This window comes from Lates calcarifer, linkage group LG4, assembly GCF_001640805.2.
Source record: "Lates calcarifer isolate ASB-BC8 linkage group LG4, TLL_Latcal_v3, whole genome shotgun sequence".
In the NCBI taxonomy this organism is placed as follows: domain Eukaryota; kingdom Metazoa; phylum Chordata; class Actinopteri; family Centropomidae; genus Lates; species Lates calcarifer.
Window position 1 is genome coordinate 19,292,388 of NC_066836.1, and position 276,588 is coordinate 19,568,975.

Genomic DNA, 276,588 nt, shown 5'->3' on the forward strand with positions numbered 1-276,588 from the left:
TTGCAAATGGCCTCGGGCTTCTCCCAGGGACTAATTAGTGATGTGACTTCGGCATAATAAATAAACACATGCGCGCGCACACACACGCACACATACGCACACATGCACTCCAATGCAGCATCAAAACACAAAAAAGAACACAGAAGAGGGAGTTAGAGGAGAGTCAGGATTTACAGATCAGATGAAGAAAGCGAAGAAACATTTACAAGAGAAGTAAACAAATGCGCTGTTGCTGCCTGATCCACACTGTTGCTTTCTGTCTCTACCCTAATTTCCTCCTTTTCTCTCTTTTTCGCCTTTACGGTGTGTTATTGTCGACTTTTCACTTTCTATTCCTCTCCCCCTGTCACACACACACACACACACAGGCACACATAGATTCTGCTATTTAATGTGTTGACAGCCTGCACCCAAGTGAGAGCAGAAGGTTGACGGCCTAAGAGAATTCCTCAGGCTTTTCCACACTGCACCTTAATGCACACACACACACACACACACACACACACACACACGCTAACATACACACACACACACACTAACACACGCACACACACATTCTGGCTGTGTAAACCAGAGAGATTAGCAGCTCATTACCATACCACAGGGGGGCTACACACAGGGGACTGTGTATTCCTGTGTATGTATGTGTGTGTGTGCCAGCACACCTCAGAGCATTGTCTTCTGGTCATAACAACAACTGTTCCATTATTTGTGTGTGTGCGCACCAGAATGAAAGCGCCTTTAATCAGGAGGACAGAAAAACAGCGGCCACAGAGAATTACTGAATATGTTTTCATCGCCGAGACAATTATCAGATTAAACAAATTCACCTCGTTAAGCAGCTAATCCATCTGTCCAATCAGCAGGCAGGACAGAGGCAGCAACACCTGCTCCCCAGCGGTGACCTCAGACAGATGTGGAGATGTGGAGATGATCCACTTTCAGAGGCACCGCTCAGATTCGAGGGAGGATTGTTTCATCCTTTTGAAGTCTTGGGTTTGGCATGAAAAGGGGAATGCAACCCACTTTACAAAATTCTACTTTTATTTGGAAAGTTGATTGAGCTCAGTGCACTTTCCAAGTGAAGTTCTACTTGAATTTCATACAGTAGATTCACTTTTTCGTGCTGTAATGCAACCAGTCAGGGTCCTTTGGTATTTTGCCTGCCATCCCCCCAAAAACCAGTTTTCACTGAAGTTTCCCAAGAAACATTTGCCTGCCCAGTGCAGGGAATTTAGCAGGCAACCCCTTAGCTATATGGCCACTGTGACTTTTAAACTGCAGATTAGGAGCAGCAAAGTCAGCTCATTGGACTAATGAACCAATATTTCCTTGCACTTCATTCAGGACAGTGATTGTCATATTTACAAAACCATCATAACAATAAGGCATTGTAGACAGTGTTTCATGCCTTCCATCCATAAATCTATTGATCATTCATTTTCTTTTCAAAATGGCCAGTCATACATAACAGACCCTGTCATTCAGCTTATGCTGTTTAACAACTGCATAGTGATTTGACTGAAGGTCAGAAAATAGCCATCAGTCAAATCATTTAGCCTTGGCCAGTTAAACCCAGCACTGTCTATATCAGATTCAGTGGATAAACACTGAGCTACAAAGTAAACAGCTAGTAATCTGTTAGTTACAACATCTCACAGAGAGGTTTTCAGTACATGTATGAGCTTTAACAATGAATCTTTGAAGTGACCTCAATGAGTCACCATTGTCACTGAATGAATCATTAGCAGTGGAGCTCCTCACTGACAACTCAGCGCACTGTTGTCAATTTAGCTGTGATTCACTGTAAGTTACTTTCTTGTTAAAAGCTTCTTTACAGACAGTGACAGCCTCAGAAACAATCATAATCTGATTACTCTGTCATAAGTAACAGGCTGCTGAGCTAATAACCTTGTGTGCAGTGCTTGCATTGGCTTGAACTGGCAACAGACTGAACGTACTACTGAGCTGAAGACAGCCTTTGTTGTTCCACCAGGATAACCCTGATTCCAATTCCGATTTTTGTGCCTATTAATCATTTACACCCAATTCCTTAAGCAGGCAGCGGAGGTATCGACAACGAATCCATGTCCATGTAAAAGGGAGCCAGCACGGTGGAACAGAGAACAACCAAAGCCAAAGTCAACGCTGTGTTATGCGTCATGCCTATCATTCCAGCATGCTGTCTAAAATCACACACTGGGCCAGCTTTGTTTGGTTTAGTGTAATCAAGGGTCTTTTAATAGTGATACAGCACGATCTCTGTGTTAAAGGGGCTTATGTCACACTGAGGTCCATGAGGAACAATGTGTTGTTTCCCTGTAAGTATGTCCTGCATATGAAAATGCCAGTAAACCTGGACTTTAACCTGAACCTGAATCAGCCATCCTGCTACAGAAGGAGCCATATAAACTATCTGACCCCAGCACAGTGCAGATAACTAGCTGTAACTACAAGTATGGCAGATCATCGCAGCATGATCTTACGCTTCATCATGTTGCCAAATCCTACAATGTCAAAGAACGACTCTCCTCCAACAATCTCATGCTGTCATTAAGCCTACTACAGATGCTTCATTGGCACAAAATGGCGCAATGGCAAATGACTTTGTGCACACATATGTCCTGTATGACATCCACTCAAACAACCTTCACCTTAGATTTGTGTTATTGCTTATGAACAACAAAATCTTGTCAACTAAAAAACATCTCATCAGACACTTTCCGCAATTATTCACTGCTTTTCTATTTTCCTGTGCATTAGTAAGACGTCACAAGCGAAGGACAAACAGGCTCTTGACTCATGTTTCTGGCTGCAGGAGACAGCAGGTAGTGTTCACAACAACAACAGACACATCCCGGGGCAAATCTATTTTAAAGCTGACAGTCGGCAACTTTCTCCTTTAAGAAAAAGGAAGTGCAACCTGAAGCCTTGATCAGGACTGAGGCCGAGATTTATTTAGACTTATGAAATGATCGCAGTCATGGCAGTGAAAGAGAGTAAGTTAAATAGTGTGTGTGTGTGTGTGTGCTTTAGCCGTACACTCACTCATATACACACATGCTCCCTACGCACACACACACCTCGTCACAATCAGAAATCAGTGCCTGGCTGCAGAGAGAAAAGAGAATTCATTAAACTCAGCCACCCACGCTGGGCCACAGAATAGACGGGGGGTAGCGAGGGATGGAAGGCGGGGAGGATGATGATGAGAGTGAGAGAGAAAGAAAGAAAGGGAGAGAGAGAGAGAGAGCAAAGACGGTGAGAAAAGAGGGAGTGAGAGGGAGGAAGATGAGGGAAGGGGAGAAAGGGAGAGGGGATGGAGTCCTCTTAGCAGGGGCCCATCAAATGAAGTGGCTAGGAGGTCAGTTGAACAGAAAAGCTCTTTAGGAGCAAAGGGATGAGAGCGGGAGGAGTAAGGAAATAACAGAACACCAGAGGAGAGGAGAGAGCATGACTATGTGCGAGAGAAGTGTTAGATAGGCTCTGCTGCTGAGGAGCTGGGGAGTTTGAGAAGCAATAAAAACTTGCCCTCACCAATCTATTTTGTCTCGCATCACCATGTATCGTCAAACCATGTTGCCTCCGGCCAGTAGCACTCTGTTGCCCCTGCTCAGTAGCCAATAGGCTATCCCCACTACCCCTGCCCAAACCTGACTGACTGCCAGCCAGATGATGTGCTCCAGGTCATTGTGGATGTGACCTGAGACCGACACGTTAGTCTCTCCTGCTCTAACCTCTGCTGCCTAATCCACACTGCGCTAATCTGGTTAACTAGAGCTGTTTCTGAAATGAACAAAAGCCTAATCTAATTCCCACTTAGCACTAATTAAGAGATTATTGACCTCACATCCTATTATCATAATCATCGAGCTTTGGCAAACAGTCAAACAGAAACAAAAAGAAGTCAATGAAACGACAGAGGCAGTCAAGAATCAGACTTTGGTGTACTGTCAGAGATTGTGTGTGTGACAACAGCGCTCACTCAGATAAGATGCAGAGATATACTGAAGGAAGAATTGTGAGGTTCCTCTATCTGCCTCTGAGACACACACACACACACACACACACACACATATACATACACACACACTCCACCTTAAGCCTTTTACTGTCCAGAATGTCAGCAGCCATCTCCAGCACCAGGGCCTGTCACACAGAGTAAGAGAGAGAAGGAGCGAGTGTGTGTGTGAAGTCGGTGTGCACATATGAAGTGTGTTTGTGTCTGTGTGTGAGTGGAAGAGAGAGACACAGAGAAAGAAGCTGAGGGACGGAAATGTGCAGGAGGGAGGGGTGTCCTTGAAAGAGGACAGAGGTGTTCAGCTGGATCTAATGTGATGGAGGAAACAACTGGAGCACACACACACACACACACACCACTGTTGCATCAATAACATTCCTTTCCAGGAAAGAAAAAAAAACATTTGTTGGGATAAATTCACATGAATCCACAATCCGTCCAACTAAATCCGTTTGTCCCGTTCAGCCCTCCACAGACCAGCCTTTTATATCACCAGTATAGGAATGGGAGTGAGAGCAGGGCCGAGCCCCAGCCTGGCTCTCTGCAATGGGCCTCAGCATCATTATCATCAGCAGCGGGCCCTCTCAGATGCGCCAGCACAAGATCAAAGGAAAGCCTCTCAATCTTCTCCCCTCACTGAGGCAGCACAGAGCTGCTCTATAACTGGCATCTTGGTCCTGCGATAATCCTCCCATTGATCTACTTCACAGAGTTCAGTCTGCGCCGAGGCTTCTGGGTTGAGGGTTAAAGATGCCGAGGAATGTCTGTCAGAGTTTGCAGCACTGGGTGCCAGATCTTATTAAGCCATACGCTGGCCGAGCTGTGCTTTACAGTGTCCTTTTTTTATTGAGGCAACTTGTTTTCAAGGTGCTTTGCTTATGAGGTACTGTTAATGTTTTATGAGGGCTTCTAGCATTTGCATAGATTCTACCCAGATCATCATTTACGCTTTTACAATGGATACAAAAATAGGTTATGTATTTAGCACAAGCAATTAAAAAGCATATCCGCTGCAACATGTAGGCATGGGATAGAGGGGCAAATTAATTCACCTTATTTTCTAGTTCCTTCCTTTCCTTTGAAGTCCATGAGGGGGAGTTTAGACTGGAGGGCAGAAGCAGAGGGTGGAGGGTGAGGATGAATACAGGGAACAACAGACCAGAGAGCCATTACCTCAGCTCTGCCACTGGGCCTCCCTCTACTCAACGTCTCCATCTACTGCAGGCTCGACGAACTGCCAGTTTGTCCTGCACTGAGCTGAGTTGACAACATCGAAGTCTGTTGATATAATGTCTGAACACCAAAATAAAAATGGTATGTCACACAGCTGCATTTTGAAAAGAGATTTAGTCTATGTAAACACATTTTAAGGGAGGTGGAGCAGTTACTGATGGAAAGTTTATTGTTGTAAATAAGTAATAAGTAAATCACCACACTACAAATCTTAGAGGGAACATTAATCCTGAATCCTCTTGTGATTTTGTTTTCTTGGCTTCAAAACACATCTTGGTGTTTTTGCTTAAAGGAATACTTCAGTATTGTGGGAAATATGCTTATTCTAACATGAGTTAGATGAGAAGAGAAATACAACTCTTATGTCTGTTTTATGGGGTTTTATGTGCTAATCTATGTCCTGGCTAAGCACAATGCTTAATTTTTCTGCTAAGATAAGATAATCTGCTGCTTCCGGTAGCATTATTTTTTAACTTATAGACAAGAGAGTGGCATCTTCCCATATAATTCTCAGCAAGAATGCCAAAAAGCATACCTACCAAAGCATCAATTATCCCTTTAATTTTACTTTGTATTATAATAAGAAGAGTGCAACATTTAACCTTTGATCCAAGTCAGGCTAACATTTGCCCCATCCAGTTTTTTTGTACTATACTAAAAAGCTACTGGCTTTAGCTTGGTTAGCACAGAAATAGGAGAATGAAATCTATCCTCTGGTCAATCTCTAGGTTAGGAAGCAAGTAAATGTTATTTCCCAGAAGGTCAAAAGATTTCCCTTAAGCCACAGCCAGGAGGTAGTTAGCTTAGCTTAGCATAAACACATAAAGCAAAGAGAAGTCAGTGCACAAAGCTAGGAAATAGTCTATCACATAAACCCCCTCTTTTTTCCTTTTTTTTTCTTTTTTGGTACAATTTTAAAAAGATATAGCAGCGAATAACTGTACCTGTGGACAGAGCCAAGGAAATTGTTTTCTCGTTTCTAGTCTTTACGCTAGGCTAAGCTAGCTATATTTATCCTACAATCATACCACTGGTGTGATCAAACTCTTGGCAAGAAAGCAAATAAGCATCCTCACCAAAATGTCAGGCTACCTCATTAATCATTTCTCTTATTTATAGTGATAAGAAGAACACAATTAAAATTAAAAGAGTGGAGTAAAAGCAGTGCTAGCTCTACATAAACAAGTGTGTGTTTTTCACACACACAGTGTGCATTTTTCATACACTGGTTTATGTAGAGGTAGTGTTGAGATACAGCGACTGAGCAACAATGCAGCTCAGTTTGTAGAGGCATGTGGTTTGGTCAGCATGCATTAATGTGACTTTTTGTTATTCACAGCCAACAGTGAATGTGTATGTGTTGGATGAGATTTATCACATGTGTTTTCTGCTTCATAAATACTATAAACACTCATAGGACAACTCACACACACCTACTCACACACCTCCACCTTAACCACACGATTTTTCCAAGCTTGGCAAAATGCATTGATAAGCAAGTGCACACACACATACACATACACTGCAGTGTGAAATTGGGTCAGCAGCGGAGAGTGGGCTTTAATGCTGAGCACATACACTCTCTAAAACTGATCTGCATATTCATGTGGGTGGCTATCAAAATGACACACACACACACACACAAGTAGACATGCACAGATACATGCACGCACATAAATAAGTATATGCATGTACACATTGGCCTAAACTTATTCATCCCACACACATGCCCACATGCACACGCAAATGCACACACACACACACACACACACACACACACACACACACACACACTGACAACAAAGCATAAAGAAAACCCTGAATCTCATGGATATTGTAACTGTCAGGAAGCTACAGGGGGCATTTATGTTCTACTCATTCTAATTCTGTGGCTAAAAATGAGCTTCTTCCTCTCCCAGCTACACCATGTCAATCATTTTTTCTCCCTCTCCTTTCACTTCTCTTCCTCTATTCCTCCCTTTCTCCCGCTGGCAAAAGCAGTAACCATCTTTCAGAGCAAAGTGAAGTCCGGCTGATGCTGGCCGCCTGGCAGAACAGCTCTCATTACTTCCAAACTTGTGAGTGAGTCGTAACATTGTCAAAAGTCTTAGAAGTGCTCACACTTCTCTATTAAGATATTCACGCATCAAAAACTGAAAAAAAAATAAATTACATATATAAAAAAAATGTAAAAATTAACATTGCCCAGCATCACTCTACTGCTGAGCATAGAAGAGAGTTGGAGAAAGAGAGGCAGAGCGAAAGAGAGGTGTGAAAGAGGGAGGGGGGCAAAGGAAGAAAAGGAGGAAGATGGAGAGAGGCAGAGAGAATGAGAGGTCTCTCCCTAAGGATATACTTGTCAAAAACCCCTACTTTGCGTTTCTGACTTTTTCGGCGATGAACAACAGTTTTCTCTGACAAAGCATTTTCCTGCTTATTTGCAGACGGAGGGAGGAGACGGGGCTCAAGTTGGAACGTGAGAAACTGAAAGGATGTAACAAAGGATTCAGAGCCAGTAAGCAGATAGCTCTGAAGGCCGCTAGGGGCCGGGGAGGGGTGGGGGATGGGGGGTGGAGGGAAGGGCTGGTGGTGTCTTTTGAAGAGAGAGATGGTAGGGGAAAGAGAAAGGAGGAGACGGAGAGAATGAGACAGAGAATGTGTGTCTCCTGTGTATGTGTTTGGGGACCCACACAGTGAGGCCTGAGCATGTGATTTATTTCAGAATACTAATGTCTCTTTGATCTCCTCTGCTTAAAAAAAACACCCTGCTGGGATTGTTCATGCACACACACACACAGACTCTAACACACACACAAATGCATATATGTATTTATGTACACGCTTGCACACCCCTGTACATACCTGCGAGCACACACCCACATTAATATTGTTGTGTCCCCACGACTGACTGCTGAACAGGGCTCATTTATGCACACACACTCACACATTCAGTCACACAGACACACACTCCAGGGTGTCTAATCTACTTTAACTATCGTCAAATCCATAGAGATCCAATTACAAAGATAGAGGGATATTTGTTTTTGTCTGTGCATCCTAAAAGACTAATTAAATTTTCATGTAAAGATGAAATTATTTGATGCAACACAAATGTCTTTTCATTTTCATAATTGTAATGTAATATGTTTTAATTGGGGATCCTGTGACTATTTCAGCTGCAGTTCCAGGCCTGCACAACAGTTAAATCAGTCATATAAAAAACACAAAACACTCTACTTACCTTTCTTTCATGTATCATTCTATCATTATTCCAAGCTGGGGTCATGGGAGCTGGAGCATATCCCAGCATGCACTGGGCAGAAGGCAGTCAATCAAAGAGCTAACAAACAAAAAAAAAAAAGACAAGAAAAAAATACAGTGATTCAAAACAGATAATTTTTGTTTGTCTTGTACATCTCCTGAAAAAGAAAAACGTATACCTATATACATACCTGACAGACTACAGGTTTTAGATGTTGTATTTATAATGATGTGAGCAGGCAAATAATAAACTTAATGAAAAAGAAATAACATGATCATAATGACAGCTGCAAGACATTGCCCGCCAATATTTGTACATAAGAAAATATACATTGTATATTGGTAAACAATGCAAGTCTCTTGACCTCTTATCAAGACTATGAGTCTACAGCCATGCTAACAGCTCTATGAAGCTGACGTGCTGTGAACTAAGTGCTAACATCAGTATGCTAACATGCCCATAGCGCCAATGATAATATGCTGATGTTTAGGTATATTATTCACCAGCTTTAGTCAGTTTACCATGTTAGCATGCTAACATTTGCTAGTCAAGACTACACAGAAAATGCAGCTGTGGCTGATGGGGATCTTGATGGCACTATATGAAAAGTTGGGAGGTCACCAGAGCCATTAGGATACATTGTCTGACTATGAATGTCTGTCCAAAATTTCATGGCAATCAGTAGTTTCTGAGATATTTCATCTCTAACACTGACATTTCCATCTTTAAGAGCACACTGGTAGCATGGCTAAAAATTTCATAAAATCTGATTCAGTTTACCTTTTTTGCAGCCTCCAAGCCATTTATTGTTTTTCCCAGGTTTAATGTTCCAACAACAGGAGTGCTTTTTTTGAGTTTTGTTAGCACTTCCATTTTGGATATTGGCGGAACCTTGAAACAGCTAGATAGAAAGACAAAAGTGGTAGACTAGGCAGACAGACACTTCTGTCCATGGTAGCTTGTAAGAAACTACCCTTCTCCCCTAGTAGGCCTACTACTGGTCTGTCCTCTTCTGTAATATATCCATGATGTGAGATGTTTCCTGTGAATTGTTTCACACATTTTGACAGTAAGTTTACTGTGGGCAGTCTTCTCAATCAACGTTCAGTTACCGATTTCCCACGATTCAAAGTGAGTTTGGTTAAGCCCCAGCTATTAACTACAGTATATGTATGTATGTAATGTATGTATGTGTGTAAATCTATATTCAGACATTCAATCTCTTCTATAATTCATTCCTCTGTGATTATAATTCAATATAAATTGGCAGCTCTGGAGAGAAGTATCTGATTCTAATACCAAAACCTGACATTTTCTGTTGATGTTGCAGAAGTTGTAAATAGCTGAGAGATTGTTGTGCTGTGAAACTGTGGCTATGCTGAAAATATCTTCTCCTTTCTTAATATCTTGATGTTGTCTAAGTTTGGACAGATATCTGCGGCAATGAGAAATATACACCACGAAACAGCACAATAGAACCACAAATGGATGGTGCAATGTCAATGGCTGTTTAAGCTGAAATGTTTGAAGGCGTATTTTCTCTCCATGTCTGTCCATACTGCTCAGGCCCGAAATAGCAAGGGGTTATAGTGGCTCCTCTCCTCCTGCCAGCCCCTATAGTCTCAGTTGATACATGGTATCTGTCAGAAACTCCAGCTCCTCCCTGATGAACACCTCCAGCAGCAGCCTCAGGGACGTCAGTGCATGCAGCTGCTGGCCAGGCTCTTGTGGGTTTTCCAGCTTTCCTCTTCACAGCAAACAGCAGATGTAGCAGCTTGGTGATGCCACCTTTCATAAGGGGCTGCCACAGGGTGGCACAATGCACTGACTCCAGCAGGTTATGGAATCAGACATGGTTATATATTCAACAAAGGTATAGAATATGTGACCTGCACAGACCCCAGCACCAAAAGCATTATCAATATTTTCATGATTTTCTGAGATATTTACTTTAAGCTGCAGTAATATGAAATGTGGTTGACATTTTCATAATAACAATAGATAAAATGAGTATGTGTAATGTAAACGGGATTGCCTGTAGTGACAAAATCAACAGATACTTATCACCAGATTCTGTTGTTCCCCTCTATTGAATTTCTTTCAGTTTGCTGTCTTGATTTTCCAGCCTGCAAATTAACTGTTTTGGTTCAGTCCCACAGCTTTGATCAGTGTTGTTTTCAGCAGGTAAGCTAAAAAAAAAAAGTTATCAACTAGTGAGCAGAAATAGCAGAGCATTTAGCAGCTAAAGAGACATGTATTTCCCTTTGGAGTTCCTAGAGATCAAAACAGAGGAGACATATAGGAAACAGGAGAATATTGGACTTAAATTCATTCGGTGGCCAGAGATCTAACGTCTTATGAATTCTAAGGCTGCATGTGTAACTGGGCAGCTAGCAACTAATTTGCTACAGATATCAACCTGTGATAATATGTCAGTGTTAGGATTTTTTGTTTGTTAGAGCCTGCCTCCAAGTGGACAAAATACATGCTGCTTTTTCAATCAAAGTTTTTAGATCAATAGACCCTGTGTGGACCTTTCAGTGGAAGAACTTTGGAAAGAGTTCCTATGAAAACTGGTCACAGTGTGTTTGCTCTACAAGATTCATTGGATGTAGTTTTCAGCTCCTGCAGTTTTCTGAGAAAACAGGTGGTGGTTGAACACATTGATAGACATACAGCAGTTGCTTTGCTGGTAGGATGTGTAACCCTGCTCCATAGGTCAGACAAGTCTGGACACCACCCCTGTGGACATGCAGGTGTAGGGCAGGAACCTTCACCCAAAGACATCCTGAAGCTGACAGGCAGGAAAACTACAGGTGTTGGTGCCACCAAACCAAGCTGCTAAAAGAGTGTTCGACAATGTAAACAAGACACAGAGAGAAAGACATGACAACAATTTTCTTACTTGTATGAACTCGTTAGTCAAAGCTATGTGTCAGCATTAACACACCTCCTCCGTCCTTAAACAGGAGCAGCAGTTACAGTAAGGTCACGCCGTTTGAAAGGCAACAGCGCCATCTTGTGGCCGCTGTATTATTTGCATTAACCGGGGGGTGGAGCCAAACATGAGAAATGTGTCTGAACTCGCCTTGGTGTCTTTGTTATGGGTTGTTGGATCAGGAAGTTAGACCAAGATGGTTCGTAAGGAGCTGGTGGTCCGTCTCAACGACACAGAGTACACAAACTGGCTGAAAGCAGGACGGTGTCTGCTCATACTGAAGGATGGCCTCCATCCCTTCATTAACCACCACATGAGAGCTTTCCATGGGGATCTGCTCAACCAAAACACTCTGCTGCGGAAACCCTGTGAGACTTCTTCATGCAGGTCGAGAGGGAATAAGGTGAGATTGGTCTGTGGATTGTGCCTAATCTTTGGTTCATTTTTGCTAAATTAAGTCTCTTGAATAAGTTGTAAGTGTAAGTGTGTGTGTGTGTGTGTGTGTGTGTGTGTGTGTGTGTGTAGCTTTCCAGGGTGTGCAGGGTGTGTTCTGCATGGCAGTCAGTGATCCTGAGACATCACAGACAACCTGATGCCATCGTCAACTGGGACAACTGCTCCCCCCCCTCCTGGAGAACAGACCACTGGGAAGTGGCCAAGGTAGTACACACACACACACACACACACACACACACATACACACACACCATATATATTCAGCCTGTGACACACAATCTCCCTTTCTCCCTACATTTCTAAATGTGTACAATTCAGTTTTTGCTTTGCAGTAATAGGCTGCTGAGTGTAGGGAAACGATTTTAGCATGAGGCTGCAATAACGAAGGTGACTATAGTAAAGTGTTTATAGTTTAATGTTGTGGCTGATCAGTGTATGGCACACTAGAATAATCATAAACAAATGGCAGCATGGGAAAAAGCAGCTTTATTGCTTTATGAGACAAAACAGTAAAATGTGCTGCTGTTCCAGCTTAAGAACAGCAAGCAGACATGATCCTAATGGGAAATGTAGTCCAATTTGACACACAGCACTAACACTGCCCCCAGAGTGTGAAAGTCTGCTACTCATGTCACCGTACGGTGGGTCCAACATTCAGGGCAGTGATTCCCAACCAGCAGAATAGACAAAAGGAGAGTTGTTTTTTTGTTTTTTTTAAATCAATATTATATCAACAGTAGGAGGAGGATAAACAGTAATTACAAAGATTACTAATATGTGGGAGGCAGGTTTTTTTTCACTATCAATTCATCCCCTGATTGTTTTGTCAATTCATTTATTAATCATCTGTAAAATGTCAGAAAATAGTGAAAATTGCCTGTTAATATCTGTAGGAAGTATGTGTGCAAGCTGCAATAACACAGTGTAGAAATATTCAGTTACATGTAAAATTAAAAGTACAAAAGTAGTACCATCAAAATATACTTTAAGTACAAAAAGTAAGATTGGTCATCATGCAGAATGAGTTATAATTTATTAGCAGTGTTGATGAACATCTAGTTTAAAGTTGAGTGAACACATTTGGAACGTGATGATTGACAGTTACATTTTACTGAATAAATGCTGGGAACCACTAGCTTAGAGTAATTAAACCAGGGTGGCATAATCCATCTATCCATCCATCCATTATCTATACTGCTTGTCTGTAAGGTTGTGTGCGGGCTGGAGCTAACCGCAGCTGATGTTGGGTGAGAGGTGGAGTACACCCTGTACAAATCACCAGTCCATCACAGGACTGACATATAGAGACAAACTCTCATTCACACCTACAGGTAACTTATAGTCACCAATTAACCTGCATGCCTTTGGATTGTGGGAGGAAGCCAAAGTACCCAGAGTACCCACAGTTTGGGGTTTGAGCCCAGAATGTTCTTCCTGTGAGGTGACTTTGCTAACCACTGTTGCCCATAATTAATCTGGCAGTTATATTTTTAATGACTTTTATTTAGAAATGTTTTATAATAATGATAATAATCATTTGTTGCAGCTCTAACTGTGTGTTTGACTTCAGACCTGAGTTTGCTGAAACAAGTGAAGCTCCAGTTGGTCACTGATCTTGACGCATGTTCAAGTAAAATCAGTTGTCACCCATTAGCAGCATTTTGAATGTGCCAGAACAATTACTCTGGATCTGAAAATTCACCTGAATGTGTGAGTCCATTGAAGCTCTCTGCCTCTGTCTTTGTGCAGGCCTACATGCCACGTGGTCAGGGGAAAGTGAAGGGAGCAGATCAGTGCGATGCCTCTGCTCTGCTCAACCTCATCAACTACTGTGATTGTTTCCAGTCTGTGGATCCAAAGTTTGTAAGAGAGGTAAACTTTCACGTTGTTAGGTTGTCACGTTGGTCAGTCATTGTCAAGTTGTTTGGTCAGAAAATGATAACACAACCAACCATGTCTTATCCTCACAGAAATAAAGACACGTTATTTCAGTTTTTTTTTTTTTTTTGTCACTCATTGTGAACCTATGTTAACATGAACATTCCTAATTTTCACTCCCACAGGAAGACCTCACTAATTTACATGTTGTATCTTTTTATTCAATCTGAGCTAATCAGTTCAGAGCATTGCTGGAGATTAATATGATTTTGTTCTGGTGTGTGTATGTGTGTGTGTGTGTGTGTTTCCAGGTGATCCAATACAGGAATGAGTTAATGCATTCTTGTGAAATGCGTATGAAAGATAAATGGATGAAACATTACCACACTACTCTGAAACACTTTGTGCGGCAGTTCAGCCACGTACCACAGATGGCAACAGTTGGACAGGAGATTGATGAGGTGAGCATGTTTGTCTGTGTGTGTGTGTGTGTGTGTGTGTGTGTGTGTTAAAATTGGTCCAGTGTTGAGAACCACATGGTTAGATCATTGTTAATTTGTGTGACAGTTTGTTTGCATTTTTTGTCCAGATGCTGACTGCTGATTTGTCAATATGTGTCTCTGGTTTGGACCGACTGGACGGAGTAGAGTGTGATTCTGTCCACCAGTGGGAGACCAACCCAGACCTAATCAGCCAATGGGAAGCTGCGTTACTACAAGAGAGGCTGCAGGAGTTACTACACGCTGATGATGATGACGTTACAAAGACACAGGTGCTAAGAACAAATACAAATGTCCATAAACATTTATACCATTTACACATAATACATAAAAAGAAGTATGTCATGTTATTACAACCAACTCCCTGTCTCTTTGTTAGGACACTGAGCAGTTGAAGAGCATGGGTGGTTTCCTGCAGGCCAACAGAGATTTGGGCGAGAGGTTTTCTGCAGAGCTCCAGGCCATCAACTCACTGGAGGCCAGGAAGTAAGAAGGAGTAGGAGGTGAAAAGGAGAATGAGGAGAATACATATTTATTTGAAATATGTCAACAACAGAACCTAAGTTGAAAATCAAGTGTTTTGTCACAGATTGTTTGTAGTGCATACATGCATGTAGATAAATAAAAAAACAGATGTATTGTCTTGTCCCTGACTGATTTTCAGTCTTTAACATGAAATAATTTGTGATAAAAACCGAAAACAGAAATGTACCAAAATGTTTATACGGCCTCATAATAATGAATCAGTCAAAACAAAATGACACAGTAGTAGTGACTGAGAAGGAAAAGTTGTAGGCCATACAAAATGTGGGTGGTGTGTGAGTGGAAGCAGGTGACTTAAAAATTCTGTAAATGAGTCTTAGAATATGTAATGAACAGTGCTTTACTGTTTGCCCCACTGCCCCAACACTAATGTTCACTGGAAATATTGTGTACATTTCTGATCTAGTGTTTTAGAAGTTGTGTGATTACAAATGGGCCACTGATGGATGCATTAATGTGTAGGCAACAAGTTATACCTGTGCCAGGTGGAGCAACCTCTACTTACTTTGTATCCTGGGTGGTTTCATATATTATGATGTTTTGGACATAAGATATTAATCTACAAAGTAATATTAGTGTAAAATGTTGCAGAATAAAAAGTTGGGGGGTGATCAGACTTATAGTGGAAGTGTCTGCTGTCAGTTTATACTGTATACTTATTGATCCCTCAGAGTGCCAAACTGAATGGAGTACTTATGCAGGATTTACAACTCCCTCCCCAGATAACAACGCAAACTGCACGGGTAAGATGCATCACTGCAAACAGCCCTCTACACATCCTTAAAACTACAGTATGATTCTCCACAGCTGTAGAGATGTGATATAATGGAGGTATTTAGCATACGGTTTTCTGATGGTGTGGCAGCTTGTGTTTGTGAATGGCTTTAAAAGGCTATTTTCAGTTGACAGGAGACCCTCATGTCTAAAATTATGGAGGTCATGTTAAATGGTACTTTTACAGTCTTTGAAATAAGTCTTCAAAAGATATTCATATGCCCATATTTAAACTCTTTGGTTACTGTTACTGTCCAGCTGTGAAGAGGTTTGTTTCTAGTGTGCGTCAACTGTAGACAGACTTTGCTATTTAAATTTTAACTATACTCTATAACATATTTACAACATAAACAAATAAAGTATATATCTAATATAGTACAAGTATATTCTGTAAGTAACCTGCAATCACAATAAAATGATTACAATTAAAAGTAGTAATGTATGTTTACATAGTATTTCTTGGTGCAGTAAGCTTCTGATAAAATGTATTGTTTGACAGAAACTCAGCTCAGAAACGCTGTTTGCTGTTAAATTTTGATGAAAAGATTCAGTCTATGGCCACAATCAGCTGACTGCACATTTCTGCAATGTGGCATCATACACCAATCATGCGAGAAATGGGCTGCACTGATTGGCAGAGGTGGGGACCAATCACAGCACGGATTATCTTTTTTTAGCGGAGGCTGGAGGTTGCTCTATGAACTGTATCCTGGGGGGATGGTCGTGGGTTGTGGTTTAAGTCCTTTTAGTTGAATAGCGCTGTGCAAGCATGGAGGGCAACATTAAGCAAGACAAACTATTCCAGAACTGGATAAAGTGCAGTCATGCTTTGAAACTACTTCAGAGTCCACTAGAGCGTTTCATCGGTGTTGAACTTGAGAAGTTTCACCAAGTGCTACTCCGTGAATGCGGCATGGGTCGGTGTGTCAAGAAATGTCAGTTTACAAAGTGGAAACCGGGGTCAAGCAAGGTACGAGCTTATATTGTGTATGCCTGTATGCAATGACTTAAATAAACCAGTGAAAGGATATTGTTGTAAGTACCCAGCTAAGACTGAAACTTGGCTGCGCAGGCCATGTCAGTACACACTGATGTTAGTTTGTGCTCAAAAGATGTCGGTATGCGCACTGTCTGTGTCGACGGAAAAACTATACGGACAGGTTATATCGCTCACCTGTTGTTTTAACCCTCGAACACTAACGTCGGATGATTTTCACCCATGCGATTGTGAGTACATGATTTTCATTGTGTTGCCACCGTCTGATGTTGAAGGTCACTCACTCACTCACTGATGTCATTGAAGGTGGGTGTGTTTCCCTGCTCCCATCCCTGGTTTTTCTACAGGCACGTGTTCGGGTGATTTTCACCCGGCGCTAGTGATTGTGTATTAAATCATGGGTAACGACATTCAGGCCTGCCATATTTATTGCCCCATATCATGCACAACTATCTTCCTGTCACAGGCTTGGTGACTCTTGACATGCCAGCAAATGAGTAAAACATGGCTGAAGTTTGTTTATGTTGGTAATATTTAGCTATGCAGATATCTTCTTTGACACTAGAGCTAAGTTGTCTAGCTAGCTACAGGTGAAGTTGTAGTGATATCAACATAACTTTAAACAGCTAACTTTAGTTATGTGTAGGGATGCACCGATACCAACATCTCAGGAACAGGGTATCTGTCCGATACGCTGTTCCTGTACTCGTACTCGTACTCGTATTCATAAAAGTGTCCTGATACCACAGCACCCGATACCACTTTACGGCAGCGTGACGTTCAGTTGGGCTGTCAGGTGCTAATTGAGAGCAAGGAGGAGCAATGGTATTTCAAAGTGGATGATGGTGACAAAAGTACATGTACATGTAAACACCTACACTGTATTCCTACACTGTCTTATGACGGTTGTGTGTGTATGCGTGTGCTTTTTCAGTTACATACCATACACCTCTTTGCCAAATCCCTTTCAAATTCATCATTATCAATCAGCTTCTCCCCTTTTGCATATAATACGAGGTATGGCTATTATATAACAATACTATTGCTATAATACAATGTTATTGAACATAAACATTTTTCAGTGTTTTTCTCGTTCAACATACTCCCCTTCTGCATCAGCACACTGCTGCATTCAGGTCTTCCACTGATCAAAGCAGTGCGGTTGGTCTTCCTCAGACAATTGTCTTAGAACCTCTGTCGTTCTTTTCTTAACTCCTGACACAGACTCAAAACGTGTTCCTTTGAGCACAGATTTGATCTTAGGAAAAAGGAAAAAGTCACATGGTGCTAGTGAACAGGGAGGGTGATTGAGCACTGTGATTTGTTTTGGGGTCAGAAACTGCTTTTTCTTTTGATCTGGAGTTTTGGGAACACTTTGGCACACACTTTTGTCATGTTTAAATTTTCATGCAAAATTTGCTGAACTGTCTCTTAATCAATGGAGACCATTTCTGCTATAATTCTTATACTGAGTCACTGATCATTTCGAATGATTTGTTCAATTTGTTGAATGTTTTCAGAAGTTTTTGATATGATATGGTTTTTGAAATGCAGTGTTCCCCATACAATGTGGTTTTGTTCAATTTCACTAAGAAATTCAAGTTAATGGTTTGCTCAACTTTTAAGCTCATCATTATCCGATGCCTTAGCAAAAACATGTGTACTTCAATCAGTAGCTAGCAGTGAACTAAAGACTTCATACCATACCCAACCTTTAATATATAACACTCAGTGTGACTGTGAACCATGTGGTTTTATCCTCACAAGCGCAGTCTCATTATTTAATAGCCATACCTCGTATGTCTGATGGGTAAGACGAGATTAAAGGGGAAAAAAGAGGTCAAAAGGTCAAAGATCCATGTTGCAAGACCCAGAGAGCTTTTTGTTCTACACTAGCTTCAGTTTCTCCATGCTTGGCTGTAGTTTATACTTGAATCAAACTTGCTTATGGTCATTATCAAAGGCAAACTCAAGCATTGCAAAAGCTGTCAAAAATAATTACAATGTGATTTTTAAAATGATTTGTTTTTCTTTACATATAGTCATTATATTACACATTATTACCATTGTAAACTAATGTTGATGTCAATTCTAGCTTGATTTGTGTAACACAGACGACTGAAGACTCACACGGTGCAAGTAACATTGATATTGTTATTTATCAAATTTATCACAAGTGCAGTAAAGAGGGGTCATTATGGGCAGGAGGAATGATTAAAGCCAGAAATAACATTTTCAGTGTTCATATGTAGGGCTGGGTATCGCTCAAAAATTTTCGATACCAGTACTGATACCGATACCTTGACTACGATACCGGTTCCTGAACGCTACTTTTTTTGATACTAATTTTATCAAATCAATTCTAACAAAGAAAATTACATTACATATCAGTCTTGCTAAAATGGAGCCACAGTTTTGACCTCGGTTGCATTTTTTTAACCGCTTCGACACACACACACACGCACACACGAGTTCACAACACAGATACACGTGAACCGCGTCTGTGGGCATAACCACATAAGTAATTTTCCTGCATGCCTCTACTGTGTGTAACGTTACAGCCAATCACCGGCAGCATTATCAGATCTTGATCACGTGATTAACTCCTTGGTACTGAAACTTAGCACCAAAAAACGAGGCATCTTTTGATGCCGGGTAGTATTGAAGCATTTCGGTCTATGCCATAAAAGAACTGAAGTTTGATACCCAGCCCTATTCATATGACACTTCACTGTTGTTTAAGACACTTGGAAAAATTGGAAACCTGTCTATAGGTTTCTTGTTTACTGTTTCTAAATTTCATGTTTTTGTGCAGATTCCTCCTTTAGATTGTCAGGTGTGTTCTTGTTGGAGAGATGAAATATTGGCCTACCACACCAATCCACGTGGAAAGGTGATGTGGAAGAACAGCAAACCTCACCTTTGGTCCCAAGAAATAGTGGAAGTGGCTAAGGTGAGTTTCTTGTGCTATTTATTTGAACAGTAAGTCATGGGGCTGATTGTGAGGCAAATGTTACACTAATGACACCTTCTATTTTCAGGTCTACATGCCAGATGGTCATGAGAACCATAAATCACTTAGTGACTTTGACATCGCTGCACTTCTGTGTCTGATGATTCAATGCAAGTACTTCAAGAAGTTTGAGATTGGCGCGTTGTGTGAAAGGGTAAATGCTTACTTTTACACACTCATACAGAACATAAAATTTACCTTGACAGAGAAATAAACATACATATGTTATGCAATGCCTGTAATGTTAAAAACCCAAATTTCTCTGCAAACACTCAAATTGAATCTAGCCAATTACACAGCAATACAGCTGCTGCTGTATAAATCTGTGTTTACATTCATGAGGTTATAAGACTTAGTGTAAGATATCAGTGTGGCAGTGCAGGAATTGTTGTTGTACAGGTTAACAGGAAGCATTTTTAAGCTGTCACTACTTCATCAGCAGAACAATGTGTCAGTGAGGATGGCCAAGTTGTAATCACAATGTAGCCAATTCCCTTTTTTTTTTCTTTTCTAACTTCTGTGTGTGCTGTGTGTAGGTTTTGTGTGTCCGAAACAAGGTCATGCATTGTCCAAGATTCGATATGAAGCGAGAGGATTTGCACGATTATCTGAATCATATCAAAGATCTGGGTAAAAAGCTGGAATACCATGATGAAGGGTTCAAAATCCTGTCTGAAGAAACTGAGGTGTGTATTTTCCCATTTTGCTCCTGTACTTTTTATTTTCATCTAATTCCACAAATCCTGCTAAAAACAAGTAAGTTCATAAATTACAGTGTTACATATTAAAGTGAATTCTTTCATTTTGTCTTCTGTGGTTCGCATCACATTATGAGATGTTATTTAGGTACCCAGATTAGATTACCGCTGTCATTTAGTTAGACCATTAACTTCAATACATTTATCACAGTGATTTAGTTTGTGTCTCTTTAAGTAACGCTTTCACTCAATGTCATTTTGAAAACACACTTTGCTGTGACAAACTTGAGATTAATCTGTTTTGTCTTTACCTTTATTATCACATGCATGTCTTCATATCTGAGGGGAACTAGGAACTAGAACTAGAGTCCTGGAGGAATAAGACCTAAGACCTGGAAATACATTAGCATTTTTACACTTCAGGTTCCCTTGTCCTCAAGTCGATGGGCTTTTTGAGGGTTTTTTGGAGGTTTTGGTTAGATGACTGAAATGAGGTCTGTGATTAACACAAGCTCAAGACATTTTCTCATTTAATTTTTAATTAGTTTAGCAAGTAAGCCTACCCCAAGTTAGCAAAGCTTGCACAATTCGCGCCAAATGCAAAGTATAGCTGAGGCTGATGGGATTGTCATTAATTTGATCAGATAAATCAGACATTCAAATCAAATTTCCATTTAATTTTATTATTGATTTTTTGACAAGCTATATGGCCAATTCAGCCAGATACCTATGGGAAGAAAATGTGGGATATTTATTCAGCAAAATGACCAGTGACATCATAAACATCTAATCACATTTATTCTGGATTTGTTGTGATATTATTGTTACCAGTAAAATGATATGATATATTGATATAATATTCAGCCTCATGCTAAAATCATTAAAATTCATTTTCCCCTCATGAATCTACAGTCAGTGTTCTGTAATGACAAAGTGAAATCTGAATTTTAGAAATTTTACACATTTCTTGAAAAGGAAAAACTGAAATATCACATTGCTATGACGCTTGAAATTTAGCTCGGGTGCCTCCCATTTTTCTTGATCATCTTCGTGATGTTTCTACACTTTGATTGGAGCCCACCTGTGGCAAATTCAGCTGATTGAACATAATTTGGAGGGGCACACAACTGGATCTGGATCTGGAGAAGGCTATAAAAATGGTCACACTGGCTGAGCTCCAGAGACTCTGTGTGGAGATGAGAGGACTCCATCACTGCAACACTCAACTGTTGTGGGGCATATGGCAGTGTCCAGATGGAAGCCTCTCCTCAGTGAAAGACACATGAAAGCCTGCTTGGCGTTTGCAAAAAGCATCTAAAGGACACTCAAACCTTGAGAAACAAGATTCTCAGGTCTAATGAAACCAAGATTGAATTATTGTCTTCAATTCTTGTGTCATGACCGTAGGAAACCAGCCACCGCTCAACACCTGCCCAGTATTAACCCAACAGCGAAGCATAGTGGTGGTAGCATCAGGCTGTGGGGGTGTTTTCATTGGCATGGACTAGTCAGGGTTGAGGGAAAGCTGAATGGAGCAAAGTACACAGATATCCATTTTGAAAACCTGGTCCAGAGCACTCAGGACCTCAGACTGGGCACAAGATGCTTGGGTATGATGCTTCAACATCAGTACTGAGTAAAGGGTCTGAATACTCATATCAATGTTTTCATTTTGTCATTATGGGGTATTGACTGTAGATTGATGAAGGGAAAAAAAAAGTTTAATTACTGGATAAAATTTGGATTGCACAGTGTGACAGATCTGCGTTCTGTAAGATACACAAGTTCCATATTTGTATTTAAAATACTTCTTCAACAATGGCCTCTTTTCAGCCACTGCTTATTTTGTGTGTGTGTGTGTTTAATGCACACGGTGATCAAGCAGGGAATGTTTTAACCCTGTGATCACAAGATCTTGACCTGCAACATTGGTACTAATGTTTGCTGCTAGATTCTTTACAACAAAGCAAACTGTTTAAAATCTCAAAGAGAAATGCAGCTTGTTCCCACCTCCTTCACACATCTGAAAATTAACCAGAGTAAGGTGAGGGTGTTTTCTTGGCTAGCTCAGCTGCACCACCAGTTAGCTTGATAAAACTACCATTAAGTGTTGGACCGACCTTTTATCATTTTGGGTTTGTAAACGTTTTTTGCTCATTTCTATCAGACTACTTGAGAATTTTTGGAAATGAGGTAGTGTCAGATTTGCTGCATTGGCTAAAGCAGCTACAATTGATATTTTTATATTAGCAGAGATCACGCTTTCAGTGACAGGGGTCGTTTATTTTGACAAACCTCCAGACAATCGCCATGCGACTGTTTTGTTTTGGTTGTACAGCCTGCAACTTTATTGTTTTGGTTCACTCTCACTGCTCTCATTAGCATGGTTAACTGTGTGCTACCTGTCCAGCACCAAACAGCCAACAAACAAAGCTAGCTGGTGATCTCGCTGCATTTAGCAGCTAAAGAGTTGGATGTGTAAATAAGGCAACTGTGTGCAAACACAGCCTAGCTTGTTTCTGCTGCCACCAAGTGGACAAAATGAGTTAATGCAGTTTTATATTTAACAAGTTGATGTCTTCATTTAGTTTTATTGTGCTAATGCACTTTAGAGAACTGTGTCCTTCCCTGGGGCAATATAAATGAACCAGACTCGTAATCCTTACACATAACACATATCACATATCATCACTCTCCATCAGACAGTTAAATGTGTGTGTGTGTGTGTGTGTGTGTGTGTGTGTGTGTGTGTGTGTGTGTGTGTGTGTGTGTGTGTGTGTGTGTGTTTTCATCTGAATGCATTGTCCTCTTCACCCTTAGACTGTTGCTCAGGATGCCAGTGGATGTAATCTTCCCAGGATGATGTTGGAGAAGTTAAAGACAAAGCTGCAAAAGGAGAAAGAGCTTTTGGTGAGATGATTTTAAAGGATACATTCACAGATTTTCATATCTGCAAAGAATACTCACATGCTCATATGTACTTTAAAAGAGTAAGTGTTCACTGTGATTTGGGGGCCAAAATACACAGTCCTTGTTTAACTGCTGCTTAAATGAGGCATTAGTAGTCTGAGATAGTCATATCAATTGCCTATCATCCAAAGTTAATCTCTTTTTTATGACGTTCCCAATCATGTTAGTTCTATACATGCTTGAATTACATTTTAAAGTATCTTTTTTGTTTCTTGTATTTCTTTCAGGTTCCTGTGAGAAAAGCTCTTGGACATCTTCGTGCTCAGGCCACCAGCATCAAGAAGCTTCTGGGGAGAAATTGTGTCTTTGGCTTCTTAAATACTTGTTCCAAACCTCAAGACAATGCTTGACTGCATCACCATTCCATGATTTTTTCAAATGTGTAGATCATTTTCAGAGTGTATATTTTTCCAGCTGACAAAGAGATCCATTAAGTTAGTGATCAGAATGAAAAAACACTATGCAAATCCTCATATACCAAAACAACACATAGATAACACATTGATTTCATACTGCTGTTGGTTTATAAAGCACTAAATGGTTTGGGGCCAAAATATATTTCTAGTCTACTGCTACATTATGAACCATCCAGACCCCTTAGGTTGTCCAGGACAGGTCTGCTTTTAGATGAAGTTTACTGCTAGCTTTTAATAATGATTATAAATAACACTAACTTACTAATTACTAAATTCTAATTACTAAAACTGCACTGCAGTATAACTTTTATTTTTCTTTTGGGATGTTTTTCCTATTTTTTATTTTTCATTTTACAATTTCTATCTAAATGCTTTTATATAGTCTTATGTTGCTTTTACATTTTGCCTTTACATCTTATGTAAAGCACTTAGAAATGCCTTGTCGCTGAGATCTGCCATACTGATAAACTTGCCTTGTCCTAGAGACGTTAGTTTTTATAATGCTGTAAGATGTACAATTAACTTCTTGGATATTTCTGTAGTGACATTTCTTGTTACTTATCGACCAGCATTTGTATCAGTGCCAGTACATCTACAGTAACCTATTATCAGCCTGATTTATTGGTCTAGTTCTAATATACATTATATGAAGTGGTGTTTGTATCCCAAAACAGTATAATGGCAGCCTACACAGCAGCTATCTATGAGAATATTTAGGTCAAACATATCTGAAGATTCAGTTTTTGATTGCAAGATAGTGTCTTTAGTTATTTGAATATAAAGCAACATTATGTAACTATTTTACCTTAAAATAACAGTTTCAAAATCATTGTATTATCATTGTATCACAAGTCAGTGTACCATCCACTGACTTGTGGGAGAATGGTACTTCTGTCTCCAAACATCTGCCCATGCTCTATGTAACTTCAGTGAGCAGGTATGAGCTTTCAGTACTTCTGTAGCTTGTACCTGAATCTCTGCTGTGTAGAGTTTGATTCTTTTTGTTCCTGCTCTTACTTTCATCTAATAAATTTTAGTTCACCATACACAGATCCCTGCACAGGAAACTAGAATTTCCTATGTGGAATGACTAAACCATAGCAATGTCCTGGTTCTGTCGCTGTGCTGTTACATTTTGTTGCCTTAAGCTTTAATTTATTTATCAGCTGATTAGAGTATGAAGTCCTGTTTGAATTTATTTAACTAACAGTATTATTGATGAATTCTTATTTTTGATTGCTCTGATAATTGTTTACTGCCCTCTGTTGGTTTGAGGGCTCTGTACCACTAAGGGCTCACAGGTCATTTTTGCCCTGGGCTCACACCAGCTGATTGATCCGTCCATGGATTGAAATACTTGTACCTAGTTTACATCCAATGACATTGCACCTTATTGTTGTAAGATAACTACATGTTGTGCAAGTAAATTCTTAATCTGCAGTGTAACCAGTAAATCCATCCATCAGATCAAAGAGCAGTATCTCCCTCTGAAATTTGGGCATTTAACCTACAATAATACATTATAATATATTGGTTGATATTTTTAAGTCTGAGTAATTTATTATGTCCTGTGTACTTTGAGATAAATAGATTTGGAATGGTGAATGACAATCCTCTTCTTCTTCTATATAAACTGCAATGTCATTTTTATACAACATTTGAAGCCTTTTGTCAACCAGCACTGACACATTTTCTGTACCTTTGTGTTACTGACTATTCTCCAGTATACCAAAGTCAGCTTATAGCAAAGACCATGGTGGCATTACTGATAATGATTGAACATGAGAATAAATTGTATATTGATATGGCAAAATATATATTTTTAATTTAATTATCTTGTCCCATTATCCTTTTTTATTTTATTATTATTTTTGAATAATTTATCATCATTTAGTGATAGTTGTTTTGCTCCTATTGTTCCATTTAGCACTCAGGAATAGTTGATGAGGCTTCTCATCAATCTTTTTAAACACAAAAATATGTGCTCTCTTTGTTTATCCCACCTGTTCATGTTTATTGTATGTGGCAGTATATCTGTTGTTTGGGGCCAGTCAACATAGTGGACAAACTCAGGACTATGTCAGTGTGAAAGTATGAAGCAGCTGAATGTTATGTTGAATCCACCTTTGATTCTGTAGCCATGAATGGAGGCAGTTAAAATATGCATTTTGTAACACAATGAGATTTTTAAATGCTTTTATTTTTCTTTTCGTTTTTTTTCTCTCTTTTTTTCAGACCATTTCACAGTATATTGTACATGGCTCCTGTGAAAGAAAAGTGCTGTGGCTGGGCTTTTTGTGAGTGTATTAACATCCAAGTCAACATGGTATGTGTATTACAGAACCTGTATTTTTAGAAAGTATTGTGGAAGAAAAACCCCAGATCTTTGTACGTTTAATACGATGCCGGAATTCATACTCATACCATATTACAGTAAAGAACCAAAGTCTGAAGCTCATAAGCCTCTAAGCCTTTGTTTTTACCGTTTTGGGGGGTTTTTTATGTGTGCATGTGAGTGTGTTGGCTGGTGGTTTATGTGTGGGCCATGCTCTATGCACATACCTGTCTTGATCTCACTCCTCCCTGTGAATTCAACACAAACCACATATATACAGCTCTCAGCCCCCAACAGTATTTGTTAGCACCACATCCTGATGGTGTATTAAAGCTACTGATACCAGGGTGCAAATGACCAAGTCCAAATGTATGTAATGTAATTGTATGTGAATGTGTATATAGAAACGCACATGCTCGTGAAATGTGCCAGTTAAATATTAAATGTAAATTCATAAAATAGTGGTGTGTGTGGTGGAGCAGAAGTGAGAAATTAGACGGTTTTGTGAGTATTTTTCTGTTGTGCACAACAAAATTATACTTTCACTTTTCATTAGATAAGACACCATTATTTAGGTGAGACAAAGTGCACAACGTGAGCTGCAGCTGCATGACAGAAAAAGTGTGAAAACCATAAACGCTTTTCCTGCCTCTAAGCTTTTCACACCCCATCTGCTGCTACGAACTGCTACACCTTTACCCTTCCGGCACACATGGTGGTGCCTGCCTTAGGGGCAACATGGAGCAGGAGGGGATGCTGGTCCGGTCTATTTATTACGGGAGGATTGGAAGCGAGGCCACAGAGAGGCTGCTGGAGAGGTTTGGACATGATGGCAGCTTTCTGCTGAGAGACAGCGAGACCATGCCAGGGGCCTACTGTCTGTGTGTGAGGTGAGCTGTGAGTGTGGTTGAGTATGGTGGTGCAATTGTGAAAAAAAAATCACTTTTCATTAAGTTATGTCGCTTTCTTATGGGTTTGTTGGTCCACTCTTCATTTAAGCTCTGTCTTCATCTGTGACCTCACAGAGAGTATTTTGTTTGTAGTAACATAACTTTATTTTTACATCATGCAGAGGTAAGCTGAGAAACCCAGCTGACAGCGCGGGTGTGGGGCTTTCACACAAAAGCTCATTTTTCTCTGTAGATCATAAAACATTTTAAAGACATTTGTAAAAACCCATCAGCAATCTACAGCAGCGTAGATGTTTTTTTTTTTTTTTATTACAACTTTAAACTTTGCAATGATACGGCTCACACATTTTCATAGATTTTATACTTTCTTTTATTTTGAGTTCCTAGCAGCTTTATACTTTCTTGAATTGGCAAAATGAATGAAAAAACAAATGAAAGTCAAACTTGTAGATGAGTTTGTCGTATGCAGTTTAAAAGGAGATAGAAAAACAGCAAAATTTAACAAAATGCAGAGGAATTCAAGAAATAACACTGAAAGCCGTACATGTTTTTATTTGAATGACATTATGTGCAACTGTAAACCATAAGTTAAGTGTCTGTTCTTGTAATGATATCAAATAAACAGTATTTCATATACAGTGCAACAGATTTCTACAAGATGTTGTACATGAGAAAAAAACACTTGTTTGTACTTGTTTGAAAATGTGCAGTGTTGTGTTGCAACACTGAGAAGAGTTTAGAGACTCACTCCACAGAGGTTTCATTTATACCGTAGATACACTTTGAAAATAAAAAACACAGTAAATTGTCATTGCTTCATTTCAGCTACAATTTTATTACACTTGATGAGAGAAGGACGAGTATTAGTCCATATTTTCATGGAACTGCTGATGTGAAAACAAAACAACAGAAGTCTTTTTTTTTCTTTTTTTTTTTTTAGAAAGTCTTTGAGAGCTTAGGCAACACGTATTTGTGCTTAAGTCAAAGGCCAATTAAAACCTTGATTACAGTGGAATTTATCTCACAGAAAAAGTAAAACTTGAATATTTTGATGCCAAAATAAGTGGAAATGCAAATTTAAAGTGTGTCCACTTTACTAAAGCAGGAAGATAAAAACAAGCAGAACTCCTTGGACAAACTGCAAACAGCGGTTAAAGTAATTCAGCACATTTACTCAAGTGCTGTACTGAAGTGTAAATTTGTGGTTCCATTCTGTACCACTTTACACTTTACACTATTCACAATATTTTATTTACTCCACAGCATTTACATTTATATTTGATAGCTGTAATCACTAGCTTCTTTTCAGATTCAGATTTTACATTTTAACCATATGATCATCTCATGAAATACAAAGCATTGTTAAAGAATTGTGATGCCGTAAAAGAAAAGTCATTTCTGCTGTTGTGGTAACTTGTCATGTGTTTGATGTTATTAACAGTTCCACCCCAGAGACATTTCTTCTCTGAGCCTCTCACATAGTTTCATTGAAATAACAGTTTGAGGCTCAAACTCAATATATAAACTCTTAAGTTATAGAAAAGTACAAAAATGAATAGAATACAGGTGTGTGTATCTTCTTTCCTCTCACATGAATCACTTCATATTTATCTTGTGACCTCTTTGGAGGGACCTGACCCCTCAGATAGGGACCACTGGACTTACACCACCTCAAGTAGTTGACTCCACCTCAAACAGCTACAGACATACAACACTATTTATGTGGAGGGCATTTTTCTGTGGAACAAATACTATTGTTTTTTTTATACTATGAGTTCATTTTGGTGCCAAAAATTCTGCACTTTTACTTAAGTAGGATTTTAAATGTGGGACCATTTGTAATGGAGTATTTTTACATTGTGGTACTGGTATCTCTATTTAACAGTAATAGATGTGAGCACTTCTTCCACCACTGCTTACAAACTGTGTTTCAGTGGTTCAGACACAAAGGCTCAGGTCTTTTTCTTATCATTAATCTGGTTTCATATACACAATTTAGAAAGATAAACACAATGAGCAGCTTAAATGGAATATATGAAATATGACACTCACTGAACTTCCAAATATTGTAGCTATAGAGAATAAGTTTCAAATTAAACTAAATCAGTTTGGCCAACCCCAGTAAAGATTTGTAAGGAATAAAATGAGAACTTGTTTCGTCTTCAGTGTGTTGAGCACAAAACTGAAATCATCTAGTCATTCTCTGCTTCAGATTCACATACTCTTTCAGATTTAATCATTCGATTGGAACACGTGTGTACTCTTGTGCATATTTTTTCACACTTCACAGCAAATTGTTCAAATCTCTGAAATGTATGTTTTGCAGGAAAGCACCCTTTGTGCACACGTACAGGCTCATACACTGCACTGATGGCTGGTGTCTCCAGGTGGGTCAACGTCTGCATCTAGATCCTCACTTTCACACACACAAGGAGGTTATTCAAAGTTCATGTGTGTGTGTGTGTGTGTGTGTGTGTGTGTGTGTGTGTGTGTGTGTGTGTGTGTGTGTGTGCGCGTGTGTGTGTGTGTGTGTGCGTGTGTGATTATCAGTCTTCAGGAGACAGCCTGCAGAGATTTAGGACGCTGGAAACATTGATAGAGAGCTACAGGAGGGGTACGGCCTCTGGTGTCAGTATAGCCCCCCTCACAGATCCCCTGGTCAGGACTCACCTACAGTACATCAGCTTTGGACAAGGTACAAACATACACACACACACACATACACAGACACACACACACACACACACACACACACACACACACACATTTACATTATGTGTCACAATACAGAGTATTTTCTTTTGTGTCAAATTGCAAAAACATTAGCAAACTTTTCAGTAGTTACTGCATTTGTACAGTTAAATCTGGTCCCTGCATTCACACAGTCACAGAGTCTCAGTTTTTTGTTTTTATGTGTGTAGTACATCAAAGAGTTCTAGTTCAGCAGTGAAATGTCTGTCGAGGCTCATGACCTACTCACTCAACTCTAACACACTTCTATCTGTCTCCTCCACAGAGTTTACCTACATGGAAATGAGCAACAGCAGCAGCTCTGTCTATTGAGGCCGTGGCTTTTATACTGGTGGACCGTCCCCAGACATACTGAAGATGAAAGAGACAATCACACTGTCTGCGCACTGTCTCTCTATTTTTTTTTTTTTCCATATTGGTTCCATATTTATTTTTAGCAATATTTGTGTCACTTTAGTATCAGTTCAAAAAAGATTCACATATGGTGTTTTTTACCTGACAAGATTATGAATAAGTGCCCACTGTGGTACATAAAAACATGTGAGTTTCAGTATTTCACCAAGTACTCATTAAACCTTCAAATGTTTTTAATTTGGTATCAGAATGAGCGTGGGAACACTGAATTAAAAAAAGATGCTGGGCAAATGTATCACATGCCGTTTCTGTTGCTGTGGTTTCCTTTTACACAGACCTGTGTCTTTCATATGTAGTCCATCATTATTGATATTTGTGTTTGAGGAAGTGCATGTTTACCTTTCAACACATAACTAGATTCCACCTTAAATACCTCAGTCTTAACTCTCTGGTCATCTGTGTGTTTTCTAACATTTTTTGCTATAAAGGAAAGATATTTCTATGTAGTCGTTATCATGTACTTTGATGCTTTTTTTCTGTACAGACAGAGTGTAACACAGGAAATGTGGCAATGCAAGAATGGCAGATGATACAATCTATTGTGGGCACACTTACTTCACCATTTTCCTTTATTTAGATACTTTGCAGTCATTGGCAATATCTAATTAGGCGTAACCAGTGTTTCTCTCAATCTGCCGGACTGAAACAGTGTGTCCTCTCCAAGGTTCCTTCTTGACAGTTCATTTCAGAACTGAACTGTGAACATGAATTACTCTGAAGTACACATGTAATTTATCACACCTTGGCACAGGCCGCTCTTACTGAAATATTCCAGTCAACATATTTTGTGCAAAAAGCTCTGTGATGCAGCTGTTAAACACCTTTAAACCCACTGCTGCAGCCTCTCCGTGGCTCACTAACAGAGCTCAGCGGGAGTTCATCATTTGTGTTTGTGCTGTAATATTTTATTCTCAGTGATAATATGTGTATCTGCCCCTGTTTGGGAACACCTGGTTCTGTCCGTCTCACAGGTGACATTAAATACCTTGGTCTGTGGGTCTGTAGGCAACATTTTCTATAGGCACAATTTTCTTTCAGTCTACAGTCTTACCCCTATTGGGCAGTTGTGATATTATTTATATGAAAGCAGCAACATCTTTACTTTTTAAAAATGAAACCTCTCTAAGATTAATATCAGGAAGTGGCTTTATATCTTGTACAAGAGTGTAGGTTGTTTTCTGTATCCACAATATTTTAGATCTTTAAGTGCAGACTTTTGAAGGAATAGTCAGACTTTAGCATTCATAAAAAGACAATTTGTCACTTAATGAATGCTTATGTTTCTTGGAGTCTACCTTTGGAAAGTGCCAGACAAGATGTTTCCCTGTTTCTAACTTGCGTAAGCTAAGCTAGCTGTCTGCTGTAGCTTTCTATTAAACAGAAATGAGAGAGTTAATCCCATTTTGTTGCAGTCACATTTTATTTAAGTCTGATTTGATGCCGTTTTTCCTTTTTTTAACATTTTGTTAGATTGTTTTATATGCAGTTTTGTAAATTGCTGGATTTTTGCTTTTGCTGTTATTATCTCGTATTCTCCAGGCTGCTGTAATAAAGACCATAAACTGCTGTAAATAAAGGATGACTGAATTAATGAATTAATTTCAAAAGAGCAGATGTATCACTCAGCTATATTTCACATGCAAAAAATGTGCACATATTTGTAGAAGCATTATATTCACATTTCAGGACCAGTTAACCTTCTGGTTCAGGCAGAGCAAATGTGTTTTATCAAAACTCATTAATAGACTTGTCTGCTTTTGAATTTATGACTAAAATCTGTCATAAAAAACAAGTCATTTGCATTACAGAGTATAAGGCTATAAAAAAAACACATGACACATAAAGACTAAAAAATTCCACACAAATACACACCCACATACTTATGCATGCATGCAACACATTTATGCTAGTTGCTTAATGGAAAGTTTGTATCTAAATACACCTGGTAGTGCATGGGGTGAGACCTCATTCATTTATTAAATTTAAATGTGTCCCTTGCACATTGTCTTTCCAGGGTTGTACTCTGTGTCCTCCACCTCTGTGATTTCCTCCTCAGCCTTAGGAGGCAGGGCAGGATGGAAGAACTGTAAACACAACACAAAAAGTAAAGCTTTGCCTTTGTTCATCAGTTTTTGTGGCTGGATGGGTGAGTGTGTGATATGAGTGTATGTGTGTACAGTATGGACATGTACTTACACTGAGCGGGTCACTTTTTTCCAGGAAATATATGTACTTTGGCGGGGGGCGAGGAATCGGAGGAAACAGAAGTTCAGACACCCTGAAATATACACAAACACACACACTGCACCTTAAGGAAGTTTAGGGTGTATGTTTTGTGGTGGATTTTCAAAGAAAAAAAAAAAACACTACCACCCGCACAGCCCTTTCACTTCTCCTTTCTGCACTTTGTTTTCTGACTTAACTTCACTGCTTTTGCTGACATCGGGTCAACTTTGTCCTCTTTTTGAAACTGGTCAGTTTCATGTTCCAAAAGGAGGACAGTTCAAGTTATATCAAGTTAGACACAGTTCACTGAAGTGGACTGAGAAAAAAAACACAGGTGTGTAGACATGTAGGAAGACTGTGGGGAGCTGTGTGCAGGGGTTAATGAGTGAGTGTGAATGTGTGTTAGTCATGCATCAGTCAACATAGTCATTCAGTGTGAGAGAGAAGCAATACCTCTGATGGCGCACCAACAGTATCACAGCCAGGAGGATCATGGGTATTCCCAGGGAGATCGAGACGATCAATAGAGTGTTGAGTTTATAAACTGACTGTTCCACCGCTACAAACAGATGCAATCATGAAGATGGAAATCAGTGTAGTCTGGTTATTGCATACATCAGAATAATAAAGTGTCATCTGCCTTCCAGGCATCAACCAGTGGATAAAGATGATAACAACAAGTCACCTGCCTTCGATTAAATATCTACATGAGATGACTTTAACGAACCGCACTCACTGATAGTGGGAGTCCATTCACTCCACTGATCTGATCCAAAGCACGTTTTATTCTTTCTTGTCCTCATTCTCACTCTGTAGGTGCGGGTGGGATCTGCATTCATCCTTGTAAAAGACGTCTGATCTTTCAAGGGTTCATGTATTTCCTGTTGTGAAAAGATTTGTCAGTAAACACATTGTTCTTGGTTGATCAAGCCTAACCTTGCAGACTCGGTACCATTTAAATCTTGGCCATTATTGCTGTTGTTATGTGCACAACAAAATACAAACAAACAAACAAACAAAATAATAAATGGTATGTGTTCTTTCTGTAATAATCAACATCCACAGTAATCCATACACACAGACATACTGTACCTGGTCACCCAGGTCCAGTTGATATTCTGAACATTGAGAGGATGCTTGACAGGATGGATTCCATGTCACCAACAGGTGTCCATCTTGGACTGTTGCAGAGACGTTTACAGGTGGGGACAGCACCTCTGTTGCACACACATCCACAACATTAGATTTAAAAATTTGAATTAAATTCATTCTGAAGTTCTCCTGTGGATACTGCCTAAAGATAACCCCAACTAACAAACAGAGTGCCAGTCTACTGATCACCCTCCAGGTAAAATGATAAAACCTTTTTATTTTGGGTGCATTATTTTTGGGCTTGTGTGCAAAAATGGGGATGTCAAGAGATAATTTAATTCACTATTCAATCAATAAATGCACTAAATAAAGATGTACTTTTTAAAGCCATGCTAGCGGCAAAGCTCTATGAATGGACATGTCGCTCAGTCTATTGCCATGGAATTTTGTACAGACCTTCATGGTCTACAGAGGATAAATCCTTGTGACTTTGTGATCCTCTGACTTTTCGTCTAGCACCACTATAAGTCTGACATCTGTTGATTTGAATGTTTGTGGATCTTAATAAAAATGTCTCAACATCAGATATATTCCTCCACAACAGTCACTTTTTGCATACCTGATATAACCTACAGATATTGTGCTGTTCATTTGACAGTTTACTACTATATATCTATTGATCCACTGCTGAGTGTCATGTGGATAGAATCAAAGTGCTGTGTAATGTGTTATTCAAACAGCGGGTGCCTCTGAAGACCATTTGCAGCACTGTCATTTTCAAATACTCAACAACAAGTAAACAACGGTTTGTTTCAGAGGCTTGGAGTATTACCTAGCTCGGGCTTCTCATATATGTAGGTGTAGACTTTCCACCCATCGTGCCAGGACATGTTAAATTTGAGTGTTACTGATTGGAAATCATGCTGCTGCAGAGTCAAAGACGTTGATCCGACTCTTTCCACAGACGAAAGAGAGTCAACTCCTATCTCACCATCACAAATACTGGATGAATAGACGGAGAGAGAGAGAGAGTTACATTCTGTTAAATTTGAACAAAGCTCTGTTGTAAATATATGAATTTTTGTTTTTGAGTACTACTCAATCTCTACCCCAAAAATGGTTCATTTTTATTAAACCTTTACTACACCACCAATCAGCCACAGCATTAAAACCACTCACAGGCGAAGTGAATAATATTGGTCATCTATACATCATCAATACAATGTTCTGCTGGGAAACTGTCTCCTGACATTAATCTGGATGCTACTAGACACTTACCACCAACACCTAAACATGCCTGCAGACCAATCACAGGACATCCACAGAGGTCCTGTGTCCATGCCCTGATGGATCACAGCTGGTTTGGAGGAACAAAGGGGGCCTACACAATATTAGGCAGGTGGTTTCAATGTTGCGGCTGATCAGTGTATGTTAATGTGTCCTATAAAAAACATGTGTACCTGATACAGACAGAAAGCTGAGTATCCTCCGGTAGATTGTGGAATGACCAGGAGCAGTTGAGTAATTTTGTTGGGTAAAGGAAGCAAGTAAAGGTTTCATTTATATCAGTCTTGAGGAGAGTCTCATCTGGAAATGAGGATGCTGTCACTGAGAGCTGAAAAAGTTTGGCAAATATAAAGAACAGGGTATGGATCTTAATCATAGATCTTAATTTCAGCAGCAAGCTTTTATTGTGCCTGTGGGGTCTTTGGAACATTCTGAGTCTTACCGTGTCAGGATAATTTTCCTCCTGACAGACATCCTGACTGTTGCAGCCAGCCACTGTTAAGAGATAACATATAGTACATGTCGACTCACAGCATGAAGGAAAAATGATCCATGGATAGCATAGCCATGGATCATTTTGAGAACACATCACACAACTCTTTTGCAATTCACCGTGCTCCATTCATCAGAATTTTTGGGTATTTTGACATCAACAGGGCAGTGGAGGAAGTCAGTTTCCTTAAACACTGTGGAAAACAGGAAGAACCTGAAACACCCTGATGAAGCAAGATAGCCAAAAACCATTTTACACTGGCTCTGGACCAACATCCATGAAGTTATATTCCCAGTGTGAGTGTCTTTCTATGGTTGTGTGGACACATTTTAGTTCAGTTTAGTTCTGAAAAGTCACTTATTCACACAGGCCTTTGGCACTTTGGCACTTCTTAGTCTTATTTTGTTTGTTTTGTTTGGACATTGTCTTTGTAAAGTGTCCTTGGGTCTAATGAAAGGCGCTATATAAATGCAAGATATTATTATTATTATTATTTTATTTTATTTATTTATTTATTTATTTTTTGCCAGTCCTCTTCAAACTTCAAAAGGCTGTCTGAGAGTTTAAACTTGGTTTTAGGGTTAAAGTTAGAATTAAGTTTGTGTGTGTGTGTGTGTGTGTGTGTGTGTGTGTGTGTGTGTGTGTGCGTTTACAGTAGTCTATATTCATTCACTCACCACCCTGTGATGCCCACAAAACCAGGAAACTGGACCAAAATACTGGGCACAGAGACATCTTCATAGTCAATCTAGAGGTTTTACATACACACACACACACTAATGAGCAACAGTGTTGGACCACATACAGTAAGCACAGAGTTGTTGTATTACTAAGTCCATACAGTGTTATTTCCTGGCTTTTTATACTTCCCCTTTTTAAGTGCCTACATGTAAAGGGTGAGTTTCTAGTAAGACAAAAAATAGATTTGCTCATATGAGTGTTAATGCTCCTCTCAGTTACATTTGATTGTGAGTTATATCAATGTACACATCATGAACACACACATTACCATGACCACAACCAAGGCTTTTACATTTTCTTCATAAAAACAAAAACAAAATAATAAGTTATCAGTGATTCATTTTGTTTACATACTCAGTTATACTACTCTTTCTCAAAAATGATGAATAGACTTTTCCATGGACTGTTACATTATCTATTTGTAAGCTTTCTTATGAATAAAATCCTCCCACAAGTATGTATTATAATAGCATTGTTATAAGAAGCATTAACAAGAAGCCGTTACCTTCTGCTGCCCCTCCACTCTGTCGCTGACTATGATTCTGTGAAAGCTTTCACTCAGAAGACAATGACACATTTCTGAGGAAAGACGAAGCATGACGTCACATACTGTACACAGAATCAGGAAATCAAAGGTTTCTTTCTGTTTCATTATTCTTATTCTCTCACAAATACCCTGCAAGCTCAAATGATTTTGATCACAACATATTCAGCTTTTCTTGCTAAATCTAAAGCAATGTGTTCAAGGAAAATAAACTAAAAACTAGGCTAAGTAAAAGACAGAATTAACATGGAAAAGTCATTTCCAAAGAAATGGCATGTGATGGGGGTAAGTTGGTGGAAAGTGACTGATCATTAAGTAACTACTGACCATTGGAAAGTTAGTGCATGGAAAGCTGTAAAAGAAAGAAAGAAAGAAAGAAAGAAAAGTAGCATTTTGTCAAAAGGACATGGTTACATTTGGATGTATAAATTGTTTTTCACTTCAGCTAAGTGGTTGACAAAATGACAGATATACTGCCAGGTGTCACCAATTCAGAGCTACTCAGACTGTGTGTGGCTTGAAGGCAACATTCAGATCATGATGTGGTTTAACAAAACAGCTCTCAGACTCAGCTCAGCCAGCTGAGAAAATCTGTCCTCCTGGAAGAGTCAGTGTGTACTTTTCCATTATGTACTGTGGAATATAAAAGGTCTGTGACAGATACTGATACTGTGACAACATGTGCTCTATCTGCTAATTGTCCTTGTGCAGGACATTTGGATCACCACCAGATCGGAGTCGGTGTTCTGTAGCAACACGTGGCATCTGGCCTCTCTGCAAAGCAGGTTATAAGAAACAAATCAATCCTTTTGGCGACTGAGTGACATCACTGAATGAAACAAAGTTATATACACTCAGTTGCAAATTTACTAGGTATACTTAGCTAAAACTAATGTGGTCTAGTGCAACAGTCCTGCAATAAATTACAAAAAAATCAATATTTATCCCTGAGTGTAGGCAAAATAACAGAGACAGGTCTGTGCATTATGTAGTACAGTTATGCAGCACCACAAACTACATCAAGAAGAAATCATATAGTTGAATAAATTGGCAGCTGAGTGTGTATACTGTATATACTTCAGTTTATCATAGCTTAAATCAGATATGTTTATACTACATTACACTGTTTAATGTGATATTTGCCTTAAAAACAGGTAGATAACAAATAACTAACCAATGACTAAGAGAGACAGAGAAAACGTTCTGCTAGTTCTGCTATGACAGTTATAATGTTATAATGTTTCTTAAAGGTGACCATTTTCTCCAAGCCGGTGATTAGATATTCAGTGATGTTACTGTCGCTGTGGAAATAGAAACATCTCTTTGCCTCAAAATTTAAAGCAAAAGTAGTTCCCTGACCGGGAATCGAACCCGGGCCGCGGCGGTGAGAGCGCCGAATCCTAACCACTAGACCACCAGGGAAGGTTACTGCAATAGTTTTATAGAATCATATTTGAAATCGTATCAGCCTGTGGTCTTGTCTCTGCTGTTGGCAGAATAAGCCCGTTGCCAGGCTCTCCTTTAGGGAATTAGCGTCTTCTTCGTATCTCTCTGGTGTGCTTTTGAGGACACGGTCCGTGGTGAGATGATTGACACTGCCGCTGTTGCTACTTCTCAGTAGCTAAGAGCAGGTTAGCAGTACTCTTCCAGTAGGTGGTAGGCGCGCTCCTTACTTAGCATTCTACTCTAGCTTACTTGTTGAATTACTTTCATTATAGACTTTTTCTGAAGTACTATCTGGCGGGAAGACTTCCTGACTGTAAGTTAACGCCGCTTTAAGCTAAATCTATTTTCGAAATACAGTAGTTAATTCAATATAGTTTGCATTGTCGTAGAAAATGGTTTTCATTCGCTCGGGAACTCTTGACTGTAACCTCTGTCTGTAGGGCGTCGTGAGCACATATATAAAACAAGACGTGAGTTAGCTTGAATTCCTACTGGCTAGTAGCACTGAACACATACAGAAAACTATATAAGACTGTTTTGAATATATACAACGAATGCCAAGTAAACCTCGTAAATGTTTGGTATTAATAACGTGTTGCTTTAATCTAATTCATGAGAGAAGTAGAGTACAGAGTCAGTCATTGACATGCATCAGATTGTGGCTCTACAACGTTCCTACCGTATTCTACAGTTCACAAGTTCATCCAGTTCTTCTCTTGACTATTGTTGTTTTCTGTATTTCGCTTTATTTCAGATTCAACATGTCAGCCAAAGACACATTGAGGAGTAATAAAATACACATTCAGACGAATTTGTGTGGAGACTACGCGCTAATTCTTGGCAAGATTTATGAGAAAAAACTAATAACTGACCGTGAACACGTCAAACTTAAAAACATCAACAATCAAGATGTAGAGGGGCACGTCATTGCTCTTCTGGATAAGATCATGGTCAAGGGAGAGGGCACCTGCAAAAAGTTCTTGGACCTCCTGCTGACTGACAAGGATGTTGAAGAAACTTATCCTGACTTGAAGGACATACTGCTGAAAAACACCTCTCCTTCACCTGAGACTGCACAAGCTTGTCCACCTGGCAACAATGGTACGTTAATGTACATAATTTCATATAGAAATGACTGTGTCGAGCATTAAACATATGCCAGCCTATAGTGTGTTTCACATGAAGCTTCAGTCTTAAGCCTCCTTTAAAAAGTTTTATGTTTGGAGATATAATTCTGTTTTATTTTCATTTCCTCAGATGTCCCATCAAAGAGCAAGAGGCCAAAGAAGGTGATTTAAAAAAAAAAAAATCTAATATTCAAACACTATGTGTCACAACGCATGAATCAGCATGTTTAAGAGAGTGTTCAAATACTTTTTCCTCATTTAATCATAGGACATATTTTCATCCCAGAGACTCCACACACATACCTATTAGCCTGTATTGTATGTAGAATATTTGCTGTGTAATGTTGTAATAAGACATAAAATTTAAACTAGTGGAACTGTACACTCGTCTTATCTTATCTACAATTAAGTTATCTCCTAATTAAAGGTCTTTATGTGTTTGTGCTAAATTGTTTCCAATGTTTTTAGGAGGAGAAGTACCAGTTGAAAAGCCAGCCTCTTGGCCTCTGTGTGATCATAAACAATGAGAATTTCATGGATTACACAAAGAGACGTGGAACTGACAAAGATGCTCGTATGTCACACATTCAACAGCCTCACTGTTTTACACCATTGTCCTGTTTGTTGGTGTTTGAAGCCTAACTGTTTTGTTTTTTAAATAAATTTCCTGCAGAACGTCTGGCAGAGGTGTTCAGCTGGCTGGGCTTCAAAGTGCTGATGTGTAAAGACCAAACCCGGGACCAGATGGATCAGGCACTGAACTACTTTGCCTCTCTGAATGAAAACTCTCAGCTGCAGGAATTCAGTGTTAAGGAATGGTTTGGTACCAAATTCATTGATTCTCAGCAGGTTCCTAAGCATGGAGATGCCTTCATCTGCTGTATTCTGAGTCATGGAGAAGAGGGTGTAGTCTGCGGGATCGATTGGAAGCCCCTCTCCATTAAACAAATAACTAGAACCTTCAAGGCAACTGAAGAGTCAGCCCTCAGAGGCAAGCCTAAAGTGTTCCTGATCCAGGCCTGCCAAGGAGGGAAGGTACAGCGTGGAGTGCCAGACGATCTGGAGGGTGATGCTTCTCCTTCATCATCCAGCCCAGAATATGCTGATGTTCTGGTTGCTATTGCCACTGTTGAAGATCATAAAGCATTTAGAGACCCAGTAGATGGGAGCTGGTTCATCCAGTCATTGTGTCAGCAGCTAGAGGAGCGCTGTAAGAGGTAAATATAAATCTCAAAATTAAATATTTAGTCAGGTTTGTTGCTTGAAATTTCAAAAATAATGAATAATATCAGCAGTAGTTTGTTAACCTGATGATATATAAGCATTACTTTGCAGTGTATACTGTACACTTCAGTTGATCATAATTTGTGCCACTATATGGTTAGTAATGTTTTTGCACACTGTATATTGTTTCAGCCATGAAGACATCGAAACCATCCTCAGACATGTGAAATATGAAGTGAGCCAGAAGGAGGGCTCCACTAAATCTGGTGCAGTAAAGCAGATGGCTGAAGTTAGGAACAATACCCTGCTGAAGACACTTGTGTTGTCAGCACATCTCCCCTGAAGCTCCAGAAATCATGCAAACACGGTATACCTTATGTCTTAATTAAGCATGTATGACTCAGGTTTTCTTAAATGAATCTATTATTTTTATCTGTCTTAATTTTTTTAAAATCACCTTTTATACCTTTTATATTGTCATAGATTAGAGGGTAAGTCCTAAATGCTGAATCCTGGTGTCATCTCAAAGTTTACCGTGTATAGGGAAGAAAAATACAAAACCTAAAACTCCTAAAGCAATGTTTTTAACATTTCTATGGTTTTTAAAAGTTATTCAACACAGCACAGCTTTATGTAAATGCACAATGTAAAACAGAGAACAGCTGATCATTGTTTCTTGCACTCAAGTTTCATTCTTGGTGTAACCAATAAAACTAAAACTTTTTCCCATAACTGACTCATTTCATCATAATTTAAATGTTTATCTCATAATTCTGATTTAGCAACCCGCAATTTTGACTTTCTGAATGTGAATTTCCATCAATCCATAATTTTTTGTCATGATTTAATGTTTTTTCTTCTAATGGAAATTGACTTCCACGCATCGGAGAGCAATAGGCTTTTGTGGTATTTTGTTGGTATAGGAAATACACTACCTTGCTTCCAGATTCGGCTGCGCACATACAATCGTCTTTACGGTATTACAGCGTCGTTGCCGTGACAACTCGAATTGTTCGTCGTCCTTTCCGTAACCGAAGAAGCCAAGCAAGGAAATCCAGCCAGAAAACTGTTTGGCATGAAAATGATCGAAAAAATCTACCTGTCGCAACAAAAGATAGTCTCTTAAAACTGTTCCGACTACGTAGGTACTTATTTTAGTAGCAGAAGTATCCGTCTTAGATAAAGGCGGCGCAAGTGATGGAAGCCCCGCTAGAAGATGAGACTCCTGCCGATGGTTTAGCGGGGACTGAAGGACCCAGCAATGGAGAGGAGTTGAAACCCTCTGCCGAAGCTTTAACATTCATGTCCAGCATTGGTGAGTGTGTTTTCAGTATACTTTCTAGGATAGTCTGGAGTGTCAACAGGAGTCAGAACCTGCGTACGTCGCGAGAGTAAACACCACCTGGTTTTGACACATCTATAGTTGCACCTGCCACGTCGAGTTAGTAAGGACGCTTTATTTCACGGTAGTATTGAGCAGGAAATAGTACCTACTGTGGCTTTCGTCCCACTTAAAGTCGCCCCCCACTTTTCTCAGAGCCCGCGGAGCTGCAGAAGTGTATGTTTACAGACTCCCTGGTGACTGTGTCAGAGGGCGGCAGAGACCTGGGGAAATTCAGTGTGACGGTGGAGTTTGCTCGTAGAGTCCAGCAGCCCTGTATGCTGCTGCACGCCCAGAGCCAAGGAGCCATTGACAACTCCCCCTGTGGAACAACAGTAACAGGTGAGGGGGAGCAGGGGCTGCCCAGACAGGCTGATCCCCATTGTTTTGTCCTTACATAGATGTGTTGGTGTGCCTTATCTTCATATCATTTGCCTTGTCTTCATTGACAAATAAAGCCTACCTAACTACTGACCTGGAGGTGCTGGAGGAAGATTACCATGAATATGTCAAGGTTAGTCATTGAAGGCTTCCACCCCACACACACATACACTGTATCAGCTGTTGCAAGTGAAATTGTTGCACCCCTACCTGCCACATCTTTCTGTTTTTATTTTGCATTTCCTGCCTTTAAACACACTTCTTCAGCTTGAAGGCCACAGTTTGGATAAGAGGTGTCACATGGTACAGCATGATGGACAGATGGTGATCAATAAAGTTACCACCATGGGAGAGGTGAGAGAAGAACCGAGCATTAAAGTGTCAGCCCCAGGCCTTATAAAGATTTTTGTGTGAAATACAATAGATGCTTCTCTGGTGGTTTTGTCCTACTTACTAGATATCTGATGACAGTTCAAAACAAGTTTAACTCAGATGTTTAATATCACCTTCTTACAATTTGGTTGTTTTCTGGCATGATCTTACACTGCCATGTATAAAAGTCTTTCCTGGACATGTCAACAAATCTGGTAAGGTGTAATCCTTTTCTGCATGTGAATGTGTGTGTACAGGAGGTGATGAAGGAGACTGTTTCTTATCCCATGTCTGTCCTAAGAGGGCTGGTAACAGAGGGCTCCATCTTGCTGCTGATGCGCCTGATTGCTCTGAGGAAGAAGCTGCCAGAGCACATGACCTTCATCTCCCTCGATCAAGGATTACACATCACCCACACCTCCTTTGTAAGTAGTTACGTCTGTGTAAGGCTTCTTGGTTAGTGACTGATTTTATGACTGGACTCTTGTCTGTTATCTGTCTGTCTGTGTTCAGAGTGAGCTGGGTCTGAAGCAGCTGGAGGTTGTGAGTGAGACTGTGGAGGTCTTTGGGATGGAGAGGATTGTTCACTCTGTGGAGGACAGCCCCACTACCTGGCAGTGCTACTTCCTGGATGATGGGTAAATTCAGTGACTACCTCTCTAGATTTTGAACAGTCTCACTGCCCATTACTGTAGATCAAATAGGGTACGACTGTTGATCTTACACTATTACAATTATTTTAGTGTTTACAAATACTTTACCAGTGTTTAGGACTGCAACATAAATTGTTAAAATATTCTGCAATCCTAATTGTCAAATGTGTATTAATGTATTGAAATCTTTTAACTTTCGACAGCTGCTTTTTTTTATGGAGGACACTTAATGAGACCAGTATATTATTGACTGGCCATGAAGGCAGATAAGTCAGATAATGTGACATGTCAGGGGCAGATCCAGGTTTAAAGAGGTGCTATCAGCCACATCAGATATGTGGAGATATACAGAGGTTACTAATAAATAACAAAGCATTTTATTTGCCTCATAACTATATCTATGTAAGGTACAAAAATTGTTCCCAATGCAATAATTTTCTTTTGTAAATGATTTGCATGGACTGGAAATATTGCCTATTTTACATAACAAGTATGAACAATAATGACAATTCATCACTATGTGTGCAGCACTTTCACAGGTTGGGAATGTATTGGCAGCCATTGAGCATCAGCAATGCATAGAGATGGCTACAAAATTCAACAGCAAACAAATGCAGTTTCAACTACACATGAATGCACCATGACATACTCACAGCAGTGTCCATGCAGACTTTGAAAAGCTTTTTTCTTGATTTCTTAAATCTCTTCCCATATATTCTAACTTCCTTAAGCTGTTGTGAGCATGTAAAGGCGTCTGGAGACAGTGTATGAGATGCTGGACTACACCAAACTGAAATATTTTGAGTCCATGAGAGAGAGAAAGAGAGCGAGGGGGAGAACCAGTTGAAGTTCAGTTCATTTCTGTTCTTGTGAGTTGAGTTGTTTTTAGTCAAGTTGTTCTTCATGTGCGCGTCTGGGCCGTACGGTTTGGCAACCAGTGAACACCCCTGCATCCACAAAGAGAGCAGACATTTCCAACTTTGATGCGTTAAAATCACTTTGTGAAAAAAAATAAAATAATATTACTTGATAAACAAAATTTTTTTTAGCAGTTTATGCTCTCTGATCAGGCACTTGGCCAGCAGAGTGCAGGTGGGATCACCAGTCACCATGAGGCTTCTGCAGCTGCCATCACAGCTAGAGAGAGGTAACTATTCCCATATACTGTACATAAAAGATATTCTTTAATTAAATAGAGTGAGTGATGTTGTTTGTCTGTGTGTGTGTGTGTGGATATTAGGTTTTGAGAAGATCCCCCTGGTTTGGGAAGAAGACATGCAGATGCGCTCCAAGTTCTTGGACAGAAAGGTGAAACTGGCTTAATCTTTGACTCATTTATTCAGACTTACTGTGCCTGAATCATCACGTTTCCTTGCATACATCTTATTCTATGAAACTGAATATAAATGTGTGTGTTTGTCTCCTCAGGAGGAGCTGAAGGCAGACCATGCCTCATACCTCAGACAGCATCCAGAGATCCGTGCTCTCATATCTGACTTCCTGCAGTTCTTGTTGCTGAATAAACCAGATGATGTCTTCCAGTTTGCCAGAGAGTACTTTCTCCCGTTTGCCTCCCGCCATCCTCCAGAACCAAGCCTGAAAACCTCATCATTCTGAACGCACACCTAATGGAACATCTCACAACTTCAGAACTGTCTTTTATAACTTGAGGTATATTAATCAACTTAACTCACACTGAAACTTAGGAATTGCATGTGTCTTCTGAGTGACAGATGACTAGTGGTATTTAAGGAAACATGATGGAGATGAACAACAAACATGAGACTTCACCTGAGCTGTGTGATCTTGATTGACCTTAATCAATCTGAATAAAGTGGTTCGTTTCAAATAGTGTTTGTTGTTTCTTTTTTCCTTTGGTTAGTTAGTCCTGTTTGAGCAAGGCATGTCTCAACATGGATCAATACGTTAGTGAAACTAGATCAAACTTAGGGAGGAAAGCCACAAAAGTATTTAAGAATAAAAGTATAAAGTATAAAACAAAATATTTTGTTAAATCATGATAGACGTTCAAATATGTAAAACTGGAGTTACGGGACAGCCATGGAGACTGTCCCTGGGCCTTTTCACGTGGGACAATCCGAACTAAGAACTACTCCGCACAAAAAAAATGTCCGAGCTTTAATTCTGAAGGTAAGCGGAAGCGACTATGCTTTTCCGACAGAGTAAAACAGGCGCCCCTTTCCTCTAAAAGTGAAACTGGTTTGAGTGAGCGAACAGCACCGGTGGACATCATTAAGTAGTGCTGCATTTGTGAATATTTCGCTGTAAAAAACAACTTAGTTTTACTGACGTACAGAAGACGGATCGCCTCGCTTGTCTGACGTTAGCTGACAGTTAACAGCGGTAAGTTTTACCTGTTGACTCACCAGAGGTAGACAGCAACGTTAACTGTTTTATAACTTTGGCCTGTGGTCTGTGGAGTGACTCAGAAGTTAGACTGTGCCTACAGTGTAATGTTAACATTCAGCTGATTCTATTATTATAATTTCATCGCCCAGGGTTGGCTAAAAACTTTTTAAATTTATAATTTCCCATCTTATTAAATTGAAATACGTCAGAACCGTGAGTTGCTCGATGTGACGTCATGTGACGAGCACATCCCTGTGAATTGTAGAACGGGAAGTCCACCAGTGACTGAAAAACACCACAGTGATCCAGGAGAATTGTAGTAATAGTGATAATAGTAGGAAAGGTTAATTACACAACACCCAAAGAAAAAAGAGGAAAAATAGAATCCAGCATTATATAAATATAATTACACACACACACCCGACTTTACTGTATTGTAGTTAAAGACAGTTTCCTGCCTGAGGACCACAGACTGCATTTCGGATGTGTTCGCTCAGAAATGAGCCAGGGCCAGGCCATGAAGTGTTTAACAAATAATCAGTAATAAAACCCAGTAGGGACATTTCTAGAATTTTCATGTAACCACATGGAGTATAGAGGTGGTATTTAGTTAAGGAGTAATAAGGACTTTTTAATGTATTCCCTGGTTATTGGTGCAATGATGCAAAAATTCATTAAGTTTTTGCCAAAGCAGTCAGTACCTCACTTTGTGATTTGAAGTTTCCTGACATGGGGTTTTAAAACATGCGTACTCACGTTTTTATGTCTTGCTTATTGTGTTCTCTGTTTCCCTTATTTCTGCCTCTCTGATAGCACTGACTTGAACAACGTTCTGAGCAGGGCCAGACCTGTGCTGGTGAGGATAGGTCTAAGATGGACAGACTGAAGCTGTCCCGCATAGACGAGGAGCTGGAGTCCTCTGAGGTGGCAGCACTTTGCTTTTTGTGTTGTGATGTTGTCAGCAGGAAACGCCTGGAGCGGGTGAGCGCTGCAGATCTCATACTGTTGCCTTTGCATATGTCTTAACGTGACATTTGAGTAAAAAAATTATTGACCAGTAACTCTGGGTTGTTACAGTTTTCTTTTACTTAAATCTCACTCACCAAAGTAAAACTCACCAAAAGTGTTCGGTGATATTTTGTTTCCAACCATGTTTCCATATCAATAATTATTTATATAGAGTTTTGCCATGGTTGTAAGGCATTGTCTGTGTGTTTCTTGGTTGTTTTCATACAGATCGGGGATGCAAAACAGCTGTTCTTGAGACTAGAAGAAAAAGGACTGCTGGATAACCCTGTCTTCCTCTCTCAGCTGCTCCACACTATCCGTCGAGCAGATCTCCTCAACCTCCTGGAGACAGACAGCAGGCAACCAGAGGAAACAGATGCAAGTCCAGTCCTGTCAACGTACAGGTAAGAGCGGTAAGAGTTGTACAGGAACTGGAACAGATAACGATGCAACATGATGACACTACAGTCAGTTTGATTCTCAGAGTTTTGACTCTTTTGTCGGTTGTTTCATTGTCTGTCCCTTTCATCTTTCTCTTTTTCACTCTTCTGTTCTTTCTGTCAGGGTGATGTTATACAGAATATATGAAGACATGACTGAGGAGAATCTTAAAAATATGAAGTTTCTTCTGAACGGCAAGTTGGGCAGAAGACAAATAGAAGCGAGCGATGTAAGAACACACGCACCTTGCCAGCACATTGCAAATCACTGCCACACCCACAGCCGTGTAACAAATAATGGCGCGTCAACTTCACTTTTTGCTCTGGAGTGAAAAATGTCATACACGAGATTAGGAGCTAAACTCCTTATTAAATTCTCGTCACTGCAATCAGCATACATCACGCTGCAACTTTTTTTCTCTGCATACTAGTCCACACTAACCCAACTGGTAAATATACTTGAAATTCAAGTGAAATCTCGTTTTAATTTTTGTTTTGTTTTTTTCCTAGATTCATAATTGAAAAAGTCAAGGCAAAAAGGTTTTTGCCGATTTTACATTAAACAGTCATGTACATTTTAGTTTGGAAAATATGCAGCTCAGTGCATACAGTATATTTAGTCATGAGCTCTCTCATTTAGGTTTAGTTGCAAATTAGGCTGAAGGATATGATAATATATTGTATGGAGACAAAAAAAAATCTGCACACAGTGCTGGGAACTGTGTGCCTCTAGTTTAATTTTTTGATACAGCACCTGTGAAAGTTTTGTATTGTATGGAGCCATTGCATGCCTTAACATACAATTCAACCTTCTCATATCAACCTGTAAATTATTATTATTGGTATTATTATTCTGCTTTGCTAGGGTGGTGTGATAGCTAGTTACCTATAAACAGCTACTTAACTGCACCAGAGCTGATGTCTAGATTTACCACATCACTGCAAAGCCTCTATCACACAGACTCAAACAAGCCTTCTCTCTTACTTGCAGACGGCGCTGGATTTATTTGCTGAAATGGAAAAGGCAGGTTTACTGTCGGATACAGATGTGAATGAGTTGCTTGCAACACTGAGGGAGTTCGATCAACAACTGGCATTGACTGTACAGCTCTACAAAAACAGTATGAGACCCCCTCACTCACATACAAGCACATAAACATTTAAATGTTGTTTTATTGTGAAATTCATCAAACGATTGTATTTTTTGCAGAGCTACCCCAACAGGAACAAGAGAGATTACCTCCTCATTTTAGTATGGATAACCAGGTGTGTGTATGTGTATGTGTATAAATGTGTGTTGTTGTTTTTTTAATCAGTTAACCCCCCGATGAGTAACTTTATTGACCACAGTGAATCTCTTTCTTTCCATAGCCATCTGTCAACAACAACTCCCAGCCAACACAACCTACTCTGTCAATATCTGAGACCATCTGTAAGTTTCTCTATTTCTCTTTTTCAGTACATTAACAATAATGACCTCTAATGGCTACACTCCAGCCTCAGAACCCTCCACATCTTCTTCATTGCTAAAGATAGTTACTGTTATTTTTGTCATGAGACGTCCAAGGGATGCCATTTTCTACTGTTTTTATTCAGCAGATGAAGGAGAGAGTGTTCATACTGATGCAGAAATAAGCAGAGAGACCTCCTCTCTTCCTAATGAGGTAACCATTCACACAAGTCCAAATACCTCTCATTCTTTTGTTCATTAGTGGAACATTAATGTTTATAATTTGTCTATGTGGTTGTGCTTGTGAGGACTACGCTCTGACTCATATTCCTCGTGGTTTGTGCGTGGTCATCAACAATGAGAGCTTCAGGGGTCTAGAGCTGAGCAATCGAGGAGGAACTCAGGAGGATGCAAGTATGTATTGTTGTATTTGAAAAGCCACACTATCTGTTTTATGAGGTGCTGTTTTGTCTGTTAGTGGCAGTCAGGGCTGAGGATGGACAGAGTTAGTACTTATCACGTGTAACGTGTAACTCAATACAAACCAAGCCAACTGGTATTCTTCGGTTTGTCTCTCTTTCATGTGATACAGAGGCTCTGAGGAAGGTGTTTTACAGCCTTGGCTTCGATGTGGTGATTCACGATAACCTGACTGCTGACGACATGCGACATAAACTCAAAGAGCTGAGTAGAAGGAATTATTCTAATGAAGATGCCCTGGTGAGTAATAGCACACACTTTCAGAGCAGTATCATTAATGATTACTGTTTATACTTTATTGTTCACATTTTAACGGAATAGTTAAAAACACCCTTTTTGCTCTATTGTCAAGAGTTAGGTGAAGAGATGAAAACCACTCATTTCTGTGCAGTAAATACAAAGTTACAGCCAGCAGCCTCAAATACTCACATAGGTACATAACCCCCTGTAAAACTGCACAGATTAAATAAACAGGATGTAACATGTTAATTTAGTGAACTGTAGAGTTACTCAAACATGTGATATTTGAGTAAAACGATGGTTAACTTGCAAGTTTCTGTGTTAAACTGTCATTGCTTGCATATCAAATATCTGGTGATTAACAAAAATTAAGCTGTACTGCAAACTTCTTCTGATCTTAGGTGGTATGTGTGCTCTCCCATGGAGAACAAGGATGTGTATTTGGGACTGATGAGAAGAAGGTGTCCTTGCGTGAACTGACGGAGCCATTCACGAGCAAGATAGCACCCACCTTGACAGGGAAGCCCAAACTGTTCTTCATCCAGGCATGTCAGGGAAGTGGCTACCAGGGAGGAACCGTGCCATGTCCCCCGAGGCCAAGAAACGAGGAGGAAGTTGGAGAGACCTTCGAAGAGGACGCGGGTCCTGTCTATGGCGAGACGGTGCCATGGGATGCTGACTTCCTGTTGGGCATGGCCACTGTGCAAGAGTGCAAGTCGTTTCGCAACACTTCCACAGGCTCCATTTACATCCAGGAGCTGTGCAAGCAGCTGACAAGATCAGCAGAAAGGTGAGAGACGCCTCCACGAAAAGCTTTGACTGAGTCATGAAGAAAAATGAGTCAACATGCTGCAGTGCTTTAATAATAAAATGTTTGGGCGCCGGTTAATTACTAAAGGCTTTTAGTGTTTTCAAGTGAGAGGCCAGGATGATTAAATTATACCCACAGTTGTCATTTATCATTTGTAATGTGTTTCTGTTTTCTGTGCAGCTCGGAGAGGGACAATATACTCGATGTCCTGACACGTGTGAACAGGGAGGTCGGCAGAGGAGTGTATCTGTCCCGCAAACAAATGCCAGAGCCCAAATACACTCTGACCAAGAGGCTTGTCCTCAAATTTGTGAGATGAGTGTGACCAAGTGCAACGCTGCAAATGTGGCAGGGTCCCAGATCCACCATAATGTGTGTATGTTTGTGTTTCTCTTTGTATGGTACAAATAGTTGGATGAATTTGAATGTCAGTGTCTTTGTAGTTATAGTGAGAAGTTGGTGTCTGGTAATCTTGAGCATCATGTCAAATAAAATGTTACAGATGTCATTTTTAGAAGCCTTGTATTTTTGAAAAATGAAGACGCAAGATTTTTTTTTTGTCATGGTATGTCAGTATTACAGACCACAGCATTAGGGTGTAAACTCAACTGTTAAACTCCTATATTATTTGATCAATTTGTAGTGCACATAGTAGTTATGGTAAAAAGCTAAGTTGTTTGAGCATTGTGTCATTTAAAGGAGAATTCTGATCATTTTCCCTTTAGAATGACTTTTATTTCCACTGGTGATTATATGGAGTCAGAAGTGTTCAAATTGTTTGAATCAAAGCTGCAACACCAAAATGTAAAATACCCTGTTACAGGTTAATAATATAACCTGAGTAAAGATGTGGATGAGCAAATTGTAGTGAACATATAGGCTACAGTATTTTATTAAAGGTGGTCCAGGTAATTGGAATGAACGACAGAATGTTGGATCATTTGTTAATCTTGAGTGTAACATCTTGCTGCATAGTAACCGCTGTTGTCGATGCAAAGGAGTAAAAACTACGTTTAAATTCTAAAATGGAAATAAACTACGACTGAATGTGAACTCTAAAATGTTGTCCTTTAAGTGCAGTACCTGGGTTAATGTCCTCCGCAGGTAGTTGTAATACACCTTTAGTCTGTAACGTGAGAAGTGCCTGTTGAATGTGAGTCAGCTGAGCCCGGCAGGCCTCGTCGCACACGCAAACACACACAAACACATGCCTCTGGACTCCACCCTGGTCTTCACTGTTCCAGGAAATGTTGTCCACCACTCCTTCACATCTGGCTGCTGCTGCTGCTCAGCACACACCAGGACAGGCCTGAGAGGCAGAGAGGCAGGTTGCGGAACAACTTCATATCAAACTGTTTACCAAATCTCTTTGGTACTTTGGACATTTTTTGGAAGCAGAAAGGGTGTGGCTGAGGCTGACACCGGAGAGCATTGACATTTCTCATTTTTTCGCTGGGAATTAAAAGCACCAGATTGTTTGCTGCTGTCGCGCCTCTTATTTGGTAAGTGGAGCTGATTTTAAGATGTTGTCCTGTTGTTGTAGCGATGTAAAGACCCAGAAACATCCGACATACAGACGAGTTAAATGAGTCTCTTCTCGGCGGTGTGAAAGTCCCGTCATGTAGCCCTGACTTTTGCTGATGGCTGAGCGCTATTCATAGCAGTGTAGCCTGTTTGTCGTGCGGGCTAACGTCACGTACCTGAAAAGGCTTTTTGTGAGCTGAGGTTGGCTGCACGGTGAACAGGGTGGAGTGGGTGCAGCCTGGCTCCTCTGGGTGCTGTGGCCTCGTGTTAGAAACTGCCCGGTGCATGCTCCTGGTCTGATCTGATCTGATCTGCCTGTGTGAACAAGTAACTCCCTCGTTTAATTTCATAAACTGCGGTTCTTACTTCTTGTTTCGTTTGTTTCATTGCATTTTTCTCAGCTGCAGCACAGGACAAAGTTACTGTGCACTTCCACCCAGAATACACCTTTACTTAATTCAGACAGTTAAACGTTTGTGATATTAGGAAAAGACGAGATGTTACCAATAATATTAATGATGGCTGCACTTCATATAGATGTCCCTGTCAGCCATGTGAGTGAGCCTGCATGCGTCCTATCACTACCCTTGTTGAGAAGCAGCAGCCATTGTGAATATTGATTTCTGTAAATTAATTTCTACACCTGTTTCCCCACATGTGAATTGGTCTGTTGTTCAATGATGGGAAATTCCCTTCAGCTCATTCACACATAAACACTTGTTTACTATGGGATCCCTCATATTCAAATATTATTGAAAAGACTGTCCTTCAGTAAAGGATTCTACAAAAATGATTTTGGCAGCGATTAGGGCTGAACCATGAGTTTTACTCATCAAGTAATTAATTATTTGACTACAGAACTTCAGAAAACAGTGAAAAATGCCCATTTCTTCTTAGACTCCAACGTCTTCAAATGTCTTGTTGTTCAGACCAGCTGTCTAAGATATTTAACTCACTAAAGTTGCAAATTTGATAAACAGGAGGAAATTTTTCGCATTTTTGGTTGAAAAACGATTAAATCAATTAATCCGTTATCAGTATAGTTTTATTTGTGTCAACCAACTAACAGAGTTGTGTTTTCAGCTCCAAACTATTAACTATATTTCAAAGGATGAAATGAAATAAAAATTTAGATAAAAAATTACAATATCTTCCCCATTTTCTGAGCCTTACATACAATCCATAAATATCACCCATTGACTCTAACTTCACTGTGGACGGACAGAGCAACAGAAGAACCTTACAACAGAAGCACTGCAATAAAAAAATAGATATTAAATTATCACATTTGATGTCAGTCTCAGAATGAAATGTGGGGAGGAGAAGTCTGAAAAGTCATGATGACTAAGGACAAATACAGGAAGACTGTAGCAGCAAGAAAAGACACAACAGCCTCAGATATTACAAAGTGAAACAGTCTCAACAGAAAGCAAAAATTATAAGCTTTGCCAAACCGGTTCTTACTGTTTCTGTTTCTATTATTCTGTCCACCCACACGACAGACATCACATGACAGAACCAGTGGGTTTCTTGGGCACAGGTTGGTCACAGTTCCTCTCTATCAGTGATGTGTAAAGAGATTTGAGGAATTGTAGTTTGTATTATGTTACATGGAGGTAAACAAAGTCATTACACTGTCAGCAGGGTGCATACTTCACTGTGCTGACTCAGAACCACATGATGATTTGGTGTTAGTGGTGGTGACGATGAAATATAATAATCAGATGTGGAAAATCAACATCAGCCACCAGCCTGAACTTATTTTTCGCTACAAGTCTTCTGCCAGTCTCTGTAACATTTTCTAAACGTTCACTTTCCTGAAGCAGAGTTAACGCCCTCTTATTCAAACACCGAAACACCCTCAGGCCTCTGATCCACGTTCTGTGTCTCAGTGACCAAAAAGTGATCAGGTCTTAGGCTCCTTCTGTGTTGTTTCCGACTGCAAATACTCTGAAGCATTTTTTCCATTTAGTGTTTTCTGTCCTGTTGCTTGGTGCTTGGGATGTGATGTAATGGCAGCATGAGGCGGAGCCAGCTCTTGAATTCTTTTACTGTGTGTAGTCCCTAAAAGTCCCAGTGAAAATGGAGCTCAGGGAACATTCGGCATTCTCTAAATAACTGAGCAAACAGGAACATGCCAACATAACAGATAATAGTACAGTGGTTTAGTATCTATTGTAATATAGTGAGGAGTAAATTGTCAGGATCATCTCCAAACATTAGGAGTGTAAATCCATTCTGTGAGAGATGTGCTTAAATGAGTCACACTGTAAACACTGAAGCCCTTTTACATTATCATGTTTTATTTTTGACTGTTGTGTAATTTAGTTCTTTAGCTGGTTTAATTTGTTGGTGAAGTACTTAGAGTATCCTGTTAAAGTGCCACACATCTTTTCATCCTCATCGGAACATGGACTACTAATGTCTTCTACTATATTTGACTGCACTGTGTGAGTGTGTGTGTGTGTGTGAGTGGTTGTGTGGTTTATTATTAGAAATTTCCCCCAGAGATCCATGTGGTGGTTCGTGAGCCTGTGGTGGTTTTTGGGACCCACATTGCTAAGCAGAACCATATGTTCACTTAAACCTAAGACAAGCCCAACATGTATCTTAAAAGGCTAACTCAAGTGTGATTGTTCCCAAGCCAAATCTTAAGTGTTGGCTAAACATGTGTGCACACACCCACGCATACACTCATACAGTAAGAGCAGCTCCTTACCCACGTCATCCTTGGTTGTATTTCTGTAGGTCATGGATTTTTTCATGTTTTTACTTCAGAAAAACCACACACTATATTACAATATGTACACATATCGCAATATAAAGTTACTCAATACCCATGGGTCATCATATCTCCCATCCTTGTGATAGGGATTAGATCAGAGCCTGACTGATACTTGATTTTTGAGGCTAAAACCAGTATTCATACGTGACAGTTTTAAAAAATCAGATAAAGACGTCCACTGACGTTCATTTTCTCGCATAAGCACTCGACATAAAAACTGCTGGGTAAGGATCCTTTAGATTTGAGCAAGACAGAGTTTTAGAGTTGAATAATTCTCTGTACATTGTAGTGACACTCAAACATTCCTTTGCCTTCTCTGACCCATAATTTGTTGTTAATTAAACTTGCATCAATTTATTGTTTTTTAGTCAGTTGTTTGCAGACACAGACACAATGTGGATACAGCTAACATGTTAGGAAACAGTTCCCTATATACACACACAACAGACACAGAGCAATTTTAGCATTCATCTGGAGTTTAGCTTCTGGACACCTAGTGAATATGAGTCCAGTATTCAATCCCTTTTTTTGAACTTTTTTGGTCCCCACTGACTCCTGAGGGAAATGTGTGACTTTTTAGCTGCCGAATTTTCTGCTATGTTCACCAACTGGTCTCTAACTTTGACTGTCCTCAGATAGTACTGTTCCATGGCAGTTTACTGTTCCTTGTTGTTTGTTTGTCTGCTCATCACTTTCTCTGTTGTCGGCTTTTGGAAATGTGAAACAAATGTGAACTCTATTTTTTCCCTCTGCTTCCTTCTTCACAGGCGTCATGTCCAGGTCAGACTACCCTCCAGGGTATGATGACTCCCATGGCCCGCTGTACGCACCACAGGGCGGGTCTTATCCACCACCCCCTGCCTATGGCTTCCCCGCCTATGGTGGTCCCCAGCCAGGCCAGCCCTCTGCTCCTTACCCCACTGGTCCCAACGTCCCTTTGTACCCAGGCCAGCCGGGGGGCTACCCTCCCGGTCCTTACCAGGGACAGCCTCACCCCGCTGGGCCTCCAGGAGCAGGCTATCCTCCTCCCATGCCCCCTGTTGTCCCACCTACAATACCATCAGATGTCCTGAGCTCTGGTAAGAAAGGGACCGCTAAGTGTGTCAGTGTGTGTTTTCCAATGGGGTTGGCCTTTTTTAAAACAAATGTGAAGACTCTGCCATTTTGACAAAACTTGGAAGGATGGTGTATTTTGGTACTGAGTCCTGACATTTTAAAAATTACGTAATTTAATCAGTTGAAAAGTTTGAATTTAAATGGAGGTTGGATTACTTTATCATGCTGCTTCTCTGGTGAGGTTGACATGTTTCTCATGTGTCTCCTCTACTGATGCCACAGGTGATGGGTTTGCGGCGAGCGGCAGCGGTTGGGACAGTCTGAGCATTCGGCACGCCTTCATCAGAAAGGTAAAGTATACTTGCCATGGACAAGGTGCTGGTTACCGTTACACTGGTGTCACAGAGCAAAGCATATGTTTTTCTGAAAGATAAATCTCTGGCTATCTTTGAAAAACTTGTTGGCTAACAACTTATTTTCAGTATCCTCAAAGACTCTTCTAACCACCTGGATCAAAAAGTACTGTTTTCTTTGTGATAAAAAGGATTTTTAACATGTTTACAAGTTGTAACTGCTGCTAAATCCAGTCAGTGGAGGCAGTATCTGGAAGTGAGTCTCCTTGCTTGATCTCTGTGATGGTTATGTAATATTTTCACACATAATAGTTTATTTTGCAATGTATGTTTAGTTTTTATTTTTCTTGTGTCATTCTTGTGACAACTGGGGCTCTGACTTAGATGTGTGTGGGTGTAATGTTCCTTTTACTTGCATGTGTTTTTCAGGTGTATTTGATCTTGGCGTCTCAGCTCCTCGTCACCACAGGCATTGTGGCCATTTTCACCTTTGTGTGAGTGTGTCTTTTTTGTGGCTGTTTGCATATGTGTCTGTATCATGTGCATCGTGCTGTAACTGTGCCTCTGCTCCTCACAGCCACCCAGTCAAAACCTTCGTACAGGAAAACAGAGCTGTCTACTGGGCATCATAGTAAGTCTCACTCTGTGGTGACTCCAGTACTTTTAAGTGAAAAAAATTAAAGTTTGTGAATACTGATAGTATCATCTTGTGCTTTTTGTTTGTTTTAGTGCTGTGTATATCGTCACCCACCTTGTGCTGGTCTGCTGTAAAGGCCCCCGGTGAGTCTGATTGCTCAGTTTTACGAGAAAATTTATAGAACAACTCTGCTGTGAGTTTTCTGACCTTGCTCTCTTTGTAGGAGGAAGTTCCCATGGAATGTCATTCTGCTGCTCATCTTTGTAAGTTTGGATGACTTGTGGTCGACTTGTGAATCAGGAAATATAGATTACGAACAGTTTCCTGGACTTGAATCAAATTTATTCTTAGACTTTAATACAGGAACTTTTCTCCCTGCAGAAGATTTCCATTAGCCTCTGCTAGTGTTGTCTCAGTGCTAGAAGTTTGACCTAGACACTGAGTCACCACATTTGACTCAGGCTGTTTGCATAATGCTTTTGATATGTTGTTTCGGTGCCTGTGTTTTATCAGCTCTGAGAGCAAAATGGCTCAATGTGTTGCTTCATGGGCCAGTTTTGTCAGTAGAGGTGAAGTGATGTTATTCAGCTTTGTGGGAGAATCACTCATACTACTGACTAACTTCTAGGTGACACGTGTTTCCATTACAATTGTTTGTTTTTCTTCCTCATTTAACATTTTTTTTAATCAGCATTAATTTGTCTTTAGCGTTATACAGTATGTTAACACCATCCCTGTTTAATGCCTCTGTTTATGACCACTGTGAGTACTGTGGTTGGAGAATTAAAGTAGTAAAGTTTGCTGCTATTAAACTTTGAATTCTGTCTATATTTTACAGACTCTAGCTTTGTCCTACATGACTGGAGCCATATCCAGGTAAAAAATAAACTCATACAGTCCAAGTAGCATGAAAAGCTCCATTCAGTTTCCTTTTCTATTAACTGTATTTTGGTGTTTTTATTTTTAGTTATTACAGCACAAAAGCAGTGTTTCTTGCTCTGGGTATCACCGCTGTCGTTTGCATCGCCGTCACCGTCTTCTGCTTCCAGACAAAGGTAGGGTGTGTGCGTGTGCAATTGCTTATCAGCTTCAAATGACCACAGTGTTTTTGTGCAGTCACTTGTATTAACATAGCAGTCTGTTCCTCTTTCTAAAAGGTCGACTTCACCAAGTGCCAGGGCCTCTTCTGTGTCCTGGGCATCGTAATATTTGTGACTGGCATCATCACAACCATTGTGCTGTCCTTCAAATATGTGAGTTGAACAACAAAACAGTGTTCCTTACAACACATCTTCAAGTTTTCACCACTGTAACGACTGTTTGTTGTTGTTGTTGCAGATTCTATGGCTTCACATGCTTTACGCAGCTTTGGGAGCCATAGTCTTCACTATGGTGAGTGTTTGACTTAGATGCTATGTAGATGAAGGGTTTCTACAATTTGTATGTCACACCTCCATTTAAACCTGAAACATTTACTCTCTGTTTGCAGTTCCTAGCGTACCACACACAGCTGCTGATAGGGAACAGGAAACACTCCATCAGTCCAGAGGAGTACGTGTTCGCTGCGCTCTCCATTTATGTTGACATCATACAGATCTTCCTTTTCCTGCTGCAGATTATCGGTGCTTCCACCAAATAAGTCTACAAGAGTGCAGCTTGGGGAGGCAGCGTGCAGACAAGCACCCAGCTGCCAAACCATTCCGTGCTTCTTAAAGCCTTCGCTTGTTTTCAGTCAGAATCAGAAAACATTTATACAATCATGGTGCACTTCAGGGAACAGATTGAAGGGCTCAATTTGAGATTTTGTCATAGTATAGGCTAATCCTATGCACAAAAATGCACTTTTTTCTGAAATCTGTATTTGTTTGTATCTGCATTAAGCAATGTACCAGTGGTTAGCAAAGAATATTAACTCTACAATATAAATATCTGTGGACATTGGAACGCACGCTGCGACATTTATTCATTCATTCATTCTTGCTGGACTTCAGTTAAGGCCGACAGTGTCTGAACATTTTACTCTGCATGTAGAAATACCGCTACACATGAACAGACTCCCGTCTGTTTAAATGTTGAGAAAATGGACAAATATGTTTGTTCAAATTTTCAGATTTGCCAACGCAGAGGCAATCTCTCTTGTTGCCCTTGAAGTACAGTAGGGGTGGGCATTGTCCAAAAATTTGGCTTTGATGCAAAATACCCACCAGCACCTCTGAAGCTCACTAGTTAACACACATTTTGTTTGTTTAATCCATGAAATAAGCAAAATATTAAAATGCCAGGTTATGCTTTAACAGGGATTACATTCTACACATTTTCTCGTCCATGAGCTGTAAATTCCTACAGTCTCAACTGGATGTGCCATTTTTACACTTTGGTTTTTATATGCATTAAACAAGCAAATACAATGTGTTGATTAGTGAGCGTTAGAGGCTGGTAGGTGGAATTTTATCTATGATGAGCGCCTGGCTCACTGTTCCGCCTTTTCCAGTCATTATGCTAAGCTAAGCTAAATGCAACAGCTAGCTCACTGTAGTTTCATATTTACCGTACGGGGATGAGAGCAGTATCCGTCATCTCATCTAGCTCTCAGCAAGAAAGTCTCTCAAAAATATTGACCTACTGCTTCTATCACATGGAAGTTTAAAATTCAAAGTAGGGTTTAACAGTAAATCAGTGTTCAGTGTGAACGCATTGAACTAACATATGTAAAGCAAACAGTGCTGCTCTCAGATGAGTGCCGATGTACCCAAAATGTGATGTTACATAATGTACGATATAACACTTGGACATCTGGTATTGATCCTGAGTCACTAGTATGGATATGCTCAACACTTACTATTTGTATTATCAGTACTTAAAGGATTGACATGCCCACCCCTGAAGTACAGCTCAGTGACGACAGCCTCAGATCTGCTGGTTCATGCCAGCAAGACTTTGCTGATGGTCTTTGATACATGTGTTGCTCTATTGTATTTACATTCTACATCACTATAGTGCCTTCACAATGACAATGTTTGTGAGATTACATTTTTTACTTTAAGATGTACAGGGTTATACTCATAAGCTTTTATAGTATTGTTACATACTGTATGTATCTGTTTATATATTCTTGTTTACAGTCAGATCTGGGTCAGATGCTGAGTGTGCCAGCAGGGTGGGGTTTTCCACATGGGACAGCACAATCATTCCCGTTGAAACACTGTCAAGATTTCCAAAGTCAGAGCGCTACAGCCAAACTGCCTCACTGTCCAAAACCTCTTGACATAATCAACCCCACCCGGCTGGTCCTCCACCCAGACCAAAGTTTCATATAACCCTAAACTCTCAACAGATATGGCAACATTCTGACTGTGTGGCATAGATAGTAAGGGGTATGGGTTTGTAAATATACATATCAATGCTGAAGAGAATCCATTTGCCTTTTCATATCAAATAAAAGATTTTTATTTGAAATTGATGTGATTCATGTGCAGCTGTATCAGTTACAATTTATGTTTAAAGAAAAGTTCATTTATAAATATACATTTTTATTTATTTCCTCTTATTTCTATAGAACTTCAGCGTGATGGCTTATAAATAATGTATGTGGTCATTCTCTGGATTTAATGAAGTGGTCAAATTTATAATATGAACCATCTATATTCAAGAGGAAGAAAAAAAACAGTCCGGATGAAAGGCTTTGTTGCAGGCACGTCCCTTCCTGGATTTCCTGCATCAATCCACAGAACAAACAGTAACCCAGTTCTGAATGTCTCACAGGGCTTTTGGATGTTATCAGTAAAGCTCATGCAATTCTCCTCTACTCAGTCTTGGGCATGGAGTGCAGGACTCACCAAATCAGTTGCGACATTCAGGATGAACATTATCGGTCCACGTTAACCTCCTCGGTGTGACGCCGGTAGCGGCTGCCTTCATATTTTCCCTCGGTTGACCTTTTCATCCTCTGTCGAATCTTCAGCTGCTTCAGTCGGTTCTTGTCCACTTCTCTCTTGGCCAGGATGAAGGCGATGATACCTGTTGGGAGGCCAATCATCCTGGACAGAGGCCAGAGATAAACAACACAGTTTCATGGGTGTACAGAAACTGTCAGCGTCTTATAGCATGGAGAGAGCAAACTGAGTGGGAATGAAAAGAGTGCTTCAGCTGTGTTGATTCAGCTTCATGGTCACTTTGGAGGCTGGAGTTTTTGGTACTTTTTTATATTGCATTATACTAATATATCTAATATTTTGATATCCATTTTGTGGGATGGTTAGTGTCAATGCATAAGCCTATATTGGCTTTAGTTTGGAATATGAAATACACTGACAAGTGAGTGTATAAACTGGCTGGAGAACCCCATTCAACTACTGTATTTCCAAACAACTGTTGAAACACCTGCACTGTTGTTCTATGATTAGCTGTCAGTGTCTGTATACCAGCTGTTACTGCAGACACCAGTACTTAATAAATAATCAGAATGGTAGGAATGCATTATTTAATAGATCTGGCAGACAGACTGCCCACTGTGTCTTAGGACAGGGTTTTGCCAAAGCTCCAAATAATTAATTTAATAGTCTTGTCAAAAACTGAAGCATGCACCATATTTGCATTTTCCTCTGAACATCAAACTTTTTTTGGTATAGTTGGTCCGACTAAAGCCGCCCCAGCAACCAGCAACTGCCTAGTACAATGTATTGTCAAAGATGCTCACTCAAATTATTCTGTATGAGGAAGGAAAATAATCTCTTGATGTTTGGTGCAAATCTCTGTTACAACCATACTGTGTGATAACAGAGAAGTACAAGCCCTGTGTGATGGGAGACAAAGCTCGTTGTTTGTTATTGTCATGTAAGATCTTATGTTCTTGTTTGACACTGATGCTGCCACTTGTGCTGATGCTAATGCGTGTGCAAAATCATCTACTGCTAATGACAGTACTGCATAAAACATGAAAAGTTTACTAATGCACATATTTCCACACGCGTTGTTTAGTGATGTCTTCGCTCGTTGGGAATCATTTTCAGTTGTTGGGGGTGTATATGATGGAAGAGACTCACCAGGCATAACCAATCGTCGTCATGGGATTCTTCGCCTTTCTCCTGGGGATGTACTCCGGACCGTCCTCCTCCTCCTCCTCCTCGGCTCTCCTGTTGTCTGTGCGGGTGCTGCTCTTCTGCGGCTCTGTCCTGGAGCTGCACAGGGAGGCAGCAGGAGAGACATGTAGAGGTCGACACCGAGCAGCGTGCAGCCGCAAACACTGACACACTGCCGTGGTATGGCTGCTCTGTGTTAGGAGCCACCGGCCAGAGACAAGGTGTACACCTGGGGGGAGAGAAAGCCTTTTATCCCTCAGTGATATGACCTGTATCCCCTCTGCGGCCAGGTTAATGTGAGAATCTACTAACGTCGCGTAAAAACAGGGGAAAGTCACCTGTGCTGTTCAACATTACTGCGAAGTAACATTAAATGATGTGATACACAAATGACTCCACGGTTTCTGTCAATGGTAATTCTAATGTTAATCTTATTAAACTCTGAAGTGTAACCTGTTAGTAGATAGGTAACTTTAAAGCATTTGTGTTTTACCTTTTAGTACTGTCCTCACGTACGACGCCGCCATGTTTGTTGAATAAGCTTTCGGACATGCGCAGTGGCATTCTCATCAAAGCGGAGACTGCGGCCACCTAGCGGACATTATCAACGTGGCGCTTCAGTGACAGGCTGCTGGGAACGATAAAAACTGTACAATTACACAAAGCCAAGCAGATCTGTGTTTATGTCAAAAGCATTTTATTTATTTAACCAACATTTCCATTCACTCCATTTCATAATTTTACAAAAAGACATAACTTGAAACCATGGCGATTAGCTGCAGTGTAGGCCTCCAATATACAGTTACAATAAACAGCAATTACACAATTCAAGGCAGTTCTCTTAACTCAAACAAACAGAAACCAGCCAACAACTGGAATAAAGAGAGCAGCATATTTACAAAGTCAGTTTGACAAAGAAAACACCTTTTTTTAATAGCAGAGATGATAAACTCAAAAAAACAAGTCTAATAGCATCCCCAATGCTACTACTATGTATGTGTTACATATGAGCATTCATATTTAACACCCTGAACATCAGCTTTGTTGTTGAAGTTTAATATCAAAAGTCATGGAAGCTGTGAGGGCTGAGTAAAACAAAACAGAGCTTAATCTTCCAGGATGTAGTTGGGGTTGACGACCAGAACAACTTCTTCCTCTGAGCTCTCAGACTCTGAGCCCTTCAGTCCTGCCTGAGACAGCTCGATAAGGATGTGATCCTGTGGAAACAGATGCACATTGTCAGTTATGTCCACACTCAGCTTTAAATTAATCATCTTTGCCTACTGATTTAAAAACAGAGGATGTTTTTTTTGTAGAGAGTGGACTCACATAGTGCACCAGCCTGTGGATGACCTTCTCTATCATCCCCTTCTTATTGACGAGCTCCTCCTCAGAATCGATCTCTGACTCGATCTCCTTCAGATACCAGTTCACCACTGCACTTTTCTTCAGCTCCTCCTCTTCCTCAGCTGCAGATAGCAGTGAAAACATGAGGTTTTAAAAAAAAAAAAAAAAAAAAAAAACCCGTGCAGCCACAAACAAGATAAGAAGCATAGAGGTAGGAAGGAGAACACCTCTTACCCTCCTCTGCTCTGCGTAGATGCAGGACAAGCAGGTTGGAGAGGCGTCTGTACTCAGTGAAAGACAGGCGGAGAGACGGTTTGGGCTGGCTGCCAGGCTCAGCGTGGCCGTTTACACCATTGGTGTGGCCATTAATTCCATTAACGTGACCATTAATACCATCCACATGGCCGTTGACACCATTCACACCATTAGGGACGTTGTTTCCTGGAAAGACAAGTTTGCATTAGATGGTGTGTATACATTACAGATATCTGCATGTGCATACATTTTTTCTCCAGGAGAGTGTTTATTGTGTGACAGTACCTTCCTCCTGCTGCTGTTCCTCCTCCTCCAGTTCATCCTCCTGCTCCAGGTTGATGTCAGGCGTCTCCACTCTGATGATGGATTTGTTCAGAAGACGGAAGGCTTCCTTCACGTGTTTGGGCTGCACCTGGTGTCATAAAGAGAGAAGACAATGGTCAGCATTCTGCATCATGTGATGTACCTTGGATTAGTAACATTAGTCAATATTATTTTAGTGCTACTTAAAAACATTACTTTTTCTTTTTGAGGACTAACTTGTGGTTGTTAGATTATATTATTTCATGATAAATATCTGGTTCATTGTATGATACTGTGACAAGTTATTGCTCGTTTGCAGATTGGTGTCACTCTGTGCCAATTCTATAGCTCTCTTGTTTATAAATGTATACTTGCAGTGCTTAATGCAGCTGTATGTCACTCTGTGCGTCATGTTTTCTCCTTTATACGTATGTCTTTTATTGTCCAACAATCTGTACCATAGTGCCTGTGCACCTTCTGTATTTGCTGAATGGGAAACGTTTTGTACTCACCTCATCACAGCAGTGCATACGGGCCATGCCCTCTGACAGGCGGATCATGCTCTCCAGCTGTCGCACCGTTATCCTCCAGGCAGACTTGGACACGCCGCCGGAGCCGTCGCGCTGACGGAGGCGCTTGTACTGCTCGACGATGAACTCCTCCGATTCAGTTGAGATCTACGGATAAATAGTGTGCAATGATTAATATTGAAACACAAAAGTAAGAACATACGTAAAGCCTGAATTAAAAATGCGAGTGCAGGTAGAAACTTGAGAACACACACACACACACACACACACACACACACACACACCTTAGGTTTGAACTGCCTGGCAAAGAGCAGGTATCTGCGGATCTCATCCAGAGAGTACAGTCTGTCTACTGACTCCTCCACACGGGAATGCAGGTCCACGATGCGTCTGGCAATGGCGTAGTCTGTCACCTAGGACACACAGATAGACACACTGTATTAGACTAAAGATTGGGTTGTTACAGCATCACAAAACAGGATGCAAGAGGATAAAGCTAATAATGGAGCAGAATTACAACTGCACGGACTACGACCCATACCTCGTTACAGTCATCCACCAGGATGAAGAAGAGGTCGAAGCGGCTCATGATGGGTGCGGTCAGGTTGACGTTCTGTTTCAGACTCTTGCTGCGGTCGTAGCGCCCGTTGACAGGGTTGGCAGCAGCCAGGATGGATGTGCGAGCGTTCAGGGTGGCCTGGAGGAGACAAAGTCAGGTTATTTTACTGTAGAGGTGGCTGAAAGGCCTCCTGGGTAACAGAAAGGTTTGGTTTATAACAGTATATGCAACTTAAAAAGTGCTGTTTCAGTATATGGTATTCACATCAGTTGAGCTGTGTGATCATCTGATGCTGGCTGAGGCTGTCATGACTCTGTTACCTTGACTCCAGCCTTGGTGATGCTGATGGTCTGCTGCTCCATAGCTTCATGGATGGCCACCTGGTCCTTGAGGTCCATCTTGTCAAACTCATCAATGCAACATACACCCTAAAAACAAACATGGCTATTAATAGCAGTGAACACACTTAATGTCCTTCACTGCTCTTCATGACCCGTGACACTCACATTGTCGGCCAACATCAGAGCTCCAGCCTCTATGACAAACTCGTGGGACTCCTCGTCTCGGACCACGGCGGCTGTCAGACCTGCGGCACTGCTGGCTTTGCCGCTGGTGTACACTGCTCTGGGACTGAACTCCTCCACGTGTCTGTACACACACATTTACATGTTACTATTACAACTAACAAAGCTGTACACAAGAGTACAATAATGTGAACTGTGAGTAATCAGTGTTACATACTTGAGGAACTGGCTCTTGGCAGTACTCGGGTCTCCAACGATGCAGACGTTGATGTCTCCTCTCAGCGACGTTCCTTCCATGGTCGTCTTGGGAACACCTCCGAACAGCATCAGCAGAATGCCGCGCTTCACCTCGTCATTTCCTGCACAGTCCCGATCAATGTCAACATTTACATCAGCATGCATAAGCTTTAACACCCTTGGGTAATGTGCCTTTGGAGGTTCAACACAGGTTCGAGCACTGACCGTGGATGGTGGGGAAGAGGCTGGTGCACAGGTTGTGGTACAGGTTCTTGTCCTGGCTCATCTCAAACACCTTCTCCCATTCCTTCTCTGTCATCTGACTCTTGATGCTCTCTGCAGTCTGCTCCTCCTCCCGCAGCTCCTTTCCACCAAACTACAGTGAAGAAAACATGCATTTGTAATTGAACACTGGGCATGTTTGGAGCTTATTTGCTTGTCTGGTTTATTAACTGAACAGGTGGAACAAATGACTGCTCTTAGACAAATGAGTGCTGTGTACACGTCTCTTACTCGTGGGTTAGTTGGGGCCACGTTGCAGGCCAGGAAGGCCAGTCTGTATGATAGCTCTCTGACCCCGAGAGCTTTCAGTCCTCTCAAACCCTCATTCTCAAAGCCCTGGGGTCCTCCAGCCACACGGGTACTGGTCTCTGCTCGCACACCTGGAGGAAGAACATCAAAAATGATCAACACACCTTGTTCAGATAGATTTAAAATAATCATTTGGAGGCTCAAAACCATACCAGGAGTGCTGAGCTGAGAGACATCCGGCACGACGATGAGGGTCCCGGTGAAGTCGCAGCGGTCTCCGGCCTGAGCCGTCTCCACAGCCTCGGCCCTCAAGACGATCTCCAGGGAGCGTGGGATCGAACCACGGGGCAGCTCGGCCTGCGTCTCCTGGATACGCACCTGAACACAGCGAACACAAGAGTTAAACTCAACCACACACGTCAGAACCAACACACGCACACACACAGTCTCATAGATACCTTCTGGAAGTCTATGAACTTGGATTTGTGTGTGTCCAGGTGGAAGCGTGAGCGGTTGTTGCAGACTGGGTTTCTGCAGATGGTTGGTGGGGAGTATTTGAACTGCTGAGGGACGTCTTTGATCACTGCCTGACAGTCCATGCACAGGAAGGTGCCGCTCACCTGAAACCACAAAGAAGTCATAATAAATCACATGCTGAAACCCACAAGCTCAAGGTCAGTGTATTTAAACATTACAGCATCAACTCTCTTTATGTATTTGCATGCTCGTTGCTACTTCACACCATTAATCACTTCTGTGCACATGCAGAGTATCTTACCAGCTCAGGGTGTACTGGGTGTGTCCTCACCACCTGACCACTGATCCTCACCAGGGTGCCAATACGCATGGACGACAGCTCTCGGATTCTAGATCACACATAAGAAAATGGTCATATGACATATTTAACAGATTTGTTAAAGGGCAACTGCAGCAAGAATCAAATACACAAATTATGTAATTTCTGATGGGGCTTCTACAGTATGTGAATTCAAGGCAAACTAAGATTAAATGAAAGCAAAGTGAGCTATGAACCAACACAAAAACCAGGAGCAGATTTAAGCTTGTTATGTGTCTCACTTGTGTCTGGTTGGAAGATCCTCAATGGCAACGTAGAACTCTTTGTTCAGAGGAACATTCCCATGATCCCGAGCGAAGTTGCGCACTGCCCGACAGAGGAAGGGATACACTCTGAAAACACAGAAACTCTCATGTTAACCCACAGGTGAACTCTCTATGGCTGTTAATACACATGTTGCTTTTTATGTGGTGGTGCATTCATACATTAGAACAACAGTGACGGTCTTTCTTTTGACAGTGCTGTGCTTAGAGATCAAACTGAGGCTCCGGGGCAACATAAGGGTTCATGATTTGGGGAACTCACCTGTAGTACTCCTCCTGGATGGTGGTAGCCAGCTCCTGGTTGAAGCCCTCCAGGTCTGTGAAGCTCACCAGCAGGGTGTTCCTCTCGGGCCTGATCAGTTCCTCGGCCTCACGGACATACTTCACCTCCCCATCCCCGGTCTGAAACCTGCACAGAGGAACACGCAGATGAGAAATATTGAAATATAATGCATCACAATCAATATCCGATAAACACAACGTTGGATCCTCGCGGTTACTGATAAAGAGTCATAAAAAAGAGGAGCTATCGTGCGATCGACTCGAGTACAGTTTCGGCCGGCAACAATAAAATGAAGCCTGCTGCTGACAGACTTACTCCTCCAAGAAAGCCTGAAATAACTTCTGGCATTTTTCAGCCAACTCGTCCTTCACCATCTCCCCGGCATTCTCCGCGGTTGCTGTAGCAACGTCCATGCTGAAATCCTGTCAAACTGCAATAAAAGACTTAGAGATTTCGGCTGAATAACAGATCCGTGCTTCTCCTCGCCGGACACACACAGACCACACGCTCAAGTCCTCACAACAGAGCAACGCTTTCGCGCGAAAAGAGATACCACGTGACGTTTGGCGCGCCGCTGTCGACCAATCGGTGACGAGATGCAAAGATTCTCGGGCTTTGTAGCCAATCAAACGGTGGAGCTGTGGACTGACGCAACGCCCCCTCTCCGTTTTCCCGCGGCACGCTTCCTGCTTCAAACTTCAATAAAGTTTAGAAAGAGAAAAAAAGTGAAGACAAGTTCATTACATCTGTCTTATCAAGTCCATCTCTTCACAGGTTCAACCAACTGTTACTAAACCAGCGTTAAGAGGGTTGAATAGTTGTTGTACGTAGTTGTTGTAAGAGTTGTACGTACAGTCTATGACTAATATTAACGCTGTTAGTGTACAGTATATTTAATGTAATGTTGTAGTTCCTCACTGTGACCACTGGAGGGCACTGAACACTCATTCATTGGGGCACAATTGATTCGTCAGTTCATTTGTCTTTTGGCAGAGCTGATGGGTGGGAAGCCAGCGAGGGGTTATGTTCGTGTTGCAGTTAGCCAGCAGATAAACATCCACAGATAACTTCTCAAATGGCTCCTGACAGCCTAATCCACTTCTCTGCTATCATATGCTCAGTATGCTGTAAATACACTGGGGCCTTTTGAGACAGTGAAAATGTTTTTACATAAGTGGTTGGAATACATTGACTATGGACAGCACAGAAGTGGACTGTGCTGCAGGAGAGATCTGAGACATTTATGCTGTGTTTTTTGTTCTGTTTTTGTTGAGATTACCCCGAAACCAATGCAATCCACTATCCAACTGATCACAGAAGCTGTTCTATAATGAAACCACTAATTTACAGCCACCTTTTGATGGGTGGAGTATCACTTAAAGTCTTAACAGAAACTATATTCTTATAAAGAATGTGTTCTGGGTCCAGAGAAATCATCAGTCCCAAGTGTTAGAACATTGATCTCTCATCTCATCACACAGTTGGATTGAATTGGAGGTTTTCTGAAAGAAAAGAACTATTGAACATGTGGTGTAGTGACTTTGAGTCACCTCTGGGGGAGGCTGTAATGGGGGCAAAGAAACAGCGATGGACCACAGTAATATAGTAGTGGTTATAATGACTGTAGCCACCAGGGCCACACAATATTCACTTATGTGTCAAATCAATTAAACAATTGGTTGATCAGTGAGTGAGTGACATATTAATAGAAACATGAAACTATAATGCAGTTATCTGTGAAGGACCCATAACTGGTGTATCAATACTGATATAGACAATATAACATAATAGTTTTAATGTAGTAAACTATTTGAACTGACTGTGAAATATAAAGTCTTTTTAGCATATACATTTATTATATTTCACATTTATAGTTATTCATCGGTCGGAGTTTCTTCTCTGCTGTTAAGAAGGTACCTTGAAGCTCAAAGTAGCTGCATGAGTTTACACATTTACAAAAAATTTGTTACTAAAGTGGGTAAAAGAAGTCTTGTTTAGGAGTAGCCATATTGCAGCCTACTAGTTCTGAGGCCAGTGCCTTGCTCAGGGGCAATGGCAGGAGGATCTCTAAAATGTTTGTCTATTAGAGAAATCTGGAGCACCCATGCAGAATATTGAAGGGGACTCCAAACTTCACACAGAAACGTCCCAGGACCATCTGCAAGGCTAAACACTGATTTCTGTTCTGTTATTCCATTAACATCTATTTCTGTTCCCACATCATTCTCACGTCTCCACCTGCTGAGGTCAATACAAACACTCCTGGCAGGGTATTGGTTTCACCTGTCACATTGTATTAATCCACCAGGAGCAAAGCAGGAAGTTATTGCAGGCCATTTGGATGCAGCCCAGTCTTTCTTTCTCTTTTTATTTCTCCTTTTGTCTTGACCTCTGGTTTTCCCACGATTGTTCAGCTGCAGGAAGCTCAGCCTGTCTGAGTACGAGGAGGGAACTTGACCATCTGTAGGCACACACACACACACACACACACATACATATGCAACACAATAGCATCAGTGCTGTAAAGGTTGGTGAGGGGGGCTCTTATTTAATATTTGCCCTCATAATGTAATGACATAGTGGTATAAGCGACATAAAAGTACCTGATGCATATTTACAGTAAGTGCGGTTAGTGCTGCTACTACTAGTCATAACACATACATCCAGACACATACAGCAGGTATAGGTACAGATAAAACACAGTCTGTAGTAACACTTTAGCAGTAGCAGACAGCAGAGAGAGGAAAACTCAGATGGTGTCAGATTTGTGGTAACAGGTGAAAAACGATACAATGGGAGCAACAGTTGTAAATGGAGCAGGATATGAATGAGAAGAGGCCAGAGGTGGTTTAAAAAGAGTTGTTTCCTGGTTCATTTGTATTCAGACAGTGACACATTTTCATTGTTTATGTGTTTTACTTCAGAACACTGAACCTGAAGTGAAACTGTAACAGAGGTTAAAGTGCTAGCATTCAATCTCATGGACGTTCATATCCATAATGAGTGAACAGAGGGACTTACATCCCCTTTTTTATACACAGACCAGCAGTTTTAGGACAAATTTGGTCTGCCTAGGCATGTTTTTCACTGGCTGAAACCAAACCAAATATTGAACATAGAGCCTTAACTGAATTTTGTTAACCTTATATGTCACCTAAAAATACCCACACTGTCTGATAATGTGGGTGTAAACTCTCCAGATAAAAGTTAGCACTTACAACAATAAAACTGTAAATAAATAATTCGTTAAAATGCTGAAGTAAGAAGAAGAAAAGGAACATGTCACTGTGCTAATAACTGTAATTTGTTGGTTTACTGCACAAACATGTTCACAGGAAATGAGCTGTTTAATTATCCCCTGAAAATTTCAACTTACTAACTTTCCCCCAAAAATGTCTCACTTAATAAGACATAGATGCATAAAGCCAGAAGTCTGTATGGGTTTAACTATTGTAATATGTGATGTGGTTAACACCATTCTGAGTGCAGGGCTGATATAGAATCCATACCAATTAGCTACCAGCTCTGTGAAGCTGTATACTGTTTTGAGCTAAAGAACAGCATGCTAACATGCTAACACTGAACATGCTAACAAGATATTTTAGCAGGTGTTCAGGTGCTCAGCATCTTGGTGATACCTGCGTGCAGCTGGGCAGCTATCTCTCAGGAGGTAGAGCAGGTCATCCACTGATTGGAGGGTCAGTGGTTTGGTCCCTGGTTCCTCCAGAGCACATGCTGAAGTACCCTTGGGCACAATACTGGACCCCAAAATTATAGCATTGGTATGTCTATGTATGTTAGAGTGCTGTATATACAGACCAAGTACTGAGTGAATGGGTGAATGTGGCCTACAGTGTAAGCATAAATGAAACAGAAAAACACATTTGGTGTTGTCTTTCTAGGAATCCATATTTTCAGTCTTATTCTTTTATATTCATAATAACAAGACAAAAGGTGTATGGTTTGCTGAAAGATATTTTATTGAGACCAAAATAAAGGAAAATCTGTAATTGGGTCATAATGATGTATTATCATCTGTCCTTCGTAAAAACTAACAACATCCTGATTTCTAATACTGTGCCAATCTACTGTATGTTTACACATCACTATAGTACCTGTTTACTGATGAAGCTGGATAAAAGCTTTGAGTGACCTTCCGTGCCTCCTTAATGTTGTGAAACCAATTGACTTCATTGCAGCTCTCTGTATTGGTGAGTGCAGAGCTGCTCGGGTGTTTGATTGTTTTAGCTGCTTGTTTTTCCTAAAATGAGCTGCAGGAAGTCTTTCCTGTTTTGAAACACTATGAATAGAAGAGAATTGTGTGTCTGTGTGCATGTCTGTGTGTGTAAATGTGTGAATGTGTGAAGGACAGATCGACAGACACAAACATATGAACAGGTATCAGGTAAGTTTTTGTTCTACATATTTCTCTACAACATCTCTATCCATAAAGCCACATAAGCACATGATAGAATAAAGTTACTTTGGTTCACAGAGTTAGTCACATGGTACCAGAGTCAATTCTTCATTGTAGCAGTGAGTTACTGTATTCTTCCTTTTTGTCTCTCTCACAATGCTCCTCTTCATCCTTCTCCTCTCTGCTCCAGGAAACGGGACACAGTAAACTTCCAGCTTCTGTTTCTCACACTTCCAAGTGGAAGTAGATATGTGGGAAGCACTTTGTATGTGTGCGTGTGTGTGTATGTGTGCGCATTAAAGCACTGGAAAAATGGACCTCCGGACCTCCTTGTCATGCCCCCTTCTCTCTCACGTAGAAGAAGCTGAGTGTTTATATCATCAACATAAATCTAACCTGCAGCCTCAAAACACTGACACAAACACATCCACACACACACACACAGTAACGTGTGTGAGTCAGATACACCTGGGTATCTCACACGTCACGTTTTGAAAAGCACAGTTTTCACCTCGTCCATGATCCGGATCAGTGGATTTAGATGGCAGACGGCTGAGTGATAATGAATCAGTACAAAGGGTGACAAACTGATGATAACAAAGACCAGAAATACACATCCCACTACCAGATGATTTCAACACTTTTCTCTCGAGATCTTCATCTGTGAGTCACCAACTCTGCCCTCAGACACATCAAAGATGAATGAAAACAGAGGTATTTCCAAAAGCTGTCATTATTTCAGGACTTGGCCAATGTTGGCAGCTGTTGGCCGGCAATTAAAGCACGAATGAGACCAAACCCATTTAATTCAGGCTTGTTGTTCTTCCGATTCAACCTTTCCTGTCTCTTTTCAGTGTGTTTTCTGTGATAAAGCTGAAATGCCACTCATTAGCTTGGTTGATTAAAGACTAAATTATTAGTGGAATTTGATATCTATCTCAGAATGAGACTTGATGAGGGTGGGAGTGTGGTTCTGGTTGAGTGATGAACATGCAAGCCAGGAAGTTTGATAGTTTCCCTTAGGAAGCAAGAAATATAGTTCATAATAAAAGCCACTTTCACAAATTGTGTTTACCATTTTATTACAAACATGTATGAAATAACACAAGCACAGCAGCAATGACAACATTTTAAAATCACTGTTTATAAGAGAAAACCCCACACTGAGGGAGAAGTCATGGGCCAGCAGACTGTTCCTTGCTTTCTCAGATACTTTGTGTAAACTTCCTCACAAAGACAAACACACACACACACACACACACACACACACACACACACACACACACTATATACAATATATACAGTATATACAGAACACACACTCTACAGCACAAGTCAGCACTAGCTGGAATGTAAACTGGAGGACTCGGACTCTGTGGTCGTAGAGGCCCCAGTTCGTCTTCGTGGTAAAATCTTCAAACTGGAGGCCCGGCTCAGAGTGAGGGCTCTGCGGGCCGAGTTCTTGAACCCGGCCCCCAGGAAGGCGTACAGCAGCGGGTTCAGGCAGCAGTGTGCGAACGCCATGGGCTCAGCCACGGCCAGCCACACGCCTAGAACGGCCTCCAGGCTGCAGCTGCGAGGCAGGACATCCAGGCGTAGCAGAGCATCCACAGAGATGCCCGCTCCATAGGGCAGCCAGCACACGAAGAAGCAGAGCACCAACGCAATGGTGGTCCTGACTGCTCGTCGCTTCTGCCTCTGGCCCCCAAGTGGGCCCCGGGTCAGCCTGGTGACGATGACGCAGTAACACACCAGCAGGACCAGGCCGGGGATCACCAAACCCACCAGGACCAGCTGGAGGTGGAAGACTGCAACCCAGAGAGGAGCATTGTTTTGTGGGTAGAAACGCTGGCAAAGGGTGGCCCCCTCTCCTCCTTCCTGAGTCCTGGCAAATATTAAGTCAGGCACTGCCAGCAGGGCAGCAGGCAGCCAGGCACCTGAGGGAGGAAGAGATAAAAAGACATGAGGGACTGTGGGAGTATGCAGTAATGAGGAGAAGAGAAGAGACAGGATTTAGTGAAATAAGGTCTGTAAGTCTTTCAGCACTCACCTACATACACCAGTCTGTGTGCCAGCAGCTGTCGCAGACCACCAGTGTTGGTATCCGTGGCTCGGACTACTGCCAAGTATCGGTCCAGGCTGATGAACGCCAGGATGAGCACGCTGCCGTAGAGGTTGACTGTGTAAATAACGTGCACACCGACACAGGTGGCCGCTCCGAAGCGCCAGTCAGCCAAGGCTGCGTCCACGGCCCAGAATGGCAGCGCCAGAACAAAGAGGAGATCAGCAGCTGAGAGATGGAGGCGATACCGGTCTGTGAGGCTGCATTTTGACCTGTAGATAAGCACAAGAGTACAAATCCAATTAACCCTCTCCCAACCTTTAAAGGTCACAAATGTGAAGAAATTCACTGAAGTCGAAGCTCATCAACCAGCAGCCCTCCAACCATCCTCTCACCTGCGTTGGCAGCCCAGCACGATGACGACCAGGCCGTTTCCAGTGATGCCCAGGGTGAAGATGAGCGCATACACCACTGGCAAGAAGACCTGCTGAAGCTCAGTGGTCATCACATGTTCCACCTCGCATGGCTCCTCCAGATCCACCCCCAGTTCACCAGAACCAGAGCCGGAACCTGTGTCGTTTAAGTCGTAGTCGAAGACAATATGCTGGAGACAAAAAGAAGGATGATGGTGGTTAAGGGCACAGGGTGAAGGAAAAGGCAAGAAAACTGCATGCCAAAAACAGCCACCATGCTCCACTAGACTAACCTTACCTCATAGTACGACATGACGGAGACAGTCCCCCTCGTTTCTCAGCTGAGTGAAGTTGAGGTTTCTGTCCAGAGGGGTTATATAGCTGTGTTCATGCTCCTCCCCTAAACACTTCAGCACATCTGCGTTGCTGCTGAAACGTTTTTCCTGTTTTCGAGGTGTCAGGTGCTGATAGTGACTCTATCACAGGATACTCTGTTGTGAGTGTTTCTCTGTCTGTGTTTGTGTGTGTGTGTGTGTGTGTGTGTGTGTGTACGCTGCTTGAATTGTTTTGGCCATGAGACCTCTGGTTTGTGATAATCAATAGAAAAGATGTGTAATGTGTGTGTGTGTGTGTGTGTTACCAATATAAAACTCCACGTTCTGACAAATCAGGACAAGCAGCAGGAGTCTGAGCTCTCAACGGGGTGTGAACATACTTGTTCTATTTGCGTCACTGTCTAGCAAACATGTATGCATGAACATGCATGAGAGGGTGACACAGGGAAATGGGGAGAAGAGAAGGAGCGTGATATTCTGCAAGTGAACGTGAGATGATTATCAGCCCTCCTCTGCTCCACCATAGCTGGAAAGACTTCTTCTCTGATCTTTCACCATCAGTGAACCATGAATGTGTGTTTGTGAGTGTGCGTGTTCAGCGTGTCACCTTTCTGTCTTGTTTCAACACTGATGTGTGGGAATAATTTTTACAGAATTTAATTTAAAATCTTTAAATTGCCCATTTTAAAAAGTCATCGTAAATTAACTGATTACAAGTTAAAGGATGCATTATAAAACTCTATTTCCTTATTCCATCTTTAATGAAAGAATCATTATCTAATTCAGAAACACATTCAAATTCATTTTCCAACAGAATAACAGCTGCTACTAAAGTGTCAATCTATCAAGCTCCATCTCAAAATTGCTTCCTGCATTATGTGAAGTGGAACATTTAGTTTCCACTTAACATAAAAGCAACAAACAAGTGAACTGCACAATGAGATATGATAGGCAGACTCACTGAAAGGAATAACAGAAAGCTGCAGTTGAAATTATGCGATTCCAATTTAAAATTCAATTATTATCTCATCAATTTATTTCAGTTCTATTGTAATTACTGAATTAACAGTTTCTATATGGTCAGTGCATTAATGGAGTACAATTAAACTTTATATCCCACATCTCTGTGTGTGTAATGCCGAGTCAGTCACCAGACACATTTCCTGGTTTGACATAAGCACTTCTGACTGTAAATCCCCATCCTCTTCCAAAACACTAATCCCATAAGCAAACAGCAGCACTGGCCCACCCCCCAAAAAACTCTGTCAAACCCTCAAGACTTTGGTCCCTTATCTCTTTCTCCTTTTCCCCACCCTTCCTCCACATTCACTGGTATCAGCACAGAAATCTCAGAAAAACATGCTGTGTAAAACTCCTTAAATGTGGAACACTAACTGAAGAATAAAAAGACCTAGCCCTGGTTTATCATCAGCAGAATCATCAGGATAACTAACTAAACTTGCTTCTTGGAATAAGTGCCGGCACTGATCTTTCCTAAACATCATTTTGAAATTTCAGGAAATTCACGGGTTTATATAATTTCATTAATAGTGTTGCTGTATTTTGTACCAGATCCAGGCTCACAAGACAACAAATGATTGTTAATGATACTAATCACACCTCTGTTTTTCTGCTAATAGTGACGGACACAGGCCTGTACTACAGCAGTGCTGACGACTGTATTAACATATTACATAAGTCACACAACAGATACACTACAGATACTACTGATCCAAGGTGCTTTCACCTTCTGTCCAGTTCATCCCGAACCAGCTCAGTGGGGTTTAAGTCTTAACACTGTGCTGCTCTTCCATCATGTGGTTCTTTTCTTTAATGTTTTGGATCATTATCCTGCTGTAGGATGAACCATCCCTGTCTAACCAGTCTTTGTTACTCCCCTTTTTCTCACCATACTGTACATCATCAATACACTGTACTTCCTCCTGCAGTACAGAGCACCAGAGGGTGTAATAACAGTTTGCTCCAACACTGCCTTCGTACAGAGGGTTTATCAGGAATCAACAAAAGTTGGGGAACCTGTTTGCATTAACTGTCAAGGCTCTGTTTACATTTACATCCATTGCTGCAGGAAAGTAGTTTACCTCCTACCTTTGTGTCATGTAAGGTTATTCACCGGACTTAACAGTTCAAAAAAAGCTTTTTTGCACTCTTGCTCTATTTGTAGCCCTGCCTATATACTGTGGGTGTGTGTGCTTTCTGTGCATTTCTTCCTAGCATTGTGTGCAAACACAATGAGACCTGATCACCAGAATGAAACCAGAATCATATTCCTTGTATGCTTAAAAAACACCTGACTATGAAAAGAAGTGGCACCACCATGTGGGCTTTTAGAGAAAGGATCTAACAACACTGCCCACCACCTGTATTAAGTTCTACAAAGTAATATCTTTATTATATTTTCAGAGCACAGCTTCTATCCACAACTCACTACCAGCAGATATTCAGTGATGAAATGTACTTGGTAATTAGTGTTTTAGAAGAAACATACTGTGTCCCAGTCCCATATCACATACTAACTGTAGAGGTATTACAGTACAGATAACAATCTTTATAGTATAGTTTGTTTGTTGTTTGCCGTTAGTATGCGAGAAATAAACAGACTTGACTGTTTTCTAACAGAAAATGATGCCATCAGTCTGTGCCACAGCTCATTAAATGTAACAAAGTGATGGCCATGTATTTTCCCAAACACTTGATAGATGTTTTTTGATTTTTGAGATGTTCCTGGGGCTGTTTCACCACCATCCATTACAAGTTGTTATTTTTTCCAAAATGGGGTCCATCAACAGTGCACACAAAAATCAAGTTTTTTTTTTTTTTGGACAAAAAAAAAAAAAAAAAAACAGGGCATACTAAAACTGTCTGCAAGCACTTTTCCAGTGTGAAGACACTGCTAACCTGCTAAGAACTGGTGTGATGTGTGGTGTATTTGGGACAAAGCTTAGAGTTTAAAAAGTAAAGTGATATACAGAATGTTACTGAAAGTGTTCACATAGAGCTACTGATGATGAAAATGTTAAGAAGGTCTTTCATAGGAATCAAACATTAATGTAAATAAAAAAACAACGCACATTTATTTCCAGTCATCCAGTTGTATGGAAATGTAAATAAATGCTATTTTGAAATCTAAGGAAAAATAAATTATGTGCAAGAGCATGGAACTGCAACAACTTTAAACAACAATAAACTCCAGGTATATGACTCCAGGTAACAACAGGCAACAATTATTTACAAACCAGTATTCAGAGGAGAATGAAGCCAAGCTAAATAACTCTGAAAACCAACTAAGCAACACAAGTGAAGGCTACATCAGCACTGGAACGATACTGTAGCCATTAAACAGGAGCTTAAAAAAGTTGGAGTCATGTCACTAACGTGTTTCTCTGACAATGATGCTGCTGTTGCCGCGCAGCTGGGCAAGTAAGTCTCTGAATCCACTCGTCTTCTTTGTCGTTTTCGGCATAGGTTTGAGCTCTCTTGGCTTGGTGGTTTCCAGGGCGACTGTTGAGGAGATCGAGTTTACAGTCAGATCTGTGTCTGCTTGATTGCTGATTTCTAGATTGCTGCAACTCTCCATACCGGGACTGCTGGTTGGGAGAGGGCCGCTGTCATCACCAGTGTGCTGGCGGTGTCTGTTGCTGCGGCGACGCTGCTGCTTAGCAACGCGAGAACCCTGGGAATCATCTCTTGTCCTCTTCCTCCTTGTTTTCTTCTTCCTGTCATTTTTCACTGTCGCTCTGACACAACACCTGAGGTTCCTGACATAGAAACACACCAGATGAAAGTCAGTTTGGATGTAAACAGACTCTTTGCTACTGTAGGACATTGTGCACAGAAGCATTACCTCTGTAGGAAGGTGTGTGGCCTCGAGCAGGCTGATGACTCTCCCACATGCTGCTTCAAACGCTTCTTGACCCTGAGTTTTTTGGTAACCCGTTGTACATGGATCAAAAGTTTCCTGACAGAACAGAAAAGCGGTGTGGGGCTTAGCTCAGCTACTGGTGTTTCACCATAAAACTAATCAATCATACACACAAAGAAAGTCTTACCCTCTAGCATTAGGCAGCCTTCTGGGCATCCACTTTTTGATCAAGACCCACTGGTCACATGTTAGGGACTTGGGATCTGAAGAACAAACCAGAAAGGGAACATGTTAGGATCCATCTGTGCACTGAATACAGAGCAACCTGCTGGATGAGCTGCTTATGTGTTGTTCCCCCATTACTGCAATGACAAAATGGAACTGGACACATTTTCCACTGAGAGTGAAAACAGAGTTATTATTTATGACAATAAGCAGTCACCCTGTACAATGGATGAAGGTGGTCTGTGTAAATGTTGAAGCTATTCAGGCTACTAAACACAGTGTGAAATTAGTAAAGACCCTGGAATTAGACAAAAAAAAAAAAAAAAAACAAAAAAAACCCACACACCACTGATGTTTTTGTGTGTTCTCCACAGTATGAATATGAAAGTGCTGCGTTACCCTAGCTGTCACTCCTGCATTATGATTAGATAAAATACATCATTTAATACAAAAACATGTAAATTATAAGTTGAAGAATGCCAGTTACAAGACAAAATGGCAGCAAATACCCAGCTGAGCTAGCAAGAGATTTGCTGCACATTACAGGTAAATACAGGCTGTAGCAGCTTCTAGTTGGCATGCCAACAAATATAACCCTGACGATGAAACAATGACAATGAAAACTAATAACACTGAAATTCATGTCAAAGAGGAGAAGCCTTCAGTTTGCTAGTTAGTCTTTTCAAAAATGATCCTAGACCTATTATTGTACACTGATAATTGCTTTGGTTTTGGTGAAAATGAAATAATTATTACCTTTATTTCAATTACTATATTTCAACATGTGTCAGTGTTCTACAGGATCCCCTTCTCATGTTTCCTAACAAAAGCTGATATATACATATACTACACTGTTGAGCTTACAGTATGCGTCACCAGAACTGCTTCTGTGGATAGCTGAGCAGCTTCAGAAACCCTGCTCTCCCCAAAACCCTTCCAATATCAAAACGGGAACTTTCTGAAACCAACAATACATTTATCTTCTCTGTGTACTTGCTGTAGAAATGATCAAATTTCCCCACACAGACATTACATTTTATCTTGTTGCACAAACAAGAAATGAGTGCACTCACCATTGTTTAAGAGTTTGTTTTTGATTGGGGCTTTCATCTTCTTTGCCCTCTGGTAGAGCTTGTGACAGGCTGAGCACAGGCCCTGTGCAGGCCTCTGTTTACTGGTGTGAGGTAAGAGGGAGGGACCAGAAGCTATGCTGCTGTTCACAGAGCAGCAGTCATCATCTGACTCGTCCACTCCTTTATCAGCGATCTCCACAAACTTTCCTTCATCCTTCTCAGCCACACTTGCATCACGTGTGTCATTGATGATGTCAATGATGTCACGCTTGCTCTTCTTGTCTGTGTTAACTACTCCTTCATCAGCCTCGGTTTTCCTCTGCCATGTCCCCCGTCTCTTGCCCCTCAACTTGCGCTGGATAACTTCTTCATGAGGGCTGGGACTTCTCTGGGGGCTCTTCTTGGAGGCTTGTGGTAGCCTGGAGGAGCGTCTGAGATACATGGGTCCTTTCCACTTCAGGCAATACTCAAATGATCTGTGACAGAGAGGAACAGTGACAATAATAAATAAAGCATCTGTAAAGTGCAGTACATTGGTATGTAATCATTATGGTTCATATATTTCACTGGATTCACAGCCTGAAATGTGTACATTTTATATGGGTCTTACCTGTAGTATTCTACTCTTATAGACAATGAATGGATGAATGCCTCCAAGCCATTTGCCTCAGATCCAATGTCAGCCACAGGCCTGTACATTTGAAGACAATAAACACTTTAATGACAGATTTTTAAATGCATAAAATAATACAATAATACAAAACATATAGGCTCTTGATACTTGATACAATGACACACAGGCTCTCACTTCTAGCTGTACTGCATGGGCTGGTTTCACTGCAGACACTGAGCTAAGGTTGACCAGGAGCAAACTAATCTGTGGACACACAGCACACTACATATGGCAGCTAAACTGTATTTCGCCCCAGCAATCAAGTAGCACCACGTTCAAATACCTCCTGTCCTACAGGTTTGTTTTGTATCAATGTAGGGTAAACACCACTTTATATCATGTAGGTAGCGTATAACAATCTGAAACTGCGTTTTGTCCAAAGACCTCTCCACAATACAGGGGCTTCACACTAAATAATGATGGAGGAATTGTTCTGTTCTTAGTGGTGAATACTCCTAAACGGACTTGCAATGGATCGAAAGATCGCGAGGTGTGACACAGAGACGTGATCCTGTATCCATGGACCCGAGTTGGTCTGAAGCCCCGGGGCTGATGATCCAGGTTACAAAACACTCGACTCCCAACTGCCCACAATCCGTAAAGTACTACTGTCGATTAGCTCATTGTAGCATTCCGGCTAAGCTAAGCATATTGAAATAAACAGATAAACAACAGAATAGCTAATCCGCCCCGAAGACAGGTTACTGCGACTTTAAAACTTACTTCGTCTCAGGTCGTTCACAATTTTCGTGATATGACATGTTCTCTAAAGCCTTTACTCGACATATATTTAACTAAAACGATGAAACAGCGACGCGCTTACTTGTTAACATACTGGCTCGTGCCCTCAGAGCCTCGCGGACCCCAAGTTGTACATAGTTGAGTTGCAGGATAACCGACTTCAAGATGCGCGCGGGATGCGGAACAGGACTTCTTCTTTTGCTGCTTTGTGAAAGAAAATGGCGCTTTTACGCCACCAACCGGACAGACGTGTGAACTGTACAAACTGCCTTTAGCTTTACACCAGACATTCAAAGCATGTTTCATGAAAAATGTAATTGTTTTAACTCGTGGTGGGAGAATCATTAGAGTCTTTACTTTAGTAAAAGTAGCCACAATGTAAAAATCCTCGATTGCTGGTAAAAGTCTATTATATTTCAGTGACAGCACCAAAGTATCATCATCAAAATGTACTAAAAGTATAAAAAATAAAAGTACTCATCATGCAGAAAAATAGATAAATTATTATTATTATTGATATTATGAATTTCTTTATAAAGGATTTATGATGTTGCTTTACTAAGTAAAAATGGCCACTAAAACCAGAGGCAGTTGAGGACATTAATCACACATTAAAAGCAGTTATAGAGAGGTCATTTTTCATTTATTTCTATTCAGTCACTATTGTGTTTGAGGAGAGAGTTCCAGGGAAAGAAAACCCTGTCACACCATGTCAGGTGCATGGTCCTGGATGGTGGAGACAACCTGCTTCAAAAATGCGAGGACGACCACTTGTGGTTCTTAATGCAAAAAATTAAACTAATAATTAAAAATATCAAATGCAAATTGGTTATGTCTGTGTGCAGGTCAGTGATGTAAGCAATGTGTCTATGTCTGTGTGATTAGTATGGAGAGGATGGGTGTGAGGTACAAATCACAATCAATATGTTGTATGCCAGAGGAACGGTGAGAAAGTCTTAATGGTCTGATTCATATACAAGGGGACAAGTTACTCAAAGATGCTTTAAACAACAAATTAAAATGATCACTAAAGCAGGTGGTAGCTCAGGACACTAATTTGGGCAAGTTTGGGCCCAACACAGTTGAAGATTAGATATTTAAATGGGCTCCCCACTGGATCTAGAGTGAGTGTCTATCAAATATCCAACTTAAGACAACGATCACCGAGGTTAAGTATCCTCCACTTTTTGTGTAAATCTGTCATATTGTTGTGTCTCATTTTCAAATCCAGTCCATAAATTTGTAAAGAAATTATAACAATTACCAGGCACTGGTAATTGACCACTGTCACCCTGTCATGGCTCAGTGGGACATGCTATTGGTAACATTTTTTCTATTAGAACTCCAAATAGATTTTGATAGAAAGTCTCTCCACAAAGGCCAAATGATAATGTAGCAATACAGTAATGATATGTTTGTATTTTAGCTGTGAAAATTCCTAAGCAAATGTACAAGTTATCAAATTACCAGAAACAACTGCTGGTTGGTAATCCATACTTGTAAATAAATCTCATGACTGCACTGCCCCTCCACTTCCTTCACACACTATAACACGCTCAGTCTAGAAAAACAGGACTGATTGTCATGGGTGTTGTTACAAAATCATCAGTTTTCTTCTTGTAGAGGATTTAGGAACTGTACAACGTCTCAAGAAACTTTGTATTTGATATAATTGCCTTTTCATTTCAAGAGGTATGTCTCACTCCTTGGTTATTCCAGTTGTCTTTACAGTGTGTCATTATTTCCTTGTCTAGGTATATTTAGTCAGTGTCTCTTCCTGTTGTCAGTTGCCAGATTTGTCCATTGTGTCAGCTTTCCAGCCTTTTTCCAGTGTAGATTCTGTGAGTTTTTTGATCCGTGCCTGAGTTCCTGAGTCTAGATTTTGCCTGTTTTTTGGATACCGTTGCCTGATCGGACTGCCTTCACGTGTATTTCAAAAAGAACCTGATCTCTGATCTTTGTCTGAGTCCCGCATTTGGAGTCCTGCTCTGCTGTGTGCATAATAGGTAAAGGCATGGGCTTCAATACTACAGTACATATGTGACAGAAAATCAAGTATGCCTGAACATACTCCATGTATTTGTGTCCAAAGTAAATATTAATTGAATTAACTGAGTGGGACAACTATTCATTTATCACCACATCATTTACACCTAGAGATATCACTTTGAATTAAAATGGATGTCTCTGATTGTTGCCAGTAGTGGGTTATAATAGGATTATGCACTGATTCCCCCACTGAACTTTTCCCCAGCCCCCTCCAGGCGCAGTATCAGCTGTGTGTGTGTTTGTGTGTGCACTTTGTTTAATGTATAGATAGCAATAACTTTATCACGCTTTAACTAAATCACTGACAGTCCCATATCAATGGCCTCCACCTGCTGCCTGCTGAGGACCATGACTGTCGCTTTTGTTAAAGTGAGGACTTTGAACACACACAACTCTGCTAATTCACAGAGGAATTTCAACAACCCAGAGCCGCACAGATGACCCTGAGGGGCGGTAACCGTTTACAGGAGCAATCAAACACTCCACCTTTTTCTCTGTGTTGGATTCAGTGTGTTGTGGACAGAGAAGAAAAGAGAACTATGTGGAAAGCGGCAGTGTTTGTCTTCCTGCTGCTGAACACAGACAAACAGGCAAATGGCGCTGTGGAGAAGACGAGAGCGTCTGTGGAAGAAACAACCAGGCCAGAGAATAAGGTGAAGACAGTAGAGGCTGAAGCCAGTCACACCATTCATCGAAATGACAGGGCTTCTTCACCTTTTGTGGGTAACTTGCTGGTGGTACCCATGGATGGGAGTCACTGGGTGGGCATTAAGGCAATTGCCGAAGAAATGGGTCGCCGTGGACACCGTGTCACAGTGGTGATACCAGAGGTCAGCATACGGATGGGTCCGGGAAAACACTATGACACGCTGACCTATCCTGTTCCTTATGACAAGGCTTATATTGATTCTGTGATGACCACACATAAAGACATAATGCAAAAATCTGCACAGTCTTTCATGGAGAAGATAAAGAAGCGATTCTCACAAATCCAGAGAATCACAGGCTTCATCCACACCACAGCAGAGAGTCTGCTGTTCAATGACAGTCTCATCTCAAATCTGGCACAGCAGGTGAGTGCAAGTACAGAGGCTGAACGCGACATCAGGATCAACTGTAAACATGGAAAGCAATCCAATGCAAGAGCATTGCACTTTATTCTGAATTTGAGTGACATTTATAGGGACTGTGTCTGCTACTCTTGAACCACTTTTTTGGATAGTGCTGTATTGGACTGCAATGTGTTTATATCACTGTGGACAAACCCTGTATCTACTTAATTTTAGACAGCGGTAGAAGAAAACTTTACATCCTTTGTTTAAGTAAATATAAAAATATCCGATTACAAGTGGAAGTCTTGCATTCAAAGTCTTACTTGAGTAAATGTACATCAGTAATATCAGCTAAATGTACTCAAAGTCAAAAGGAAAAGTATTTGTTCTGCAGGAAAACAGCTCCTATGAATTCTGTTGCACACATTTCTACACAGTAATTTAAATAAAATCATATATTTAAAGGAAAATGATTTTTGGTGGAACTGCTAATAACTCACATCTGAAACATGATAAGGAGCTCCACCAGAAACTGCTTAAGCTGGTAAAGGCCAAAAAATATTAGAACCCACAGTTTTCTGACAATGCGTTATATTTTCTAGGTTCATCATACCCCGTAAAATCTTAATCTGCAAAGTAACTGCAGCTGTCAGATATATATAGTGGTGTATAAAGTACAATATTCTAATATATAAAATGTAGTGGAGTTGAAGTAATCATCAAGTAGAAATACTGTACTTAAGTGAACCACTTCACTGAATGAACTCAGTTAATTTTCACTCCTGTTTTGGGATGAAAAATGAGTATGACAGAGAAGTATGGTGTGTCAGTGCAAAAAAGTGTGAGCTGTATCATCAGTTGATACGCCTCCCTTCTTCTGTACGAGCTATAGATGGGTGTATGGAGGAGAAGAAACAGTGAATGTTCTTGTTACTGAGATATTATAGAAGATTTACCTCTCTCTTCTATTTTTTCTTTGGACCTTCTCATCCTCTCACTCTTCAGGGTTTTGATGCCATGCTGACAGACCCCATGGTGCCCACAGGTTCATTAATTGCTCGGAAATTAGGTGAGTTCAGATACACCGGGATTACCTGTGTGTATGTGCATCTGCAGTTTCTCACCTCTCACCTCTGAATCATTTTCAGGCATCCCCACTATTAATCTGCTGAGAGGAATTCCATGTTCCTTGGATATGAAGGCTGCAGGCTGCCCCTCTCCACCCTCGTATGTGCCTCGCTTTTTCACCGGATACACAGATAAGATGAGCTTCAAGGGGAGAGTTGTCAACACTTTGGTGAGCACTTGCAGGCAGATATGCCTGGGCAGGAGCAGTTATGTTTTTATTCAGTAAAATGAACTCAGGTTGACTTTATTGGGTAAACCACAGATTCTGACTTGATTAAACTAATCCCTGTTTCATATTTCTAATCTCTTTCAATATTTGTTACACAATTCTATAGAAACAGAAAACTATCTCTGAGATGTTGGCATAGAAGCACAGAGATTAACATACCACAGCCAAACAGACCTGGGTCATTCAGTTTGGCCAGTGCTCTGCAAAGTTATATAGATCATGATGACTCAGCTAATCTTGACCTGAATTACTTGAATTTCTGACCTCCGTTTCAGCCCTGTAAAAATGTAACTTATTCAATTAAAATTCATCTCTTCTGCCAAGCATCAACACCTCACGCTGTGCATTTGCTTATTGTCCTGTGATACCTCTGACCTACAGGTAGCTTTCCTGGAGCCGTTGTTTTGCCGACTGTTGTACTGGCGCTTTGACCAAATAGCCTATCAGTTCCTGGGAGAGGAGGTGGGCGTGTCTGAAGTACTGTCAGACTCTGCTATCTGGCTGATGAGGTAACATGTACAAAGGTTATACACTGATATTTGAGAGAAGAATACACAACAAGCTAGACTGCTCTATGACGAGACGAACCTACATACATGCATACTGTTACACTAAAAGGAAGGTGATTTTACAGCTGCAGAGATTTTTAGACTTTGTGAACATTCATGCCACTGAATCCCATTAAAAAAAACATTTCTCACATTCAGATACATATTTTGCTCTTGTGTTTAAATAGGATTGACTTCACACTGGAGTTCCCACGTCCTCTCATGCCTAATTTAGTCCTAGTTGGTGGCATCAACTGCAATGTGAGAAATCCTCTGCCTCAGGTAAGTGTTTCTGATTTCCTCCTCTCCAAACCTCACTGATTTTAATGCAGGAACAGAGAGAAATGAATAAGGAAACAGAAACAAATTCAAATCCCTACAATGGGTTTGTATTTTTGCAGGATTTGGAGTCCTGGGTGTCTGGAGAGCATGGGTTTGTGGTGTTCACTTTGGGCACCATGGTGTCAGATATGCCAGAAGAGACAACCTCTGTCTTCCTAGAGGCCTTCAGACAGATTCCACAGAAGGTAAAAGAATATTTATGAACATAAATGAATGTGAGATGAAGTGCATTTTTATACCATACAACAATAATTAAAACATCAATATATGACACTCAGCTTCTTTTGATAGGTGATATGGAGATACACTGGACAGGTTCCTGACAATGTCCCAGAAAATGTGAAGATAATGGAATGGGTGCCTCAGAATGACCTGCTAGGTCTCTGAACATGTCACATACCATAACATTAAATAGCTGACATCTTCAAATACTTGCCTGTTCAACTCACTTTGTGTTTGTGTTTGTATGTTAGCACACGAAGGAGCTCGGGCCTTTATCACCCACGCTGGCTCACATGGTCTCTTTGAGGGACTGTGCCACGGTGTTCCCATGGTGATGGTGCCAATATCAGGGGACCAGCCTGACAACGCAGAGAGGCTGGCAAGCAGGGGGGCGGGAGTCGTCCTGAGTCTTTTTTCTATCACTACAGAAAGCCTCCTTCAGGGACTGAATGAGGTCATGAATAACAGCAGGTGAGGGGTCAGAAGGTCACGCACAACGTGGTTGTCAGTTTTGAAATGTTGTATTCTTAAACTCTTCTGTTTGTCCAGGTATAGAGAAAATGTGCAGAAGCTGTCAGCGCTCCATAGGGACCGTCCAGCTGAGCCACTCGACCTTTCCGTGTACTGGACAGAATATGTGATGCGCCATAAAGGGGCTAAACATCTTAAATCTGCTGTGCATGACCTCAACTGGATCCAGTACTACTGCCTGGATGTAATAGCGCTACTAGCTTCCGTAGTCCTGGGTTTTGTCATACTGACAGTAAAATGCATCCAACTATGCTTCCGGAAACTAGGCAGGAAGAGGAAACAGGACTAGGACGGTGCTACATTTGCACCTTCATCTCAGCAGCAATGTTTGTTAAGGGGAATTATAAACTTGTCTTTCAAACACTAACACCAAGGCATTCAAATTGTTCAGGGTTTAAAGATGTGTGGGGGGGGTGTAAGAAGAATAAATGGAGCCATTTGGTGATCAAAAAGATATTTAATAAACAGAAAATACATAAGATTATCACACTACATTATGGTCTGTTTCTGAGGAACAATGCTGAGCATTAGTGGCCACCCTTCTTTGGTGGGAAAAGGGCGTACTCTACAGCCAGAGCAACAGTAAAGGCAGCGAAGCCCCACTTGAATCCTTTCAACAGCACATCAGATAGAGTCACAGCACGAGCGAAACCGCCTGAGTATCTCCATGCCTCATTGCTGCAGAGACAAAGAGCAGCGTCAAGAATCATACTGGACACATAACCACATCAGCTATATCTCACAAAAATACTGACCGTGCCCATGGGTCCTTGAGGCCCCTGGCCTTCAGCCTCTGCTGTGTGAACTCCAGCGGTGTTCCCTCCACCTTCCACTGCCGCCAGTCTGGCATGGACAGCTTGCTGTGGCCGTGGTCACCTCCCATACTGAAAACAGATACACATACAAGCAAGTTGCCTGTGGTTTTTAATATTCATTAGCTGATAGCATAGAAGTAGACAGCTCATTTTGTGCCTTTCATGTTATCTAACCTAATTTGACATACACATACAGTCGTGATTAAAGTCATAAATGAACTAGAATGTTTGTCAGAGTTCAAGCAAAAGTAAAAATACATGAGACACAGTAACAGTGGCAAGAAAGGTAATTAACTGCATTTATGTATAATTTGCCTCAAGATATGGTCAGATCTTTATCTAAGTTACAGTTTGGAACAAACACAATTTACTTTAACTAATATCACGCATGTCACTGCATCTTTTCCCATACAGAATCATTCACAATATAGGTTGGAAAAAGCAATTGGAAGTGTGGGTTAAAGCTACTTTCACTTATCAAAAAAACAAACAAACAAACAAAAACCCTGAGACATTTCGAGTTTGCCATTAATAACAATTTTCTGCTGATGTGAACTATACCTCACAAAAAAAGAGATCACAGAAGGCCTGTGATCTGGAATTTTTTTTTGCATGAAGCTGGAAAGTGTTACTCTGTCATCCCAAAGTGTTTCGAGAAAAGTCCACAGTTCTAAGAATCTATCTATAAATGGAGACAATTTAGCTTTGTTACTACTCTCCCTAGAAGTGAGTTCCCAGCTGACTCCAAAAGCAAACACTAATGCTCAGTTAGGTAAAAATAGAAGCCCAGAGTAGCAGCTAAAGGCTTAAAAGGAATCACTGAAGCTGGTTAACATCTCTTTTCTTGAGTCTACCATCCACAAATCACTGAACAGGCAATAATGTCCATGGCAGGACGCCATAGACAAAGCTGTTTCTGAAAAATGTTTGAAGCCCACAGTAGACATCAGAGAAATATGCCTGAGCTGAACCACAAATAAATTGCAACCAGCACACAGCTGCTTTATCTTTCCATCTTTGCTTATGTTGAACTGTGGACCTGCATTTTATAGTGACAGGTAAAGTTTGTTAACATATCTTCAACAACAGGGTTGTGATGGACAAAGTGCTGTGTATCTCCTGCTTTACCTCTACTTCATAGTGACCAGAGCTGCAGTACATTTCTGGTAGATAAATGTAATCACCTGTGCAAAGATATCCATTCTATATTAAAATGATGGCTACATGAGAGGCACTGGGGCCAGCTTAGTATGCATTCACTGACACAAAGGCTGACACAACAATGTTGACACTGTAAAAGCAGAGACATATGGGGAAAAAAACTACTTGAGGTGAAGGTAGGAGGAGTAAGCCATAAAAAAACTGGGATAAATGGTTGTATTTTGGGATGGCACTCTTCAGTTCTCAGTCTGACTTTTAAGCAAAAATGTTTGAAATATTTCAAATTGTTCATTTTCCTGAGCAAGACGTGTCTTCCAGTGGATGATAAAACCAGTATCTGGTTATGGTTATGACTATCACTAATGTTATATCATACAGACATAAAATTAACTTTAAACTGGCCGTATACTCTCTAGCTCGTATAACAAAGTAGAGGGAGTATCCATGACATTTTGTGAACAATATTTCAGATTTTAATAGATCTCACATGAGAATATGCAATGTTTATTGTATAGGTTTGATCTTTCTGTTGAGACCGTAGGTCCAAACTAGCTATTTAACAAATACCGGCACGTTTATTAATGTCAGCGTTGTTAAATGAATACTGTTCCTAATAAATACCTCGAGAAACAAACACGACATTCATCGTGCTGAAGTTCACTAGTGTCACAGTGGTGTGTCCCTGAACATCTGACACACTCAGTTATCAATGTCTGCTTATCTGAATCCCATCACTGTCATTGATTACTGAGCTGACTTGTCAGCCTAAAATAAATGATCACCCCGGACATCAAATGTTGATCTGAGTCAAAGTGCAGACACACCACTGTGTGACTGAGGCAGACGCTGTTTCCTCAGCTAGCATAGCTAGCTACGTTCTCTCGCTTCATGAATGCGATTGCAACGTTTGTTCTAAGACGTTTTATTTGCTTACATCTACAAATATGGAAATGTAGTATTGTCACCTAATGTGACAGAGCGACAAAAGATGCCATAAAATGTAGGATTTTAGAAAGAAAACACACCGTACCTGAATGGTTTGTTGTGACCTCTGCTACTGGACTAAACGTTGCGACAGACAGAGATATTTTACGGCAAAATTACGGCACAGCGTTCGGGACAAAACACCACCGCGCCTTTTTATGGAGAGAGCATTAGTACAGTAGTTTATTTATGATTGTAAAATCATTTCTGTTACCTACTGTTCCAGCATTACAAAATAAAACACGCTATTACTAATGTGTAATTACTATAAATACATATCCCGTTCAGGATCCCAAACGTTAACTAAAATCTTTCTTAATGTAACTACTAAATTCCACCAACGACCCTCTGGTAGGCTACTTTAAAACTAGTTTGCATCCCAAGATGTAACAAAATATGTCACCCTTTTTTATTACAGAACTTTTCTTCCATTAACATTCAAATTTTAAGAAAAATATCTAATTTCATGATGTTATACAAAGATGTATTTTGTATTTATGTACAGTGTATCATAACTATATATCAAAGGCATCTGTTCGCTATGCATTAGTGAACCAACTATATGATTTCCAAAGAACTCCTTTATCAGGCCTCTGTTAAAAAGTTCTGTAGAAGCCAAGTCCATGGTCCAGGCTTAAAACTAAAAACAATCTTTACAATCTTTTGACATTGTAACTCCTGACTCTGAATCAGTGCAAATTTAAAAGAATAAAGATGTATTGCCATTTTCCTGAACTGTTTGTATTCATTGTTTTGTTGTTGTTTCTGTCTCTTAGCACTTTGTAGCAGTTGTGTTAAAAAAGCACCATGCTTGCTTACTAACTTACAAAGGCATTGAAGAAAAAAAATACTCTTCATACAATTCAACAGTTTCATACATCTTTAAGGAAACTAATCATACACTCATATCGTTATCAATTACATACAATTATGTACATGAGTGGCATAATACATCCAACCATCTTATAACCAGGTCACCGTTGTGTTTAATCTGTAGAGCTCAAATCCATGAAGCTCACTGACTAAATGTGTGTTGATGCATTAGACTCAGACTGTGTCACAGGACTGCATTAGAGTTTGCTCTTTGGGTTGAGCAGGTCCTTCAGAGCATCCAGGTTCTCCCCCTCTGGAGCCTCAGGCCATGCACTGTGGTCTGGACAGACACACACACACACACACACACACACACACACACACACACACACACACACACACACACAAATAAGAGGTTAGAATATCACACACCACACAGACCAAAGTGTGGATGCAAGCTTGTATTAGAGTGTACATACTGGGTATCTCCCACATGGAGTGGTACAGACTCTGTCCTGCATCAACCCTCAGTGTGGCTCCAGAGATGTAGGAGGCAGCAGGGGAGAGCAAGAAACACACTGCTGATGAGATCTGAGAATAGAGACACAATAAAAAACGAGAGACAAAGTCAGTACTGACTGTGATGCTGCAAGAGAGCCAGACACGTAGCATATCCTCTGTATCTGTGGCTCTCTGCCCACCTCCTCTTACCAATACTGCCCACTTTTCTACTGATCATACTACACGGCCTGACAAATGTCTCTTTATATTGTCTGACACTAGTTATTGCTGGGATGCCTGCTTTGCTGTGTGAATTATCATATATAGTCAGTCACTCAGTGGCCACATTAAGTGTACCTGTACAAACAAATACATCTACTATGTTACTATATCTAATACAACAGCTCTGCCATTAGCTGTATATATATATATATTTTTTAAATCTTTGCTTTACATAATATTGGCACATGGAAGCTACAGTATGGTTAAAATCAGGGGAGGATCATTATTTAGAGTTAATAAAAAGACAAACTGCACATAAATTGTATGTAACAAGTGTAATCATCCAACATTAACATAATCCAAAGAGGTACTAGGTTTTGACATTGACAATAATGTATGTACGTGTATTAAGTTATTGTAAACCCAACATTCACTTACTAGCTTTTTCAAGAGCTTAGAACCACATACCACAGCAAATTCTATTCACCGAAGAAGGCCATGGATATGGTAAAAAGCTCTGGAAAAACAAATCTGGTTAATGAACCTTGAGTTCACAAATTATTCTGCATGGGTTTTACTTTTAAGAACACTACGATACATGGTTAAAACACTCTTAAAGCTGTAGTCCATGCTGTGGGTGTCTCTTAGTAGTTACACACCTCTTCTGGTACTCCCAGTCTCTTTGCAGGGCTAAATGGAACAGACATCTTGAAAAGGTTTGGTCCGAGCTCTTTGTAGTTCTCCATCGCTGTTTTGGAAAATATTGTACCCTGCAACCAGATAAATGCACAGACTTGAAATTATTATACATAATCAAGGAACTGCAAAACTGTTCTCATGGTCTGTACGTACAGGTGCCACAGCGTTGACTCTGACTCCTGAGTGTGCCCACTCGATGGCCAGACTCTTCGTTAAGTTATCCACCGCTGCCCTCGCTGCTCCTGTGTGGCTGTCATGGAGAGTGTGCTCAGCATAAAGAAAAGTGTGTGAGTTTGTAAATGTGTGCATGAATCCAGAGGGAGGTGGTGCTTACGCCATGCCTGGGAAGCCCTTCCACATGTCAGCGATGATGTTGACGATAACACCTCCATGCTGTTTCATCCATGCAGTGTAGACTGTGTGGAGAGGACAGCGACACAGTCACACTGAGAACTTCAAACAAGCTCGCTCAACATCAGCTGTCTGCAGCTCACCTTCCTGACAGCAGTGAAAGGTTCCAGTCAGGTTGGTGTCTATCACAGCCTTCCAGCCTTTGGAGGACATGTGCTCTGCTGGGCTGCTGAACTGACCTCCACCGTTGTTCACCAGAAAGTCTATCCGTCCGTACTGCTTCAGCACTGAGGACACCAGAGCCTTCACCTGCACCACAGGGAGTTAAAACAAGACTGCACAATGTAATCACCCGATCATGCACTGGCATCATCAGTAGGAAACGGTTTGAGAGGTCGTGGGTGCGGGTGGAGGCCCACCTCATCCTCGTTGCGGATGTTGCACGGTAGGGGAGTGACACGTGCAGGGTTGGAGGGAGGGATTTTTTGCCTCATCTCCTGAGCTGCTGCTTCCAGCCTCTCAGCTTTTCTACTTGAGATCACCACACTACAGCCTGAAGACAAAACAGTTAGTCAGCCGTGGTCAGTTCACCTGGAAACACATTTTTTTCTGTATTTATTCAGCAACAACAAATCTCAAGAATGGAATAAATGTCTTAACTATCTTAACTGTGAATGTGTCAGTCATACTTTATCACATAGTTGAATTAACAGCAGCCACTGTTTGTCTCCGTACTATTTAAATTGCGTCACAAGTGTCACAGTCTTTGCTGGTGTGGATGTGACCAGATAAAGTCTCCTATCTGTGTCGAAGTTCACCTGACTGTTGTGTAGTCATTCAGCTGCTGTTCACTTCAAACAGTCAGCGCTGTCAACAACTAAAGACCACTGAGACCACGGATCACTCACCCAGCTCCAGCAGCTCTGCAGAGATAGCTTTACCGATACCGGTGCCTCCTCCCGTTACTATTGCAACTTTGTTGTTGAACAAGCCTGGCCTGAAAACACTGGAAGCCGCCATACTTGATTCTTGATTGATCCTGCAGAGGTGACGTGCGACAGCACGCCCCCTGGTGGAGGTTTCACGGCAGTTGCTCTGCTGCCATCTTCAGAAATTCAACTGTTTACTACGGTTCATTTTTCTCAGTACATACTGCTTGTTAATACAATTAATATTAAATAACACTTTGTAAAACTTCTTAAGTTAAATTGTTAGTTGTTTAGTGATGGATATTTAAAGGTTTTAGACCAATAAGAAGTTGTGGGGGTTTTTTAATGTCCATCAAAATGTGACATTTTTTAATATTTTTGATACACGATATGTTTCATTAACAATACTTTAATTCAAATACTAAATATTCCAGAGACATTTAGTGTTTGGGATTTTATTTTACAATACCCCTGCACAGAATTTTGTATTTTTTCTATGCATGTTTGTTATTTGAATGTCTATTTATTATGCTGAAAAACTGAATATTTGTTGTTGCAAGAAACAAACAAAAAACTTATTTGCTTTAATATTATGTATTCACATACTAAATGCCATCAAAGATGCACTGAACTGTTTTGCAACACATGAACCTGTATTATTTGGTCTCCTTAAAGAGTGATATTCATCCATATCTATACCGCTTATCCATCAATGGTTGCGGGGGTGTGACATCTGGACAGATGTCAGTCCATTACAGTGCCAACACATTATGTGTTGTTTAAAGTCATCTACAATTTTAGCTTGACAGGCACGTATTGCTCTGTTGATTCTTTCAGGGAAATATTTTCACCTTCTGCTTCAGAGTCAGTTTTCTTCAGTCTGCAGAGGAAAGGGGCATCGTAGCAAAGCAAGCAATCCCTAACTCAAAGGCTTTTGCCTTCATTGTCTAGATACAGCACACTCTTATCTGCTCATATGCCCATATATATCAGTGGGTTATTCATCTAATTTGCTACAGTGCAGGTGTTACTGCTAACAAAATACAGCACAAGAGAACCCCTTTCTTCTGTTATGTCACCTTCACACAAATGCACTGGGATAGTTGTGCTGCCTCTGATGGTACAACTTTATTGGCAGCCTGAGCTCTATAATGAAAATGTGTCATTAATGCAGGGTTGGTGAAGTACCTTCTTGTAGACAACACACAAGTTTTGACATTACTGCTACATTATAAACCAAATGTAAAAAGACACAAACAAAGGATTCCGCTCCAGACCGCTTTATTTTTGGACGTTGTGGCCATGTCCAGTTCGGGTTAATTATTGAAAAAAGTCCCATATCCACCAGTGATGAGTGCACTGGTTTACTGGTCCTTCAACTCCTTCAGTCTCCTGATTGCGGACTTGACTGTGACAGCGGAAGTTGTGCTGAAAAAGAAAAAAACAAAAACAAACACTGCTTAGAAAAAGGTGCATTTTAATGAACACACCAACTTGAGACACCAAAAGCCATCCATCACATTTCCTTGATCATAAAAATGAGTTTCTCCATCAGGACCTTGGTGTTGTTTTGTCAAATGAGACATTTTTCTACAGCATGAAAAGTTTACATTAAGCTAAGCAACAGTTTCAACTTAAGTCTTCTTTCTCTCAACTTGTCAAACACTTATGAGAGTTGAGTATCAGGAGAAGAGCTTTTAGAAAACAGTCCTTTAAAGTGTATTAGCAATTAGATGTCTGCAAACACATGATCACTTCATTTGAAAGGGTGGATGGAATAATTATGTAAAATGGAATAATGTTGATTTAAGGCGTTTTAGAGGGACCTTTGCACAAAACCCAATATTCATTTTCCATATTGTGGTCTGGCAAGAGAAAACATACATACTGGATTATGCTCCATATTTAAAACCTAGCCCATGTAAGTTTGGAACATCTTAGCTTGCGATCCAACAATGCAACAAACACCAGACACACCTCATGGTGCAGGTACAGCTGTGTCACTCTGATGGTAAAAAGCTGCAGTCAAAGACACAGCTCTCAAACCAAAATTGCTTTTTATAATCCACAGCAACAACTTTACCACTACACAAAAAGAAACCTACTTGTAAGTCCAGGCGCCTCCAGCCACTGTCTTCTTGCAGGATCCACAGTGCCAGATACCAACAGCCCTCCTCTTCATCTTGGTCTGTAAATATAAATTGTGCACATTAATAACACATGATAGAACATCTTGTCAATTCATCCAGATGCAACATCCAAACTTCATTGTATTTGCATGTATGTCAGACACTGCCATCTACTGCCAGCATTCCTAATGTGTACTCTGCACCCTGAGTAACATGAATTAGTTAAAGCACTATCTCAAGGGCTGTCCTTACCTTGCCACAGAAAGAACAGGTGTATTTAGCATGCTGGGAGATTTCAATTTTCTTCACCATCTTCCTCAGCGACGCGCCATAACGCGTGCCATATTTACCAACAATCCCCACCTTCTTGGTGCGCTTGGCCTGTGGACAATATGAACATAGTCAGATACAGTGACACAATTGACACCATAAATGCAGGTGAACAAATAGTAACCACTACTGATAGTACTGGGGTAATACTATTGACATCTGCCATTTAACTAGTACTAGTGCTATTGCTACAGGGCTAGAAAGTGTGCTTAGAGCAGTGTTATTTCAGGATATCTTAACAAGTAAAACAACCCCCCATACACAGAGCCACTGGGATTATAAAGAGTCTGACAGTATATAGAGAATATAGAGGAATACATCATGTCTCATCACTGCAGATATGTAACACACACTTTCTGTCAGCAGCAGAAATCAAAAATCCAGGAAGACTAAATTTCTGTCACCAGTCGTGCAACTAGCTATCCTACACAAGCCTCCTCTTGCCAAATTAGCTTAGCCACATAGCTAACTTCAACCAATTCAACAGCCATGGACCAAGTTTGAAGGCAGAAAACTAAATTTATACATGAAGTGTGCCTTTTCGCTTTACTTAAAAAGCCGCGGTCGTCTAAACGAGCACGGAATACGGGATTTAAGGACAGACAGCAAGGTAACTTGACTAGCCCGCCCGGTATGAGTATAGCACTGGTGGCAGCCATTTCTGTCTCAATAGGACATGAAAACATCGTTTTTGCTGTTGTTACAATCACAAAACTAACACAAATAAAACTCGGATGCGACAAAGGAGGACACCACAAAGCCTCCAAATATGTGATTATATCATTTGTAGCACAGAAAATGTTAGATTGACACGGATTAGGAAGGGGACATTCGGGGCTCACCATCGTTTCAGTGGAGATGTAGGTCCAAAGAGGGATTGCTTACCGCGCAGGCGCGATTTACCCAGTTCATTACGCTGCATTATGGGACTTTGAGTTTTCGAAGGGTGTGGACAATACGACATAAAAATAAAACCCAACTGAAAATAAATGTTAAGATATGGAATTTTTCCGTTTCTGTTATGTCAATAGGAATGACCAAACAGTGTCCAGAAAATACAGAAATTTATGCAGGAAATAATTATCCCGTAACTAAGGACGCTGCAGGGATATGCGCATGCGTATTCATCTGGTGGACAACAACATCCCTGCGCTGAGTACAAATGTTTGTCCACTTAGCTTGTCATAATGCGGCCTTTGTTGTCTGTGAAGATGTAATGCATTAAAACATTTTTTTCTTGTTGACTAAGTTAGGCGATAAACGATGAAGCTAACACGGAAACTGGTTCTCGCTAAGGCTAAGGCCTCCGACTTGGACAGCGTGAAGAAACTGAACTGCTGGTAAGTGTTTACATTTTTACAGACCACTAGTTTTATTTTTCAGTTAACACGTTGACGGTCGAGGTTGACAGGAACAGCCTTTTTGTACATGTCGTATTTATGGTAACGTTATATTTGCGTTTACTTTGCAGGGGATGCAACCTAACAGACGTGAGTAGTCAAACAGTTAATGGATATCATATTTGTTCTGTCGCTGAATCCACTATTAATGTTCAAATTAGTTTTGTTGCGCTCCTTTTTATTGTGTTTCCTTACACTCTGTCCCCCCAGATTTCTATCTTCTCTCAAATGCCCAACATTAAGGTGCTGACACTGAGGTTGGTCCAACACATAAAAACAGCCATGTTACTGTTAACACTATTACATTTACATTAAATCATTTTGTACGATCTTTCCTTAGTGTCAACAGCATCTCGTCTCTGGCTCCTCTGGCTGGCTGCCTGTCTCTGTGTGAGCTCTACCTGAGGAAGAACATGATTCCTTCGCTCTCTGAGCTCTCTCATCTGCGCCCACTGACACGTCTCAGAGTGCTCTGGTTGGCTGAAAACCCCTGTTGCTTAGATGACTCTAGCCAGTATCGTCTGACTGTACTGCGCTGTCTGCCTCGTCTGCAGAAGCTAGACAACCAGGGTGAGTGTGCAATGTTTTTGCAGCACTCCCCAGTTGGAACAGAAACATTCAGATGACTATGCTGAATTTAAGATGGTCTGGATAAAACACAGTTATGTAATGGGATTTGGAAATTATTGCAGTAAAGAACACCTTTATCTTGATTAGGTAGTCACAGGGTCCATTTAGTAGGCTTTAGAGCTTCACATAATGTTCACCTGCAGATACGCCTTTGCCCTGTCATCATGAAATTGTAAATGCTAAAATTTCCACATCAGCTGAAAAAATAGGTTTTAAATTTATTCTCGACTTTGGTAAAGGCAGTTGACAAAACAATCTAACCCAAAGTACCTGCTCTGGATCTTTTCCACAGCTCAAACCTGTATGTGTGTAATGTTTTGTGTGTGCAGTAGTGACAGAGGATGAGATTACACTGGCGCTCATGGAGGGTGAAGTGGTCACCACCCCACCAGGCAGTGTCCAAAACCAGCTTTCTACAAATGGACTTCCAGAAGCAGAGACAGAGAACGACCCACTCAACTACAACATGGAGGAGACCAAGTAAGCCTTATGACACTTACAGAAGTTAAATGTGCCTTGGCTGAAAAACCTCTCAAATAAATGTAGAGATATTAAGATAAAATATTCATTTTCCTTTTGGTTTTAGTAAAATCAGGGAAGAGTTGGGGATGAAGCTGCTGTCCAGAGACAAGTTCCCCTCTCTTTCCTCTCCATCAACCAGAGAAACCAAATCATCTATGAAAAAGGTAACTTTTTATCTCTGAACAGTGCTCTCCTTAAAACTTAGGACTGAATGTTCTGTGTCAGACATTAATCGATCACTTTGATTGTATTTTCAGACACACGCTCTCGATGCAATTCTGCTGCTGCTCAAAGATTTGGATGAAGACGAGCTTCACATTGTATACACAGCCACGCAGAACAGACTCCAGACTTACACACTGGACTCAGAAACACTACAAGATTCACTGCAGACACAGAAAACTGCTGACATCCAGCACTGAAACATTTCACAGCATGCACTCAGGGCCAAACCTCTCACTCCCTCCACTCCATGTCTAAACCAAACTCTCATCTTTGGAGATTAGAAACAGGGTCCTAACCAATCCCCCCTTTCTCCTGTTACCTCCTGCTTCCAATAAGCATGGCATATGATTTAATTCCACTGACCCTTTTCCTCTGTCATCCAGTTTTCACATGTGGAAGAATACTGAATCATTTCCTCTGCTTTTTTTTGTCATAGCAGCATGCCTACCTGCCTTGTAAGAACAAAAGAATGTATGTTTTGCTACACGTAATTCTATTTCTGTAATTAGAGAGAATAAATTGCAATACATTAACTTTCAACGTTGTTTCAGTATTTCAATTTCATTACACAGATGTTCGGAGAAAACATACATTCAGACACAGCGGCATTTAGGACAACTCAAAACATCTCATCAGTAATTTGATTTAAACCATTAATTTAAACTGTGCAGAGTCTGTAAATGGAGTACATGTCTCATATATCAGATGTAACTGATTCTTCTTGGAAAGTCAGTTCATGAACAGAAGTTCACAGCCTCCTCTTCTCAGTCTCCCTCCTCGTTCTCCAGGAAATCCATCAATGTGCTTGCGTCCACAGCAACGATCAGGTACTCCACTCCATCTGCACCCTGGAGAATCATGGGAATAAATGTAAGCGTTAGAAGAGTGTGAAGAGGGTTGGAACTGAGTAAGAGTTGAGAGTTGTAAAATGAAACAAATCTCCACCTTGCGTGTCCGTATCAGTTTGTGGTCTCTGAACTCAGTCAGCTGAGTCCTCAGTGTGAGGTCAGAGTTCACCAAGAACGCCTCTCGACAACGCTGGTAGAAATCCTGGAATGACAGTCCTGCACATGGTGGCCAAAAAATATTACAATCACATAAGAATACAGTGACAATTTAGGGAAGAATCTGTTCAGCATTTTGAAGTTTTGAATGAGTGCACACCTGTGTATGAAGGATTGTCTTTGTTTTCCAGCTGAAATTTCACCAGCAGTTTGAAAATTCCTCTGCAAAAAGAAAAAATACACAGCCATGAACAACTCCAGTAACCTATGAGCCATTTAACACCTCATCATATCAACATGTATGGTGTACCTTGCGTTGGGCGTCAAGCTGCGGAGCACGTGTGTGAGGGAGGAGAGGGCGAGAGCGCCGGTCTGCTGCACCAGGAGAGAGTTTTCATACGACGTCTCCTCTGCGTAGTGCTGGAACGTCACACACTCCCACCACAGCCAGTTAAACTGACTCTGCTTAAACTGGTCCCACACTGGGAACCACACAGGAGAGATTCAGCTGCGAGGATGCATTTCAACATAATGAATTCTGCAGTACACATACTTAACAAACACCCACCCAGTGGAGCGTTGATGTGGTCTAAAGAAGCCACTAAGTGCAGGTTGGGGAGGGATGCCAGCTGCCCCAGTGCACTCTGGGTCTTTTCTCCTCGCAGCATCGGTCCATCGATATTATGGATTAGCAGGTATACATGGAGATCTGGGCCTATGAGGACAGGCTTAACTGTAAAACACACTTAATTTCAACACAAGTTATATGACAGAGACGCACTCACTCTCTTTAAGGGTCTGAGTGATGAACTGGATCTGGTCTGAGGGCGTTCGGAAGCTTCCCTGGTGCTCTAGAACCTCACATGTCAGAGCATTTAAGATCTGCAATGAAAGCAAAGAAAATCCAGCCTTATTGATATTGTGCCTTGAATTTTCAACTGGTAGACGAGTGTCATTTTGACTTTGGCTCCAGCCTTGCTGTTATTTTCATCTCGTTTTTATTTTTGATAGAGGCATACAGAATACTGACTGATTTAAGAGTGATGGAAGGGAAGAATCCATTAACCACGAGGTGGATTTCTTCAGCCAAGTGAGACACGCGGAAGTCCTCCAGCAGAGCTTTTTTGCTGCCCAAACCGTAGACCAGCACACTGAAGCCCAACCTACATACACACACACACACACACACTTTCTGTTTTGTGCCATTCGAAAGCCACAAAACTACAAAGAGCATTCAGTAAAGGAAGAACAAAACACACTCACTGTAACTGTAACATCCATTTGCTAAAGTGCTTTTGGTGTTTGCTGTGAAGCTGCTGGATCTCTCTTGAGTAGCAGGATGACTTTGCCTCTAAAAGTCGCACCAATGTCTCCTGCAAACACAAAATATGGATAAACTTTACCTCAGAAAAAAACTGAATACATGTAGACTGCAGGATGTTATGTACTGACCCTGTCGAGTTTAGGGGTGTGTAAACGCTCGAGCGTGCGGTCTGATGTCAAGACTTTTGAACTGCCATGGGCCTCAAAATACTCCTCAACCATACTGGGCTGGTTGAGGGATTCGGAGGTGCTCTTGCTCCTCTTGGCAGGAGTTTTGTAGAGAGCTGCAGATAAACCTTTACTGGGTGTTCTTGGAGTCTTCAAGTTCTCCTTATCCTCTTTCTTTACTTTCTGCTCATCCTCCATCCCATCTTCATCCTCCTCCTCCTCCCCAGAGTCTGAGGGCGACAGCTCACTGTCGCTGTCTGACCGAAGGCTCGGAGCTGAAAACAGCGAACGACTTTAGATAACACCTCGAGTCTCAGTTACCATAACTTATTTACTGTAACAGGAAGAGAAGCTGCTTTCATTGTAACATGATGAACTCACTTGTCATTCTCTTCCTGAGTCTGTGGGGTGTTGTGGACACAAACTGGACCTTCTTGCTCTGTCTTACAAAAACCAGGGGTTACACAGAGAAAACATCTCTTGACATAGCAGCAGAGCTATCTAACCACAACAAATAAAATGCCCTCTACTCTCACCCTCTGTGGCGTCCTGCTTTCACCTCTGTGGTCTAGATAGACAGGGAGAGAGAAAGAATAGACTTAGTTGTATGTAAAGGGACATGAGATAGGATATACAAACAGAGAGATAGGTAGGATGTACTGGACGCACTACGGCCTGTTCGGGTTGGAGTGGAGGGTTCAACGTTTGGGGTCTTGCTGAAGGTCACGCTTTTTCCGGGAGTCCGCGCCAACTCACTTGCTACGTATGAAAACACAAATACAAAGTATGTAATAGCCTAAAAACCCAGTTAATAATAATCTAATAAATATGGTTGATCCCATACAATGCAAGAATGTTTGTATATCTGTGATACAGTGTGTGTGAGTACTGGAGGTTCTCACCAGTCTGGGCCATGCTGTGGCTGCGTTTAATTTTCTGAAATGTGAAAATGGAGGATCCAGCCACTCTGGACAGACCCTCCTCATCCTCTGCAGAACCAAGAAAACAATACAGCACCAGTTACAATGACTATCATCAGCAGCACTCATGCTAATGTAGGCTGTATTAAGAAGAATTGGAATTGGTGTGTCACTTCCACAATCAGCCATTTAAAATGTGTTAATATACCATACATGAACTCACTGATGTTAACAGGTCTACAAAATATTAGAGGCATCTCTCAGTATAACACAATACAACAGCATCAAAAAACAAAGCCTCCAAGATGAATCAACACCTCTCTAAAACAGCTACAACTAAAGCATTATCATTAACATTACAAGCTTAATGAAGGTAGAATTTTTTACAGTGCCGTTGTATTAGACTGGGTATTGCTTTGCATTTTGTGGCTCCAGGTGGAAGTTCTTCTGTTGATATGATTCAACAAAAATACCCTAAATGAAAAGAAAACGGGTTTTCAAAAATTACAGTTGCCTCGCTCACCTTCTGTATTATCTGTTCCTAGAGCTTGAATATAATTCTGCTCATCAAAGACTCCATTTTCATCCCCACCATCCTCTGCATCCTCTCTGGACCGCCGTCCGGCTGGGCTCTTAAACGTTACCATCTTCTGGACAGACACACCGTTGCTCTGCACACCTTATAGTTACACCACATACAGGCAGGGAGATAGTCAGAAAACGCCTCCTAAACTACAACATTTCAGCAGGAGGAGTAAAGTGACTCTGTTGTCCATACCCTCCTGTTTGTCCACGATGTGCTCCAGAACATCTCCATCACCAATGAACTTCACCTCCAACACACTCATGACTAAAGGGAAACACAACACAGAGTGACCGAAGCTATAACTTAATGCTACGGTTACAACCACAACACATACAGACGCGTATTTCACAAAGTTGTAGGCTGCTAACAAAGTCTTTTAATCCAGTAAGGTCCCGTCATTCATGGTAACCACGTTAGACTGTTAGCTGCCAACGTTAGTGCGGTGAGAGGGGAGAAGCACTGAGGCCGGTCAGCGACAACAGACGACGGCTGTTTGCTAAAAGCCTAAAGAAATAGGAACACTAACAAAATGTAACTGAACTGAGGTAACTTACTCGATAATGTCAGTGTCGCTCGAGGAAAATGTAAACAAATCTCTCACACCCTGAGAGCTTAACTGGGAGAAGCGGTGACAACTTTCCGCGCCATCCTCCTGAAGTTTTTAAACCACGTGACAAGTGAAAGGTCACACAGTGGCCAATCAGAGCGCTCACTTCAGAGAAAACACCATTTCCCAAAATGCTCTTCGCACTGCAAACCTACGAAACCTACTGACGGAGTTTTTAATTACTTAAGAATGAACCACGGTGTATTATCATCATTATCATCAATAACAACAATTATATTTTGGCAGTTGCATATTTCCTGCTTTATAATGACAACATGTTTTTTTAATCATAACGAGAATTATTTTAGAACTATGGCAAGATACTTGGCAACAATGTTGAGAACAATAGTGATTTTATTCAGTCAGAAAACAAAAATCACATTTTTTTGTCTATATGATTATCTTGTATTTACTGGCACAATTTGCTTTCAAGTTAAACTAGCACCAAACATTAGCACCTGTCCCTTTCACTGTAGTTTCATTTATTTGGTCTCCTGCCTGAGCCACACAGGCAATGAAAAAACAAACAAAAAAAGACATATTCACATTTCTGAAAGAGGGTTTCTATTAAGGCAGTCGGAATAATCCAGGTGACTGACAGTAAAATACCTAAACTAGATACACATCTGCATCATCATTCACTGTGTTTTTTTTTTACCATCAACTGGGCACACACAGATAATTGGCATGACTGTAGCATCATACCTGTATTATTGTTCAGCTTTCAGTAAGTGCCTACACAACATCAGCCACCTACTGGCATTTGTTGCTTCTGTCCTTGTGACAACACATTTCAAAACACTGCACTGATTAAATGATGAGGACACAACATAGGCCTATAACTAATTTGGACATTTAAAAGCTTATAGTTCTATTTTTTTTTTTCAATATAACTTCAGAGACATTTGGAGAATAGGTCTACAAAACGTACTACATGTTATTTAGTCAGTAATTCTGGAATTATACATTGTTATACAGTCGTCCATTAGTTATGAATTCAATCACAAGAGTGTGCTACAATAATCTGTTTTACAAAGTTAATCTGATTATCCTAACAAAATTATGTGTATGAGTGAACAGTTGGACAGGTGTTCACCACCCACGAGTTGGTGTCCACTTCCCCAGCAGGCGGCCCTCGGAGTGCACATGGTACACAGGATGCATCATTGCCGTTGCACAAGACTACAGAAATCAACACAGATAGTCAGATAAGAGGACAATAAAACAGATATAATGAGCTAATTAATCATTAATCTGTACTAACGTGGTAGGGGATCAGTGTGAGCAGAGAGCCAAGGGGGTATTTGCTGTAGTCCAGCGGTCCAGAGATGGGCTCCACTCTACCATGCTCCTGGGTCATAGACAACAACCTGGAGGGAAAAGTTTCTCATCAGAGAATCAGTTACACTTGAGTTTAGTGCTGGAATTAGAGGTAAGAGTAAAAGCATTACTTGAGGTTTGGATGCCCTTCAATCACAGCATATCCAGTGGGAAGTTTTCCAGCTCCATCCAGACTGAGAGTGGTGAGCAACAGCAGGTCAAAGGTTATGTCAGGGCCACGTTTAGATCACATTTTTAACCAATACAAAGGTGACAGCAGGTAATGTAGTGGTGAGTAAAAAAGTGAGTAATGTACTGTTATTTGTTTTTTACATGTATGTGTCCTTTGTCAGTTTACGATGTTAAGCAGATTACCTGTGCAATCTCCAAATATAAACAGGATAAGCAATATTAATGAAGGCACCTGATTCCCGTCCATCCACAGTCAATCAGGAGCTGGTTCCTGTGAGGACAGTGTCCAATCACCCTCGTCAAAACCCTCACAGCCACGTCCTCCAGACTGCATGAGCCAATCAGAGACTGCTGAACATCTAAAATGCACCAAAAATGATCACTGACTCTAAAGGACTTACATTACGTTTTCTATAAACAAACCGGTGCACTGACACAGCTACATCTACATCCATCCACACACCATAAAAGACGTAGTTTCCAGGATGCACCTCGCTGAGCTGTGCCATGTCTTTGACTGGGTGACTACAGGAAGGGGTGGAGCCAATGCTGGACTTACAGGTGATGCCAATAGCCTTCAGTCTGCCAGAAACAAACCCCGAGAAGTAAAATTAGTGATCATATCAAGACACAGCTTAAACCTGCATGGATTGAATTTCAGCTGTAAACACAACACTGACATATTATCTTAAAAAAGATTATATGGTGAACATGTAAGCAAATAGTTGCATATTTACACATTCAGCAGACATGGAGCAACATTAGCATTCACTTGTAGTTGTACTTGTGTACACCCAATGAATGTAACCCCAGTATTCTCTGTCCATGTCTATTCTTGGTCTACACAAACTCCTGAGGGAACAATCTGGCTCTTTAGCTGCTAAATTCTCCATACTGTGGTGACCAATGCAGCATGCACAGTACAAATTATTAATATTAAAGTACCAATCAGAGCAGCTTCAATGTATTAAAGCTGAATATGGAAAAGACTGACAGTGTAAATAAGCAAGATTTAGTAGGGTTAATCCCATTCATCTGGGGTGTTCTGTCTTATTAATTCAACTTTATTCTCCTTTCTTTAACAATCACAGCTACAAAACAACAAGACCTTTGTGATGGAAAGAAACTTAAACATGTCAGGAGGGATAATTGCACCTCCTAGTTTACTTTTGTCTTACTTTTCCATGAACTGCAGAGTCAAGCTGGTGGTTTCCTGGGCGACGGCCTGTATTTGCTCCACTCCTTTGCAGTTATAGGTGTTCCCACAGTGAGCGTACACTCCGGTTAGCTGCACACCCTCTGCCTCAGTGATGGCCTGAGCCAATCTGACAGCCTCAGGGTCTGAGTGCAGGACACCGGCTACGACAAAGAGCAAGAATGTGATCAGCACACAGGCCGTCGCTGATGACCAGCTACACCGTGCTTTCCCTGTCTGTTTACCTCTCCCATTGCCACAGTCCAGTTTCAGCCAGACGTGCCACTGCCGACCATCTCTCAGCGGTCTCTTTTTGAGCTGCTCCAAAGCATCAGGATGATCCAGTAAAACTTGGAAGAGATCCAGTCTCTCTGACAGGGCTGCACAACGCTCTACCTACAACCACACACACCACATACACACATAAATCAGTGAGAATGGTATTTTGAGCATGGCTAGAACATAACAACTGATGACTGCTGTAATTATACGAAAGGTCAAAATAATGTTAATTGCATTGATCTGTATGTTGAGGTTCTTAATAACAGTTGATTAGTTGATTGGCAGATAATTAATTGATCACACTTTTGAAAATTGCTTTGTTAAAGTGGCCATTTCTTAGTTTTCTCTACTGCTGCACATGGCTTCTTGCTGAGAGCAGTTAGCGGCAATGGTTGCTGACAAGAGCTTCAGCCATGTTTGCATTCACAATATAAGAGGTTACAATATGTCCTCTGAGCAGCGCTACTACTTCCTCATCTTCAGTCTGGAGTAAAGACATGAAATTTGATGCTGAAATTGCAACATCTCTTCTAGACTGGTAAGTAAACTGCTGTTAATGCTGGCCATGTAGCGATAGCAAAACTTACAAATAGCCCCTTTAAATGGATTAGTTCCATATGTGCTTTTCCTGCTATGAGTAATGTCTGCAGTGGAAAAGGTAAGCTGAGACATTACAATCTGCACATATAAACACATAAAGTATGGGCTATATACTATTTGTCACACTGGATATGTGTGTAAAAGAGAATAGGGACTATGCTGTAGTGTGAGTTGAGAGAACCTTATCAAAGGGAACAGAGTAAGCATAGAGGATGTCATCAAATCCATGGTCAGCATAAAAACAGGCCTCTGCCAGTGTGGAAACCACGATGGACCTCCGTGATCCACCCGTCATTATGTCAGCACACTCACTAGATAGGAACACAAGACACAGACCATATCAGTGTCAGTATCCCATAAATATGACTGAAGTATTGTATGAGTGTGAGAGTGTGTATTCATACATGGTTTTATGAGTCTTCATGTGTGGCCGAAGCTGGACTCCCAGCTCCTGACAGCGTTCGATCATTCTCTGGGCATTTCTCTTCACTTTGTCCACATCCACCACGAGAGCTGGGGTACACAGGGCTGAGAGGAGCTCCCCTTCCATACTGCCAGAACTGGAGCAAACACACACAAAATATAATTCTCATGCAATTAAATTCTTGTGCATGACTGGCTTCAACTCACATACTAGTCCCACAGTGACACTAGTCTATGATAACAAAAACACATAGATAAGGTGGTATATTACACACAGGCTAAAAAGATAAAAAATTTACATTCAGTTCTTTTTCACGGTTCTGTGTAATGTTGCAGTGCTTCAGGTTATGTAATGTAGAGACCTTTGAACTTTGACAACTTAACACCAGGGTTTTTAGTTTCGACTACACCAATTTTCCACTGAGCACTTTCTAACCTTTTAAATGACATAACGAAAACAACTGAGCAACCAGAGTAAAATAGAAAAAACAATATATGTTAGGCCACTCTATATTATTAATATGTCGGGGTTGCGAGTGTCCAAAAACAGACCAGATTTTAAATTATCTGGGTATTTGTATAAGTCATTACCTTTGTAGTATTTGTTACCTTAATGAATATTCATAGTAGACTATATATAAGGCTACTTGTGACTAAAGATGAGTGATTCTAATTTCTTTTGCGAGTACGATACAAATCGGCTTTACACAGGCACATGACTGGCTCCAGGAAGTAGCCAGATGCAAGTCCGACACTGACAACTGCCTTCACTTTCTCCCGCGTACTCGGCTTTTCTGTGCTGCCAAACTAACAACCAGTCATGCAAATGAAAACATGACAACCCTAAATACTGCTCTCTCACTCATTTTAGCACTGTGTGATAATGTTAGGCTTACTTTAAGCAGTGAAAGGACTGACTTACTGTGTCCGGGTGCGCCTCCTAAGCTTCAGCGGAAACAGTTCAATAAATTCCACCCAAGCTACTACCGACTATCAGGATAATATAATGCAATACATAACACCAATCAGCCACTACATTAGAACCACTGACAGATGAAGTGAATAATAGTGTTCATCTCGTTACAATACGATGTTCTGCAGGAAAATCTTGAGTCCCGGGATTCATCTGGGTGTTTTTACGCCCCCCGCCCCACACTGCAACAACACTCCCCAATGGCAGGACAGTGCTCCCACTACACCACAACAACTGCTCAGCAACCTGTAATCTACAGGACCCAAAGGATCAGAGCTAGTTTGGTGGCATGAGGACCACCTCTACAATATGAGGCAGGTCCCACAGATGCTGGATCAGATTGGGATCTGGGGAGTATGGAGGACAGGTCAGCACCTTGGTCTCTTTGACATGTTCCTCGAGGCAGAGCAGTTCTTGTGATGTGGTGGGAGCACTGTCCTGCTGAGGGAGGCCCCTGTCACTGGGGAGTGCTTTTGCCATGAGAGAGGGGGATTGTGCTTGGTCTGCAGCAATGTTTAGGTGGGTGGTACATGTCAAGTAACATCCAGATGAATGTCAGGACCCAACTTTCCCAGCAGACACATTGTATTGTACTGAGATGTTAATGTTAATGTTAATCACTTCACCCATCAGTGGTTTTAATATTGTGGCTGATCGGTGTACGCTGTAAAATTTGCTGCTTTGCCAGAAATACAAATATCTATTTTGTACACTCAGACGACGCAAAGAGGGACAAATTATTTTATTATAGGGAGTGGATAAATATTACATTCCAATAGCAGGAAATTACTATGTTTGTGCTATATATATATTTTTTATAAACTTTTATGCTTTCCTTTACAAATGTCACTATTGGAGTAGTTGCTTTTTAGGTTACAGTGATTTAATGACAAATTGCACATGGATCAAAAACACATATATCCTGCAAACACAAAACACAGAGTTGGGGTGACCACATTAGGCTTTATTTGGACTTCATGTTTACAGATTTGGTTCTTTTATGTTTGTCAGTGTATGTGTAATTACCTACAGTATATGTGTGTTCATGTGTTTGTGTGTAGAATTCTTGTGTGGTTGCATGCGTGGCATTTATATGTGATTTTGTTTCCTTGGAAGACATGTCTGCATGTTATTTATCCCCTGAACAAACTACAGTAATTACAGCATACACAATGTAAAAAAAGTATTCAGAACCAGTCAGATGGCTTTGTCCTTTTTCTCTGTTTTAGCACCTTTAATGTGAATAATGTGACTTTGTGAAGAGACACTGAGAGAGAGAGAGACCTTAGACAGACAGACAGAGAGAGAGAGGGAGAGAGAGCGAGAGAGAGAGAGAGATTCTTTTCTGTAAACTTAAAAGAAATACAAAATAAAAACAAAATAAACCATACAATTTGTTTCGTACACATTCAATAATCATACACCTCTCCTGTGGGATTCTTCTGAGTGTCTTTGGTTGGAAGTGCTGCACATGGATTTAGAACAAATAGAACGAGAAAGTTACAAATGATATTGCAAGCCTATGTTTTTGTTTATGTGTGTGCTGATCCTATGTATGTACTGTACTATTTTGCCTTTGTAAATTAATCTTCACCGATAAAAACAGGATATGTAGCTGTCTCAGTGTCTTACATCCATCGCTCATAATGATAATGATCACAGAGGTTTGTTGATGCCTCTGTGTGTGTGTTTACGCATACACTGAAGGAAGGGCCTTCTTTCTTTCTACAGATTCTAATTCTATGGTGTAGTGCGTTACAGTTCCTCACTAGCATATCCAGCGGATAAAGCGCTCAAAGAATGATGGTTTGTTCAGCATGGCATAGTTATCTCCTCTAAAAATGGCCGACATGTCCCCTAGGGCCACCTTACGCAGCACCTCTTCATCTGTGTCGGATCCCAGGGCAATCACTGTGGGAACGCCTTCCGCTCGTCTCATGGCAGTTATGCCCTCATCAAGCTGGTCGCTGGATGTGATGCCATCAGTGATGAACACAAAGGACACCTCAGCCTTGCGAGAATTGTCCGTTCTGCGTTCTTCCCTCTACAAACACAACGTACAACATTAAATTAATAGTTTGACATTGTCAGAAATGCACTTATTCTTCCAGTACTCCATCATCCATCATCCACCATTCTGATATCTGTATGTTATTATGGAGCTTAAGCCAAGTTAGCTTGCATTAGCAGTTAGCTTAGCATTAAGACAGAAACAGGGAAAAACAGCTAAACCACAAACTCAAATTTTTGTTTTCTGTTTGTGTACAAATGAAATCAATTAAAAACAGTCTGTTAATTCAGCGTGTTTTGGGGTGTTACAGTTTTGGAAACAAACTTATTCACTTTGCTGTCAAGAGTTAGATGAGAAGATGGACTCTACTCATATCTACGTATTAAATATGAAAAAAAAAAGCCAGCAGGCAGATATATTAGCTTTGTATGAAGACTGAAAACTGACTGCGCTGGTCTTGGTTGGTAGCAGTGACTTCCTGGAGTCTCACTGTCAACTTTGCCAAGCAACTAGCGGAGACTGAGAAGTCCCTGTGTCTGGCCAAGAAAGTCCTGCAGGTCATCCCCCATCCTTTTTAGACTTAAGTTTTTGTATGGTTCAAACAAACACAAACTATGTTTTAATTAGTGAGTTTTAGAGGACTTTTGGACAGATCCAGGCTAGCTGTTTCCCAGTTTCCAGTGTTTATGATATGTTAATTGCCTGCTGACTGTAGTATGTGTGTTTGCTATACCTTTGGCAATCCAACAATGTTGATAGCATTGATGAGGGCGCTGCCCAGAGCAGAAGAGGAGTCCATGTAGGTCATTGCTGCCAGTGAATCAGAGATCACTGTGAGATTGTGTGTGAGTGGGAACTCCACCCTCTGTTCTGTGGAGCTGCCGTACTGCAGCAGAGCCAAGCGGGCATTCCTCACGTCTTTCGAGTCTTTGGCCAGGGTGAGGCGGCGAGCCACATTCTCGATGAACTCCTTGGCCCTTCGGTGGTTCTCCAGTCCCATCCTCTCGGAACCATCCAACATGAACACTACATCTACTGGCCGCTGGACACAGCTAGCCACAGCAGGCTCTGGAACAGACACAAATACATAAAGTTTTAAATCAAACATGGTGCTCTGTGAGCTACAGCTGGAACACAGATGTTCAGTGGTCAAAGCCAGCAAAAAAACATAATGTAACATGCTTTGCTTCTATACATGCCAGTTGCAGTCCAGCTGTCTGATTTATTCTAGACCTTCTCAGATCACTAGTGGCCTTATTAAGAAAGCACTTTTAGTTTGCTCCACCATTTTATTATCTTCAGACATCATTACAGTAACAAGTATACATTCCATTTTATACAAAACAACACAGTTCACATCTGTTGCAGTCACAGAGCTAAGAGGATACCGTAACATTTGGTTATAGCCGCTCTGTAGTTATTTTCCTCTAATCATCCTACTCTACAAGCCAAGCCACATGCAAAAAAAACAAAAAAAAAAAACAAAAAAAAAACATGCACCAACCGAGGGCATAACGTACAATAGTTCCTTCACTGTCAGTGCCAAGTCAATTAATCAATCATCCACATACACCAACTTTTGACTCATATACAGTATACTGTGACATGTATAAAACCAGATATTTTCCACATGTAATGGCCTTTTCATCAACATGAGTCATTCACAGAGCACAAGAAATAAAGTAAAGGCCGTAACCATGGATATGTGCAAAACAGCAAAAAAGAAAAAAAAAGTCATCAGAGTGATTCAGCGAGCTCATGGTTCACAGTGGAAATGAGGCTTCATCAAAGAGCCACTGTGCACTATACAGGAGCAACATGAATGGCTCTACAGAGGAATCTGCTTCCAACAAATGGATGACATCCACTTTCCATGAGAATGGAAATGTTCCTCCACTAATGTGGAAGAAATGATATGTATCATATTTCTAACAGACACACTTTTCTAAGAAACAGCGCCACTATGTTAATTCATAAATACTCTATGAGGAGGAGGAACATCATGAATCCTCATTTTGACTTTTGATCTATCGTATAGAGCAACTACACATCAGGCTGCTCTGAAAATGTTATGACAGGACCAGCTTCATATCATGCGATTTTTTTTGCATCAGCCCAGGTGTGTATTGCACCCACAGAGTTAAAACAAATGCCCACAGTTTTAATAAAATCTATACTATGTCCAGCATTAAGCTTATTAGTCATTGGCATCCATATTGGCGAGGTAGCGTGGTTAGCATATTAGCATTAGCAGAGTCCTATGGCTTTCTTTGGGTCTCCCATAATGTCTCCATAGACATATTTGAAGGAGTCGATGAACAGCTGGGTCCACTGCTGCCTGTCCGCTCCCTGGGCGAGTTTGGCTCTCTGGGCTGTGTAGGCCATGGTTGCCACGCCAACCCCGTACTGCTGCTCGCTCAGGCCATTCAGCAGGTTGGCTACACCCTCCAAAGAGGTGGGGACCAGTGAGGGGCTGCCTTCCTCGGCCAGTGGCTTCCAGGGGGGAGGGGCTTGCCCCACAGAGATACCCCCTCCTGCAACAAGTGGGCGGAATAACATTGTGGGCGGGGTCCCACAGAAACGACGCATCAACACAGCCAACTAAGATGCCGGACGTACGCCGAGTTGCACAAAAAGGCATGTTTGGTCTTGTCTGCTGGTTTTTTACAGCCACATATATTAATGGTTCTATAGCAAAAGAGTAACTACAGAACAGACATTGATCTCAGCTGAAGCCATAATGCATCTAAACCTTTACACAGATTAAAGGCGTCAGTATGCTTCAAACGTATGGACACATATAAAGCTTGATTTATACTTCTGTGCTGAATCAACACAGTTGTTACAACGTAGCCAAGCATGCACCTCCCTAGAAATGTAACTGCACGTCGTGGAGACACAGACCATAACAGCTGTGATTGATCCGCTTGGTCGCCTCGTACCAGTTTGTACATGTCTCTCAGTCACCAGACGAACACAGAAAACACACCCTTTCACCTGCCTTGTCAGTTCAATGGTATATACACACCATCTTCTCCCACGTCCTCTCTCTTTTCTGCAGTAAAAGTAACTGTTGTTCAACATTTATTAGATCTTCTCCAACTACAACTCAAAACAGTGGCATAGAAACCCCAACGCTCACTAATGCACACAACAGCGTAGGCCACTTGCGTAGGCTACGTCATATCGTCATGTCGATCCTATGCAGAGGTATAAACCAAGCTTAGAAACAAAAATGTTTTTCCCTGCCATCACAGAGAGAGATGAGACAAGGTGAATCATCCATCTTGTTGGCTGTGCACACAAAAAAGCGGTGAAAAAGGTTGTGTGAAGCATGTAAAACCAGAGCTTGAGAGAGAAAACTTGCATACTCTCTCACCTCCACATACCTGACCAAATGCCACGTGAAGTGAGCATGCTTGTCAGATTGTCTATTTCATTGTCCCAAATTCTGACGTTGAGCAGATGTTCACAATGATTGACAATCCAACACATTGTTTAAAGGATACTGACACCTTAATAATGCTGGTTATCCAAGCTTAGCCAAGGTTGATGCAACGCCTATAAACTTTGACGAGGACACAAAGAAAGCCAAAGCTTGTCTAATGCATAATGTTTCAAAATCTTACCTGATTTACATGGGAGATCAGGGCATACAATGATAGGTTCTGAAAACAGAGACAAAGACAAAAGGTGAGAGAAAAGCATCAAAAACCAAAACAACTTCTCACAGCCAATCTGAACATAATGTGTGTTTCTTCAAAGAGTGTACCTGGGCAGAGCACAGTCTCAATCTTATCAATGAACTCCTCGGCCACCAGGTCTGCAAAGCGTCTCATGCCCAGCACCCTATTATCCCTCTGGCAGGCGATGCTCTTCAGACTCTCATTCTCCTCGATCTGGTCAAACATGTCTCCAATACCGATGGCACTCACATCAACACTGGCATCACTGCTCACATGCACCATAAGATACAAATACAAGCAATGAGATATAAGTTTTTATCTTTTTATCCGCAATTGTTAATTCCATCCAACCATTATCTATACTGCTTATCTGCGGGGCTGGAGCCTATCCCCAGCTGATATTGGGTGAGGAACAGGGTACACCCTGGACAGATTATTAGTCCATCACAGGGCCAATTGCTAATTCTAAATCCCAAAATATACGGCCCCAGGCACCTGCAGAGGACGGTGAGCAGAGAGTCGTCGTCTCTAGGGTCAAAGCGTCCATCAGTGATCACAACTACGGTGACGTTAGCTTTGGCTCTGCGGCTGTCCCTGATCAGGTTGTCATATGCGTACTTCAGAGCAGATGGAGTCCACGTTCCTCCAGCAATCCACTCCAAGCGCTTCACTGCGTCCTGAATAGTGGAGAAGGCAGCATGAGAGTGATGAGCAGTTCTACATGATATGGTGTGCGTACCGAGAGTGAGCACAGAGGAGGGCAATGCATGTAACAACAGAGGAGATTCTAATCTTTACCAAAATAAGTAGCAATCGACAGCTAACGGTAACCACCATTCTAGAGTATCTGATCCATTCGTTTGTTTTTCAAAAGATAAATGTTTCTGTGTGGTGCTCTCAGTGGAAGTGTATTAGTTATTAGCATCCATTAAAATACTAATGGTAAATTAGCATGGTTAGCATATTAACTTTAGCATAGTTCTAACTTCACAGCTAGCATACATGCTCCTTCAGGTAGTTTCCAGTTTCTAAGTGTTAAAAATGGCCACCTTGTGTTATGAGTCATGTGAATAAATATGAGGGCATCCTCTCAAAATACACTGTCAGCAGAAAAAAGTAAAATATAACATAAATTACCAAATCTAACGGAAAAGGATTTGAGCTACCCTAAAGAGCTAATGTCAGTGTCACAAACACATATCTGGGCAAACTAACTTAAGAATTCCCATGAAAAGACCCAAGCTCACAAAGTGTTTGCCTCTAAACACTATAGCCTGCCCTGTCTGCTGCACTGAGCCTCAGTCCCTTTGGTTCCTACTGAAGACATAAATCTTTAAAGACAGGTAACAAATAATTAGTTTAATTTTCAAAAATTAAACTAATTAGCAAAAACATTTGGGCACTGTCATTTCTAATAAATGTTTCTCTTGATGGGAAGTCGCAAATTCTTTTGATTATTTATTGTCCTTTAAAGTGGATCTACCATTTGTTCATCCCAGATTATATGTTTCGGTAAATGTTAGATATGCAGTGAGACATGTTCACATATGTTACTGTGATGACTTCCATCTGCCCCATGTGCAGACAGCACATGTGATCTGATCAGACTTGATTAATTATGAAGCATCTGGCCAAAAGAGACAAAAGAACAGTCTGTGCTAAACCCTAAAAATAAACTTCAAAGCTGTTTGCCTAAGTTTGTGTCTGCTTGTGTGTGAGACCTTGAAAGCAGACAGTGAGTCGATCTTGGGATCATCGAGACGGATAGCCTGGAACGTTCCACTGTGACTGTACTGGACAACTCCCACTCTTGTGCCTGGGAACACAGCAGCCATGTTTATACATATTTAAACTGGCAGCCATTTTGAGACTGATCATACTCTAATGGCGGAGGCAAGGAACTTTGTGCATGATCATATGTGCTTGTTCACCTGTCTCTGATTGGGGGTCTTTGGCAAGGGATCCCAGTCTGTTGATGGTATTGATGACAAAGTTCTTCTCCAGGGTGAAGTTGGTGAGACCCACTGACTCTGAGCTGTCAATAACAAACACAATGTCCAGGGCTCCGCAGCGTTTCTCGCAGTCTGCAGACAAAAACACAGACTGTAATGATCTGGCAGCTCATCAGAGTGCATTTGGATCACAAATGGCAAAAGGATGCTGGCTAAACTCACCACAGCAGCCACACGTCTCCCTGATGTAGGTCATGACATCACATTCCTGAAAGAAAAAAACAAAACACATCATTATGTCCACTGAATCCACTGTGTGTTTCTGTTGATGTGCTGGTGATAAAACAGCAGTTAGAAGGGATGTTCTTACAGTGAGGCCGGGATCTCCCTCAGGGCCTGGATCTCCCTGTGGAGAAAAAGAATACACAAAATCACATCCTGTCTCTCTGATTTTGTCCAGTTTGTGATTGCTAGCAGAACATACTAATGATTATACAAGTAAACACATAAACAGATCAGCTATAAGTTGGCTTTTCCTGACTGGGTGCAACTGGGTTTTTGACAGTCTGTGCTATATCAGAGAGCAAGTTTCATGTACTTACGTCACGCCCAATCTCTCCTCTTGGTCCTCTTGAGCCAGGTTCACCCATAGGCCCTGGTTCACCCTATTATAAGCAAAGAAATCATAAGAAATATAAATATACACACAAACTTTTCCTTCAGTGATAGCACACATCCAATTATGAGCAGTTACATACTGGATCTCCTGGAGTTCCTTTATTTCCAGGCTCGCCTTTTTGACCACAGTCTCCCCTGCTGCCACGAGGTCCAGGATTACCCTTTTCTCCTCTCTCACCCTGCAGAAGAGTGGAGGAAAGTGTCATCAGCCAAGTGTTTCACTGCAACTGGCAAATGTAAGGCAACAAAGTGAATGTGTATGTTACCGATGGTCCTCTTGGTCCAGGATAGTTAAAGCCAGGTCTTCCAGGGTCTCCCTGAATAGAGACAAAATAAACAGTCAAGACAAAGAAATGCAGCTCCAGAGCTGAGAACAGTCCAGGAAAGACGCTGTCACACATACAAACTGATACTCACCTTTGGTCCAATTGGTCCGGGTTCTCCTCTCGGCCCAGCATCACCAGGGTCACCTCTGCTACCCTACGATACAAACATTGTTAAAGCAAGCTTGATGACGCTCTTTTTGAGAAGGTGCCCAAATGTTACTTACATTTCTCCCAGGCTCTCCTGGTGTCCCTGCTGGTCCTCTGGGGCCTGGCAGACCATTGTCTCCCTGTTCAGAAGAATGAGAGAGTGTTGAAAACAGGTGCAGTGGATTGGGGTGAACCTCAAGTTGAGGATGTCCATACAGATTAGAGAGATAATTTTACAGTTCTTCTTACCTTTGCACCTTTGGCTCCTGATTCACCCGAAAGTCCTCTTGGGCCCTCTGGCCCCATCTCACCCTGAAACACACAGTAAAATCAGCAATGAGCCCCCTAGTGATGGAATAATGTGTCTCAATGAAACACACCTAAAGAGAAATAATTTAAGCCTACATAACATTTTCACAATGCGGTAATATTTCACACTTGTGCAACTGTGTACATGAAATCATACCTTTTCACCTTTAGTTCCATCTGGACCTTGAGCCCCCTTTGGCCCATAATCCCCTCTTCTCCCCTAGAACAAAACAATTATTAGAATAGCATCAGGCAACACCATGACAGAGAAAGACAGAAGAAGGGGTCAGGGGTGAATCAGGTGTTCTTACCGGCTCTCCTATGCGTCCTGGACCTCCAGGAGTTCCCTAAGAAACACAGCATACAGGTGAGTCACTTGATGCACGTGTATGTGTTTGAATGTATTCCTGTCTGTCTGTGCAGTCTTACTGGGTTTCCTTTCTGTCCAGGGATGCCAGGTGATCCAGGACTTCCTCTCTCTCCCTGCAGATGAAATACCAGAAGTTAGCCTTTTACCTCCAACACTTTGACCATATAATATGACCTCTGGCCTGTAACTCTGTCCCAAGAGGGAGGCCTGGTTTACCTTTGGTCCAGGCTCTCCAGACGGGCCAGGGGGACCAGGTCTACCAGGGCGTCCAGGATCTCCCTGAAGACAGGACACAAACACAGGTCATTTAACCATAAGTTGGATGAATGATAATTGTGTTTTACGTGAAGATGAGGTCATTTACCTTATCTCCATCAGTTCCAGGAAGACCACGTTCACCAACATCTCCGGGGTGACCATCGGGACCCTGCAAACCATCATAAACACCATGAATAGGCCATAATATAACATGTATGGGTGTACCATTGATGCTAAATTGTGTTCTGTGTCATACTCTGTCGCCTGGGTCTCCTTTGCAGCCAGGAGCACCAATCCGTCCAATTTTACCCTAAAAGGAAGAATACAAAGGACAAGAATTACATTATGAATAATCCAAAGCTCAAAACTAGAGCATCAAAAGCTGGACATCAAAATTCAGTGTTTTGTAGTTCCTACCTTCTGTCCATCTGTCCCGTTGCGTCCTGGGATGCCGGCCACACCCTAACAACAAAGAAAAGAGATAATTAGAGGCAAAAGACCAATCACATTCCAGGATGAGGGATAATTGAAAGACTGGGTTTGATAAAAGAAATCAGAAGTTAAAAAAATGACCTACCTTCTTCCCTTGAGCTCCCATCTCTCCCTGTGAGACAGAAGATCAACAGTCATTTCATGGACAATGAATCAGTGCGTATCCAGTTACAGGTTCACATGTCATGTCAGATTTTCTTACCATTCATCTAAAAACCCAGTAATTCATTCAAAATCTCAGCTGCTAAGACACTTGATGACATTGATCCAAACAAATGCAAATGAATCCCTCACCTTCTCGCCTTTAAGACCTGGTTCTCCCTATAAAGAGGAAAAAAACGAAAAGAAAAAACATTTATCACAATGTAATCACAAATAAGGTAAATGTTGCGTGCACTGCAGTGAATGGTGGGCAGGTCGAAGTATTGCGTCTTACTTTGATACCAGGCTGACCGATGGGACCCTCAATACCCGGGTCTCCTGGGCGACCTCTTTCTCCTTTCTGACCTGGTTCGCCGTTGTCACCTTTAGCTCCCTGCAATCAATGAGTTAAAAGGAGAAAATGTCTGTGAAGATGAAAGTGACTCATAGAAATATTGTGAGTATGTGTGTGTGTGTGTGTGTGTCAAACTCACCTTTTGTCCTCTGTGGCCTTTTGGACCGTGAGGCCCTGGTGTCTCCAAGCATGATACTTTGTAGCACTGTGTATATAAGAAATGAAGTGAATGAAGTTAATGATGATACAGTTTGAAACAGTAATTTTCATATTTCTGACTGTTCTGTGCACCATCTTACCTCTACATACGCCAAATGTTGCTGTGAAGACAAAGGAGACAAGGTGTGAACACAAGAGGCACTGATCACGTTTCATGTTTCTCTGTGTGTCCCTGTGTGTGTATGTGTGTGTGTGTGTGCCTGTGCGTTACCATCGTCTTAATGATGCGATCAATGGTGCTCGTCTGTATGGTGGCTCTGCCCTGACTCAGATCCACAGCCATGAAATCCCTCCTGTAGACTGTTGCTGGAGAGTTGGCGATCTCCCTCAGACCCGTCTCATCAACGTTCTTGGATGCTGCTACGACAAATATCCGGATGCCCTCATCACGAGCCCTCTCTGCTGCCACCTTGATGCCCCCACATGGGTTTCCAGTCACGTGGCCATCTGTGATGACCACGGCAAATCGGAGGGCCCTGGGGTCTGAGGCTGAGCGCAGCATTTTCTGGGTCATGTTGGTAAGGGCGCAGTCGATGTAGGTGCCTTTACCCAGGTACCTGATTCCTTTGACACCCTGGAAACGGTGACAAGTGTGAGTTGTCATCAAGGCAACCAAGTGTAAAAACATTATGTTATGTGCCGGACTATTTGTTGGCAGGGAGCAGCTGCCAGATGAGCAACATGTGAAGTTGTCAGGAAATTATTGTTTCCAGCCAGGAAACAGTCTGGCACAAAATACCTTGTAAATCACAATATTGTTGTTTTAACACTTTGGTTTTTGTATGGATAAATATATGTAATGTAACATGTTAATCAGTGGCAGCGCTAAGCTAACTGTTTCTCTCTGTTTCCAGGCTTGGTGCTAAGCTAAGTTATCCAGCTGCTAACCGCCTTATTCTTAATGGACAGATCTGAGAGTGGAGCTGATCTTCTAATCTTATATTCTGGTAGAGAAAAGGGGTTTTTTTCCCCAAAATGTTGAAAAATCAAGCTCTAATACATACATATATATAGTCAGGGGCATTTTCCTATCAATGACATGGGCAAAACATTTAGTTTGAGGCAAAGTGTTTAATCACTATAATAGCAGTTAAGACATTTTTGCCTTTATCTGTGCAATAAGGCAGGAGACTCCAGAGGAGACATACAATAAAGGTCCCTAGTTGGAATCAAATCAGGAACTTGTGGTTACATAGACTATGTGTCCATCATGCAGTTACCAACAGCTGTTTTTTTCTCTGCAGTGCACTGTTAAAAAAGTTTCTTTATTTTTAAGTTGTGTGTGTGTCTGTCTGTGTGTGTGTGTGTGTGTGTGTGTGTGTGTGTGTGTGTGTGTGTGTGTGTGTGTGTGTGTCATTTTTGCCCCAGGACTTGGTTGTCACTGTTGTTAAGTATGTAGTTAACAAAAACAAACAAACAACAAATTTTTAATCTGTATTCACTGGTGTGTGCATGTGTGTGTGTGTGTGTGTGTGTGTGTGTGTGTGTGTGTGTGTGTGTGTGATTTGATGCGTCACTCACAGTGATAAAATCGGCCTTGGATCCGATGCGGCTGAACTCCTGCTGTGTCTGGGAGAAATGCAGTCCACCAATGTTCCAGTTGATCCGCACAGCACCTCTGATTTCAGCATCCTCTAAACGCTGTGCAAACTCCGCAGTGAATTGCTACAAGAACAAAACACAACACATTATATAACACGGCACATACAGCCAGTTTGGTCGACTGTCATTTAGAAATGATGACACTGTAAAAACGGCTATTCAGTGTTGAGGTTGCAGACAAATGAGGGACCTTGATGCTGTCCACCAGCGATCCAGGGGGCGGCTCCTGCAGGGCGATGGTCTCAGATGTGTCTATGGTGAAGTACACATCTATGGGACAGTCATCCTTCTCTGGGGGGAACACAAAAAAACAAATATGTAACCTCCATGGAAAACTTGAATGCATTTAAATCTTCAAGACAAAATGATCCATCCTGAAGCTGTGTTAACACGCTAACATGACATGTTACTGTGGCTGTGAAGCAACTACAGTTCAGTTTCATGGCACTCACTGATGCACTCTGTCGTCTGTCCGTGACTCAGGGCTCCAAAGAGAAGACAGAGTGCGATGACCTCTAACCCCATCATCTTCCTCTTCTCCTGTCTGACACATAAAGGAACAACACATGGGCCTGAGCCAACAATCTGTTTGTTTCTTTTCCTCTCAAAATGAATTGGGTATAGACAGAAGGAATGAAAATGTTAAAGAAAAAATGTAACACAAAGAATCAAGAAAATGGAAAAACATTCATGTGAAAATTTCAAAGCTTAAACCAAGAAACAAATTTAAATTGTGTTTAAAATAACCAGCACTGTAATAGCCTTTTACATTTAGTACAGTCTAATGAATATCCTAATCATAGGATACATACATCATTGATGTAGTGTTAAGTGATTCCTAAAATAACAAAATACCTCATCTAGATTCTGCACCTGGTATCAGTTTAGGGGAATCATGTGAACAAATGTCTACTGACTGTTGCCAAGGGAACAAAATGGCTGCCACAGTTATGTAATAGGTTTGAAGTCATCATATGAGTCGAACATGGCTCCTCTTTTTTGTGTTTAATGACAGAAATGGCAACAACAGAAACTAGAATAAGTGACATGATGTCAACAGGCTGACTTTTGCTTGGTTATGGATGGTAACTAGGACACAGGTCTTAATACGCTGCCAAGCTACATATGTTCAGTCAGCTCCACTAAACCTACACAGACCTGAGTGTTCGATGGTCTCACTGTGAGACCTAATGAAACTTGTTAGGCCAAGGCTAAAAAATTGAATGAATTACCTTATCAAAATGAACCTTAAAAAAATCCAAATATTGCTTTGGGTGACGACATGAAATAAACAGAGTCTGGTTATATCTGGCAACTGAGAGCATGGCTGCTGAATGAACATTGTAAGACTTGCGTTTTGGCTTTAAACCACAGGATTTCACAAGGCCACAGTCTGCTGCCCTCCAGAGGATTTCCCTTCTCTCACGGTAAGCCTGAGTTCACAGGCCGTCATGGCTGAATTAACCCATAAGGAGTTCCTGGTGCACTGAGCCATTTTTGTAATTTGGTTAAACACAGACTTATATAGGAATATGCAACAAGTACATTTTGACCAGTCAGATAATCAAGAGTGACTCGCCTTAGACTGCTTATCATTTAAGTTGTGCATATTTCAAGACAAATTTGCAGTGAATAAAATTACCACAAACCAGCCAATGGCCACACACTGAATATGGGGCCTTCAGGCCATCTGAACATCTGAATGTCTGAGGCTTTCCTCAGCCTCAGCTCCAGATGACATTCACTCACTCACACTGACACTAAAAGCAACATGTCAGCAAAGCCACAGGCTGGTTTAGTGTCTACGATTAACTCTGTATCTACTCCAGAGATTCAAACCCATTAAGTGTCCATCACTGGACCATACTCCAACTGATGCTCATTACAACCAAATGTTCTGTTTGCTGTGGCTCCCTCTAGCGGACAGACAGCTGTGATCTGCGGAGGAGTCGCTCTTGCAGATGTTCCTACTTCTCTCCCTATGTCCAGGCCAAGAGACTGATAGGAGTCCTCATAGCTTTTCAACACTGCACAGGTAAAATCTCATGCAAAAGCATAGAGAGATGAGAGCGCCACTGAGAGAACCCACACTCTCATTAGGTTTCCCTCATAAACAAGTAGTTTGAGGATATCTGAAGTTTGTTGGCACAGCACTTTGGTTTGTTTGAGAAAACACCATTATTTCAGAGAATGAGATTAAGTTTTAGGACATGCAAAGAGTCACAGAGACAGAAAGACGGGCAAAGATACACAGGCAGGACGGGCAGAGAACAGAGTATGGCACATCGTTCTGCGTAAAGGTCCCACATACCTAAACTCTTTCCAACAACTTCAAAACTTCGCTGGCGGCTGATCCTCAGTTGATTATCTCATCTCAGCAGGAGGGAAACCCGGGGAAGAAAGAGGGTATGGGATGAGAAAATGGGAAATAAAGCCTTGGATGCGCGTTTACTTCACGCAGAAGAGCCGTCCGCTCGTTCTCCCGTCCCGGTCCAGCCCCAGTAACAAGCTCTGATCCCTCCTCCTGTTCGCGGACGGCGCACCCCAGTGCCCACTGCTGTCCGCTTGGAGGCGCCGTGGCTCCGCAGGAATCCGTGCTTGCGCGCGCGCGTGCACCAAGGGGCCTATTGTCTTGGTATAACTGCCATACAGCAGTAAAAGAGAATGCCAATGCGCAGCTGGAGTTTTGAACTGATCCCCCCTCGAAGACGCCTTAAACCCCACCAACAGATTGTAATGTCCGTTTAGCATCAGGATAAGACAATTGAATGGTTGTGGCCCTCAGCAGAACACATGGCACAGCCCTGGGACACACTGGGCTTTCATGTCCCTGAGATAGAGCATTTTGGAGGTTTAACAGTTATTCTCTTACATGTGGTGACTCAGAGTGAAATAGAACAGGATCAAGAGCAGACTTAGCCCCCCCATACTCATAAACACATACACACACACACACACACACACTCACAAAAGGCACTAGCGGTCTGGTTGCAATTAGTAGGCCAAGTGAGAGGAGTTTATGCTCGGTGTAAACACTGACAGACTGTCCGTGAGTCTGCTCAACATGTTTATATGCATGTAGGTGCTTCAGCCGCCCCCTTTGCCTATTTGTATGTGTTAAAGTCTTTGAGGGCATGGTGGGAGGTCTCCATTTTAGAGGATTTACCATGTCTGTAGACATCTGCACTGATATTTACTCTGTTAATGTAAAGCATATTTTACCTCACTTCATTGTGATCGTGTACAGGCTGCAGCAACAGCAGCAACGCTGTCTGAATGTATCAGAGAGTCCAGTTTGCTCGAATTTTCTCATGTGACCTACAGAGCTGCCAGTGCATTAACTAGTGAAACTGCCACTAATGTGTTGTCCAGCCCAGAACAGAGGAGGCGATGTCAGGAACAGGCTTTTGCATACCAGTCCACATCCATTACATCAGATTGGAGATGGAGATGAAGAGTTGAAATCATTTAGATGCATTTAGATGAAGGTTTCCCACTAAAATGAGGAACCCAGACCTGACCTTTACAGTCAGTAGATATTGGTTCAGACATTTAATGGATTTGTACGAGCAGGTGTTTAAACTTTAGTCTCTCATGCTTTTTAATTGAACTTTATCTGAAGGCGTAGTGGGTTACAATCAATCTAGAGGTGTTTGGAAGTGAGACAGTAGTCAGCATTTTGCCAAAGGAGCCACAGAGGAGTGAGGGATGGGATAGAAAAGAGGAGGAGGAAGCCAGCTGCTGACCAGAGTTACGATGAAGCTCTTCTCTCTGTCTTGGCCACGGAAGGGTTTTTCCTTAAAAAGAGAGGAGTGGAGCAATATGTCTCTGTGTGTGTGTGTGTGTGTGTGTGTGTGCATGTGATGGAGGGATGTGGAGATGGAGAGAGGTGGGAGGGAGGGGGGGGTTCTGGTCTCTCTTAAAGCTGTGACTCATAGAATAGGAATGACCTCCCTCCCAAATAAGAGTAAACTAGTCTCTGCCTCTCTCTTTCTCACACACTCTTTCTCACTAACTTAACTTTTTTCTTTACTTCTTTCACATGAAATAAAAGTGGTTCACTCTGGGGGGATTTCTGCATAATCAGTACCAGAACCATAAACAGCACAACTCTGCCAACAACGCTACAACTTTACTTTAATGTTCCACAGAAAATGCACAAAGGGAGACTCATGTGCAAAGGCTCATGTGCAAACACGCAAAGACAGATTAGGTAACAATAGAAACATAAAAGCAAATCAAGCATATTTATACACATGTGAATGCACAATTCAGCAATGTCAGAAAGTAGATATGTATTCAGGCAGTCTGCAGCATGCACAGATACACAAAGTGGCAGCTCTAAAGGTGAGGCTGTCCTAATCTCTATGAGTGTCTGTCTATGCATGCAAGTGATACGCTTCTTCCAGATGTTTTCCAGTGCAGCTCCTGAATCAGAAAGTCTAAATTTAAGAAAAAAAACAACAGGATATTGCATTAAACTTATGATAAGCTAACATTCACCCCCATTCTCCTTTGCTTCTTTTTGGAATCTTTTCCTCTCCTTGTTTCCAGATGTGCTCTCTGTTCAGACAAGGCAGCTGGGAGTCGTTACCCTAGTGCATCATGAACATGCAAACACACACATACACACACAGGGTTGTGCACACATCATGCACATTTATGGTTAAGTCCATGTGCGAAAGTTATGTCATAACCAGTGAATTTCAGTGGAAACGCTGTGTGAAGGCAGTGAGAGGTCCGATCGCTGTAGTTTCAAAAAACAGGAGGAGGGAGGAAATTGGGTCTCAGAAAAACTACAGAGGAGCCAAGACAAATTTCTGAGGAACAGTCACCCCTACACATACACAAACGCACAGCCACATGTGCACAAATGACACATATGTACATACACACATGCTGTAAATCATGCACAGAAATATGCATCTCTATGCAAGTGGGCACACCCATGCAGCCATGCACACGTATGCAAACTAACAAACACACATGCATGGGTTTTGTGGAATGCTCTGATAAGTGCAGTCTTGGCTCCAGACCTTCAAAAATGACTTCAGCACAGGAAGAGATGTATCTAACAGTGCAGAGGGCATTAAGTGCATGTAGGTGCACACTCACACACACGCGCACACACACACACACACACACACACACACACACACACACACAAGCACACAAGTGCACACAAAAGCCTAGATCAAAACGGTAGTTCCAAATCTGGATTACAGGAAAAAAGTAAGAAAATTAAGTCCAGACAGTTCCACTGAAATTCTGCTGAAGTTTGAGCGTGATTTAATATAAAACATCTGTCTGTCATTGAGCCATAGAGAAGAAGACAATTTAACATTTGCATGTCCATGAACTGTTTTTTTTAGTACATCCACAAGTGAAGAGCAAAATACAATAAAAAGATGTTTGTAGTGATACACTGTTGACCGCTGAAGGAGGAATTCTTTCTTCTCTTGTCCTTCTTCAATGGGGAGGTCAAAGGTCATGATCAGTGGCAGCACAGCAGCAGCCAATGGCCAGTATGTTGCTCAAGGGCAACTCAACAGGCAGATACTTGCTGACATAGTGGGTTAGACTTGGGATTTGTGTTTAAGGGAGTCTGTCTACTACACTGTCACTCTGCTGCACCCAAGTTGTCACAGAATTAGCATTTGGTTAAAGATTTTCTCTTTCTTTTTCTTTTAATAATATTGTGCAGCTTTACCAGTGGTTATAGTAACATTTTACTCAGTAAGTTAATTGCTGAAATCTGTATCTAAAGCAGGAATATGACCAACTCAAAGAGCAAGTACCTGTAAATTATAATCCACCATTGCTCAGATTAGGACAAGAAAAGATAACAAGGTTCTACAGCAATGTGTAGCAGTTAGGCCGCCCTTAGACACAGCGGTGCTTTGAACTAAACGCTGCTGTAAGCATGTGAAAATGCTCAAGGTGACAATGCTAATATTCTGAAGTTCGGCAGGTAATGTTGACTATGGTCACCAACTGAATTTGACATGCCAACACAACTCACAATTGTGGAGGTATTTTAATGTGTCAACCTCACAGTGGTGGTAGGATTATGTGTGCTACGTACATAATGTTTAATTTAACAGTCATAGGAACAGATGTGAGATTTATCAAGTCTTTTATCACAGAGCTAGAACAGAATGATAAGTGGAGTAGGAAGCACTTAGTTCTACGTTTTTTAGGTTTTCGTCCATTTTCCCTTTTTATCTCACTGTGATGTAACTACATCCCAGCTCAGCAATGAAACTGTAAAAAATTCAGCAAGGATAATAATCAAGGCTTACAGGTCTATAAACATGCTAGCAGCTATGTGATGCCGTTTTTATACACAGTGGTTTAATGAGCTAATGCTAATGTTTGCATGCTAACATGCTCACAATAATAATGACAAAAACTGATGTTCAGCAGTAATTTTTTCCCAGAGTCATTCTTATGTTCCTAGTGTCCTGTGTTCCCCAGCTCTGTATTTGCCTAATATGACACAGGCTGTTGTGGGAACTCTTCTGTTCCCCAGCACTTCAGTATAGCTCTCAGTGTTTTAGGCCTACACCTGAAGGAACTTACCAAATGGATTAGCATTAGGGCTAGGGTTAGGGTTTAGGGTTGTTCTGTTCATAGAGCTGTTTTGAAGCCTTGTTCCAATAAAAAAAAGGATAATATTTATGAGATGTTTTTTGTGTTTATATGTGTGATTGTGGACAAAAGTGAGCTGAGACAGTTTGGTGTAGCAACCTTTATTGAAGGAGCTCTTACAACACTACTGAGGTTGTGTATCCTCAGAAAAAAAAGTCTTCTTTAACAACACGGGTATGGGCTGATACACTGAGACTAATAGCACCACAGATAATAACAGCGACACAGCAACTCTGGGCCACTGATGACAACAAAACTGAATGTCCAGAATTTACATTTGAGGGGATCTTGTAGGCATGTGTGTGTTTTGTGTGTGTTTGTTGTGAGGGTGTGAGGGACTCACAGCATGAGTCCCATTAGGTTTATTTTCCAGCCTTGAACCATGACAGATGTTTTCCTACCTCACTGATGAAGTGCAAAGGTGTGTGTGTGTGTGTGTGTGTGTGTGAGGCCTCTGCACTGCACTGACAATAAAGAACAGGTTTCTGTCATTCTGTTATTTGAACCAGTGGCCCCAGCACAGCTGTTTATGGAACAATTGCCTGAGGCCACTTGTAAAGAAAAAAATTGCCTTGCCACCACCTACACATACATACAGTAAATCTTGTGCACACTGAGGTGCTCACACACACACACACACACACACACACACACACACACACACACACACACACACACACACAGACAGATACAGACACACACATATTGAGTCCAGCTGCTGTGTCTTCATTAGTACCAAATTTAAGTGCTGATGGGTTTTGTTTGCCTGATGTCACATCCTGTCTCCCCTGTTTGTTTGGTGACCTAATAGAGCTTTCAAGTGACGTCAGTTGTAAGTTCTTACCAAGTCGGTTAAATGTTATGACTTTTGCAATGGATTTTTCCATAAGCTTTATAAGGGCAAAACTTAAAATAAAGCTGACTGGCCAATCATGAGCCAGCCTTCCAGGTTAACAGTCATATACTTACAGCAGGCACGCGCCAAGGAATTTTTATCTGTAAGTTTTCAGTTCACAGCTCTGGTTGGTTCACCTGTGTTCTTATTATGTAAAATTGTGACAGTTCACATCTGGCACTATTTGAGAAAGTGGTAAGAGCTATAAAAATGACTCCACATTAGACACTAAACGCAATCCTTCAAATGGAAGGGGCTCCAGTCCTGGAGAGACAAAGAGTATAGCCTCAATGAGCCATTTTCAACTCACACTAGTTACTTGAAGTAAGTCAAAGCTAATGGTGATACAGGGATGCAGAATACCTGAGTAGAAATCAGCTCAATGCTAGTGAAAGCTAGAAATAAGTTTAGATGTAGCCATTTCTGATGGCTCTCCAGGACTGGAGTGATACTCTTTGAAATAGGTCGTTTTCATCCTGAGCTTTGCCTCCTAACATTTCCTTTCAATTGTTTACTTTCACGATAACCTCTAAAATGGTACCATCACTTGGGTTAAGGGCTAAAGATCCAAGGATAGAGGATGGAATTTGTGCAAAGCCTGAGATGTTCTTCCTTGGAGGCAAAACTCAGGGTAAAACGGTCCCATGAAGACATTTCATTTGTCTGCCACACAATCATTTGTCGTTTAGTGACATTTTTCCTTAAAAAAAAAAAGTACTTGAACACAGTGTATGGTAAATGAGTGAGACTGAATATTCATAATGGGACTAAAAATGTAAAGCGTGTTGGTCCTGTTGTTGGGGGCTCTGCATTTAGCGCAAGGAGACCCTGCGGGAGACGGTCTGGGGGAAGACCCCGCGGAGCAGAGAGGGGTAATCTGCGACACGGAACAGGTGGCGCTGGGCGTAGGAGATGTCGTTCAGGTTCCCCTTGCTCACCAGTATGCGGAGGTTTGCCTCGTTGACCTGGTTGCCGACAGCGACGACAAAGAGCTCCACCCCAGCGTCCGCCACATCACGAACACGCTTCTCCAGCACAGCCTCGGTGACGGCCTGAGACCTGCCGTCAGAGAACAGCACCAGCTTCTTGTTGCCTCCCGATGCGTCCCCTCGCCCAGTTAAACTGCGGATGGCAAATTCCATGGCTCCTAACACGTTGGTGCCGTCATTTTGGAAAGCTGCCTCCTCAATGTGATGAGTCAGCAGGGTCAAATTGGTAGTCAGCGCCTGCTCCAAGCGGGCACTTCGGCTGTACTGGCCCACGCCTACTCTGACCGTAGCACCCCTGTTCCTCTTTGCTGTCAGGAAGCGTTTGGCCAGCTGCTGGACGAAGGTCTTGCTTATGTCAAAGTTCTTCTGGCCCACACTAGCCGAGCTGTCCATCATCATCAAAATATCAGCACCCTCAGTGAAAGTGACTGCAATACACAAACACACACACATACACACACACAGGTACAATACATCAGATCAACAGCTGCTTCCAGTGTTTTTGGGACAGACTGGAGTGGTACCAAGGTGCAACACAGCCAAGAAAAACAGACTTACTGGAACATTTGTAGTCTGGGCATCTCTTATCTGGATGAGAGAACAACAGTGGGAAAGTCAGCTTATTTGGAGATGGTGTTAAATGTTCATTTGATGGAAATGGCCGATAATGATGTGTGTTTGTGCACAGGTACATGTGTGTTTACCTTGACAGATTCTGGATGTGAGGTTCTGTAGGAAAGTGTCATCTAGCAGCTCAGCAAAGTTATTCAGGACAAAGGAAAAGCCTGGTTTGGGGTCACTCTTGCACACCACATCTTCAAGCTGCTCTTGGTTGGGCTGACGGCCTGAGTAGTCCATAACTCCTAAACCACCCACCTGGACATGAGGGAAGAGGTTCGTAGGTCATCTGCTATGTCAGTAGTTTAGTTGAGGGGTGTGGCATGAACATTTACTAGTCTATCTAGGTGTGTTACACTCACCCGGATGTTTTTACCACAGAGTATGTTGTTGGGAGTCTTGTCCCTGATAATGTCAGAGCGGCCGTCGGTGAGAACGAGAACGACTCGGTTCTCTTGCCTCATCAGTTTGATTGTGTTGTTCAGAGCGAAGTCGAGGGCCTCACCAGTGTATGTGGCCTCAGCCAGCCAGTGCAAATCTCTCACTGCCCTGTGCACAGACACATAGAAATGTGATGACACACAAAAAATCTGTGGCTTTTTAAGAAAAGTAACAACATTTAAAAAGCACTCAAACATACACAGTAGGCTTGTTTGCTGCTGCGTCAAGAATGAAATAAGAAGACTGAATCAATTTAGTACTCATGCAGACTTGCTTGGTGCAAAGACATTTTTCACCGCCAAAAGGAAGAAGAGGGAGAAGGGAGGGAGATTTAACTGTTTTCCTGTTGCTTAGTTGTTTCACTGTGGATGGAGATCTTCCACAGTGATCTGAGGACAATGTGTGTTTTCCCAAAAGGTGACACTTCTTTTACTTTGCAATGTTTAATTCTCTGTTCATAAAAATGGTAAATAAACAATTCAGACAGAGCTGTTGGAAAGCACTTTTGATAGAGCTAGGCTAAATCTATTGCCTTGCTTCCTGTCTTTTGCTAAGCTAGGCTGAAAACATTGAGGAGCAATTTCTCAACTGGGTACAAAGAGATGGCATTGTAATTATTGTCCTCCTTCTCAATAAGACACCAAACAAGAGATTACACTGGTTATAAGTTAAAAGAGCCAATACTGAGTTAGAAACCAGCAATTACACTGTTTGTTCTTGAAGAGGATTATGAGTTCATGCTAAAACACAGCGGACTTCCCTCCAAATACTTTCAGGCTTATGTAAAGCTGAGACATTTTCGAACTGTAGTTTGGAGAGGATGTAACCTGCAACTGAAATCAAACCTCACCAGCAGTGGTGACACTGAGTCATTATGAATCACCATTACATGACACATTCAAACAGCAAGCCACAGAAAAAGCATTGAGGCAGGTGGGGTTGTGATTGCGTGCATGTGAGCTCACTGTTTAAATTCGGTGAGGGTAGCGGCGTTGGCGGAGCCCAGTTGGACAATTTCTTGTGCCCGTGATCCACTGTACTGGACAACACTCAACCTGGACTCATTACCTGCAAACTGGAAAGAAAAACATTGCATGGTGACCGTGTGTTTTGGTCTGTGTGTGTTATGTCTACAAGCATGTGTTTTCCTCTGTCAACATTTCTGCGTCCCACCCATCCTGACTAATTATATCCAAACTGGAAGAGGAGAGTCATTGGAGAGGCATAAAAGCAAGTTCCAAAACCAGAGACAATATCTGTCATTCACACTTTCTATTTTGGGGTCTGTTCTCAAGGTTCCTAACATCTCAGAAAAATTGTTTTTGCAATATTGTTGGTATGATTTTAAATAAACAACACAGCCCACAAAGGTCAAACATGGGTTATCCCACAGAGGTTAGGCAAAGATGGATAAATATGAAATACAGTGTGTTCGAATGTCACAACCGAGGATAAATTCAGAGAAGGACGTTACCTTGACTTGCTGGTCTTTCATCAGTCTGTCTATGACTGTGATGACAAAGTCTTTGGCAAGAGCAAAGTTTGTGGCACCAATACTCTCTGAGCTATCCACAATAAACGCCAGGTCCAGAGATGCACACTTACACTCTGAAAAAAAGAAAAACAAAATCACAAAGGATCACACTAGCCACAGAGTATAGGCAATAATTGTGATAATGACTGTGTTTTAGAATGGGTACAATCTTACCACAACAGGCTGCCAAGTGATTAGAAAAGGATGGAGGAAAAAAACACAAATCAAAGTTAATTGACTGTACAAAAAAAGACGAACACAAGTAACCCAAATAACCCTCACATTCTTTGGGTTTTGATTGCATGTTTGGCTAATCAGGCACTGAGTTGAAAAGGGCAAGGTATTTAGAGCACATGTGGCTTCATTTCTCTATGTGTGTGTGTTTAAATGTGAGCGTATAACTTACAGCAGAGCTTCATGATGATATCCAGAATTTCACATTCCTGAAGAGAGAGGTGGAGTACATGTTAAAGTATTGCAAAGTGCTGTCAAATCGCATTACATAACTTTCAAACAAAACATATAAACAGATCCTAGACTGTTTCAAGCAGCTCCAAAGAAAAAAGGAAAACATGACAATGGTGATATTTTAGTGAGAAGACTGGTCGATGAATGGCTGTGGGTTTTTGTGTTTTGTGTTCAGGAAATTGGATGTGTGGCTTTGGACTGAGCATACAGTATCAGTTTCAGGTTCAAAACTAGTGCAGCCTGAAGAGGGAATTAAGTCTGTGGCGCTTAGTTGTCCCATCCTGTGGCTAAATGAGGGCAAGGGATCAGATTAAATGGACTTATTCAATATTTTTGAATACTCACATCAGTTCCTGGTGGTCCAGGAGGCCCAGGAGGTCCCTGCATGGAAAGCAAGAATGAATGTGAGCAAGCAAAGAAGATAGCAAGACTGAGTGATTCATCCTCCTGTTTATCTGTTTAAAAAAAAAAAACTGGCTGGACAAAAGTTTATCTGGTCTGACTTCAAGACTACAGAGACTCCTGGAAGAGTCTTTTTATTTTCACTGGAATAAAAAAAATAAGGTAACTCTATGGAAAACCATTACTCCTTTGACTGCAAACCAGAATCCCTCAGTCACAGAACCCACATCCACACCCACACATTTGTGTGCGCTGCTATCTTTCTGCAACAACATGAATCTTGCCAAAGTTCACTGCCACAGCATCTTGTTTTTTTGCTAGGCTGCAGGAAAACCATCTGTTTTGTTTTAACGGACTTTAAACTCAGTTTAAGAGCATTCTTCTCTGTGACAAAGACACCAGAGTAGCTTGCATGAGTGAGGGAGGGAGGGGGAGAGAGAGAGAGAGAGAGACAGACAGACAGCCGTGGATTATAGACGATAGAAACTGTCCAGAATCACATGATGCACACTGTTCATGAAGAAATATGCAGCAGAGACAGGAGACAGAAGAGAGGCAGAAAGAAGAGGGGAGGAAATGGAGGAGGAGGAGAAGGAGGAAGATGAGGAGAAAGAAGAAAGAAAGTTGGGAAAGTGTGCAAGGGTAGAATTGGAGGACTGACTGTTTGCCCCAGAGAACATGCCCTCATACACAGTGTTATATTTAGATCCAATCTTTGTTCAGTTTTTCACACGATCCAATACCACAAGCTTTCCTTGCCAATTGGTGAAAGGGATGGGAAATCTTTCCATCTTAGCATGTGGTTTGTTGTTGATGTTGAGTGGTGAGAGTAACAAAGATTAGCTCAGTTACTGGATGTCTATGGGATCAGTAGCGGCCTCTGCCCAAAGGGAGGGAAATTCACAAAGCTGAAGGTTTACCTTGTATTTGTTAGCCCAATTTGAGATTAGAGATTTACTGTATATCACTGATCTGACCTCTGTTTTTGTCTAAAATCTATTAAGACGAAGACTGCTGAGACACAACACATGTTCCTTCATTACCATGAACACAGGACAGTAGGTTATTCTACTTACATTCCTGTTGCAGCAAATACTGCAGAGATCACTACATGTGTATTAATCTGCAGTTCCCAACAAATAAACGATTTACTCCTGTTTGAAATGTTTTTGCTAAAAGTGGACTTGGGGCTTAGTGCCATGTGCAGGCTGGGGAGTTTGGAAAGTACTGAGAGATGTTTTTTCATGGAATTTGTTAACAATAACAACAATATAGAATATCATAAGCCTTAGCCTATATATACCCTAAATGGATGCAAATTCTATACAATTGCGTGATTGTTTGGAATTCCTGTTTCTGGTGCTGGAGCAGTGTGATCTGACATTTAATGTAAGTTAAGACTATCAGTGGCTTTATAAATATGTTGATTAAAATGTAATTTTCAGTTGAGCTAAGCTAGGCTAATCTTAGGCTAAGCATAATTTGAAACCAAGGCCACTTCCCAGTGTAGATATTTACAAAAAAGATCAAACGATCTGAAAACTATGTTTGAATGTAAGAGTATCTTAGTGGTGTCCATACGTGGACATCAGTCCCTCCAGTGTCTCAACTTGCATATTTGCATATATCTAGAGAAAAACCTACAACACACACACACACACACATTCATACCCTGGCTCTACAGTATTCTTACCGGTCTGCCCTCAGGTCCTCTGTGACCTTTGGCCCCTTTAGGTCCTGGAGGCCCTGGGTCGTTGTTCTGTGAATAGAGAAAATGACATGGAGATTAAGAGCGAGGTCCACACCTGCATATAGTTTTTATTTTTTAAAGAAATATATATACAGATTTGAAACTACAGGATAGAAACAAATGTTAAACATACAACTGCAATCTTTTATACAGTATCCATGTTGAATGTGTGCTGCTGTCACAGTTTGGGCGTAATGAGTAATATTTTCATGACAAGTTGACAGCTTTGTGTCCTGTAGGTGTGTTATACAAATTAGGAAGCTTTAAAATGACTTAGGGGGACAGCTCAGCTATGTGCATATTCTTCTCATCTTTAAGATCATATGCATGTCAGTGTATCTGCGCATATAAGATCCAAACTAAAATCTTTTTACTGACATTACGTACATTGTCCATTTGTTGCTGGATTAATAAGATTTTTATCTGAACATAAAAGAATATGAAGACTGAGAAGTTCTACCAGATAAGGAAGTGTTGAGATTGTGAGCGTGATGAAGGAAGCTTGAGTGAAAACTTAATTGGTGTTATGTCTTTAAATATTTCGTTTTTGTTAAGAATTGCTGCTGCTTATTCAGGCTGGAACTTTTGTAATGCTGCAATATGGAAAGGTCTGGGAGCAAAACATCCCAGTAGTTTAGTCTGGATGAATGATATGTCAATGACAAAAATGAACATAAAATTCAAGGAGGATGTTACCAAATGGTCCTAATATGGAGCTTTGAGGTACTCCCATTGAAAAGAATGTGACAATGAGATAAAGTGTTTTTATAGATGACTGAGTGTGTCAACAGAATCAAGCGAATTACACGCAAGTTATAGGAGGTAGTCAGGCTTTACTTAACAATAGAGAGACCTTTATTTATTTATTATTTTAACCTAACATTCATTTAGTCACTGGACCATTTACTTTGCAGATGAACAAGGATCAACTTTGGTCATCTATTTCTTTCAGCTGATCCAAAAGGTCTAAAAAAAATCTCCAAAATATGAAAAAGTCCTCTCTTCTACACCATGAATATGATTTACTTGTACTTTTACATGTAAATTTCACTCAGTATTTTACTATATTTCAACCCAGTCTAAACAAATACATACCAGTATATAGTTGTAGAAGAGGGTATCAAAAACATTACCAAAATATAAAGTCATTCACTGCAAAGTGTCTAAATCCTTTTCAAATCTTAACTGTGACCAGATCTGGCCCTCTCTGTCCAGCTACCTCCCACACCAGTGCAGCTGCAGGAAGAGAGAGCAGCTGAAGCCCCTGCAGCTGCTTCACTGGTCTGGACGGCTGATGTGTGGAGAATAAAGAGCTTAACACCGTAAATCAATTTAGGAAAATGATTTCGTCTTTAAGTTCCATGTTCCCACAGATACTGTTACACACTTTAAAGAAACGCGGGCAGTTTGGTTTGAGGGAGACTGCTGGCAGCTTCAGAGAACTTTAAATTACTGCAAAACTGAGAGAGACTGAGGACGGCTACCGTGGTTAATTATGTTATGCTCCAGATATGGTCTTTAAAATGCCTTGCAAACACACACACAATTCAATGTCCTCAAATCCTGATGATCATTATCAGACAAACTTTAACCCTTAATTCTCTGCTCAAGTTACATTCTGACTGGCAGTCACATAAATACTTATTTACGGCTCAACATGCAAAACACAAATGAGATGCAGTGAGGGCAAGAGGGCAGGCTGTCATTGTAAAGTCTCAAATGATTACAATAAATCTTTTCTGCTCTTTGATCTGAGTTGGATGCCAACTGAAACAAGCAGATCTGTACTTCTGCTGCACAACTGTCCATCTACAGTGGACAGATATGAGAGAGAGGGAGAGGGAGAGAGAAAAGGTAATACCATCCACCTGGCTTTTATCACACACATACAAAGTTGCAGTCAGCCGTTTCCAATTACAGCACAATCTCAACTTCAAACACTAATATAAAGAACATGGACCATGTCATCCACACACACACACACACACACACACACACACACACACACACACATGTCCTGACCTTGATTTTATGAAGTCATACGTGACAACAGATGCCAGATGTGAATGTTTGTCACACTTTGTTGAATATGTGTATATTATCATTCCAAAGCATATTAGCTAAAAAGTCGAATAGGTGGAAAAGTCAAAATGTCTATCTACTCCTTTATCCTCTCTGACACACCCATATGTAGTCCCTCCTGTCCCCTCTGGCCAGAGAAAGTGCAGGCAACAAAGTACATGTCTGTACAGTGTGAAAATATTTAAACAATTTAAATTAGGAATCCAGTTGTTCAGAAATCACAGTGAAGCCGGGGGCATTAAATTCTCTAAAAATGTTGTTAGCCAGTTTGATGTCTCATGATTTCAAGTCAAACTGATTCCACTGTGCTGTCCAAAATAGAGAATATTTGAGAGTAAAACTTGTGGAAACAAATAACTGACTGTTCTGAGAAAAAGACGTTACAAGGAAACAAAGAGAGGAATGAATTCCTCTGGGGATAAGTGGAATATAATGGATTCATTTTTTTCCATTGAGATACATTAAATATGGTTTCTCATTATGTGTCTGTATAAAGGATTTGGTCATGGACTGTCCAGTGCAACAGCTGCAAGGGAAAGATTAATGAAATTTTCTTTGAGACAGTATTTTGGGCTATTTGCTTATTGGCTTTCTTGCCAAGAGTTAGATGAGAAGATTGATATCACTCTCAAATCTGTCTGTTAAATACAAGGCAGCCAGTAGCAGGTTAGCTTAGCATAGGATATAATCTAGAAACTGGAAAACGACTAGATATGCTCTGTCTCTGTTAACAATATCTGCCTGCCAGCCTCTTCAAAGCTCACCAATAAACATGCTTTTGCTTGTTTAATCTGTATAAAAACTGAATTGTGTTAATAATGAATTGCAGTTTTATTTATTATGGGGTTTATGTGACAGATTTAAGGAAGCTACTGCTACCAGCTAAGAAATAGTCACACACATACTGTAAACACAGTAAAACTGCTGCTTATAATTCATAAACGTTTTGCATGAATTGAAGGAGATATAACATGTCAATTAGTGAGCTCTAAAGGTGTTACTTTCAGGTAGAGGTCTTTCCCCATTGATTCCAGTCTTTGTGGTACGCTAAGCTAACTAGCTGCTGTAGCCATATATTTACCAGAGTGATATCAATCTTCTCATCTAACTCTTGGCAAGAAAGTAAATCAGCTTATTTCCCAAAATGTCAAACTATTCCTTCAAACAAAGGCATTAGTTACACTACATTTCACTTTCATTTAACTTTAGTTACTAGTTACTTTTAAGATAAAGACTTTACACAGTGTATAATATAACAAGCTTTTAAAATACAACTCACTTGATTAAACCAGCGTTTTCCAACATTTTTGGCTTCTGACATCTAACTAAAAACAGTGAATAGTCAGGGTCACATTTCAGATGTCTGAAAACAGCTCCACCAAAATAGTGATTTTTCCCTCTGAACATTAATTTCAAAAATCATTCAAATTGTGCAATATCGCACCAAAAATAACAGATTAGGGAAAAGGTTTAAAAAGTGGGAACAGATTTATGAATCAGAATTTAGATTTTTCTTCTTCCCACTCCCGTTAATGATCTGATGACCCATCAGATTCATCTGGTGACCTTGTTTATAAAATCATCTAAAGATGTCATATATAATTACATCAGTCAGAGGGACCAAAACAATATTTTAGCTACATTTTGTTGCTAAGACATATATATGTACTTTTACTTGTAATGTAGTATTTTTACATTTTTACATTGCTGTATTGGTACTTTTACTTCTGTAAAGGATCTGAATACTTTTTCCACCACTGAGAAATGTAAACATGGAGCTCATTAGAGGAACATATGGTTTATTTTATATGTTTTGGTCCATTTACATTACATTCCTGCCAAATCTTACCACAAGTTAATAGATTGATTGAGACATGTTTTTGATTATTTATATTTCAGTATAAGAGCCAGTCTATAAAAAAGTCAGAGGAATAACAAACAAGTGGCTTTTACAAGTTTGAAATCAAGATTTTGTGAGGATTCAGAAACTGTATCTCCTAAAGTGACTCAACGTGTTTTGAGTTAATGATACGGCATTCATCAACACAGCCGCAGAATCTGTCATAGAAGTTAAGAGATGTTTCCTGCGTGCTGCTGTAACTGATCAAGCACAAGCAAAAAATGGAAGGAGTAAACATTGGGGCGACTGAGTGAATTATACTTTTGCATCTAATCCTGTCCTGTGCTGCAGTGCCACAGAGTCTTGATGAGTGGTAAACTGATCTGACACTGTAAATCCAAAGCTTACTGTGAGTGTGACTCCTCTTGAAGGGAAAAGCTCATGGTGCACTGATGTATGGATGAGAGAAAAGTAAAAACATGTGCAGAAATGTTTATGTCATGAAACATGGACCTTGTAAATGCAGTAATTTAAATGTAAACATGACCAAGTTGAACCGGGGGTTAAAGTGTTAAAAGTGACACGCTATATGGATACGAATGATCGCACACATGTACAGTCGCCCCACACACACACACACACACACACACACACACACACACACACACACACACACACACACACACACACATGCGCACTCACTCATGCACACACCAAAAGAGTAAAGCAGTCCCTTCATCGTCTCTGCTCATTTCCTGGTATCCTTGACAACGACATATACACAGCTGCATCAGCTCAAAGCCTTCCTCCCCAATGACACACACACACACAAACGCATACAATGTGTTCAGATCTACTTAAGAAAGCATTTTCCAGCTGCAGAACAGAGGGAGAGTGTTAGAGGGAAAAAACAGCAGCAAAGTATGTAAGGGACTAACACAGAAAAACAAAATGAAAGGCAGAACCTTGCAGAAGAAACATATTATTATTTACAACTATAAGTGTTAAAAGAGACCAGTAAAAAAGAAATATGTAAATGTGTCGCTAAAACGAGACATGTGACTCACATCCTGTCAGCGCTCTCTGCCAAGAAGGGATTGAGGGAAGATAAAAAGAGATCAAGAATGAGGAGCAGCTCCAAAAAGGAGACAAGTCAGAGGCAGACTCACATCGAGGCCTGAATCTCCGGGCTCTCCATCATCTCCTTTGGGTCCAGGGGTTCCCTTGCCACCCTGAAGGTCACACAACAAATGGTAGGGGTCACAAAGGCACATGAGCATGACAATTGATTTTAGTCAACTTCAAACAGGGATGCATTCAGTGTTGATCAAAATGAAAGCAAAATACAAAGTACTACATAGGCCTACATAACTAATTTCTAATAAAAGTCCAGCAACGGCCTGATTCCCAGAGAAATTTGAAAGATGACCTACCGGCTCACCAGGATCCCCGCGGGGCCCAGGATAACCCTAAAAGACATAAATGTTCAGAATGTACAAATTTAAATGTAGTGTATCATATATGACATACACACCATTAACCACTGTTACCACACACCTGGAAACCAGGACAACCTTCAGTACCATTTCCTGGGGCACCATCTTCTCCCTGAAATTTAGAAAGAGAGATACTTACAGATCCATCTGCACACACCGACACACACAACACACAACACACACATTTACGAAAACCCCATGGCAGGGCATATGATGAATGGCACACATCTGTCTCCCACACTTACCCTCTCCCCCATTGGGCCTCTGTCTCCTGGAGCTCCTTTGATTCCTCTCGGCCCTTTGGGTCCCTGGAAGACAGAAGGAATGATAAGACTGAAATGTAACATATGAAATGTAACATGACATGTGTTTGTGTGAATGTTGTCAAGGATTTCTGTGTGTATGTGTATGTGTGTGTGTGTGGGCGTGCACATGTGTGTGAATGTGATTAAAGACTCTGGCTTACAGTCTACATGTGGCAGACTCACTTCTAACTGCTTACATAATAATCAGTAACAGTAATCTGATACAGCTCCTGGCTAGCTGACAACCTAGACTATGTGATAATGAATGTCCAGTAACTAATAGTTCCCATTATGCATGGTTATTGATGGTATCAGATTTTGATTGTAGCCGATGCAGTAAACTGCACATTTTTATGGATTTTGGAGCTTAATCAGAGGGTGTCAGTGCCAAGCTGGAGCTCTTATGCTTTAGGCTTTATTATCTTAAAGCCCACGTTTTCAAATCATTAGTATTTATAAAATCTTATTTCTCTATAATAATAAATATTCATGACCAAACAAGACAGCACTATATATATATATATTTTATGACTTACACCCACTGTGTGGGATCAAACTTGATTAACAGTAATGAGGCAAGCAAGCAACTGTCACGTGTGTCCTGTTGGACTCACCTCTGGTCCAGGTGGGCCTTCATCTCCTCTGTAGCCAGGAGCTCCCTGCCTGCCAGGCTCACCCTACAAGACAACAACACAGTTAATGACCAACATTTGGTTCATTTTGAAAGGTTTCTTCATGTATTGTATTCTCCTCATAAAGATATGTCGTTCTGTCATTCTGTCAATGAGCCTCTGAGTTAACCTGAAACTTCCCAAATTAAAGAGTTACTTAATACTCAACTGAAAAACGATGTTTCACTGTCCTGTCCGGTTAAAAGTATCAAGGCAGTTTTCACCTCCGACCACACCCAGCAGTGTGCTAAGACTCTGTATGATCACACTTTGTAATATGTTAATGCAACACCCCAACATTTTAGAAGACTTGCTTGTTTATCTTAAGCCGGATAAAAAATGTAGCCTAGCTCAGCATAAAAGCTGTCTGATTTGCACATTTAATTTTAATCATGGAGACAGAAAGCAAAACACTGTAGTTTATAGAAGGAGTTAGGAGTTATTCTGGAAACAGGTGGGCCCAGCTGCTCCATTCTGTGTTTCCAGTGAAATCACTGTTTGCTGAAATGGACCAAAACATAAGAATGTATCAATGGCTATGTACTTAGCAAAGTTTGGTTGTTCTTGGGGGGTATGTTTTTTGACCTTTGTTTGAGGCTATTTCTCCATCCCAATCTTTGAACACAGCCAGGCTAAATCATGACCAGAACTGTCTGTGTCCTGGATGTACAGGGCTGAACTTAAAACAGACAGGGTAAGACAGAAAAAAGAATATGTCCCAAAATGTCACTGTGCTTCCTCAGATTAAAATTAACATTTGCATAAAGCTGTTATTAAAAAAATTGCAAAAATGTTGCAATTAAGCGCGAAACAGATAATACCATAAAAGGTAGCTTGACAGTTTTTAATGACTGCAAATGATGTACAGCACATAACTGCATGTGAGGACAGAGTTTTTCCTGAGTGTATGAAGCAGGACTAACATGTCAGTTATTCCGTGTTTTCTGTACTATTCAGTTCCTCGCTCTGTTGAGGAAAGGAGGCACAGTCGAAAGCACAAAAGAGCCATTGAAACTTCTGACATCACGGAGGTTACCACAACTAACGCTTGTAACGTATTATTATTATTACACTGCCTGGTGCCTTATTAAGAAAACCATACTGAGGCTTTGGCTCGACCAGATGGAGAGAAGAACTGAGTCAGAGGGGAAAGAGTGAGTGTCGATGTTCCCAGGAGGAGTAAAAACTGAGAATGAGAGAGGGGAGATGGAGCATGCAGGAGTGGGCAGCACTCTGGGGCACCGGCCAGCTTCGCCTCTGTTTAATCCTCTGCTCAACGTATTCCCCCTCAACATGAAATATGGACGCAAGTCCTCACACATGCACGCATACTGGGAAGCATGCAAACGCTCAGTCACAAGTTCCCTCCCCGGCCGGAAAAAAAAAGGATGCTGCCAGAGAGAGAAGTGGGTGGTTCATTTTTGGGGCTGTGCCGCCTCCTGAAACTCTACACAACAGGCTAACAAACAGCGCATGTACCTCCTGTTTGGGCCTATAGCAGTTTCTATGTGTTCATATTTGAATTTGTCTCTGTGTGTGTGTGTGTCTTACGGGATCTCCATTGCCGCCAGCTGAGCCCTCCCTCCCCTGCTCTCCACGGGGTCCTGGCTCTCCCTGGCAAGGAAAAGAACAAATGTTTATGGTGACTGAACGCAGACAGAGCCAACTGTTAAACAAAGATCAGTAGGAGTACACGGGGAGTGATATTAGAAAAACAGTATTTGGTTCCATTAAGGTCAGTGTGGTTGCAGTCAACTCAGTACAACTTCCAAACTGCACTTCCCATGAATTTCTAAGACGGAGATGCTGAAATCAGTCAGCAGACTGTGTGGGACTGGGGATTCTGGGGGTTCTTCATCCCTCTTCGTCATCATCATCATCATCATCATCATCATCACTTACCGGATCTCCTCTTGGACCTCTGTTTCCACGGGAACCTTGCTCCCCCTTCTCTCCAACTTGTCCCTACAAGAAAAATGTAAAGATGTTAATGCTCACACACACAAACACGACTCATTTAAAGTACAATACCGATCTGATTTGCTCACTCTCTCGCCAGGAGATCCATCCTGTCCAGGTGGGCCCTGAAACACGCACACAAATAGCAGGATATCAGATGGACCGCTAGATGTGGCAAAGTTGATATTTGGTGGTGTCCAGCGGAATTACTACTCACATCATCACCACGCTCTCCTTTGTCCCCATCAGCTCCCCGAGGACCCCGATCACCCTGTCACAACACAGATATTAACACAAGTCTTATTTCGTGTTCTGTTGTTTGTCATCCTCCAGTGTTTCTCTCTGTACTGATTTACCTGAGGTCCCAGAGGTCCATAGTTTCCAGGCAATCCTGGTACACCGTCTCTTCCAGGATCTCCCTGAAATAAGCAAAAAATGTCAGATTACAGACCACCAAGAGGCTGATCTGATGATCACTGACTTGCCTAAGTATTTTCTAATCTTACTTTTGCTCCTTTCTGTCCATAAGGACCAGGGTCTCCCTTTGGTCCAGAGTCTCCCTGCTGGCCCTGGAAACATAAAACACAGAGACAGTTTCAGCACATGATTATAAGCAGCTGAAGCCACAACACTCAATCTATGAGGCCCACTGTGCATGCATGCACACATATGAATGTGTGAGTTTGTTTACAGTAGAAATGTATAGCTTCATTTAAACAATCTGACAGCAGAGAATGTAAACCAAGTGGTGATTAAAGAGCCAGTGGTCTCAGCCTGGAGGGGTCTGGAGTGATACAGGTCAGGGCCACACCAACAGCGACATTCCTAAACATGCAACTATGGCTAATGGCTAATCTGTAAACAATGAAGCTGAGCCTCAGGCTAATACGGAAGTGGTTTATCTGGGTGTGTTAACGTGCTCAAGAGAGAAGACAAGGCACAAAAATAGAAAGATGCAGAGTGTGCATGTCCTGTGCAGACTGTCTACGCTTCTGATTGACTGTGTATTTTTTGTCCTTAAATCTGATGTCATTGTCAGTGTGTGTTAACATCTAATGACTGGTCTCCATCTGGTTGTGATTCATACTGTATGCAATGTGTGATGTAAGCAGGAGCAGAGCTCCAGTCGAGGCCAAAATGCAAGACCATAACAGTGGGATTATTCTGAGATTAAGATGTACAACTCACGTCTGCTCCGGGAGATCCTTTACAGCCGGGAAGACCAGGGAAACCAGCTTCACCCTAATGAGGAAAACCACAGAAACAAATAGAATAATAAACCTCAAAAGCCAGATAGCCAGAGCTGCACTGATTGGATGTCAGGGTCTGTAACTCACCTTGCGTCCATCAGTTCCATCATTTCCCCTTTGACCTTTGTCTCCCTGAGAAGGAAAATCAAATACAGAAGATGGAATGAGAGAGAATTCAAGTGAGAGAGGAAGAATTTTGCCATTAAGTTTCAGAGCAGCCACAGATAAGACAGCATCCCTATGATGATTAGGTGGTCGTGAAGAGCTCACCTTGTAGCCTTTGTGTCCTCTATCACCCTGCAGGAAACATGGACATCATTGGTCAGTCATGAATTATACAGTTCAGAAGAGATACTGGTTAGAAGTATACATTTTATATTTCTGTGATCTGTAAGTACCTTCTCTCCTCTGGCACCACGGTCTCCCTGGAGATAGAAACACACACATCATTATTATCATCATGATATGCAGCATGGTGGTCATTGATAAGGTGACTACAGTCTGACCTAGAGTCACTGCTACTGTTGATGAAACAAGCTGTATGGAGAATTTGACCTTTATTTTAAGACTACAACATGAACAATATGTAAAACACTATAAAATAATAGTATGTATATGTGCACTTATAAGATGTAACCCATCACATATGTCAATGGAAGACACTGTTCCTGTGCAAGCTTTGTGTCGACCATGTTAACCCTTTCATTTGGCTTGAAATTATCAATAAAAAGAAAAAGAAAGAGAAAAGAGAAGAAGGTGGATGAACTCCCACTGTGATACAATGTAATCCACTACTCACAGCTTTTAATGCATCACAGCTGCTGCTCAATCTTTCTTTTCAACTAGAAAATCATCTCTCATTCCTTTGGCCTATTCTCCAGTATAAATATTTTTTTACTACTTAAGTTTTGTTTGTCTCACCCAATGTCAGCTGGGATTGGCTCCAGCCCCCCTGCAACCCTCAAAGGATAATGCTAATGCTAATGGATAGATAGATGTTTTGTTAGTGGTAAAAGTGCAGTCTACCTTCATTCCACTGTAACCAACAGGACCAGGATCTCCGATGTGACCCTGTAACACAGCGAAAGAATTCACTATTATTAGGTTGTGCTCCATGAAAAATCCAAGGAGATGTGGTGATTGTTGTGTCCTTTTGCATGCATGCGTGTGTGTGTGTGTTGGTTGTGGATGAGGATGATTGTGGAAATCACCTACCACGTCACCAATATCTCCTTTCTCTCCTGGCATTCCTGGTCTACCTGTTTCTCCCTGTAGAGAAGAAAAACAAACAAAAGCCCTTTAGTTCATTTTTCACTTTTTCCTAGAGCACAGCTGAAAGCAGTGGCTGCACAGGAGTTCTACCATAAGATGTATTTGTATGATAATCACACCTTTCCACCAAGGTCTCCGTCTGGTCCTTTGGGCCCTCCTGGAGCCTGCGTACAGAACAACAAAACACAACCAATGAAACAGTTGCTCAAAATGAAATCCAAAAAAGCATTTGAATTGGCTGGAATGTATTAAATGGCATACTCACACTGCAGTCAAAAGAGCAACACTGGAAGAAAAGAACAGACAAATCATGAGCACCATATCACAGGAAAATGTCTTTATGTCACTTTATGTTATTTAAGTGAAATACTTAAATAATAATGTTCACTAGACTTTTCTAAACCTAACATCACCGTGTCTAACTGCCAGATGACAGCAGAGCTTGACAATATGTCATATTAAACATAGAACTACAGTGATTTTGTTTGAGTTACTAAAGTAGCCAAGATCCTGATTATCGCAGTGATCCTAATTTGCTTTAAATGCGCTAATTTCAGTTTCCTGCGGCTGTGCTGTGTCTCCTGAGAATGAGGGAATTTAGCAGAGTTTAACATGGAAGCACAGACTGCCTTAGCTCCATCTGTCGGGCTTCAACTTTAAATCTAACTGTAGCAAGCAAACCCATACAATAAGATTTCCTTAAAAACATATAGGAAAATACATACCACATCCTTTGTCTCGTTTGTCTGAAAATAAAAAAAGAAAACAAATGTTAATTTATAATTTAAATTCTCTGAAGAGAAGAGAAGAGAAGAGAAGAGAAGAGAAGAGAAGAGGATACATACGATCATATCAATGATGGTGCGAATGGTTCCCATCTTGGTGGATCTGGCATCGTCTGCAGCGGTGAAGTTCTGTCTGTACGTCTGGTCTGTGGCAATGATTGACAGCCTGGTTTCCTGGACAGACGCAAACATGTGACTCATTGATAAAACTGATCTGTAAAAGCTTTACTCTGGGACAATTTTGTTTGTAGGACCCAAATTAGCTTCAGCCAGTGTTGTGGCCAGTCCTCCTGGTATCAGACATAACAGATATTATCTTCAGTTGGATTTCCATGAAGACATCAAGAACGCCTTAATTTCTCACAACAGTCTTGTTAACTCCATCATCATTAGCATCACTTAGCATCACTCTGAAATTTAGGTCGCCGGTCTTTTTTTGTCTGACTCCAGGCATCAGGCCACAGAGTACAGACAAATGACTGAAAAATGACTCTTGCCTCCTGGCAGCAATCCACATAAACACCTGACAGTGACTGTTTTAAAATACTGTGTGGTCTGGAGAATGTTGTCTCTCAGTATCATTTGGAAATGTAGATATATAAACCTAACTGTATCCAACTTAAACACAACTTTGAGTGTTTAGATCAAGAATATCTATCTGTCTGAGGACCAGGTTGAGTTTTAGACTATGAGAGTAATGAAATTTTTGGAAAGTAAAGACATTTCACTTAAGTTTGCTTTAGTTTAATTTACTTCATTTAACGGCAGTTCCCTTAACTTAACTTAACTTAACTTAACTTAACTTAACTTAACTTAACTTAACTTAACTTAATAACTAATTCTTTTTATCTCACATCATTTCAACTAAAGTCAGTGGGATATGTTTTCATTATAGCAAGACTCTTCACTTCTTCACAGAAGGGCTGTTTGAGGGTTAAGACTTGGTTTTAAGGTTAAGGTTAGTGTTAGTTTAAGGTTAATAGGTACATACTGCGCAAAAATGCATTTCAAAGTTCAGCTGAAGCTAACATGAGGTGTCAACAGTCTGAGTTAGCCAGATCAAATGTGTATTTCTCAAAGACACAGTCTGTTTAGTCTGTGTGTTTTTATGTATTTGTGTCTCTGAACTTCGGAATGCATTTTGATCCTTTAAGCTTAACCTAAGACTGTGGATTTTGTCCCCCATCTTTTACATTTAGAAGGATTTCTTCACAGCCAGTATGGACAGAGACCAATTAGTTTTACAGTGTCCAAACAGATAAGAAATAAAAAATCTTAAAAGGCCCTAAAAACTTGGTTTCATTTGTTAACATTTCTGTTGACATGTGTGATTAAGGTAAGGTAAGGACCTAGAGAATTTATTATCCTAATGCAGCTCCTCACAAGTGTAGAAGCACCAATGTGTGTGTTTTGTACCTCCTGGTCAGGTGAGATGGCGACAGCGAACACTTTGACTCCATGTTGCCTGGCCTCATTAGCCGCCTCCTGCACTCCTCCACATGGCTCTTTGTAACCAGTAATAGGATGACCATCAGTCACTACCACAATGTACTTGTTCTCATGGTGGTGGGAACCCCTACATGCAGGCAGACACAAAAACACACACTTTGAGATTATATGACTGCTCTTATTACATTATCTGCTCAAGTGTATGCGTGTGTGTTATTGGTACCCAACGAGCAGCTCAGCAAGACCCCTTCTGATGGCGCAGTCAGTATATGTGCCCTTGCCGATGTATGAGATACCATCGATATCTTTCTTCAGGTTCTGACGATCAACGCTCATGTCACTCAGCTCTCGCACAATGATGATATCGTCACTGTAGTGCAGCGCTCCTGAATTCCACGTCAGGATGCGGTCACATTCGTGTCGCCTAGACACAGACAGGTGTTGAGCAGAGTAACAGTTGTCTAATAGTACAACCATCACATCAACACAACATTCATTTGCAACATGGTATAAATAGGCAATGGTGGAATATAACTACGTACATTTACTCAAATACTGTACTTGAGTGCATTTTTGCTGGTACTCCACTACATTTCAGAGGCAAATGTTATACTCTGCTCTCTTACTTCAAGATTACAAACAAAACCTGTAATGAACAAGTAAAATGTGCAGCAAGGAGTTAAAATAATACTATATCACTGACAGGAGCAATTCTGCTGCATAAGGAGTACTTTTACCTGTGATACTTTACATTTGCTGATAATAAGTACTTCTTAAGAAGAACCATCAATCAAAATAATATTGACATTGAAATATGGCCAAGTACTATATCCAAATCACGGGAGCTGCTATTTTTTGATAAAGGTCAAATGTGTCACAACATGATTATAATCATATTCTCCATTTTTTTCAGTGAAAAAATCTAAAATCATGAGTCATTTTGCAACATTTGTTAAAGTAACCAGGCTGAAAAACAGTGTTTCATTGGCATCACTGGTTGAAATTTCAGACCACAGTCAGCATCAGTGATGGGTGTGGTCAGAGGTGTGCTGTATTGCACTTGTAACCACTCCCATCAGTGATGTCACAGTGTCCCACAGTACACCTGGACATCACTGCAGAGTGGTATTTAGTTTCTCTGTTTTAGTTTAAATTCAGGACTTTTATTTGTAATGGAGTAACTTTCCTCATAGCTATTGCTCTCTCTCTCTGTGTGTGTGTGTGTGTGTGTGTGTGTGTGTGTGTGTGTGTCTTACATATCCCTGAGTTCATCTATGAAGCGCTTGGCGAAATCTTTGATCTGGTCAATATAAAAGTTGTGAGGTGTCTGCCTGAGGGCGACACTCTCTGATGTATCCAGTACGAAGAAAAGATCAACGGGACAATCTGCTCACAGAGGAAACAAAGATGGCTGTCAGGAAATTCATCATCCACTGAACAAACTGTGAACCAATGCATCCAAAATGCATTTCCACCAATCCATCAGTTCAAATGACATCAGCGCAGGTATCACTGCTGCAGCACTGGAGGCCTACAGGACAACATGATGCTGCTTGGAGCACCCTGCATTACAGTGGATGTCATGGAGATGCTCTACCTGATCCTACTTTATACAGGTAGATTTATGACAGATGCAGGACTTTGTCTGTGCCCATATACTGGTCGTCTGCATATACACTTGTATTACAGCTCTTGCACAGCACCTTTACAGGTCAGCATATGCCTGCTGTATCATCACCTGCTTTGGTTCTTGTCCACATTCATTATTTTACATCCACAGCATTGGTAGATCTTTTACATTACACCCAAAGCCTGCTATTCAGGCCCATTAAGACAACCATGGGACCAAACAAGGGCTTGCTCGAGGTGGGCTAGGCCCCTGTCATCCTCTGATCCAACTTTGAGATGTGGTTGAGTCTCTGCTGCTGTTTGTTAAGGTTACTCCAACTTCTCAAGTATGTAACCCAGAGACAAGGAACATCTGGACTAGCTCTTGCAGCAAATATCACCTCGGTACATTCAACCACAGAGAGACCTCTTTGCATGCAACACAGCGCCATAAACATCAGATGTTAGAATACATTCATGGAAAATTCGATTTATTTTTTGCAAACTTACCCGCAAATCTCTGTCTTTGGTCCAGCGTTTGCGCTCCAACCAGGAAAGCGCACAGCAGCGCAAGGAGACCTCTAAGAGTCTCCATGATTAAACTGCAAAAAACCCTAAAAACTCAACAAAAAAACAAACAAACAAACAAAAAAACAACACCCCCGCTCCCTACACAAACAAACACCGAACCTCTCCGGCCTCCCAAAGCCCGGCACCTCTAATAAACAATTCGGCGAACTTTTAGGTGTACCAGCGCTCCGCCGCAGTTTGTCCGAGGCGAGACCCAGAGCGCGCAGAGGAGGACCAGAAGGGGTGGAGGAGGAGGAGGAAGAGTTCACGCGCTTTGTCTAGAACGATGAGCAGAGCGCGCGCGGACTAAGTTTATATAAAATCATAGATATGTCTGCTTCCTTATAAGGGGGGGTCTACGGGAACACTGATACACAGGAATAAACACAAAGCCTGCTGACTTTGCAGGAGGCTCCAGCAGCAATAGACGACTTCTTTGTGCAGAAAGGAGGGTTCGTATAGAGACTGATCTTGACGGTGTTTAAATGATTTCACATGTATCATTAGACATCAGAAAGGGCTTCTTATGTTTGTTCCACCCTTATATGCCATTTATAAAATCAAGAAATGAAACTCTGAATAGGTGCACACTGGAGTAATTTCATCAAGCCTAATGAAAAGCAGCTGACTCACATCTTGGACGCATTTTTTATTCTTTCTCTATAACTCTCCCCTTTCTGTGGAAGAAGGGGGTGGGTGGTATTTCAGTAGGCTACATCTGGTTCATTTCGCCGTCCAGACCTGAACCGAAACATAAAAGCAAGAAGTGGTTAGAGGAGGAGGAGAAGGAGGGATGGGGGGGAAGAATGGGGTTCACTCCTTTTTCCCTTAGAGGCCGGAAGAGCCACAGTGCCACCTACTGCCTCCTGTGTGCAGATCTTGGAGAGGACCTTGGAAAGAGTTTTGGGGTTCAGTGAGGCACTTCCATGGAAGGAGGCAGGGAGGGAGGTGTGGGGATGGAGTGTTCATTTGGCAAAGTGTTGATGGGGGTGGATATTCCAAGGTTGCTGTGGACATATACAGCATTATGTGTGTGTGTGTGGGACTGCAGAGAAGGTCTGGCCTGGACTCAGATTTTCCACTGAGATCACGGTTTCAGGGAGAAAAAGTTGTGTGGAGAAGAAGGGGAGGAAAGGAAGGGAAAGAAAGGGAGAAAAGAGGGGATGAGGAAAGAAGGGGGACATCTGGTAATGATCTGTGTTTATTAGTGAGCTCTCATAGTAAATCTGTTGGATTTCTGGCAGCTGCGTGGGTGCGTACAAATGGAGATGCATGCATTTTAAGATGTCTCAATACCAACCATCATCAGAAATACATTACTCTATAAAACTTTTGAGGAATTCATTAGCAAGGCAGTTGGGAGTGTTTCCAGTTTTCACAGTAACTTGGACAATTTTGTTCAAAAGGAGTCGATACGCACCTTCTTTTATTTGTTTAAAGTTGTAAAGCTGGCAGGTAGGACTGAGATCACTGAGCAGTCATTATCTCTCAGCCTGAAGAAATAAAAACAGGGCATGTCCCCAACAAGTTCAGATAAGGAAGAGATGTATAAACACATACACTTCCTAAATCAGAGAGGTTCTGCATAATGTCCTGGGCACAGCCCGCTGGCAGACAGGATACGGCATGATTTCCGCAGGATTCTGATGTTCAGCGGAGAAGATTAGTTGCATCTGTGAGTCAGAGAGAAAAGAGGAATACTGCTGAGACAGCCAGTGTCTCCAGTCTGAAGATCATTACAATTTGTGGGTTGTTTTTTTTTTTGTTTTTTTTTACATCTTGCAACATTTAACACACCACACCACATTCATATTTGGGGTTGTACTTCCCTGTGAGTGGCAAAGACTTGAGGTTGTTTCAGAGAATGTGATTCAAAAGTTACTGTGCATAAATGACCATGGAGATGAAACAAGGGAGAAACTGACGGTTAGAAAAAACCCCTTCTCTTTTCCAGTGAAAACATTAAAGCTAGCACCGCACAGATGGAAGAGATTAATCGCAGTGTGTGTTACAACATGACTCGTGAGTTCATTTGCCTGAGGTTCAAGTTAACAGAAAAGGTACGGGGAACAGCAGTGGTCCAAATCAGCCAGTGCTGTTAAGTAATCTGGGCCACAGTGGCATCATATAAAGGTAAAAATAATAATCTTTGTTATGGTTCACACCACTTCAGATACTGATAGGTGATAGGTCAAAACATGAGGAAATTGCAGTCTAATCAAGATTCCAAACCACGCCAAAGAAATGACAGGAAATGAGCCAACTTCCGCTGCATTAGTCCCTCATCAATCTCAAGTGTCTTCAAAAGATGCTTTAAATAATTCTCTTCTCTACCATGGTCCAGTCTGCTGCAAAGAAACACAATTGCTTCCTTTAAAAACTGAAAAAAGCAGTAATTTGGTGCGTGAAGCTTCAACTATGAAATCCTATTATTACTTTCATTCCCAACAGGCACAAATGGCCACTACTGTCTGATAATGCACAAAAATGAAGGGGACAATACTTAATGGTCCCTTACTGCCATCTAGTGAAGCCTCTTACTCTAACAGAAAGCAGAGTCTCCCATTCTGAAGGATGATTATTCTTTACTGCAGTGTTGTTCTTAATTAAATAGTCAATTAACAATGCACAAGGTGTAACAAGGTAATTTAATCTGAAATTCACAAACCTCGCAAACCATAGCGGGGAAATTAAAGGCCTAAACAAATAAAGTTATGTTGAAATCAATGGTGTCATCATATTAACTTTGCACTCACAGCATTTGTCTTTCTGCATATTTACAGGGAGCCAAAATGTTCACTTCTGTCACTTTTGAGGCCTTTCCAAAAAATATATTCTCACCAGTGTCACAGCTTCTGCTCTGAACACACAGCATCTCAACCAAATAGCATCCACATGTATTCATGCATAAGAAACTGATGGAAAAAAACGGGGGGAAAAAGAAACAGCGAAAACCATTTGTTTGTGCTGGTTGTCATAGTCCTTGACAAATAGATGTTATGACTACATTTATTTTACAGTGAAGAGTTAATTAAACTTTTCACCTCAATTTCAACAGTAACCATACAGCATCATTCTATATTCCTTCATGTATTGCTTGGTTTAGTTAGCACATTGCAATTTTAGTAGCCACTCTGCCAAATGCAGTGTTTCAGTATATCTGTTAAATGTTAGCAGATTCTGCTCCAGGTTACCGTCCTGTCCTGTCTCAGTTCATGTTAGAGTGACTTTTCAGGTGCCTCCTCAGGTGGTTCAGACAGGTGTAGGTCTTGGGACAGATCTGGCAGTGGTATGGTCTCACTCCTGAGTGGTTCAGCATGTGCTGCTTCAGCACACTTCCATCTGAGAAGGCTTTTCCACACTGAGAGCATACATACGGCCGCTCTCCAGTGTGAACACGCATGTGAACTGTTACTTTGTGTGCCATCGTAAAGCCTTTGCCACACACTGTGCACTTGAACGGCCTTTCTCCTGTGTGGGTCAGCCTGTGGGTGCGCATTGCGCCCATCTGGGAGAAAGCCTTCCCACAGTCGGGGCAAACATGTGGCTTCTCGCCTGTGTGAACCCTGGTGTGACTCCTCAGTCCTCCTGCAGTGGAGAAACACTGTGAACAGTGAGTGCACTGGTAAGGTCGCTCTCCTGTGTGAGTGCGCATGTGCTGCTTCAAGTCGTAGCGGTTTCTGAAGCCACGGCCACAGACGAGGCAGCTCTCTGGTCTGTCATCGTTGTGGCGCAGCTCGTGATTGGCTAGGCATTTTTCGGACAAGAAACACTTGCCACATTCCTGACACTGATAGGGCTTGTCATGGTCAACTCTCTGATGGTACTTCAGTTCACTGATCCCAGGGAAAGTCTCATCACAGTATCTGCACCTGAAGCGATGGTTGGGGCTGTAGGGAAGCTGATGTTCACTCATCTGATGGTTCTTCAGCAGGTGGGCCATCTTAAATGTCTTTCCGCAATGAGAACACTCGTATTTTGTCAGCAGCTGCACACACTGGTGTCTGACGCGTTCATGAAGAGACCTGAACTGACACCCACACTTGGTGCAAATGTGGGCAGCATTTTTACACTTCCTCTTCCTGTGCCCAGACAGGTGAGCCTCTGTGCGGAAGGCTTTGCCACACTGAGAGCATTTGTAAGGCTTCACTGCAGTGTGGAACCTCTGGTGCTCGAGAAATTCAAAGCGATACTTAAAGCTCCTTCCACACAGCGGACAGTTATGGGTGACTCGCCCACGGGGGTAGACAGCTTTGACAGAAGTCTTCCTGGACGACAGAGATGCTGAAGCAGTTCGATGAGCCGAGACACTTTTCCTGTGTTTACCTCCGCTCATTAATTTGGCTGTCTCCATTTCACCGACCTCTTCATGCCGTTGTTGATGTTTGGTCAGACACTTGGAGGAGATAAAGCTCTTTCCACATTGCTTACACTGGTATGGCTTATCATGGTCTACCTGCTGGTGATACTTCAGGTCACCAATTCCTGAAAAACCGGCACCACAATGGCTGCATTTAAAAAGGCGGCTTTGAACATGAGTTAGCAGGTGTTCCTTTAAGCTGCTAGACTTTTGAAAACTCTTCCCACAGTGCCCACAGTCGTAATTACGGCCCCGTTTTGGGCAGTGGTGTCGGAATTTGTCCAGCGAGGTTGGAAAACTGTTCCCACATTTAATACACAAATATGCAGCATTTTTGCATTTCCTTAGCCTGTGACCGGCCAGCAGTGTGGCTGTTCTGAAAGCCCTCCCACACTCAGAGCAGTTGTAAGGCTGCAGCCCGGTGTGTACTCTCTGGTGTTCGATTAGGACAGAGTGATGCTTGAAGCATTTGTCACACTCAGGGCATTTATGCATTCCTGACTGCTGTCTCCTGCGAGGAGATGATGAGATGTCAGTCCTTTTTGGTGATTCAGGAAAGTCGGTCGACGTGGAAGGGTTTGTAGACAGCTCTTCATCGAACATAACAATCTGAGGAACATCATTGTTTTCGTCATCGCACGCGCTTGGGTGGGATGCGATGGCCACTTCCAGCGATGGAGGAAGAGATAGAGATGGAATGAGAAGATCATCTGACTGAAATGGAGCTGCGTGGAAAATATGAGAAAAAAAATTAGCCATAGAACAGATGTTGACCAGATGATATTCAATGTAAACTGTGCACATACCAACACTACTTTTTGCCAGTTTCCCATGGCACTGTTTGCTTTGGAGAAGAAATTTAAGGTCCTCTCCGTTTGAGACACACTGCATGTACTCCTCTAGAACAGAGGGGGCAGCACTGATCCAGGAAGCAGTCTGTACAAAAGAGGCACAAAAAGAAGAAAATTTGATTTTCAAGTTGAAAATGCACCTATTTTTTCTCCTAATTTTTAGCAATGCTTTCTGTACCTGTTTGAAATCTGGTATTGGCAGCAGCTCCTCGAGTCTTGTGAAGAATTCACAGACTAAAGTCTCCAGTGCTGTGTCGAAGTCTGGGCCATATTCCACGGGAAACACATTCTGTCAGATGAAAGAAGACACAGCTTGACACCTTCAGAACAAGACATTATCCTCCTGATCAGACAAGCAAGATCTACACTACATTTTACATCTATTTGATAGATAAAATTGTGATGAATTGGCTGAAATTTGAAATCACAAGTTTTACTACACCATATAAAAGAAATTTAATATTACTCTTACTTTGAGGAAATGTTCTCTGCCATCAGTATCTTCAATGAGGCCTTGTACCAGCTTCATAAAGTTCGCCTCTGGTGCTTCAATTACAGGATCATTGGTCTGGAAAACAAATAAAATATAAAACCACTAAGTAGGGCTGCATCCAACCAGTATTTTCATTTTTGATTAATTTGCTGATTATTTTTTTACTCTATTTTTTTTCATATTGTTTCTTTTGTCTGACAAACAGTCAAATTCTCAATGATACTTTCAATCACATAAACCAAAAAAGCAGCAAATCCTGAAATCTGACAAATTGTTATTTTATTCAAACAATTACTTTTTATGAAAACAGTTTTCTGCTAATTGATTGATTGAGTACTTGACTAAACATTTTACTTCTACAGCCACTCAATAAATACATTCATCACTCACCTCCTCGATGCAAGAAGATCTGATTCGGTTAAGGTGAGTCTCAACAGCCTTTAGATCTTCAGGATGTTCAGAACGCAACAGTTCAAGAGTTGTCTAGTGAAAATTAAGGTGTATTTTTAATATCAACAAGGCAATATCAGTCTTATTCATATATCTGTTTTCATACACAAAAATATATCAGCTCACTTACCCTTGCTCTCAGGCCCAGTGAGAGCAGCCTCCCTTCTCTTTTACTCATCAGTTCAGGTACTGCATCTGTTACCATGGACACAAACTCCTCCAGTTTCCCATAGTGCTTTATGTTCCGCTGGCGCACCACTTCCCACATCACTGCTGACATCAGTCGTAGTGGTGGGACCAGGAGTGCCAGTGAGGACAGAGGGACGCTGAATTCTTCAAAGAGGAATTAGACTGTGTCAAGCAAACTTAAAAGCAACATGGGAACCTTGTACACTGTAACTGCTGTTAGACAGGACCAGAGTTCACATTTACAATTTGACGATGAAGCAAAGTCCTTCAAGTGGTTTGAATGGAATTAATCTTATATATAAAGGTAGTCTTTCATGCTAGGTCTTTAACAAATATAGCTCAGCCACTGAAGTCAGCCCTGCCTGTCGTCTTTCCTCTGGTATCCGGTCCATTCCTATGATGCACTAGCTGTAGTTTTAAATACAGCTGTTGAAGTTTCATTATTTGAAGCACCAGGCTTCCCATAATACACACAGATACAGTGGCTCCAACCACTCACTTATTGCCTCCAGCTCGAATCAATGGGATAGTCCTCAGACATAGTAATTTTACCTGGCATCGCACTGTGCAAAATGGCAAAGGCGGTCTAGTGAGTAGCCAGTTTACTGATGGGACGTGGACGTTCGCAAACAGCTAACTATTAGCATAACGTTAGTCACTTTCTTTCAAATTAAGCTGTTGTCAGTTACAAAGACCGTACAATTGTGTTTCGTTTGATGAATTTAAACAGCCTCTTCGACCGTAGAAAAAAACATTTAACAGGAGGTATCGTTCATTGTTTCTACCCCTTGCAGAGCGTTGGCTCACATTAAAAGACAAGCAACAAGGCCGCTAGTGTTGCCTGGTAAAACCGGCTTATTATTGGGCAAAACAATTCTTGTTCCAGGGATTAGTCGAGGCCTGTTGAGCCTCGGCTAATCCCTCGCTGTAGCTATTCGGCTAACCGCATAAAGAGCGAAAATACCCCGTTTTGCAGAACTTCAAGAGCTAATACATACCCATGTCGTTCATTTTGGAATTCCTTAATGACGATGGAAAGAAAAACCATTACAATGGGATATCTTTCATAGTTTCGGTTAGCGTGCTAGCTAACCGCATACGGGGCTTCAGGCGCCAACTTCTTCCTGAAACACGTTGTTCATAATGGGGAACATTGGCCCAGTCAGTGTCAGTTTGCAATAGGGACGTTTGTTATAACGTACCGGACAGCCCGGATAGAGCAATTCAAATTCACTCTACTGGCAAAACAAGAAGCACCGCCTCTCCGGACAATGAAAAAATAATTCTAACACGCAACGCTTAAACTTGATAGAACTGTATTTTCTTATGTCTCGTGATGTTTAAATGTCAAAATTATCCAAACAATTTAAAGGTAAAGGTTGTGAATAATTCCACAATACTTGTAAAAATAATAGCAACTGAAACGATAATAATTTATACTTTTATTCTAGAGAAAATCCTTCAGGACAAAAACAGGACAAACAGGATTATTTGGAAGCTTATTTCTTTCAACTGTGTAATCTATCATTTATTTGTTTGTTAATGTATGTTTGAGAGCACCAAATAAATATATTGATATTGTGCAAGGCCACTGTAGGATGTTTCATGTTGGAATCAAGTATAAAATGTGCTGTTGTCAGGACTAAATAGGCTACCTCAGAACACTGCCTTAAAACAATACTGGCAAATAATGAAAACTAAGAGGGGGAATGTTTTCTTACAGGTCCTTTAACATATGTTTTAAGACTTCAAGGAACAAAAGCAACACACTTGTCAGGCCCAAAAACTACATTTTGAGTTTACAATTAGGGACTAGGGATTAGGGATCAGACAGTAAAAACAAGCATTTCTGCAACATAGTCTGTACAACAGGGGGTGAGTGTGAAACCCATCACACAGTGCATAAAATCAACACCACAGACAGTACAGGTTAGCTGCAAAAAGACAATATTCATTTGAAAAAAAGTTTCACAGTAATTAAAGGCAATTAGACAGACTGGGTTTGGGCTACACTATGAGTTTTTAAGTGTCTCTTCAGGTGATTGAGGCATGTATAAGTCTTTGCACACAGCTGACAAGCGTAGGGTCGGACCCCTGTGTGGTTCATGGTATGTTTTTTCAGTTCACTGCCACGTGAAAAGCCTTTCCCACATTCAGAGCAGACATAAGGGCGTTCCCCGGTGTGAACGCGCATGTGAAGTGTCACTTTACTCGCCATGGTGAATCCTCTCCCACATACAGTGCATTTGTATGGCTTTTCCCCTGTGTGTGTACGCCTGTGTATCTGCAGCTCACCAGCTGACACAAAAGCTTTGCCACAGTCAGAGCACAGATATGGTTTCTCTCCGGTGTGAGTTCGAATATGTATGTTCAGGTTTCCTGACACAGAGAAACGTTTCCCACAGTACGTGCATTGAAAAGGCCTCTCGCCTGTGTGGCTTCGCATGTGAAGGCTCAGGTCATGTTTGTTCTTAAAAGCTTTGCCACAATGCACGCAAATCTGTGTTCTCTGCTGTCTGTGGCGCAGCTCGTGGGCTGTCAAACATGCAGCGGAGCTGAAAAATTTCCCACACTGCATGCACTGATTGGACAGCTCGGGAGGATGAATCTTCTGATGGGATCTCAGCTCACTCATACTGGGGTACACTTCCCCACACTGTCTGCATGTGAAAATACGGTTCTGGGTGTGAGTCAGCTCATGCTTACCCAGCAAGTACATTTTTTTGAAGCTTTTCCCGCACTGAGAACAGTCAAACTTTTGGACACTATGAACACACTGGTGTCTAAATTTGTCCCGTATAGATTGAAAGCTATTTCCACATTTGATGCAAATATAAGCTGCTTTTGAGCACTGTGTTCGTCTGTGAGTAGACAGGTCCGATGTCCTCCTGAAGGCCTTTCCACACTGAGAGCACTTATAAGGGTTTTCTCCAGTGTGAAGCCTTTGATGCTCCAGGAGTTCATAACGATAAATGAAGCACTTCCCACACTGAGTGCATTTGTGTGCAACTCTCTGCCGAGGGGGGCCTATCATAGAGCTGGACAGTGCAGGACTCTCAGCAGATGTAGAGGCAGCTCTGTCATCAGACTCTTCCACAGTGTGGACATCAGGAACACTGTCACTGCATTTCCCTCCTGTTGTTTGTTCGGCATTGCTGGTACTCACACTATGTTGTGTCTCATTCTCATCTGGCCATTTTGCATCCTGTATCCTCATATCTACCTCCTCCTGAGGAGAAATTGCCTCAGATTCTCTTTGGTTTTCACATGTTTCTGTGTTAGATTCCACATCTTTGGTGCTGGTTGCTCTCAAAGAAGGAGGCAGGGATAATGATGAGAAGAGCTGCTGCTCTGAGGGAGAGGGCACTTTTTGACAAAAGAAATTAAAAAGAGAAAATTAGTTTATATTTTGTCTATTAAATGGTGTTGCTTTTCAAAGTGGTTACAATCTTAAGAACATATCTGCACTGGGGTTAAACTTACCAGTGGAATCCATCTTGGCCATTTTACCATGACACACCTTGCTTCTGAGCAGTACTTTGAGGTCATCTCCTTTGGTTACACACTGCATGTACTCTTTTAGCACAGAGGATGTATCATTGATCCACACTGCAGTCTTTATCAAACAAATAAAACTATTATTTGGAAGGACTAGAACCAGGAAATTTGGAAATGTATAATAAATAGCATTAATTCTGGTCTCTTTACCTGTTTAAAGTTTGGTATAAGCACCAGCTCCTCCAGTCGGGTGAAGAACTCACAAACCAGAGTCTCCAGTGCTGTATCAAAGTTGGGGCCATACTCCACAGGGAACACATTCTGTCAGGTAGAAAATTTCAAACAAATGTTTGGATGTTAAGTGTCATAATACTGCATCATTTGACAAATATGTTAGAATTAACAGTGAGGCAAAAGCAGAGTCATACCTCGCGGAAGTGTTCTCTCGCTTTTGGGTCCTCCAGAAGTCTCTGAACAAGCCTGACAAAGTTGGCTTCAAGAGCTTCATTTTCTGGCTGATGCTGTCAAGTATAAAAAATACACTTTAAAAATAAGCATAAAATTCTTACACAGGCAACAATCAATGTCCATGACTGAAAAATTCACACACCTCTTTTGAGCTGGATGACAGGAAGCTTTCTAAGTGCGTTCTAACACATCTGAGATCCTCTGACTGTTCAGAGCCTAACATCTGTAAAGTCATCTGAAAAACACAAAGAGAAACTAACATAAAAATAACAAAGAATCTCTCTTTGTAGCTGCAACCATCCCAGTGATGCAGTGTAAACTATAAAATCTAACTGCCAGCTGTTCTCTATTCGCCCAAATTTGCTTACACACTGAAATATACACTGACATACATATATTAAAATCAAAGGAATAGCTGTGTTTGATGGCCACTTAATGTGCTTGTATCATTGATTTGTTTTGAAAAAATTTTTTTTTTTAACATATTATCAACATATTACCTTTTCAACTCAGTATCTGCCACTATCAACTCTATATTAATATATAGCATGGCACATCAGTATCTCTTACCTTTGCTCTTAAGCCCAGAGTGAGCAGTCTCATCTGTCTATTTGTCAAGATGTCAGGGATGGTTTCAGTTACCAAGGACACAAACTCTTCCACTTTCCCATAATGCTTTATGCTCCTCTGACGAACCACTTTCCACATCACAGCCAACATCACTCGCAGAGGTGGAGCCAGGAGCCTCAGCGAGGACAGGGGCAGGGATCCCTCTGCGAAGGGAGAGAGGCAGCATTAGAACAAGAACCTATCACCAGTCACTGAAATCTTTCTGTCACAAGAAATATTCAGCTTTTATATCAAAATGCACAGTCTCCATGTCAGTGCCAGAAAGCTGTGCAGAGAAAACAATGTATGAAAACATGAGCTCCCATAAGTGGATGTGGTGTCAGAAGCCAATTAAACTGGAGGTGGTAAAGACTGCATGCACCTATAAACTTTTATTGTGTTGATGCATTTTGTTTACTGTGTTAAGTATCTAACACTGATTTCTCTCTTTAATTTTTGTGTGACTTGGTAAAAAAATAAATAAATAAAAGAGGAAGCTGAATGAATGAAGCTTTTATATGCCCATAAAAGTATTAATTATGTTGATTAGTTTTGTACAGGACCTGGTTTGTCCCTTGTTAGCATTTTGAGAGGCGAAAGCCACAGTTAGTTTTACCAGCATCTAACTTAGGTACCATCATTAGTTAAGTTATAATGCTGTATACTGGGCTAGACTGAGGCTAGAAATGCACAACAAAAACAGTTTCTTAACTAAGTGGAAAACTTCATTCTTCTGTTGGATATTTGCCCCGGAGAAAATAATGATGAAATAAATATCCCCTTGTCTTATATCCAGAAAGAAATCTTCAGGAATGATTGTAACTGTTTTTATTTTGATAAATCAAAGCGACGAAGTTGACGTTAGCAGGCATGCTAACATCAAAACAAACAGACGGCGGTACCAGCAAAATACAAAACGTTACCCATTTTATTGCCCTCAAGAGCTATGGCAGTTGAATGGAAACAGACGAATGTTTCCTAATTAAAAATATCGAATTCCTGCCGTTAGTAGCAGTGAAAAGAAAGCTTTGCTCCCATTCCTCGCCACTTTCTTCTTGATATCAAATGCAGCTGAACACCACTTCCGGACCCTGCTTCTTCGTGTTGTATACTTAGGTTGACATCCTGCTGCTTTACCGCCGCCCATCTGCTGTGGCAAACAGCTCACCACAGCGATAACATGTCTCAGGGTGTACATTATTATTTCATATTTTTTTAAATAATTTCTTTTACCACATTAAAGTAACATAGCATAAAAAGACAAGAAGGGCAAAATGTAGGTCTATAGTAATGTATCTGTAAATGTCCACTGATACAGCGTCACACACTTTCTATTCTCACTTGCAACCTGACAAGAAATGAATGTGAATAGCTGTAAAACATAACAGGATCATATGGACATACTCAATAGTTGGCTGATTCTTCCCGTGAAAGAGACATTGAATTGATAATGATGAAGTAATGAAAAATTGACCGATAACAATACTTTCTTCACTGAATAAGTGATACACCAAGTTCTACACTTATGCAAAAATAGGTTCCTTTACATTACTACATAATCAAATATCAGTGCTTAAACTGGTTTAGCTGTTCTATTTGTGTTTGAACTCTGGCTTTGTGGCTATAATCCTGCATGACACGCACTATCCCACTGAAGAAACATTTGTTTTAATGTCAGGGGTGTCTCTTACTGTACATGTGAGCCTGATGTAAAACCTGAGCTCCAATTGAAATTGCAAGAGGAAGAATAAAACACAGACAAAAGAGATAGTAAATAAATGTATAAATCTTTACCACATGCACTCCAGCTACACATAAATATTGCATGTTGTTGACCTCTCTGTTGTCCCTTGCAGCCTTTTCTCTCTCTCCTGATTTACACTCCAATCAGGGTATCACCTGGTGCCAGCAAACGCCATCCAGTCATTCCTCAGACTGCTCTGTAGATGCATGAATCCCCTGGTGGTGGCAGTGAAGGATTTCTAACAGTGGTGGCCCAGTAAGTATTTTAGTAATTAGATAGTGACTCATCAGACCATCTGGGCAGCGTTAGCCACCATGACTAAGTAAATCCCTGCAGTGCATGGTGACTGACAGAAGCGCCCTGTTGTACCTAAAAAGGCTATTTCCTATTCTCTTCTTTTTTTGCATTCTTAGTCCTTTTAGTGAGGCCAACCTCAATTTTTATTTTGTCATCACCAACGGCCAACCAGCAGCCCCCGGCTAATAACGTGCAGCCATGGCTGATATGTCAGTTGAGTGTGCTTTTTGTTTTGAATTTTAAAAACCTCTGCAAACTTTATTGTGCTCTAATGGATAGATGACAATTTTGATTCCATTAGGAAATACATTAGGGGCAGATTGTACCATGTGATTTTCAGCACAGTGAAAGGGAATTCCTGAGCCATTCAGTAACTACCACAGACAACACTAAGGTCAGTTTATTGGTAGTTTACTGTATGTTGCAGCACTATTTAATTTGGACTTAAGATGGTTAAAATAAACTCTGAAGTTCCCCTCAACTCTACACACTATCATAGCATCTTTCGGGTTTATTGTTTTCGGCTGCAGTAGGCAGCTGTGTTCAGCTATCAGCTCTTGAAACCCACTGTAGTCTGTGTGCACAGCACCAAACTGCACAGACAAATTGAGCAGCTAGCAGGTGAACAGAGCAGAGCATAAATGCTGCAAGAATATTTCCCTTTGGAGTTGGTGGAGACCAAAATAGAGGAAAGAAGAATGAATATCGGACTTAGATTTGGAGCCTAACCCAGCTGACACTAGACGAGAGGCAGGGTACACTCTGGACAGTCCATTGCTGGGCCAACACGTATAGACAAACAACATTTGAACACACATTCTCAACCATGGGCAATAGAGTCACCAATTAACCTAACATGTACATATTTGGGCTGTGGGAGGAAGCCAGAGTATCCTGAGAAAACCCAGGCAGGTGCAGGGAGAACATGCAAACTCCACTTCTCGGCAAATCAGGGTATGAATCTGGAACCTTCCTGTTGTGAGACCACAGTGCTAACCACTGCACCAGCCTGCCGTCCAATTGTTGATTTAGGAAGTCAAAATTATAAGGTATTAAGTAGATTTGGACTTGAACTTTTTTTTAAATCAATTTTTAAAGCTCTTTTCTTGGCAGAAAGAGGTTTCTATAAAAAACAACCCATCTAATTGATATCGAAAAATAAATTGCATTCTCACCGGCCTCTTTGACTGATGACGAGGAAAATCAGTGACTCATGACCTTCATTGAACTAAATGTTATTTGAATAAATGACTTACATGGAACATGCAATTCATCAAATATCTTTTGCATTAGATTTTGTCATATCTACATTATATATAGACAATTTGTAATGCATTATGTTGACATTGCTGTGTTTTACTGTTTGCTGGTGCATTTTGCAATTAGACATAGTGCCTTTTTAATCTTTTTAAAAATGTTTTCTCTCTCTGATGAAGCTTTAATCTCCACCACATGTCCAAACGCTTAAAAATCAGATCAATTACCAAGTCACATTCAGTCAAGTCACATTTTTCTGGCACTTCACGCACAAACCCAAATTAAATTCAAAGTAAGCATCTGTCTATTATGAGGGTGGATGGCCAAGTATAGTGCATGTGGGTGTGGTAGTTGTGTTGATGCATGTATGTCCACATGTACTGTATGTACATGTGTGTGTGTGTGTTTGTGTGTGTGTGTGAGAGAGAGAGAGGGAGAGAGAGAGAGAGAGAGAGAGAGAGAGAGAGAGTTCGTGCATTTGTGTGTCTGTGAGTGTGTAATTAAAACAAGTGATTTTTTTTTACACACAGATTATCCCTCTATCCCAGCTGGTCAGAGTTGGATTTGACCACCCCGACAACCAGAGAGAGGAAATCTCTTTGGGGCTAAATCCAAATTGGCACCCTTGATGATTTTTTCCAAACTGAAAATGTGGGAGTGCTCAACTATTAACTTGACTTCAGAGCTAAAACCTAAACATAACAAAACATTTCTGTCATGATGTGTTAGAGGTAAGAGCTGTTTTCTGAGATGGAAAATGCACACAAATACCAAAAAGCAAAAATGTATTTGGTTTTATTATATATTTTTTATGACTGATCACTATGTCTTATTATTATATTATTATTATATTTATTATTATTTTCCATGACTGTAATCACGCAGCAGTATCACTGTGATATTTCTGTGTGTGTGAGTGTGTGTCTGTGTGTGTGAGCCCCTTTCCTGTAAAATGCTTGCATGAATAGATGAAATCATTAATCAGCACAAATCATTTAGACTACACTGTTGAGGGGTTTTATGTGATTGTACTGCATTTGTGGAGGCATTATAAACACAATTCAAGCTTTAAAGGGCAATACACTCACAAGGACAGACAGCCGTGGAGATGCAGAGGTTTGTGCACATCTGTCCTGTTTGAGAGAGAGAGAGAGAGAGAGAGAGAGAGAGAGAGAGAGAGAGAGAGAGATTTAATAGTGCCCTGCCTTGTAATGAGGTCAAATCAGCTAACTGGTTCCTCATATGAAAATGGAGAGATACTGCACAGTTTTCAATGTTGCCTTGCTTTGTTTTTAAGCACTGTATAATATAGTCAAAACAATATTTATAAATGTAAAACAAAAAAATAAACAGATGGAAATGTGTTAAATGTGTAAAAGTCTATTTTTTTTAGAATAATCCTAAACATGGTTCTATCATTTGAACTGTATTGAGAGTTGGAAAACCCACAAATATGGAAGCAAGTTTTATTACCATTTAATAAAACATTCCATGAAATTATCAACCTAAATGCAGTACAGACAATCAGGTTCTCAAGGAAAGTCTTTTATATAAAAATGAACACAGTATATTTATATAATTTGATCATATCCTGTTATGGCCATCATGAGAGTCACTGAAATGGTCTTTCAATATAAATACATTACAAAAAAAGAACAGGTAAAAATTAGCTTTACATACATTACACAGCCTCAAAGCTCTTTACACAGTTAATTACAAAATGAGCTTTCAGTGCATTCATGCTTTTCCAATCCACATCCATCAGATCAAATTAAATGGTCTAAAGAGATTCAGAGAAGTGTGCGGACGACAATCAAAATCAGGCACATAATTCAGGGATTATTAGTACACACAACCCTTCTTTGTAACCAACACACAAGTTAAACTAATGCTATGCTTGACAAAAATAATTGTACTTTCTCGGATTAAGAAGCATGATAATACATCTCTTTTTGTTAATAGTGGGGAGGAAAAAAAAAACTTTTTCTCACGTTTCTGTATCATGAAATGAATATACTTCATTCTCTTTCAACTGGGGACCGTGTCTCTGTCATCACTTACAGTATAAATCAAAGTGCAAATACAATTTCAATGATCACACCCATCATAAATTAAAAAAAAGATGCATCTGAAATTCTTTTCAATTCATGATTTTGTCTTACTATTCATTACAGTATACACACATTTAAAATGTTAATTTCTAAATTGAAAAACCTTATGGTGTTAGTTTTGGTTAAAGTCATATTAGTAACACCTGAATAGAAACTTTATAGCAGCTACAGTTTTGAATGCAAACTCATTTCTCACTACATACCACTACATATTCTCGGTCTGTTAATTTAAGAGTAATTTAATAGTAGTAGTTAATTTTAGAAATATTGGTAATGTTTAGCCACATTTGCTTTTCCTTAGCTATGTTTTTTTTCATCAGTTCCTTTTAAATTATTCTTCTAAAAGCCTTTTTAAAAAATGTGTTGTTTTTTTCTGTTTGTTTTTCATTAATTCTTGTTTCTTTAATTTTCAGATTTTGGTTAATTCAGGTTATGTTCCTTTGGTGTCTCTCATGTCCTTAGCCTTGGGGTAAAATATCTTCTAAAAAACATTCCTAATAAGTATTGTGCTGCAAATTTTACCTAATGTAAATAAATAAGTAAGAATTTCATATTCACAAAGGTTTCCTATAGTGAAGCTGATGTGTGTTAAAAACTGCAAATCATGTAGTGTTAGGACTGAATGCAGGTAACACATATAAGTCCACGTATTTTATACAGGTAGATGTTAAAAATAGAGTACATAAATTTCTTTTTTTCTGGAATCAAATCTTTGTGTTCTTGAGAAATGTTGAGGATGAGTTACTTCAGAGCTCTACTTCTCAAGTGACTGTGTAACACTCCTGGGTTGCTCAGGTTTAACAGAGGCTGTGAGTTACTTAAAAATATTGCAGATTTCCTCAGCATATATATATATATATATATATATATATATATATATATATATATATATATATATATATATATATATATATATATATAAAGTTCATCTCTTTGACCATGAGTTATTTTGAGCTATATTCTGTAAACAAAACAGACCAAAACCACACAATCACACTCCACACAATTGAGTCTCAAAGAAACGTTTCCTCATAGTTTTCCCCAGGCTCCCCAAGTTTAGAGTCTCTGGATATTGATCTGACAATCTCAGAGAGGTCACTTGCTGCTCTGGTCACGCTGTCATAAGATGGTGGTGAGGACATTAGAGTGTCCTCCATGGTCTGTACAGTCTCCATCCCCACAGGCCCATAGTGCTGTATCATGGAGGCTATCAGCCCCTCTGTTTCTGGAGCATTCTCCACATCCACCACAGTCTCGTAATTTATTTGTCTGTAGAGGTAGGATGCCTGTTTCATCTGCCGGCGCACCAGATGCCTCCTATAACACCTCTGGATGATAATTGCAGACACCTCCTCCAGTTTGCGGCGCAGTGTGGAGGTGATGGGCTCATGGGAAACCTTGGAGGGGTTTGTCATCATAAACTTCTCCTCCATTTGCTGTTTGAGGGCATCCATCTCGCCCGACTCTCCCAGGACTCGCTTTGTGAAGGCAAACAGGATGTCCAGGCAGTGGATTCTATCCCCACTGACCATGGGAAGGTCCATGGAGATCAGCTTGATCCTGTTGGGCTTGGCGATGCGCAGTGGCTCAGACAATGTGTCAGCAAAACTTGACAGCATGGAAAACTCAATGAACTGTGTGGCCTCAGAATCAAATTTCTCCCAAACCTCATAAAACATCTCAAAGTCATCCTCGCTCAGTGGTTCTGTGCTTTCCTCTGTGGCAACACTGAAGTTCTCCAGAATGATAGCTATATACATATTTACCACAATGAGGAAAGAAATGATGATGTAACTGACAAAGAAAGCTATGCCCACTGACGGGCTGCCGCAGTTTCCCCGGGTGTTGGTGCCAGTGTTGACAAAGTTAACGTCACACTCTTCCGGTGAGCTGGACATTATTGGACTCAAGAGGTTGTCCCAGCCTGCAGAAGTGCTGATCTGAAAAAGGCAGATCATACTGTTTCCAAAGGTCTCAAAGTTAAACATGTCATCAATCCCATCTTGTTTTTTCACGTAGGCAAAGTTTGCCATTCCAAAGATAGCATAGATGAACATGACGAGGAAAAGCAGGAGGCCAATGTTGAACAGTGCTGGCATGGACATCATTAAGGCAAACAGTAAAGTTCTTATTCCTTTGGCTGCACGTATAAGTCGAAGTACACGTCCTATCCTTGCCAGTCTGATGACTCGAAACAGGGTTGGAGATACAAAGTACTTCTCAATGATGTCTGCAAGAACAATCCCTGAAAGACACAAAAACAAAGTTAGCTCTGGCTATAATTCTAGATGCTGGACATAATGAAAAAATAAGAACCCAGATATTCCCCTCAGGAGCTGATGGAGATCAATACGGAAAGAAAAGATGCTAATATGGATTCATGTCCACTGGATGTTTAAATAGGCAACTGTTTGCTAACTGTCAGTGTGTTGCTACCTACCCACAATAGAGAGAATTATCACCACAAAATCAAAGATATTCCATGCAACTGTGAAGAAATAACAACGAAGGGCAAAGATCTTGATCAGGCATTCCGTGGTGAAGATCACGATGAAGACCAGGTTGATTTTGTTGAGGATAGACTCCATGCGGTCTGACTGCTCATCTGTCTCCACCATCATGGTCACCATGTTGACGATGATAAGCATCATGATCATGATGTCAAAGGCTTGCTTGGACACAAGATCGAAGAAGAAGGCTTGGAGAACATTCTAGGATTGAGAAAACACACAGTGATTCAGTCAGTGAGCAGAACATTGTTAGTATGTTGTTGGCCATGTTAGTGGACAGGTCAATATGCAGGACTAGGGGTTATTAACACAACAATCAAATATGAAAACAGTATGCATACAAATATATGTGAAAATATATTGTAAGACTGTAAGAGAGAGTTATATCATTTTACCGCAGGCCTTGGTATTGGCTTTTGTGGTTTTTTAGATCCTAATTTCTTCATAGCGTTGTAGTACTTCTTCTGTTCTTCAGTCATGAAGATATCCTGCCCACCTAAGTATAGGCAAAAACATTTCACTTTATTTTTACAGAAAAATGTTAATATCATTTATCTCTTTCAATGTACAACTGGAGTAAAACAAGACTGAGTAAAAACAAGCTATAAGAGAGAAAATGTGGCAAATAGTTCCATGAAATTATCCATGTAATTACTTGTAGTTACAAAAATGTAAAGAATTACTTTCAAATATCAAGTAATCAGCGTTGTTAATACTCATCTTTCTTTTCTGCTGATTGAAATTGTCAATAATGACACCAATGAAGAGATTGAGGGTGAAGAAGGAGCCGAATATGATGAAGACGACGAAGTAAAGGTACATGTAGAGGTTGATTTCTCTGATGGGCTGCTCTTCCACCTGAATGCAAAAAGTTTTATAAGTCCTTACTGTATATGTTAATGATATACTCTAAGAATATCATAAGGTACAAAGACATACTTACTCCTCTTGAATCAACAGCTGCATGCATTATCTCCATCCATCCTTTAAATGTAGCCTATAATACAATACATTACACAATATCACTGTTTGGATACTGCATTGAACCGTGATCGACTGACTTTATCTAATGAAAAACTAAATTACAAACCAAACTCAGCTTATATTACACAAGAACAACCTGTTTACTAGGATGAAAGTGAGTTACATAGATTTGACAAACTGAAAACAGAGCAGCAAAAAAAACCCACCACTTGCAGAAGGGAAAGGTACCCGAGTCCCACATTGTCAAAGTTGACCTTGACTTTTGTCCAGAAGAACTGGGTGTCGTTCATGGCGAGGCACTCAGACTTGTTGTTGACTACAGTGATGCTGTGGATGAAGCCTGTTCTGTTTACACACTTTCCAAACTTGCCAGCAAACAGGTTGACTCCCATGATGCTGAAGATGAGCCAGAAGATAAGACACACGAGCAGCACGTTCATAATGGAGGGGATGGCTCCTATAAGAGCGTTCACGACCACCTGATGAGCAACAAACAAGAAAAATAGCTGCTTTGAGCTAAATGGTAACGTTAGTGTGTTAACATGCTCACAATGATAATGCTAATACGCTAATGTGTAGCATGGAATAATGTCAAACGTAGCCACAATCTTAGGTTAGTGTGTTAGCATGCTAACATTTGTTAATTAGCAATAAACAGAAATTATAGGGATGCCATTAGTTTTACAAGTTTAATTTTAATTTTATTTTATAAATAAAATTTGACTTGACTTGACTTTGACAAGTATTTGGTGATACCTCTAAACAAAAATAAACTTTGATCTGATTATGGTACTACCAAGGACTAATAACTATTCATCCTGGGGGTTCAGCACAAAATTTCATGGTAATCCACCCAGTTGTTGTTGAGTTATTTCACTCAAAACCACATATGTCAACATCATGGTGTCACTAAAGGAAAAGTCAGTAGGATAGATCGTCCGGTTAGGATGTATGTCTGTTTAAAGTTTAGTGCCAATCCACATATTTCACTGAATAAATAACAACTTTGATCTGCTGGTGGCTGGCATCACCATAGGTATATGCACCAACGTCATGGCCATCCAATCAATAGTTATTTCAGTGTCGACCAAAGTGGTGGACCAACTAATCAACACTGCCACTCCTGGAGCACCTCTCAAAAAACTGGCTAAAAATGATCATCGTGAAAATACCATATCGTTGGTCTGATAAATTTAATGTGAATCTTTTCATAACTAGGAGATTATGCAGCTCTCAGATAGCAAATGAACAAACTAGAATGGTAGGAGAAATAATTCTGATTTAAATCAGGCAGTTAGTAATCAACAAGAGCACTGTTGCAAGGAGGACATGAGACACCAGAGAACAGAATAGAAACCTCATTTCTCACCCGCATTCCCTCAAATCTGGACAGAGCTCTGAGAGGTCTCAAGGCTCGGAGGGTCCTCAGGGACTTGATGGCTGCAAAGTCTGAATATCCCAGTGAATTTGCCACCAGACTTATCAAGGACACCTATGTGGAGTACAGAAGGTATTTATACAGTGAGAATCAAATCAATTCATGTTCATGTATAAACCTTGGGGGCCGAAGTTTTATAGGATATCAGGAAGCACAAATACACTGTAAAAATACAGAATAAGGCAACATCACATACATAGTCTTTTGTGTATATCTGTATATATTTTCTGAGCAATTATATAACTTTTAAAGAAAAATCATGATAACAATTCATAATAGACTGATAGAAAACATCTAGCGAGCCATATTTTAGAGTTTCTGTGTATTTTGGGACATTCCACAGTTAGGAACACGATTAATTTTGAAGGTATAGATTTGCTTTGGTTGTTGTATAATCTTTTAGCAAATTTAGATTTCCACTCTATTCTACATCCAAAACAGACAAAACAAAATGGTATTCCGCTGTTGAATGACCCTTGGATGACAGCTATGAATGAAAATGGCATGATATAAATGAAAGAAATCCATGTCATGATTGATGATGACAAAACACAGACAAGTATGCACATATGAGCAAACAGTGTCCATGCATGCATACTCAGCTATATATGCATATAAAATATGTATATATATCAAATAGAGTGAGTTTTATAAAGAATTTATATCTGTCTTTGCCAAATTTGTTTCCCAATTTTCATCCAATTGAATAGGTCCATTAAAAACAATTTGGGCTAATAAGGTCCCAATGGTCTGTATTTCTTTATAAAAGTCTATTTACAGATGTGTTTGTCCAATATATCTAAAGAAGATACTCAAAATTAATTCTCAGGACTAGAGAAGTCTTTGGCTCCACGAGAACACAGACAAAAAAACAATAAATAAAAAAACACAATAAAAGAAAGTAAGGTGGCACTTTTTATAGGAAAAAAGAAAGGTACTGTAGGTAGTTGCAACAATCAACAGGATTTGTAATTTCTTTAAAAACAGACATAACAAATAACACTCAGAGCATGAATTAGACACAATAGTTATGACATAAATTCAACCAGCGCATTTCTAACTGGCAATTAGACTAATCACATTTTTATAGGTTTAATATGCTTTATCAGCTACACCAGATCTTCTGTAGATAAACCTCAGAGTACATGGCACTGCATTTGTTTTTGATATAAAAGCCAAGGTCCTGAAGTACTGATTCAAAGAGTGACTGTTGAAAATTGATCACATTTCATAAGAGACGTTTGTCGTTTGGAAACAAGACGGTGGCTTTTGATATCACAACAGAAAACACTTACGAGTGAAGAAACACAGAAGCATTTGTGATGCAGATGCAAGTTTCCAATTCCCATTCCAATGCCATACTCACCTGGGGCCCTCTAACTACAACTTACCCTAACAATAGAGCGGTCTGTGGCAATCTGTGTAACGGCAGGCGAAATCAGAGGAAAAGTCAGGCCTCAGGCTGCACGCCACAGGCACTTTGGATGACTACACACTACAGTGCCACATCCCCTTTACCCCAACATGTTGACATGGACATGCTCACAAAGTGTAAGTCAAATCACTGGAGCACTTTCAATTTGCCTGGACAAATCCTGGCATTAAAGCAAATGTAAAATTGTACAATCTAACAACTGTTTTGTGTGTGATTTCACAATCTCTGTGTTTCGGTAGTGTAGAGTTTGTTGTTAATTAGAGTAAAAGCTGGTTGTCAGGTTTAGTGCAAAATCAATTAAGCAAGTGAGCAGTTATTGCAAAGTTCAAATGAACTGTCAAGTGCTTTCCTGTAAGTAGTAAGACACTTACCAAGCTGTAAATCCCACAAACATGAAATTCTACATTCAGCTACAATGAGAGGGATTACAGTTCAACCTGAAATCTCAACATGTGATTTTTAAATAGCAGCATCCTTTCATGTAGAACAACAAAAAACAAAAGAGGTACAGAAACATGTCTACTTACATCCACAATAAGGAAGTCGAGCCAGCACCAGTAGTTGGTAAAATATTTCTTGAAGCCGTATGCAATCCACTTGAGGAACATTTCAAGCACGAAGATGTAGGAGAAGACTTTGTCAGCATACTCCAACACCACCTTAACGACTTTTCTCTTCTCGATATAGATATCCTCAAATGCCTGCAGCAGTGCAGGAAGAGCAGCGTGAGAAAACACAGTTTCATCATATATTCTGATCACCACCACACCATCACCTCTGGTTGAAAATAGAGAACATCTGTCTGGAAAGGTCTATGTTTTGCTTTTGTGAAGGTACGGTGATAATTCAGAAGCCAGTTATTTTGGATATAAGAATTTTGCATTACACTTCTTCTGCCACCTCAACATCCCACAAAGAGAAAACACTGCTACTGGCAACCACTGTAGAAATGCTGTTAAACATTAAACTTCCATTGGTAAGCTTCAGTAGTATAGGGGTGATATTATGATCAGGTAGTAAACTGAACTGAGATCAGGCACTGAAGTAAAGAAAGCAGATATTCCACTCAAACTTTTTTCTAATATCAAACTTGGTTGTAGAATTTGAAGAATAATTTTGAGGCCAACTGTTTTTTCTTTTAAAAAAATACTGCCTAATTAATTCCATGTTTTTATGATGGGTGCACTTTGAAACTTTTAAAGTTAAAAATGGCCTTCATTTTTGTGCAATATACAGTATTTACCTTCAGTTATTACCTCTTAGATTAGATTAGATAGATTAGTTTTTATTGTTAATGGTGGAGTCTGCCATTCCCCCACTGGATTCAGGTTGCCTATGCATGAGGAATTTGTTACTGTTTGTAATTCTATGTCAGTGATAGCAGCCTCACTCAGCTGTATGAAAGTATGTACTAAATTATTACTGATACAAACTCAACATTTCCAATTGCTGGCTCTTGGTGTGGAAAATTACTCATGGTGTGTACAGCATGAAATCAGATGGAACTGCTCTCAGCATTATGGAAAATGACTGATTACTTACTGACTGCTTTATTAATGATTTTTATATGATTTTGTTTGGTTGCACTGTAAACAATTGAGGCAAAAATAAATAAGGTTCATGATTATTTTGATGATTTAATTTTCCAGTGGCGGCCTTACCAGAGCCCCACTGCTGAGCAGAATCATGAAGATGATGAAGGTCTCAAACCAGCTGTGTTCCACGATCTGGTAGCAGGTCTTCCTCAGCCTCCACCAGGCCTGGCCCAGACCTTGGCTGGTGTCGATGTCACAGCACTGACAGTGCCTCATACACACTGAGAGGTAATGTGAAAACAAACAAGCACACATTATGTCACAGGGAGGAACAATTACCACTTTCATAAAAGTGGGCAGTGGCTTAAAACTTCCAGTGCAGTGTGTTAACTGTTGAAGTAGTGGTAGTTATAATTCTCAGATCTAATTAAATGTTATGCTCACATTCTGGGAAGCATTCCTCTGGCTCCATACTCTCTTCAGCCAGCTCTGATAAGTTGTCTATGTCCTCTCCAGGCTTCCTCAGGTCCACTGTGCTGCCCTCTGACAGGCTGATCTTCTCCTGAGAAATGAGAAGTCTCACTGTTACCAATCATGTTACAGTATATTCTGAATAACTGTAGGGCAAGGCTGCCAACTGCACCTGACTCCTGCACATGGAAACAGTGCATGGAGCGATACCTGCTGTGACATCACTGATCGGGGTGTAGCTAGAAGTGTATAGGTTTTAAGCCAGAGCAGTGCAGCAGTATTTTCTCCCTTGTGTTCAATGTGGACTCATCCCTTCAAAGTCAGCTCACCTAGACAGACACAGTGGTTGCCTTTCATCTCCTCTGAGCCTTAATACAATTTTGATGAGATTTCCCTTTTTTGTAACAGTAACATATTTAACATGATTTATAGGACAGAGGTGCAGATTCAATCCAATATAATGGTATAAAGTCTAATCCAGTATTAAAGAATATCCACAGGACGTGGAGACAAGATTACCAGCATTACCATCTTAGTGTTTAAAGACAGAGCAGAGAGATTGTGCACTGATGGCATTTTGATGACTCAAAGTTATTGGATGTAACACATGTACACAAGAGGCTGACTGCTCAAAGTGAGCCACTTTCTGGAGGTTAATCTGTAAAGTAAGCGATATCTTAATGATTACAATTTTGCCATTTTTCTTGTACTTAAAGCTCTACACATGTAAAATGTATCCTCCCTTGCTGCTGAGCAGCTGCTGATGTCCAGTTAAGCTGCTGATGGAGGGCTGGAAGAGAGTTTTTTTTTTTTTTTTTTCCATTTCCATTTTCCCTGATGCCTAATTCTGGTGTGGTGTGGAATGGAGCACGGCAGGGAAAGAGGAAGAGAGAGCGCCAGACTGCAGCCCGCTCAGCTCAGCCTGGCCTTGCCTGGCTCTGCTCAGCTGTGTCAGTTTAATCTGCTCTGCAGGGCCTGGCTCCACATCTGGCCTGCTGCTGTCTGCCTGCCAGAGAGGACAGGAGCAACAACACACCCTCCACCTCAACAAACATCTGACCTACAGGACATTCAGCGATGGAGGAAAACAGGAGAAACAGGAAGGGAGAATGAGAGTCAAGAGCAAGAAGAAGAAACAGGTAGTTTGATCAAGGGAGACTTAGAGGGACGTTTGCTCAATTAATACTCTTGAGATTGTAAGGTGGTTATGCAGTCAACAGACATACTACAGTAGCACCCTAAAATGTAATAATAACACAAGGATCCTTAAGTTAATTACTCTAACATCACTCAAGTAGTCAGTATTCATAATATTTATTTAAACTAGTCAAGTCAGTTTTTATGTATATAGTGTCAACAGACATTATCTTGAGGCACTGTACATATAGAGATCAGGGTGTTTGCTGAGTAGGAATGATCTCCTTCAGCCCTGTTCCTATTACTATTCATATGTTCACATGTAAGACACGAGAGCTGAGCGAGGGCCTGAAATACTACAGGAGGCCAGTCACATTGCTTCTCTCAACATCTGTGCCAGTCACAGTGGTCCAAGTAAAATTTTGGACAGGAATACTTGGATGTTTTTGCAAACAGGCTTATTTACTTTCTTACTGAGAATAAGATGAGATAATTGACTCCTCCACTCTCATGTCTGTACAGTAAATATGAATAGAACACTGACAGTGGGTTAGCTAATCTGACAAGACTTAATGTGCCCGGCCAAGAAACAGTCCAGCACATACAATAACTCCCTATGACATCACAACCTGTTTTTACTCATATGTTTCTGTACAGACAAACAGACAGTATATGAGGTATTAACTAGTGAGCCCAATGACCTGCTAGTAGCCAGATTATATTTCCTGTCAACAGAGCCAGGCCAGCTGTTTCCCTCTGTTTCCAGTCTTTCTGCTAAGTTAAGCTAACTTCAAATTCAAAGTATAGACATGAGAGTGATATAGGTCTTCTGGTCTTACTGTCGGCAAGAAAGTGAATAACCGTGTTTCCCAAAATATCAAACTATATCTTTAATTATACCTTGCACATACACTCTCACTATTTGGTCTTGGTCTGTAAGTTAAATGTCTAATAACCCTACAGAAATAATGCTAATAAAACATGTAATAGTGCAAGTACTAGCTTAGCTACCCCTGTCACATAGTCTGCTTGACACAACCCCTTAATGCAACTAAATGGAATTTAACCATCATTATTTTTATTATCTATACTTGTGCTTTGTCATCTGTGACAATGGTCCTTTTTCAGTCCAAGTCTAAAACTTTGAAAAATTTTGATGCACATGTTTGTCAGACTATCTGATCGAGACTAGGGTTCAAAGAAAGGGACTGAGTCAGCTAAGCAGCACCTGACTGTGGCATGATGAGTGGTGGCTAATGACAACATTTTATCAGCATAATAATGTGGTAATAATGTATAAATGGCTGAGGAAGGAGACACTGACACCACAACTGTTTGAGTGTAGTTATTCATTGACTCCGAACTCCAAATAGATAAACTGTAAAAACATCATCTTCTCCAAGCATTTACTGTGAACAAAAATATGCTCAGTATCATTCGGTCAGTTTACATAATTACAAATACATTAAACATATATATCTAAGTATGATCGTCCTTTCTTCGCACAACTCAGCTTTCTGAGAAAACCTTGCCAGATGTTCATTGCACAATGTTACATTAACTATTTATAAGTCAAACGGAAATAGAACATCTGGATTTTCAAGTTACATTTATCCCATCGGGGCACTACTCTCCATCAGAGTTCACCTTGTCTGCCTCACAGATTAACAGCTTATGTGTCCGGAAAGCCTCCACATCAACGTCCACATCTAAATCACATGAGGAGCAGCAATTCAGAATGGGAGGGCCGGAAACTAATTAGATTCTTGATGAAACTAGGAGCCAAAACAAACACTGATGAATCCATTGAGACAACTTTCTACAACATTTACAAGCAACGTTTGTTACAGGATCTCCATAATTTAAACATGCAGAGCTACCTTGTTCAAATATTTTTTGTTCCTATACTTGCACTGTAAACACTATGTTAATGACAACTATGTAAATTAACACACATCCACACATCAGCCACTCAAGCAAATCACAAAAAGTATATTAACGGTTAATTTTATACACCTATGGTTTTCTAATAACTACCTAATAATTTCCTAGAAATTTCTTAACGAGTACTATGCAATTTGTTACTAATTTTTGAAAATAGAGACTGTGTTTAGTTTGTTTGTATGCTTCCAGTTAATTAATTGAACTGATGTGTAACATGGCCTGCAGAAAGTGGAATAACAGGAAAACAGGGTCAAGCAAATATTATTGAAATTGTGATCTGGCCAAGTGCAATATCCAAATTACAGAAGCAATTTTTTTTATATACATAGGCAAAATGTGTCGCAACATACCATTTTTATTGAAGTAGTGTGATGTTAGGAAAATGCCCCAGCCTATTAATCATGTTCTCCAGATGTAAGGGGGCTTGATTGGTATAGACTTCATTATTATTTTTATATTTCAGTGAAAATGAAATTCAAAAACTCCCACTGAAATCAGCGCAGCATATGATTTAGTGTTGGTAGATAACCTCTAAAGGTCATGAGTGAACAGAAGAGAAAACCACAGGATTAGGCTCCAGTCCTGTGCAAACATGTGTTTTGTAGATATGACAAACTCACCAGCTTGTTGTCTTCATCCTCGGATGACTCTGATATCTCCTCCTCCTCTAGAAACTCCACATCTGACTCTCCAGGTGCAATGGGAACAATGACAGTGAGGTTTGGGTTGGTCATGTAGCTGTCCTCCTCTGGGATGATGTATTTCTCTCCATAGCGTCCATATATCCCCCCATTGCTTTCCACGTGATTGCCAACCAGCTTGATAGACTGATTGGCTTCTTTGGCCTTGTGCTTTCGACGCTTCAAGCCGCGGTTGCAGAGGTCTATGACGCCTGTGATGAGCCAGGAGACACCAGAGTGGATACGGGCAATGGCGATCTGAATGTTATTCAAATCACCGTCTTCATCTGGAGCAGAGAGGTTGTCAGAGCTGAAGGAGCTGAGCAGCAGGGCCAGAAAGAGGTTCAGCACCTGTTGACAGATAAATGTTATGTTACATTATTTGATTTAAAGAAATTATCACAATATTATCATTTTAAAGTTATTTCAATTTAATGTAACACACAGTAAAATGCTGTATTTACATTGTGCTTACATCCACATTTACCTTTCTTTACAAATCAGAGCACGATTTAGCCTGTAAGCTAAGGGACAGACAGCTCCTAATGCATGACATGATATCCCACATATTTTGTCAACACTGGCAAATCCTGCATTGTAAATTCAAGAGGATATTCTACCCAGATATGCTCAGACACATATGGCGTTGGGTGCTTTCAGCTACACTGAACACAAGTTTCCAAGCATCCAACTCCCAAGTAATCTGCCTACTCGGTTAGAGAGCAGCACCAAGCACATCTCTGCACTGTATACATGTGTGTGTGGTCTGTCTGTGTGCACTGCATGTGTGCATGTGTGATGTGCACAGTTGGTAAGGATCATCTTTAGCCACTGAGCCAGTCAGAGATGGGGAGCATGAGCAGATGATTAGTGATGAATGCCCTCCGACCTTCTCGCCCCTAAGCATCACGGATAATCCCTTGGATAAACAGCTTTCCCACGATTCATGTGCAGAGGAGGTTTCTGTCCATTAAACTCCATAAGGAGCACTGTTGTGATCTGGTCTTTGCCCTAATGAGGCAATAGTCACTAAAGGCGTCTGTAAAACAAGACAAACTGTGCTCTTTAGGTTGTTCACTCATCCTTTGTCATTGCTACTGAAATGGAAAGACACCATCCTCAAATGTCTTTAGACGAAGTCTCTGATTCAGTGGTATAATGTTGCTAAGTTAACAAGTTCAGTTGGTCTTAACTGGTCTATGGTATTATTATGACTTATAGTCTGAGGAATTGTTATATATTATCAGGAAATTCATAGTCTATGAGAAACTGCTACTTTGCATCTGTAGATAGTTAAAACCATGACAAAATATTAGGTTGACCAAAAAGGTTTTGTAACATTTCCGACAGATACATTTCAGAGCATAGGATTAAATGTGGAACAAACTAGCATTTAATGTCAGAGGGAACCAGGGCATGCTGGGAACAGGTGTTTGAACAATATCCAACAGGGACACTCAAAACCTCTTCACTCCATTTTTTAAAAAACATACCAGGATTTTAAAACTGTTATGTGACAGGACTGAATTGATTATAGTGCAGATGATACAGATGTGTATGATAATATTCTAATATGTTTCTGTGGTTGGGACTTGGATAATAGATATTTCTTGCTAACTGTTAATAGAGTCAGGCATCTAAACTTAGATTAAATAAAAATAAAATGAAAAGAAATCCTGAAGATGTGTTGGAAAAATAATAATAAAAATAATAGTAAGAACATAAGTTGTATATAACTCAGGCTGACATAGTATTAAACAGACTTAAACACTACAGCATGTGATTTTCTATATTTCAAGAATCAGCACCAAACTGAGGCCACATTTGAAGTACAACAACACTGACTATAAATAAAAGCTGCGATTACTGATTCTTCTGGAATCTGTTCTCATTAACATTTACGCTTACAGGACACAGCTGGACAACAAATCACCATATGGGTGGACCAACAAATGTACAGATATCCTTGCTATGGGACTGAGTGACTGCAGTTTTGTACAAACAGATTAATCATTTTTTACAGAGGCAGCTGCATGTGATGATGTGCAGGCTGAGTTTCATCATTTGTGAAAATCAATACCTGGAATAAGACTAGAACAACAGCGAGAACACTCTGTGACCTGGGCTGATCCTTTCTACTGTACTTAGGTCACAATTTCTCTCTTAAGGCTTAGTTCGTTAGCAGTGGATAAAATATTCAGCCCTGTTGGACAACAGTAAAGCCGCTCCTACCATAGAGTGTGTCTGTTGTGGCTACTGTTTATACAACAGCATATGCAGATAATACATATATGACTTAGAAGGGACGACAGCTGGTTTATATGTCGCCCAGACTTGATCTGTTTTGAAGTCTGCTAATGCTAATTTGTATGACAGTTAGCATGATGCTGTGACACAGCCACTTTCTCAGAGATTAATGTGTGTTCAAGAGCACTGAGGAAAAATGCAGAAACCAGCATAGCTCAGATACCTGAGTTTGCAAAATCACAATAAGGCACCAATCACTTTTCAAGTAGGTCCCATCCTGATGATATGGAATCACCAGTCGTCATTGGTGCAACATAATCCCTGATTACTTGTGACATCATCATTTGGATTTAACAGTGGTAGCAGCTGGTGCTTTGATGTGCTGTTGAGTTTCTCTGTAGGCAGACTATCTGTTATCATATACTGTTAAAGGATAAGGCTGCTAATACTCAATAATATGTTTGTTGTTGCAAATTCAAGGAGAGTACCAACAAGATATGATTTTACAGCAGCAGCAGTAAATGTGGGATCTATTAGGAGTGAACTACAGTGCTTGTGTTCATCATAATAAAGGAACATTTTACCCAGTGCAGTGTGGTTGCTAATTGGTGTGTTTCTAGTAGCTTTTAGACAACAATGGAGGTCTATGGGACAGAGGAATAAGCTAAGCTATAGTTGTTTGTACAATCAATTTATTGTTGCTTTTGGTCTTTTCATGTGATTTGATGACAGTAAGAGAAATATATCATCTGACTTATTATTATTACAGCTTTCAAATCATGTAAAATTTAGTACTCACCACCAAGTTGCCAATGACCATGACCAACATGAACACCAGGATGCAGAGGGGCTGCCCTGCCACTTCCATACAATCCCACATGGTCTCAATCCACTCGCCGCACAGCACCCTGAACACGATAAGGAAAGAGTGGAAGAAGTCCTTCATGTGCCAGCGAGGCAGCTGACAGTCAATGGAGATCTTACACACACAGTCCTGATAGTTCTTGCCAAACAGCTGCATGCCGACCACAGCAAAGATAAAGACAATGATGGCCAACACCAGAGTCAGGTTTCCCAGGGCGCCCACCGAGTTGCCGATGATCTTGATGAGAGTGTTGAGAGTTGGCCAGGACTTGGCCAGTTTGAAGACTCGTAACTGATGAAGAGAACAAGGTAAAGATGAGTGTGATAACTAATTGTAAGGACTGATTAAATTGTTGACCAACCCTCAGTCCTGACAGTGGTATTAGTTGTATGTTTACACACCTGATGCAAAAAATAGAAGAAAATTCAATGCTGCAATTTACATGAAATTAAATATTACTGATATTTTTTCACACAGTTTTAGTTTAATTTACTAAATTAAAACATGTGATCTAGTGTTTTTTCCTTTTTTGTCAATCGCCCTAACTTAGGTATTTGGAAAAGAAATACAAAAATATACAATGTGGAAAAAAGCTTTTTTTTTTTTTTCAAATGCACAAGTGACAGTTTAATGTTCCTTTTACCAGTCTGAAAGATCGCAGGACTGACAGCCCCTCTACATTGGAGAGACCCAACTCCATCAGACTGAGGCAAACGATGACGCCGTCAAAGATGTTCCAGCCCTGTTGGAAGTAGTAGTAAGGGTCCAGGGCAATCAGCTTCAGCACCATCTCAGCAGTAAAGATCCCTGTAAACACCTAGAAAAATACCATGACAGAAACAAGTAAGAGGTGGAAAAGGTACAATGTGCAATACACTATGAAAAAGGAAGGCTCATGCAAAAGTCAAAGTAAAAAAAAAAACAAACAAAACAAACAAACAAAAAAAAAAAACAGCGAGCACTTAAGTAGATACTTGGGCTGATGGTCTACAGTGTGCCAGGTTAGGTAGCTCAGTAATTCACAAATATACTACCAAGAATACACAACATTACAATATTTAGAGAAATAAATCAAAATAAAATAAAGAATAAATAAAATAAAGCAGGAGGAGAGGGGTGTCTGGACTACTGTGGATAAGCAGCAGAAAATGGATAGATGAATGGAAAACAAGCCGAGAAAAAAATTACAAATAATAATTATAATTATTAAATAATTAATCATTAAAAATAATGGCTTTTTTGATCCTGCAGCTAACACACAGCCAAACAGGAGTGAAAACATAAGCTCCTTGGTTGGAGGTCAGAAATAGAATTGTATTAATTCCATGTACCTTTTTTAAAGTGTGTTTTCAAACTTGAAGACACCAGCAGTGTCTATAATTTACCAGTAGGGGGAGATGGCCAAATACAAATGAGGGAATCAGCTCCACCTCCTTCTAAAAATACTCCCTCTTACCAAGGATAATCATAAATAGTTTAAAGTTGAACCTTTGACAAAGGATCATCATGGCCCTGTTTGCCCTCGAGTCCAGCTCAGCATCGCTGGCTATAAAAACACAGCTGTCTGATATGGAAATACATTATCTGAATGAATGCCATTTGTCCTTCCTCTTTACTGTTTTCTCCACTGCTCATCTACCACCTAACAACACTTAGGGGAAAGTGTGATAAATGCTGGATATCTGCCCACTCCTTTCATTAAACATCCCCCTTACCAGATTGCCCACTGAGAGCATGGTGTTGAACTCATCAGTCATGGGGTAGTGCTCCAGGGCCATGAAGAGCGTGTTCAGCACAATGCATATGGTGATACCTAGATCCAGGAAAGGATCCATCACCATGAACTTCACGCACTCCTTCATCTTCAGCCACGAGGGGCAGCAGTCCCATATCAGGTACTTCTTGGCAAATGTGTACCAGCAGGGATGGCACTTTTGCCTCGACTCCTCCAGCTCTGCAAAGACACACCAAGGTCAACTATTTGTCTTCAGACTTTGTTTTCCTTTTTTTTTTAAACACCAGTCACCATGAACTGAATCCCAAGCATGTACAACTTCAATCTTCAAACTGTAGTAGGTCTCTAAGTATCAATATAGTGAGAATTACGAGATCAACTTTTTAAGGAATAGTTCACAACATTTTGGAAACTGTTCTTATTTGCTCTCTTGCAGAGAGTTCAATACCAGTTTCACGTCTGTCGTTTTTACATTTCAAACAAATGGTATTGGGAGTCTTAAAGGTGCTGATAGGTGGATTTTGTTAACTTCAGACAGAGCCACTTCACCCCATCATGGTCTTAATGCTAACCTAAGCAAACAGGCTGCTGGATAGCGCTTCATATATAACAGACAGACATTAGAGTGGTATCGAAACTGGAGCAAACTTTGCCCAGATGTCAAACTATTCCTTTAATAATCAAAAGGACTCACCATCCATGGCATCGCTGAGGAAGCTGACAGAGCTCATCCCTCTGTTCCTGCGCACTGGAGGAGGCTCAGCTACTGTCGGGGAAGGCTGGGGGAGAGGTCTGGGAACTGGATCCTCTGCACTGGTGGGCTTCTGGTAGACAGAAAGCACAGGAAACTTAAATACAAATAATTTCTTCTCTCTTTTATTTAGTGAGCTGTTCATTTAGATTGATGTGAAGTTATTGCAGTGTGAGAGCTTTAAATTACTACATCCTAATAAATACATGTATTTCAGTTTTGCAGGATTTTTTAATTACACACAGGCTTGTATCACTCACTGTGTCCTCTCTGATCCTCTCCATGCTGTAAGCAGGCATGGAGGTGGGAGTGTGCAAGCCCACAGTAGTGACACCATTCTGGTCGAGGGAAATGTTGAGCCGACCGTTGACGGTGAGGCTGGGGGTGAAAACCTGGGAGCAGTGACTCCTCACACTGCCTGTCCTCCTCTTCCAAGGTGTTGCTGTTGAACTGGTGCGACTCCTGAAGGCGTCCCCATGAATGCTGTACTCGTCATCCCCAAAGTCAGCCTCCGAGTTGTTGCGCGCCCGGAAGGAGCTAAAGATGCTGTTCTGGCTTCCTCTCCTGGTGCTGAGGGGATGAGACGAGAGCGTGGCCAGCAGAGGGTGGACCGGCAGAGGAGACAGAGGAGGCTATGGAGACACAGAGGACACATTAGCTCTGATGGCCTTGAACATCAAAGTCTATCAAGATAGACTGTTGATGTACCATTGGCTCGTCCAGTGGGTCAAACTTCTCCTCAGCAGCTTCCTCTGCTGTTTCCTCTGACAACGTCCTATGAGATCTTCTTCTTCTGCTGCTGCTTCGTCGTATACTTCCAGCCTTCAGACAGATTGGAGACAACTCTGGGGATAACACTGAGTCTGTCTCCTGGGCTTGTCTCTTTGCCAACTACACACAGAAAATAAATAATGTTACAGGATATCACTTTTTGTTTGTCCTCAGTTGAAAGCCTTGCTAACTGGTTGTGGTGCACCTACTCTTTGCTCTCGTCGAAGGTGTTCCATAGCCAGCTGAAACTCTCTCTCTTTCTGCCAGGCCTCGGCGATGGTTGCCTGGTTCTGTTCCTCATAGGCCATGGCCACCACAGCCAGGATCAGGTTGACCAGATAGAAGGAGCCCAGGAAGATTACCAGCACAAAGAAAACCATGTAGGTCTTCCCTGCTGAGCGCAGAGTCTGAGGGAGCAGACAGGAAAAGCAAATTCACATGTTAAAGGAAAATTCCAGTCTACTGAAATAATAATTTAACAGTTCTGAGGTTTGGGGTAATACCTTTACCAGTCGTCTTTGTTTACAGTTTTGGTAAGTGGTATATTTTGTCTGACTTCTCATGTTGCTTGCCTTAATGCAAGTATTATGCAAATATAATGTTGTACAATTATATTGACATACTAGGCTCAATTAACCATTTAAAGCTGCATCATTTATATGTTTACTGGACCAGTTAAACTTTCACAGCTGTGAGAATGTTGTGAGAATGCTGTTAAAACCAAAACAAAGACACTGATGAGAGCGATGAGACTCAAAACAGTGAAGTCGTGGTTCTAAAACCAGAACAATGAGCTGAAAGACACTAAAATTCTCTGTAGAGGGAAACTGTAGAGTCCGATGATAATTCTCTCCTGGTTTGTCACAGCAGGTAATGATTGGTCCTATGTTAATTTAAAAAATATTGATAAGTGCAGCTTTAAAGTTTTACCTTTGTCCCCACTTAAAGTAGTTGAATTAGAATGACATGGTTAAATTAGAGAGTTGTTTATATCCTGTCTGACTACTAGTGTTGTTTGATTGTGTGAACGCCATTGTGAACCATGTCTCCCCAATTAAACAGGTAAGTAAATCATTATCATGGCCAGTCTATGGAAATACCCCTGAAATTTCTTTCTTACAGTTGTTTAAATAAAACTACTGTATTATGTACTTGCGACCATTAAAATTTATGAGGAGGTTAAAAAATCTTGAACAGTACATCATGACAGATTATTGGTAGATCAAAGAACCTATATTGAGAAATTGCACCTGATGGAACAGTTTTTCCCAGTAGTCTTGTGTCATGAGTCGGAAAAGGGCCAGGAAAGCCCAGCCGAAAGTGTCAAAACTGGTGTAGCCATAGTTTGGATTTCTTCCCACTTTTAGGCAGTCAAATCCATCTGGACACTTCCTGTAATGCAAACAGTTTAAAGGAAGGAGACAGATTATTCCACATTGCAGTACTGGACTGATAAACAAAGCTGTGGACAACTGAATAAAAAGCAGCTGGGACAGATATAGCTGTGGTAGCGTGCAGGCTGCTTTACCAGAGTTAAAAACATCTCCAGTATCTACATGTAGCCCTGTGGCCTTTGACTCCACAGGGTAGAGAAGCGGATGAGTCAGTAAGTACATACACTGCTATCATCACCATTATTTCAACTGAAGAGGGCACTTGAAATTCATTCCAGGCTGGAGCACTAAAATGCACTGGAGCAAAAGGGATTACACTGAGCCAGATGGATATCAAATTGCAGTTCAAAAATTTTCAGCTCGATGCCTCCATCTCTGATCTTCATTGTCAGCATAGTGGCATTACAGCAAATATTTAAGTCCAGCAGCTGAGAACAAGCTGGCCTGCCATGTCAATCTGAGTGCAGAATAATTTCGTAATGGCTGAGAAACAGCTGGGCGGAAGAGCGCTGCTGTGAGAACAGCTGTAGCTCTCACCAATGGGCCAGCTAAGCAGGAATGTTCACTAATATCCAGCAGTAAGGACAGAGGAGGCTGCGTGAGGCCAGCGACATCTTCCTGTCAGGCTGTTCCTCTCCACTGCTGAACTGCTCAGCCATCAATCTCTTCATACATACAAACATACAGACACAGAACCTGAAGATATGATATATTTTAGCCCATTAACTAGATCTTGTTTTGTGAATACATTACATTACTGTTATTCCTTTTTTAAAGCATACTGTTTGGGTTTTAAATTGATTCCTACCTTCCAGGAAGCTTTTTAAAAATATTCATTCCTAAATTGCAAGTGGGAACCCTTTAAAAAAATAGTCCTCTTGTTGTATTGAAGGAACGTAGTTCTCTGTTTTAGCCTCTGCATGTTTGTTTGCATTACTGCATTTTTAGAGCTGAAATGATGAGTCATTAATATCAATCTGCACATATTATCCTTTATAGATTGATCTATTAAGTCATTTTCTATGTAAAAACACAAAACATCCTTACTTCAGTCTCTGTGGCTATGAGGATTTGCTGCTTTTCTTTATCTTATGCTGCAGTAAAGTTTAATGTTAAGACTTGACGTCACCTTGGGCTTAAGTAATCTGTGATGGGCATTGGGAACAATGGCCTCATGAAATGTATGAAATCAGTTTAAATTAGAATAAAAAGCTGATTTTTAAATTTAAAACATGAACTAAAGCATTCAAAACATGTTTTAAGTAAATTTCATAACTAAAAAGTCATCAGATACATAGGCACAGTGATTCCTATTTTAAACATTATTCTGCCACTTTTCAGAATATCATGCTTGAGATAAGTTTCTCAGGAATTTCTAAATTGTAAGTGAAGGTACCCTGGGCTGCCTAACACACAACAGCCACAAAAATGACTCCTGCATCTACTGCTGTGGTCGCTAATCTTATTGTTGCTGTCACTTTAATAACTATATGAATGTGGGACTACTACAGCAATTAGATGTTGCTGTAAAAACAAAGCAGCTGTTAGTATAATGTCCCACAGGTTTCTACAGTAACTGCCCTGGAGACTGTACTTGTATGGCTTTATCTTGAGTTAGCGCTCCTCAAGGAGAGCTGCTGTTACACATGTACTCTGTGGGATCTGATCTGCCTCCACACTGACAACATCCACAGCCGGGCGTGAAGTGCTGATGGCTAGGTATAGGGAAAACCAGAATATGTTGTCTTTGTAGTGTTTCCTTTTTCTGTCTACATCCTGTAGAGCATCACTTTGTACTAATCAACAATACAAGACAGCCTCAGATCTTTGGGGCAATCAAAATCCTAAAACTGGCAGCATACATTTCAAAATAGTCAACAAAAATGTAAACTAAATAATTTGTGGATAACGATAAAAAGGTCAAATAATACACTATGGACCTTTAGTCATCTTATGTAACCAAAATGTCTGTGAGGGATCTCAGTCATCAAGGTCATGGTTTTCAAGTGCTGTACAAAGACAACTGGACTTGAAGTTGTCTTGAGGTGCTGTTCATATAGAGCAGGTCTAGACCATACTTTTTATATTAAAACATTTACAAAGAGAAACCAAACAATTCCCTCCATGAGCAAGAACTAGGCGACAGAGTTACCACTGGTCAAAATGGTCAAAATATGTACATTTGCCGTATTAAGGGACACACAAGGGACATTCATCTGTGAATGGCAAGTTACACATTTTCACCATGACTCGTGTGACCTCAGAGACTCTGAAGGTGTTAAAGATCCAACAACAGGTTAAATGTCTGGGACTCCCCACCAGTCTGTTAGAACTGAAGAAACCTTTCAGGTGAGAGGTGACACGTCCTCAAGAACCTCAAGCAAGCCCAGCTGCCTTTCTATACCACTTATATAATCAAAGCCCCACTGTCTGTAGTGTGTAAGAGCTCTGTGAAAGCTCTTTGCAAACATGTTTACATTTTTTATTAGTAGTCTTTTTGATAGTGTACCATCCATCCTTGTGTAACAGGGCAGCAGAGGAACATCTGTCAGTCTCAACAAAATGCTTTTCTTTCTGTCCTGGGCTGAGGTGAGGCGGTGGGTTTCCATGCCCACATCAGCCTGGTCAAGGGCAAAAGTTGAAACTGTCTATACAATCAGTCATAATCCTTGATGCATAGTGGCTTTAAGATGTAAGGGGATAAGCGCTTGCCTGAACTCTACAGTGGGCGTGATGAGAGACAGCCAGGACCTTTGAGCAAATCATTTATCACAAACTTGTTAACCATCTAGGCTGAAAATATAATTTGAATATGTGTGTGGGCATGCATGCCCACTTGTGTCTGGGGTGTGTTTGTGTGCATGTGTGTGAGTGTGTGTCATCATAACGTATCCAAAGCTTTAATTTGGAAATCTACTCAGGGATTACTTGTTGGAATACACTCAAAAGATTAAGCATCCTCTATGTTTTACGTCCTCCATCCTGCCCTGCTTAATATCTTGCTCGTCTCCACAGTCAGCCTCAGAAAGTTCCATCTAAAATGTCACAGAAGTTAAAAGGCTGTCTTATTTTGCCAACAAAAACATAACCTACCCTATGGTCACTTTGACCTATAACCTGGCAACCATGTCGTGAAGCTGTGTTACCTCTTGATCTGACATCAATCTAACTGCAAAGAATTAAAAAAAAAAAAAAAAAATCAATAAATGCTATATATACCACATTCTTGGACACAACTGAATAATGTTAAAATCAGGGGGAGACAAAAAGACTAATCCTTGTTCTAGTTACCAAAGAGCCATTAACTCACCCATTAGACACAGGAAAAAAAAAATTAAACTGATGTGAATGTCACTGAATGTGGACCACAGTGTGCTGTTAGAGATCCACAAATTGCAGAAACACAACTAGCAACAAACCTTTAAAAAAAAAAATCCAATCGCAGTGACTTGAAGGTGAACTCTGGGACAGCTGGATAGGTCCTATTGGTACAAGTCCAATATTACTGACCCACTATTTAAGGGAGTTTAATTACGTCATTTCCCCCCGAATGCCCTCAAATGTATCCTCTTTTCACTCTGACTTGAACACAAATTACTGAATCAGATTTTACTTCTTGGGAGATTAAGTTCCTGTGTTTTTGGAGGAGAGGTTACAAAGTGAGATTAAAAACTAAAGGGTTGGCTGCACTCTGATGCCAATAAAAATGTGTGACTTCCACCACTGTATCTACACCTTTTCTGTTAACTCAATGTTACTGCAACTATTAGCTTAATCACACACAATTAAAAGTTTCATATAGTACACTTTAAAATCTCATAAAAAGATTTGAGAAGGACCTTTAGGTTTCTACCACCTGAGTCAAAGAAACTTTTGCCATGAAAAGATTTAAAATTGTATTGTAATTGATTGTATTGTGATTTGTACAGAAAAATCTATTTTTTTTGACTCGCTAGTTAACCAGTGGAGAGGAGAGCTACATGGCTGTGGCAGTCTGTGGTAGCTGTTAGCCTGATTTTGACCTATCAAAGCTGATAGCAGTCTTTTTTGTTTGTTTGTTTATTATTCTTAAGTTCTCTGTTTCCTGAGTATTAGCATTTTAATTTGAGGTACATGCATACAGTTAATGTAAGTTAACTCTGAGTTTTCTGGTGAGGCTATTAGCTAGCCAACATCAGTGCTAATCATAAAGAAAAAAAATGTGCAGTAATGTAGAAACCACTCCATGAGTATGCCCTTTCTCAGTGTTTATAAAATATGTATTTTTCTAGAAATCAGTTTTACTAATGTTAATCCATACCACTAAGCTAGCTAGGCTTGAGGATGTAGGATTTGTCTCTCATTTTACTGACATAACATGTTCAACATTACTCACAGTTATTAAACTTGGTGGGTCACTAAGCAGCATATGGTATGTACATGACCATACATTCTCTGAGTTTTCATAAAAGATGTTTCTTTTTTGTTGTTTGTTTTGTTAAAGCTAGGTAACATTGGCTACACCTGTAAACTAGCAAAGATGGAATATGCTATGTACGTTATCTCTAATGTTACTACTGTTACATGTAACATTACTCAACATTACTTGTTAAAGTGATCCAGCTAAAGCTGATTAAAAACCTGCAACTTTATTAAACTATAGCCTATAAATGATGATGGTTAACAAGCACAAGCACTTGGACACATGGTCTGTCAAACTGTAACTAGTCCCTCTTTCTGTGACTTTTTAGTTGGTAAATATGGATCAGTTTTAGACTAAATATCTTTGTATCAGTGTTTTCAGTGATTTCTATAGAAACACCACACTTCTACTATTACCACCACCACCACCACCTTTGTCGAGAGAGAAGAAAGTTCCTGTACCAGGTAGCATATTAATCATTTCACTGCAAACAACAATGAAACAGTAAGAATAGAAATATGCTGCTGTTATCTAAAGGAGTCCATCAACCTTTCACCGTAAATTATTTTTCACAGAGGCCAGATTTACAGAAACTATGAAACAAGCAGCAAATCCTCACAATGGAGAAGTGAATGTTTGAAATTTCGAAATGCTTGACTTCAACAATAAATCTTTTTGTTTATGGGGGGTGGGTAAAACAGTTAAAGATGCGATAAAAATGCAATCATTTTCTGTGACCCCAAGGATCTTTTATAGGGACTGTGTAAAATAGGTCTATAATTATTTGATTCATGTCATCTACTGAGATAAAAAACATAAACAAGTTCAGTATAGAGAGTGTAAGAAAAACTTCCCTACCCTGCAAAAGCTTCATATGATCATGACCATTTTTGGATGTTTGCTATCAGCCATTATCTTGTATCATTAACAAGAGCACCTCATGGAAGCCATTTGTTGAAGCTGCAGGATTTCAGATTCACACAGATGGGTATTTAGTTCAGTATAACCCTTGAACTAGGCCTGGCATGGGCAGAGTCATCCTGTTGTGCTTGTTTCAAAAGCATTTGGTTTTATAGGATTATTCAGTTGTAGGCTGAGTAGCAATATTTGGATGGTTTCACACTGTGCCTTTGATTGGGAACAAAATCTGTCACTTTACAGCTAAAATATCACCAATGTATGTCTATATCTACAGACATGTCATCTGAGAAAACCAGGGAGACTGAGGCTTTTCTAAAAATCTGATCAGTTTTAGTGTTACTCATACATCACAAAGATCAAAACAGCTGTAGACTTGAAGACAGTTCAGTTTGGTGTCCCCTCTTAACAATAACAGAGTATCAGTTGGAAATTATCCAGTCCACTCTGGTTAACCTAATCATGTTATAGAGCTTTTGAGATGATGAAATCTCCAAAGACCCCCCTCCTCCCTCCAGCTGGCAACTCTGTGTTTCTCAGTCAAGGGTTCCAGTGGAGCCGGGGTGATTATCCACACCACATGTCGTCTTGTGTACAGCCTGTCTCACGCTACGCATCATTCCTCTATACATTAAGTCACAGATTGAAAATGTTAAGCCTAAAGTGTATGATCTATTGTTGTTCTGTGAAAACTATTTGCACTGAGCCTGGTGCTCAAGCTACTATATCCAATTACACACATGACATGCATAGGATCAAAAGCCATTAGACACTAAACACTTTATTATGTAATAGCCTGGAGATGATTAACAAGCAGTAAGCAGGACACTCACTTACCCTGCATCACTTCCATATCCACATATTAAGGCATCCTTCGCTCCTTCAACCTTGTAAAAATTATCTAAGGAGAAGGGAACAGGAGGATGAAAATTACATTTGAACATCACTGGATAATATTGGTACTATACAGCATTCAGAGCATTGTCCGCGGGTGAACTTGAAGCGTGTTTTGTTTTTGGCTGACCTTCACTGCTGAGGAAGTCTGCCCTGGAGCTCCAGGTTCTGTTGTTACATATGAAGGATGCGTTGGGGCTGTAGGAGGAGTTGATGCAGTGTGCGAGGCTACGGACGCACTTTTGTCGCAAGAGCCCCATGAAAAGCTGCAGGCCGATGAGGGCGAACACGCTGAGACAGAAGACAGTTAGGATCATCACATCTGCCAGCTTCTTCACAGACTGGATCAGGGCACCGACGATGGTCTTCAGACCTCAATGGACAGACAAGACAGTATTTTGAATGTGTGGTTTTACAGTGACCTTGCTGGCATGCTTGGAAACAAGAGATGAGACACAGAAACGTGGCCAGGTGGCTTGATCTGATCGACGTCTTACCTGGGATAACTGAGATGGTTTTCAGGGCTCTTAGTACTCTGAAGGTTCTTAATGCAGAGACGTTTCCAAGATCTACAAATTCTGTCAGGTATCTGGAATTTTATATGAGGAGTAAGGAGATTAAACAAAGAAGGTGTTCTATAAGATCATCCGGGTTAACAGTATGTATATCATGTCCTCATATATAAATATCAATCAAATAACATTATGGGTTTCTACTAAAAGTTGTTTAAATCAGCTCAGTGTCTTTGTTTCGTTCAGTCATCCTTAAAAAGCATGTAGCTTTATATTTTCCCCACCAAAGACCCACTCCTACTCTGCCTCTGATTGGTTGTTGTTGAACAGCTTAAAAGATGCTAAAATACTCATTAAACTGAGGGGAACTGTAGGACTGGGTGATCATTTTCTGTAGGTAGTAATCATCAGTGATCAGCTGTTAAGATAAAATAATGGTTTTAGTCTCTTCGGCTTAAAAAAAACAAAAACAGAATGGCATTTGTTTGTCCCTATGAGAAGAAATGATGAATTCACTGACTGACCCATAATTAATCAAAAACAAATTAATCTCTGGAGGTAATGACAGCTTTCAGAGAGAGTACACCCAGTACAAGTGATTTTGTCTCACTGTTTCCAAACAAAAGCAAATGTTCTATCAGGATGATTGGTCTCAGACAAAGCAGCAGGGTCGAGGGGTCACATGTCTAATCTGCTACCTGCATCATGGGTAGTGATTCATGGCACACTGATCCCTGACCTCCACAACAGGCTTATCGTTTGTGGTGTTTCAAATCACCACTCGGGATGACTGACTGACTACGGTCACTTTGACATGACTACAAAATACTGAAGGAGGAGATTTTGGTGCTGCACATTATTACAGTGTGCACAAAAACTGTCCACAACACAGAAGCTAAACACTGAATTCATTTGGACTTTTTTAATTGGGTATTTCTCAGGTAGTTTCTGCAGAACATAACCTCAGCAAATGGAAAATAAATGTCAGGTGAGAGTGACAGTCTGCACCATGATATTGTTACTTACGCCATGACAATGACGGTGAAGTCCAGCCAGTTCCACGGGTCTCTCAAGAAAGTAAATGGCAACAGACAGAATCCTCTCGCTAATATCTTTATCGCTGATTCAAAAGTGTAAATGGCAGTGAAAGTATACCTAGAAAAAAATCATGGAGGAGGAAGAAAATGCTGTGTTAGCACATAATCTAAGTACACAAGAAAAGATTTGAAAAGTAACAGTGAGGACTGAAATTAGACTTGACCATGAAAGCCAAAAAAATGAATAATGTTCAAACACACAAAAATTCACTGAATGTCACATAATTACTGAGGAGTTATGTCATTGATTGATTGTGTGTAGGATATGAATGAACATAAATAACATAAGAGCACACAAACAAGTGATACATTCAAGTTTCACAAAAAACAACAACAACAAACAGTTCAAGTGAAAATATAAGGCAACTCTCAGTAGACAGTTAGCATAGCTTAGCATATAGACTGTACACAGCTAGCCTGGCTCTGGCTGAACTGTGAAGGCAACAAAATCTGTATACCATCATCTCTAAATCTCACTAATCATCACCATATCTTGTGTGTTTAATCTGTACAAAAATCATACAGTCTAAAAAGACCTAATTTTTTCACGTGTATTACACATTAACTTAACATAAAAATGCAAAAACTAAATGGACAAATCAAAAGTCATGCTAGTGCAGATATCATGCTGCATGCTAAAATGTCTCTGACCCACTGATGATGATAACAACTTAGCCTTATCTCATCATGCATAGCACAATATTTAAGAGGACTTTTAGGTGGTGATTTTCATTCCACGCTGCATGCTTTCTTTTACACATGCACACCTGGCATTCTGAGCACAGTAAATATTACATGCATCATATTACTTACATGTGAACAGATTCTTCAGTCATCACTGATAAAGCAACAAACCCCAGCAAAGCTCCACATTAGAACACATGTAGCACAGTTTCTGTCCCAGAGACACTATTTAGGATGAGACAACAGCTTACTGTACACTTACTCCAGGTACTTGGTCCATGGAGCCGGATCAGACATGGCCATGAAGAAACAGTTGGTCAGTATAGTGAACATTATGAACAGGCTAAACAATGTGGAGAGGAAGTTAAGGAAAGTGTACTGTGAAATGGTTATTTATATTCAGTTACAGTTTTTGGCAAATCACACAAACTGTAACTGACACAGATACAACACAATCACAACGTTCATCATAATCCTATGAAAAATATCCATTAGGATAAACCGTCATTATGTGTGCCAAGGGCATTACAGCTATAGCAAATGCAGACTATAGAAAATGTAAGTAAATTCCACTTAATATTAAACAGGGGAGTGATATCATTCTCTCTTATGGATTAATGAAACCATAACAAACTGTCAACTGCCAATTTTGAAAGACAAAATAGATCTTAATTTTAAAACATTTCTGGATAAAATTATCACAAAGTCATTAAAATAATCATCCAAAGAGATTCTTTAAATTACTTTACATAATGTAAACTGTACTGCAAATAAACACGTAGCTTTGGTATTAGGACTCCTTTCAGTCTGGAGTGCAGAGTATGTTACAGTTATTTATGTGATGTTTCAGTTTCAGATAATCAATGACAGTTGATAGATGCACTAATAGATGATTGATCAATAGTAATCTAGTGGCGATCGAGAGGAAAGATTCCATCCTGCATGTAAAGTACACATCAGCTGTCTGAGAACTAATGGGAAATCTAGTGAAATCTCCTTGCTCTTATTTCATTTCAGAGATTAAAAGAGGGATATGAGGGGATTTGTTTTGCGAAGCCAGAGAGGACCATTACAAAGCTGTTTCAAAAATGGGACTATGGAAAAATCCAATAGAAACCTACTGGGTGAAAATCGGTAAATATTAGAAATTGGCTTATCCGCCAGTATGGGATGCAAGGAGTGGTTTCTACACTTAATATGACATGAAATTAGTATTTTGGTGGAAATATTACACAGGGTTTTGTTCTCAGCAGGCTGTCTGATTATTGCAATTAAATATTCTCATATCTTTTCTTTAATCCCCATCTACATTTCACTGCTGTATTCCTAATTCTGTTAATATCACCCTTAATCATACAAACTAAAGGGACAGGTACATTCATCTGCTAAGAAAGAACCAACCATTTTACATGGCTGTGACAGGAATGGACACAGGCTCCAGGCAACAAAAAGGATATGAATGGACTAAAACTTTTATGGCAATTGTTCTGATGAAGTGAAATGGACTAAATATGTAAAGTGCAGATGTGGCACTGAATCTGAAGATGGCCTTCCCTTTGTTAAGTACTATAAAAGTCTGCAAAAGAAAGAAAGAAAAAACAGAAATTACTCAAAAGAAAAATCACATCTTTCAAATATTAGTGTTCACAATCTGTAAATAAAACAAATTGTAACAAGCCATCTGAATGTGAATATCCAAATTTTCCCATCATTTTTTGTTAGTTCTGCAGGAAAACTCGACAGCAGCTCTGAGCTCCGCAGTTCATCTGTTATCTTTACCCAGCGGGGATGATATTATAGCTGCTGTGTTGAGTCTAGCACTCTGTCTACCATCTGTGTAAACTTCCACCATAAGCACTTCTGCCTCCAAGAAAGCAGCGAGTGTCCATACACGCAGCCGAGAGCGAGGCCAGTTGAGATAATGGAGGCAACTCCAAAGCAGGCTGAACCTTTCCCCCAACAGATGTGGCATTTATTTAAATATTTTTTCGTCTTTGGATAATCCTCCCATCCAGCAGCGCATCACATGCCAAAACAAAGAGACCCTGAGAATGACTGCCACGTCTTTTTTCATCTCTCCATAAGCGGCCCATTAATGGGTAGCAGCCTGATCTACCGACTCTGCAAATCAAAACTTGCTAATCCTATTTCTGTGTCCACAAGAGATCTAAAGAGATGCAGTCACAGTTTCGCCTCAGCTAGCTGCTCTAAAACACCACATTGTGATTTCAGTGAAAACATCAGCTGATCTGGAGGATAACAACCATATCATGTTCACAAGTCCAGATATGAGTCGTATTGATCATTTAATGTGCATCTAGTACATTGGTAAAATAGAAGTCATGGGTAAATCAAATCTGAGGTAAGCTTAGGACAACACAGTGCAGCACTAGATCACTGATGCCAGTCAGATGCCTGCAATTTATCATCAGTTGAATACAGAATAACATGAATTGAATAAGATAACTTTTCTAAGAGTTGATGGTTTTGTGCATTTGCAGAAACTGGTAATTAACTGTGAACAAAACCTGTTCAACCTGTCAAAATAATCATGTGCATTACTCATTAAAAAATGTCAAACATCAGGTCAGTAATGTCACAGCTGTCACAGTTCTGGACAAATAAAGAGTACAAACAGTCCACCAAAGATTGATGCATTTGTGTCATGGACAACTTAGGTGCAAACTGAGGCCCAACACCTCATACAGTCTAACTTAAATAAATAATAGTGCTCAAAAGATCAGTCAGAGTACTTCCCCTCAACACATCATAGTCATTATTTGTGATATCCATGATGCTTCTGAAACAGTAAAGCTATAACGAAAAAATAAAAGGTACAAAACCAACAATGAGTTAGTTGTTAGTAATTCTACTAACAAGTATTGCGTGTGCAGTCAGTGCCCGATACAGATTATTCCTCTGAACCAAAAACTATTGAAAATAAATCAATGTAAATATATTTCTTCATTACCATGAATACGGCCACTGTAGTTTATCTGTGTTACCTGTAAGAGCTCTCTAGAGCACCAAATATTTATTAATCCACGGCTGAAAAAAAAGTTTCCCCCCAATACACTATTTATTTCCCCTAAAATCTATATTGTCCAGCTGTTTTCATAAATTACTGTATAACTACAGATTTCTAACCTGCTTTGAAAGATTTATGATATCAGTGTAAACAAATGGGCTTGGAGCTGACGGCCAGAGACAGGATAAGGAAGTCAGAACGTACTGTGAGACAGACTAATTCATACCATGAGAATGTTAAATGTTATCATTGACTGAGGACTATACTTTCTCAGTCTGTCCTGCTCTGTTTCACTCACTGCTTTGAGGCATCAAAGTAAATATATTACACAGAGGGATGGGTGATCCTAAACATTTGTTCTAAAAAAATATGGTGACTTCTCTGTATGCACACAAAACTTTAACCAACACTAGTACAGACTATATAAATACACACAGCAAGGCATTTGTAGCCAGCTGTTGACCACCACTCAACATGCTCAGAGACAAAAACTCTTACCCTCTGATTCTTGTAGTAAAAAGGATCAATGTCTTCCAGTGGCACCCCAATAAGTTCTGGAGGGATGTCGCCGTAGATGCGTGGCAGCTGCTTGCCTGCCTCCAGGTCGGCCCTGGGTTTGGGTGGCTCTGTGTTCCTCTGAGCCTCCTTGCAACCCTTGGCATTCTTGGCCTGCTCCTCCGCAATCCGCTGCTCCATGGCAGCCAAGGATTCGCGAGTGAACCGCCGCAAGCCATCAGGACCCGTTGGTAACAGCATGGCTGCCATCTTTTCATCCTGATTCTCCTGTGCTAGAATTTACTTACAGCTATGAGGGCGAGGACATAGGAAAAGCGGAGATGGAGGGAGGTGAGAAAAAAAGGTGATGGTATTAGTGATTCAAGTAATTAGATGATGGAGGCTTATGGAAGACCACAACTTAGCTGCTTGGATATCTTCTCAGCAGTTAATACAGCAAATTAAAGGTTGATTTGATTGATTTAAGGAATCTTAGAACTAATTTAATTAATATTCATCATAATAGATCAAATTACTGTGTATAATGCTTGTACTTGTACTTGTACACAACAAATGATCACCAAACTCTGCATTTCCCTCAACTTTGTGGAGCTGGCGTGTCTCTGGCAAACACCCATAGCTCATTTTACCATCTCTTAGCATATTATTTTAGTTATGTTCACAATTCACACTGTCCAACTGCTCTCATTAGTGTAGTTTCCAGTGGCAGTAGGCTATTTTCATTGAAAAAACGCTGATAAACCCATTGTGCTGTACTTGCTCAGCACCAAACAGCTAAAAGACAAAGTTAGTGGCTAGTGGGTAAACTTAACCCACGAGCCATATCAACTCTATAAGGTTACAATAATTCCAGTATGTCAGTGTTGTATTTACAGTCTGTTGCACTGCACAAAGTGATCTATAAACTGAGTATCGCAGGTTTAAAGCCTGCATATATTAAAAAAAAACAACAACAGCAACCACCACCCAGGGACATTAATGAATGGGCACACATAGAATGCACCAGTTTTTGCCAGACCTGTCTCAGTCTCTCACAAAAAGAAATGTCTGCCATCAGAATGATTAAATTATGCTCATAATAACAAAATGCTTACAATATAAAAGTGATTCTGTAAAAAAACATGTCTGAATGGGATCTGCAAATAATCTAATCTCTAATCTCTTGTAAGGAAAGCCCAATGGTCCCATAACACAAAACTGAAGGGCTCTCATGTTCTCTATTTCAAACACTGTGTAATTGCAATATAAAAAGCTAAAGTCAAAAGCTGGATTGCCTCTGACTCTTCGATTGGAAGATGGTACTAAGGGAGGTCCAGAGACAAGATATAAATTCTTTACCCTTGCCACTAACCACCAGCTTTCTGTTACTCAACTGTCTCTGTCAAACTAGGGCAGCCATATTCAGTCAGAGGGATTAAGCCCACAGTCTGTAGCTCTGAGCAGGGGTTTTCACCAGCGATGATTTAGCATGGAGATCACTTGTTGTTTGCCTCTGCTGAACTGAAGGAAAATGCAGGGTCTGGACCTCAACCTGCCAATATATCCTGTCATAACTGTTTAGCTCTGTGCTGATGTTCTCAAACTGAGCATTGTCACGTTTTCAAATCTCAGTTGTGACAAGGGCCAAAATGTAGAATATATAACAAAATTACTGTCAAGAAGAATGATAGACACTATAAGAAAACAGCTTCTTTCTGAGGTTAGAGGTGAGGCTGACAGCTGTGAGAGTTGGTGAAGAGAAAAAACACAAAGAAGGTGCAGACTTATAAAACCAAAACAATGAGCTGATATAAAGTTAAAAAGCTCCAAAAAGTGACTGCTTCACATTGCACACAATCATTTCATCCACTGTTCACATACAAATACTGATTAATGCAGTTTTATGGAAAAAGTGAACCCTAAAAGTCCCACTGAGTTGATTTCATATGATAAAAAAATCTAAGCAAAGAATTTTTTAAAGTTTACTATAGAGAATTCAGATGTTAAGATGCTTTAAAAGTTGTCTGGTGTCAGTATAGTGAAATATTGATCAGTAGCCTGATAATGTGGTGAGATTCCAGTAGACAATGTGAGATTATGGTCCATCAAATTAATAGTGCATGTTGCTACATTTTAAGTAATTTTATAAGATTTTCAAATATGTGTCTTTAAAACTGCATTAGGCATAAAAACCTTAGTTGTATCATTGTATCCAATTTTCGACATTCTTCTTGCTTGATTAAGATAGTGACACGTTACTTGTACCAGAGAAGTGAATGTCTAAAATCTGTCAAAAAGGAGCACATCTGTTTTGTTCTTATTGGCAAAGACAGTTTGCAGGTATTCTGATCAGAGACCAAAAGCCACTCTCTAAATAAAGACAATACCAAAGGCCTTTCCACTACCAAAAATTCACTCCCTCGCTTTAGCCAATGACAGAGTCTGAGATTTTAATAACTGAAAAAGCTTTCCAAAGAGAGGATTACATCTCCATGTTCCCCTTTTGACAGAGAAATACCATTGTATCCTTTTCATATTGACTAAGCTCTGTGAGTTTTCCATCTCCTCCTGTCCTGAAATGCATTGATCCCTTCACACGTCCAGCCAGACGCTAGTTATCTGCTTTCACTTGATCTGCTTATTTGGCCCAGGTTGATCTCAGATCAGCTCGTCTCATATACTGAATCCAGTGCTTTCCTATTTGCTATCAAAATAAATAGGTTAAGGTCCATTTGCAACGTCACAAAGCAGATAAACAGGTTCAAAGCGATGATATTTCTGTCATGACGAGACAGGATGTGATGAATAAGCAGTCCCAGTATTTCTTCTATAAAAGGTAACAGTACAGGACAGTAAAGAGGAAAAAAACCCTGACGATGGTTTGCACATTGTAGTGTTCATATTCAAACTGCATAAGTATATTATTAATTCACAGTGAATATCTACCAGGGTGCACAGTTTCAGTTTGCGTGCCAGCTTACTTGAGAGAGGAAATGGTGGTAAAGAATTAGACAGCACAGGGGAAAAAAAATTTTAGTTGAATGAAATTTAATTCCCAAAACAGCCAGATGTGATATCGTCATCATCACTGCAAATAATTATGATAATTAGATTGAAAGTAGAGTGGCACCGCGGACTGGCAGTTTAGACAGGCACGCACACACACTCAACTTCACACGTGTTCTACACTACTACTGTTTTAAAATCTCATAGATGAAAACTGAAAAAAAAGAAAACCCAACAAAAAACCAAATCACATTGTGCTAAGAGTGAGGCTCATCAGCTATCCACCAGTGTGTCCACAAGCAAGGGATTGATCGTCGAGCTGCTCCGTGTCCACCACCTGGCTTTGACAGCAGGTGGACTGGACAGCAAATTAAAACACTCAAATAATTTTGTCATTTTTCAACATATCTCTCATCAGTGCTCCAAAAATGACAATAAAGCACTAACTGCATGTTTAACCGCTTTGTCATTTAATGTTGAAGGGACAGTCAAGCTGCTTTAGGTATTTTTGTGTTAATAGAGATGACTGACAAATTATATAATGATGATAAAACGGATTATGATATGAACCAGTAAACAATATTTACACAATCAACTACAACAGTCAACTAGATTGTAGACTCAGAGTATTATTCAAATATACAATATATTTTGTCACTTGAAAGTACAGTATCTATATTTTACAGAAAGAGCACCTGCTCCCTGGTTTTCTTGCTGACGTTTGGTCCATACAAACTGCATTTTATGAAACTCTAAAGATGATGAACTTTGATTATATGTGGTAACAAGACTTACTACACTAACTTCTTTCTGAAGTGATTTTAGGTGAAGAGGTTCCTTTAAACACGAATGAGTCTCAATGACTGAATATAATGCACAACAATTACAGGATTAATAAGAAATCTAACCTCAGTGACCAAAAGTGGCTTTGAACAAGACAATACTTTTCAGTATCATAGTCAGATCATTTAAGTTTATTCTCTCATAAGATGTTTAAATGTAGAAATGAAAAAACTATCTAAAGGCTGTTCTGAAATACATGCAACATACAACTGTAACTTAGCGCTGCAGCTCAACAAATCTGTCACGTCACTTCAGCTCCACTCATGATTGTGTTACTCCCTTTGTCTGGCTGTTAGGAAAGTGTTTCCTGTGTTAACATATTAAAAGGATACTCCACTGATTTAACATTAAGTATCAAAATAAATGCAGCAGTACCAGCAATATCATCTTCTATATCCCACACTCTCTTTTTTCTTGTCAAAACCTGGTGCCAACATTACCCACAATGCCACTCATCCACCAACAATTAGGTCAGAAATTTAAGTGTTGCTAGTTATGTGGCCTCAAGCAGAGAAGAGGAGCAGACTATAGAAGCCATTTTGAAACTTTTAACCTTCAGACATCACTTGTGTCACTTTATCAGGGTGCGTACAGCTCCCTCAGGCTTTAAACAGCTTTTCACTCCTGCACTACTCCCAAACATCTATTAACAGAGTTTGATGTATAAAGAATGATTTGAGATGATTTAGGCTACTCTATCTTCCATCAAATACTGCCCTTGTTTCAAGTGACTCTTGCTGGTCTTTAGCAGCGTCACCTCTGTACAACCAGACTGTTGTTTGTTTTCCACATCTGTTACACTCACTATTTCTATTAACTGATTTACTGTGTCAACTTACTGTTAGATACCACAGAGGGACAAACCAAAGCTTGTTGTACTTTATTCTGATTGTGGACCAGATCACCTGACTCTATTTTAACACATGGTCTGACCCCATTCTCAATTTTTATTCCTTCATTTAAGTTATTTCTCAAGCATAGCTCTTATCAATGTCAGTAGTTTCTATTGGCACCTGATTATCATTAATGTCATTTTAACTAGCGATTGAAATTTCCTCTGATTAGCTCTCACAGATTTTTCTTATCTGAGGTTTTTTAATTTAAAAAGCCAGAGAAACGTGTTCCGTGTCTGTGAATGTCTTGGATTTAATGTCACAGACTGTGTCTCTAAAATAGGATGAGTGTGATCACCTCATCGTCATTATAGTCATTATGTATTATGTAGGCCTCCTATTACTGAAACTTCAGCTAAATATAACACAGGATTGTCATGCACACAAACATTTATATAAAATGTCTCTGTAGTAAAAGCCATGTCGTAACTTTTGTGCTTTTGTGTTACTTTTCCTCAAATATTAGGGTTTTTGTGTTTCTCTGGATTTATGAGGTTAGACAGGTAAAAAGGTTATTTCAGGGTGTAGAATAATAACAAGCATTTCAGTCTCTGTTCACTCACTGTGATTGATTATATAATCTCAAATTAGTGGTTTAATCAGGACTGCTTTATTAACATGTTCCCATTTTTTTATTTCAATTTTCCATTTCTGATTAGATTATATATCTTATTATATATCTGTTTCAGTTTTTCTGTTTCCTTTTTTAAATCATGGATCAAGACACTCGCCATATACAGTCATATCAGGAATTGATATACTGTCTTCAAATACTGAATCTAACAAGCAAATTAAACAAGACAGACTTTGGCCATAACTACAAACACTAGAAGGTTTTTAAACAAACTTCCACCACAGGCTGAGAGTCAAAGTGTACATAATGTGTGTTCTTACAGGACAATGTTACATGTCGGTTGACCTCTCAGAGCTTCACACTGTGATCCCAGGTGCACAGGCTGAACTGATGACCTACTTCCTTCGCAAAAACCTTTCAATGTAATTGCAGCAGATAGCTTAAATACGTCGCCTACAGAGGGTATAGACCCACAAAACGAGACAGTGGTGAAAGTATTAACACGACTAGAGAGCTGTAATTATGAGAAATGATTTTTTTATGAGCTACACTGTTACAGATGCTTACATCTATTTGAACCCTTCTCCAAAAACTGTGGAACCTTAAAACTAATCATGAGTTACGTTAGACAAGAAGATAATCACAACTTTTTGTGTCACATTCTAGTTTAAGATGTTATCATATAAGGAAAATGGACCTCAGACATGTAACCACTTCCTCACTTATCATTATATATTATGTTTTATCTATTGGATTTCAGTGAATTATAAAAGCTGTGGAACAGTACATTTTTGCATTAGAAATGCATTACATCCTGTGTGGTATTTGCAACAGATTTTGCCACAGTGAGAGATGATGAAAGTGAGTTAAGTGTAAGCTTTTAATGCTCAGCACTCAAAATAAAACATTAAATGGATATTTTGCATTATGCATTTTCTGCTATTTTGTGTTTTCATGATATAATATGGGCTGTGATAACATTTTAAATAATAGCTTAAACCATAACTTCTTAACATGAATATGTTTTATTGTATGGAGAAAGTCTCCATTAACTCATCATCATCATCATCAGGTTACGTGAAGTGAAAACAGAAAAAAGCAGAAGAGCAAACAGTTATATATATATATATATATATATATATATATATATATATATATATATATATATATATATATATATATATATATATATATATATACATATATATATATGTATATATATATATTTTTTTTGTTTGTTTGTTTTTTGAGAAGTTGTTTACCTTTCACTGCCTGCTAAACATTAATGCCACAATGTAAAGATCCTCACAGGGGTACTTACATATGAAACTCTGAGATTTACAGCATAATTTACAGAGTTATCTTCTTCGGGTTTCAGAGGAAGTAACTGCCAAACCCTCCGTGCAAAATCCATGTCTTCCGTTCAAGGCTTATTCCGCTTCATCATGGACCAAAACTCCAACAGGGCAGCAGAGAGGTGTCAGGAGAGGTGTCGGGAAACTCAAAACTGACTTCTAGACAAACACCACAGGTCTGATCACCTTACGTTGGACATTTTGAAACCTGCCACAGGTGCGACGTGCAAGTTGTCTTCTTCCAGTTCCACTCGAGTGCCTCTTCCGTATTCATCCCACAGAGGAAAAGGTCCCGAGCCGTGGAGAGTGGGGCGGATGCTGCGCTCTCTTCAGCAGCTGCGTGGCGACGGGGGGGAGACGCACCTCGATTTGCCCTTGAGCAAAGAGAGCACGAGGGAGGGAGGATGCTGCCGGACCACAGAGGATTACAGCTCCTATAGGCGCACCGTGTCACACTCATATGTGACACAGGGATGTAGAGAGAGAGCTGGCAGTTTTCCCACATCACCAAGTGACTAAAAGTTGGGCAGAAGCAGAGGGGACATATTTATAAATAAAAGGGAACTTTGTGTTCTATGTGGTAAAGAGGTGACCGTCCACATGCTGACATTAAAAGGCCGCTTTAATTTGTCTAATATTTATGTTAAACGTTATAAGTAACCTAATATAAGGTTTGTGTGAGAGTGAGGACATGGAGCACACGTGGGGGTCTTCTAAAAGTATGCTAATTAGTTTAGAGTTTGTTATGATCACAAGATAAACAATTTAATGTTGCATTTACACCACATTTAATTTAATATTGCAGTTCAGAGACAGGTAGCCATGTGCTAACCAAGGCCTACATCAATTTATTTCACTGTCAAGCACAGAGATGAATGAATGACTGAAATCACCTGCTCTGTGATCTCTTGTTGGAATCAAATCCTGTTGTACTTGAATGAACCTTAAAACTGACGTGATTATATTTTCATTTTTTATATTTACAAAGGGGCAAGGGATAGTGGTTTTGGATCGCTCAGCTGTGTAACTTTCACCCACAATGTTGGTGTCTCTCTGCACCCTCTAGTGGCCAATAGCAGACTTGTCTATATAGGAAAGCCCAGGTCCTTACGCTTTCCAGTTGTGCTTTTAAGTTGTGCAAAGCTGCAACATACTGAAGTCACCACTGAAGTCGTGTGCTCTTTTTTCTCTCTGGTCGGTTTTGCAGATTTTACATATCATAATTAAAAACATAAACTAGTATTACAAAGTTTTGTTCCACCCCCCATGTGCCCATGTATTCTTTCACACTCAGTTTATTCCTGACAGTATAAGGAGAGCCTTAAAATAGCAGAGGCTCTCATGTTCAGAAATAAAAGAAAATACTTGATTTACTCATGACCTCAGTATTTCTGAAACTTCAGCTACTGTCCTGGTCACAGAATGATACAAGAGGATTATTATAGACCATGAACCTGTTTCCAGGCTATTCTGTTTAAGGACTGCCAACCTGTGAGTGTGTGCCCGACCCTGCTTTGCCAATTCAGGGGCACATTTAGCATTGGTTGTATTAAAAGAAGCACTGTGGGCACTTTTTACGCTATCTGAGAGTGTATTGATATATGTATGTTAGAATAAGAACGTAATTTGATTTTATATCTGAACATTATAGCACAGTCACTAGGGGGCATCTAAGTTTAGGGTCAGTTGCCTAATGGCAAAATATGCACCTGTGCCAGTTTGAATGATTATGTTAAAATGCCTTCTCATAAACATTTTAGACCTTTCTCGGGTTTCCTAGGGCTTGGCCGTGTTGAAAACGGACACCTGGAAAATGAACAAATCCTCGAGGGAAATGACTTTCCCTCGGTGACAGTGGAGGACAATGTAAAACCACATTGCCCATAAAGCTCAGGTGCATATTTTTTCTTTGTTTCCCGGATGTAGCATCACATGAATTGACTGTCAACATGCAAGATGGCCACGCATCACAGGCAAAATGCTGCTGGGCGGAGAAAAGTACAGGTAAATTATCATAGTTGCATTACTGTCAAGTATTTGGCAACGGCAACACGAGGCTAGTCAGCTTAAAAAAGTGCTCTGCGGAGACTTGACGGAAAGCAAAAACCGTCCGAAAAAAACATGACTCAAGCCGGCTAACCTAGCTAGCTTATCTTACGTTACTTGTTAGCGTCTCCTGCTAACGCTGGCGTCTAAATGACTACATGCTTTTGTAAACAGTTCTCATACACACATATATTAAACGTTGTAAGGCCGCTACCATGCTGGTCAGGTAGTAACAACGATTAGTGTGCTGTCGTAGCAGCTTTTTGTGCTGTTACAGCGTTAACAGTAGCTTAGCTACGCTATATCTGGGCTCGGTCTAATTGCTGGAAATACGTACGTGTCTCGATGGTTTTGCCGTGTTCACTGCCATTACATTTTGATAACAAATCAAAGCACGTAATAAGTACTGAATTTATCCATTGTTAAAATGATTCAATGGTGATTTCATTCCGACTATATATGTCATGTAGCTCGGCTACATGTTTCCTTAGCTAGCTTTGCATGTCCTTACAATGCAAGTGCATGAAACTTAACGTGTAAAAGCTTCGAAATGTGCACAAGGAAGTAGGTGTGCTCACTCCCTTCTTTGTGTTTCAGGTGTCTTATGTCATTAGAGATGAGGTGGAGAAGTACAATCGAAATGGGGTGAATGCACTTCAGTTAGACCCTGCGCTGAACCGGCTCTTCACCGCTGGGAGGGACTCTATCATCCGGATATGGAGTGTTTACCAGCACAAGGTAAAACCCCCCATTCTTCTAAGCTATATTAAAATGGAAAAATCATTAATCATTAATGATTGGCCAGCTGTGTTGTCAGATGCATCAGTTTCTCTTATCCTCACCTGTCGACATTTTTATATTAAGTTTTCCCCTATGTCATTGCAGCAGGACCCGTACATTGCCTCGATGGAGCATCACACAGACTGGGTTAATGACATAGTTCTCTGTTGCAATGGAAAAACATGTGAGTTTAATTACTTACAGCCGTTTTATTAAGCATTAAGGCACTATTCTGCATAGTTTCCAGTATTTCATTTTAAATTCTATGGTTCTCTCTGATTTTCATCCATTTTCAGTGATATCTGCTTCGTCAGATACAACAGTCAAAGTATGGAATGCACATAAAGGGTTCTGTATGTCGACGTTACGAACACACAAGGACTATGTGAAAGCTTTGGCCTACGCTAAGGACAAGGAGTTGGTGGCATCAGCGGGTCTGGACCGGCAGATCTTTCTTTGGGATGTAAACACACTAACAGCACTCACTGCTTCCAACAACACTGTTACCAGTAAGTAGTGTTTGCTTTTTCATGAGTGCAGTGCCTGTTTCTGACCTTCCTACTGTAGTTTTGATTATTGTGCATTTTCACATGGACTAGTTTTATGTAATAGCTTATATTTTCAGTGGAAGAAATTCTATACCTGTGGACTGTGCTTTGTTTGCAACAGCCTCCTCACTGAGTGGGAACAAGGACTCTATCTACAGTCTGGCTATGAACCAGATGGGCACAGTCATTGTATCTGGATCCACAGAAAAGGTCTGTGACACACACACTAATAGTGCAATTACATCGGGTCAATGAAACATAATTAATAGATTAAGTGTAAGATATTTTGTCTGTCATGTCATCATCCTAATCCAGGATATGTTATTCTAGACTAAGACTAGACTAAGCAAAATATCAAATGAAAGACCTTAAGTAAATTACTCTTGAATTACTGTTGAGCATTTACATCTTATTTTGATTTATATTAGTTTCTAGATCATGTACATGTCAGTAAAGGTACAGAGTAAACATGCAAGGTTTTTATTTCTGTACATAATTGGTGCCAAGAGTATTGCTAATATTAAACAATTTGATTGTCAAAGTGCTCAGAGAAATTCATCAGTATGGAAAATTGACATGTGCAGCAAAGTTTCTCCTTGATGCTCATAAGATGTTTTCCCTTGGCTATCACACAACTGTGAGGATATTAATGAGATTATTTAAGAAATAATGCAAACTAGTGGCTACTGGAAAAGTTCAATTGCTATGAAACATGTAAACACTCTCATTTAAATGTTTCCCTACTTTGTGTATTGACAGTGATCAAGTGCCTTTCCTTTCCTCTTCTTTCTTCTCATGCTTTCTTTCTTTTTACCTCAGGTTCTCAGAGTTTGGGATCCTCGTACATGTGCAAAACTGATGAAGCTAAAAGGTCACACAGACAATGTCAAGTCGTTGCTGTTGAATCGAGATGGCACTCAGGTGAGTTAAGATGTCTGACATTAACAGTTGTTTGTGGCTTTTTAACAAAACCCTCTGAATTTCTGTCAGCTTCTTTCTGTTTCCTTCCCCACAGTGTCTGTCAGGTAGTTCAGACGGGACTATCCGCCTGTGGTCGCTTGGCCAGCAGAGGTGTATTGCCACCTACCGGGTGCATGATGAAGGCGTGTGGGCCCTGCAAGTCAATGAGGCCTTTACACACGTTTATTCTGGAGGCAGGGACAAAAAGATCTACTGCACTGACCTGCGTAACCCAGACATCCGTGTGCTCATCTGTGAGGAAAAGGCCCCGGTGCTCAAAGTAAGAACACAGTACATGTTAATCTGGAACAAGTTTTCTGTTGTGCAGTACTGGTGTAACCGTATAAAACCTTGTATTTTCTGTGTTTCTTGTAATTTCTCTATTTAACATTTTTATTGATAAGCAGTACTGGTCTTGTGTGTATGCTAACAATTGCTTTCAGATGGTGTCTTTACACAAAGCTGATGTAAAACTGGGTCTGGTGGTTAAATCTATGTTTCATTTTACCTGCATTATATGTTTCTATTGCACTTACAGCTTGGTACATGTTACTTGCTCTCTTTACATGGATGATTTTTTTTCTTTAAGGCCTGTCTTATCTGTCCTTTGTTGGTACTCACAACACTTATTTAATTGAAAGTTGTGCTGCATTGAATTTTTCAAAGTTAATAATAGGTTATAAAAAATTAGGATAATGTCCCTGGTATGCTCTTTTCATTCCTCATTTCTTCTGCTCATAGCTAACCATTTGGAGTCATTCAACCTTTCTGCTGTCTTTCTCTTTTGCTCAGATGGAACTGGACAGATCTGCTGACCCACCTCCAGCAATCTGGGTCTCCACCACCAAGTCATCCGTTAATAAATGGGTAAGCATGCATGACACCTCCGAGATCACTGCGCAACTGTCAGCGTAATGACTGGAATACAGTGTGGATAAAGACTTATGCATGGGGCCACACCTAATGCTCTTCAGCTGTAATCCCCCTGTAATGTGTGTAGAAATTTAAACCAGCTTTGTGATGGAGTGGGTGATACACAAAAGATAATTGCATTACATTAATCGCAGCTGTTGCTGCAAGGAAGAGTGAGGAAATGATTATAAAAATCCAGGACAATCTCTAATGATTATTATGTCATGTGTATTTTTTCTACAGTCTCTAAAGGGAATGCACAACTTCAGATCATCAGGAGAGTATGATAATGACTGCAGTACCCCTCTAACACCACTGTGTACTCAGCCAGAGCAAGTCATCAAAGGTAACCTCTTTTTTTTTTTTTTATTTTATCTGAACCTACAGTATTCTCCAAATCACTCTCTCTGGTGTTTTTTAAAGTAAAATTCTCTGTTGTGTTTACAGGAGGTGCCAGTATTATCCAGTGCCACATTCTGAATGACAAGAGGCACATACTCACCAAAGATACCAACAACAATGTGGCTTTCTGGGATGTCCTAAAGGTAAATCCATGCCGTAGTCAAGTATTTTAAGTATTTTAGAGTGTGATTGCATCTGCTGTTCTTTCATCCAATCCAGAGTGAATCTTGTGATGTAAAAAAAAAAGACACCAGAGGCCACTTTGAAGAACAGTTGAGCTTATTTGGTGCTTACATGTGGTGATATCAGTAGGTTGAATTGATGTTATGTATATTTTTATCTGTGTCTTTAGGCTTGCAAGGGTGAAGACTTGGGGAAAGTGGAGTTTGATGAAGAGATTAAAAAGCGTTTCAAGATGGTCTATGTGCCAAATTGGTTCTCTGTTGACCTGAAAACTGGGGTGAGTGCCAGACCTGGTGATACAAGAAGTTTTCATTTCTCTCAAAACTCCTCTCCAAGCTTGATTTAGTGGTCTTACAGTTGTGTGTTATGTTTCTCCTTTTGTTTGTTTGCTGAATAGATGCTGACTATCACATTAGATGAGAGCGACTGCTTCGCTGCTTGGGTGTCTGCAAAGGACGCAGGGTTTTCAAGCTCTGATGGATCCGACCCAAAGTGTAAGATATCTGACCTAATTTCATTTTATATACAAATACATATTAAAAAGTGTGGAGCTACAGCTGTAACTTAATATTGAATGACTTTGCCCTTTGGTCTTTGCAGTGAACCTGGGCGGACTGCTGCTGCAGGCTCTGCTGGAGTTCTGGCCCAGAACTCGCATCAACCCCATGGACGAGGAAGAGAACGAGGTGAACCATGGTAAGGAGATGACTGACAGTCCATTCACTGAGCTATTAGTAGAAAATTAAATCAAACCTCAGCAGTGATGATCAGGGAGCTCAAAAGAGACGTGTTTATTTATTGTTCTACTTTGCCTCAAACACGTGTGTGTGTGTGTGTGTGTGTGTGTGTGTGTGTGTGTGTGTGTGTGTGTGTGTGTGTGTGTGTGTGTGTGTGTGTGGGGCTGCATGCTCATTTCCTCCTACTGTTGTCCGTGAGAGCTGGTTGTCCCAGTTTTTCTTACAGCAGTGTTGTGTTCTTGTGTCCATAGTGAACGGAGAGCAGGAGAACAGGGTCCAGAAAGGAAACGGATATTTCCAGGTGCCACCACACACGCCAGTCATCTTCGGGGAAGCAGGAGGCAGAACTCTATTTAGGTATTATTTTTCTCTTTCAGACTTTTGTCTGTCTAGACAGGTTAAATGTAAATTCAGAGCGATGCCTTGGGCTTTTTAATGCAACGCCGCATCATCACTCTATATTTGTATAGAAATGTTAAAAGTTGACTCACTAACTGCAGCTCCTATTTGCTTCTGATGTCTTGTGTTATGTGCTTCAGGTTGCTATGTAGAGATTCAGGTGGAGAGACTGAATCCATGCTGCTGAATGAGACAGTCCCACAGTGGGTTATTGACATAACTGTAGATGTGAGTATTCTTACAGATATCGTTAAGGTGCACTGTCTTCAGAAAATGTGTGACAGTGACAGAGAAGGTGTTTTTATCTGCATGTCTCTATCTCGAAACCCCTTCTTCTCTTCCTTTCTCTGTGAAAACTTTTTCCATCTGTTCTCTTCCTTCACTTTCTCTTCCTCCGTCTTCTGTCACATTATTCTAGCTTTGGCCTGAATGACCGTGTGTGTGTGTGTGTGTGTGTGTGTGTGTGTGTGTGTGTGTGTGTGTGTAAAGCCTCTTTCATTCAGAAAAGCCAACAAAATATACTTTTGTCACTACTTTTGACAAACCTTTGTCAGCTTGTATCCTCACATAAAAATGTGTGACTGCTTTTGCTACTAAGCAACACAATATGCTGACAAGCATTTGGAAGTGTGGGCTATGTAGAAACATGCAAGAATCATGAATATTGTTTAGAGATTGAAATGAGGGGCCAAGGTGACTGTGTTTTGAATTCACGTAATCAGTTTAGCATGATGCCTTCAGATCAACACATGATATTGAGTAGTTTCTGAAATGGTTTACTATTGATTTATAGCGAGTTTCCTCACCTGTAGAGCCAAGCCTCACAACTCATTCTTCAAAAACTCTTAAAACATGTGGCTTTGACTTGTAACTGCACTTTTCTTAATAGATGTGTCCCTGGCTAAACTCCCGAAATTCCCAGTTAGCTAGAATAAAATTTTCTTCTTGAAGTTCCTATTTTCTAAGACCTACCTTACGTCTTAATGCCTTATATTTACATGTACTGTATAATTATTATCCTTCTTCTGTTTCAGAAAAATATGCCCAAGTTCAACAAAATCCCATTCTACCTCCAACCCCATTCTTCTTCGGGTGCAAAAACTCTAAAGAAGTAAGTTTGACTGACAGCAAAAATGTGTATTTCCTTTCATATGTGAAGCACTGAGCAGAGAACCAGTTCATCTATTCAGACATGGGTACTGATGGTCTGCAGTATGTTACATCCTGTCTGCTGAGAGCTGATTCTACCTGCTGTGTGCTCTACAGGGACCGTCTCTCAGCCAGTGACATGCTCCAGGTGAGGAAAGTGATGGAGCACGTTTACGAGAAGATCATCAACCTGGACAACGAGTCGCAGACCACCAGCTCCACAGCCAACGATAAGCCCGGGGAGCAGGAGAAGGAGGAGGACATGGCCATGCTAGCCGAGGAGAAGATTGAGCTAATGTGTCAAGACCAGGTGCTCACACAGTCTTAGCCAGTGCATCTTAACATAAGTTCATTCTTAATTGTAGTACATGTATTAACCTTCATTTATTATTTTATCTCTACCAGGTTCTGGATCCCAACATGGACCTGCGAACAGTTAAACATTTTATCTGGAAGAGCGGAGGGGACTTGACGCTTCACTATAGGCAGAAGTCCACGTGAAAGTCCTAATTTTTAAAACGAGAACTCTTCGTCATTTGCCAATCACCACCCACCTCTGACATGTAGTACCCTAAACCCCATTGTGTGGTCAAGAGTCGCAGTATCAATGAGAATCCAGTAAAATTTGTGAGGACGTGGCTCATGGTGTATCATAGGGAACTGACCAGAACAGGCCGGAGCAGCCAACAGAAACCGGGGAGATAAGTGGTCCGCTTTGTTTCCTTTTTTTTTTTTTTTTTTTTTTTTTAACAGTTTGAAGAATGGACTCTAACCTTTTCTCCAGCACTCACCATTTTTTTTGTTACATCTTTGACTGCTATGTTTGTTTCTTTCCTCCTGACTGGCATTTTATTTTGAAGCGACCATGTTTGTGTCTGACTCTGTGTGTGTGTGTGTGTATGCACATGGATGTAGTAGACTGCTCTAGTACATTCCAGAAACTGTCCTTGTTCTACAGACACTCCACACCTGTGTCAGCAGTATCACCAGTTTAGGAGTACACTTGGTCTCTGGGTAGCATCACAGTCCCTCAAAGCAATCCTCATCTGTTCTGTTGTCATCCATCTTAACTTGAACTTAACCTTGACTTAGACTTCTAATCATTGAACCTCATTAACAGAAGCACTTGTCTTTGTCTTCTCTGTTTAGCTGTGCTGTTCTCAATGGACTGAATGTTCTTTTCTCTTTTTTTTGTTTTTGTAAATATATGTACAACATTTTTGATTTTCTTTTTTGGGGGGGTTTGCAGCAGTTTTATTTTGTTCTTGTACAGTTTACTTAAAAACCAACAGTTATATTTCCAAATCCCTAGAGCACATTCGTGGTCATGAAGGTAATTTGACTTGGATGTTAAAAATTGCATTTGTTGTATTCACCACAACCCAGAAATTGCAGTTTATTCTTAAGAATGTCACTAATCATCCAAGTCATCGATCGGGAAATTATATATAAGGCATATATCTTTAACAATAACTCATGCTTACTTGCTCTGTGCTGTGCTGCTCATGAGCAGTGACTTTGCTGACAGTGAGGGCTGTTCCTAATGTATATTTCGTTTAGATTCAATAGGAGTTCAATGAAACATAATATAACTTGAAGGGGAATCTCATCCAAGAGAATATATGAACATTCAACCACTGTGGGAAATTCACCAAAGTGAAATAAACGCTAATACCCATTTTCTCTCTAAGTGTGTCACCAAGCAGAAACAACAGATCCTTTCATTGTAAATTTTCTGGAGTTAATTTTGCCATGAAGAGTGTGTGTGTGTGTGTGTGTGTGTGTGTGTGTGTGTGTGTGTGTGTGTGTGTGTGTGTGTGTAAAAAACACTGTAGCAGGGACGCATCGAATGAGCTCTAATTGGCCAAAAACAGGATGGGTACCGTAATTAGGCCATAACACTGCAATATCCCTGTTGTAATAATTTGTGAAATATGTATATTTTAGGCATTCAGAGAAATAAATTGGAATGGTTTAACAATGACAGATTTATGGGAATTATAAATGGATGTTTCGTGAGTTGTAATGTTTTCAGCTAATGAGTGTGAAATAAGAGAAAACAAGGGACAATTTCTTTTTTTTGGTTTAAGTCAAGTGATATGATTGTTTAACCATCAAAGATTCACCCATCTCACATTCATCAAAAGACTGCACTCATTCCTAATAAAACATACAATTCATTGATAAAATATCTGCAAAAATACTTTTCCTTATTTTATACACTAGCACCTACTTTAACAGTGAAAAACATTTAGTAGCCCCCCTAGAAAAATGGATAACTATTACTCAACAGCAGTATGACTGTTACCAGACAAAAGGTTTGTTATCTCCTGGATTTACATTATGAATGCAGTGCCTGTAAAGTCACAAGCAGCTTTTGTCGACTATTGCATAGATTATAAAGTAAAAATAATGTCATTTAAACATGGGGACATGATTCCAGCTTGACCGGCAGTATAATGGTTTTCAGACTGATCACAGACTACATGGCTGATGAATTAGACAGCATTTAAAATGTACTGACGTCATGGAATCTAGTGTAAAAACACGGACTAACTGGTATAAAGCAATATAAGTGGACAAATATTTACCTTATCTCACAGTAAAAACATTTTAAAACCCAATAAACATAAATGTCCCTCTTATAATTAAGCTTTTTTTAGCTGTATTTGGGGGATCATGTGGATAATGCTTCTTCAAAGCACATCAAACCGATAAAAGACTGCACCATGAGACTTGCAATTCATCTAAACTGCTAACAATCTGGTAGCTTTAAAAACTTTGATAGTGTTACGAATATTAAGGTGCAGTAAATGCATGGTGTTTTTTTCCCATATACTAAGTGTTTTATCTTTGGATGTATTCAAGTTTTCATCACAATAGTGTACCAGAAGCACCCGTATAATCTAATTTTGCACCAGACAAGGAGAATGTCAACAACATTACATCCTTTTTGGCTAACAAATTAGCTGTAACTTTAAATTCTCACATATAAAAGAAATAGGATATTCCTACAGTGTTTTCTACTTATATGTTAATGCCATCGCTGGTTCCTGTAGTGTAACTAATCTGACAAACACTTATGCAAAAATTAAGACTATCAGTGTCAAATCAGACAGTTGTCTGTCTGGTCTGTCCTGTATTTCCTCTGTAGTGTTTCTTTAAAAACCCTTTAAGATGCGATTGTCAACTTCACTTTGCATTTCTGTACTCTGTATGACCTGACACAAGCTTACTCAACATGTGGCTCTTCTGGTTCCTCCTCATCGTGCTCATGGCTGCACTGCTGAGCTGAAACCACATCTAGAGGCTCTGCAGCCTCCTCCACTGGAGGAGAATCGTCTGTGGTGGACTCGTCAACAGCCGAGGATTGGAGGAGATCGACGGGAGATGGGCAGGGAGGGTCTTCTGCTGTGGCAGAGGACTCAGCAGGAGGGTCAAGGGGGTCTACAGGGAGAGACAACGCACCCATAGGTGGACTTGGGCTATTGCTAGACTTGATGGGAAAGCTCTGTAGATCTGTGGACTCGGTGCCTGGGTGGTATGGTTCAGCTGGTTTTATGCCTGAATCAGTGAAAATGTCAGTGGAAGAGAGAGCAGAGGTGAGGTCCATGATCATCTGGGAGCAAAGCTCTTCTGACTCAGCCTGGTAATTTGCTGATGATGAGAGCAGTACACTGTCCTCCAGCTCCTCTGCTCAACAGGAAACCAAACACAATCATGTTAAACAGTGAAAGTGGCTGACAGTACCGCAAACACCCAATATATCTCTTCAAACTCATTTTGTTTTGCCAAATCTATACACAAAAGCAGCTGGGCACAAGCTGCTGTGTCAACTCACCAACACCAGAGATTTCACCGTCCTTCTCCTCATGCATAGCCAGTGAGGTGTTGGTCATGTCAATGGACGACATGGACAGATCCAGCCTGTCCGCCAAATCTGCAGTGTCAGGGTTCATCACTGCCACTTCAGAGTCTGAAAAACCTGGACAAACAAGCACAAAGACACACTCAATAACAGACAGGCAGCACAGGTCAGATCAGATCATCTTTAAACACTGCATAGGTGTACTGACCAGGGTCCATGACTCTCTGGATGGGTGGAGGTAGAGGAGCTTCGTGGAGGCTGATCTGCTCCAGGTCTAATACATCTTCACTTTGGCTTGAAGGTGCCATTAGAGGCGCCTGGAAACAAACATAGGTAAGCTGCTAAGAGTTTGATCTCATGGAACATTATCAGAGGATCAATGTGGTTGTTTAGGAAAACAAAGGAAATACCAACACAGATCAGAACTATCATTGTCTTGTTTATGTATTCAGTAAAGTACACTGAATCAGTAATTAGCTGTATCAGCAATGAGACAAAGAATGGAAAATAATTGAACAATTAGTAAATTAATAAATTAGTTGTTTTAAAGACTTAACTGACTTATCCATGGGTCATTTTAGTAATTTGTCAAGCAAAAATGATAACCATTAACTGATTTCAGTTTATCAAATAAGATGAATATCTAGACTGTTGCTTCATAAAAAGAAACAATCTGAAGATTTCTTTTTTTCACATTTTTAGACTGAACAATTACTTGGTTAATTGAGTAATCATTAATTACAGCACTAACATAACATTTACCTCTGTAAATCCATGTGTAGGCAGTGATGGAGACGGTTTCTCCTCAGGGACAGGAGTGGGAGGCTTTTCAGTCAGTACATCAGGATTTGCAGGGATTCGGTGCAGGTAGCCATAACCAATGCCACAACCCAAACTAAGAGGACACATTTCTATATTATTCCATACCATCACTGTTAAACCATGTACACATTATATAACACATACACTGTATAAATAACCCTGAACAGCCTCAGTGAGAATTACTGGCCAACTGACTTTGTTTACTTTTATAATGACTGATTTATTTAAATTAGATTTATACAGTAGGAAGCAAATACAGTGTAAAACACAACAATGAATCTGGATGCACCTTTCTCTTCATTTAACATCACAACAGTGGTTGTGAGAAGTGCTATATTAAGCCAAAAAGATGAACTTATTCATTGGTATCTGTGTACTGTCACATACCTGCCCTCTCCTCCCCACGCTCCATTTGGTGTGACCACCACCTCTCTGCAGGCATCTGTTTCTGTGTTGTATACCAGCAGCTTCAGGGGCTTCCCTTCATGGGCCTCGATCAGCGAGAAGAAATCCTCTGACTGGAAATCAGAAATTCTTAATTAACTACAACTTATCTGTTAAAGATCACCTTAAATATAATTTTGAAAAGTTTACTTTTTGTTCATGGTCTAATAAAATCCTCCAAATTGTCTCTGAAAATATATTAGAACCTAACCCAATGATGCATGATGATAAAATGAGTCTTACATCTTGCAACACCTGATCTGCTCCAACAATGTAGTCGCTGTATGGCTGAAGCCCGGCCAGTGCAGCAGGTGAACTAACCTCCACATCCTAGGGACAAAGAAAATTTCAGTTACAGAACAAACAAAATATGAACCTACCATATGAAGAGTTCATGAGTAAAGAGGCTCAGGTCACAGTCAGGTCAGCAGCTCACCAGGACGTGCCAGACATTCTCACTGGCTCCTTGGTAGCTGCAGAAGCGAACACTGGCACCCAGCAGGCCCTGTCCTCCCCACATGTTACTGGGCACTACCTCCAGCTCACGAACCCTCATGCTTTTAGTGCTGTACACCTCCAACTTCACTGCTCTCTCCATGTTGGCTTTCAGGAGCTCCTTCAGCTGTTCATTTTCCTCATTCTGGTGCACAGTAACGAAAGGGATCAAAAGTAAAACTAATTATTATACTGTAGCTACATGGTGGGAGGTAAGCTTCTGTTTTTAATATTGTGTCCTGTGTCTGCACACCCTTTATTTACGACCATGATGTGCTCAGTGACTTGTGGCTTCAGTGCATATTATCTGATAATCAATAAACTTACAAGTCTTTTATTGTCCAGGGACAGAATGAAGTCAAAGAAGGGCTGCAGTCCAGCTTTTTCTGCAGGGGAATTCGGCTGCACCTGTCAAAACCGACACAAGCATGTTGATACCTTGTGCTGCTTCATCTTAACATACAATCATGCTGCTAAATTATTATTTGGGGAATTAACTTTCACAATTTTTAGATATTTATTAAGAATATTACCATAAATGAACAGTATGTTTTTGGAGCATCTAAATCATAGCCTCCTTTACCTAGAACACCATATATTATATTTCTAATGGATTTAATTATTCAAACAATTTAGTTTCCCAGAGCCTAGTAATTTAACATTGTTTGTTCAAATGCTTTAACTACTAACTGTTCAGGCGTTTTCGCTGGATCTCTTTCGATCGATTTATCAGATAGTCGATTAATCATTTCAGAATTAATGTAATATAACGTCAATGCACAGCGCTTTTTGTTTTTGGGTTTTTTTTTTTTTTTTTGGCAACAGCGTGAAAAAGTTTAAGCCGGTGTCCAGTAAAATTTCTCTTTTAAGATTCATCTCATCAAAGTATTAACCCCAGGCATTCCCAACATTTACAATACATGTTGCGCAGTTGAAGAACTTAATAGCTCAACGGATTCAGGACTGGTGGAAAATTTTTTTGAGACAAGTTACAGCTGTTTCATAACTCTGTCCACCTGGACTGACAGGTAGGTAAACAGTGCCACCTCGTCAGGTTTAACCAGTGGGTTTTCAGCAGCTAGCTAACTGTTAGCATACAGTGATGATAAGGTGCTGTACACGCTGTACAGCAGCTGAATAATTTCTGAGTCTTACGCCGTGCACGTGGTATCCATACGTCCCTCCTTCGGGTACTTCTGAACTCTGCGATAAACCCATTTCTTTCAGTAACTTACAGATATGAATATTACAAGAAAATAACAAGAGCGTGAGAATTATCACAGCTGACAGTTCGCGGCCATCTTATCTCCAGTCTAAAACAATCGAACACTGCTGCTGTCGAACATACGCGCGTGCACAAACACAGCGCGCGCTCAAGGTACTGTTCTTTACAAAATAAAATTTGAGGAAACATGAAACAACGTTGTGTGTTGTCACAATAATATCATGCACTTCTAAATATGAGATATAATTTAATATCAGCGGTACAGTTTCCATGAAAAGCATAGCGAGAAAATTAATTTCCTCTCTGTCCTACCGTGTTTTAGACTCAGAAATTAACTACATAAAGTTGGATAAAACAGACCAGTGCAGGAAGTTTCTTTTTTGTTATGTTGTGCTTTTATTTTGGGAATCCCTGCTAACCATTCTCTCTTTGAGGTCTACTTCTTGTCAGACTGAACAAAGCATAGACTGTACAGTAGTCAGGGAAGTGAGAGGGAAGTAGGTAAAGGTTTTTTCTTAAAGCATTTTATTTGATAAGTATTAGGTAATAGTCATTTGTATTTTGTATATGGAAATAATGGTATGGTTAAATTGTGAATATATTTTCTAAATTTATTTTGGGAGTGTCCATGTGCCCTTCACTGTATAATGGTGCTGGCTGAGACCTTAGATGTACAGGTGGGAAAGCAGGGTAGTGTGTCAGGGAGAGGAGGTCAGGTTGGGCATGACTTCTGCTGCTGGAATCTGTTGAGCCGCTGAGACTGATTTTGTTGACCACAAGGCTGCTATATGTTTGTGAGAGTTGTGGAAATTTTGTAACATGCTTATGGAAAAAAAAAAAAAAAAATCCTGATCATTTCTCCATCACACTTTACACATCAAAACCGTTGACTTTTATCTTGTTCATAAGGGTTCACCACAACATCTGAACAAAACTGACTCATCTATGTCTTACTAATAAGATTAATAAGACATTATCATTATTATTATTGTTTCTATTTTATAAATAAAGATAAGTTATGGTAATGAGGCCTCAACTATTAATATGATTTTCATATTGTAAAATCTGTGTTGTTTGTTTTTTAACTAGAGTATGAAATATCTGGCCTGAGTTAGAACCTGGAGACTGAATAACTGTTTTGTATGTTGATGTCTGCACAGTCTTGGTTTCTTCATGATTCCTAAGAACCAGTGATTGATACAAAATAATCACTCATCAAACAAATTTGAAATCAGTGAATAAATAAATAAAAATGTTTCTTTTATTATTTCCACACAGAGATTCTAAACATATTATGAATCATATAAGGGATAATCCCCAATGAATGTTATTAAAACTAATTCACAAAATAAAGTCTGCAACCATGAGTCAAAGTGGATTATCCACAGCCAGCTACCAGCAACATACAGGTGTTTTAATTGATATCTAGGGGAAATATGGCCTTGAAATGATAACTCTGCATTTCCCCTTTGTTAACTTTTAAAAATGATGCATATCCTCCATTCATCAGAATCCAATATTCTCAGGAGAAATTAAATAACAAGTCATTACATAGATAAAAATAAACAGGACATATATTAGATTACTCAAGTGTGGTTTCTCTCTGAAACAAAGGCAAATTACTTTTAGTCAATACAAAAAATATCTAACTTGGAAAAAAAAATATTTTATCAATCATTCTTTATACAATTTTTATAAATTCTTACAAATATATAAAAGCAGTGCTCTCTCACGTAGCTTCATGTTATGTCACAAGAGTCCCTTGAATCATCTATAAAAACTGATTATCTGTGACAGAGTAAGTCTGCTCTGGGCTCGGTTCAGTCAGACCGATCAGAGACTCCAGGAGGTAGGTGCTCGACTCGTACTGTGGCAGATTAACAGAGCTAAACAGCTGGAGATGGCAAAAGCTGTCTGGATGTCTGTGTCCTTTAAAAGAGCTGTGCAGTGGTCCAGAGGGGTAGTCGCTGTCGAAGAACTCCAGGTCGGAGTCGGAGGACAGACTCAGGTCCATGTACCTGCCTGAGGAATAGTCCACAGTGGGGGAGGGGGTGTTGGGGAAGTCCTCAAGAGAGTCGCTGTCAAAGAAGTCTCTGGCTTGGTTTGCATTTTCATCAAGATAATCTGTCAGTGAGGTCCTGCTTATGTTGTCTGTGAATGTGTTGGCTGTAAGTGGTCCCATACTGTCAGTAGTTGTTTGCAGCTGACTGCACATAGAGTAGTCATTATTTTCAGAGTCACAGATATTAAGGGAATGAGGCAACCCGCTGTCAACTTCAGGGAGACTCCCAGTGAGGGATCCTCCTGCATCAGAGTCCGAGGAGGAGCAGGAGGATTCAGTCATGTTGCTGCTGCAGCTGTTCTCCTCCACCACTAACCGCTCTGGGATGAAATGGAAGGCAGGAGCGGCAGGCAGGGTGAGAGAAAGACTGTCTTCCTCCATGGTAAATGCAAAGGGGCAGCTCTTATCCTGTTTATTCTGCACTGCACAAGCCTCATCCTGGTCCTCATACTCTACAAGGTCCTCTGGAAGCCCTGTTTGGTCCTCCCGGCTCTGTGTTTCATCTTGCAGACGTCTCTCCAGTTCGAGTCTCATCACAGTGTGGATGTAATGGGTCTGCACACGTCTGGAGTCGAACTCAGTGCGTCCCTGAGTGTTTCCACAGCCGTCCTTAGTGCAGCCACATGGGAAGTTAAAGCGGTCCACCTGTGTGTGTGAAAGAGAGCAGGAGGAGAAAATTAGTGCTGTGGATACTCACATACAACATAGAGTATTGATATCAGGATCTGAAGTAAAATTTGTTTTCTTGTTGGAAAATGTTATCTTCAAGATTACAGCAAAATGTATTTTCTCAAAAACAGACTCTAGATTGGCTACTTATTACAATTGTGCCTGGTGGGGTGATACGAATAAAATCTTATATTACAGGTTATGTAATATTTTACTGCAATGTTGATATATATAGAAAAATTGTTGTAAAATAACAAGAAGGAAAGTATGGGATAAATGGTTGAATAGAATAGAAAGACATGGCTGAAATAAATGGCTGAAATATCCTGCTTCTCCATTTTCTGTTAACCCTGCTACAAATGCACATTTGGCTAAATTAACCGTTGATAGTTCAACTGTGTGAAAAACACTGTTAGGTGCAGAAATGAAGGTGCAGAAATGAAACATCAAACCTTCTCACTCCAACAAGAGCCAGAATGACTTGTCATGGCCAAATCGAGTTTATAATCAGCTGTCCTGTTATGTAGTGTGTTCTAGGCTGAAGTAATTATGTGCATGTGTAAGTTTCATACCTGGCACTTGATGCCTGCCAGACTGCAGGCGCATGTCTCCGGTTCACAGAAGCCTTGGCAGTCACATCCACAGGCCTCTCTGGAGAGACGCAGGGCGTGAAGCTGCCTCTTCTCCTCCCTGTCGATGCGCTTCACCCCCGCCGCCTGGAGGAGCGCTTGCCGCTGTTTGGAGGAGTACGGCCGCAGGAAACTGCCATCCTTCAGCTCAGCATCAGTGATGTGGATGTCACTGTCTTCATCTGGGATTTGATCCACAGTGAGTCTGTCTGCTTCTACTTGGTCCATGGCCCCAGTGGTGATCAGCTGAAATCAGGACAACGGATAAAGTAAGAAAACTGTTGCATAGCTGGACAATGCAAACTCATGTAAAATTTAGGTGCACTTACTTTGTGTTTCAGTGCCTTGAACCTCTCTTCTCTCTGTCTTTCCCAGAGCCTCTCTCTGCGCCTCTGCCGTTGCTCCAGGGCATGCTCTGCCACTGTGTACCTTTGGAGGTTGCTGTGCTTCCGCACCATGCCCAGGGTGGCACCTCCACGTCTGGGCACACTAGTGAAGCCCTGGCAGCGTGGGAAACTGAACACCATCACCTGGTCAAAGCGCACATTGCTCTGCGCACACCCAAGCTTGGGCCTCTTCAGGATGGACCGAACTGATTGGATGTGAAAAAGAGACATAAGACATCAGAAACAGTGAGGCACTGTTAGGTCCAGTTTTAAAATGGTGCCTTACAAAGTACGAACATAACAATTGGATGATCAGAAAACTAAACTATCAGAAAAGAAACCTAAAATAGGTCATGATCATTTAAACAACCCTCATGTCCTCAATTTTACTGTCAGTATTTCAGTCCTATTTAAACTTTCAGTAAAATTCCTTGAAGTGATTCCTCAATATTTTATAAACACAGGCCCTGAACTTTGACACAGGCTTTGGTTTCTGTAGGTCTCTGACTGGCCACTAGGTGACACTAAGTGCTTCACTGAAGTGACTTGGGTCAATAGTTGAACATACACGTGGAAAGGAAATACCAAGAAAGGGGTCTATTGGACAGATCAACAGCAAAGAGAGAAAATAGGCAACCCAGGGTCTAAGTCCTGTTCTTTAAAAGGTTTACCACAATGCAATTAGACTCTTTCTGCCAGTTCTAATAGCCATCAGGTTACTGTTTGGTTTAACAGTTTGCCCTCAACAAATTGTCCGACCTTCACACATAACTGAGGTTGAACTCTGGTTGCAGAAGTCAGTAAACAACTGGGACCAGCTGACTAAGCTTGTCTGAGCTGCTCTGTCTGTCTGAGCAGATCCACACCGGGGCACTGTTTGCACCATTTGTGAGACTTGGTGGCAGGCTCAAATGAACAAAGCCTGAAACTGTAATACATAAAGGTTTCAGAGCGCACAACATCACCTACTGAATATTTTGTCATGGCAAGCCTGGCGTGCAGCTTTGTGATGTCTGGATTAGGCCATTTGATATGACTTGTTTAAAGAAACCTTGCTATTCAAATTGATTCCACAACGTGCTATTGCTCAGGCAAATGATCTTCTACACAACCGGACAGTCGAGAGGCGAGTCATTGTGGGTGCATTATCTAGAACGTCCCTAAGGCTCATATCAGCAGCAAGTCATAACAGTGCTGCTGCAGTGTGATAAGAGACACTCCTATAAAACACTGATGGGAAAAAAACGTCCAGATAAGGAATAGGTTTGCATTATTTGAAAGAGGGGGGGAATAAACAGTGGTCGTTGGTTTGGAGACTTACTGGGCAAAGAAGAAGGGCTATGAGGGGTGAAATCCTGGTTGTCGGACAAGTTGCTCTCCCCGTCAGACTCCCACTCCGAGGAGGCAGGGGAGGAGAGGGAGGACGGAGGAGAGGGGGAGGAGTAGCAGGGATTGTCATCGACCTCTGCAAACTTTCTCTTAAGGATGCCTCTCATTGTTTGGCTGTGGTGCTTGATATACATTCTGCATAAACACAAAGAAAAAAGGCACATTATGGTTTAAATATTTATCAGAATGTGGTAATAAATGCACAGATCAATACTCTTAAGTGGCAAAAATTGTAACGCTTTGTGTGGCTTCAACCAAAGAGCAGCACTTGTTTCAGCATTCCTAACCCAGGAATATAAATTGAGACATTATATGCAGTAAGTTAATGAACATTTGAGTAACACAGCAACTATGTTTCCACTTTTGTTTGACAGACCAAATGTACACAGTCAAAGAAAACATCCTTTGAAATTGACAACTGGAGAAAAGAGGAATCTTTCCTGTTGAAAGCTGCAGCTCTACTGGTCCAGCCAGTTTCAGGCCTCGAGTTTGTTTAGGCTAATTACATCTAGATAGCGATTATCCTCCAAGCTGATGTTTCACAAGCGTACAAATGTGAACTGAAATCATAGTTTCGCTTACAACCAGCTGAGCACTTGAGAGCGAATAGAAAAAAAAAAAAAAACCCAACCGCTCTTTTTCTTTTCCCTGCAGAGTAATTAACATTCCAATGATTCCTCAAGTTTTTTTGTGAAGAATATGTGGAAACGCAGCGTCCAATGGCTGTGTGCTAAGGGCTACAGTGGGGGTGGGAAGGGGGGGTGGGGGTTCCAGTTCAAGTGGCTGCTATTTTTGGATGTGAACATGGAAAATAAACCCAAACATGAGTAATTTCAGGGTTACAAACCTTAGCAGGGCTGCTGAAAGCTGCTAAGTAAAAGAAAATCTGAGCAGAGTATGTGGTAAAAGAGAAAGTGATGTAAGACAAGTAAAGCTCCTCTTAGACTGGTCTGTTACACAAGTCATGTTAGCACTATGTGCAGAAGCTGTTAATGCATTTTTGGAAACAATGGAGCCTGTCACTACTTGGATGTAAGACAAACGGATATCATTTGGTTTAAGGCTGAAACAAACGGCTATTTTATTGGCGTTATTCTACAGAATATTTTCTTGATTAACTGGTTTGGTCCATGAAATGTCAGAAAACTATGAAAATTCTCATCACAATTTCCCCTGAGCCAACAATGGCATTTTTGTAGGTGTTGTTAAGTCTGTGTAACAGCCAAAAACACTAACACTAACAGTCTAACTTGCACTCTTCATTCCAACAGTCCAACTATTTGACCTCAGGATGTTTAATCTCCACTATGATCCAATAAGTAACAGTAATGCAAGCATCTGACCAGAATTCAGGCTGACCTCCCCTCAAATCCCAGAGAGAAGGGAAGAGAACATTCAACCTGACATCAGCCGCTGAAAACAAGTACAGCAGAGTACACCAGGTAAAACAGTGACACTGCTTCTGGACAGGAAAAAAAAGCAGTATATAAACGACTGGCTACTTTTCATCTGCACTGACAGGCTGGACTCTGCCATGGTCTTACACTAATACACAGTCATCCACAAGACAAGGAGTTTCTGATTATCTGTAGTAAGCAAATGCTCAAAACCAATGAAGCTTTCTGTGTGTGTGCGCGCATGCATGTGCACTCAAGAGTGAGCAACTTCCTGGATCCATCAGCTAATAAGAGGTGAAACAAGAGACAGCTTATTGTGCCATTTCACTTGTTTACACAGGAGAAACCTCTGCTGCACAGACAGTTAGGTGTAAAGGCATTTATCTGTGCTGAAAGCACATCTGCATGACTTGTTCCTAAAAATACAATGACAGTATTTCTAATTAAATCTGCATTGCAGGAGCTGTTTCTTGTCCTGATTACACCACATGTATTACATTTAATATCTGACCCAGTAGAGAGACTTTACAGTACATGTAGGTTATCCACTGAAACCACATCAATAATTTAAAGGTTCAAAGCAGCAGCAGCACACAGTGCACGTGCGCGCTCACGTGGAGCAGGAGGAGGGGACTGTACTGCATGAATGTATTAAAGTAACTGAATTTAGTGACTCGAGTGGGGAAAAGAACTGACAAGACGCAAAAAAACGTTTACAATAATTTCACTACAGTACTCAGACAACCTAGTTTAAATCCCCACAGGAATGTCACATCGATGTTTCATTGGAGGAGAGGAGGAGTCGTTTCCTGTTTGGCTTAATACCAGTCATTAGGCAGCTGACCTCTTCACCGCTCGCGGAGACACACGGCGATCATGTCAACTACAATGACAACACTGTCTCCCTCTTTCTCCACAGCAGAAACACTGGCAAGCACAGCCTCATTTAAACCAGAGCAAACTTCCTCTGCCGCTACAGAGCAGGACAGAACAGGCACAGAGCGGCGTCCGTGTCGTACTGATACTAAGTTTGTCCAAACAATAATTTCTGGCTTTCTGAGACTTAATGACACTATTAAAATTCTGAATTTGAAATATAAACTTTAAAGTGAACAATGATGGTTTGTAATTTCTCAGATTTCACAGTAATTGGCTACAGGCTACGTCTTCCCATTTAAACATAATACGAGGTTATAAACTTAAAGTATGATAAGGACACTGTATAAACTAATTAATGACCAACACATCACAAACCCCACGGGACTAGTGCGGTGACTAGTACAGTTAGCTACTCACCACGAAGTAAAAGGCAGCATAATAACAAAGAAGGCTGAAATGACACGAAGTTATGGGTCTTGTCCGAGGTCCGGTCAGCTGAGCATTGTGCGTCGCTCTGTGTTTATGTGAAGCTACACAGTAGTACTAGTGTGAACATGAGAGGACTGGCTGAAAGCTCCCAAAGAGACAAAATGTAGCCGCAAGATAGTTCACCCCCCTCGGAAACCCCACAGACACCGCACATGCGCGCAACTGTCGTTGTAGCTAGCTATACCTGAGGTTATTTATGTTGGGAAAGATAGACACAAGGTATTTGTATATTGGGTGCGTGATAGTCCATCTCATGAAACAGCAACGACGGTTTGACTGACTCAAAAACGATACAGCGTTTTCATTTCATCCTAGCTACAGACAGTAATCATGACGTTGTTTGGTCTAATCAAGTGAACCTCGTCCAGACCAAAACAACCAATCATAAGATCATTGGAGATCAATCATGAGATACTCCAGCTTCAAAAATCAAGTCGTTTTCAACTTCATACATCAATATTAACAGATGTAGCTGACAGCTGCCAGTGCCAAACCCGCCAGTTAGCAGGCTAACCTTCGCTCTTTTGTCCAACGAAACCGGAAGTATGTGGGGTTGAGGGTGAGTCCTCTCGCTTCGTATCCTCTCTGCAGCTGTCTTGACGCAGACGGTGACACACTCAGAGGCAGGAGACGCTCATGACTGACTCTGCTGCCCACAGATTCCTGTCTGTCGTGCTCACAGTACATCACAGACAGTGATGTGGTGGCAAATAAATAGCCTAACATGTAAACCCTCAGCTGATGATTATTATCATAAGGCAATCAGGAGTGTATGTCTTTACCCATGAGTAGCATGTAACTTGAGCAATTTCCTCTATTAATATCCAGTTAAACAAAATAAACTCAGAGATATTTAGAGGGTGGACAAAATGATAAGAACACACTATAAATGGGTTTCAGTGGTATTTAAATTCCAACTTTAAATTCCAAGTAGTGGTTAAATTTCACAATTACGTATTCAGTTGCCTGCAACTGTTCTATTTTTATGGCCTTTATTTGTTTCCATAGACTGTCGGGTGTTTTATGTAAGAGGAAACAGCTTCCATTCTTCTTATGAAAATGGTGATCAGACCTCTGTTAAAGGTGACACAAACTGTTTGGTATTCATCTAACAATACTGTAATATGACTCATTGGTGTTCCTCTGTAGTGATGATTTTATTTTGACACTCCTAAATTCTAGGAAACTCCCTGAGGCGTAGAGGAGCTGTAGATGGGCAGGATTATGGATTTGGGTGTAAAGCCTCTGCCTCTTCTGCTCAAGGAAAAATCCTCCTCCCTGCTTCCATGCTTCACTCCATTTCTCATAAACAGATGTTGGCGTAAATTGAAGTTTATCTATGCACGTACATGCACACACTCGTTTTGAACTCAAGTTTTTACAGGGGGTCTACTGAGTGAGGAAAAGTAAAGCAACTGGATTAACATTCCAGTGTCTCTTCTTTTAAAGATAATCATAGGCTACTCTGTGTCCCCGACTGGGAGGAAAATGAAGCTCTGTGCACAGAGAGGCAGACAAACAGAGCATCAGATTAACAGATGAACGGAAAGACAGACAGGTCCAAAAATCTCTTGAGCTTGAGCTTTGACCCTCATGTTGATACACATCAGTGCATCAACATGGAGTTAAACAAAAACTGCACTAACACCCAAATACCTGTTGGTCCAAATGCGCTGGCCAGAGGAGGGACTGCTTGTCCCGGCCTCAGCACTCAGTGGAAGTGTGTTATGAAGAGTGTGACCCACTTTGGCTGGGATCACTGTAGTGCATGTGTGCTTTCTATTCCACTGCTCTGCGTGGGGGTAGTAAACATCAGGGAGAGTGTACAGCAGGAAAGGAAGGAATTAATACATTAAAAATGATATGATATGATATGAGGTAGATTTTGCAGCCTGAATGTACCTTCAGTCTGTGTACCCATTCTCAGATTGACTGACTCATAACACATGATCAAAGTGCTATGTGAGGATACAGGGCTATTTATAGCACAATCACACTGCGTGGACAAAAATACATTTGTGCAATACAGTTGGAGTTTCCTGTTCCTTTTGCTGGCTGTTACCACGCACAGTGTGACTTTGTTGTGCACAGTGTGCTTAAATGTGTCCTGTCCACACTGGTGCTACACTAACAGAAGGAGGAGATGAGTCATGGAGGCTTGAGCAGCACTGCAATGGTCATTTTTAGATCAGTATGCACTGTAAATACACAGTAATTCGGTCTCACTTCACTATATTTATTCAATTTTAATCAATTTTAATCGAAGTCTGGCTGACCCACTTTTCTAACCTGATCTCTTAATATTTGTTCCAGAGTGAATTCCATTAACATGTCATATAAATAACAATGGAGAAGTGACATATTGTGCCACACAGGATCTTTATTCCAGAGCTGCTTCCCTCAACATTGTCACCACCTCATATTCTGTTTCTGACAGATGATCCCCTCTTATGCCTGCTCTCACTGTCAGACAACAGCGAGAGTAAACTATTACTGTGCTTTCAGTTCAGAGTCCAATGTTACACAACTTATAGTTAACCTACATTCTGGCAGCCTCTCAGGTTGCTGCTACTGACTCTTGTGGTCCTGTTTTCTCTCAGTCAAGCTGTGCCAGCAATGGCCCACATACAGCAGTATACTGACAGAGTCTGACAAAGCTTCAGGCACATGAAACTGTGCCCCAGTTTCTCCTTCCTTCCCATGGAGTTCATCTCAGGGATTTAAAGATCACTCTCACTTTTCCTGGGCATGACAGGAAGTAGCAGATAGTGTTGGAGTGTGTGTTGTTGCTTTCCAGTCAGGTGCCAACTGGAACCACATGCTGCCTGGAGATTGTGTTGTTTTCCTGATACATACTTCCTTGACTACAGAATCAGATATCAGTTATGGAAGAAGGATTCTGATGAAATGAAACTAATAGTACCACAGTACAGAAATAGAATTTTACTTTACCAATAATGTGTAATAGTGGATTGTAATTATTGATGCATTAATGTGCAAACTTCATCATTAGGTGGGGCTAATTTTAATTACATTTATACTGCTGAGTATTATGAATTTCACCACAAGGATCCATAAAGCTTTATGGTACCTTATCTTAACCTGTGAAGATAAATCATAATTTATTTGTTCATTACATTTTGTACTGTTAATCTGAACCTGCATAGATAGATAGACAGATAGATGACGCAGAGAAGTAAGTTCAGTGCAGAGGCAGTAATACAAAGAACTGAACATGATTCACTCCCTCATGTTATCAGGAAATGGAGAATATACTCCCACGTTGTCTCTCTCTCCTTCACTCCATCATTCACATCTTACTCCACAGTCCCTCTTGTGGAAATGTCACATGTGCACACGTTGGCTCCTTTTAAACAGCCTCTGATGTCATATTTTGACAGTCATCACCATGGTCGCAAGGGCAAATATAGCCCAGCTGTTTCTATTTTAGAGGATGGAAAGGCAGTGAATCATTATGTTTGTCTTCATCATCATCATCATCATCATCATCATCAGTATCATCTATGCAGTCATCATTTTTTACAATGTGGTGTTGGTTTTCCACATGATCCTGTTTTTCTGACTTCAGGTTTACTAATTCATTTTTTTTCAGGGTTTGACATTTGACTTTGTTTCAAATCAAATATATAGCATCAAATATTTATGACCAGTAACATGTAGCATGTAACTATAACCAGGAGGAGCTGGGACCAGTCAGAAGTAGCATTAGCAGCTAATGCTAGCGTAATGTAACTTCACTTCACTGTTGATGCATGTCTCCTTTTAATATGAGAGTTAGCACTGGCATATTTTATGATACAACTGCATTTTGAGGTCTGCATTTCTGTGTTGCTGAACTCTCTGGGTACACAAAAATATGTAACACCCACTTTAAACCAGTGAGAGGAATACAGATGAAAAGAGCAGACAGCAGTCTCATAAAATGACAAAAACTGCTCTAACATTGGCAGAAATGTTGTATTCACCTAGGACCCCATTGTTCATGGCAAAAAAGCTCATATGGAAATAAGGTTTCCAGAGACTTTAAACTCAGCTTCTGTTAAAAAGAGACTTTCTCTACTGTGGAAATGCCATCAGACAAAGACTGTGGATAAAATTTCACAACAGTGACACCTTAAGTGATGTGTCAACTGCCATCCTTTTGTCTGTGCACTGGTATCAACTCAGTGGGTGACACCAGAGAACTTCCTGTGACACCCTAATGGCAAGTCCTGGCCTTGTACCAATTGCACTGCCAGCCGTTCCAAGGTCTAGGTTGAAAACCAAAGGAGACAGGGCCTTTACTGTCAGGACCCTTGACAGCAGTCAGCTCCCTGCTTTATTTTAGTTCTTAAGATGCATTTCTATGAAACAGCTTTTATCGTGCAAAGTTTGTTTCAATTTTTTTTTATTATATTGACTGCACTGAGGGACTTTCTTACCTGTATTGAAAACTACCATACAAATAAATATTATCATTATTATCTCTGTAGAAGAACATATGGCTACAACAACCATGTGCAACATGCAGCCTTAAAAATTGATAACAAAGAGATCTGTGCTATAATGGCAGGTAACCTGCATATAGAGTGCATGTACTGAAATGAACTGCAATGTATAATTTAAATGCCTTCATGTACCAGCCTTGTCATTGCTAAAGCAGTACTGCTCAAAGCCACTACACTCATGTAATACTTTAAGGCAATGTACTGTACATATGTCATCTTTATTAACAAATATGCTTCCCAATTGTATCCCTGTAAAACATCCTCCTTGTATGATCACTTTGCAAAGTCAAGCCGCAGCCCAGAGAGCAAAGTAGGTTACACAACTACAGTTTTCAACAGAAGTGATCTTATCTGTCTCTGCATGTGAGCAGTGCAAGCTGTAACAGCAAAGCAGCTGTGTGATTGGGTTTGACATTCCCCCCTCAACAATGAGCCTCTTGTCAACATTAGCCAGAGAGCTGTGATGACCTTTCTTACAAACTTACAAACTGGCCTGTGTGATGTAATGCAGACCCAAAAGACATTTTTCCCTCAGGGAACATAGTAAAAATGTATAACTGGGCAGAGATGTACATCTCTTTATGTTGATTGATTGTTTTACTATCCATTCACAATTACAGGCTAACAAAGTTGTGTGTGAGTGTGCACCAAGTGTGTGTGTTCCTGTTCTTATTGTGCCACTGATTGCATCTGGCTGTCAGCCCTGCAGTGGGAGCTCCTGTGCTCTCTGTGCTCCAGTACAGTGTATTCTGCTGTTGGTGCTGGCTGTCACATGTGGCTCCATGTGAGGCTTTCGCAGCAGCAGCAGGAAGAAGGAGACCTGCTCTGTTCTCAGCTGTTCAGGCCAGTACTGACTGTTCTATGAAGCTGTGTGGGTGAGACTGTGTCTGACCCCCCCTTACCTCCCCTACACACCCAGTCCCTCACTGATTGTCTCTCTTACATTGCAGTTGGCAAAACACACATATTAAAGACTGATAACACAGCTGTTATCAGCTTCTAGTACATGTGTTGCACAGGAAGGTATTTTTTACTGTCTCTGATTTCTGAGTCTGAAAGCATTAATGTGTACTGTGATACTTGCAGTACATATATGTGAACAAATGCAATCCTTTAGTACTGCAAATAGCTTCCTTGTATACATGTGTACTCACTGAGTATGTAAGTATAGCAACAAATGTTCTGTCAACATGTCAACAACTATGTTGGCCTTTAACCACAGTTTTGTAGCTGGGAGGAGGCGTGTTACTCTGGTGCCACCTCCTGGTTCTTATATGATATTGAGCAGAAAGTTATTTTTTACATCAGGGAATGAATGAACCATTTTCTCCACTGGAGGTCAGCATGATAAATGCTGAAAAATGTTTTGCTGAGAATTTTATACATTTTACAAAATAAACTGTTATCTGATAGCATCTTTCAAGTCAACAGAATCATAATCTTAAACCTCCATTAACTGACTTTTTGTACACTTGGAGGCAGAGGACTTATCACAACATAGTTTGTTATAGCTAAATTGTTAGAAAATAGTTGCCTATATACACATTTAGTTGATACAGAGCAACATTAGCATTAATTCAAACCCAATATTCACTCTCTTTTTAGCTCTGTTTTTGTTTTCCACTAACTCCTGGAAATATCTCACTGTTAAGCTGTTTAGCTGCTCTATGTTCACTAGCTAGCCACTGGTATACAGTTCAGAAGAACACAACAACCAGCTGATGATCCATTGTTAACATAACAACACTGATTATAGCAGCTTTGATAAGTTACTATTAATTAACACCAGACAACAAGCAACAAAGTTAGTGTGGTAAACTTGCCCACAGAAGTAACTACTAGTGATGGAAGTTAATTTGATTTAATTTAATTTAGGTACCTCAGTCTTTAAAGAAATAACCATATAACCACAGATGAATACAGACCTTGTGGCTCTGAACTGATATCACAGTAGAGCTGTTTTATAGAGTGTAGGTGAGTTTTTCAGTGGTATAATAATAATAATGAGCAAAGAATAATAAGAGTTGGAGGATCCCATCAGAAAAAGGGGCATAACAAACAGGGTGGCATTAGTATTTTGGGACAAAATATCACATAACCATCTAAAACATCAGGTATCAAACCAGTCTTTAACTCTGATTTGAACCTGGATTAAAGGAAAGTGTAATGTGCAGCACAAAATGTTGCACACTAGTAAATCTTAAAGACAGTTAATGGTTACCTCATGTTTCCTGTGTTCCAGAAAAGTAAAATATAAAGTTCCCTTTGATTTATTGGTGTATAAACTTCATGTGCCAATACTGGCAGAATTTAAACTCACTGTCTGACACCAGCAGACTGTAATCATCAACAGGAATGAGCACTACATGAATCATCAGCTTTTCTGTACTTTGGTAAAGTCCTGTATCGGCAGAATAGCAATAGCAACTTTAACAAATCTAAGCACATAAATGAAAAATGGCATGTGTGGTGAATGAGTGTGACTTCTGCTGCAGTAAAAAGTGACTATAGTAAGCATGTGAGGTGCAGATAAAATGCTCCTGCTCTGAGCTTTGGCATGAGATCCAGTAATGCCAGGCATTTCAACACCGACATCTGACTGGACCAGCTGTCATAGTACACACAGGTCTGCTCTCTGGATTCTCTGCATTTTTTTTTGAATGTCCTATTCTGTCATCACTGTCACTGGTACTTAAATATAGAATACAACAAATTTCATGAATTGACAGAGAGAGAAAATGTATTTTGTGAGAAATCTTGTGTAGTTTTGTGTTTTATTGCTATATCAGAGAAATTTTCCAGGGGATCTGATTACATCCGGAAGCTGTGAATCACAAGGTGTTAAAGGACTTTGGTCTCTAGAAATTGCTGTGTCTTGTGAGAGATGCTTCTAAACCACAAGTCAGCCAGAAAGACAGATATGCACAGGTGACTTCTTTTTCTTCTCTTCAGGTATGGGGTGGAATATTATTTTAATCTTTTCAAACATTACAGCATAAAGCCTACTTGCAATGATAATATTGTAACTGTGCTATGCTTTGTAACTGTAAGTTCTTCATGTTTTAATTTATTGGATATGAATCAGAATATAAATTTCTCAGTTTGAAATTTAGATTTGTAACTTTTATTCCTTATTTTTGAGATAATGGCATATCATATGGAAACACTATAAAATACATATTTGTGATACAATAGCACACAGTCATAGTGAGGTGTAAATTTGGGTTTGGTGTCCAAATGCAAAGTTCATAAACATTAACAGAGTCATATGACTGTCAATGTGAGAATCTGTTATATAATAACTCAAATGAAGTCAAACTGCTGCTGTATGCTTGAATTCAAGCATGAAAGATAAATGAAGAAAGAATTTATGGATCTCATCTTTTCTGCTTTAAATATAACAATATGTTGTTATGAGTTCTATGATCAAGGAACAGAAACATATTTGTGATCAAGTGATTTAAAACGTCCTCATTTCAGCTGTTAGAGGGAACAAGTATGGAGGCATTTGGCCTGAGGAGGACCCAGTCCCTGAAGAGTCTTTCTGGGGTTCAGGAGAGGTCATGGGTCATGACAACTCCAACTCACTGGAACAGGAAGTCTGTGTCTCAGCTGGTGCAACAGTAAGTTCTACACAATACATGTATGCACATTCATATACCGTGTTATTTACCTTTACAGGCAAAGGTGACTGAGTATGCTCAGGTGTCCTGCCTCATCCTGCTTCACATTCATTCATCTACACACACTGGGAGCTTACTGTCTTCCTCTGGTAGCCAATGAGGAATGATTAGTTTCTCATTCTCATGTCTCACAAATTCCCAGCTGATTCTTGGGTTCAAAGGATTATTATTTATAAATTTGCCCATAAATGTGTTCAAACAGTTACCAAAGCTGTGCCGACCCCAGGAGTATTGAAAAAGTGGAGCCTAAACTCAAGGTAGTGCATCTTTTCTTTTTCTCATCATGACTCATAATATGGCAGCCATTAAAACAACAACACTGTCCAAAAACACATGAAAATCAACTGCTGCCTTCCAGGTGTCAGAGAGCTGTGTGGATGTTCAGTGGAGGAGGACAGAGGGCAGGGAGAGTGTGGCGCTTTGGGGATCAGGAAGAAGCTCTAATCTGTCCAGGAGTCGCTCCATGGACTCCCTCCCACAGAGAGAATCCTCAGGCACCAGAGCTCTGTGCGCCCTGTTCGAGTCCAAGGCCACCCTGCAGCAGAGCTTCCTCAGCAGCTCTCAGCTGAACGTGAGGTCTGGTGCTGGCAGCAAAACAGGGAGAGACTGCCCCCTGCAGGACTGGAGGACTTATAACACTCTGTTAAAGGACTCCACTGCTCAGGTATGGACGTTACCTACATGAGCGTTGTTCCATTTGTTCAAAAATGACAAAAAAGTGTATCCTATATCGAACTGCACTGGTGATACTGAGTGAGATTCGGCACTTTACATCCTAGTGTCACAGCAGTCAAGCAGCCCCAGAAAGGCAAATTAGTTACAGGTAATGTTGACAACATTATCTAAAGTAACACGGCTCAGTCAGATGCTAACAGGAATTTAGTGACTGGTGTACAGTTGAAGAATCAGGCCTGTATTTTGCCAGCTGGCAGTAGAGCTGAACTGGTGCTGGTCCTGGCATGCAACAACCCACAGCTCAGGTTAACACCTCATGGAAACAGATAGTAATAAAACACCAATTCCTTCACCTCCTGACAAAAACACAGCCCTCTGAAATCTGAAGCCACACTGGCACTACATTTGTTTTTAAAGGAATAGTTCAACATTTTGAGAGATTAGATGATTAATACGACTCCCTTGTCTACTCTTAACACCTGCAGCCAGCAGGTGGTTTGCTTAGCTTAGCATTAGCAAACTGGAGGCAGCCTGGCTATGTCCACTAGAAACTGTACAAACACCACAAACACTGTATAATAACTGTCTTTATGACTCTATATGTTGTTGATACACAGGGAACCTCCCAGGGGGAAGGACAAAAGGCCATGAATGGGCTCCAAGAGTCTTACGACAGAACGTCCAGATACTCACACGGTGAGCAGCAGTGCTGAATATCATGTTTACGGTCACTGAGATCTGATAGGGCAGATGAGATTAGTGCCAGGGTTCCCTCAAAGATGTGAGGTCACTGTTTTATTTTGGTGACTCAGTTCACAATCAGTAATACTCACTTCATTGGACTGTTAAAAAACAAAGATATTAGAAAATGAAGCCCATTCAGCCATTTAATGTTTGTAGTCCTGACAGTTCTTTGTTTCTCCTGGGTTACTAAGTAGTTGTTATATTCTGAGACTTGAGTGTTGACTTTTTCAACAGCATATGTCAAAAATGTGCTTAAGCATCCTTACACATCCTATATATCACATGAATCTATATTAAGTTCCCACAGAGCAAAACATATTTAAATGTCACCATGTGAATCCTGACAGAGCTGGGTAAACAGTTACCCTTGTATTCTTTGACCCTGGAGGTTGTAAGGAAACAGCTAAATAAAGACAAGGATGTAGCAGCGTAAATACATAACTATGTGTTTGGGACACATGCTTAAGATAGGAGTGAGGCTGTCGCTGACGGCTCTGACTGTGACGCAGACCTTGGCCCTCTGAGCCCGTACCTCTCTGTGTCCTGGAACTGATATTGCTCCAGTATATTGATGCTTTGACCCTGTGATGTGTCTGGTATGCGTAAGGGACAGACTGGAATGTGAGTGGACATCTATAGTGTCTGCTGCTAGAGTTTCTAAGGAAATCATAGTGTACTAAAAATTTCAGCAGTCAATTACATTTTAAACAGTAGAAAATTATCTGATGGTCTAGCAGAATATATGACAATACTAGTATGAAATAGTTTTCATAAGAGCCTTATCAATTTACCAAATTACCAAAATAGGACCTTTAGTGTGCTCCTGTATGTCTTTTTTTTGTGCCCACTGAACCCCCACTGACACACATACTGTAGGTCCCACCCAGTGCCCGTTATAGTTGGTGACAATGTAGCTATGGGAATGGGAGGTGGAGGGGTGTCCCAGTCCCTCAGTGACTAACAGAGGTGATTGACTCAGCTGAGCAGCAGCAGCAGCCGCCAGCCCACCCTCCCAAAATAGCCAAAGTCTTCCACTGGGGCAGGGGGCTCTGATAAAAATCAGCTGTTACCGAGGCCACAGGACTAGAAAGAGTTCAGTCACAGAGAACTGAGAGGCAGAGAGGAGACAGGCTGTATCACACATCACAGAGGCCTTGAGAGTCAGCTATCCAACACAGCAGAGATACACAGGGAAGAGACTGAGAACGACGCTGGATGGTATTTTAGTGAGTATCAGGAGCTTTAACATTATGTATGAATGAGACTACTATATAGCATTGTTTTGTATTACAGTATTGTCAAATTAGATTCTTTAGATAAGCAGTGAATAATGAATGTGTCATGGATGTTCTTTACTTATATTTCAGCAAAATAATTTTTTTTTTCCAAAATGAATTACGAGGATAAAAGCTTAGAATAAACAATCTACTACTAGATAAGTCTACTACTAATTATTACTTTAATTACGGATTAATCATTTGGTCTAAAAACAAAACAACAAAAGAAAAAAAAATACCCAAAGAGATGACAAGGAAAAGCAGTAAATCTTATCATTTAAGATGCTGGAACCAGAGAACAGTTAATATTTTTCACAGTTTTTTCTTGAAAAATTAGTGAAATGATTAATTGACCATCAAAGTTCTTGCCAATTATCTTTTTGTCAACTGACTAATCAACTGATCATCGAACTTCTAAAATAATTACTGACAAAAATGAAACAAAGATGATCCAGATGCTGTCCATTTTGCCCCTAGTTTTGAGTGATAACAGAGCTATATAGGGTCACAAATTCAAGTGTTGTGACTATGTCACTGACATTTTCGTTAAGTCGTAAGTGGCTATCAATTTTCAGTTTGCTATCCTTAGAAATGAGAGAACAGGATCACTCAGTTGTTGGCTTTCCTTGCTTCTACCATCAAAAAATGATTCTGCACTAAATAAGTCAGAGGCAGCATATCAGTTATAAGAATGAATATTGCTTTCATTGTGTGATGGTGTGTGCTCTTTGGGGGGTCTGAGGCCCTCCAGTATGAGCTACTCTTTGGTATGCAGGTTTTCATTACAGTCTGTGAATGTGGCTACAATCGGCAACAGCTGATGGTGGTGAAGGTGGTGGTGGTGAAGAACAAATACCAATGGCATTTCACCATCATTTGTACAGCTGCCAGCAGCCGCAAAATGCCCTCACATTACTGTGCCGCTAATAGCTCCTCTTCATTCCTGGAGAATTAACGCAGATCAAACAGATGTCAGATAGTAAAAATAATTGTCTTTGATTCACTTTTGATTTGGTAACAACTGGATTTTTATAAATCAGAGCAAGCTATTGATACTATTGTGTGCAATTGTGTGGATGACAAGTGCTGAAGTTGACCTCTCAGTTTAGTGGGTGAGGACACGCCATGGCGCTCAGTTGCCTCATTCTGTCTGCTCACCCATCTATGCAAAATGCTTTAAGTCCGGACTCGTGAGAGGCGCCAGCTTGCTGGTCCATCCTTTTGTCCTGTGAGGGCTTAGTGTGTGAAAAGGGGAGGTGTGTTCAAATCTGGCCATTAGTTACAGCTGGATGGCCTGTGCAATACACTGGGCTTTTGACCTCTGGTCATATTGTTCACTGTGCTGTTGTTGTTGAAATATTTTCTGAATCTATCATTTCTACCATATTCTTGACTAAAACAATTCCACACAGTTTCACTGTTTGTTTTAATGATTTTATATCTAGGACAATTGCTTAAAAAAACGTGACTGACTGTATTATAGTAGCAACATTTAGCTGCAGGTTAAGGCTGAGATCATTTCTGTGTTTTTCATGGGGTCAGGCAGTCGCATTCTTTTGGTCAGGAGTTGATGGTTTGATGGCACAGAGTTCGCATAAACAATGTGCAAACAATCTGTGTCACTCCAGCTGAGCTAGCAGTTGTTGTTTTCTCTCTCTCTCTCTCTCTCTCTCTCTCTCTCTCTCTCTCTCTCTCTCTCTCTCTCTCTCTCTTCTTGGGCATCATGGTCAGTCAATGGCATGCAGTTTGGTGTAGGTCCCAGGCAGCAGGCAGGCTGTATGAGCCTATTTGTCTCGTCAGCTCCCAGGATGAAAGTGTTCGTAAACTGACTTGTTTGTTACAATGTTTCTCTTCAGAGCAATAAATCATATGTAAGTTCATTTATGTAAGTCCACCAAGCTACTCAAGCTACTCTACTTAGGATGCCATACTGTAGGCCTGGAGGAACATGAATTGTTTCCACTAGTTAAGAGGGAGCTAAAACAGTGATAAGAAAGGTTCCAACATCACTATAAATACACACACTATGAACATCACTATAAATACACAGACACACACACACACATGCAGTGTTATCATTTAACCTGTTGCCAGCACTAGACCTTCTGCTTTGCTTATTTTAGGATACAGCAATATCTCTGTCCTACTTTTAAAAGTGTGTTTCAATGAATCTACACAAGCAAATACATACAATCAAAAGATTATTTTACTACAGTTATTATTGTCCCATTGAGCAAATCAAAGTATTTATGATTAAATTATATATTTTTATTAGATTTAATTTGTCTGTTTTATTACAGGTGATAAAATTAGTTCATCACTGACTAAGGGGGGCTCTCCAACCAGACTAGCCAGAGACAGGATATCTACTTCCTCTTCAGTGAGAGACAGATCAGCTCTCTATCTGTCAAGAGCAGCAGCTATCGACACCACAGGAGGCTCAACACAACCAGTAAGTTCCTGAAATGCCTCTCATTCCTCCCCATACGCTGAGGTCAAGGGCTTCAGCAGGGAATGACCACAATGCTCTGTCACAATAGGAGCGACTCAACATTTTACACTCAGTCTATTGCATACTTTGAATGTATAGCACATGTGCTGGATGGTGCTCATATATATTTCTGGACAAAATAGTGCAACTTACTCATGACCCAAACTGATCTAAATCACATCTTTGTTGTTCAACAGGGATTCATTGGTATTCCAGCAGCGAGGTCTAAAAAGGTAGTGTATTGTACTGTTTTTCATCCCTTACAAAAGTGTGGTTTGTTAAATGTGTGCTGTGGTAGTTCACTAACTTTTACTTGCTGACACTGCCAGTGTTAACCTATACTCAGCAAGCACTATAGCAGTGGCATTTACATTAAAATGACATTAACATTTTAAAAGTTCTGAACAGCTTAGATGCTTTGTGTACAATATTCTTTTACCATGGTCACAGCATTAAAGTTAACAGTTATTAATGATATACTGCAGACTATATAAATCATTACATTAAATCTTGCATTAATTTCTTCATAAGAAGACAACATTGTTTTTTGAAATAGTAAGGCTTTAACTTAATGATGATTATTAGTGTTGACTTTGACTTTTAACCTTGCTATAATCTGTAGTATTATATCAACCACTGATCATATAACCAGCTATAAATGAAAGTGGTCACTCTCAGTGATGACCCTACTGAGAATTATCACAGGACTCTGCAGTTCCCCTCAGCTGCAAAAAAAAAAAAAAAAAAAAAAAAAAAAAAGCTTTTATATGCTACCTGTCCAACACAAAATGGCAAACGCACAAAATAGCAGCTATCTGGTGAACAGTGGAGCATTTAGCAGCTAAAGAGCTTATTTTGTTGGCAGAGAACAAACCAGAACAGAGTGAATATTAGACTTAAAATATTCAGGCTGACCAACTCCAAATGAATGTTAATGCTGCTCAATATCCATCTGTTCAAGTTTTACATATTAAAAACACGATACATTACTACAGGTTTAAATGAACGACTAAATTAATCCACCCATTACTATTAAAATCATTTTCAATCATTTGTCCTAGAGTCCATAGCCAATGCAAAACATATTAACCTGCCAAATACTTAAAATTTGAACTATATGCACCACAAGATTTATATTTCCAGGGTATTTCTGTAGAGAAAAAAGAGGCTGGGCTTAAGTTAATAAAGTAAATCACAACACCCACAGTATAGGCAGGGTGCCTGGCTGATGTCTGCCTACTAACTGCTATGAAGTGTTTTGTTAACCCTGGTGTGACAGAGGATGGTTTGCAGTGAAAAACATCAAGCGAGCATAGAGAAAGGTAAAGTATGGCTTCACTTTCCAAATGCATGCCATTCTATTATTTGCATGTACCTTCACTAATACTGTTTTTGATGACAATATGACTCCCGTCTCTTTTTCATTTCAAGATGGCTAACGCAGCCAGGAAAATCACAGTTTCACAGTCCTCTCATGATGAAGATGACCTGCCTCCCCCACCACCTCCTCCTGTACCACCCAGACCCTTAGACTATGAAGGACCTCCAGTTTTAAGTAGCCTCCCTGTCCCTCCACCTAGAGAAACCTTCTCCACGTTCTACCAGCAACGACAGAAGAATGAACTCAAGAGGCTCTTTAAACACATACACCCAGACCTACGGGCAAGTCTTGATGATGCAGTGGATGATGAGATAATGAAGGCAGTGCAGTCAGAGAGCGCTCAGGCAGCAGACGCAGCTTATCAGGGGGAAGTGCAGTCCATGAGGTGGATTTTTGAGAACTGGACTCTGGACAATATTGGGGATCCTCATGCAACCAAGAAACTGCTAGATGATGAGGAGTTAAAAGGTGGAGACGTCAGAGGCACATCCTCTGTGTTTGAGCACATTGACAGCACCCGACAAATGTCTACTAAAAGACAGACTTCTGTCAAAGGTGATGTGAGAACATCCACATGGTTGTTTGAAACTCAAAACTTAGATTCTCTAAATAAATCAAAAAGAGAAGAAGGTGAACTGGTCGAGGCAGTGCTGAAAGAACCCATCCAGCAAGGAGATGTGAGAGGGACTCGGCTGCTTTTTGAGTCTAAAACACTGGGTGACTTGGGACGTTGCAACTCCATAGAAGACCATAGCTTCCTGAAACTGAGATCTGAGGTCCAGGAGCAGAAAGGAGACGTCCAGAAGACTGTGAAACTCTTCCAGGCAGAACCTTGCTGTGCCATCAGAGACAACAGCGGCAATATCCATGAAATTAAATCCATTTGCAGGGAAGAGATCAACAGCAACAATATCAGTACTGCCCGTTGGCTTTTTGAAACCCAGCCTTTGGACCTGATTAACAAGGGAACTGATGGAGTGAAAATCATTCGGGGTATATCACTGGAAGAGGGCCACAGAGGAGGAGTTGATCAAAAGAGGTGGATGTTTGAAACTCAGCCATTTGACACAATACAGGAGGTCATTGGAGTAGACAAGTTTGAAGGAATGGGGGCTGAATGCAGAGGAGAGGCAGATGTTGTCAACAAAAGGAAGTTTTTTGAGATGCAACCTTTGGCATCTCCGAAAGGAGATTCAACAGAAAAGTCCTTGGAAAAAGAAGAAATAATTGGAGGGGATGTAAAGACTTCTCTGTGGCTGTTTGAAACTCAACCAATGGAGACTCTTGGTGATACCTATGAAGTTGGGCATCTGGAGAAAATTACCCTTTCAGCCGATGAACAAGGAGAAGTAAAAGGCAGAAAGCAAATGTTTGAGAGCTGCAGTATTAAAAAGAGCACCTCATTCAAAGAAAAGGAGATTGAAAAAGGTGATGTTAAGGGATTCAAACATCTCTTTGAAACAATTCCTTTGAGCAAAATTGCTCATTCTGACGAGGAGATAATTGAGAAGGAAAATGCCATCTCAGCAGGAAACGTACAAGGTAACAAAGCAATGTTTGAGACGACTCCTTTATATGCAATAAAGGACAGCTCTGGAAACCTCCATAAGGTCACAACAGTCAGCCGAGAAGAATTCATCAAAGGGAAGGTCCAAAACTACAAGTGGATGTTTGAGACCAAACCTTTAGATGAGCTTACAGAGGGAAAAGGAAATGTTGAGGTAATCAAAGGCATCACCAGACAGGAGAATACAATGGGAGATGTCAAGATGGCAAAGTGGCTTTTTGAAACTCAGACAATAGATGGGATCCATTCCAAGTTCAACAAGACAGAGCAAAATGCTTCTGTAGAAGAGGAGTCTCGCAAAGGTGATGTCAAGACTTGTAAATGGTTATTTGAGACACAACCAATGGACATTTTGTATGACAAATCAGAAAAAGTGAAAGATAAAGAAGCCATTGACAACACCAATGTCAAGTCCATTACTTGGCTGTTTGAATCACAGCCTCTCGACAGCATCAAAGATGGTGAGGAGTACAATTTGAAGCTCTGCAGCACCATACAGGATTATGTCAAATCAGAGGTTGGTGTTCAAACAGTCAAACATCTTTTTGAAACAGAAACCTTGGACAGAATAAGAAAGGATGCAAATTCAGAACAAGACATGAGATGTGTCAGCCAGGTCAACTTTCAGTCAGGAGATGTCTCACGAGTCAAAGAACTTTTTGAATCCCAGTCCCTTGATGAAATTGGATCTGAAATGGTGACAACATCTGATGAACAGAGCCAAGGTGAACACATTGAAAAAGGTTCAGTACATAAATTTACTTGGATGTTTGAGAACTGTCCCATGAACCTGATCAATAAGGAAAATGATGATGCAAAAATTCAGAAAGTGGGCGCTGCTGAGAGTGGTGACATCCAGAACAAAAAGTTTATATTTGAAACCTCCTCACTGGACAAAATCCATGACGAACCCCTGCAGCAGAATTTAGTCTCTGTGGAACAGCCTGTGAGCAATGTAGATGTGAAATCAAGCACCATGATGTTTGAGTCCCTGCCACTCTATGCCATCAGAGACAAAGAGGGGCAGTTTCATGAGGTGACAACTGTGAAAAAAGAGGAGGTAATGAGTGGTGACGTAAGAGGAGCAAGATGGATGTTTGAAACAAAACCACTTGATGCCATCAAGGCAGATAATGAAGTTTATGTGATCCGAGCTGTCACCCAAGAAGATGTTGAAAAAGGAGATGTTAAATCAGCCAGATGGAAGTTTGAGACGCAACCCTTGGACTCCCTTACCAACCGAGAGGAGCCCTCTGTCAGGGTTACTGAAGAGTTTGGAAGCAGTAATGTGCAGCTCAGTAAACAGATATTTGAATCTGAGCAGTCATGCAAGAAGTTTGTGCGAATGGTTAGTGTCACTGATGTCCAGCATGGTGATGTCAGGACCTCTACCTGGCTCTTTGAGAATCAAACAATTGACAGTCTGAAAGGGGAACCTGAGGAGAAAGGTCTGGTAAAAACAGTCCATAGGGAAGATAGCCAGAAAGGAGATGTAAAACGCTGCACTTGGCTGTTTGAATCTCAGCCACTGGACAAGATCAAGGAGCCTGAAGATACATCAAAACAGGGTGTTGAGGAAGAGATACCAAAAGCTGATGTGAAGTGCACTACCTGGCTCTTTGAGACCACACCACTAGACAAAATCACTGCCAGCAGTGTTGCTGACACCTTGTCATATCTATACCAAATGTCTTTTGTTCACTCAAGTGGAATCATCATAGAAGCAAATGAGAGTAGAAATGTTAACATGGCCAAATATCAACTTGAAAGAAATGAAGGTGTGCAAATCCAGAAAGAAGAGGTTGTTGGTGGTAACATCAGGAACATCATGTTACAACTCTTACTTAAACCAACCCTAAAGCCGGAAGTTACTCTTCTTAGAGAGGTGGAGAAGGGTAAAATGAACACCACAGTAGTCGAACTTCCAGTCTACCAGTCAGCCACAACTATCAACCTTGAGAGGGATCAGAGGATACAAAACATTGTTCAGATGACTGATGAATTGTTTGTTCAAGATAGGGCTTTGAAAAAAGGAATCATAATGCAAGAGACTGCAGGGGGACAAGCAGAGATGTCAGTTTATTCACTCATCTGCAATTATGAAACCAAAAGTGAGAGTCAAGTCATAGAGAGGGGAGATGTGAAGTCAGCAATTGGAAATCTGTTAGCTACTGCCAGTAGTCAGAGGACTGCAGCATCATGTAGAGTGGATGAGAATGAAAAGGGAAATGTGAACTTGTATAAAAGTTGCATTGAGAAAGGAGATCTGCACTACCTGAAGAGTCTTCATACAGAGTTATCAGGGGATGAAGCTGATGACAGCCTTGTTGCTAAAGAACAGATTGAAATAGTTCAGGGGGATGTGAAAGAAGCAAAGAGAAGTCTATGCCTGCAGAAAGATCAGGTACAGCGAAGTATTTCTGATGTTTTGCCAGGAGATGTACAGAATACCAAAAAAGTTTTTTCATCAGAGTGCTCTTTCAGTGTTGAAAACTGTGTTCCAAAGGAAGAAATAATCCCTGGGGATGTCTTATCAGCAAAGCAACAACTTGCAGTAAAGCAACCTGTCATGGTAGAAAAAGAGGAAATTGTGGCTGGGGACATAAAGGCAACAATGCAGTCATTAGAACGTGCAAAGCAACAGAGCATGTGTGTGGAGCGGGAGATCATTCAACCTGGAACAATCTATGACATGAATTTGTCAGCCCAAGCTCCTGATACAGAAGGAAGCCCAGCACAAAAAGAAGTCATTATATCTGGAGATGTGAAAGCAGCTAAGAAGTCCCTTGAAATGGCTAAGCAGCAAAGCATGCAAGTGGAACGTGAAGTCATTGTTCCTGGAAAAATATACAACCTTAATGTCTCGGCACAAGAGGAAAGCTCAGCAGTGACGCAGTCGACATGTTCATCTTCCTCCAGATGCCAGCAAATCAGGACTTATCCAAAGGTCAGTGATGCACTGAGAGATCAGGAAAGCCATGTTTCCCTTGAGGCTTGTCAACCAAGAGCAGTTGTAGTCAGTAACTGTGCACCAGAATCACTGCCACCTTTTGTAAGTTATGAGTGTAATGGCCAGACAACAGAAGATGAGACAGAAGAAGTTATCAGAGGAGATGTGAAGGCAACTATTAGGTCTCTGCAGAGTGCAGCGACAGAGCAGAAGCTCCTAGATAAAGAAGATATTGTCAGAGGTAATGTTCAACTGGCTCTGCAATCTCTTGAGAAATCTAGTGTAAATGTATCCAAAGGAGACTATAAAGCTGCAATGATATACAGAAACTCAGGCAGGGTTTGTTCAGGGAGGAGCAAGACTGTTCACAAGCAGTGTGTTGTGGTGTCTATGCCTCCATCTGACACAAAATTATCTCCTTCAATTTCAGTAACCTCTGAAGGACAACCATCAGTTACAACACAGAATTCAACAACCAACCCTGTAGCAAATGGAAACTCAAAATCATCCAGCTCCGAGAGTGTAACTCCACCTCCAATCCCTCAAAAGATTAGAGAGAAACTACAGGAGCCGAAGCCAGCTTTACCACCAAAGCCACAATGGACAAAATCAGTAGTTGTGGAGGAACCAAATAGTTCCCTTGGAAAAAGTGCAGTGATACCTCCAAAACAAAGCAAACAGCTTCTAGTGCCCTCAACAGATAAACTACAAGAAAACACAATCAATAAAGAAACCTTACATGAAACATACAAACAAAGACGTGTTGATGAAACAGTGCAAAATTTAAGTCAAACAAATCAACATCTACCACAGGCTCAAGAAATTAAGAAGAAAAAGAAAACAACACCACTTACAGGGGAAAAATCAGACTGCCAGGTCATGAACAGCACTGTGGAAACGGAGAGAAATGTAATACAGAAAATTAATGCAGCTGAAGAGATTCAGATGTGTATGAAAAATTACTCAGAAGATGGTAAACATGAAATGAGTATGAGCTTGCAGGCTGCTTTACAGAATTTTGAAAGAAAGGAAAGTGAGACTCTGGACAGAAGAGTCCCTTTATTAACCAAAAGGGTAAAAGTAATAAATGATAGTGACAATAGCTATACCAACACAGTCTCTACTCAACAATACAAATCAAATTCTGAACCTCCCAAAAAACAACACCATGAGACTGAAGTGCCAACAGTCAACAGTCAGGTTGATACATGTCATTTACAGCAAAATGACCTCAATGAAATGCATCAGAAGCTTGAAGATAAAGTTGTCCTTAGAGAGAAGAAAGTAAAAGAGACAGAGGATGAGCGGCGGCAGAGACTTTCTGTCCACAAAGAAGAGATCATGAAAGGAAATGTGAAGGCAGCCATGGAAATTTTTGAGAATTTGAGAAAACGTGAGGAACTCAAGGGAATCCTGTCTCAGGTAGAAGAGATAGAGGAAGAAACCACCAGCGCTGACGTTAGCTCCTTGAAGACATTATACGAGAATGTCCCTGCTTGGATGGTTACACCAAGCAGAAATGCTAAGCAAAGTAAAACACAGGAAAAGAAAGTTGAAGTAGAGACACAGGATGATGATTTAGAAAGCATCTCTTCGGTTGAGACTGCATTTGAGGATCTGGAAAAGGCGAGTAAAGAAATAATGAATCTGAAGGAAGAGACTTTAGCTAAGCTTCTTGACATTGAAGAAGCAATTAAAAAGGCTCTGTACTCCGTCTCCAATCTAAAATCTGAGGCTGACATCGCAGGCTTGTCAGGACTATTTGATGAATCTTTAAAATCTGAGCAAAACCTTCAACCTGCCAACAACATCAGGAAAATAAGTATTGTGTCAAGCAAGGCCAAATCAGGTCAAACCCAAGAGATGACTGACGTGAATCTGCAAACACTTTGTGATTCAAGTCCCTTCAAGCAAGAAGTGCCCAGACAAGTGCACAATAAGCCACTCATCAGACAGTCTTCCCAGTCCTCCCCATCGTTCATCTCCATACACTCAGCTGCTAGGAAGCCTGCGAAACAACCAAAGTCACCCATGTCAACATTTAAACCAAAAACAGAGGTTGCAAATAATGATCTGGGACAGGAGTCTCCTGCCGAGTCCTCAAAAAATGGTCACAGTCCTGCACAACGCAAAGTCAGTGTTCTTGAGGTGAAAACTGTTCCAGAGCAGCCTGCAGGAATAATCGGCACAAAGACTGTCAGTGAAACATATGAAGAGACTGATGGCTTCGGCAATGTATTTGTTTCCTCCACGACTTCAACATTTGTAACCAAACAATCTGACACAAAATCATCTGCTCTGTTTGAAGTGGTTGGAAGTCCAACCAGATATGAAGTCATGACATCCCCATTAATGCGGAGATCTGGTTGCCCTTATGAAGATAAAGTGTTCAGCAACGCCAAGGAAGAAGGGACAGTGTTTGTAACATTTAGCCAACCCAAGGAAAAGCATTAAATCAGCCACTTATCAGACAGTGCATTTTCCAGTCCTTTAATTTTAGGAAAACAGTTATTCCATTTGTATTTATCACATTATGTTTTAATGAAAATGTTTTGTAACTGATTATCTAAAATGATTTTAAAAAGTTGACTTTCAATTGAAAAAAGAAAAAAGTGTCTTATAGATTTTATACTTTAACCACATGACAAAGTGTTAAGTTTAGCTTATAGTTGATATTGTATGTTCTATTGTGTAAATTGTGAAATAAATGACAGTTTAAAAAATAATTTTAAAATGTGATTTCTATTCTTTATACTGTGAATTCTATCTGTATTATACTGTGCCTTATTATTATTCCTCAACTTTTAAAATCTTAAGTGAGTTAAATATTGTAAACGATATCCACAACCACTGATGTTACCTACAGTATGAACGTGCTACAGGTAGGTTAGCTCACAGTCACAGACTTGACAAAATGTTCTCCTCCAGAATGATTCTAGCAATAGAAATAAGTATGCTGAAAGGAATAGTTCAACATTATCACTTTTCTGGCAGAGAATTAGATAAGAAGGTCAATACCACAGTGGTGTATAAGCCAGTAGCCAAATAACCTTAGCTTCACACAAACTCAGTCCAAACATGACAAAATTTATCCTACCGGCACCTCTAAAGCTCACTAATTGAAAACCAAACTGTGCAAAAACTGCAATTAATTTTACTGCAGGATGTATGTGCCAGACTATAACTTGAGAGGAACAAGTTACCACGCAGCAAGCATAGTTACTTATTTACAAAATGTCAAACCATTAGAAGACAAAGAAGAAGAAATATCTGAAAATGTGGGAAGAAATACCCCCACCCGAATGATAGCTGTTGCTGTTTGTTTGCATCATGAACCTCTAGCAAAATTAGGAATTGAAGTCTTAAATCTTAAGTAACACATCATGCTACATGCTTATTTCAAACACTGGAGCTGACCATATCCTGGCTGACCAGGAAGAATATGTCCTCCAATATAGACGGATGCAATTTCCAAAAAAAAAACAAACAAAAAAAAACATAACTGTTTCTTTTACATGTTGTATGTATGTCTGGTTCTCCATTTGTACCCATCAAATATGCAAGATGCATGCAAATTGGCCACCTCTGGAGGTGTTTGAAAACTATGTTTATGGACCTAGGCTAAGATAGGCTATAAATCATTGATCTGTGTCTGTACTGCACACACACAGATACAACTAATATCTACATTCTCATCTAAAACATGCATTCCCCCAAAATGTTGGAGTAGTTCTTTATGGAATTTCTTAAATAAATGATTTGTTAGTAATAATGTAAGGGATGATACCCAACAAGTTCTACATCTACGACTGTAATGGAATCACTCTTACCTGAGACTTCTGTTCCTTTACCCTGGAGCTGTTCCTCAGACCCTCACTGTAGCTAGTGTTATTTCAGAAGTCTCATGTAAATACCAAACACATTTGAAAATAAATTTAAAAGCTATCAGTTGTTTTTTTTTTACTGTTTCATGAATACATAGCTCCAGTAGCTCTTAAGTTTAAGCACAGTTGTTTACCTGACCTAGAATTAATAATAATTAATAAAAAAAAATAAACCATATCTGACAGCCAATCAGAATTTTCAGTGGCCATAGTACAACACTAAGGATAGCAGTCAGATTCTAGACACTGTATTGTAGTCTCATAGGTCCCTAATGCATTTGCAATTACAATATTGCTAAAATATTGTAATTATATTGTGAAAAGGTTACTGCATGCAGAGGTAGCTCTATTCTACTGTATTCCTTAACTTAAACAAAAGAATGAAAGTAAATAATAATAAATCATTCCAGTTTAGAAGGAGGAACAAAAACATGACAGAAAGGTCAAACTGTTCACCTTGTACTGAATTTGTTTTCATTATTATAGTTCCAGTCACCTGCCAAGGAAATGTGTTCTGCCTGTTTGACTCCTGTCTATCCAATGGAAAAAATGGTGGCCAACAAACTTATCCTGCACAACAACTGTTTCTGCTGTAAACACTGTCAGAAGAAGCTCAGGTGAGGCTTTTTTCACTGTAGGATCAAATGACTCAAATCAACTGATGAGTACTGTTGAGTTGAGTAATCCTATTTAGTACACTAGTTTTACCACAAGTAAATTTCTGTATCGGCATTTGTGAGTTATGCCATTGTAATGGAGGATTTTAGAAAAAAAAAAGACACTGAAATCACCCACTGAAGTTGATTTAGTGCAAATAAAAAAAAAATCCTATTAATTATTCAATGTTATCTAACTTTAAAATTTTGTGCCATATCACAAGGGATTCTGTTTTGTTTTATTTCAGCATTCACAACTATTCATCTCTTTATGGGGAGTTCTACTGCATTTCTCACTACCAACAGCTTTTTAAAAGAAAAGGAAATTATGATGAGGGATTTGGTCACAAACAACATAAAGACCGCTGGCTTCAGAAAAATAAACAGATAGATGAGCCAGATGCCCTGTCCACTCCCAAAACTACAAAACCAAACTTGAACACTTCTGATGGCTCCAGAGAGTTCTCTGCTGGTGTGTTTGTTCCAAAGTCATCTGTAAGAGAGCCAGGATATAACAGTAGTAATGATATTAAGGGGAAACTGAAAATGAGCTGGCCACCAGAGAAGAATACTAGCATTAATGTATTACAGAAGACATATACACCAGCTCTGACAAATAAGAAACCTGACATTGGCAAAGCAGCTATTTATAGTGTGAGCTTTACGGAGAATCATAAAAATGACAGGAACCAATTAAAGGTAAACAATGGAGGAGAAATGAAAGATAAGGAGGTAAAGGAACAGCCTAAGACAACAGGATTTAACTCAGCTGAGTTGCCTTCAAAAAAACAAAAACCCTGGAGTGATTCAACCAAAGCTGGAAGCATCCAAGACAGCATCTCTCCAACAGTGCTCAGCTCCTCACCCTCCATAGAAAAGAGTTCTACTGTGACAAACCACAAAACAAAGCAAACAAATATGGCAGCCACCTCCAAAACAAGCTATGATCCAACAGTTAACAGGCCAGATGTCAATCCAAATAAAGCTAGGAAGTTTGTTCGATTTTCTCCCAATGTTGATGTTGCACAGTATGACCAGTCCTCTCTGATCTCAGAAGTCAAAAAGGAAGAGTTCTTAGATCAGTCTCAACAGAACCAAGTGAATAAATCCAAGGATATAAAAGATGAAAAGAACAACCATGATCTTTTGACATCTGAGTTCAGGAAAACACAGACTGAAAGTGAGGTAAATCCTGAAATCCCTGAATATAAATGCCATGGAGAAACAACCAAAACGTTGAACCAAGAGCCTGATGGTCGAGTGGAGAGCAGTCAAGAGAGTCCAAAAGCTAATACTACAATTCTGAATGGAGCTGTAGAGAAGGTAGAGGAATCACATGACATTCAAAGTGTCACTGAAATGTCCAATTCCCCTGAAGACATTGTGACACATCAAAAGCCATCTGATCAATTGATTGTCATTCCAAGAAGCTCAGTCGATCCATGTGAATCACAAGATACTCTGCTCAGTTCTGCAGGACAAATGACCAAAGAGGAGGCCAATCATGAAAGCAATAACGATCACTTTGAAAAGAGTGACTCAGTCAGTGATCAGGACAATGGTGACAGTCAGAGGAAGCCTGTTGCAAGAACAAATTCTCTGAAGGGTTCAGCTAATCAGGCTGAAAAGACCAAGGTCAAACTGGGATCCTGGTCTAAAGGAAAGAGTCCTTTGTCAAAGTTCTTCACATCAGGTGGGAATGACAGATCAAACAAGATTGAACCAAAAGACGCCAAGAAACCAGATGTCAGACCTAGTGGTGGACTCTTAGGAAGACTGTTTCAGTCATCCTCAGAGAAGGCTGAGGGTATAACAAAATCAGCTGCACAAGGTGAAATACAGGACACAACACATGCCAATGACAAAAAGACAGAGGAGGTAAAGGAAGTCATAACAGAAGAAATGCAAAAGGAAGATGACATGTCTAAAGTCCCACCTCTGGAACAAGAGCATATTAACTTAAGTTCTGCTGACCCCAGTACACTAGAAAGTAACAAATATGAGGATATGAGCAAATCTACAGAGCCATACAAGCTGCACAAAACTTCAACAGGTGAAATGGGTGATGATCATACAGCTATAAATCCAACTGATAATCAAGAATCAGATTTACAGGGCAGTGAGACTAAGGGTCTGTCTGTCACTGATCCTGGAGTAGCTGGGTCTGAAGATCTTCCCACTGCTGTGCCGTCAGTAAACCAATCATCGGGGGAGTCAGTCAGTCAGTTAACAGCTGAGAAAAGTGGTGATGAAGTATTGAGTGATCCATTTAATGACAATGTTTTTGGAGTCAGTTCTGTCCCTGCTGTCCCATTACCCATTCAGATAAATACTGATGAATCTGTTCAAAAGCCAGATGAAATGTTTGATGCAGCAGACAAAGGAGGGAGAAACCTTGTGGAGGGAGCACTTTTTGATCTCAACAATGAACCTCCTCAAGTTTCCACCAATCTTTTTGGTCTGTCTGAATCTCAGGACATTTTTGAGAACACACCTGGTGATATGTTTTCATCTTCTGTGAATGACATGCCTTTGTCAGCAGGTGCTTCCTCTGAAAAGTTCAGCCTGCTTGACTCTCAACCAGTATCAACTGAGAATGAAGTGTTACTCAAAATGACAGATCAGCTGATTGTCCCTGACCCAGCACCTCCAAACCAAGATGAGAGTCAAACCTCAGATCCTTTTGGTGCAAACAGCCAGACAAGTGAGCAGGGCTCTGACTTTGACATATTCAGCTCAAATAATGTTCTGTTCACTCAGCCTCCTATTGTTAATGTGTCTGATCAGGGAGGAGCTGACACTTCCACATATCAGCCATCTACCTATGCCAATGATATCTTTGGAGTAAGTGACATCTCTAATTCACTGAATGATTTACTTGGTTCAGATGCAACTTCTACCGCTGCTCCTTCCGCTCAGGTTGATCTTTTTGCTGACAACATCTTTGCATCAGGACCAAAGTTGCTGCCAGTGTCTGAGACAAGTGATGCAGATTCATTTAGTCTTTTAGTGTCTGAAAGCAACAATACTGAGCAAGCAGCAGAAAACACTGTCACAAACAGTAGCTGGATGGATGATTTGCTCGGGTGATAGTAGAACTGTGGAATCATGATATAATAAAGTTGGAGTGTACAAGAATTACAGAAATCATAACATCAACAACATAACATTGTTAAAATAGCACCTGATTAAGTGCATCGATATGATAAAACACTTAACAGTTAATTAATTATCAAAAAGAATTAATGTTGTTTTCATTTAATTGCATTCAATTGCATTTTATTTAGGAATCTGTCAAACACAATCATTAACATTAAAGTAATTTCTAAATTGTGTAGTATGTATGTCTTCACATTACAACTACACATTTGATTTCATGACATGGACATGAAAAAAAGCAAAGGATGTAACTTTTGCTAAATAACTCTACATATTAAAGTTGTTTTTCATTAATACATGGGTAATAAATGGTAATAACTAGATATAATTTGTACAAAATGTCTGTATACATTCATGAAAATAAAACTGTTGATAATACTGATATGAAAATTGTTTGCTCTGAATGTCTCGATCGAGAAATCTATAATAGAAGTTAAACTTTGAAGGTCCCTCTCTATGGAAATAAGTGTTTTGTTTATTATTACTTGTTTGAGCTTGATCTTGTTTGATATATTTGCAGAGTAACTGAAGCTCCTGACCTGTATCTGCATGATTTCATGCATTACACTGAAGCACATGATTGGCTGATTGGATAAATGCATGAATATGCAGGTGTTCAGGTGTTCCTAATAAAGTTCTGGCTGCTGGCTGCTTGCTTCCTGGCTTTTTGCATATTCCTATAATTTTTGTATGTCAGCTTAAAGTAGTTTAATTTTAAAAAGATATGCTTTTTTTGCATTCTGCCTATATCTGATGGTAATAGGAAATACAAAGAGAGAGGGGAATGATGACATGTGACAAAAGTCCACTGGAATCAGTGATATGCATTATAACAGATGCAAGATGCGTTTTTTAAACATGTGTTCAAAAGAAGAACATATTTAAAGTGTAAGATTGAAACTAAAATAAAATGGCATTTTGACAGCGTGCAGTATTTAAAAAAGAGGTAATTCTGTATTATTAGGCTCAGAGGTTTGATTGATTTTGTTGTAACCACAAACATAGAAACTGTCATTACATAACATACAGTATACTGTATGCATAGTAATTATTAATGCTCATTCTTAATTGTCATAATCTGATTTGTATACAAGGTTTGCCATACTCAAAACAGGAAAGATGAGAATGGGTTCCACATAAAGATTCATTGAACTCATGAGAGGTTCAACTTCCAGTAACAGGGAACTCACTATATAGCACCCTCATATCATACTCTTATTACCTAATTAAAAAAAAAAAAAAACACAGACACACAGTCTTAAAAGTATTTTTTGCAAAATTAAAAAACAAATTAAGGGGAAAAAAAGTACAATTAAAAAATATCTAATTTTATTAAATTGAAATTTATAAATTTTTCTTTCGTATCCCTTTGATCATTGTGACCGGTCAGGAATATGTTTGGTCTGCATGATAGATCCTGACCCCCAGGTCGGGAATCATTGATGTACAGTAAATGATGACTGATGTTCTGTTTGGAGCAAATGCATAATGCCTTTTAAAATGTGAACTCTCAGACCAACATCTACAACTTGCTTGACTGCAAATATGGAAAACTTGCAGTTGTGGAGGTAACATTTCTGAAAGACACAGAACAGAAACAGATAGATGACTAAGAGTTTTCTGTGATAAGATATAAGGAAATATAAGAGATATCAACTTGTCTAATGACACATATACAGTGGTGAGAAAGTTTAGGAATTACCTGCATTTATTTTAAGACGTTTGTCTTAAATTATGGTTAGACCTTCATCTAAGATACAGTTATGAACAAATACAATCTATTTTAACTACACACATATCATTGTTTTGTTCTTGCCCCTACTGAATACATTATTCAAACATTCACAGTGTAGGTCAGGAAAAGTATGTGAACCCCTCAACTAAAGACATCAATAGAAGCTAACTGGAGTCAGGGGTTAAAAAACCTGGGGTCCAATCAGTGAAACCAGATCAGAGGTGTGGGTTAGAGGTACTACACTGCGATATTTACAATCTAGAACTGCTGAATTGCGTTTATGTGTGACTTGATTACTGATGGCGAACAGATCACATTTTATCACCAATTCATGCAAAAAGCTTATTTGAAAGGGTTCACAGACTTATCTTTGCCTTAGTTACCTGTTGCCCTCTGCCTCATCGGCTGTGTCGGGAAGATCTCTTCTCCTGGTCTCAGGAAGCAGGAAGCCAAGAGCTCCACTGACCAATGTAAAGCTGCTGAACACTGTGATGGGTATGACCCAGTGGTACATGGCTAAGATGTTTAGCAGTGGAGCCAGTAATCCACCTAATCTTCCTGACATGGCTCCTAATGCTGTGGCTGTTTGTCTGAGAGGAGAAATGGGGATGAAATAGGTCAAATATATCAAATAGCACATTTGCTAACTCAAGGCTGGTTTAAATATACACTGGAAAAAAACATGCAAAATATACAATATACACCTACCTAACAGATGTTGGAAACAATTCCTGCATAAAGACACTACATACAGAACCAGCCCAGATGAGAAAAAAACGTGCAGAGACAGCCAATGATGTAACGGCAATGGCACATTCTGAAACAAAAACGATCAAATTTGACACACATACAGAACAAAACCTAAAATCATCATTTGGTTAACCAAATGTAATGGTTTACCTTGGGGAACAGCTACTATAAGTATGCAACAGAGTCCGCCAGACAGAAGTGTTGCTATAAATAACACTCTTCTCCCAAAAACCTCCAACAGCCACATGGAAAGTAAATTAGCAGGTATTTCAATAGCACCAAACAGGAGCTGTGTCACGAAGATGCTCAAGCCAAAGTTTCCCATGTTCAAGTACAGGCAGTAAAAGGAGAGATTCAGTGAAAACCTTAAAAACATGAAGAAAACATTAGTCATACAAAGAATGTCTTGCGTTGTGTAACATTTATACACATGCACAGCAGTGTTTGCTGGAGTTGCTTCATTGTTACAGATTTGTGTTCACCCACTTTGCAGCAACAATTTACCACCAAACAAGAGTTACATGGTTATGGCTTTTGGTTAAGTGCAATGTAGATGTTATAAGAATGTCTTTTGAATGACTATTAGATCATAATACTACAAAATAATGTCCATTCTGTTACTAACTTAGCAGAAACTTTTGGAAATTTCAACTTACCATGCCAATACTACAGTAAAAAAGTATCTGGTCAGAAGAGGTGATCTGAATATAAGTTTTATGCCTCCTCTGTTCACAGTGTTGTTAACTGCAATCTGTGGCAGAAATATCATTTAATGAAACACCAAACATTTGTGAACTACAACTGTATAATTTCTGGTATCAAGTGATTCATATTTTACTAAAAATGAAAAACTCAATTTCCTAGCAACAGTAATAGGCATTTCAGTGTAAGTTCTTTGTTATACATTTTAACAAAATAGAAAAATAAATTAATAAATAGACAAGGAAATAAATAGTTAATTAAATATATTATGACGAAATTAACTGAATGAGTATAGAATTCAAAATTTAAATATCCTCATTATTAAATTCATAAGTAGTCAATTAAATAGATAAATAATTGTTAAAATAAATATCCAAATAAATCAGTATAAACTGAAATAAATAAATTTCCTAAGTGTTATATTTGCAGGTAGCTTTATTTATTTATTTATTTTTACTTATTTTACTTCCTGTCTTTCTTTTCTTGGCCTCTTATTTTTTTCATGGCCTGTTTATTTCAGGATGACATTTGCGGTCAGTTAACAATTAAACAACATCCAATCAAGCTCTGTGATGCATGATTGGTAAGAGGAAAATACCTAAGTGACTTTGAAAGAGGGTTCATTGTTGGGACACAGATGACAGCAGCATCAATCATAAAGACTGCTCAGCTGGTTAGTGTTTCATTAGGAATAGTGACACCAACAGTAACATCTTCATCTAGGTCTATGGGAAAGAGGGTCAGTAAATAGGGTCGGAAACTGTAGTCGACAAGCACATTTCATCTGATGACCATGATACTTGAGTATTAATGTGATGTGTAAGGAAAACTAGTGGAGCAGCTCTTCCTCAGGTGACTACGAATGCCAGTGCAGGACTGCAGACTGTGTCAGCAACAACAGTCTGTCAAAAATTACATAGAGAGGTGAATACACATCTGACAGTTCAGTGGAGCAGAAACCACTGGTTGCTGGCACTGGTCTACAGGAAAAAAAAAGTGATATGGTCAGATCCGTCATCATATTCTTGATAAGCGAGTGAGTGCATGTGTGTCGTACTCCAAGAGGACGATACAGGTCTGAATACCTGACCCCTGCAGTGAGGGGATCCAGTGGCTCTGTCATGCTGAGGGGGCATTTTGCTGACATGGTTTGGGTCTTTTGTTCCCTGAGGGGGAAGGATCACTGCAGATCAATGCAAAGTTGTTCTGAGTGATCACCTTCATCTTATGATGAAACATATCTATCCTGATGAGAGTGGTCTCTGTTAGGATGCCGATGCATGGGGCACAAGGGGCCATCAGTGTTCTGATGAATATGAAAATGATGTGACTCATATTCTATGACCTTTGTGGTCACCAGATCTCAGCCCACGTGAACACATATGTTATATGATAGTGCTGCCCACAATCATTAAAACACCAAATAATCTTTTGGAAGAATGGTGTTCATCCCCAGTAGAGTTCAGAAACTTGTAGAATCAAAGCCAAGGCACACTGAAGTTGTTCTGGGTCCATGTGGTGGCCCAGCACCTTACTAAGATGCTTTATGATGGTTTTTCCTTTTGTCACTCATCTGTAGATTGAATGTAAAGTCATCAATGGTCTGGTGCTCAATAAGAAACTAAACTGAAAATGAAAAAAGAACAGACTCTATGAGGAACTGCAGTAGCCTGATAAATCTCTAGGTCTGACTTGTAGTTTTTTTCTAAATGGGAAAGCAAGTGTCATCCTGAAATCAACATTAACCATTAAATGTATAAAATAAGTCAGCTTACATACAGATACTGACTTCAAATGAGATGGCAGATTTCATATGGGATTTCTTTTGTTTTCAGTTATTATACTGTACATGTGATATAGATAACCTGGTAGAAAAGTAATACTTAAAATGCTTTATGTGCCAGCTTTAAGTTTCAGAACCTTGTCAAACAGTGAGTCTGGAACTGTACGTTTGTTGACAGCTGCCGCTTTGACTATCAGCTGTTTAGCCTCTTCTGTCCTTCCTCTGCTGAACAACCATCTGGCTGACTCTGGAATAAACCTGACAGGAGCAAGGGATGTGACAGCTCAAATAACGTATAATCTACAAATAAAAACAATAACAGGCAATTAAAAAGAGTCAATACACACCATATGTAGACAACAACCACGCCAAGCGGAGCTGCTGTGATTAGTTGAGCCAGTCTCCAGTGTCGGATGGCGTAGATCACACCAGCAAGTACACACTGCCCTACTGCAGAAAATAGTTGAGTCACACATACTCCCCATGATCTTTTGGATGCCCCAATCCACTCAGTGGCTGCAATTAGAAACATGTAAAATTTGTCATTTTTACATGACATTAAAATGGTCATACATGCAAAACAACTGCAGTAAAAGAGTTAAGGTTTTGAATGTTTAGCACATTAACTTCTATACTTATCTACTGTGATGGACCTCCACACAGTTGTGCTCCTTGGCTTTAGAAGTAATGCTCAGTTACTGCTGTTGCGACTTTATTGTAAATGTGTATAAACTCAGTATACATACACAATATTATACAGTTGACTCGATATCCACCGGCTCCAAATCCCAGTAGGAACTGTGATACTGAATATAAGTAGATATTGGGGCATAGTGCTGTTGTCACAGTAAATATGAACATTATAACTGCTGGAATTTGAGTCGCTCGTTTGCGACCAAACCTGCAACAGAAAGAGACAGAAACAGAGAGTATAACTAAAGAGCAACTTCTATTATGCTAAGAACAGCAAATTAGAAGAGCTGCTGGTGTGTGAGCGCTAAGGAGGAGAAAAACGGAGACAGTTATTACAGTGAGTTCAATCTAATGGGCACTAGTTTTATGTGTAAAGTACAAAACAATTCAGCACAACTATCAGTGTAACACTGATGTGTGTTTATATAGAGTAGCATTCATCTGTTGTCGGGACTTGCCTATCTGGGAACCAAAGAGCCAGTGCCCGTGAGGTTCATTTTAGGATTTTAGGACTTAGATTTAGGATCAATGCTACGATTATGATTTAGAGAAATGGTTTGATATTTTGGAAGATGTGCATCTCTAATGCTCACTAATACACATGCTATGGGTTTTTTCATTTTACATTAAGCACCTAGGAACACCAATGGGCTGGGAGGGGGTTTTAGTTTAAGGGCTACACTCTCTATTGCAACCTCTGGAACAATCTCATGATGCATGATACTGGCTCTAAGAGGCATATCTTAAACAAGAGTGGTGGTTGAATTTTTTATTTTTTTTTTTTTTGAAAATCATAAACTCCCCGAATAGTCTTTATATTTTCCAAATTTGATCCATTCAGCCCAGCAAAGTCTATAAGAGCCTCATGATTACATTATCTCAATGAAAGAACAAATCACAGAACGAAAAATATCATAGACTAAAACTAAAATTGCATGAACAACACTTACGATTCAGCAAAAGGTCCAAATGCTATAGAACCAATAAGAATGCCAGCCATGAGCACCGACTGTGCCACTTCCACCAAGTTAGCCTGGTCACAAACTAGATTAAACTGTTAGAAAGAAACATAAAAATGTTTAATGAAATGTTTCATGAAGGTGATAACAAATGCAAACGCTCATCACATTACGTACATCTGTGACTATGGTGGTCTCATACAGAGTGTTGTAGTACACCCATCCATTCTGGCACCTTGTGGTCTCATTGAGTCCATACTCCCTGATGGCACTGATGTCCCAGTCCACAGGGATAAACATCTGACACCTGCTGAAGGTCCCATCCTCCTCCCGGGGCAGAGTCAGGTTCAGCTGCTCATCTGTGGTCAGGTTAGGATCAGCTCTGAGGATCCAGTCTGTGTTACAGTGTCGCTCTGGATCTGATTGAATAAAGAGAAAGCTTGCTAAGATAAAACTCTGTATGAAATTTGGAAAGCAAAGTGCAATCAGAGTGAGCTGCTGGAATAATCCAAACTCTCCAATGTTCCTGAGGATTTCTCCAAAATCAGCCATGTTGTCTTTGTGAAAGTTTAACAAGATTGCACCGCAGTTTTAAACAATGTCCATTAATGTTTAACCTAACTAGAATTTATTCAAGCACATGGATCAGTTCACCTTGAGTGCACTAAAACTTTATTATTCCCTTAAGGATATGTCACATTTTGAATATGTTGCTTATCATGTGTTTTTACTCTCACCTGAAGAGAACTGAATATTATCTTGATGTCTTGACTCTGTGCCAACTCTGTGCCACCATATCTCCTTCAAAAGCTTATTCATTTGGTTATCACAGTTTGTACGTTCATACACATACACAGTAAGATCCAAAGTCTGTTGTTTACAAGTGCAATTTGCTGTGTTTAGGATGCTGCATATCTTATATGTCTCAGTAATAGGCAATAACCTGTACATTTATACCAAGTTTATAAGGCAGGCATTATAAAATCCAATCTAAATCTATACAACAGTCCCGCTTTTTATGCCCTTTCGTCTTCACTTGCTAACACAGAGAGAAGCAATCATCTTATATGCTCATGTTTCATTATAAAACAAGTGTGGCAGTTTGTGGCTGTTGCACCACGGGTCACGTGAAAAGCCTTTGGCTGTTGGTACAAACACATGTTCTGAGCTATCGTCAGGCCTATAGAGCCGATTCTGTGAAAAATTTGAATTCCGTGAAAAATATCCAGATATATAAAGACACCTTTTGTGGATATATGCACATAATTTGTCAGTCTTACATGAATCAAACTCCTCTTTTTTCATAATTCACCTCACATGAACATTATGTTTTGCAGAAATTTTGGAATATTGTTAGATTTAACTTTTTTCCTCCATATCTCCTACATAAAACCTTGGTTTAACCAGTGTGCCATCCCATATGGATTCATTGTCTCAGCAAGTCTCTGTGTACTTTTTTTGTTTTTAACCTTTAAACATGTGCATACCTTAAGATTAAAATGATTTCTGTTGCACAAAATATACATTGGAAGAATTATGTTTAATGTTACACTTGCTCCCATTCAAATTAATGAAATATGAAGCAAAACTTAAACACCTCTATAGATGTATTATAACATGCAGGATTTGGGACTGAATGCCCTTTAACCTGTATTTACTTGTATAGTTATGTCAGCCAACCAGTCAGTGGTGCTATATACATTGTATTTAGAATATTTCAGGTTGCTCTTGGTCCTTTTATTGCTTGAAGTAACCTTTTACAAGTGTTAACATTTATTTGTTGATTATCAACTCCATGACATTTTGAAATATCATCTTTAAGTACCATTCACCTCCAATGTACAGTCATGCCTTTCATACAGAAGTAGTATGTTTGCACATTGGAACATGAAAGTATTGACTGTGCTGACTGTAAACAACAGTTGAAATAGTCCTGTTTAGTTACATACAATTGATTAACTCAAAAAAGAAACATTTATATATATATATAGAAAAACCATGTTTGTTACTAATCAACTAATGGTGACTTGGTCTTCAGTTCTAGTGTCCCCAGTAAGCCATGACAGAAGTGACAGTACCATGTACAATACCAGGACCCTGAAACTGAAGCAACCTTCATTAATTTTATTATTCAAAATGTCTTGAGGCCTAATACATACTTTTGGATTGTTAGTTGAGTGTTGATATATTGGGTTTTATTAATATTTTCAATGCTTAAGATGTTTTTTTCTATGTGAGTGCACAACAGCAGGCACTGACTGTTGCATGTTTGTGACAGGTGGTGGCAGCATGTGCATACCCTCCAGACTACTGACTGGCATCCTGAACACTTTGCAGAGTGCCTGAAAAAGTCCAGAGGGTGGCACAAGAGGTTAAGACACAGAGTCATTAAAATTTCAAGGGTTTGTTACCTTGTGGGCATGACTGTGCTCATTATCTTCCCGAGCCATCAGCTCATTACATTTGCAGATATCTTGTGTGTAAGGCTAACACGTGGGCTGAGGGTGATGCCACAAGAAAATGAATGGAGATTTGGATGGACAGAGTAAGTAACAGAAGTGTTCATTCTACAGTTTGGTTGATTTGCTTTGTGGAGACATGCTTGATGCACTTAGGATCTTCATGGTCGTCTTATTTCTGTGGGAGAAAGGAGCAGAGGTGTATTGTGAGCTGTTTTGTTAACATATCGTTTCTGTAATATATTTTGTTTGAATCTTATTGTCAACAAAACAATAGAAACAAAATGTGTTATTTGATAGTCCTTCTTGATCCTACGGCAAAGAGGTTATTTGGTTTGTGTTTTCATATATGATGACATTCAGTATTTTGAAGTTGATTGAAAGTAGCTCAAATGGTAAAAAAAAAAAAAAAAAAAAAAAAAAAAAAAAAAACGCAATGTACAGATTGTACAGCTGGACTGTCCATAGATTCAGTTGTCACATGGAGATGCTAATGAAGAGTTCATCACACTGAACTAAAATGTGCCATCGGCATGTATCTTGCTTACATGTTGCCCTCTGCCTCATCAGTTGAATCAGGAAGCTCTTTTCTCCTGGTCTCAGGAAGCAGGAAGCCAAGAGCTCCACTGACCAATGTAAGGCTGCTGAAAACAATGATGGGTATGGACCAGTGGTATATGGCCAACATGTTGAGCAACGGAGACAGCAAGCCACCAGCTCTGCTTGCAATGGAGCCCAACCCAGAGGCTGTTTGTCTAAAACAGGAACAGGAACGGATCTCAGACATGCACTGGTGGTCAGAAATCATGCAACAATTTTTTGAACTAAGTAAAAATGTATCATTCCTACTTTATTAAATCTTCCAAAGCTTCCCCAATAGTTTGAATAGTTTCCTATGTATGTTAGACCAATCTGACTGCAACAGTTAATAAACACTTAAGTGAACATGCCAGTGCTCAGAGAAAATGATTGTTGTGACCGTATGTAGCCATAATCTAATATTGAATGGAATGAATAAGAGTAAACAGAAATTAATTCTACACCAAACATATTATTGCTTGTTAGTGATTTTGTAACTAGTCAGAAACAAGTAAACAATCACTATGTTTGACCTGTAATTGTAACAGATAACACCACTGAGTGTCAGGCACATACGTAAACCAACATAATGGCTGGTGTAGTTTGAAAAAACCAAAGTGACTATACACAGTCACTATATTCACTACAGTGAGATGGAAAGGCTCAGAACTTACCGAAAAGATGTTGGAAACAGCTCCTGAACATACACGTTGCATATGGATCCCGCCCAATTTATGAAAAAACGGCCTGAGATTGCCAACGCAGTAACAGCAATGGCATTACCTTTAACAGAATAATAGAGTGTCAGGAAAAGTGAAAACCAGAGTGAAGAACAAAAGTCTTTAATGAGCTAAATGCTAACCGTAGTATGCACACTCTGACTGCTAACATGGCGATGTTTCACAGGTATAATGCTTGTCACGTTGGTCATCTTAGTTTTCAATGTTAACATGCTAACATGTGCTAATTTATATTATCTGCATATCTGTATATCTGTACTGAATTTCAAATTTAGTTGCCAAGATATTTTACTGTGCACCAAAGTTGTGGGCTGACCAGATAAACCATTTCTACGGCCTCATCACTAGTGTATCTAAAAACAGACAAAAACCACAGCACAATCATCTGAATAAATGAATAAATCAATGAATAAATCACAAGTGTTTTACTTTGAGGAAAAGCCAGGATTAAGATGCACAAGAATCCTCCAATCAGAAGTGTTGACATCAGTGAGACTCTTCTCCCCAGTGCTTCCAACAGCCAGATGCAAAGTATATGAGCTGGTAGTTCAGTCACACCAAACATGGCCTGTGTCAGGAAGATGTCCAAGCCAAAATTTCCCACATTGAATGACAGACAATAGTAGGTAACATTCAGTGAGAACCTGTGGAAAACAAGGATTAGTCACACAAAGAGCAATAACTGCATGTTAAATACAAAGTGTCATAGGTAGAGTTGTTTGTTATATTATAATATGGAACTTACCATGCCAGTAGTATGGTAAAGAAATACTTCCTAAGCACAGATGATTGGATAAGAATTATTATGCCTTCCTTTTTCTCAGTTTCTTTCACAACAATCTGTAATGCACAGGAGGTGGACATAACATCACGCTAACATTTGCTTATGTTAGCAAATCATGTAATCCAACAGCCTTGCAAAACATATCAAGTTCTTTTTGTCATACAGAGGTGATATCCACTGTTATATTGTTAACTACATACAGTATGCAAGCCATTCTGTTGTTTTGTCCTACATAACGTACTGTAATCCAATACGGTCCAGTGGTTTGCAGCACAATATTTGCCTCAAAAATTACAAAGGAGATGAATGAAGCTCTCTCTAACATAGTCTACTGTTGGTAGTAGCATTTTAAGCAGTGTGCAGGGCTAGCAGTCATTATAGGGTCAGTACCTTTTCTAGCAGAGAGTCTGAGACAGTGCGTTTGTTGATGGCTGCTGCTTTTGTAATCAGGTGTTTAGCCTCTTCTGTCTTTCCTCTGCCCAACAACCACCTGGCTGACTCTGGAATAAACCTGATAGAAACAAGGACAGTGACAAAGACAATGTGTAATTTATTGGTGAAACAAGGGGTGGGAGTGAGGGTGAAAAAAAAGAGGTAATACACACCATATGTAAATAGCAATCACTGCAGTTGGAGCTGCTGTGATAAATTGAGCCAGTCTCCAGTCTCTAATGAAGTAGATTATACCAGCAAGTATGAGGTTCCCTACTGCACCACATAGCTGAGTCACACATGCTCCACATGATCGTTTGGACACCCCGATCCACTCAGTGGCTGGAAACAGGAAATCAAGAAGTTACCCTCAAGTTTATTATCTTTTGATTTTCAGTATAGAATAGAATTATGGATGTAATGTAATACAAAGTTATCATGAAAGTCAAATATAACTGAATACATGAATAAATAGTGTTAGTTATATTGTTTTATACTTTTCTAAACAGTTAAGTTCATTTTCATTCATATTTCCATTATGGTCCTTCATGAAGAGACATGCACTTTAAGAGGAACATCATTTTATGAAGATAGAAGTGCTGAGTCTGTGAGCTTCTAGGTTGTGTTAGCTAGCTAATACAAGCTTGTCTGCTTAAATGGTCTGGTTACTGTTACAGGAGTTTATAGAGTGATGCTACAGCAGTATGCAGTACAGTAAATAGATAATTAACATTATCTGCACCAGCTGGAGTAGTTTTATGGTGAGAGTTTTCTTTCACCTATATAGCTAAATGAGAAGGTTGATGTTCAGGTTGTTAGGTACTAGTGCTCTTGATGAAGTTAGCTCAAAACAGTCCTCTGAACTGCTCCACTGATGAGGAAAAGGGTAAATACTGCATGGAAAACAGGGAATAAATTAATGAAAAAAAGAGGATAATAGCAATTGAAGAGTAAAATGATAAGTTTTCATTTATGTTATCTATTTGTTTGGGCAGCACAGTGGTGCAGTGGTCAGCACCGTCTCCTCACAGCAAGAGGGTTCTGGGTTCGAGCCCCCGGTTTGTTGCATGTTCTCCTTGCTGTTCTCTCTGGGTACTCTGGCTTCCTCCCGCAGTCCAAACACATGCAGGTTAGGTTAACAGGTGACTCTAAAGATTAGCAGATTAGCAGTATAGATAATGGATGTATTGATGGATCTATCTGTACTAACTACACCTAGATAACACTAATGCAGTAAATCCTACCTCTCCTATCCTAGGTTAATGTTCAGTGTTTGTCCAAACTGTTTTAGAGAGGTATTAAGATCGTTTTGGTTGACATAGCTTTTGGCAGTATTGAATTTTTATAATCTATATAGTCTACTCTCATTGATACAGACATGATGGACAAAATAGTAAAAACACTTCTCTGTATAATGTAGTACAACTCAGCAGCACCACAAACTGCAGCCTCCAAAATGACCATAAGATGTGATTGACGCTTCTTAAAAACAGTTTCAACAAAACTAAACAAGGCTGTTTTATTAGGCTGCATTGGTTTTAGCTAGGTGTACCTAACTGTATGTATTTTGCACTCCATGTGATGATAGAGTATACTGTACCCAATATAACACAGTTAAGCCGATAACCTCCATAGCCAATTCCCACCATAAACTGGGATGCACAATAAAGGTAAAAGTTGGGACATAAGCCTGTTGTTACAGTAAATATCAGCGTCACAATGACTGGAATCTGAGCTGCTCGTTTACGACCAAACCTGGAAAAGATAAAATGAAATATTTGATATAACTTTCCCTGTTTTGCGGTATTGTGATGATTTTCACTTAACAAGATGATACAATATCAAGATATGCATTTCTTGTAAAAGCTTGTCTAATTTTATGCACACTTACGATTCAGCAAAGGGTCCAAATAAAAGACAACCAACAAGAATACCAGCCATCAGCGCTGCTCGTGCAATTTCCAACAAATTAGCCTGGTCACAAACTAGATCAAACTGTAGGAGAAATAAACCAAAGTGTTAATAAAGGAGAAGTTTAAGAAGACAATTTAATATTTCTATGATCATGAAACAGCTCTGTCACTTACATCAGTGACTATTGTAGCATCGTACAATGTGTTGTAGTACACCCATCCATTCTGGCACCTTGTGGTCTCATTGAGTCCATACTCCCTGATGGCACTGATGTCCCAGTCCACAGGGATAAACATCTGACACCTGCTGAAGGTCCCATCCTCCTCCCGGGGCAGAGTCAGGTTCAGCTGCTCATCTGTGGTCAGGTTAGGATCAGCTCTGAGGATCCAGTCTGTGTTACAGTGTCGCTCTGGATCTGACTGGACAAAAAATACACTAGCAAAGTGAAAAGTAAGAATTATATTTGGGAAGCAAAGAGCAAAAAGGGTGATCTTCTGAAATAATCCAAACTCTCCAATATTCCGGAGGATCTCTCCAAAATCAGCCATGTTCACTTTTAGTTTAGAGATGCTGCTGTTGGATGACCTTTAAACAATGCCATTAATGTTTAAACCCTGGACTGCATGTCGCAGGAAGCATGAGACAGCATTTAAATGATTATTTCATTTTGTAGACAGAGCCAGTCTCGTGATTATTTAACCAGAAGTGGCACTTTTGTACCTTTATCTTAGTAACATCTTCATAACATCTTCGTGCTTTGGCCTGATGCCCAGAGTTAAATTTACCTCAGCATTCACTGATCAACAACTTTAACCTACTTTTTTCCCCCCAGTGGTCATATTACAAACATTTTGACAATATTGCAAAATACAATAAATAAATAAAATAAAATGCACAACATTGAATTTTAGGGTACAATAGGGTTTATTACAGTTACAATGACAGTGTGCTGTTTAACGGCTGATTCTTTGTGGACCATGTACTGTAACATGACTTATCTCTCACAGAAAGAACTGTTGATCTTTCACTAACTTTTACAATCTGCTGACTTATCAAACCTTTCTTGTCTCTTTCTCTTATATGAAAGGTAAACTTGTTACATAATATGGAGTCATTGTAAATGTAGTGACGCAATTAAAAAAAGTATTACTGTATGCTGTAAAGGATATTATAATAGTGTTTTGACCTCTTGTTTCCCCTTCTCCATGTGCCTTGGTAGTAAAGTTGTTCCATAAATTCCTGAAAACAAGTGATAAAACCTCACCATAGCAAATTAATTGAAAGACTGAACAAATTTCATTGTCTAATTTCCACCATGTATGCCTTGTCTGTATGTCTCCGAGGCCTACATTAGATTATAGGAATCACCAGATCATTACCACCATGGGAAACAATATAAACATATGGATGTGGTCAGATGTCTGTTAAATGTGAAGCTCAACAGCCTGTTAGCCTATGTGTAAATTTGTAACTTACAAGTGGAAAGTCAAGGCTGGATTGACAGTTATCCAATCATAAAGCAATACCAGCGTGTTATTAGACAGATAAGAAGTTGCTTAAGTGCAGCTGGAGGTCACAAATCATACCTTTAGAAAATATTTTTTGTGTGCAACCCAGTCAAATGCAGAAGTTTATGGTTAAATTTTAGACAATTTATTTAGTCTACATTTACTTTTGGTGCCATGTTTTTGTATCAAGGAGTAGATAAAAACCAAATTGATGTGACAACGGTGCAGCATGTTGTTGTGCATCCCCGCTCCCAGCCTCCAACTGAAAAAATATTTACATTTCCAGACTAGTACTCATGTATACAATCTCAAACAACATTATTTTGCTCTCTTGCACTACTGCTATGGATGACACAGCCCTACCTGCACCTTATTCCCACCTGTAAAGCTGCTAGTCTAACAGCTGTCATTTTTTACCATGAGTAACTGGCTGCTCCTATAGGTTTCACGGGGAGGAAATCCTGACTGCTGTTTGTCTAATATACCATGTCTCAAGCATTCCCTCTTGGGACCAGTACATGGTTCTAGATGATACATTTTGTTTCGCCCTAATAGGTTGAAGATTTTACTGCTGCACTGAGCTGACAGAGCCTTACTTCTTTCTCACAAGAAAGACAGAAGTACATTCTCATCAGTATTTACTTTTCCTAAAGAGCAATACTGACAGCAGTAAAGACAGATAATCAGGCCAGACACAGGAATATGGGCAAACACACTGGGACTGATGACACTGTGACTCAGCAATATCAAATGTAGAAGACAGTCCAAACAGAAATATTATACAGCTAATGTTACGCATTACAAAACATCTACAAAAATACTGTATGCAAACTAGAGTTTAGTGGATATTCTGTTTTCAGCCATGTTGGAGTCACTTCCACTCTTCTTGCTGGAAACAGCCCTACAATGAAAAGGAACACAACATTTAGATTACATAATTCTTTTACCCTTTTGACTGTTAGTAAAGTTTTATCTTTATCTTAATTACTACCAGTGTGCTCATTAAAACTAGTCGTAGTTTAAGTCTAAGAATGTATTCCCATTTCCACACATGTAGCCTTAGGCTTGATGCCATTCATTGCTCTAGATTTGTGTGTACATTTGTTAACTTGTATGCATGTATACATATATACATACATACACATATATATACATGTATATATACATATATATATATATAGGTCACACAACTAAACTGACAGTTGCTACACTTCCTGTCAGTGATTTGGTCTTCTTCATGCAGCTTGCTCACCTCTTGCCCTCAGCCTCATTAGTTGAATCAGGAAGCTCTTTTCTGCTGGTCTCGGGAAGCAAGAGGACAAGAGCTCCACTGACCACCGCGAGGCTGCTGAAGACTATGATGGGTATAGACTGGTGGTATACAGCCAACATGTTGAGCAATGGTGACAGCAACCCTGCTACTCTATATGCTATGGAGCCCAAGCCAACAGCTGTTTGCCTGAAAGAGTGGAACATGGAGATCATTTTCAACTATAAACAGTGTATGTGATGAATGTCTATAATTATACAGGATATTTTGTATTCTTTGACTTTGTGTACCTGATAGAAGTGGGAAAGAGTTCCTGAATGTAGACCATAGTTACTGAACCAGCCCAGTTCAAAAAGAACTTCCCTGTGGTTACGAGGGCTGTGATAATAACAGCGCTGCCTGGAATTAAAATACGAGTACAATGTACCAAACCATGGACAGTCAAATGAATGTATACTCATATACTGAATGTATGTCAAGAAATTCACCTGGAGGGAAAACCAGGGTTAAGAGGCAAAAGAAACCTCCTGTCAGGAGGGTTGATATCAGGGATTTTTTTCTCCCCACCAACTCCAGAACCCAGATACAGAGGAGATGCGCTGGAATCTCAGAGATCCCAAATAGGAACTGAACCAGGAAGATGCTCAGACCAAACTTACCCACATTCAGAACAAGGCAGAAATAGCCTAGATTTAATGAAAACCTTAATACCAGAAAACACAAATAAAATAAAAATTAAAGTCAATTAAATGTAAAAATACATTCCCAAATGAGCTTTACTTACCAGGCAAAAGATATGATGAAAAAATACTTGGTCAGGATTGCTGAAGTAAAAATTGTTTTGATTCCTCCACTCTGAACTTCTCGTTCTTCAGTTACCTGAGGGGCAAATGCATTAGTATTAAACATGGGACAACACTTAACAAATACAGCTGCTGGTGATGGTTTTCACGCCCCCCAAAAGATGAATCCTACTGACTTTGGCGATCCTCTGACTTTCGTCTAGTGCCACCATGAGTTTGTACTAGAGTACTGGATGGATTGTGAAGCAAAGACATTAATTTTATTTAATTTTTTATTACTCTTCTTCTAGCACTATCAGCAGGTCAGAATTTCTTTTTGTCCAGTGCTTTGGTTTATGACCAAATACCATGGATGTATAGCAATTGGATGCCGAAATCTAGGCCAGCTACTTGAATGAAACTGGCTCGTCTGGAGAAAAAGCAGTAAAAGTTACTTTGTTGCAACTATTCAACTGGGATAAATAAGGAGCAAGGCTAACACATCCATGTCTGTTACCTGCAAAATAATCATGTTCCCATCAGCTTCAGTTGTACTTTGTGTGCAGTGCTAATTAGCTGATGTGAGCATGCTAAACCAAGATGATGAACATGATAAACATTGCACCTACTAAAAATAAGTGTACCAGCATTGTCACTATGGGCATGTTTGCATACTGATATTAAAATCAAACAAAAGACCCGCACACTGATATTAGCATTTAGCTCACAGCGCCACAAAGTGCAGTTTCACAGAATTGTTAGTATGGCTGTAGAGTGTTCAGTGATGATTTGAGAGGGATCCTTAAAGGTGCTATGTGTAAGTTTTTGCTTTCACTACATAGCCAACATTAGCATTAAAAGCTGTTTACTTGTGAGTGTTAAAGAAACAATGCGAGTTCAGCATCACACTTCATTCCTTTATTCACTGTCTCCAGTGGTGGAAAGCAACACTAATGTCAATTCTTTTGTTTCTTTATCTATCACTTCTTTACTTCTACTGAAGTAGCGTGCTAACCAACTAGCCCCAGCCCAACCAGTCTCACTTTGTGATAGTGAGTCACTGTAACGTCCAGTCTGCCCTCAGTCCAACATGAGAGACTTAAGAAGTAGCACTGCCCAGAAGGCGCATTCTTACCTCTTATCTTGTAAATGCAACAATTGCTTAAGCTCTTGGTAAGTAAACAGCTATTAATGCTAAAGCTGTATGTAAACTTGCATATAGCACCTTTAAGTCTCATTTGATCATGTGTAATTAAAGTTGAATCTGACTTGCCATGTTGAGCAGATTCTCTGGGATTTTCTTTTTATTGATAGCTGCAACTCTACATATCAACTTATTAGCTTCTTCGGTTCTTCCCTGTCCCAGCAACCATCTTGCAGATTCAGGAATCCACCTTGAAAGAATGCAGTGTAAATGTCAAACTAACAAACTGTTATTAATTTGTTGGAATCTAAATCAGAACTTGAGCCACTAACAACGTTAATTATGCAGCAATTTTCCTGAACACACTGTAAGCAAACTGGTTCAGCATTATGCACAATGTTAAGAAACATAAGAGCAATGAAGTTAGACACACATGGATAAATTGTATTTTGGCAGGTAGGTATGACCAAATACAGCACTGTGCAAAAATGAAAATAAAAATGAATATACAACACATACCATATGTACAAGAATACAAAGGCCTGTGCTCCTGCCATGACATACTGAGCTACTCTCCAATCACGAATAACATAGACCAGACCAGCCATGGCACACTGTCCAAGACCTCCAAACATTTGGCTCAGACATGAGGCAAAGGACCTTTTGGTGATGCCAATCCACTCGGTAGCTACACATCAAATTTAAATACCAAAGTCACAGCAGAGCAAGAACAAACTTTTTTTTTTTTTTTTTTAAATGGGATAATTCCACACTTAGTACAAAAAAAAATTCTAAGAAGTGAAATAATTACAAATATATCATACCTAATACAGTGGAGTTCATTCTGTATCCTGCCAGTGCAGATCCAACAATGAACTGTGAAACTATGTAAACATAGAAATTTGGAGACACACCAGCAACTATGACGAATAGCAGCACAATGGCAGTTGGTAACTGGGTGGTTCTCCTGCGGCCGTACCTTAAGTTTAAACAGTGGGTGACGATAAAATGACAGGTTAGAAGGTTTGTGTTTTCCAACATTTTGCCAACGACCTCTTATACCTTGTTGAAGTCACTTACGATTCAGCTATAGGTCCAAAGATGAATGAACCAGCAAGTAAACTAGTCATGAAAACTGTCTGCCCAACTTCAGCCATGTTTGACTTGTCACAGACAAGATCAAACTGCAAAAAAAAAAAAAAAAAAAAATCAGTAGGGTATTCAGCACAGATGATACTAAAGGAGAAATCACAAATCATACATCATACTTACATCAGTGACTATTGTAGCATCGTACAATGTGTTGTAGTACACCCATCCATTCTGGCACCTTGTGGTCTCATTGAGTCCATACTCCCTGATGGCACTGATGTCCCAGTCCACAGGGATAAACATCTGACACCTGCTGAAGGTCCCATCCTCCTCCCGGGGCAGAGTCAGGTTCAGCTGGTCATCTGTGGTCAGGTTAGGATCAGCTCTGAGGATCCAGTCTGTGTTACAGTGTCGCTCTGGATCTGACTGAATAAAGAGAAAACTACAAAAGAAAACTGGTAGCAAGAAATTTGGGAAGGCCAACCCAAGAATGATAACCTTCTGGAACAAACCAAAGTCTCCAATGGTCCTCAGAATCTCCCCAAAATCCACCATCTTCACACAGCAGATGATATGTGAGACTCTGATAGATTGCCTTATTAAGGCTGGAACCACTGTCAAAATAAATGTTTAACCACCAGTAACTAAACGTGTGAACATACATCTCAGGACCAATCCTGAACTTTGTTTGCTAATAGTTGACCTGTTAAAGGAAAAGACAACTGGGATTTAAGACATCACATTTTAAACAAACACTGTCCTCCCTCATTGAATTCCATCATGTGACTTTATTCAGCTACTAAAAATCATTTTGCATGTGCTGACATTTTCCAACAATGTATATCATTTGTCAATGAATCTATTTTGTGTATTGTCACAAATTTTCCACTATAAATTATGCATTTATGGATGTACCCATTTTATGATTAAGCATATTTAAAAATATATGTAATTATCTGTAAAAAAAAAAAAAAAAAAAGGACTTGCCAATCATCTGATTAAATCAATATGAATCATTCAGTGCTACCGCTTAGAGGCAGAATGATGTTTTTTGATGAGTAAAAGATGGGGAAAGAAATTTAGAAAATCAAGGTGACTTTCAGCTCAAAGTCTTTGATGATCAATCATTTTATCACCAAGATCACACACATACATGCACACGCACACGCACACACACACACACACACACACACTCTGGGAGAGAGTAAAGTGTAACCTGCCATCTGTCTTGTTAAAATAACATTTCATCCATTCGCCTCGAACAGGTTTCAGTGAGAAAAACTGCATATCATGACATCAAAGCACAGTGTGTGTGATTACAAGCCCCATGTACTTCCAAAAATACGCATGTTAACATATCAATAAGGTGCCAATTGAACAAATAATTTGTGCATGATTAGTGATGCTCTAACAAAGGCCAACAGTGGAAAATACTACAAAACAAAGAAACTCTATGTACTGAACATGATGACTCTCAGGCTGCCTTAATATTTACAAGTAAAATGTTCCTTTTATCTGACACGCACATTTAGACAGTCAATGCATCTACATCGTTACATACAAACCTATTGGTGCGACAGTGCATGAAGTTGCCATCATACGTACATTTACAGCTTCTTTACATAGACCATTTACATCAGTACCTGAACTAGGAGCTACAGCACAGCCCTTTGTATGTGGTACAAAACAACCATACAGCTACACTGGGAGTGATGACAGTGATTTGTTGGTGAGTGTTTATAAAGAGACTACAGTACTGTGAAAGTAACTTGCTTAGTGACAAAAACTTAAGTAATAACTAGCTTCTGGGGAAGTTTTAAAGGGTTACTTCACCCAGTATATGAAAGACTTTCCACTGGTAGTATCCAGCCATGCAGTCAGCTTTGATTCACTTTGCTGAGATTCCTGCTGCCCCTCATTGTAATGGAAATAAAGTGAATTCACAGCACTGAATATTTAGACTAGGAGTCTATGTCCATTCTGCCCATTCTTAAACAGCTGTAACTAAATGCCACTGTCAGCATACTGAGTTGCTCACAGAAGCAGTGCTAGCATGCTGATGTTTATTAGATGTAACAATGTTTACTGTCTTAGTTTAGTCCTTCACGATGCTAACTCTTGCTCACTAGCACTAAATATTAAGTTCACCTAAGACTGAATTTAGTCACCAGGTCAAAAGTCAGAGAAAGACCAAGCTAAAAAAAAAACCCTCAACCTCATGGTGGTGTTAGAAGTTATGTCAGGTTCTTTAGATAATCAATAGAGCACTGTCATTCTTTTTATCTATTTATTTATTTTAAACAGTTCTAGTGAGAACTGGGTTCCAAGGCCAATCCAAATTCATGTGGATACTGTTTCTGGAAGTAAATGTTGTTTCTGAATTTCAGTGATATGAGCAACAACAAAACTCAAAAGACTGCAGCCATGCTAGTAGCCATGCTTTAGCACAGCAGTGCTTTGAGCTACATGCTAACATACCCACAAAGATAAGTGTAGCATGTTTAGCAGGTAAAATGTTTTCTATATTCACTTTTTTTCAGTGAATATTATCATTACTTTTTGATAATTAGCACTAAACATTTACAGCTGAAGCCAAGGGTAATGTCATTAGTTTTGCAGGCATTTGGTCATAAACCAAAATGGTGAAAAAACTGAAACTCTGACCTGATGGTTGAGTTAGATGAAAA

The 276,588-nt window shown here is 40.3% G+C and overlaps 31 protein-coding genes and 1 non-coding gene across 46 annotated transcripts in view; 10 read left to right on the forward strand and 22 right to left on the reverse strand.

Moving 5' to 3' along the window:
• The first annotated feature begins 11,587 nt into the window (after positions 1-11,587).
• On the forward strand, positions 11,588-26,160 carry LOC108883884 (uncharacterized protein CXorf38). Of its 2 annotated transcripts, XM_018677443.2 has the most exons (11): positions 11,588-11,857; positions 11,980-12,114; positions 13,660-13,782; positions 14,100-14,249; positions 14,378-14,560; positions 14,668-15,574; positions 19,418-19,555; positions 19,644-19,769; positions 20,152-20,301; positions 23,134-23,223; positions 23,511-26,160. In XM_018677443.2, the coding sequence occupies exons 1-6, from the start codon at positions 11,651-11,653 to the stop codon at positions 14,776-14,778; spliced, it is 909 nt and encodes a 302-aa protein (XP_018532959.1). In that variant the 5' UTR covers positions 11,588-11,650; the 3' UTR covers positions 14,779-15,574; positions 19,418-19,555; positions 19,644-19,769; positions 20,152-20,301; positions 23,134-23,223; positions 23,511-26,160. The 2 variants fall into 2 exon arrangements, with proteins under 2 accessions (XP_018532959.1, XP_018532960.1); XM_018677444.2 differs by lacking the exons at positions 11,588-11,857; positions 11,980-12,114; positions 13,660-13,782; ... (1 more) ...; positions 14,378-14,560; positions 14,668-15,574 and adding an exon at positions 16,307-16,575.
• Positions 26,161-26,686: 526 nt separating this feature from the next.
• LOC108883892 (SH2 domain-containing protein 1A) lies at positions 26,687-31,686 on the forward strand. The gene is made up of 4 exons (XM_018677452.2): positions 26,687-26,924; positions 29,272-29,332; positions 29,496-29,640; positions 29,962-31,686. Exons 1-4 carry the CDS (start codon positions 26,773-26,775, stop codon positions 30,006-30,008), a joined length of 405 nt encoding a protein of 134 aa, XP_018532968.1. The 5' UTR covers positions 26,687-26,772; the 3' UTR covers positions 30,009-31,686.
• Positions 31,687-31,705: 19 nt separating this feature from the next.
• LOC108883890 (uncharacterized) lies at positions 31,706-36,550 on the reverse strand. 2 transcript variants are annotated; one of them, XM_018677450.2, is made up of 10 exons: positions 36,455-36,550; positions 35,886-35,956; positions 35,158-35,210; positions 34,889-35,043; positions 34,261-34,430; positions 33,429-33,553; positions 33,073-33,217; positions 32,790-32,895; positions 32,307-32,388; positions 31,706-32,194 (listed from the first exon to the last, which is right to left on the reverse strand). In XM_018677450.2, exons 2-10 carry the CDS (start codon positions 35,947-35,949, stop codon positions 32,093-32,095), a joined length of 1,002 nt encoding a protein of 333 aa, XP_018532966.1. In that variant the 5' UTR covers positions 35,950-35,956; positions 36,455-36,550; the 3' UTR covers positions 31,706-32,092. The 2 variants fall into 2 exon arrangements, with proteins under 2 accessions (XP_018532966.1, XP_018532967.1); XM_018677451.2 differs by lacking the exons at positions 35,158-35,210; positions 36,455-36,550 and adding an exon at positions 34,707-34,809.
• A 1,293-nt stretch (positions 36,551-37,843) lies between these two features.
• Positions 37,844-37,915, reverse strand: trnae-cuc (transfer RNA glutamic acid (anticodon CUC)). The gene has a single exon. It is a non-coding gene; the product is annotated as a tRNA-Glu (tRNA).
• Positions 37,916-38,054: 139 nt separating this feature from the next.
• On the forward strand, positions 38,055-41,022 carry LOC127138993 (caspase-8). 3 transcript variants are annotated; one of them, XM_051070143.1, is made up of 6 exons: positions 38,055-38,073; positions 38,694-39,040; positions 39,197-39,228; positions 39,535-39,640; positions 39,740-40,283; positions 40,483-41,022. In XM_051070143.1, exons 2-6 carry the CDS (start codon positions 38,701-38,703, stop codon positions 40,631-40,633), a joined length of 1,173 nt encoding a protein of 390 aa, XP_050926100.1. In that variant the 5' UTR covers positions 38,055-38,073; positions 38,694-38,700; the 3' UTR covers positions 40,634-41,022. The 3 variants fall into 3 exon arrangements, with proteins under 3 accessions (XP_050926100.1, XP_050926099.1, XP_050926101.1); XM_051070142.1 differs by lacking the exon at positions 38,055-38,073 and adding an exon at positions 38,122-38,252; XM_051070144.1 differs by lacking the exon at positions 38,055-38,073 and adding an exon at positions 38,391-38,409.
• Positions 41,023-41,283: 261 nt separating this feature from the next.
• catip (ciliogenesis associated TTC17 interacting protein) lies at positions 41,284-44,926 on the forward strand. The gene is made up of 9 exons (XM_018676157.2): positions 41,284-41,605; positions 41,828-42,013; positions 42,130-42,185; positions 42,320-42,406; positions 42,682-42,849; positions 42,938-43,062; positions 44,148-44,224; positions 44,318-44,385; positions 44,506-44,926. Exons 1-9 carry the CDS (start codon positions 41,488-41,490, stop codon positions 44,692-44,694), a joined length of 1,074 nt encoding a protein of 357 aa, XP_018531673.2. The 5' UTR covers positions 41,284-41,487; the 3' UTR covers positions 44,695-44,926.
• A 342-nt stretch (positions 44,927-45,268) lies between these two features.
• casp8 (caspase 8, apoptosis-related cysteine peptidase) lies at positions 45,269-50,384 on the forward strand. 2 transcript variants are annotated; one of them, XM_018677448.2, is made up of 12 exons: positions 45,269-45,441; positions 46,261-46,428; positions 46,684-46,859; positions 47,020-47,125; positions 47,887-48,016; positions 48,106-48,161; positions 48,267-48,327; positions 48,495-48,559; positions 48,654-48,759; positions 48,938-49,065; positions 49,467-49,855; positions 50,057-50,384. In XM_018677448.2, exons 2-12 carry the CDS (start codon positions 46,321-46,323, stop codon positions 50,193-50,195), a joined length of 1,464 nt encoding a protein of 487 aa, XP_018532964.1. In that variant the 5' UTR covers positions 45,269-45,441; positions 46,261-46,320; the 3' UTR covers positions 50,196-50,384. The 2 variants fall into 2 exon arrangements, with proteins under 2 accessions (XP_018532964.1, XP_018532962.1); XM_018677446.2 differs by having other exon boundaries at positions 45,270-45,441; positions 48,492-48,559.
• Positions 50,385-51,094: 710 nt separating this feature from the next.
• Positions 51,095-59,691, forward strand: tmbim1a (transmembrane BAX inhibitor motif containing 1a). The gene is made up of 12 exons (XM_018677449.2): positions 51,095-51,378; positions 54,953-55,264; positions 55,524-55,591; positions 56,024-56,088; positions 56,172-56,225; positions 56,324-56,374; positions 56,455-56,494; positions 57,070-57,107; positions 57,199-57,286; positions 57,389-57,484; positions 57,570-57,623; positions 57,721-59,691. The coding sequence occupies exons 2-12, from the start codon at positions 54,958-54,960 to the stop codon at positions 57,868-57,870; spliced, it is 1,011 nt and encodes a 336-aa protein (XP_018532965.1). The 5' UTR covers positions 51,095-51,378; positions 54,953-54,957; the 3' UTR covers positions 57,871-59,691.
• si:ch73-71c20.5 (DUF4748 domain-containing protein) lies at positions 58,508-61,874 on the reverse strand. Of its 2 annotated transcripts, XM_051070147.1 has the most exons (4): positions 61,803-61,874; positions 61,274-61,538; positions 60,068-60,268; positions 58,508-59,943 (listed from the first exon to the last, which is right to left on the reverse strand). In XM_051070147.1, the coding sequence occupies exons 1-3, from the start codon at positions 61,834-61,836 to the stop codon at positions 60,097-60,099; spliced, it is 471 nt and encodes a 156-aa protein (XP_050926104.1). In that variant the 5' UTR covers positions 61,837-61,874; the 3' UTR covers positions 58,508-59,943; positions 60,068-60,096. The 2 variants fall into 2 exon arrangements, with proteins under 2 accessions (XP_050926104.1, XP_050926103.1); XM_051070146.1 differs by having other exon boundaries at positions 58,508-60,268.
• Positions 61,875-61,985: 111 nt separating this feature from the next.
• mcm6 (minichromosome maintenance complex component 6) lies at positions 61,986-67,530 on the reverse strand. The gene is made up of 18 exons (XM_018677445.2): positions 67,313-67,530; positions 66,977-67,123; positions 66,673-66,783; positions 66,374-66,461; positions 66,054-66,215; positions 65,808-65,973; positions 65,578-65,726; positions 65,290-65,440; positions 65,045-65,186; positions 64,810-64,951; positions 64,624-64,731; positions 64,286-64,441; positions 64,029-64,157; positions 63,727-63,891; positions 63,197-63,323; positions 62,891-63,097; positions 62,639-62,778; positions 61,986-62,526 (listed from the first exon to the last, which is right to left on the reverse strand). Exons 1-18 carry the CDS (start codon positions 67,408-67,410, stop codon positions 62,416-62,418), a joined length of 2,499 nt encoding a protein of 832 aa, XP_018532961.1. The 5' UTR covers positions 67,411-67,530; the 3' UTR covers positions 61,986-62,415.
• A 4,949-nt stretch (positions 67,531-72,479) lies between these two features.
• On the reverse strand, positions 72,480-74,328 carry LOC108883894 (C-X-C chemokine receptor type 4). Its single transcript, XM_018677456.2, has 4 exons — positions 74,188-74,328; positions 73,872-74,080; positions 73,465-73,748; positions 72,480-73,351 (listed from the first exon to the last, which is right to left on the reverse strand). Exons 1-4 carry the CDS (start codon positions 74,200-74,202, stop codon positions 72,756-72,758), a joined length of 1,104 nt encoding a protein of 367 aa, XP_018532972.1. The 5' UTR covers positions 74,203-74,328; the 3' UTR covers positions 72,480-72,755.
• Positions 74,329-76,610: 2,282 nt separating this feature from the next.
• Positions 76,611-81,018, reverse strand: si:ch211-227n13.3 (uncharacterized). 2 transcript variants are annotated; one of them, XM_018677455.2, is made up of 7 exons: positions 80,802-81,018; positions 80,016-80,096; positions 79,406-79,881; positions 78,295-78,370; positions 78,090-78,203; positions 77,825-78,003; positions 76,611-77,746 (listed from the first exon to the last, which is right to left on the reverse strand). In XM_018677455.2, the coding sequence occupies exons 1-7, from the start codon at positions 80,837-80,839 to the stop codon at positions 77,616-77,618; spliced, it is 1,095 nt and encodes a 364-aa protein (XP_018532971.1). In that variant the 5' UTR covers positions 80,840-81,018; the 3' UTR covers positions 76,611-77,615. The 2 variants fall into 2 exon arrangements, with proteins under 2 accessions (XP_018532971.1, XP_018532969.1); XM_018677453.2 differs by having other exon boundaries at positions 76,611-78,003; positions 80,802-81,017.
• Positions 81,019-83,351: 2,333 nt separating this feature from the next.
• Positions 83,352-87,401, forward strand: LOC108883895 (UDP-glucuronosyltransferase 1A1). Its single transcript, XM_018677457.2, has 9 exons — positions 83,352-83,941; positions 84,926-84,989; positions 85,069-85,217; positions 85,659-85,786; positions 86,014-86,107; positions 86,227-86,352; positions 86,459-86,546; positions 86,641-86,860; positions 86,939-87,401. The coding sequence occupies exons 1-9, from the start codon at positions 83,408-83,410 to the stop codon at positions 87,207-87,209; spliced, it is 1,674 nt and encodes a 557-aa protein (XP_018532973.2). The 5' UTR covers positions 83,352-83,407; the 3' UTR covers positions 87,210-87,401.
• ndufb3 (NADH:ubiquinone oxidoreductase subunit B3) lies at positions 87,358-90,049 on the reverse strand. Its single transcript, XM_018677459.2, has 3 exons — positions 89,927-90,049; positions 87,676-87,804; positions 87,358-87,598 (listed from the first exon to the last, which is right to left on the reverse strand). Exons 2-3 carry the CDS (start codon positions 87,801-87,803, stop codon positions 87,448-87,450), a joined length of 279 nt encoding a protein of 92 aa, XP_018532975.1. The 5' UTR covers position 87,804; positions 89,927-90,049; the 3' UTR covers positions 87,358-87,447.
• Positions 90,050-90,747: 698 nt separating this feature from the next.
• pecr (peroxisomal trans-2-enoyl-CoA reductase) lies at positions 90,748-93,533 on the reverse strand. The gene is made up of 8 exons (XM_018677458.2): positions 93,375-93,533; positions 92,886-93,019; positions 92,610-92,775; positions 92,450-92,531; positions 92,269-92,365; positions 92,076-92,186; positions 91,173-91,284; positions 90,748-91,033 (listed from the first exon to the last, which is right to left on the reverse strand). Exons 1-8 carry the CDS (start codon positions 93,484-93,486, stop codon positions 90,951-90,953), a joined length of 897 nt encoding a protein of 298 aa, XP_018532974.1. The 5' UTR covers positions 93,487-93,533; the 3' UTR covers positions 90,748-90,950.
• A 1,126-nt stretch (positions 93,534-94,659) lies between these two features.
• Positions 94,660-96,769, reverse strand: rpl37a (ribosomal protein L37a). Its single transcript, XM_018677460.2, has 4 exons — positions 96,697-96,769; positions 95,777-95,905; positions 95,501-95,583; positions 94,660-94,823 (listed from the first exon to the last, which is right to left on the reverse strand). Exons 1-4 carry the CDS (start codon positions 96,697-96,699, stop codon positions 94,760-94,762), a joined length of 279 nt encoding a protein of 92 aa, XP_018532976.1. The 5' UTR covers positions 96,700-96,769; the 3' UTR covers positions 94,660-94,759.
• A 194-nt stretch (positions 96,770-96,963) lies between these two features.
• On the forward strand, positions 96,964-99,171 carry cfap410 (cilia and flagella associated protein 410). The gene is made up of 7 exons (XM_018677463.1): positions 96,964-97,194; positions 97,326-97,344; positions 97,465-97,511; positions 97,595-97,824; positions 98,214-98,364; positions 98,471-98,570; positions 98,664-99,171. The coding sequence occupies exons 1-7, from the start codon at positions 97,118-97,120 to the stop codon at positions 98,826-98,828; spliced, it is 789 nt and encodes a 262-aa protein (XP_018532979.1). The 5' UTR covers positions 96,964-97,117; the 3' UTR covers positions 98,829-99,171.
• Positions 99,161-103,311, reverse strand: orc2 (origin recognition complex, subunit 2). Its single transcript, XM_018677461.2, has 16 exons — positions 103,187-103,311; positions 102,825-102,896; positions 102,570-102,725; positions 102,029-102,115; positions 101,796-101,885; positions 101,663-101,694; positions 101,508-101,565; positions 101,088-101,401; positions 100,899-101,008; positions 100,666-100,798; positions 100,421-100,517; positions 100,204-100,350; positions 99,946-100,117; positions 99,796-99,857; positions 99,577-99,695; positions 99,161-99,479 (listed from the first exon to the last, which is right to left on the reverse strand). The coding sequence occupies exons 2-16, from the start codon at positions 102,892-102,894 to the stop codon at positions 99,396-99,398; spliced, it is 1,731 nt and encodes a 576-aa protein (XP_018532977.1). The 5' UTR covers positions 102,895-102,896; positions 103,187-103,311; the 3' UTR covers positions 99,161-99,395.
• A 264-nt stretch (positions 103,312-103,575) lies between these two features.
• zgc:162816 (uncharacterized protein LOC571260 homolog) lies at positions 103,576-108,425 on the reverse strand. Of its 2 annotated transcripts, none has more exons than XM_018677466.2 (10): positions 108,148-108,425; positions 107,233-107,388; positions 107,010-107,139; positions 106,192-106,342; positions 105,930-106,110; positions 105,215-105,333; positions 104,984-105,110; positions 104,691-104,753; positions 104,504-104,609; positions 103,576-104,421 (listed from the first exon to the last, which is right to left on the reverse strand). In XM_018677466.2, the coding sequence occupies exons 2-10, from the start codon at positions 107,376-107,378 to the stop codon at positions 104,332-104,334; spliced, it is 1,113 nt and encodes a 370-aa protein (XP_018532982.1). In that variant the 5' UTR covers positions 107,379-107,388; positions 108,148-108,425; the 3' UTR covers positions 103,576-104,331. The 2 variants fall into 2 exon arrangements, with proteins under 2 accessions (XP_018532982.1, XP_018532981.1); XM_018677465.2 differs by having other exon boundaries at positions 108,174-108,424.
• A 742-nt stretch (positions 108,426-109,167) lies between these two features.
• On the reverse strand, positions 109,168-123,291 carry col6a2 (collagen, type VI, alpha 2). 2 transcript variants are annotated; one of them, XM_018677467.2, is made up of 32 exons: positions 123,082-123,286; positions 121,223-121,314; positions 120,961-121,061; positions 120,690-120,833; positions 119,380-119,742; positions 119,249-119,269; positions 119,089-119,154; positions 118,890-118,988; positions 118,748-118,774; positions 118,539-118,565; positions 118,379-118,423; positions 118,218-118,271; positions 118,068-118,130; positions 117,920-117,982; positions 117,763-117,816; positions 117,645-117,680; positions 117,491-117,553; positions 117,274-117,336; positions 117,102-117,164; positions 116,969-117,031; positions 116,818-116,868; positions 116,632-116,730; positions 116,476-116,538; positions 116,244-116,279; positions 116,096-116,141; positions 115,853-116,005; positions 115,643-115,737; positions 114,417-114,598; positions 114,008-114,186; positions 113,865-113,903; positions 110,969-111,303; positions 109,168-110,268 (listed from the first exon to the last, which is right to left on the reverse strand). In XM_018677467.2, the coding sequence occupies exons 2-32, from the start codon at positions 121,296-121,298 to the stop codon at positions 109,993-109,995; spliced, it is 3,045 nt and encodes a 1,014-aa protein (XP_018532983.1). In that variant the 5' UTR covers positions 121,299-121,314; positions 123,082-123,286; the 3' UTR covers positions 109,168-109,992. The 2 variants fall into 2 exon arrangements, with proteins under 2 accessions (XP_018532983.1, XP_018532984.1); XM_018677468.2 differs by lacking the exons at positions 109,168-110,268; positions 110,969-111,303 and adding an exon at positions 111,505-112,769 and having other exon boundaries at positions 123,082-123,291.
• Positions 123,292-127,506: 4,215 nt separating this feature from the next.
• On the reverse strand, positions 127,507-150,052 carry col6a1 (collagen, type VI, alpha 1). The gene is made up of 35 exons (XM_018677470.2): positions 149,746-150,052; positions 148,884-149,013; positions 147,851-148,051; positions 147,595-147,754; positions 146,239-146,352; positions 146,119-146,139; positions 145,659-145,679; positions 145,513-145,557; positions 145,337-145,390; positions 145,148-145,192; positions 144,520-144,546; positions 144,392-144,418; positions 144,209-144,253; positions 144,060-144,113; positions 143,378-143,440; positions 143,228-143,290; positions 143,089-143,142; positions 142,961-142,996; positions 142,815-142,877; positions 142,464-142,526; positions 140,856-140,918; positions 140,182-140,244; positions 139,998-140,048; positions 139,874-139,909; positions 139,610-139,672; positions 134,462-134,527; positions 132,712-132,747; positions 132,305-132,341; positions 132,073-132,081; positions 131,839-131,972; positions 131,330-131,439; positions 130,286-130,472; positions 130,010-130,181; positions 129,864-129,893; positions 127,507-129,733 (listed from the first exon to the last, which is right to left on the reverse strand). The coding sequence occupies exons 1-35, from the start codon at positions 149,828-149,830 to the stop codon at positions 129,129-129,131; spliced, it is 3,033 nt and encodes a 1,010-aa protein (XP_018532986.1). The 5' UTR covers positions 149,831-150,052; the 3' UTR covers positions 127,507-129,128.
• Positions 150,053-152,434: 2,382 nt separating this feature from the next.
• On the reverse strand, positions 152,435-157,325 carry LOC108883229 (zinc finger protein 11). The gene is made up of 7 exons (XM_051070149.1): positions 157,147-157,325; positions 156,090-156,292; positions 155,900-155,992; positions 155,489-155,584; positions 155,195-155,305; positions 154,972-155,101; positions 152,435-154,890 (listed from the first exon to the last, which is right to left on the reverse strand). Exons 1-7 carry the CDS (start codon positions 157,157-157,159, stop codon positions 153,014-153,016), a joined length of 2,523 nt encoding a protein of 840 aa, XP_050926106.1. The 5' UTR covers positions 157,160-157,325; the 3' UTR covers positions 152,435-153,013.
• Positions 157,326-157,575: 250 nt separating this feature from the next.
• Positions 157,576-161,813, reverse strand: LOC127142388 (zinc finger protein ZFMSA12A). 2 transcript variants are annotated; one of them, XM_051070150.1, is made up of 7 exons: positions 161,647-161,813; positions 160,685-160,887; positions 160,257-160,349; positions 160,075-160,167; positions 159,857-159,967; positions 159,632-159,764; positions 157,576-159,514 (listed from the first exon to the last, which is right to left on the reverse strand). In XM_051070150.1, the coding sequence occupies exons 1-7, from the start codon at positions 161,648-161,650 to the stop codon at positions 158,136-158,138; spliced, it is 2,016 nt and encodes a 671-aa protein (XP_050926107.1). In that variant the 5' UTR covers positions 161,651-161,813; the 3' UTR covers positions 157,576-158,135. The 2 variants fall into 2 exon arrangements, with proteins under 2 accessions (XP_050926107.1, XP_050926108.1); XM_051070151.1 differs by having other exon boundaries at positions 161,436-161,813.
• Positions 161,814-167,122: 5,309 nt separating this feature from the next.
• Positions 167,123-198,589, reverse strand: LOC108883904 (sodium channel protein type 4 subunit alpha B). The gene is made up of 26 exons (XM_051070152.1): positions 198,063-198,589; positions 195,994-196,112; positions 194,799-194,888; positions 193,782-193,910; positions 192,741-192,832; positions 192,374-192,616; positions 192,187-192,250; positions 185,886-186,027; positions 184,845-185,042; positions 184,573-184,755; positions 184,125-184,496; positions 183,808-183,937; positions 183,094-183,332; positions 182,022-182,195; positions 181,313-181,669; positions 178,207-178,617; positions 174,479-174,596; positions 174,161-174,315; positions 173,027-173,200; positions 170,996-171,118; positions 169,833-170,105; positions 169,586-169,639; positions 169,359-169,500; positions 169,038-169,138; positions 168,573-168,843; positions 167,123-168,377 (listed from the first exon to the last, which is right to left on the reverse strand). Exons 1-26 carry the CDS (start codon positions 198,327-198,329, stop codon positions 167,146-167,148), a joined length of 5,853 nt encoding a protein of 1,950 aa, XP_050926109.1. The 5' UTR covers positions 198,330-198,589; the 3' UTR covers positions 167,123-167,145.
• Positions 198,590-206,647: 8,058 nt separating this feature from the next.
• LOC108883905 (WD repeat-containing protein 48) lies at positions 206,648-214,524 on the forward strand. 2 transcript variants are annotated; one of them, XM_018677473.2, is made up of 18 exons: positions 206,648-206,734; positions 207,374-207,514; positions 207,662-207,740; positions 207,853-208,065; positions 208,226-208,314; positions 208,924-209,025; positions 209,120-209,344; positions 209,857-209,931; positions 210,220-210,322; positions 210,424-210,521; positions 210,731-210,838; positions 210,959-211,055; positions 211,162-211,257; positions 211,550-211,655; positions 211,838-211,925; positions 212,732-212,808; positions 212,964-213,156; positions 213,252-214,524. In XM_018677473.2, exons 1-18 carry the CDS (start codon positions 206,687-206,689, stop codon positions 213,345-213,347), a joined length of 2,034 nt encoding a protein of 677 aa, XP_018532989.1. In that variant the 5' UTR covers positions 206,648-206,686; the 3' UTR covers positions 213,348-214,524. The 2 variants fall into 2 exon arrangements, with proteins under 2 accessions (XP_018532989.1, XP_018532990.1); XM_018677474.2 differs by having other exon boundaries at positions 207,665-207,740.
• Positions 214,525-214,605: 81 nt separating this feature from the next.
• On the reverse strand, positions 214,606-219,804 carry gorasp1a (golgi reassembly stacking protein 1a). 2 transcript variants are annotated; one of them, XM_018677476.2, is made up of 9 exons: positions 219,631-219,804; positions 218,803-218,883; positions 218,417-218,620; positions 218,224-218,310; positions 217,924-218,054; positions 217,477-217,609; positions 216,923-217,031; positions 216,688-216,831; positions 214,606-216,410 (listed from the first exon to the last, which is right to left on the reverse strand). In XM_018677476.2, the coding sequence occupies exons 1-9, from the start codon at positions 219,691-219,693 to the stop codon at positions 216,079-216,081; spliced, it is 1,284 nt and encodes a 427-aa protein (XP_018532992.1). In that variant the 5' UTR covers positions 219,694-219,804; the 3' UTR covers positions 214,606-216,078. The 2 variants fall into 2 exon arrangements, with proteins under 2 accessions (XP_018532992.1, XP_018532991.1); XM_018677475.2 differs by having other exon boundaries at positions 214,606-216,539.
• A 1,120-nt stretch (positions 219,805-220,924) lies between these two features.
• Positions 220,925-227,684, reverse strand: LOC108883907 (cysteine/serine-rich nuclear protein 1). Its single transcript, XM_018677477.2, has 5 exons — positions 227,529-227,684; positions 224,768-224,970; positions 223,390-223,652; positions 223,004-223,306; positions 220,925-222,407 (listed from the first exon to the last, which is right to left on the reverse strand). Exons 2-5 carry the CDS (start codon positions 224,967-224,969, stop codon positions 221,472-221,474), a joined length of 1,704 nt encoding a protein of 567 aa, XP_018532993.1. The 5' UTR covers position 224,970; positions 227,529-227,684; the 3' UTR covers positions 220,925-221,471.
• A 7,239-nt stretch (positions 227,685-234,923) lies between these two features.
• Positions 234,924-249,602, forward strand: xirp1 (xin actin binding repeat containing 1). 3 transcript variants are annotated; one of them, XM_051070153.1, is made up of 9 exons: positions 234,924-235,036; positions 235,589-235,731; positions 235,994-236,048; positions 236,150-236,455; positions 237,084-237,162; positions 240,788-240,939; positions 241,176-241,211; positions 242,410-246,873; positions 247,307-247,691. In XM_051070153.1, the coding sequence occupies exons 2-9, from the start codon at positions 235,607-235,609 to the stop codon at positions 247,307-247,309; spliced, it is 5,220 nt and encodes a 1,739-aa protein (XP_050926110.1). In that variant the 5' UTR covers positions 234,924-235,036; positions 235,589-235,606; the 3' UTR covers positions 247,310-247,691. The 3 variants fall into 3 exon arrangements, with proteins under 3 accessions (XP_050926110.1, XP_050926111.1, XP_018532998.1); XM_051070154.1 differs by adding an exon at positions 248,128-249,602 and having other exon boundaries at positions 234,927-235,036; positions 242,410-248,076; XM_018677482.2 differs by having other exon boundaries at positions 234,985-235,060.
• A 6,332-nt stretch (positions 249,603-255,934) lies between these two features.
• On the reverse strand, positions 255,935-262,361 carry LOC108883914 (solute carrier family 22 member 13). Its single transcript, XM_018677492.2, has 10 exons — positions 261,375-262,361; positions 261,189-261,292; positions 260,292-260,446; positions 259,893-260,061; positions 259,683-259,803; positions 257,717-257,811; positions 257,211-257,425; positions 257,019-257,127; positions 256,694-256,900; positions 255,935-256,152 (listed from the first exon to the last, which is right to left on the reverse strand). Exons 1-10 carry the CDS (start codon positions 261,747-261,749, stop codon positions 256,098-256,100), a joined length of 1,605 nt encoding a protein of 534 aa, XP_018533008.1. The 5' UTR covers positions 261,750-262,361; the 3' UTR covers positions 255,935-256,097.
• Positions 262,362-263,316: 955 nt separating this feature from the next.
• Positions 263,317-268,673, reverse strand: LOC108883912 (solute carrier family 22 member 13). Its single transcript, XM_018677489.2, has 10 exons — positions 268,279-268,673; positions 268,083-268,186; positions 267,792-267,946; positions 266,365-266,533; positions 266,150-266,270; positions 265,721-265,815; positions 265,405-265,619; positions 264,910-265,018; positions 264,205-264,411; positions 263,317-263,834 (listed from the first exon to the last, which is right to left on the reverse strand). The coding sequence occupies exons 1-10, from the start codon at positions 268,651-268,653 to the stop codon at positions 263,765-263,767; spliced, it is 1,620 nt and encodes a 539-aa protein (XP_018533005.1). The 5' UTR covers positions 268,654-268,673; the 3' UTR covers positions 263,317-263,764.
• A 354-nt stretch (positions 268,674-269,027) lies between these two features.
• Positions 269,028-274,552, reverse strand: LOC108883913 (solute carrier family 22 member 13). The gene is made up of 10 exons (XM_018677490.2): positions 274,082-274,552; positions 273,890-273,993; positions 273,634-273,788; positions 273,329-273,497; positions 272,939-273,059; positions 271,668-271,762; positions 271,372-271,586; positions 271,174-271,282; positions 270,866-271,072; positions 269,028-270,514 (listed from the first exon to the last, which is right to left on the reverse strand). The coding sequence occupies exons 1-10, from the start codon at positions 274,454-274,456 to the stop codon at positions 270,445-270,447; spliced, it is 1,620 nt and encodes a 539-aa protein (XP_018533006.1). The 5' UTR covers positions 274,457-274,552; the 3' UTR covers positions 269,028-270,444.
• Positions 274,553-274,669: 117 nt separating this feature from the next.
• LOC108883916 (serine/threonine-protein kinase OSR1) overlaps positions 274,670-276,588 on the reverse strand; it is a 12,026-nt gene continuing 10,107 nt past the window's right edge. Inside the window, exon 17 of the mRNA XM_018677494.2 lies at positions 274,670-276,588. This exon is cut by the window's right edge and continues 1,713 nt beyond it. The gene's annotated coding sequence lies outside the window, so the exon portion shown is untranslated.

Bases quoted from the DNA above. Each gene is read 5' to 3' on its own strand.
- LOC108883884 (XM_018677443.2), top strand. From the start codon at position 11,651: ATGGTTCGTAAGGAGCTGGTGGTCCGTCTCAACGACACAGAGTACACA. The intron at 12,115-13,659 runs GTAGTACACACA...GTCTTTGTGCAG, and splicing joins ACCACTGGGAAGTGGCCAAG to GCCTACATGCCACGTGGTCA. The intron at 13,783-14,099 runs GTAAACTTTCAC...GTGTGTTTCCAG, and splicing joins ATCCAAAGTTTGTAAGAGAG to GTGATCCAATACAGGAATGA.
- LOC108883892 (XM_018677452.2), top strand. From the start codon at position 26,773: ATGGAGCAGGAGGGGATGCTGGTCCGGTCTATTTATTACGGGAGGATT. The intron at 26,925-29,271 runs GTGAGCTGTGAG...TATGTTTTGCAG, and splicing joins GCCTACTGTCTGTGTGTGAG to GAAAGCACCCTTTGTGCACA. The intron at 29,333-29,495 runs GTGGGTCAACGT...TGTGATTATCAG, and splicing joins CTGATGGCTGGTGTCTCCAG to TCTTCAGGAGACAGCCTGCA.
- LOC108883890 (XM_018677450.2), bottom strand. From the start codon at position 35,949: ATGAAGATGTCTCTGTGCCCAGTATTTTGGTCCAGTTTCCTGGTTTTG. The intron at 35,044-35,157 runs GTAAGACTCAGA...AAACTTTTTCAG, and splicing joins AGGAAAATTATCCTGACACG to CTCTCAGTGACAGCATCCTC. The intron at 33,554-34,260 runs GTAATACTCCAA...TGTGTGCAACAG, and splicing joins ATATGAGAAGCCCGAGCTAG to AGGTGCTGTCCCCACCTGTA.
- LOC127138993 (XM_051070143.1), top strand. From the start codon at position 38,701: ATGTCAGCCAAAGACACATTGAGGAGTAATAAAATACACATTCAGACG. The intron at 39,041-39,196 runs GTACGTTAATGT...TCATTTCCTCAG, and splicing joins TTGTCCACCTGGCAACAATG to ATGTCCCATCAAAGAGCAAG. The intron at 39,229-39,534 runs GTGATTTAAAAA...CAATGTTTTTAG, and splicing joins AGAGCAAGAGGCCAAAGAAG to GAGGAGAAGTACCAGTTGAA.
- catip (XM_018676157.2), top strand. From the start codon at position 41,488: ATGGAAGCCCCGCTAGAAGATGAGACTCCTGCCGATGGTTTAGCGGGG. The intron at 41,606-41,827 runs GTGAGTGTGTTT...CACTTTTCTCAG, and splicing joins AACATTCATGTCCAGCATTG to AGCCCGCGGAGCTGCAGAAG. The intron at 43,063-44,147 runs GTAAATTCAGTG...CTCTCTGATCAG, and splicing joins TGCTACTTCCTGGATGATGG to GCACTTGGCCAGCAGAGTGC.
- casp8 (XM_018677446.2), top strand. From the start codon at position 46,321: ATGGACAGACTGAAGCTGTCCCGCATAGACGAGGAGCTGGAGTCCTCT. The intron at 46,429-46,683 runs GTGAGCGCTGCA...GTTTTCATACAG, and splicing joins GCAGGAAACGCCTGGAGCGG to ATCGGGGATGCAAAACAGCT. The intron at 48,560-48,653 runs GTAACCATTCAC...TGTGCTTGTGAG, and splicing joins CCTCCTCTCTTCCTAATGAG to GACTACGCTCTGACTCATAT.
- tmbim1a (XM_018677449.2), top strand. From the start codon at position 54,958: ATGTCCAGGTCAGACTACCCTCCAGGGTATGATGACTCCCATGGCCCG. The intron at 55,592-56,023 runs GTAAAGTATACT...TGTGTTTTTCAG, and splicing joins GGCACGCCTTCATCAGAAAG to GTGTATTTGATCTTGGCGTC. The intron at 56,226-56,323 runs GTAAGTCTCACT...TGTTTGTTTTAG, and splicing joins GCTGTCTACTGGGCATCATA to TGCTGTGTATATCGTCACCC.
- si:ch73-71c20.5 (XM_051070147.1), bottom strand. From the start codon at position 61,836: ATGGCGGCGTCGTACGTGAGGACAGTACTAAAAG. The intron at 61,539-61,802 runs GTAAAACACAAA...CTCTCCCCCCAG, and splicing joins CGTGAGGACAGTACTAAAAG to GTGTACACCTTGTCTCTGGC. The intron at 60,269-61,273 runs GTGAGTCTCTTC...GCCTCTGTCCAG, and splicing joins ACGACGATTGGTTATGCCTG to GATGATTGGCCTCCCAACAG.
- mcm6 (XM_018677445.2), bottom strand. From the start codon at position 67,410: ATGGACGTTGCTACAGCAACCGCGGAGAATGCCGGGGAGATGGTGAAG. The intron at 66,784-66,976 runs GTGAGTTCCCCA...CTGTGTTTTCAG, and splicing joins ATCCAGGAGGAGTACTACAG to AGTGTATCCCTTCCTCTGTC. The intron at 65,441-65,577 runs GTAAGAGACGTG...TCTTCACTGTAG, and splicing joins TGGCCCCAACTAACCCACGA to TTTGGTGGAAAGGAGCTGCG.
- LOC108883894 (XM_018677456.2), bottom strand. The intron at 73,749-73,871 runs GTGAGAGGATGG...GCTTATCTACAG, and splicing joins GTGCTGGGCTGCCAACGCAG to GTCAAAATGCAGCCTCACAG. The intron at 73,352-73,464 runs GTGAGTGCTGAA...TTCCTCCCTCAG, and splicing joins ACACAGACTGGTGTATGTAG to GTGCCTGGCTGCCTGCTGCC.
- si:ch211-227n13.3 (XM_018677453.2), bottom strand. From the start codon at position 80,839: ATGTCATATCACGAAAATTGTGAACGACCTGAGACGAA. The intron at 78,204-78,294 runs GTAAGACTTTCT...CTGTTCTGTCAG, and splicing joins AGGCTGCCTAATGCTAGAGG to GAAACTTTTGATCCATGTAC. The intron at 78,004-78,089 runs GTAATGCTTCTG...TTTCTATGTCAG, and splicing joins CCACACACCTTCCTACAGAG to GAACCTCAGGTGTTGTGTCA.
- LOC108883895 (XM_018677457.2), top strand. From the start codon at position 83,408: ATGTGGAAAGCGGCAGTGTTTGTCTTCCTGCTGCTGAACACAGACAAA. The intron at 85,218-85,658 runs GTGAGCACTTGC...TCTGACCTACAG, and splicing joins GGAGAGTTGTCAACACTTTG to GTAGCTTTCCTGGAGCCGTT. The intron at 86,108-86,226 runs GTAAGTGTTTCT...GTATTTTTGCAG, and splicing joins TGAGAAATCCTCTGCCTCAG to GATTTGGAGTCCTGGGTGTC.
- ndufb3 (XM_018677459.2), bottom strand. From the start codon at position 87,803: ATGGGAGGTGACCACGGCCACAGCAAGCTGTCCATGCCAGACTGGCGG. The intron at 87,599-87,675 runs GTCAGTATTTTT...TTGTCTCTGCAG, and splicing joins CTCAAGGACCCATGGGCACG to CAATGAGGCATGGAGATACT.
- pecr (XM_018677458.2), bottom strand. From the start codon at position 93,486: ATGGCGGCTTCCAGTGTTTTCAGGCCAGGCTTGTTCAACAACAAAGTT. The intron at 92,776-92,885 runs GTGGGCCTCCAC...CCTGTGGTGCAG, and splicing joins ACATCCGCAACGAGGATGAG to GTGAAGGCTCTGGTGTCCTC. The intron at 92,187-92,268 runs GTACGTACAGAC...ATCTGGTTGCAG, and splicing joins GAGTCAACGCTGTGGCACCT to GGTACAATATTTTCCAAAAC.
- rpl37a (XM_018677460.2), bottom strand. The intron at 95,584-95,776 runs GTAAGGACAGCC...TTATATTTACAG, and splicing joins CCTGTTCTTTCTGTGGCAAG to ACCAAGATGAAGAGGAGGGC. The intron at 94,824-95,500 runs GTAGGTTTCTTT...TTTCTTTTTCAG, and splicing joins GGAGGCGCCTGGACTTACAA to CACAACTTCCGCTGTCACAG.
- cfap410 (XM_018677463.1), top strand. From the start codon at position 97,118: ATGAAGCTAACACGGAAACTGGTTCTCGCTAAGGCTAAGGCCTCCGAC. The intron at 97,512-97,594 runs GTTGGTCCAACA...ATCTTTCCTTAG, and splicing joins ATTAAGGTGCTGACACTGAG to TGTCAACAGCATCTCGTCTC. The intron at 98,571-98,663 runs GTAACTTTTTAT...TTGTATTTTCAG, and splicing joins CCAAATCATCTATGAAAAAG to ACACACGCTCTCGATGCAAT.
- orc2 (XM_018677461.2), bottom strand. From the start codon at position 102,894: ATGAGTGTGTTGGAGGTGAAGTTCATTGGTGATGGAGATGTTCTGGAG. The intron at 100,799-100,898 runs GTGAGTGTGTTT...GTGTGTATGTAG, and splicing joins AAATGGATGTTACAGTTACA to GTTGGGCTTCAGTGTGCTGG. The intron at 99,480-99,576 runs GTGGAGATTTGT...ATGATTCTCCAG, and splicing joins AACTGATACGGACACGCAAG to GGTGCAGATGGAGTGGAGTA.
- zgc:162816 (XM_018677466.2), bottom strand. From the start codon at position 107,378: ATGGAAGGGGAGCTCCTCTCAGCCCTGTGTACCCCAGCTCTCGTGGTG. The intron at 106,343-107,009 runs GTTCTCTCAACT...GTGTGGTTGTAG, and splicing joins ACTCTGTTCCCTTTGATAAG to GTAGAGCGTTGTGCAGCCCT. The intron at 105,334-105,929 runs GTAAGACAAAAG...TGTTTCTGGCAG, and splicing joins ACTCTGCAGTTCATGGAAAA to ACTGAAGGCTATTGGCATCA.
- col6a2 (XM_018677467.2), bottom strand. From the start codon at position 121,298: ATGATGGGGTTAGAGGTCATCGCACTCTGTCTTCTCTTTGGAGCCCTG. The intron at 119,743-120,689 runs GTGAGTGACGCA...CACCGTTTCCAG, and splicing joins CCAAGGCCGATTTTATCACT to GGTGTCAAAGGAATCAGGTA. The intron at 117,817-117,919 runs GTAAACCAGGCC...TTTCATCTGCAG, and splicing joins CTGGAGAGCCTGGACCAAAG to GGAGAGAGAGGAAGTCCTGG.
- col6a1 (XM_018677470.2), bottom strand. From the start codon at position 149,830: ATGGAGACTCTTAGAGGTCTCCTTGCGCTGCTGTGCGCTTTCCTGGTT. The intron at 140,049-140,181 runs GTAAGTGTGGGA...TCTAAATTTCAG, and splicing joins GAGGCCCAATGGGGGAGAGG to GGAGAAGATGGTGCCCCAGG. The intron at 129,734-129,863 runs GTAAGTCTGTTT...TGTGTATTGCAG, and splicing joins CCCAGACTACAAATGTTCCA to TCACTTTCACTGAGGGTGCT.
- LOC108883229 (XM_051070149.1), bottom strand. The intron at 155,993-156,089 runs GTAAGTGAGCTG...AATTTTCACTAG, and splicing joins CACTGGGCCTGAGAGCAAGG to ACAACTCTTGAACTGTTGCG. The intron at 154,891-154,971 runs GTATGTGCACAG...TTTTCCACGCAG, and splicing joins ACTGGCAAAAAGTAGTGTTG to CTCCATTTCAGTCAGATGAT.
- LOC127142388 (XM_051070150.1), bottom strand. The intron at 159,968-160,074 runs GTATGACTCTGC...TCTACCTGACAG, and splicing joins CGAGAGAACACTTCCGCGAG to AATGTGTTCCCTGTGGAGTA. The intron at 159,515-159,631 runs GTAAGTTTAACC...TTTGTCAAAAAG, and splicing joins GGCCAAGATGGATTCCACTG to TGCCCTCTCCCTCAGAGCAG.
- LOC108883904 (XM_051070152.1), bottom strand. From the start codon at position 198,329: ATGGCAGCCATGCTGTTACCAACGGGTCCTGATGGCTTGCGGCGGTTC. The intron at 181,670-182,021 runs GTAAAAGGAACA...TCTCTTCATCAG, and splicing joins TCCTGCGATCTTTCAGACTG to TTACGAGTCTTCAAACTGGC. The intron at 170,106-170,995 runs GTGAGAAATGAG...GTTGCTCATCAG, and splicing joins CCAGATTTGAGGGAATGCGG to GTGGTCGTGAACGCTCTTAT.
- LOC108883905 (XM_018677473.2), top strand. From the start codon at position 206,687: ATGGCCACGCATCACAGGCAAAATGCTGCTGGGCGGAGAAAAGTACAG. The intron at 208,066-208,225 runs GTAAGTAGTGTT...TGTTTGCAACAG, and splicing joins TTCCAACAACACTGTTACCA to CCTCCTCACTGAGTGGGAAC. The intron at 212,809-212,963 runs GTAAGTTTGACT...TGTGCTCTACAG, and splicing joins GGTGCAAAAACTCTAAAGAA to GGACCGTCTCTCAGCCAGTG.
- gorasp1a (XM_018677475.2), bottom strand. From the start codon at position 219,693: ATGGGTTTATCGCAGAGTTCAGAAGTACCCGAAGGAGGGACGTATGGA. The intron at 217,610-217,923 runs GTATGTGACAGT...GTGTCCTCTTAG, and splicing joins GCGTGGGGAGGAGAGGGCAG to TTTGGGTTGTGGCATTGGTT. The intron at 216,832-216,922 runs GTCAGTACACCT...TTGTTTGTCCAG, and splicing joins CCAGAGAGTCATGGACCCTG to GTTTTTCAGACTCTGAAGTG.
- LOC108883907 (XM_018677477.2), bottom strand. From the start codon at position 224,969: ATGTATATCAAGCACCACAGCCAAACAATGAGAGGCATCCTTAAGAGA. The intron at 223,307-223,389 runs GTAAGTGCACCT...TCCTGATTTCAG, and splicing joins TCAAGGCACTGAAACACAAA to CTGATCACCACTGGGGCCAT. The intron at 222,408-223,003 runs GTATGAAACTTA...TCACACACACAG, and splicing joins TGGCAGGCATCAAGTGCCAG to GTGGACCGCTTTAACTTCCC.
- xirp1 (XM_051070154.1), top strand. From the start codon at position 235,607: ATGGAGGCATTTGGCCTGAGGAGGACCCAGTCCCTGAAGAGTCTTTCT. The intron at 236,049-236,149 runs GTAGTGCATCTT...GCTGCCTTCCAG, and splicing joins AAGTGGAGCCTAAACTCAAG to GTGTCAGAGAGCTGTGTGGA. The intron at 241,212-242,409 runs GTAGTGTATTGT...TTTCATTTCAAG, and splicing joins CAGCAGCGAGGTCTAAAAAG to ATGGCTAACGCAGCCAGGAA.
- LOC108883914 (XM_018677492.2), bottom strand. From the start codon at position 261,749: ATGGCTGATTTTGGAGAAATCCTCAGGAACATTGGAGAGTTTGGATTA. The intron at 256,901-257,018 runs GTAGGTGTATAT...TTCTCCTCTCAG, and splicing joins TTGTTTCCAACATCTGTTAG to ACAAACAGCCACAGCATTAG. The intron at 256,153-256,693 runs GTAACTAAGGCA...TGTGTCTTTCAG, and splicing joins GATGAGGCAGAGGGCAACAG to AAATGTTACCTCCACAACTG.
- LOC108883912 (XM_018677489.2), bottom strand. From the start codon at position 268,653: ATGGCTGATTTTGGAGAGATCCTCCGGAATATTGGAGAGTTTGGATTA. The intron at 265,019-265,404 runs GTAAAACACTTG...ATTCTGTTAAAG, and splicing joins AATCCTGGCTTTTCCTCAAA to GTAATGCCATTGCTGTTACT. The intron at 263,835-264,204 runs GTAAGCAAGATA...TTTCTCCCACAG, and splicing joins GATGAGGCAGAGGGCAACAT to AAATAAGACGACCATGAAGA.
- LOC108883913 (XM_018677490.2), bottom strand. From the start codon at position 274,456: ATGGTGGATTTTGGGGAGATTCTGAGGACCATTGGAGACTTTGGTTTG. The intron at 271,073-271,173 runs GTACACAAAGTC...CCACTCTTTCAG, and splicing joins CTCTTTCCCACTTCTATCAG to GCAAACAGCTGTTGGCTTGG. The intron at 270,515-270,865 runs GTGAGCAAGCTG...TTTTCATTGTAG, and splicing joins AATGAGGCTGAGGGCAAGAG to GGCTGTTTCCAGCAAGAAGA.